The 211,516-nt window shown below is 40.9% G+C and overlaps 3 protein-coding genes across 6 annotated transcripts; 1 reads left to right on the top strand and 2 right to left on the bottom strand.

The window, feature by feature from the left end:
- Positions 1-497: 497 nt before the first annotated feature.
- Positions 498-154,571, bottom strand: wdr25 (WD repeat domain 25). Of its 3 annotated transcripts, none has more exons than XM_003224852.4 (7): positions 154,437-154,571; positions 151,514-152,307; positions 92,392-92,539; positions 43,593-43,723; positions 21,919-22,089; positions 9,423-9,563; positions 498-3,480 (listed from the first exon to the last, which is right to left on the bottom strand). In XM_003224852.4, exons 2-7 carry the CDS (start codon positions 152,216-152,218, stop codon positions 3,259-3,261), a joined length of 1,518 nt encoding a protein of 505 aa, XP_003224900.1. In that variant the 5' UTR covers positions 152,219-152,307; positions 154,437-154,571; the 3' UTR covers positions 498-3,258. The 3 variants fall into 3 exon arrangements, 2 of the variants coding, with proteins under 2 accessions (XP_003224900.1, XP_008115139.1); XM_008116932.3 differs by lacking the exon at positions 154,437-154,571 and adding an exon at positions 154,204-154,331; XR_010002187.1 differs by lacking the exons at positions 498-3,480; positions 154,437-154,571 and adding exons at positions 10,681-10,915; positions 154,204-154,336 and having other exon boundaries at positions 9,429-9,563.
- Positions 154,504-181,542, top strand: wars1 (tryptophanyl-tRNA synthetase 1). 2 transcript variants are annotated; one of them, XM_008116930.3, is made up of 12 exons: positions 154,504-154,643; positions 157,798-157,903; positions 163,082-163,284; positions 163,908-164,115; positions 164,765-164,873; positions 165,229-165,348; positions 168,656-168,838; positions 171,340-171,440; positions 172,441-172,553; positions 173,375-173,548; positions 175,516-175,656; positions 176,960-181,542. In XM_008116930.3, the coding sequence occupies exons 3-12, from the start codon at positions 163,171-163,173 to the stop codon at positions 177,116-177,118; spliced, it is 1,422 nt and encodes a 473-aa protein (XP_008115137.1). In that variant the 5' UTR covers positions 154,504-154,643; positions 157,798-157,903; positions 163,082-163,170; the 3' UTR covers positions 177,119-181,542. The 2 variants fall into 2 exon arrangements, with proteins under 2 accessions (XP_008115137.1, XP_003224899.1); XM_003224851.4 differs by having other exon boundaries at positions 157,798-157,980.
- A 1,325-nt stretch (positions 181,543-182,867) lies between these two features.
- On the bottom strand, positions 182,868-201,949 carry slc25a47 (solute carrier family 25 member 47). Its single transcript, XM_062968478.1, has 6 exons — positions 201,396-201,949; positions 192,805-192,848; positions 191,361-191,432; positions 189,100-189,282; positions 187,767-188,043; positions 182,868-183,313 (listed from the first exon to the last, which is right to left on the bottom strand). The coding sequence occupies exons 1-6, from the start codon at positions 201,421-201,423 to the stop codon at positions 183,033-183,035; spliced, it is 885 nt and encodes a 294-aa protein (XP_062824548.1). The 5' UTR covers positions 201,424-201,949; the 3' UTR covers positions 182,868-183,032.
- Between the last annotated feature and the right edge of the window lie 9,567 nt (positions 201,950-211,516).

Below are 211,516 nucleotides of genomic sequence, written 5' to 3'. Positions count from 1 at the left end.
TACCTCACAACCTCTGAGGATGCCTGCCATAGATGTGGGCGAAACATCAGGAGAGAATGCTTCTGGAACATGGCCACACAGCCCGAAAGACATACAACAACCCTGTGATCCCGGCCATGAAAGCCTTCGACAACACATCTAAGATGCAACTTTCTCCTCCAGGAACCTCTTGGACAACATACCAATAGGAAAAGAAATACAACTTCATAAAACCTGAAAGTAGCTAGAGAAAACAATTTGTTTTCATCTCATACATGTGCAATCAAAAGGAGCATTGCCACAAATGACGATTCCTAGTGATGCCAGGTTTTCCACCTGCATTTAAAAAAAATGGGGGGAGGGGAGCTTGGAGGGCCACAAACACCACCTTGGAGACACATGTTCCCATCTATTTTGGTATTTAGATTCTGTTCTGTTTTTGGAGATACTATATTTAAAAAAACAACTGATTGAAAAAAACAACTACTATTAAGAAAATAAACACATAGACCTGGGAATGAACAGGGGTAAAATAATTTTATTTAGTTTATAATTTAAACGCTACAAAACAGATTTATACAACCTTTACACTGACATCTTTTATACATTTTAACATAAATATGTACAAGTTCAATGTTTTTCCAGTGTAAGAAGTGAATGATACATCTCGTCAAGTTCCTGAGCTTCCACAATAGAATCACAGAGATGGAAGAGACCACAAGGATCACCTGATCGAATCCCCAGCTATATAAATATCATATTCCCATGCAACAAAGGTCTGCACTCATCGTGACAAGAAGCCTTCCTAAATCAAGAATGTTTAAAATGGGAATGGGAATATGTAGTTGGACTAGAACTCCCATAATTCCTCATCATTGGCTGTGCTGGCAAGAATGTGTGAGAACTGCCATCTAGCAACGTCTGAAAGCTAACTGTTTCCCATTTTAGGTATAAAAAAAGAGGGTGAGCCTTCCTAAAAATAAGATAATGCAACGTAACATGAAACAAAATCAAGGTTGCTTGATTAATGGTTCCCAGTATGCATCAGGATATTGGACTGAAGAGACTCTTAAATCACTGAGTGTCACTACCACTACAGCAATCAGCACCAGGGAGGCAGCATTTCTACCTATTCCTTCAAACAGCAGAGGTTTAGCCCTGCAATAATTGCACCAGTACAGCATTTCTCTTCTGTATAATCTATACTGTACTGTGTGTGTGCCAAAAAAAAATTGGAACACATGTGCTTGATCACAGAAAGATAAAATACAGTTGGCCCTGCACATTTGTGGGTTTTATACTTGCAGTTGTATTTGTGAGCTTGTACTTCAGAACCTACCTTTTGAAGTTGGGAATGTATTGTGAATATTCACGAGGCAGCCAGGTCCCCAGGAGGTGCGGGAGCTGCGGAATCACTGCCCGCTCATGTATATAGAGGCTGTCCTGTGAACATTCACGTAGCAGTCCCACCCTCAGGAGGTGAGCAGCAGGAGGGGAAGTTGAGTCATTGCTGTATGCTCTATAACTACACCCTGAATATGTGACTGCCGTGCCATGGTTCATAGGGCAGCTCCATCTTAGGGAGATGGCATGGATGGGCCGCTCAACTCTGGAAGACAGGGCTGTTATGTGAATGTCCACAGAGCAATCACACCTTTGGATGGGGTAGACAGTGATCATTACTCCCACCTCAGGAGGAAATGACTGCTTTGTGGTCATTCACAGGGAAGCTCCATCTTAGGGAGGTGGCACAGATGGTGATATCACCCATCACTCATCTCCTGAGTGAATATCCACAGGGCAGTCACACCTTTGGGAAGAGGGGCAGGATCACTGCCACTATATCCCCACCTCCCAAGGACAGGACTGCCATGTGAATATTCAAAGGGCAGCACTATCTTCAAGAGATGGGTGTAGTGCAGATGGTGATGACTCCCTTCTGCTCACCTCAAACTATATTTCCATTAAAAGTAAGTGACTTGTTTTCAAGTTATGTAAGCTTTTATTATAACTCATTAAATGTAAAAAAAATATTCCATATACCTCCATATTCTACAGGTTTCACACTGCCACAATGGTTTCAAAATCATTCCTGATCATGTTATGCTGTATCAAAAAATCCTTCAAGGTTGCATCAGTCATAGTGCTAACCATCTTAATGTGACTTAGCCAAATACCCAAACAAAATGGAAACTCTTAAAAGGATTCCATCACAGAGTGGTAAAACTGGAAAACCAGTTTTAAAGCAAGATGTTCTAATGCAGTCATTCCCAAATTCTTGTCTTCCAGGTGTTTGGGACTCTCTTAGAATCCCTTATCATTGGCCAAGGCAGCGGAGACTTCTAGGAGTTGAAATCCCAAACATCTAAAAAGCCAAAGTTTGGGAAACACTGGTCTAAAGAGCTAATGTAGCAAAGTGATACAACAAATTGTGTCTTTAGTCTCTATTTTGACCAAAGATTTGTCAAGGTTTAAATCTGAAGTGGGTCAAATTTGTAGGCTTCCAAATAATCCTAAATAATCCCTTTCAAACACTTCTAATGGCAGGTGTTGTGCATTCCATAGGAACTAAGTCATAGCAGGTGTCTCTAGTGAGACATGGAACTACAAGTCAGCCAGGCATCCTTTTTTTAAACTAACACATCTTTCCTTAATTATCTGAAACAGGAACTGTGAGGCAGTTAGACACAGAAAAATACTTGATGGAAGAATGGCCTCTAAACCCCATGATTGTGTTCTATGAACTCCCTTGGTAGTTTACGTCCAGCCCCCAATTGTTTATCATTAATATTATTTGCTTATTTGGGTGCATTATTTCATGCAAACAGCACCAAAGTGCATGAGAACTTTGTACATATAAAGCTCCCTCCTACAAACTGAGTAATACCAGTGATCGAAATGGTTGTAGTATGGTCCGCAGAGGGGGAAGAGATGAAGACTGGCACCTTTCCCCTACACCACTGCCCACCCTGACTTAGGAGCAGTCTGTTAGCAAGGCAGAGTTGTGCTGACCATCAAGGAGACTTAGTGACAAATTGACACAATTCAATGATGTGGGAGCAAAGAAGCAAGGTAAATGAGGCAACTGTATGATATAGCCACAGAATAAATTACTCTTGAACCATACATATGGTAAAGGGGAATTTCAAAACACATATCACTCCCAAGGATTTCCAAGGGGAAAATAGAAGAAAATATAAAAAATAAAAAGCAAAATTAGTTATGAAACTGAAAACCCATTTCTTATGTAAACAACCCACTTGAAAATAAGCACGATTATTACTGCCAGATCTTGACTGCTCCATCCCAGCCACATGTAGCAAGGAGTGATGGAAGGACTGGATGAAATGTTGCACTCACACAGGCTTGACTGTGCCCAGACAAGGTGCCAAGGATTCGAGAGGTGCGATAATTGTAGAAAAACACTTTGCCATCTGAACTTCCGGACACAAGAAGCATTCCATCTGGAGAAAACTCACAGCCTACTGCAAATCCTTCAACCTGAAAGAGTCATGAATTAAGAAGGTTTAAAATAAATTGGGATCTTAATTACCAAAACACAATATGATCTATAACCTCCTGAAATGTTATAGTGTAATAAAGGTGTCAGTTTTTAACATAATGGCCTAATTATTTCCCCCAGGTGTTTATCAAGACAGCCCTATTAAGGACTTTACATTGTTAGCTGCAGTCAGTGTGTACGTGACAAGGTTATTAGCAACTAATAAAGATTTTAGTTATTTTCGGATCTATCCCCTCTTCGGTTTAATTCTAAATTAAATCAAATACAGAGAACAGCGTTGAAGTCTATTAATTTTTAACTCTGTTATAAATTAGCACCATAAGCAGGCTTGTTAAAGTGTATGCATCTGTCCTGCTCACTTCAAAGGATCAGTCTGAACGCAGATTAGAGATAACTGCTCTCAAATCCAATCTTTATTGAAGAACACATGACTTTGGAAAAGTCAGGAATGACTCAATGTTTACATACAACTATTTTTATAACTTTTGATGCTACGTAACACCACACGTAAATATCATCATCAAGCCCCACCTCCAATATCACATTACTACCATTTTCACACACTAAACCAATTATGTTTGTTTATACTTTCGGCCCCAAGTTCCCAGGCGTATTCTATCTTCTTCTGCCAGGTGCTTCTGGGATTGTTTATGTTATGACTCCCAGTTACAGAGCTGAATTACCAAAGCCCTGTAACTGGGTTCCATGACATGGTGCCCTCCTTTTCTTCGTCCTCCTCTTCAGTTCTTCCTTCATCACAAACCTGAAACAAAACAATAATTCTATGTGTCCATTTTGTCCAAAGTACCCATATATTTTTTCAGTAAGCTACGATGGAATACAGGGTGTATTTTCCCCAAACTTCTTGGCAATGCCAACTGGAAAGTCACTTCGTTGATAACACCCTGTATTCTAAATGGTCCAATATATTTAGGGCCCAATTTTTTCGAAGGTAGCCCCAGTTTGATGTTTTGGGTACTTAACCACACTAAATCTCCTTTCTCCAATTTATCACCTTCCACTCTCTTTTTATCTGCGAACGCTTTATACTTTTTATGTGCTTCCTTCAATGATGCAGTCACTTGACTCCAGCATTCCACCATTTGTGTTTTCCATTTCCCCGCCTCTGTTCCCTCATCCTCTGTCCATCTTGGCATCCGGGGTAGAGGCTGTATTTCATACCCGTAAACTACTTCAAAGGGGGTTTTATTTGTTGCTGAATGTATAGTCGAATTAAAAGCTAGTTCTGCAAAAGCCAACCACCGAGACCAGTCATTTTGTCTCATGTTAGAGTACATTCGAAGGAACTGCCCAAGTGTCTGCTGAGTACGTTCTACCGCCCCATTTGTCATGGGGTGAAAAGCAGAACTTAAACTCCTTTCTGCTCCTAGTATTTCCAGGAATTTTTCCCAAAATTTTGCTGTGAATTGTACTCCTCTGTCACTGATTACTCTACTGGGACATCCATGCAGTTTGTAAATGTGGTTTATGTACAATTCAGCTAGTTTCTCGGCTGATGGTAGTTTCGTCAGTGCTATAAAGTGGGCCTGTTTAGAAAACAGGTCCAATACTGTCCAAATATAACGATGTCCTTTGCTAACCGGTAGTTCCCCCACAAAGTCCATAGCTACACATTCCCAAGGTCTGGTAGGTTCTGCTACTGTTTGTAATAATCCCATTGGCTTCCCTCCTCTCGATTTATTTCTGGCACAATCATCACATTGAACAACATGATTTTTTATGTCCTTCCTCATCCCTGGCCACCAGCAATGTTTTGCTATTGCTTTGGTTGTTTTTGTAATCCCTGTATGACCAGCGCTCTGGTTATTGTGAAAACGATGCAAAATCTTGATCCTTAATGTTGCTGGGATATACAGTTTCTTGTTCACAAACCAAAATCCCCCCTTCTGCTCCCCCTGTTCTGCATTGGACGCGATCCATTGGTCTCCTTCATAAGACTGTTTCAGCTCGTTTCCCCAATTATCTTTTCCGTCGAGTTCAACCATAGCAGTGTTCTCCTTTTGGGTTTGTGCTCTTGTCCTGACAGCTAAGCCCCATTGTTTATCAGAGAATATTGTTCCCTCTTTTGCTGTGGGTATTCCTTCGTGTTGAGGCATGCGTGAAAGAGCATCTGCCAAGACATTCTGCTTCCCTTGAAAAAACTTTAATTGGAAATCGAACCTGCTGAAGTATTGTGCCCATCTAATCTGTTTGGGGGACAATTTCCGAGGGGACTTTAAATACTGGAGGTTCTTATGGTCAGACCAAATTTCAAATGGGATTCCGCTTCCTTCGAGAAAGTGTCGCCAGCATTCTAAGGCTTTTAATATGGCTAGTGCCTCTTTTTCCCATATCGGCCAACACTTTTCAGTTTCGCTGAACTTCCGGGACAAATATCCACAGGGCTTTAAGTTCCCATTTTGATCCTTTTGCAATAGTACTGCCCCATACGCGCAGTCTGAGGCATCGCAATGGATTATGAAAGGGCTCCTGATATCGGGGTGTTTTAGAATGGGTCCTTCTGTGAAGCATTCTTTTAGGGTTTCAAATGCCTTTTGGCATTCTGGCGTCCAACTTAGTTTGGCGCCAGGAGCTTTTACTTTTGCTGTCTCTCCTTTCCCTTTTGTTTTTAAAAGTTCAGTAAGGGGTGCGGTTATTTGCGCGAAGCCTTTTATGAAGGATCTATAAAAATTTGCAAACCCCAGAAACGATTGCAATTGCCTCCTTGTTTGAGGCACTCCCCATTCTTTTACATCTGATACTTTAGCTGGATCCATAGCTAACCCTTCTGGAGATATACGATACCCCAGAAAGTCAATTTGAGTTTTATTAAATTCACATTTGGACAGTTTTGCGTATAGCTTTGCTTCCCTTAGTCTCTGCAAAACTTCCCGGACCAATTTCACGTGCTTTTCCTTATCTTCAGTCACAATCAAGATATCATCAAGAAATATGAATACCCCTCTGTACAACAATGGGTGTAGTATTTCATTTATAAGCTGCATAAAGCAACCCCCTCCATTTTTTAAACCGAAAGGCAAAATTTCATATTCAAAATGGCCGAATGCACAGGAAAATGCAGTTTTCCAAGTATCCTCCGGTTTTATTCTCAATTTATGGTACGCTTCAATTAAATCAAGTTTAGTAAATATGCTCCCTTTCTTCAATACGGTAATTAAATCCTTTACTAAGGGCATAGGGTATTTATTGTCCTTAGTAATTGCGTTTAAATTTCGATAATCAATGCACAATCGTAGGGAGTTGTCTTTCTTTCTCCTAAATAACACTGGGGCTCCGAGAGGAGAGTTGGATGGCTTAATGAAGCCTCGCGCCAGGTTTTTATCAATATATTTCCTCAATTCCTCCTTCTCCTGCACGGACATGGGATACACTTTTGGTTTTGGTAAGTCTGCTCCTGGGGTTATTTCAATTTCTACTTCTATATTCCTTTTGGGAGGCAATTTACTGGCCTCTTTCTGATTGAAAACATCCACAAAGTCTCTGTATTCAGGTGGCAATAGCTGTGGGTTTATCTCACCTGCTTCATCTTCCTCGTCCTCCTCTTCTGCAATTTTGCTTATCTCCCATTGCGTCTGCTGTTCTTTAAATGCTAGGCTCTTTCCTCTCCAATCTACTTCAGGATTTGCCTGTTCGAGCCATGGTATCCCTAATATTACGTGGTATGTGGCAATAGGGGCTATCACAAAGGATATTCTTCCTTCCCATTTGCCTATTTTACATGGGACCTCCCGTATTTCCTTTGTAGATACTTCCCCAGCAGCGACTGATCCATCTAGCTGCGAAAATGCAATTGGGGAGTCAAGCGCCATCTGCTGGCATTTCAGCGCTCCTGCTAATTCCGGAGTTATAATATTTCTAGAACAACCACAATCCACAAATGCCTTGCAGGTGGCCTGATTCTCTAGTCCCGAGAGGCAGATTGGCACTACTATCATGCGTTTGTCCCGACTCACCAATTTTTCTGAAGATTCTGGGGCCTGCACCTCCTCTTCCGCGCGCCTCCCGGTTGCTGGCTTGGGCTTTGGGGGTTTTGGCGGCTCCCCCTTCCGTGCCCAGCATTCTGCTGCTCGATGGCCCGTCTTCCCACATACAAAGCATCCCGGTTTAGGTTTGTTGTCGTCTCCTCTGGAGGGAATCCCCGGCCTCCCTCCGGGTCTTTCCTGCTTCCTCGTTTCTCCTCGACCTCTCGCCACCGGTCTTTGCTGGCCGCCGCTGCTTCTGAAGCGCTTTATTTGGGTCAGGGTTGATTCGACGCGCCCCGCTAGTTGAATCCATCCCTGGAGCGTTTCGGGGTCATCTCTGTGCGCTGCCCAGCTGAAAATCTCGGGGCGTAGTCCCTCTTTGAATAACTCCACTTTGGTCACTTCAGACCACTCTGGTACCCTTTCCGCGAGGTGGAGGAATTCCTCTGCGTACTCGGGCACTGTTCTGTCCCTCTGCTTTATTCCTTTCAGCTGGTCTCGAGCCCTCAATTGTTCTAGCCGGTCTCTGAACCGGTTTTCCAGTGCGGCGAGGAAGCGGGGTACTGACCTCAGACATGGGTCGTGTCTGGCATGGAGTTGTACGTACCAGCTGGCTGCTCCTCGCTTTAGTGTGTTGCCGATGGCTCGAACCCTGCTTGCTTCGGAGGGGAATGTGTGTGCATTGTCTTCCATGTATCCTCTGATGCTAATTAGAAAAAAGTTCAGTTCATCTGATTCCCCTCCGTATTCCAGTTTGAGATCTTCCCTTCTCGGCATCCATTCTGCGGCCCGTTGATGCTGTCTGGGAGGCATGGGGAAGGGTTGCATCAGGTTTCCTCGGGTGGCTCCTTGGAACACGCCGCGCCCCACTCCGGTGGTCATTCTGCGCGGCTCCCGAAAGTCTGCCGCCGCTGTCGGCCCTTCCGCCCATCCGCATACCGGCCTCGCTGTAGCTCCCTCATCACGCCTTTCCTCGTCGTACGGCACATCCTCCTCCTCTTCCTGGATCCCCTGCTCCTCTCCGCCTCCGTCTGCAAATCCACTGGACCCGATCCCTGGCCCCAATGGCCTTTCCACCCCGACGCCCATCCGGGGGGTTGGGAGCTCTGTTGGAGATGGCGGCCTCAGAGTTCCCAGAGCTCGCTGGCGCTCCACTTCGCGCGCCATTCTGTCTCGGAACTGCAGTTCCTGCCAGTATTCCTCGTCCCCCTCGTCCCTTGTCGCCACGGGACTCTGCGTTGACGCTCGCTGGCCCCTCTGGCTCCAATCTCCTTCTTTACTTGGCTCTCTCTCTGCGCCATATTGGATGGGTTCCCTTTGGAGATTCTCTTCCAATAGTGGCACCAACCTCCCCACGGTTTCCGACAGCCTGGATAAATTTGTTTCCAGGATGGATAACCGCAGGGCCACGGTCTCCGGCATGCTTCCTCCAGATCCCCAGCTGGTTTCTGCCGCCGCCGGAACGCCTCTTCCCCCTCTGGGAATCCTCTGAGTCACACCGTCCGGCTTGGGGTAGAAACCAGCTGGGACTTAATTGTCCTGCTCACTTCAAAGGATCAGTCTGAACGCAGATTAGAGATAACTGCTCTCAAATCCAATCTTTATTGAAGAACACATGACTTTGGAAAAGTCAGGAATGACTCAATGTTTACATACAACTATTTTTATAACTTTTGATGCTACGTAACACCACACGTAAATATCATCATCAAGCCCCACCTCCAATATCACATTGCTACCATTTTCACACACTAAACCAATTATGTTTGTTTATACTTTCGGCCCCAAGTTCCCAGGCGTATTCTATCTTCTTCTGCCAGGTGCTTCTGGGATTGTTTATGTTATGACTCCCAGTTACAGAGCTGAATTACCAAAGCCCTGTAACTGGGTTCCATGACATGCATCCATTGAGTGTTTGCAGAGAGATGGAAGAATACCTTGTGCCCTTCATATCTCTTCTTTTTGTTGATTCTGTATGGTCGAAGGCTAGAAAACAAGGCCATGTAATTCCCATTGGTCTGAGCAACAAAGATAGGTTCCTTAGGATGAGGTGCAAGACTGGGGCAGGTATAACGCTCCTGAAACATTTGGAAACAATTGTAATCAATAATAATAATAATAACAACAACAACAACAACAACAGTGGCAGCAGTCTGAAGACAAAGGCTTCTATGAGGTCTATGGCACAAACCCCAGTTCCCATTCTCTACTCTTGCTTTCTCCAGTGTTTTCCAGATGTTTTTGAAATACAACTCTCATCGTTGTGTGGCATGATCAATGAAGTCAGGAGCTCAGTGCAGTCAGGATCTCACATCTTGACACCCAGAGCTTTAATAAGTTGTTTTTGGGCTACAAGCCCAAAATCCCATTGCTCTGGCCTCTGAGGGAGAGAAGGACAGCCAGGTATGACTTCACCATGCCTTGGCCTGAGAAACTGATTAAAGCATAATGGTGGTTAACTAGAGCCTGGTCCTCCATATCCCTTCTGAGAAACAGCCAGATATTTTTCTATCACAACTTGCCACCAGAGGTTAATACAAGTCCCTCTCTCCAGATCACAGCTGACCTTTGAGGGAAAGAAGAGCAGTCAGCATTCTTCCCCACTGTCATCACCATTCCTTCATTTAAATTGCAAGCCTGAGGTCAGGGAAAGGTCAAATTAAAATTTGTAATCCAGTCTGGGAAATGTTTTGGCTGAAAAGCAGGGTATAAAGACTAGAAATAACTACGGTAGCATATACACCTGGTATTGCCCAGGTGTCACAGGGACCGCTGTACCACTGCTTTCATCACTTCTTTCTCTTTCCCTCTTCTTCCCTTCTTTCTCTTTTCCCCTTTCCTTTCTATTCCTTCATTTTTCTTTCTTCCCCATCCCTCTTCCCTCTTCCTTCTCCATTCCTTTCTTTCCCTTCTTTTTCTTTCTTTCTTTTTTCTGTCTGTTTTTCTTTCTATCCTTCGTTCCTCCCTTCTCTAGCTCTGGGAAAGCCTACCTCATAATGTCTCCTTTCCTCTCATACACATGTAACCTTTCTTTCCCAGTGACATCACAGAAAGCCACTTCACCTAACAGCCAATCCAGTGAAATCACTGAGGGCCACTTCACCCAGCAAAAGCCTTTTGTAGTACAAATGGATGGACAGATGAACATACTTTGACATATAAATACATACATATATATATATTCCCCATAGTAACCTATGGCTGTGAGAGCTGGACCATGAGGAAGGCTGAGCGAAGGAAGATAGACGCTTTTGAACTTTGGTGCTGGAGGAAAATCCTGAGAGTGCCTTGGATTGCAAGAAGATCCAACCAGTCCATCCTCCAGGAAATAATGCCCGGCTGCTCACTGGAGAGAAGGATACTAGAGGCAAAGCTGAAGTATTTTGGCCACATCATGAGAAGACAGGAAAGCTTGGAGAACATCATGATGCTGGGGAAAATGGAAGGAAAAGGGAAGAGAGGCCGATCAAGGGCGAGATGGATGGACGGTATCCTTGAAGTGACTGGCTCGACCTTGAAGGAGCTGGGGGCAGCAACGGCTGACAGGGAGCTCTGGCGTGGACTGGTCCATGAGGTAACGAAGAGTCGAAAACAACTGAACGAGTAAAAAAGAAGATATATGTGTGTGTGTGTGTGTGTGTGTGTGGTTTGCCCTGAAAGTAACTTTTTACAAGATCTGTCAATAGTAAGGATTGTTCATGTAAATCAGTGGTTCCCAACTTTTTTTTTCACCAGGGACCACTTTGATCCAGCGACCACTCTACAACATTAATACCAACAGGGTTACGAATCACTTTTTGGTCAACTTTAGATTAGGTTTGGTTATTTGGGGTGCTGATTCAGAAAACTGCAATGGATAGACCACATCAGCTCTAGTTTCTGATACAGAATGCATGCCATCCAGTAGTTGCCATCTGTTCACCCACAGAAAAGCATATTCAATAATCTATAGGTGATGTGGTCTATCCAATGCAATTTTCTGAATCAGCATTCCAAATAACCCCAGGAACACGCCTAAAAACAAAGACACCAAGGCGCCCCCACTTCCAGGCACCACATGCAACGGCTCCGCTCAGGTGGAGGGAGGAGGAGGAGAAGAAGAAGCAGTAGTCAGGAGGCTTGTTGTTGTGCCTTTTGTGGGGAGTCAGCCTCTCCCCTGCCGACATCCCCGTTGTCTCGGCAGTCACTCTCATTGCAACGGTATAGTAACGGTGAGGCTGCGGACCATATTTTAGTTCTTGGGGACCACTGGTGGTCCATGGACCACAGGTTGAGAACCACTGATGTAAATGAACCAGGCACTGCAATTGCTTCTCCCAACATTGCTGCTGTACATTCGCCGGACTCCTACTTTGGAAAGAAACCACCAAATATGGGCTGCCTCTGTTTCCTGTGTTTGCCTCTGTAATCACAGATGACAAAGAGCCAGGTTTTCCCACCTGCTTCCATGACACTTTAATAATGTATGAATTGGGCCTAAGAAAGGAACTGGGAGGAAACAAGCAGTTTTATATAAAACTCTTTTGCAGCAATTTTAAATTAGGGATGATTCAGAGCTAGGGACAGACAAGATAAATACTTGATTGCCAGAGATTACATTTTCTGCAGTTCTCATCTATATCAGATCATTTGTTCTAGTTTAAGAAGAAGGAAAGGCTTGAATACAAAAGTCAACTGTTTTAGGCCGATATACAGGCATAATGGAAGACTAACAATGAGAGTTGTTTTGGCTCAGTAAGTGGTGTTTATCCCTGCTGAGAGTGAAAATCGACTTTTTGGTGTGTTGCGAGTGCATCTAAAAGATTAGAAATGGAAATTTATGAAACTAAAGTCAATTCTTTGTAATTGTTTGCACACACTCACACAAAATCACCCTCAATTTCACGCTTGCTCTGGAGAGAGCAGTAAACTGTCCCATTCAATAACACTCCCTCTTTTTTTCTACTAAGGAAATCAGCGTGTTTAAGCTGCTGAATACATCAAAATTGAACGTGCTGCAGTTTCTTATTCACTGAAGCGCTTTGCTTTTGAAGTGCAAATGACTAACCTTCTCTCACAATTTATGCACAGGATTGTGCATCTGCAAATCTGGACAAAGGCAATCATAGAAGTTGGCGATGGGAGAGTTTTATTAAATCATACACTCCATCTCTCTGCCAGGGCAGAATAGTTCTTTTCATGGATAAATGGCTACAAACTGACCTTATTCTTTACATTTTCAAAAGAGAATGAACTCTATACTGAGTTTGGGCAAGAGTTCAGAAATGCAACCATATACATGAACACATGCATATATATAGATATATCATTATGCACATAGCATAGAAGAGCATCTCCAAAAGCAGCTACCTTCAAGCTTCAAGAAAGTGTTAGGTCTTTAAGAGGTAGGGAATGACCTGTTCTCTGAAAACACCAGACTGAAATCTAAGAGTAGGTTCACATTTTATCTCATAACAGGACATGGGAATGAGTGCTATTAAACTAGTGCTGGCTGGGCTGCTGACCTGAAGGTTGAGTTGCTGACCTGAAGGTTGCCGGTTCGAATCTACACAACAGGGTGAGCTCCTGTCTGACAGCTTTAGTTGAGGGGACATGAGAGAAGCCTCCCAGAAGGATGGTAACACATTTGGGTGTGTCCTGGGTAATGTCTCTGTAGACAGCCAATTCTCTCACACCAGAATCGACTTGCAGTATGCTCTCAAGTCGTTTCTGACACGAAAAGGTGTGTGTGTGTGTGTGTGTGTGTATATATATATATATATATATATATATATATATATATATATGAAAGTCAAAGTATTATGTATATATGTATGTATGTATGTACATATGTATGATGGTGGGCTGACTGGTTTATTGGTTTGTACCACAATGGCTCCTACATGACTTGATGAATCTAGACCAAATTTGGCATACATACCCTTCAAGTCCCAACTTAAAATACTTGCATGGTCTCAACTACAAAATCAGCCCCATTTGAAGGCAGGGCCCAAAAACCAAAAGATATATGCAGCGCTTAGCAGTAACCACAATAGGGCAGTAGATAGAAAGGCTACCTCAGGCTGAAAGGTAATAAATGAAAGAATACTAGACAATCACCAGGGTTATTCTCTAGGTTGGAGCCACTCAGAGGGCCAGAGCATTGTGACGGAAACCCTCAGAGGCCTTTTCAGAGGATCTGTCACGACCCAGGCTACAGAGCACCAATAACCATACGCAGAGGCCAGATTCTATCTAATATCTTTATTAAGGAAATATATAAAGTTAATAAAAGCAAATGTAAAAGTTAGTCCAGAAGCAGACCTTTCAGGAAAGGTCAAAATTAGTCCAAGGAAACAATGTCCAATATGAAATATTAAGGTCCAAAGTTGTAATCCAATAACCGAAACACTCACTTTGCCAGGCAAAGTGAGGGGAGATGACAAGGTCCTTTAGTCCATGAACTTGAGCAAGGCTAGGAAATAACTTGATACTTGAAACAAGGCTTGAATCGTGGAACAAGGTAACGAGGAACAAGAACAAGGTCCGTGGAATAACTTGGTAAAATCCGTGAAACAAGGCAAGGTTTAGTCCTGGGAAACAAGGCAAGGTCCGTAGGTAAACAAAGGCTGGGAAACAGGAGCGAAGGCTGGAAACAAGGACAAGGCTTGAGCAGGAACGAGGCTTGAAACGGAGCGCGCTGTTCAGACACAACTCGCTCCGGAGGCTGACGAATTGACTCCGCAAAGTTACTCCGCGGGTAAAACACCTATATAGAGTCTAACTTTCCCGCCGAGAGCAGTTCTCTGGGAACCAGAAACGAAAGCTAATCTCTGAGACCAGATGTTTGACTCATCTCATGGAAAGCAGGCTTAATTGGCTAAATTCTTAGCAATTATTCTAGCACTCCTGCGCGAGGCCGCTTCCAAACCTCTCTGTTGTTTACAAAACTCATGGCGAGAAAACACAGGAGAAGTAGCCTCAGTGTTTGTTTGACATACTTCTGGAACATAACCCTCTTGCAGGTGCAAGGTTCCCAGATCTGGCTGGGAAGAATCTGTCTGGGAAGAATCCAGTTCTGACTGGGAAGGTAAAAAACCCAAGTTTTCTTCTTCATCAGGCATCACAATGTCATGAGCAGGACTACAAGGCCCATGGGTCATCACACTATCCCCCTCCTCAAGCCCCCTCCCAAACTGGGACTCTCTCCCCGAGGCGCGAGGTCGTGGCTTGGCGGGATAGGTCTGATGAAAGCGACGGGTTAGATCAGGAGCATGGACTGTGGAGGCGTCTTCCCAAGAGCGTTCCTCAGGGCCAAAACCCACCCAGTCAATGAGATATTGCAGGCGGCGGCGGTGAAAGCGAGAATCCAAAATGTCCTGAACCTCGAACTCGTCCTCCCCATCCACCAAAATAGGGACGGGGGCCGGCCGGTCTACATCTGGCCGCACACCATCCGCCGGAAGGAGCAGGGAGCGGTGAAACACTGGGTGAATGCGCATTGAACGCGGAAGTTGGAGTTTGAAAGTCACGGGGTTTAATTGCGCCACCACTGGATAGGGACCAATGAAACGGGCATCTAACTTCCGGCAAGGGCGATGGGAGGGCAAAAAGCGAGTGGACAGAAAAACCCGATCTCCTACCTTGATTTCGGGGCCCGGCTGGCGATGTTTGTCCGCGTGACGTTTATAGTCTTCCTTGGCTTGTTCCAGTTGCTGGAGCAAAAGTTGTTGTACCGCTGTGAGTTCCTGCAGCCATTCTTCTGCTGCGGGAACTTCTGAAGTTTCAATGACAGGGGGAAAGAAACGTGGATGGAAGCCGTAGTTTGCAAAGAACGGCGTTTCTTTTGTAGAAGCCTGGACTCCATTGTTGTAGGCAAACTCCGACAGTGGTAACAGAGAAGCCCAATTGTCCTGTTGGTAGTTTATATAACAGCGAAGGTACTGTTCCAAAGTGGCATTGGTGCGCTCCGTTTGCCCATCCGTTTGGGGATGATGAGCTGAAGATAAACGAGAGTCTATGCCCAATAGTTTTTGTAGTGCCTTCCAGAAACGAGAGGTGAATTGGGATCCACGGTCTGTGACCAAACTCTTGGGCAATCCATGTAGTCTGAAAACATGTTGGAGGAATAAATCTGCAGTCTCTTGGGCCGTGGGAAGGCCTTCACAGGGAATGAAATGGGCTAACTTGGTGAAAAGGTCCACCACCACTAGGATCGTGGTGAATCCACAGGAAGGTGGTAAGTCAGTGATAAAATCCGCAGAAATTATTTCCCATGGGCGAGATGGGGTAGGAAGGGGGTGTAGAAGCCCTGAGGGCTTCTCCCTTCTTATCTTGGAGCGCTGGCATACTGGGCAGGTGTTGACATATTTTTCCACATCTTTGCGGATCTTAGGCCACCAGAAATCTCTTAGGATCAAATGCATGGTTTTAAATAGTCCGAAATGCCCTGCTGGTTTGCAGTCATGACACAGACGAAGTGCTTTTTCCCTGCCCGGTCCGGGTGGGATATAAACATGATTTCTATAGCAAAGCAGTCCATCTTTAAGCGAAAAGGGAAAATGCAGACCTTGACGAAGTTGGTCCTGCGCCCAGGCATCTGCTTGCTGACTAGCCCTGATTTCTTGAGCACAGATGGGTCCTGGAGTAGAGGGAGTTGAATCAATGGGAGTGGATTTGGTGTTCCCCACTGTGAGCGTGGCAAAGTTCTCGGGTTGTAGTAGTTGGGATTCAAAGGTCTCCTTGCGTCCTGCAGCGTATTCCGGTTTACGTGACAGGGCGTCTGCTTGCTTGGTTTGGGCTGGGGTCACATAATGAATCTGGAAGTTGAAACGTTCAAAGAATAAAGCCCAACGTTGCTGCCTCTGATTTAGCTTGCGGGCAGTTCTTAGATGCTCTAGATTCCGATGATCAGTGTGGACTTCAATGGGAAATTTGGCCCCTTCTAGCCAATGTCTCCAAGTTTCAAAAGCTGCCTTTATGGCTAATAGTTCTTTTTCCCAAATGGTATAGTTCCTCTCTGGTGCGGTAAGTTGACGAGAATAATAGGCACAAGGATGAAGGTGATCTCCCACCGGTTGTAGGAGCACAGCCCCAATTGCCACATCAGAGGCGTCCGCTTGCACCACAAAAAGGGTTTCAGGATCTGGATGCTGAAGGATTGGCTGGGATGTGAATAATTTCTTTAGTTGCTGGAACCCTTTCTCTGCTTGATCAGTCCAGCGGAAGGGCTGTTTCCCACGGATGCAGCTGGTGATTGGGTCAGACCAGCGGGCAAAATCTGGAATGAACTTGCGGTAATAGTTCGCGAACCCCAAGAATCGCTGCACCTCTTTCTTGTTGGTTGGCGCCCGCCATTCCAATACTGCTGAAACTTTTGCCGGGTCCATGGAGAGCCCTAGAGGCGAGATGCGGTACCCCAGGAAATCTACCTCTTGTAGATCAAAAGCGCATTTTTCCAGCTTGGCATAAAGTCCATGATCCCGCAATCGTTGTAACACCATTTTAACGTGGTTCTCATGTTCTGATTGTGATCTAGAAAACACCAAAAAATCGTCCAGGTAGATGATCAAGAACCGATCTAGATAGTCCTGAAAAATGTCATTGACAAAATGCTGGAACGTTGCGGGAGCTCCGCATAATCCATAATTCATAACTCGGGACTCGAATAATCCGAATTTAGTCTGGAAGGCGGTCTTCCACTCGTCCCCTTCTCTGATGCGAACTAGATTATAAGCCCCCCGTAGGTCCAGCTTGGTGTAGACCTTGGCTCCTCGAAGTCGGTCTAATAGATCCGAGATTAAGGGCAGGGGATAGCTGTTCCGCTTAGTGATATTGTTCAATGCTCTGTAGTCCACCACCAAGCGTAATTCCCCTGACTTCTTCTTCACAAACATCACTGGGGAGGCGGCTGGGGATTGAGAGGGTCTGATGAATCCTTTGCGAAGGTTTGTCTCTATGAATTCCCTGAGAGCTTCTTGCTCTGGTTCAGTCAGGGAGTAGAGATGCCCTCGCGGGATCGGGGCCCCCTCCACCAAGTCAATGGCACAGTCATAAGGCCTATGTGGGGGTAATTTTTCGGCTTCTTTTTCATTGAATACATCCCAATACTCGGAGTACTTCTTTGGCAAGGTGATAATGGGCTCGGTGTCTGTGGCATGGCAGACCTTGGCTACGAGGCAATGGTTTTGGCAGTACTTTGAAGCAAACTGCAGTTCTCTGTTGGACCAGGAGATGCTTGGGTCGTGAAGTGTCAGCCATGGAATCCCCAAAATCACAGGGAAATGGGGAACTTCAGTAACAAAGAAGGAAATCTCTTCCATATGTTCCCTTATCCACATCCTGGTGGGTTCCGACCACTGGCTTACGGGGCCCGTCTTGAGAGGACGGCCATCGATGGCTTGCACCACACGGGCATTCTTGAAGTCATGATATTGTAATCCCAGAGAGTCGGCATACTCTCTATCAATGAAATTGTTGGTAGCTCCTGAGTCTATCATGGCGTGGATCATGACGGGTCCCTTTTTTGCTGACCATAAGGTGACCACTAGAAGGAACAGGACCCCGGTTGGCGGCTCTTGAATGGGTTTCTTGACCGGGTTGGCGAGCCTCTCTACGCCCGGTCGTTGGCTTCCCCCGCCGGCGGTGTGCCAGCCGCCTCAGACGCCTTCGTCTCCGTGGAGGACGCCGCCGCAAGACAGGCGGCGGGCTTCCCTTTGGCTGGGCACTCTCTGGCGAAGTGGCCCCCATTCCCGCAATACCAACAGAGATTTAGGCGTTGGCGGCGGGCCTTCTCGGCGGCATCTAATCTGGGACGCACATTGCCCAACTGCATCGGCACCTCCTCGCTCCCTCTGGGGTATGGGGATGGTGGTGGGGGTCTCCACACTGGACGCGGCTGAACGCTGGCGGGAGCGGGGGGTTTTGCCCCAGCTCTACCGCTCTGGCCTCGTACCCACTGTTTCCTGTTGGCAATCATGACTTCAGCCCGTAAACATTGATCGATGAGTGCTTCAAGCGTTTGGGGAGGATCCACCTTGGAGATTTCCTCCAGCATTTCAATGTTGAGACCCTCCCGAAATTGTCCTCTGAGGGCAACATCGTTCCAGCCGGTGTTGTGGGCCAGCACTCGGAACTCGGCTATGTACTGAGACATGGGTCTGTCTCCTTGGAAGAGGCGGCGGAGTTTGTGCCCGGCTGCCTCCAAATTGTCCTCGATTCCCCAGGTCGCCTTAAGGTGGTCCAAGAAATGTTGCGCTGACCTTAGATGTGGGGAGGCTTGGTCGAACAGAGCCGTCGCCCAGTTAGCCGCTGGCCCGTCTAGGAGACTGTAAATCCACGCCACCTTGATGTCTTCCTGGGGGAACTCGGCATCACGGGCCTCTAGATAAGCTTGGCATTGGCGACGGAAAACATGAACCTTAGAAGCTTCTCCAGTAAACTTGGTTGGCAACGCCATGGCCGGAAGACGGATTCCGCGTTCCTTCAAACCCTTTATTTCCCCATCCTGTGCATTGAGCTTATCACGGATTCGGTCCACCTCATCCTTGTCGATGGTGTAGGTAAGCGGCTGCCCACCCGGCACGGTTCCGGTAGACATTCTGGCCTTGGTTAATTGGTGCTTATGGGAGGCGGAGTCAAACTGTCACGACCCAGGCTACAGAGCACCAATAACCATACGCAGAGGCCAGATTCTATCTAATATCTTTATTAAGGAAATATATAAAGTTAATAAAAGCAAATGTAAAAGTTAGTCCAGAAGCAGACCTTTCAGGAAAGGTCAAAATTAGTCCAAGGAAACAATGTCCAATATGAAATATTAAGGTCCAAAGTTGTAATCCAATAACCGAAACACTCACTTTGCCAGGCAAAGTGAGGGGAGATGACAAGGTCCTTTAGTCCATGAACTTGAGCAAGGCTAGGAAATAACTTGATACTTGAAACAAGGCTTGAATCGTGGAACAAGGTAACGAGGAACAAGAACAAGGTCCGTGGAATAACTTGGTAAAATCCGTGAAACAAGGCAAGGTTTAGTCCTGGGAAACAAGGCAAGGTCCGTAGGTAAACAAAGGCTGGGAAACAGGAGCGAAGGCTGGAAACAAGGACAAGGCTTGAGCAGGAACGAGGCTTGAAACGGAGCGCGCTGTTCAGACACAACTCGCTCCGGAGGCTGACGAATTGACTCCGCAAAGTTACTCCGCGGGTAAAACACCTATATAGAGTCTAACTTTCCCGCCGAGAGCAGTTCTCTGGGAACCAGAAACGAAAGCTAATCTCTGAGACCAGATGTTTGACTCCTTAAAGATTCTCATGGAAAGCAGGCTTAATTGGCTAAATTCTTAGCAATTATTCTAGCACTCCTGCGCGAGGCCGCTTCCAAACCTCTCTGTTGTTTACAAAACTCATGGCGAGAAAACACAGGAGAAGTAGCCTCAGTGTTTGTTTGACATACTTCTGGAACATAACCCTCTTGCAGGTGCAAGGTTCCCAGATCTGGCTGGGAAGAATCTGTCTGGGAAGAATCCAGTTCTGACTGGGAAGGTAAAAAACCCAAGTTTTCTTCTTCATCAGGCATCACAATGTCATGAGCAGGACTACAAGGCCCATGGGTCATCACAGGATCGGGCAAATATGGAAGCGAGGTGGAGAAAGTAACGTGGGGGAAGTCTCCCTGACACCCAGGCAATGCCGTGTATATAAGTTAGTGTCATATATGGGTCAGAATGTACAGACAGAATGTACAGGTTCTACCTGTGTTACCTCTCTTCATCATTTTGAGGCAGACAAATAAGTCCTAAGTCACCTATTAATGTTAATGTGCACACAATGGCCAAACCAAGTACAAGAGACAGAAGCTTGCTCTTGTACCTCACTTACAAATTATGACTCTGCCTTAAGGCATTTAGCAAGTAGAGAGTATCATCCTAGATGGAATACAGGAACTTGCTTTATGTCAGGTCAAATTATTTTGTCTGTCTAGCTCTGTACTGTTTACCTGAGTAGACAATAACTTTTGGGGAGCGGAGACCTGCTCCCTGATGCCGTTGACTGGAGATGGCAGGGACTGTCACATGCAAAGCATACCACCTATCACTGAGCTGCCATCCATTCCAGAATCTGGAAGGGTAACTTTTTGAACTCCCTCCCACAGTCAGCATAGTAAACAATGCCAAGCTCTGGTCTATCCTACATGTCCACATTCCATAGTGAAGATGGAAACGTATGTCCTTCCAAATCTGACACAGACATAAATTCCAATGAGAATTCAAACATGTGCTAGAGAACAAAGACTGCTAGAAAAGAAAGCTGGTCTAGCAATCAGAACACAAGTGGAACTGTGCAAAAAAGGGCAGTGTATACAGGGCCGTAGCCAGAAAAAAATTTCGGGAGGGGTTTTGAAAATTTCCGGGGGGGGGGGGTTGAACCCCTAGCACATACCCCTCCCCGCTACAAACCTGTCAATATCTGCTTGAGATAGTGCCTGGAGGGACTCTTAATGTTTTGCATCTCATAGACTTAGCATGGGGATTTGGTTAACCAGTTAAAATTCATGAGTAAACGAGATTTTTTTTATAACTTGAAAATTTTCGGGGGGGGGGGGGGTTGAACCCCTAAACCCCCCCCCCCTCGCTACAGGCCTGAGTGTATAGTATTTTCAAAAAGAAAGTCAACTTTTATTAAGTTTTTAAAAGTGCTAAAACAATACTTGACAGTATATGCAGCATACTCCAGCACTGCCACTCTTGTTTCCTCCTGCATGCCTATTTCTTACAGTCTTTGTCTGATTAAGACATATAGCTCTTTTGAAAGTTTGCAGATTTTGCATTTGCTCTTACTGCCTTGATAATTATCCAGACTAGTTCTCAGGATAGAAACTTGCTGGTGACACATGCCCGTGGAAGCCACCTTAAATCGTCAGAAGTCAATTTTAGACCAAGACATAGTGGCAGCAAAGATACAGCAACAAATGTTGGTGTTAGCAGAGTAATTTTATCTCCTGACAAGGGTGGGTTTTATTGCCATCCTCCACACTTTCATGGAGGCACCATTTGTCATTTTTCATCTGCCACTGTGCTGCCTTCTTTATCAACTCCACTTGTGGTGGTGCATTTACAGCAGCGATGTTGATCAAAATTGGAGTTTGAGACATCTACCTTCAAGTCTAGGTTCAGTGACGAAGTAACAATGGCCTGGCAGAGAGAGACTGAAAATCATACCCTCTTCATGCACTCAATCAATCAAGATGCAAGGCTGTGCTGCTGTTCCCACAAATACCACACTGGGTTGAATAGCAGTAGAGCCCAATGGAAGGATTAGCAAAACCACATCATCCTCTAGCCAGTCAGCTGCAATGACACAAATTAGATTTTGCCCCTTTCCAAGAGAAAAAAAGCTGTTATAAATGAATATTTTGAATGTGTCACTAAAAAAGAAATATAACATAAAATATCTCACATGAAAGATTTGATTGGAGACCTTCGCAGCTGTGTGGAAGTCCCATGCAATGATGGTACGGTCCGCTGAATCTTGGCTTACTGCATCAGTGCTGGTAAGAAATTCTCCTCCTCCTGGGAGGAACATGATATCCAAGGTCTGCTGTACTGCAGCTTTGTAGACTTTTATTATCTGCAATTCAAAAATACCATAAGGCAACCATTGTTTCAGTGCTCCCTCATATATACTGATTTTTCAACCAGAACCAGTAAAGTAGAACAGCAGTTGTTCACAGAGACAGATGAAAGGAGGGAGGGAGATAATTCAAAACAGGGAAGAAAGGAGAATATGTCCAGCCCTATCTTCTGCCATGCCAGCTCTCAGTGCTATCTAGTTCAGCTAGGTCTGGAGGGATTTACAGTTCACCAGCACAATTAATAATCCACAATTAAGAGAGAGGACTAGAAGTCTAGGGTCTAATGCACCTCAAGAAGTGCATGATTGCCACTGTATGTGTGCTTACTTAGAGAAAGTCTGGATTTAATGCTGAACTCCTGGATTCTGTCTGTTTAGGATTAATGCATAAAAAAGATTCATCTTTAACAAGTGCTCTTCTTTAGCCTACTGAAATGCACGCTTATGCTTTTCATTAGAAATGAAAATTATCTTGGAAGTAACATATTAATAATAATAAAACTTTATTTGTATTCCGCCCTATCTCCCCGAGGGGACTCGGGGCGGATTAGGGTTTCGGTCAGCCCTCTACATTTGGGGATTTGATTATTCATAGATTTAATTAAAATGTTCTCTCCATGAATCTCTAGGTTCTCCAGTGCAACTTTATGGTCAATCATTGGAAGTCATGCTGGAGGAACTAGATGCCTGGAGGAAACATGTCTCATCTAGATCCGCTAGTGTGATTCTATGATCAATGTCCAGGAAAGGCTAACCCTAGAGTTTTGCTGGACGACCTAGAGATTGCTGATTGTACTTTAAACCTCCAGCATGAAGAAATAAACTCTTCAAAGAAATTGTTCCTCTGACTTCTACTGTGCTAATATATTACAAACAAGAAAACAACCACAAACTTTGAAAGCCTCCTTATCTTACTCATTTGCCAGAGTAAAGAGAATACTTTGGGAGAGGACACTGTAACTCCTCTTCTGAACAAAAAGACCTGGAATTGGATCCTCCCACTACTTTTCCCCTCCACTACCCACTTGGTTAAATAGCTATAAAACAAAATACAATTAAAATGAAGAAGTCCTGGAAATACTGCGTAGTGCACAAACCAATTAAGACTCTTGGAGTTTTTTTCCTCCAAAATGTGTGTGGTAATAGCAAATTGATCTGCATTATTTCTGCAAGGAAATAATGGTACTTGGATCACTCAATTCAAAAGTGAAGCAGCATTATCACGGGAGTAAATGTAAACCACAGGCTGGCAGAGCAACTGTCAAAATAAATAATACTTTACATATCAAAGAGACCTTCATGGCTCCCAGTCCCTTCCTTTAGGATGAAAATATTGGTTAGGCAAGTGGTTGGGTGGGGGGAGAAGAGTCCATATCAGCAATCTGCAGCAAAAAATTTTGAATGATTTAAAGTTGAACAAAGAATACGTGGGTTTTTATTGGAAGTGGTTGCTTGGCAACGGGAATCTTTGGGAAGGAGTGGATGTTGACAGTTGGAAAGATCAGAAGGGAGAAAAGCACAAAAGTGCAGAGGATGCAAGACAAGCAACCAGAGGGACGGAAGCTAATTAGCGGCAGACGGGGGACATAAAAGCAAAGGGAGAAAAAGCAAGGAGCTAGTAAACGGGAGTCCCGGAGGAAGCGTGCATAGATATTTTGGTCACGCATTAAGAAGGTCCCTAAAATAAAATGAAATATATGATTAGGGTCCTCAGAAACTCAATGTTTGTTTGAAAGCGCTGTGAAATGTATCTACACATGGATATAAATATAGCATGTATTTTATGCTTATACCGAGAGGGATGCTACATGGATCTTTTTCCCCCCTTCCTTCCATATTTATATCCAAACAAGTTAACTCTCAGTTAACTATGGAAATTGCTGGAGGCTGGATAAATATAATTTCTGGTTGCTTGAGAGTTACTATAAAAATAGATCTTACTTTACCCCATACTATACCATATCATAAACTCTGTATTGACCTGATATTACCATTGAAATACATTAATTAAAAGCAAATTAAAACAAATAAAGACAAACTAAACTAAATATAACACTGTTTTACTGTAATTAAAAAATAACTTAAAAAAATATTATTTATTTGATTTTTTTGCCAGTTGCTTGAGTCCCAGTTAACTCAGAGTCTATTCTATTGTATTACACATTTTAGAAACAAAACTGAAAACAAAGAAATAAAAAATAGCAAGGTGATTTTTGTTTGCTTGTGTGAAATTTCCTTGCACTCAGAGATTACCATACTTCTTCTTCATTACTACTACTACTACTACTACTACTATTGTTATTCCCTTATATCCAAGGGAAGGCTAATCAAGTCAGATGATTTATCCTTTTTGTTCAGTATTGTCTATACTGAATGGCCCCATCCATCCAGGGTTTTGGACAAAAAAAGTCTTTTTAGGTCTTGGAGAAGATAATAGCCAAGATTCATGGAAGCACCAGATGGATACCAAAGCCTGTCAGAATAGTATTGCCTCAGTTGCTGTGGCAATACAGCCAAAGCGGAGGACAGCAAAATGTGCAGAGGATCATTCTTCATCATAGGAGGCTTAGCTAGACTGGTGGATTAAGGAAGCAGGATTTCTCATGGAGCCTCTATTAGATGTTCATAAACCAGCCAGGCACCAGCCAAGAAAATTCATCCCCAGCTCTCTGGTAGCGGAGAAATAGGCAGACTATGTATGAGGTGAGAACATGGCAAAGGAGAGGAAATAGAAAGAGTGGGAGAAGAGGGGAAGGAAGGAAGACAACAGTGAAAAGACGCTCTCACCAATGTAACTCAGCAATGGAATACAACCCCAATGAGGTTTGCCTAGCATCTTCAAGATCGAAATTTTGTTTTCTTCAATAGATAAAAATGTTTTTGTTCCCATAGTCATCTTCGCATGGCTTCCCACCCTTTGCGCTGAGGATTTCAATGTGTTCATGCATTGATGCATTTGTATTCTGATATAATAGGCTGTATGCATCCATCCATTTCATTAAGGATTAAGGGTAAGGGCATACTCTCCAATTATTCTGATTTGGCAGAGAGACTCCCAATCAATCCTCTGTTGTCCCATTTTCTCCAGCTGTTTTTAAAAGTCCAGTTTTCTTTTTTCTCCTCTTGCTTTCCTTCTTTGTCCTCAGCTTACTTGATGGCTCCAAACTGAGTTTAACATGCAAAAAAGTGGGTTGCTCTCACATCTCAGGGAGGAGATGTGAAGACAAAATCATTCCCTTTCCAGTAGATTCAAGCAAAAGCAAACTGCTGCAGCCCCTCCTTTGTTTCTGCATCTTGTCTCTTTAACTATTTTTGGAATCTTGATAGCCCTCTAATATAGCTTGGTGATATGTGTCCTGGTTTCCATAATTTTTAAAATAATGCCCATCTAAGAATTGTATGGTGCTTTGTAAACCTGATATAGTTCAGGACCTCAACGTGTCTTAATCGGGCAGACAATTCAGAATGGCAAAGAGGTCATAGAGAAAGGAGGAGGAGAACATTGAGTTGACATCTGAGGTCTAAACTAAGATGAAAGCAGCAATGATGGTTGTGGTTCTCCTTTTTCACCACATTCCATGCTACTCGCTAGTATTAGGCCTCGTGAACATAAAATGAATTCAAAACTCCTATATGAGAAAAAAGGATCTATTAAAAGGTTGGAAAGTGTTCGTTTAGCACAAAAATGTGTTATTAAATTTGTGCTCTGGTAGGTTTCTGAGAGCAAAAAAAATATTTAAACCCCGCAGTTTCAAAATCCTGACATACTCTAGCAGGCTAATCTTTCCACTTGATTTTTTGGAACAGGTTTATTTTACAAAAACGTATTCAAAGGCCTATAGTCTGCTTGCTGAAGCTCAGCATCCCTAGATACTTATAAATGGCTTTGAGAAAAAGGCACAATAGTATCTGATGTTAACAAAATCCAGTATTATGCCATATATTTTCTTCATGCTAAACCGAAGAGACTTTGAGGCTGAAGGCTTACTTCATAAAAGATCATTTTTGGGCATATGTAAACCACTTGAGGCAAATACATCTACTTTTGAATTTGATTACAGCACACATAAAACTAAATTCTAAGTCTTATTTTTGGACCAATTCTCTGCCAATAACACTTTTCTGCTGTAAACTATCCATTTCCACAGTCCAAATTCACTGCACAAGCCAATGTTACCCTGGCCAAAAACACAACTTAAAGTTTTCTTCTGCAATTGCACTTGCCAGAGAAAGGTAAGGAGAGTCACATTTTCCTTCTATTTATCACTTTAATGTAGGTATGTATTTATTTATTTTTTGCAACTATTAATTAGCTACTATTCAGCCAAAGTGTTGGGAGCAATCTACAAAATAAATAAAAGCAAGTCACAGCAGTGCACAATGAAACACCAGCAGAGTTAAGACTGAAAGCTGTAAAAATCCTGTTTTCTTTTTTTTTTAGTTTTACCAACTGGTACTTAAAGGAATGCAAGCACAAGCGTGTAGAAAAAGGAGCTCCCATGTTGTTTAGGGTTGTATAGGTCAAAACTGTTTTTAGAAGTGCAACAGGAGTCAATGTTGACCTATAGTGGTCCCAATTACTACATGTTGCTTATTTTGTGCTATTTGTGGTTTCCTGGAAGTTCGCAAAGGCAGCTCATGAATAAGTATATGAAGTGATCTAAAGCAGGGCTTTTTAAATGTTTCCACTCATAACTGCTTTCTCTCCAAGGAATTTTTATGTGATTTCAGTTATATAGGTATATAATATAGATATAAAAATCAAATATTCACTGAGAATAAATTAGCATTTGCAAGGTTTGCTAAACTGGCTGGGTTTTCTTTTTATTAAGTACAACTGAAGCATCTTCTTTAGAGCCCACTATAAACACTGCACAACAGATTTTGTAACTGTTTAAAACAGTCACTAGGTGACATTCAGAAATCTTTTACTGTTCCTAAATTTTTCAAGATCCCAGCATTGAGCTAAGGGGACTCCATTTGAGGTTGGGACCCACTATTTAAGAAGCAGTGATGCAAAGAATATGCTCCCAAGTGGGAATAACTGTGGCTAGGCTATCTCTGTCCAGCTGCTGAAAGGCACTTCATACAACAGTTGCATTTGGACTTCTATAATAATATAATATAATACAACTTTATTCTTATAACCCGCCTCCATCTCCCCAAAGGGACTCGGGGCAGCTTACATGGGGACCAAGCCCGAAGAACAGTGTACAAGATAGAAAATAAAAATGCACAACAATATAATTGAAAGCAATTAAAACCACAGAGTAAAAGCATCATAAAATACATCAATAAACATCCAAAAAGTGGGATAAAATAAAATTGCAAGGGGAAAGGGCAGGGTTTGGGCAAAACGAAACAAAATATGACCAGGAATGGAAATAAAGTGCTAGAAGCCACTACAGTAAACAATTTGGACTGGGCAGAAATAAATTACGAGCTGACCTATTGTTCAAAGGCATGTTGAAACATCCATGTCTTCAAGTCTTTACGGAATGTGGACAGGGTGGGGGCTAGTCTGATTTCCCTGGGGAGAGAGTACCAGAGCTGGGAGCCACTACCAAGAAGGCCCTCATCCCCACATGTGACGGAGGTGGGAGCAAGAGAGGGGCCTCCCAGGCAGATCTAAGAGCCCGCGCCAGTTCATAGGTTGAGACATGGTCACGAAGATAAGCAGGACCCGAATCATTAAGGACTTTGTAGGTCATAACCTGCACTTTGAATTGGGATTGGAAAATTATTGGCAGCCAGTGATGCTGCTTCAGAAGAGCAACTTCAAAATTTCCACAAGTCCATCTCATTTTCATTTAAAAGGGCAAGAGAACCGGGCATCATCAGCATACTCAAACTGATAGCACTTTTTCCCAAGTCTCTTATGACCTATAGTATGTCATGTATACTGCCAATGTGGCACACAGTACATTAATTATTTCTCAATAATGAGGCTGGTCATTAGATCAAAAATGCTAGTGTTTCAAGGACAATTAACTCAAGTCTTCCACTTCCTTACAGTTCACCTTTCTGAATGGTAGGAAAATTGGCTGTAATCGTTCAGAGTGCTGCTGCAACTGTATTACAGTTTATACACTACTAGGTATACTTTATAAATGTTAGCATTGATTTAATATCAATATCAGTAGTGGCAATCTCACTTTGATAAACTAACATCATTCTTGGTGAAAAGCCAGGGAAGTGTTCAATTTATACAGTATATGAAAGTGTTTCCAGGCTCTGAAAAGCAATCTGAAATCAATGTGTGATAAAAGACAAGGTATACTCTAAAGAAGCAACCACCAAGGCCATATCTGGAAAAATACCATCCCTTCATTTGGGCACCCTACATATCCCTAATTATTTTATTTTAATACCTTCCAAGTTAAGAACAGTAACTCCCTATAGGATCCTTCAACTGGGCATTTCTACTGCCAAAAATTATCAAATATGTTCATGTATAAATCAATTTCATGTATAAACTGAGGCAAGTTTTAGGTCCAAAATGATGGTTTTTCCTGATAAGAACAAAGGTAAAGGTTAGGGGCATGAACCAAGTATCTTCCTCTCCTTTAAAAATGCATAGGGAGGCCATACTTAGGAAGAGCTACAGAGAAGGAGAATATCTGTTCATTTGGGCACAACTGGAATTCGGCAGCAACATGGGGGAGCTATTTTGGATGCTTAAGACAAAGTGAAGCAATAGCAGCCATTTTAATTACAGGGTTAAATTCATAAGGTTTTTTTGCAGAGACTGTGGAGGCCAATTTGAATTCAGTTAGAGAGAAGCAGTAGTGGCCATGTTAAGTAGGGCATTAAGTGATAAGGATATCTGTAGAGACACTGTGGTGGCCAGTTTTAATTCAAATGTTCATAGAAGTCTTTGCAGATAACCTTATGCACTTAATCCCTTACTTAACATGGCTGCTGCTAAAGTGGCTTCACCACACTGCTGCTGAAGTCTGCTTGGTCTGAAAAAGAAGATTGAAGAAGGAGGAAGGCCTGGCTTTCATTCTCTGGTTTGGACAAAGAAGGGGTAATGGGGTGGGAGTTTCTTGCTTCTGCCTCTTCTCACTGCCTTCATGCTGGTCCCTATTCCAAGAGTGACCCATGTATAAGTCAATCCAGGTTTTCTGTGTAGTGTTTTTGTCTTATACAAATGCCTGACTTCTAAACATATATACACAGTAAATAGTGGTTAGATGCAAGGGAAGCTGCTGGCAACATGTACTTGAAGTCTGCATAGGCTGGTGACATACATACAAGGGTTTCAAGCTGTTCTCAACGATCACACAACAAAAGCTGATCTCCCACTGAAGCAACAAATCTATGGCTGGGTTATATCTCACTACAATATGGCTACATGTTGCAGAGAAGAATACTCTGCCATATAAAAGGCTCCTCCATATAAAAGATTTCTCCACACAAAAAACTCATTGCAAAGGAAAAACCTTTAGCTTGTTTTCTGTGTAGTTAAAGATGAGCACATTCATGGCTTATTCTGAGTAAATACCATGCTGCATAAGAAGGAAAAAATAACCAGGAAGGGATAATATACTTGGACATATAAACCAAGTTTTCTACTTTGGTGCTCCCCCAAAAAGCACAGTTTGAAAGCCAACATCAACCTAAGGAAGGAGAGCTGAAGAAGAAATTGAGAAACTACATGTACCACTACAATGCTCATGTTCAGTCAGAATAAGGTATGCATTATGTCTTTTCATAATGTACAAATACAGCCAATGAGGGCTAAATAAGGTTCAGCCCTAAATACTCTGAAGGCACCAGATCGTGGAAAGCTAAGCAGAATCACACCCACCCAGTTACAACTTGAAAGAGAGACACACAAGGAATATCAGGCACTGTAGCCCAGGCTTCTTAAACTTTTTCCATTCACGACCCTTCTCCACCAGATATATTTTTGCAACTCCCAGTATATACATTTAAAAAATAACTATATAAAAAGAAACCATTTCTTGATAACTAATCAGGATTTGCAAAGCTTACTAAATAGGCTGATTTTTCTTTTTATGAAGTACAGCTGAAGCATCTTCTGCAGAGTTGACTGTAAACACTGCACAACAGTGGCATTTGGATGTAACAAAATGCTATGATTTAGCTTTATATGGATATATCTTGGCCTAAGCATGCTTCCTCCAGAATGCCAAAAGGGTTAATGCTAAATAATAAATCAATTAATAATTTGATTTAGAAACTGCCCTATCTCACCTTTGGATGGTTTCCAAACAATAATGGTAAATATTCAGTGCCATAAAAATAATGCGAACATGCCAAATCAAATAGTACATAAAGCAACTTTAACAAAAACATATAATAATAAAAGGAAAAAAGTTATTAAATAAACATGGAAACAATAATAAGTTTAAATAGTTAAAATGCATTTATATTTTAAAAGCCTGTAGAGCCAGAGTGGGTTACCTGCTTCCAAGTAAGGTCGTATCTTAAGATGATCTAGTTCTCCTCCTTTCCATAAGCTAAAGTGCATAGGTGCATTTTTAAAGGTTTTTAAAAGAGGAGGGAAGGGGTTGTTTTTATTTCTTTGGGAAGGGAGTTCCAGAGGCGGGAGAGGGGCGCAATCACAGAGAAGGCCCCCCTCTCTTGTTCCCACCAACCACGCTTGGGATGGAGGTGGGACTGAGAGCAGGGCCTCCTCCAATGATCACACTACCCGAGGTGGTTTATAAAGGAAGATACAGTTTATCAGATAGCCTGGGCCCGAACCATTTAGGGATTTATAGGTAACTAGCTGTGCCCGGCCACGCGTTGCTGTGGCGAAGTATGGTGGTATGGGAAATAAAGTATTGAGGAATTGGTGGTAGTTAAGGTCAAGGGTAAAGGTTTTCCCCAGACATTAAGTCCAGTCGTGTCTTACTCTGGAGGTTGGTGCTCATCTCCATTTCTAAGCCGATGAGCCGGCGTTGTCCGTAGACTCCTCCAAGGTCATGTGGGATGACTACATGGAGTGGCGTTACCTTCCCGCCGGAGCAGTACCTATTGATGCACTCACATTTGCATGTTTTCGAACTTCTGGGTTGGCAGAAGCTGGAGCTAACAGTGGGGGCTCTCTCCGCTCCCCCAATTCAAACCTGTGGCCTTTCAGTCCAGAAGTTCAGCAGCTCAGCGCTTTAACACGCTGCGCCATCAGGGGATATTTCCTAAAGGTTGTGAATATACAATATTTCTGATTGGTTTTTTGTTTGTTTGTTGGAGGCAAGTATGAATGCTGCAATTAGGAAAAATGATCAGGATGTAATGGCCTTGCAGCTTTAAAGCCTGGCTGTTTCCTCCCTGAGTGAATTTTTTGTTGGGAGGTGTTAGCTGGCCCTGATTGTTTCCTGTCTGGAATTCCCTTGTTTTCAGAGTGGTGTTGTTTGCGATATTTTATGTGCTTCTACTGTCTGTGGCCCTGAGAAAACAGGATTTGCCAGACTTTGATGATGGGAATACTTTGTTGGGAGGTGTTAGCTGGTCCTGATTGTTTCCTGTATGGAATTCCCCTGTTTATTTACTGTCCTGGTTTTAGAGATTATATTGTTCTGCATTATTCTATCCCAGTAATTATTTCATATTAAAGAAGAATCTCACTTATCCAACATTCGCTTATACAATGTTCTGGATTATCCAACGCAGTCTGCCTTTTCATAATCAATGTTTTTGTAGTCAGTGTTTTAAATTCATTGTGATATTTTAGTGGTAAATTTGTAAATACAGTACAGTAGAGTCTCACTTATCCAACATAAACGGGCCGGCAGAACGTTGGATAAGCGAATATGTTGGATAATGAGGAATTAAGGATAACCCTATTAAACATCAAATTAAGTTATGATTTTACAAATTAAGCACCAAAACATCATGTTAGACAACAAATTTGTCAGAAAAAGTAGTTCAGTACACAGTAATGCTATATAGTAATTACTGTATTTATGAATTTAGCACCAAAATATCACGATATATTGAAAGCATTGACTACAAAAATGTGTTGGATAATCCAGAACGTTGGATAAGCGAGTGTTGGATAAGTGAGACTCTACTGTAAATACTACATAGCATTACTGCACATGGAACTACTTTTTCTGTCAAATTTGTTGTATAATATGATGTTTTGGTGCTTAATTTGTATAACGATTACCTAATTTGATGTTTAATTGGCTTTTCCTGAATCCCTTCTTATTATCCAACATATTCACTTATCCTGCCAGCCTGTTTACGTTGGATAAGTGAGACTCTACTGTATATTTCTAATCTTATATTATCTGCTCAGAACTGGATTATATGAGGCTCCTTCTTCACAATTGTATAAAATGCACACTGAAGTGGATTATATGGTAGTGCGGAGTCAAGATAATCCAGTGCAAAGCAGATAATATAAGATTATAAATGGGTTATATAGCTGTGTAGAAGGGCCTTGAGTCTACACTGCCATATAATCCAGTGCAAATTAGATAATCTGTGGAAGAAGCCTAAGTGAGGCCTAAATTTGCCTGTCCCCTAACTGAAACCTGGCTGTCCCTTGTTTGCTAGGCAACCAAGTGGGCAGAGATTAGCCCTCTAAACTGGCAGCAATTGGATAAAAAAAATTATTGCTCTCCCTCTAATTAGGACTTTATTTTTCTTTTCTTTTTGTTGTATCAACCTTGAGGCGTGGATGGTGGGTTGTGTTGTCAAATTTTGAGGTTGGGGGGCCTGTACTTTTGTTGTTTTGTGAATTGCCGTGATGCCATCACTCTTTTATATATATAGATAACCAGCACTTTATATTTAGCCTGGAAGCAGATCGGCAGTCAGTGGAGCTGCCATAACATGGGAATTGTCTGCTCCCTGTACGGTGCTCCAGTTAATAACCTGGCTGCCAATCTCTGAACCAATTGAAGCTTCCGAACTGTCTTCAAAGGCAACCCTACATAGAGAGCGTAGCAGTAGTCCAGATGGGATGTGACTAAAGCATGAACTACTATCTCCAGATCTGGCATCTCAAGGTATGGGCGCAGCTGGAGCACAAGTTTTAACTGTGCAAAGGTGCTCCTAGCCACCACCAACACCTGAAGTTCCAGGGTCAGTGATGAATCCAGGATCACCCCCAGATGCAAACCTGTGCTCTTCAGTGGGAGAGCGACCCCATACAACTCAGGCTGTAACCCTATACCCTGTTCTGCCTTACGACTGACCAGGAGTACCACTGTCTTGTCTGAATTTACTTTCAACTTGTTAGCCCTCATCCAGTCCATTACTAAAAACAGGATGGCATCCTTGGCTTTGGGTAGAAAGGAGTAATAGAGTTGGGTGACATCAGAATAAATTAGATATCGCTATCACCCTATAGGTGTCTGCTAATGCTATCACCCATAGGAGTTTGTAGAGAAAATAAGCAATGACAAATATTCTGCCACCTGGAAATAAGCTCCAGTTAGCAATTTATCTTCCTGGATTAAGGGAGGATAAGCCAAAACAGTTCCTTAACATAGAAACAGTCATAAAAACTGAAAAGAGCCCCTGGCAAAATTGTTTGGGAGAGCCAGGATTTCATCACCACCTCCCTTTGTCCTGCACCTGGAGATCTAGAAAGTAGATCACCAATGGACACTGGACCCCAAATCATTTCTTTCTTTATAAAACCTCAATCTATATCTATATATATAAAAGAGTGATGGCATCACGGCAATTCACAAAACAACAAAAGTACAGGCCCCCCAACCTCAAAATTTGACAACACAACCCATCATCCACGCCTCAAGGTTGATACAACAAAAAGAAAAGAAAAATAAAGTCCTAATTAGAGGGAGAGCAATAATTTTTTTTATCCAATTGCTGCCAGTTTAGAGGGCTAATCTCTGCCCACTTGGTTGCCTAGCAAACAAGGGACAGCCAGGTTTCAGTTAGGGGACAGGCAAATTTAGGCCTCACTTAGGCTTCTTCCACAGATTATCTAATTTGCACTGGATTATATGGCAGTGTAGACTCAAGGCCCTTCTACACAGCTATATAACCCATTTATAATCTTATATTATCTGCTTTGCACTGGATTATCTTGACTCCGCACTACCATATAATCCACTTCAGTGTGCATTTTATACAATTGTGAAGAAGGAGCCTCATATAATCCAGTTCTGAGCAGATAATATAAGATTAGAAATATACAGTAGAGTCTCACTTATCCAACGTAAACAGGCTGGCAGGATAAGTGAATATGTTGGATAATAAGAAGGGATTCAGGAAAAGCCAATTAAACATCAAATTAGGTAATCGTTATACAAATTAAGCACCAAAACATCATATTATACAACAAATTTGACAGAAAAAGTAGTTCCATGTGCAGTAATGCTATGTAGTATTTACAGTAGAGTCTCACTTATCCAACACTCGCTTATCCAACGTTCTGGATTATCCAACACATTTTTGTAGTCAATGCTTTCAATATATCGTGATATTTTGGTGCTAAATTCATAAATACAGTAATTACTATATAGCATTACTGTGTACTGAACTACTTTTTCTGACAAATTTGTTGTCTAACATGATGTTTTGGTGCTTAATTTGTAAAATCATAACTTAATTTGATGTTTAATAGGGTTATCCTTAATTCCTCATTATCCAACATATTCGCTTATCCAACGTTCTGCCGGCCCGTTTATGTTGGATAAGTGAGACTCTACTGTACTGTATTTACAAATTTACCACTAAAATATCACAATGAATTTAAAACACTGACTACAAAAACATTGATTATGAAAAGGCAGACTGCGTTGGATAATCCAGAACATTGTATAAGCGAATGTTGGATAAGTGAGATTCTTCTTTAATATGAAATAATTACTGGGATAGAATAATGCAGAACAATATAATCTCTAAAACCAGGACAGTAAATAAACAGGGGAATTCCATACAGGAAACAATCAGGACCAGCTAACACCTCCCAACAAAGTATTCCCATCATCAAAGTCTGGCAAATCCTGTTTTCTCAGGGCCACAGACAGTAGAAGCACATAAAATATCGCAAACAACACCACTCTGAAAACAAGGGAATTCCAGACAGGAAACAATCAGGGCCAGCTAACACCTCCCAACAAAAAATTCACTCAGGGAGGAAACAGCCAGGCTTTAAAGCTGCAAGGCCATTACATCCTGATCATTTTTCCTAATTGCAGCATTCATACTTGCCTCCAACAAACTAACAAAAAACCAATCAGAAATATTGTATATTCACAACCTTTAGGAAATATCCCCTGATGGCGCAGCGTGTTAAAGCGCTGAGCTGCTGAACTTCTGGACTGAAAGGCCACAGGTTTGAATTGGGGGAGCGGAGAGAGCCCCCACTGTTAGCTCCAGCTTCTGCCAACCCAGAAGTTCGAAAACATGCAAATGTGAGTGCATCAATAGGTACTGCTCCGGCGGGAAGGTAACGCCACTCCATGTAGTCATCCCACATGACCTTGGAGGAGTCTACGGACAACGCCGGCTCTTCGGCTTAGAAATGGAGATGAGCACCAACCTCCAGAGTAAGACACGACTGGACTTAATGTCTGGGGAAAACCTTTACCCTTGACCTTAACTACCACCAATTCCTCAATACTTTATTTCCCATACCACCATACTTCGCCACAGCAACGCGTGGCCGGGCACAGCTAGTATATATATATAAATGTAATGTTCATTTTACTATGGAGTAAACAATAAAACCACTAAACCAAATCACACCAAATTTGGCCACAAAATACATAGTCATCCAAAATATGTCTTTCAATAAAAAAACCTAGAAAAATAGTCCAAATTACAGAGAATGAGGAAGAGACTTTCTCCCTCTAACTGCCAGTTAGAAAGGTAGACTCTGCTGCCTTTAGCCCCCCCCCCCCCCCCCGCTGCCTTTAGGCCCTGCCCCCTTTGTATCCTAGCAACTCCCTCAGCCAAAATGACACCCAGGGCACAGGCTGAGTGCACTTAGGCCTGATCCACACTGCCTATAAAATACAGATTTGAACTGGATTATATGGCAGTGTAGATTCAAGGTCTTTCCACAGAGCTATATTACCCATTTATAATCTTATATTATTTGCTTTGAACTGGGTTATCTTGAGCCCACATTGCCATATAATCCAGTTCAGTGTGCATTTTATACAGCTGTGTAGAAGGGGCCTGATATAATCCACTTCTAAGCAGATAATATAAGATTATAAATATAACATGAAATAATTACTGTGGTATAATAATACAAAACAATATAATCTCTAAAACCAGGACAATAAATAAAGAGCAACACTCTGAAAGCAGGGAAATTGGGAATTCCAGAAAGGGAACAATCAGGAACAGCTAACACTTCCCAACAAAGGATTCCCCCAGGCAGGAAGCAGCCAGGCTTTGAAGCTGCAAGGCCATTAAGTGCTAATCAAGGTGCCTAATTGCAGCATTCATACCTGCCACACTGAGACTATTAATTGCTATTCAAACTGGCCAAACAATTATTCCGCATGGTAGAAAGTGGCCAGGCTTGCAAGCAGCAAGGCTATTCAGTGCTATTCAACCTGGCCTAGCAAGGATGCCCTATGTAGAAAGCAGCCAGGCTTTTATGCTGCAAGACTATTCAGTGCAATTCAAGCTGGCCAAACAATGATTCCCCTACAAAGGAAGTAGCCAGGCTTCACAGCAGCTCTTTGATTGAGGGTACTACTCCAGCTACTCCAGAAAACAGCCAGGCTTTGAGGCTGCAAGGCTATTCACTGCTATTCCACCTGGCCAACAAATGATTCCCATAAGCCACAGCAACGCATAGCCGGGCAAAGCTAGTTTCATATATTTTGCTTGCTAACACTTGGAAATAACGGAATCTTGGACCCAGTGGTGAGACTTCTGCCTCAGTAAGTTACCTTCTTTTTGATAAAGTCCAACTAGAATTGGAAGTGGCAAAGTAATTAAGGAATGCACTGGAAGGAAAAATGTTTGTAATCAACAAAAGGGTTAGCAACAACAATATCTGAAAGATTTATTAGCTCTTTTACAATGGATTTAATGAATTTGGATTTATTAATTTTGGAGTACAAAATGGAGACATCACAATAATCTATCTGTTAATAAGAGGCATTGGATTGGACATTGTTTTGAATAACCTGAGAAGTATACAGATGATCATGGAGGAGGAGAGATAAATTAACAACCACAAGATTTGGATATGTTGGAATAGCTAGTCGTGTCATCAGAGGAAGAGAAGGAAAATGAAGATTACATACTGTGGGATTATATAGTTTCAACATCAGATAGAAAGCTTAACAACCAGATGGGATAGGATCAGGTTAATACACCTGAGAACACTGGGTTTGAAAATTACTTCTGAGACCGTTGAAGCTGTGATGAAAGAAATTAGGCATGAGATTTGGGGGTGGGGGGGGGATATGTAGGTAATTTACCAGGGAAGAAGCAGAGATCAAAAGGGGGAAATGGGGTGTAAAAGTACCGTATATTAAAAAATATGTACTGTTAAATATGAGGCACCTTCTTCAGTTTGTATTTCAGCAAATGCATTTTGGGGCAGGGGAAATACATGTTAAGGCTAATGCACAACATGAATTAAGAACGACCCAGAGGGTTTAACTAAATAGTTTTAAAGTAGGATTGGTTGCTCTGTTTGAGTTTTGAGGATTATTATTAAATTCACTGTTAATCTATTGTTAGAATAAAAAAGAAAAAATTCTTTTGACGTAGCAAAGCATATGAATTTTTAATATAGAGGTTACATTATTGCTATATGAGGGCAACAATTGATTTTACTTTAAAAAGCATTAATGTAACAGTATTAGCATAACAGATAAAGATGAAGCGAACTGTTAATTTTAAGGCTTAAACCTCAAACCTCAGGATTATAAGAGTTTAGAAAATTGGAGGATTGCTTTCAGTTTAAATAGAAATAATTATTATGAATTATTACTAATTAATAGATGTTGGAGCTAAACATATTAACTCTGTAGGCTAATAATTAAGTATAGTAAATCGTCTTTTATATGTATACTAACAAAATTGATAGATTATAGAAAATGTATTTTTAATGCTTAATATTTTATCTAATGTTAAAAAGTTGAGGAGGTCTAATTGGGATTTAGCCAAAGCAGCGGTGAAAATTATTGGAAGTCACTTTTCCTTTTTACTTTACTCTTTCTTTCTTTTCATTTTATTTTTCTTTCTTATCTATTTGTGTTTTCTTTTCCAGTTTTATGTATTACTAGCTTGGGTACCTAGCAATGCTCGGGTTATTTGTAAAGGGCCTGGTTTGTTTTGGGGTGTTAGGTCATATCACTTTGGTCATATGTTATGCTATGTCTTAGAAAAGAACTCAGTCTTTGCTTTTGTTTTTTTATGAAAGCTCCCATTAGAAAATACATAAAGATGTGGGTGAACTACAATTCCCAAAAATGTTGGATCAATCCTCCCCAAACCCCGCTAGTATTCACAGTTGGCCATGTTGGATCTGTGTGTCAGGTTTGGTCCAGATCTGTCATCTGCTGGGTTCAGTGTTCTCTGGATAAGGGTGAACTACAACTTCCAGATTCCCAGGTCAATCACCCCCAAGCCCCGCCAGTATGCAAATTTGGCCATGTTGGGTCTGTATGCCAAGTTAGTTCCAGGTCCAATGCTGGTGGAGTTCAGAGTGCTCTTAGATTGCAGGTGGACTATAGATCCCAGTTCCTACAACTCATGGTGAATTCTCCCCAAACCTCTCTCTCTAGTATGTTCATTTGCTGATCAATTCCTCTGTTTGCTGAGTGCCATAGAAAAGGGTAGAAAAGGGTTAAGGAAGAGGCAGTGGGCGGAGTCATGCAAATGGAGAGAGAAAGGAACGCTGAGATGTGCTCACTGTAACCTGCAATGTCCTGGGAGGGAGTGACTTGGTGGCTCCTCAGCACTGGGAACTATGGCCTGTTTGTGGAGGCCGGAGGCTGTCTGTGTGAGCGGACACCCGTGCCACATACACACATACAGATTTTCACTTTTATTATGTGTATAGAAGATAGAAGATGTGTAGATCTATTGCTTTTTGTATGTTTTAGTCTATTATCATATACTGTAAGTCTAATAAAGATATTACAAAAAATACTCCAGCATGGCAACACATCTCAATTTAGTAAATATACTGACAAAATTATGCCCGTATGTCCCCAAGGAAGGCTCCCATCAAAACAAGTTGGGCAGGTGATATGTGTATTAAAATGTCTCATCTATTTCTGTACTTTCTGCAATTCATCTCTTCTGCTGGAATCACTTGTTAGCATTCTAATTAGTTTTTGGTACAGCCAAATCCCTCCGGGAAATTAGTTTCAACCCGGGTTCATGACTTCACTTATTTTCAGAATACCCTAATTAACGGGCCAGTGCTTCATTGGAGAAAGCAGGCTTAGGAGTGAGCCTCAAAACTTCCTCAAGATTTAGAATTAACTCTACGGCCTCATCTACTCTGTTAAATACAGTTACAGTGCATTATGCGAATCTACACTCACCATATAACACAATTTCAAATTGGCAGTGTAAATGGGGCTAAAACAAACGTATTATGACATTAAGAATTGTTTGCAGATAATTTACCTATATGTCACACTTTCACAATCTAAGTGGGTCTTTCCTGATTAAAGTAAGCAAGGTATCTTCAGATTTCCATATTTTAAAAAATTGCTAACAAGATCAGGAAAGGGGATTTTTCAGAAGTGGTGTCTTGTGCATGCACTGACTAGTTTATAAACAGGAGTCGGAAGCCTGGATATTTCAATCTGCTCTTAAGGAAATTGATGCTCATTTCACAGAACTGTGATGAAAAAAGTATAGGTGCTTTTAATGTATTTTAAGTGATACCTCTGAAGAACACAACAAAATGTACCATACACAGGTAAAGATTAAGTCCATTTGTGTCAAACCCTGGGGGTTGGTGTTCATCTCCATTTCTAAGCCGAAGAGCCAGCATTGTCCGTAGTCACCTCCAAGGTTATGTGGCTGGCATGACTGCATGGAGTGCTGTTACCTTCACGCTGGAGCAGTACTTATTGATCTACTCACCATTCGCATGTTTTCAAACTGCTAGGTTGACAGAAGCTGGGGCTAACTGCAGATGCTCACCCTGCTTCCCGGATTCGAACCGCCGACCTTTCAGTCAGCAAGTTCAGCAGCTCAATGGTTTAACCCACTGTGCCACTGGGTACACAATTCTTTCACAAATTCAATAGTTTTTATCAATTCAGTTTGTTACTCAGTTTTTATGCTGGTGTTCCAGTACAATTTCTTTTAGTGCTTTGGAACATATTTTTGTGTTTCATATCAATGAATTAAAGTGTTTGACTTTAACCCTTTCTTATTCTTTACTTCCCAAACAAATCTTACTCAGTCACATATTACAAAATGAAAAAGTCAAAGCAAGCTTTGAAAAATGTGTATCTGGTGGCGCCAATCTGAGATTATTTTGAGTTAGAATGGAAAAATCCAATAAACTCATATATTGTGTTGTCGAAGGCTTTCATGGCCAGGATCACAGGGTTGTTGTGTGTCTTTCGGGCTGTGTGGCCATGTTCCAGAAGCATTCTCTCCTGACGTTTCGCCCACATCTATGGCAGGCATCCTCAGAGGTTGTGAGGTATGGAGAAAACTAAGCAAAGAGGTAAATATATATCTGTGGAAAGTCTAGGGTGAGAGAGGTCAGTGTGAATGTGTGTAGTTAATCACTTTAATTAGCATTGGAAAGCTTATCTGCTGTCTTCTTCCTGCCTCTGGGGCATCCTTTGTTTAGAGTCGTTAACTGCCCTAGGTTGATTCATGTCTGGAAATCCTCTGTTTTCAGAGTATTGCTTTTTATTTACTGTTCTGATTCTTGAGTTTTTTAATACTGGTAGCCAGATTTTGTTCATTTTCATGGTTTCTTCCTTTCTGTTGAAGTTGTCCACATGCTTGTGGATTTCAATGGCTTCTCTGTGTAGTCTGACATGATAGTTGTTAGAATGGTCCAGCATTTTTGTGTTCTCAAATAGTATTCTGTGTCCAGGCTGGTTCATCAAATGCTCTGCTATGGCTGATTTCTCTGGTTGAATTAGTCTGCAGTGCCTTTCATGTTCTTTGACTCTTGTTTGGGCGCTGCATTTGGTGGTCCCTATGTGGACTTGTCCACAGCTGCATGGTATCCGGTAGACTCCTGCAGAGGAGAGAGGATCCCTCTTGTCCTTCGCTGACCGTAGCATTTGTTGGATTTTCTTCATGGGTCTGTAGATGGTTTGTAGGTTGTGCTTCTTCATCAGCTTCCCTATGCGGTCAGTAGTTCCCTTGATGTATGGTAAGAACACCTTTCCTCTGGGTGGATCTTTGTCTTGACTCTCATGGCTTGTTCTTGGCCTTGCAGCTCTTCTGATGTCTGTGGTGGAGTATCCATTGGCCTGTAGAGCCCAGTTTAGGTGGTTGAGTTCACCTTGGAGGAGGTGAGGTTCGCAGTGTTGATGTGTCCTTGCTTCACACATATTGACATATAGACATAAACTTTTTAATGTTATTTGTAAACTGCCTTGAAGACATTGCACCTGAACAATCAGGATAAAACTACTTTCAGTAAGTAATCTGCCCCATTTAGAAAGAATGAGGCTGATGAAAAGTTATTTAAAAGCTAAAGTGGCACATAAATGGTAACAGCAGTAGCCTTCTTCTTCCATGGTTTTCATCCTTTCAAAGATCTCTTGAGCAGAATCAACAAAAGCAATACTGTTTTTCTTGTCAACCGTTATGGTCTTTTAATTTAAGGCTTACGGCATCAAATCATCTCTTCTAATCTTATTTACTCTATATACTCAGATGCATTTAAAGTTTGGATTATATGTCATCAATAGTCTCTCCATTTCCAGGTGAAGAACAAGGGCTGATATTCCATGCCTTTTCGTTCTCTAACAGCAAATCCTCTTATTAAAGTTGTGTCCAATTTTACTCATTCTCTTGTCTTCATTCACATAAAAGAGCAAATATCAATGTATTCAGAATGTGTGCACTAAGGTACTATCATAGCTTACCTGTGCTAGAATGCTAGAATTTCAGTCTTTAAAACACCTCACAACACTTAATTCATTTACGTCATTTGTTAGGGTGCAACAACTTAATAATATTAGGCTGCCTTCCTGTGAACAGGAACATTGCCTTTCACCATAGTGAGAAATTATTATCAATTAATTAGCTAACCTTTTTTAAAAAAAGCTGCTGCAGTTTCTTTGTATTTGCTACATACTTTAAATAAACCTACAAATTAGGCTCTTGTTTTTCAGAAAGTTGCTTCTCAGATATGGATATTTATTTTATTTTACACAATTCTATATTAATGTGGCACAGCGGGTTAAACCGCTGAGCTGTTGAACTTGCTGACTGAAAGGTTGGCGGTTCAAATCTGGAGAGGTGTCTACGGACAATGCCGGCTCTTCAGCCTAGAAAAGGAGATGAGCACCAACGCCCAGAGTTGGACACGACTAGACTTAACGTCAGGGGAAACCTTTACCTTTACCTATATTAATATTTGACTGCAGATCTAACTTCATGGCATATTACACTGTTTGACAGTGGAAGCAATGGGGGCTAATAATACTCTGTAACAAAATTTGAAAAAAAATCTGTTCCTGGTTTGAAAGTGTTATTTCCTGTTTAATTGTGCTATACCAACTTTGAAAGTAGTTGTTATACTCCAGAAACTTTGTTCTTGTGACTGCCACAAACTGATGAATTGGTTAAGACTCGATGAGATATTCATTGAAAAACCATAGCAAAATGTGCTGCAGGATGTCCCGCAAGAACGAAGTTTTTGCAGTTTATAAACTTTTCCCATGTTTTTATGATAGAACCAATTAGGAAATGACATTTATAATCCAAGAACAAAAATGTGTTACATAGTGAAATAGTTTGATACTATGTATGTTTCTTAGGAAATAATCTCATTATGTTCAACAAGGTCTATTCCTAGGTACGGATAGTAGTATTTTAATAGAGAACCATATGAGGCTAGATTTGCATCCAAACCTTAATACAGAATTGTGTAAAATCAAATCAAATCAAAATTCTTTATCAGTGAAGAGGGAAAAAGGCAAAACAGCTTTAAGCACCTCAGAAATACGATGATTATTGTGCCAGATGATTCCCTACTTAAAAAGTCAATCTTGACTGGTGTAAATTAATTCTTTAACAGTTTACGACAACTCCCAGATTTGTTCAGTACTAGAATGACACTTCAAAATTAAATGCATAATAAAATGTTTGATTGTGCTCATATTTTCTCCCTCATTTCCCATTTGTTTTAAACAGAATGCATAAAGAATTGTAGCTGACTGTTTACTTTTAGAAAACAGGCCAAGAATGATTGACAAAATCATGTTGCCATGCTGCTTCAACAGAAAATGTCAATTATTCTCTCCAAAACAACATCATTACCTGCCTGCCTACCTGGCTTCACCCTTCCTAGGGTGCTTAACAAGCAAGTACAAGTAATTTTGCTTCTGCTTTAAATTTACCTTAGAAGACCTCATATCCCAGGCTTTAATTTCTGGACTGAATCCTCCACAAATAAAAACATTTTGATCGAGAGGGTGAATCTTCAGAGTGCTGATCCGAAATCCATTCCTACTGCTAAAAAGTTGTGTTCCTAATAACAGAGAAGAATGAAAATTACTGGTATAGAGATTATTTAGAGTTATAAAATAGTGTTATGACATTGTAAGCTTGACATAAAATGTAAAGTAGCAAAATAAAACTGGTGTGACAAAGATCATTTAAGGTCTTATGTAAAAACAAAATACGGTAAGCGTAATTCAAAGGAGGCATGTCTTTTGGAATATCAATAGTAATAGTGGTAATATATAGATTCAAATGTATTAATAACAACAATAACAACAACAGCCAGAATTCTCTGTCAGCTATGTATTTATATACTTGAATAGTTACATAGCCACCATAGTTACATAACTACCCTGTTTCCCCTAAAATAAGACATCCCCAGAAAATAAGACCTAGTAGAGGTTTTGCTAAATTGCTAAATATAAGGCCTCACCCGAAAGTAACACCTAGCAAAGTTTTTGTTTGGAAGCATGCCTGCCGAACAGAACACCAGAGCATGTAGGATTGGTAAATGTACGTACCATAGAGTGTTGTACATGGAAATATTGGTAGTAACAAGAAAATCTTGATAGGATTCACAGTTTGTCTGGTTATGCTGGTTTGTGATGACAACTACGGTACAGTATATATAAAATGTTCATTTTTTGTTCAATAATAAATGTGAATTCTTCTTCATGGAAAAATAAGACATCCCCTGAAAATAAGACCTAGTGCATCTTTGGGGGCAAAAATTAATATAAGACACTGTCTTATTTTTGGGGAAACACGGTACGTGGTATCTCCTGGCTCGAACCCCATCTCGCTTACCAGGCAGCAGCCATCGCTATCAATAGGGGTCCCATGCTGATTGGGATGCAGCTGACTGACATTCTCACCGCCTCTTATGAACAATCTGCATTGTAACAGGCAGAGGCAGTTCCCAGTTGTAATTCTCTTCACACTTCAGATTGACAACAAGAAAAGAGAGAGATAGGAATATTAGTCAGCTGCTTCCCAGTTGAAGGAGAACAGACTCTGTTGCTAGCTGTGGCTGATGCCTAGTAAGTGGAGACTGGGGACATTCACTGTTCCTTCATATTCCCAAAAACAACCAATCTGAACTAGTTTTTGTAAATATGAATCAGGCACAAATTTATAACTTGGGTTACACATTCATAATAGCCTTAGTAAATTTTGTCCAATATGTTTAATATATGTACCTACACACACACACAACGCAGAGATGTATTTTATTATCAGAAAAGAACTACCCTATATACTCATGTATCAGTCTAAAATTTTTAGCTAAAAAATTGATCCCAAAAAACTGAGTCAACATACTGATGAGTCAATGTGAGAACTGCACCTTAACTCCTATCAAAAAAGGAACCTTCTCCTTCTTGTACAGTGGTGAAAAGCAACAGCTTAGTTTGTTCCTGGGGAATCTTAAAAAAGCACCAACCCGCAGGGTTACATAGCTCCCTGTGGTGGAACTAGTGCTCTTCCCTTTCCACAGAATAAACCACAATTCATCCAAGGGTCATATCAAAATCCATAATTTTAGCCGGAAAATCTGTCTTCGACTTATACATGAGGTATGAGTATATACAGTAGTAGGAGCACGAGTCTAAAAAGGTGTTGAAAATGGTAATGGAAACATTCTGAGGGACCTTAAGATTCAAACTTAACCAACACATAAAACATAATATGCCAGACATCACTGTGACTGGGGGGGGGGGGGGGGGAGAGAGAAAGAAAGCTTGAGTTATAAAATATGACAATCTCAGAGGACAGCAGAATTGAATACAAATAACAAGATTAAGAAATATCAAGTTATACAAATTCGGATTCAGCACCTTTGAAGAAAGAAAACAACTGTGGTTCCATTAATGGCAGGTGTTCTTGAATAATTCACAACAGACTGACAAAACATAAGAATGGATGTCAGAGCCACAAGTGCAGAATTACAAAAATTAACACTACTTGATATATGTCACATGATCTAATGATACCTCACTGATACTTAGGTTCTTGGGTAGAATCCAAAACTTCAAATGTTTACCCCCGGCAGACTGGGAACCCAATGATAATATTTATGTATATAAAAGTATTTGTATTCCTGATGCATTACAGAATGCAAGGGATAAGGACAGGTTGCTTACCTGTAACCATGTTTCTTCGAGTGTACTCTGAATTCACACTAATGGAGAGGCTGCGCCTGCGCAGGTCCCAACGGAAACTCTTCCCAAGCTGAAGTTTAAATTTTGGCGGTAGCCACGCCCCTCCGTCCCCGGAGGGCATATAAGGCAGCCCTCGGCGTCTCCTCCCCAGTTCCTACGCCGCAAAGGCAACGAGAAAGGAAGAGGGTTTGCCAGAGGGGAAGGAAGGGCGGGCTTGTGTGAATTCACAGAGTACACTCGAAGAAACATGGTTACAGGTAAGCAACCTGTCCTTTTTCTTCGTGTACTCTGTGAATGCACACTAATGGAGACTAGCAAGCTTAGGTCTCGGAGGCGGGCTAAGCAAACCCTGACAACGAGAAAACTGTCCAAACATATGTTTATTAAACATGAAAACATCAAAGAAACCCTGGTCCAAGGACCCATTAAGGTATTGCATCAAACACACGCCAAACACCGAAAGCAGTTCGGTCAGGCATGATATAACCCTTTAAGAGCACATGTGAAAAAAACAGGAGAACATCATTCCCCTGAGGGGAAAGGCAGTAGCAATAAGGCACAGATCATCAGGAGAGTAGTGCAAACATGTACCAAACAGGAAAAAACAAGAAGAGGGTCGCATGAGAAAAAAGCACCCACATAGAAGTCATAAATGCAGAAGGTTAGGACAAGCATGAGGATAAAACCGCCCTAGCAAAGGCGGCATCCTTCAAAGTTTTTTGGTCTAACCTGTAGTGAGACACAAATGTAAGGGGGTTAGACCAGATCGCTGCCTTGCAGATGGAGTCCAGGGAAATGCCCCTTAGGAAGGCAGTCGACGTGGAGAGACCTCTCGTCGAACGCGGGCGAACCGACGGGGGAGGAGGTCTTTTGGCTAGTTCATAGGCCAGTTCAATGGCCTGAGCAATCCAGTGTGAGAGTCTTTGAGAAGAAATAGGATTGCCCAGTTTATCTGGGGCATGGGCCACAAAAAGTTTTGGGGTCTTTCGAATGTCCTTAGTACGGTCCCGGTAGAACAGAAGTGCTCTACGCACATCAAGGAGGTGCAGTCTCCGCTCAAGGGGAGACGAGGGGTCTGGGAAGAAAGCGGGAAGGACAATGTCCTGGTTAAGGTGAAAAGCAGAGACCACCTTGGGAAGGAAGGTGATGTCCGGACGGAGAACGGCGCGGTTGTGATGAAAGCGGAGGTAGGGTTCATCGACCCGAAGGGCCGCCAGCTCCGAGGGTCTGCGCGCTGAGGTTATGGCCACCAAGAAGGCAACTTTCCAAGAAAGGAGACGTAGGTCGGTCGAAGCCAGCGGTTCAAAGGGAGAGGCAGTAAGCTGGGAAAGTACAAGCTCGAGGTTCCACCCTGGAGTAGGAGGTTGAGTCGGTGGGCAGATGTTGTTGTATCCTTTCAAGAAGGTCTTGACAAGGTGGTCGGAGAATAGAGATGGTCTACCATGTTGTTGAAAACACCAGGATAGAGCGGCCAGGTAAGACTTCATAGAGGCAAGAGAAAGTTTTTGGTCTGCCAGAGACATAAGGAAGTCCAGCACAATCGGTACCGAGGTTGGGAAAATAGTAATTCCTCGGGAGCGAAGAAAGGAGCGAAAGCGAGAGACTTTATAAGTGTAGGCCCTGGTTGTAGCCGGTTTGTGAGCTGCGCGGAGGACCTCCTGTAGGTTTTGCGGGAGGGAGGTCAGGCGAGAATCCTCCAAGCAGTGAGATGTAGAGAGGGGAGATCCGGGTGGAGGATCTGGCCGTTCTCCCTGGATAAGAGGTGTGGTAGAAGAGGTAGAGTGAAGAAGGTCGCCTTGGAGAGATGAAGAAGAGCCGGGAACCAAGATTGACGAGGCCAGGCTGGAGCTATCAGGATCGCCGCCGTAGGTACCGACCGGAGTTTCTGCAGGACCTTCGGTATCAGAGGAAAGGGCGGAAAGAGATAGATCGGTTCCGCCGACCAGTCCAGAAGAAAGGCGTCTCCCAGGCAGCCTGGAGAGGAGGACGGGGGGAGTCTTGCCCCGTATCGGGGCAGCTGAGCGTTCTCGGGAGAAGCGAAAAGGTCTAGAGTGGGGAAGCCCCATTTGAGAAAAAGAGAAAGAAGAGTCTCGGGGTCGAGCATCCACTCGTGGGAGGAAGTCGTCATCCTGCTGAGGGCGTCTGCCAAGTTGTTCTGGATCCCGGGAAGGTGAATCGCCGAGATTTGGATGTTGCGGGCTATGCACCAATGCCACAGCTGGGAGGAGAGGAGCATCAGCTTCCTTGAACCCGTGCCACCCTGTTTGTTGATGTAAAAGACTGCTACCGTGTTGTCTGACTGAATGAGTACAGATGTCTGGGAGATCAGGCGTGAGAAGGCTCTCAGAGCCTTGAAGATAGCAAGGAGTTCGAGAAAGTTTATGTGATTTGCCTTCTCGGAGGGAGACCAAAGGCCCCGAACAGTGAGACCCTTCATGTGGGCTCCCCAGCCGAAGTTGGATGAGTCCGTGGTTATGGTAGTGGAGGGAGGGATCGGGTGGAACGGCAGACCCCTGCAAACGTTGGAGAGGGACTTCCACCAGAGAAGCGACCGACGAGCGTGAGGCGGGACTGAGAGAAACCTCGAGTTGGGGTGGCGGAATGGCTTGAAAGCGTCTATGAACCACCTTTGAAGAGGCCGGAGATGAAGCCTGGCGAACGGGGTCGTGAAGACTGTGGAGGCCATGTGGCCGAGCAGAACCTGGATGGATCGAGCCCGAACCCTCCGGTGGGTCTCGCAGAAAATGATTTGTTGGCGAAGAGCTAGAAACCTGTCGAACGGAAGGGAGACAGTTTGAGCAATTGAGTCGAACAGGGCACCGATGAAGCAGATCTTGTTCGACGGGGTGAGGTGAGATTTGTCGTGGTTTAATTGAAGACCGAGAGATTCTAGAAGACAGAGGGTGTAGTCGACGTGACGTCGGAGAAGGGCAGGGTCGGATTCGACCAGAAGCCAGTCGTCTAGATATGGAAAGACTGTGATCCCTTGGAGCCGGAGGTGGGCAGCCACGACAGCGACGACTTTGGTAAAGACCCTTGGGGCCGTAGCGAGGCCAAAGGGTAAAACGGTGAACTGGTAGGTCTGGTCGAGAACTTTGAAAGAGAGGAAGCGTCTGTGGTTTTCTCGAATCGCCACGTGGAAATAGGCGTCTCGAAGGTCTATAGACACGAAGTAGTCTCCGCGTTGAAGCATCGGGAGGATGGAGGCGATGGAGACCATCCTGAACTTGGTTGGACGTATAAAGACATTGAGCATGCGTAAGTCCAGAATTGGGCGGAGGCCCCCACCCCTCTTCGGGACCGTAAAGTATCTGGAGAAGAAGCCTTGAGGGTCCTGTACCGATGGAGAAGGCCGAATAGCCCCCTTGGCGAGAAGGGCGTCGACCTCTGCGAGAATTTCTTGAGAGGGGTTGGAGAGAAGGACTTGACCCGTGGGCGGGAGTTCTTCGAATTCCAAGGCATAGCCTTCTTGGACAATTTTGAGAACCCAGGCATCTGAAGTAATAGATTTCCACCGGTGAAAGAAGGGAGCCAGGCGGTCTAGAAAGAGACCATGAGGCTGATTTGGTGAAGGGGAGGGGTGTGGAGGCATGAGAGCTGCATCGGTACCGAAGAAAGAGTCTTTGGAAAGAGAGATGGCGTCAGGAACGCCGGAGAGGTTGAGCAGCAGTGGGGGTGGCTCGGCCGCGTTGTCTTTGTGGCTGAGCGGCCCGACGGGGTTGCTGGCGACTTTGGTTGTTTGATACCGAGGGACGCCGGAAGGATTGATGGCGGTAAGAAGGAGGCGGGAAGCGTCGAAAGCGTTGAGGAAACCACTTGGTGCGGTGAACCTGGGGTTGATCGCCGCATTTAGTGGCCAGAACTTTAAAGTCGTGGTTGGTTTTTAGTTTGTCGTCGGTGCCAGAGTTAAAGAGGCCCATGGCGTCGAAGGGGAGGTCTTCGATGACCTGCCTTGAGGAGGAAGACAGACCGGAAGATCTCAGCCAGGCGTGGCGACGAATAGCAATGGCGTGGGCAATCATCTTGCCGGCCGTGTCGCCCGTATGCTTAGCCATCTGGATTTGATGATGCGCTAACGAATTGGCCTCTTGTTGGAGGGTGGACATGACGGACCGGTCTTCATCCGACAATTTAGAGAAGAAGGGCTGAGCTTTCTCCCAAAGGATCTGCTGGTATGCCCCCATACAAGCCCCATAGTTCGCCATTCTACAGAGTAGGAGAGCTCCGGAATAGAGCTTTCGACCGACCGCATCGAACCTCTTGCCCTCTCTGTCTGCAGGGGTAGTGGATTCACGGCCGGAAGACTGAGAAGCTTTAACGACCATGGAGTTCGGGTCGGGATGGTGTTTAAGCCATTCTAAAGTGTCGTCATCTGTACGATACCAAGACTCGATTCTCTTCGAGGTAGGAGGGATCGAGGAAGGAGTCTTCCACGAAGATTGGATGACATCTAGGAGATAAGGCAAAAATGGCAACAGCGTGGCTGGAGGGGCCTGGGCTTGGACCCGTTTGAAGACTGGGTCAGTAACTGCCTTGGAAGTCTGTTTGATTTCTAGACCCAGGGTGTCGGCCATTCTAATCATTTGTTCGGAGAAAGCCCGAATGTTGTCGGTAGGCGAAGGAGGGTCCACCTCATAGGCGTCATGAGGAGGAGAGAGATCAAGGCCTAAGGATACCACCGAGGCCGAGAGAGCGGAATCAGGGCGATCTATATCGATCTCATCGTCCCCAGCCCCTTGAGGGGACTGGGGGGGAGATGACAACACAGTCTCTGGTGGCGGCAAAGCCTCAGGAGCAGAAGCCATCTGTGGGCGAGTATCTTTGGAGGCCGAAGCCTGGGCCGCTCGAGCCAGGCGAGTGGTCTGTCTACCCCTTTCCGGTGTCGAGGTCGGGGGAAAAAGCTGCTGGCGAGACGGACGATGAGAGACAGCAGGTCGAGGAGAAGGCACCCTGACCACTGTCTGAGTGGAGTGGTGGGGTGAGTCCTGCAACTCGCCATCAGAAAGTTGTTGAGGAGAAGTTTGGCGAGGTCGCTGAGCAGGAGCGATCGGAGAGGACCTTCTAGAAGAAGTCGCCGAAGAAAGGACGTCCATCTTGGAGGAAGCAGAAGAGGAAGAACGTTGGGTAGCCCTCTTCTTAGCGAGTGGTTGTTTTGATGGAACCCTCAGGGATTTTCCCGGCGTGGGAGGGACCATCGCTGAGTCGGATTGGGACCGACGAGCTTCCTCGTGAGCCCTTTTAAGGGCGATCTTCATCGCAGAGGTCGACGGAGGAGCCCCAAGATGGGATCGGGCCGAAGATACGGAAGCCACCGAGCTCGATGTCGAGGAAGGGCCGACCCGACCAGAACGTGTCGACACCGTAGCCGTGGTGAGTGTGCACGGTGGTTTAGCGGCCTTAGACGATCTGGAGGCTCTGGACGCCTTAGACGAGATCGAAGGGGCTTTAGCTGTTGAAGCCGACATCGAACCCGGATTAAGCGGCGGCTTCGTGCCCGAAGTCGACGGAGCGGGTTCAGGGGCAAGCGATTTTTCGTAGAGCGCCGCTCTAAGCCTCGCGGCTCTATTCTTTCTAGCCTGGGCCGTTAGGGCCAGGCAGAAACGGCAGGTACCGACGACATGTGCCTCTCCGAGGCAGTAGAGGCACTTGGCGTGGCCGTCGGAATCAGGAATTTTAGCGGCACACTGAGTGCAGCGCTTGAAGCGAGTCGTAGACATGAGAATCCGAAGTGAACCTTGCGGCGGAAAAAAAGGAACTGGGGAGGAGACGCCGAGGGCTGCCTTATATGCCCTCCGGGGACGGAGGGGCGTGGCTACCGCCAAAATTTAAACTTCAGCTTGGGAAGAGTTTCCGTTGGGACCTGCGCAGGCGCAGCCTCTCCATTAGTGTGCATTCACAGAGTACACGAAGAAAAAAGAAGAAACAGCTAAGGAGGCAACAGGGGAAAATATGCAGTTTAGTTACACTTGGTTAGGCTTCGCTATAGTCTGAGTTAGGATAGAAAAACTGCTAAAAGGCTTCCTTTAAAAATGTGGAATTTAAGGAGGGATTTAAAGGAAGTGGGATGGCATTGCACAAGTGTTCTGTGCATTATTTCCAAGGATGACAGGCAATAAAACAGAAAGGATAAGGTCTTTTTTAGGGCTGGTGGAAATGGAGGAACAATTGGGTATTAAGGAAAGGGAAAGGAAAAGTAGGGACTTTGAAGGCAAGGAGAAAATGCTTCTGTGTTAAATCTAGGATCCCACAGGATGCCAAGGCAGGGATTTAAAGAGGGAAGTCTTGTGATAAAAACCACAAGACGGATAGATGCTTTTAGCACCAAATATGTGGGAACTGAAGTGAGATCGAAGAAGAGCAAAAAGGGGAACGTTGCACTAATATAGGCCAGGGAATATTCCAATGTGCATTTTAGTAAACTGAGTGACTCATAGGATCATACCTTCATTGCCCTTTTCCCCTCTAGTCTGTATATCCACCCCTTTCCAATTTATAATTTAGATGCCAAAGCTATGTATCATTAAGTTAATCCTGAGCATACACGCATGTTTCTAAATAAAACTACAATTCTGGTTTTGACATTAACTGTGACTGATGCATTAATTTTGGTGCAGAAAACAGTGTTGTTAAAGAAAGAAAAGGGAGTTCATATGCAAGAGGACTGGAGGGAGATGGAAAGACTTAAACCATGCAGTGCTGTAAAGAAAAAAAATGATATTCTCACCTATGTTTTAGGATGCTAAAGGTTACAGAGGTAAAATCTATATGAATTTACACAGCTTGTAGTTATGGGCTCCTGAGATTTAGAGGTGAATTTCTCCAGTCTGATATTTGAAAGGTCTACAGCCATTGCAGTTTGGAAAGTAATACTGAAAATGTGGCATAGAATAATAGAATAATAGAGTTGGAAGGGACCACATGGCCCATGAACTTCTTAAAAATATCTGCCTTTAGCAGTTATATACATTTGAAAGCAAATACTTTCATTGTTGAAACAAATGTGAGAAGACCAGTTAAAATGACAGAAAACAAGTCAGAGGTAAGTGTATTAATCATGAAACCCATTCATTGACTGATTTTTAGTCTATCCAGAGTGAAAGTATTCATAGCCTGTTCTAGACTGATTCCTGGAGGATTAAATTCCCAGATAGAGGTTCAAGCTAGTTCCATCTTACCTTTGGACGCCAATGTGACATCCAAAACACATTTTGCATTTCACCTGAATCTTCTTCTAGATCAGTGGTTTCCAACCTTTGGTCCTCCAGCTGTTTTGGAGGCCAACTCCCAGAAATCTCAACCATTTATTAGCTTTTAGGAATTGTAGGAGCTGAAGTCCAAAACTTCCCGAGGCTCATGTTGGGAACCGATGTTCAAGACTGAGGTTAGTCTAAAGAAGTGCACATTCTTGTGGTATAAGTCCTTGGGTTTTTCTGGTTTGGGAGAGATATTTGGAGATATTTCTTGGATTCATGCTATAGATTTTCCAAATTGCTCCCCCCCCCCCCCCGCCAACTTGACATGTTTTGTGAAGTGACCCTATGTTTTGAAAGATTTTCTCTTCTCTGAATTTGTTTTTAAGAATTAAAAGTTATTGTGCAAAAGTGCTATTTCACTGATGCATTATAGTACTACAACTCTAAAAAAGGAGGAAAAGAGAAAGAAACATGCTATCCTAATATGTCTCAGAATTAAAAAGAAACCCTCCTGAGGGACAAAATAAAAGCCTGCAGCTGGAGATGGGAACTACTGAAAAATAATAAAGAAAAATAGAAAATTTTTGTTTCCATATCTATTTTTAAAATAAAACTGTGCAGCAACAAATATCACTAGCTCTCAATACATTTGCTACATCTGGTGGAACCCCAAAACCATTCTCATGATATCCTGTTTGGTTAATGGCAACAAAATGAAACAGTCTTTGCAGACTAGTAGCCACATTTGGTTCAAAACACAGCAGCTAAAACTCTGATTGGAACAAGGCAATTTTTCTTTCAGTCATAATCCAATCTCACTGGCCATTTTCACACACAATGTGAAGTGCCCATTTTAAAGTACAAGGCACTAAAGACAAAGGGAACATAGCCAGATGATTTCCTATGAAAAATAATAAAGACCTCCCATACGGGAAACACTGGACAGTGCAGATGTGGCTATTCCCTTCTCCCATTTGTGCTATGGGGACAAGAGTTTATTAAGAAAAGTTTATTTGGTTTACTATGCAAGAAAGGAATTTATTTAGGAGGTATTCAATTATGTGCATGTAACCTGAAAGAGAACAATCCAGGAAAAGGTTTACCACTTAATTCTGCTTATTGGAGACATGACATGGTGTTGTTGCCTGATGTAAGGACAGGTTGCTCACCTGTAACCATGTTTCTTCGAGTGTACTCTGTGAATTCACACTAATGGAGAAGCTGCGCCTGCGCAGGTTCCGACGGAAACTCTTCCAAGCTGAAGTTCAAATTTTGGCGGTAACCACGCCCCCCTTCCCAAGGGGCATATAAGGCAGCCCCAGGCGCCCGCTCTCCAGTTCCTACGCCGCCAAGGCAACGAGAAAGGGAGAGGTTTGCCAGAGGGGAAGGAAGGGCGGGTTTGTGTGAATTCACAGAGTACACTCGAAGAAACATGGTTACAGGTGAGCAACCTGTCCTTTTTCTTCGTGTACTCTGTGAATGCACACTAATGGAGACTAACACGCTAAGGTCCCGGATGGTGGGACAAGGCAAACTCGACAATCAGTGAATGTCCAAACACATGTTTATTAGGACATAGAAAAAATAACCGTCCCAAGGGACCAGTGCAATAAATTGTCCGAAAGGACCAGTGCAATGCAACATGAGCATCATAGAAGAAGAACATAACATGGAAGGAATTTTTCAATAAACATGATAGAGAAAAATACACAATTGCGTAGTGCATATAAACGCTCTCCCAGGGGGAGAGGGACAAACACATCTTGGTCTTTGGCATATCCGCCAGGGCCAACGAGGCGGTACAAAGCAACAGAGCAACTGCTCAATACAATCATGGGAAAAAAAAAAACATATCCCTAGAGGCAGGTATGGGGAAAAAACCCCGTCCAACTTGAAGGAGAGGTATAGAGAGTCACCTGTGGGTGAATATGAAGAGAAAAAACGTCTGAGAGTCAGGAGAGGCAAGATGAGAGTACTGATCTTGCAAAGGCCGAGTCTTTAAGGGCCTTACTGTCCAGCCTGTAGTGAGAGACAAACGTGAGAGGGTTTGACCAGATAGCCGCTTTACATATGGAGTCAAGCGGAATACCCCTAAGGAAGGCGGTCGACGCCGAGAGGCCCCTAGTCGACCTCGGGCGGATGGAAGGAGGGGGAGGTCGCTTGGCTAGTTCATAGGCCAACTCAATGGCCTGAGCGATCCAGTGGGACAGTCTTTGGGAAGAGATGGGATTACCCAACTTGTCCTGGGCATAGGCGACAAAGAGTCTTTGTGACTTACGAATGTCCTTAGTACGGTCCCTGTAGAAAAGAAGTGCTCTCCGAACGTCGAGAAGGTGCAGTTTTTGCTCGAGAGGAGAGGAGGGGTTAGAGAAGAAAGCTGGTAAGACAATGTCCTGGTTGAGGTGGAAGGCTGACACCACCTTAGGAAGAAAGGTAATGTCCGGGCGAAGAACAGCGCGGTCATGGTGGAAACGAAGATAAGGCTCGTCGACTCTGAGGGCAGCGAGCTCGGATGGCCGTCGTGCCGACGTGATCGCCACCAGAAAGGCCAACTTCCAGGAGAGCAGGCGTAGATCGGTCGAGGCAAGCGGTTCGAAGGGAGCAGAAGACAGTTGAGAAAGTACAAGTTCGAGGCTCCAGCCCGGCGTAGGTGGTAGCGACGGCGGGCAGATGTTATTGTAGCCCCGGAGAAAGGTTTTGATCAGGTGGTGAGAAAAAAGAGATGGCTGGCCGTGGCGCTGAAAAGACCAGGAAAGAGCTGCGAGATAAGCTTTTATAGAGGCAAGAGAAAGTTTCTTCTCGACGAGAGTCATGAGGAAGTCGAGGACCAGCGATACCGAGGTCGGGAAGGTGTCGACGTTACGGGATCGAAGGAAGGCATGAAAGCGAGAGAGTTTGTAGGAATAAGCCTTGGTAGTAGACGGCTTATGGGCTGCCCGCAGGACGTCTTGCAGATTCTGCGGAAGAGAGGCTAGGTAAGAATCCTCCATGCAGTGAGATGAAGGGAAGAAAGGTCCGGGTGAAGAATTTTGCCGTCCTCCCGTGAGAGAAGGTGCGGCGAGAGAGGCAGAGGGTGAAACGATCCTCTGGAGAGGCGAAGAAGGGCTGGATACCACGGTTGGCGGGGCCAGGCCGGAGCTATGAGAATCGCCGTGACCGAGATCGAGAGAAGTTTTTCGAGAACTTTCGGTATGAGGGGAATCGGTGGAAAAAGATAAAGCATCTCCGCCGACCAGTCCAGAAGAAAGGCATCCCCTAGGCAGCCGGGGAAAGAGTTCGGGGGGAGCCTCGCTCCGTAGCGGGGTAGCTGAGCGTTGTGGGGAGACGCGAAGAGATCCAGAGTAGGGCGCCCCCAGAGGCGGAACAGACCGTCGAGGACCTCGGGATTGAGCTTCCATTCGTGAGAGGAAGAAGTCATCCTGCTGAGGGCATCCGCTAAGCCGTTTTGGGCGCCCGGTAGGTGGATTGCAGAGATCTGTACGCCGTGGGCTATGCACCAAATCCAGAGACGAGAGGAGAGGAGCATCAGTTTCCTCGAACCCGTACCACCCTGTTTGTTGATGTAGAATACTGCTACTAGATTGTCCGATTGAATGAGGATGGACTTGTGGCGGATGAGGGGGGGGAATGCTTTTAGGGCTTTGAGAATGGCGAGAAGTTCGAGGAAGTTTATGTGGTTGGCCCTCTCTGACGGGGACCAAAGATTTTGAACCGTTAGACCGTTCATGTGGGCTCCCCAAGCGTAGGTGGAGGAGTCTGTGGTTATGGTTAGCGATGGCGGGGCTGGATGGAAAGGAAGGCCCTTGCACACGTTTTGGTGAGACATCCACCATGAGAGAGACTGGCGGACGGACGACGGTACCGACAGGTATCTGGAGTTGTGGTGGTGGAACGGTTTGAAAGTGTCTATAAACCACCTTTGCAGGGTCCGAAGGCGCAGCCTGGCAAACGGGGTCGTGAGAACCGTGGAGGCCATGTGGCCTAGAAGGACCTGAATGACACGGGCTCTGACCCTCCGGGCAGATCGACAAAGGGCGATATGGTGGCGGAGAGCCAGGAATCTGTCGAACGGAAGTGACACAGTCTCTGCGACGGAGTCGAAGAGGGCCCCGATGAACCGGATTCGGGTTGACGGGGAGAGATTTGACTTCTCGGAATTGAGTTGGAGGCCGAGAGATTTTAGAAGACGCAGCGTGAAAGAGACGTGATTTTGGAGAAGAACCGGGTCGGGCCCGACGAGAAGCCAGTCGTCCAGATAAGGAAAGACCGTGATGCCATGTAGCCTGAGGTGGGCCGCTACGGCGGCGACAACCTTGGTGAAGACCCTCGGGGCCGTGACGAGACCGAAGGGCAAAACGGTAAACTGGTAGGTTTGGTCGAGAACTTTGAAGCATAGGAACCGTCTGTGCGCCTCTCGTATTGCCACGTGGAAGTAGGCGTCTCGTAAGTCTATGGAGGCAAAGTAGTCTCCCCGCTGCAGCATCGGGAGGATAGAGGCAATAGAGACCATCCTGAATTTGGAGGGGCGGATGAATATATTGAGTGCCCTTAAGTCCAGAATCGGGCGTAGCCCGCCTCCTCTTTTCGGGACTGTAAAGTATCTGGAGAAGAAACTTAAAGGGTCCAGTTCGGGAGGGGAGGGACGGATAGCGCCTTTGGCCAGTAGCGCTTCGACTTCGGCCAGTATCTCTGGGGAAGGGTTTGAGTGGAGAACGTGACCTGTAGGAGGGAGGTCCATGAACTCTAAGGCGTAGCCGTCTTGGACAATGCGGAGAACCCATGCATCTGAAGTAATAGAGTCCCATTGATTGTAGAAAGGGGCTAGTCGGTCTGCAAAGATACCGAAGGGACGAGGCAGCGTGGGCTCTACAACGGTAGCGGGCGAGGAGCTTTGGCAGGGGTTGGCGTCAGGTACGCCGATTAGGCTGCGGAGGAGCAGGGGTGGATCGACCGCGTTGCTTTTGCGGATGAGGTCCCCGGCGAGGTTGGTGATGGGCTTGATTGTTCGAGCCCGAAGGCCGCCTGAAAGAATGGTGTCTGAAAGATTGCGGCGGGAAACGGCGGGAACGGTGCGGGAACCAGCGAGTGCGCTGAGGTTGAGGTTGGTCGCCACATTTAGACGCAAGAATTTTAAAGTCATGATTAGACTTGAGTTTGTCATCGGTACCGGCGTGAAACAGTCCGAGCGCGTCAAAGGGAAGGTCCTCAATGACCTGTCTGGAAGATGAGGAGAGACCCGAAGACCTCAGCCAGGCGTGGCGGCGAATGGAAATCGCGTGGGCAATCATTTTACCCGCAGTATCACCTGTATGCTTCGCCATTTGTATTTGGTGGTGAGCGAGCGAGTCTGCCTCCTGTTGGAGGGTAGTGAGGACGGAGCGGTCTTCGTCCGACATCTTAGCGAAGAAGGGCTGCGCCTTCTCCCAGATAATTTGTTGGTAGGCACCCATGCAGGCTCCATAATTCGCCATGCGGCAAAGCAAAAGGGCTCCGGAATAAAGTTTTCGACCCACGGCGTCGAAGCGCTTCCCCTCTCTGTCGGCCGGAGTATTCGACTGACGACCTGAGGATTGAGAGGCCTTAACGACCAGGGAGTTAGGGTCGGGATGGTGTTTGAGCCACTCCAGGGTATCATCGTCGGTACGGTACCAAGTCTCGATCCTCTTCGAGGTCGGAGGAATGGAGGAAGGGTTTTTCCAGGAGGCCTGGATAACGTCCAACAGATAAGGCAGAAAGGGGAGAAGCGTGGCCGGCGGAGCTTGGGCCTGCACCCTTTTGAAGACTGGGTCAGACACTGCTTTGGAGGTTTGCTTGATCTCCAAACCCAGGGCGTCGGCCATCCTGACCATTTGCTCAGCGAAAGCGCGAACATTGTCAGTAGGAGAAGGCGGGTCCGCCTCATACGCGTCGTGGGGAGGAGAGAGGTCGAGACCGAGAGAGACCACCGAGGCCGAGAGGACAGAGTCTGGGCGGTCGACATCAGCATCTTCCTCCTCAGCCCCTTGGGGGGACTGAGGGGGAGAAGACAGCACAGTCTCGGGAGGAGGCAAGGCCTCGCGGGAAGAGAGGGCCGGAGGCCGAAGGTCCTTAGAGGCTGAGGCCTGGGCTGCCCGAGCCAGGCGAGCCGTTTGTCTGCCACGCTCCGGTGTCGAGGTGGGAGGGAAGAGCTGTTGGCGCGACGAGCGAGGCGGCGCAAGGGGCTCCGGCACCGGCACCCTGACCACCGTTTGGGTAGAGTGGTGGGGTGAGTCCTGCAGCTCCCCATCAGACAGGGGGTGCAATGGAGACTGAGAAACATCTCTAGGCCTCTGGGCTGGTACAATAGGAGAAGACCTTCTCGAGGAAGTTGTCGAGGAAGATGGCGGGTCTTTCTTTGAGGAGGCCGAGGAGGAGGAGCGCTGAGTTAGCCGTTTCTTCGCCGGCGGTTGCTTGGATGCAACCCTCAAGGACTTGCCAGGTGTGGGAGGAACCACAGCTGAGTCGGATTGCGCTCGACGAGACTCCTCGTGAGCCCTTTTAAAGGCTATTTTGATAGCAGAGGAGGACGGAGGGGAACCGATACGAGAGCGGATCGAGGTCACCGAAGCCAGAGAGCTCGACGTCGAGGAAGGTCCCACCTTTCCGGAGCGGGTCGACACGGTCGCCGTCGTCACAGTACACGGTGGTTTGACCGGTTTAGCGGCCCTGGAGGTCTTGGACGCTCTGGACGAGACCGAGGAAGCCTTGGCTGCCGGAGGCTTAGTTGGTGGTGCCGACATAGCTCTCAAAGCTGAGGACGCCGACGTACCCGACGTCGACGGAGTCGGTTCTGGCGCGAGAGATTTTTCGTAGAGCGCCGCTCTAAGCCTAGCGGCTCTGTTCTTTCTGGCCTGAGCCGTGAGAGCTAGGCAAAAACGGCAAGTACTGACCACATGAGCCTCGCCAAGACAGAAGAGGCACTTGGCGTGGCCGTCCGAGTCAGGAATTTTAGCAGCACACTGCGTGCAACGCTTGAAACGAGTAGTAGACATGCGAAGAGTCCGAAGTGAACCTTGCGGCGGAAAAAAAGGAACTGGAGAGCGGGCGCCTGGGGCTGCCTTATATGCCCCTTGGGAAGGGGGGCGTGGTTACCGCCAAAATTTGAACTTCAGCTTGGAAGAGTTTCCGTCGGAACCTGCGCAGGCGCAGCTTCTCCATTAGTGTGAATTCACAGAGTACACGAAGAAAAAAGAATAAGACTAACATAGACTGATAAGACATATAAACACAAACAACATAAATAAATCAACTGACTACTGTCACCAAAAGATAAGCACACATACAATCAGCAGTAAAAACCATCCCTACTACTGAGTATTTTATCTAACAGAGTTCAGTAACTAGTACAAAATTTTGCAGGCCATTAGCTTTTGTGACCATATAGTATTTTCAAGGCTGGGTTACTGTTTTATGGGTATATTGGTTTTACAAAGGTTTATAATCTCATAAACTGCTCTGAGAATCCTATTTGAATTGAAGATGAGTATAACAAATTCTTAAAAACAAAATAATACAAGAATTGACAGATCCATTCTAGGATTAAATGAACTATTAGAACAGTCTCAATTGTTGCTCTGCTCCTAAAGGAAAATATGGTCAATATATTAAAACAGCTTGGTCCACTTCTAAAGAAAATTCAGAGGAGGATACAGTAGAGGAAGCACCATGCTCATCCTAATGAGAATTTGCGAAAGAAGTGGGGAGAGAGCACATGAAAGATGTTTTACCCGTAGATACAGATACATGTAGAAAGGGTGAAAAGAAAGATATTGGACTTTGTTGTAGGGAGAGAAAAGAGAGGGAGGAAAATGGCCACTGTGAATTTGAAAGCCTCCTACAATAATGTGAACATTTGTGAACTTGATAAAGCAGAGAAAAGTACAAGTATTCATTATCTTTAACAGTCCTGTCCTGTCCATTGGAAGCTGAAACACACCTGTGTTAAAGATTTAGTGTGAGATATGAGATGGATAGGAAATTATGTCAGAAAATGATAGGAGTAAATGCCTGGCCCCGGTGGCAGAGTGTGTAAAAGCACTGAGCTGGTGACCGAAAGATCCCAGGTTCAAATCCCGGGAGCGGCGTGAGCGGCTGCTGTTAGCTCCAGCTCCTGCCAACCTAGCAGTTCGAAAACATGCCAATGTGAGTAGATCAATAGGTCTACTCTGGTGGGAAGGTAACGGCGCTCCATGCAGTCATGCCGGCCACATGACCTTGGAGGTGTCTACGGACAACGCCGGCTCTTCGGCTTAGAAATGGAGATGAGCACCAACCCCCAGAGTCAGACATGACTGGACTTAACATCAGGGGAAACCTTTACCTTTAAATGACTGAGTTATATACATAAAGTAATGGAAAATAGAACCAAATGTATGGAAACATTTTGAGAATTTTCTTCCCAGTGTTAGTTGTGCTCAGGTGAACCCAGTGGATATGCTAAATAAGAGTTTGCATCCACTATGGAATTTACTTCCTCTCTTCCTGCAGTTGTTCTGAGTTGAATACAAGACCTTTGGCAGAGCTGAACTCTAGTTGAGCATCAACAATGCCCTTGTTCAACTTGGAGCAAATGCAGGAGGAACGGTTGTAAAAGCCAGTGTGGATTTGTCACTCCCATGATAACAGATCCTGTAGAATACACTCCCTTACCTAGGGAAACGTGGTACTAGTGTTCTTTATGTACAGTCTTATACTGTACTAAAGAAGCTCTTCCGAATAAATTAAATCTCTTTTACTTTAATTTGAATCAATTGGTTCATGTTTTAGCCTCTAGAGCTGCAGAAAACACATCTGCCTGACCTTCTATATGACATCTCATCAGACATTAAAGGATAGTCATAATGTCTCCTCTCAGTTTTCTTTTCTCCAAGCTAAAAATAACTTCCAAGGTAAGGCTTGATTTCTGGATCTCTGATCATCTTGGTTGCCCTTCTCTGGATAGGTTCAGCTTCATTAGTATCCTACCTAAGATGTAGTGTCTAGAACTGGACACAGCATTCTATGTGAGGTCTGACCATAGCAGAAGAGACTACTACTTCCCTTTATTTGGACACTATCCACCTCATCAGATGGGGTGATTTTAGCGCCTTAAGATGGTTCCATCCCATCTGGAGGACGGATGGGCTCACTGCCCATCAGACAATGCAAGGGCGCTTCCTGTGGAAGCCCCTCCTCCAACTAGAGGGAAAGCATCGCCAGAGCCTTCCAATGTTGTGCTGGCAACACTTTCCCCATGTGATGGGGAAACTGTCGCCGAGTCGGAACTGCAAACAGGGCAACCAATTTGCCTCGCTGCTCCCTGCTTCCTCCCAGAAGCCCAGCAAAGCGGGACACTTTACCAGTGCTTTATTATGAGACCATATGTTCTGCTGATACAATTGAATCAGCATTTTGGGCCACTGTGTCAAAATGTTGTCTCATGCTTAAATTGTGGTCTACTATGTAAGACCCCTAGATTTTTTTTTTCTCTTGCTTTCAAGTCAGGAGACATGAAAAGGGTGTAGGGGTCTTAGGAGGAGAAAAGGAAGTACTCTCCCTATCACTATCCACAGTACAAGAAGATCACCCTTTGGTATTTCATCTTACAAAAAGCTATTAGATAAGAACAGGGGTGAGCTGTTAGTGGCCCTCTAAATGCAGCTGGCCAGTAACTTCCATCACCTCTAGCCACTGTGGGCACTGGTGAGGAACTAAGGTAGTTGGGACCCAACAATAGCTGGAAGGCCACCTATTGCCCATTTCTGATTTAGAAGAACATGGGGTTGCAGTGGGATATTAATCATTTAACATCTCATTATAGAGCTTAGAACAACAGATACAGTAACTACAATTCCCAGAGTATACAAACTTGCTTAGCCACTAGCCATGTTGAATAAGGGATTCTGTAAACTGTGGTACAAAAAAGTAATGTTTCCAAACTCAGTGTTTTTCTCATAAGAAATTAAAAAGAGTTAGAGGAATTTTTAAACCAGAGAGTTTTTTAGTAGCTGCAGAGATAAACAGAAACAGGGCAGGACATTACAATAACAAGTAAACAAGTAAAATGCACCAAAATAAAGACAACCAAAATGCAGAAAAATAAATGAGAACCAAAGGTGTCAAAGACAACACGCTTGCTGTCGAGAACAAATTTAGAAAGTGATCTTATACTTGACACAGCAGTGGGGAGAAAGTGCTATTAAACTGATAATCAGCTCTTAAGCGCCCTAAGAATTTCCACTCATCTTTCAACCAAAGTCTACTGAAATGAAATGACACAAGTGTAAAATAGTCTATTGTTTAGTCTGCCACCTGCCGTGTTAATGCAGTTCAGGTAAACATGGCATATTATGAGATTGTTGGGTGAATTATGCAAATAACATAATGTACACCATTGGAGATATGGGGTGTCTTCCCAACAGTCAGACACTCAATAATTAAAATGAAACCACTGTCTTTCTTTGCTCCAACTGTTAGGGCTTTTAGAAAATGGTAAGTCATGCACCCCATTGATTAGCTAATCTCCATAGATTAAAATATATTTTGTTGCTGACACAGGATACAGCGCAGGAAGGACACTGAATGTTTCTCTCAAAGCAAATAAAGATTTGCATACCGTCTCAAGTAAGGCAGTTTTGGTTCCCATGGATACACTCTTTTCTAAATTTAATTGTATGTGGTAATCTTCACACAATCCTGTGGCTTAATACCAATCGTCTTTGTAAACAACCCTTCCAGAGCAGTAAATTAATGCCACAGGAAATTCAGCTACTAGGATTCGAATTTTATCTTCGGTTCATTGCCGTTATCTTATCAAATTAATGATGTTAATAAACAGTTCACTTCAAGGTGTGATGCCAAATGTGTTTTCACAATTTTAATTTGCTTTATATATTTTGATGAATAATACATATTATGAGTTTGTTTGGTGCAGATGAAAATCTTGTTTTCCCCAAATCTACAGGGGTGGGGATGCAATGGGAAGTAGTTCCTAATTTATAGTAACTCCTTGAGCCAATGTTTCCTATGTATTCTCCAACCACATTTCTTAATATGTCTAAACAATACTCGGGAAATAAAGAAGAATTCACAAAGGCTGCATCTTCTTCTTTTGTAGTATTAGCCTAAAATTATCATCACACTCAGGTTTTCTGTGAAAACAGATTAGTGTATATAACCTTACCCTGAAATAGATGAATGTCTATCATTTAATCATCCCATTTAGGAGTATCTGAAAGTTAAAGGGCAAGTCAACATATTTTAAACATTTGGAATATACTGTGTTTCTGTGTTTTTTATCCCAGTTTTGAAGGGTGTTTCATTTGCTTCTCTGCCAAAACATATGGTTGTCAGGAACTATTAGTACTTTTGTGTATTATGATTTTTCCACCTTAAAGCTGACAGGAAACAATTCTGTTTTTTCCTTCTATCTATCTGCCAATCTCTTCCAGTTCTAGCTGCTCTTAAATCCTCAAGCAAATTTACTACTAAGCTCTGGACATCACCAGATTCACCATGTCCTGGGAGAACATAATTTGCACAGCCATGAAGCCAGTTGTCACAAACAGGTACTTCTAATATAAGGGGATTAAGCAAATTTGAGAAGGATAAGGCTCTCAGTAGCTTCTTGTTTTGATGACTATGCACTCTTTAATTAATAGCAGCATGTCTCTGAATACTAACTTCTGAGGAACAATACTGTAAGATAGGTCTATTGTGGGCATCTTAGAGGCATCTGGTTATTATGGTCTGACCAACTTCTTATTTTCTTAGGAACTTATATTAAAAAGTATAAATTGATTCACAAAAACAGAACACAGGAAATCATATAGCAAACGTTTTCTCTGAAGCTAGAGTTGGTGCAGAATATGGTAATGATGTAGAATACAGATTTAATAGAAATCTGCTCTCCTCAAGGAAGTGGAAAACCAGCTGGCATAGATCACTGCTTCTTAAACTGTGGGACCTGGCCCCAAATGGGGGCCCCTTAACTCAGTGTTAGGGTCCCTAGATTTTGGCTATTTAAGACACTAACACAAATCTGTTAGCAAGAATATGCAATGTTTACATTGGATTCTGCAGAAGATGCATCCGCTGTATTTTGTAAAAAGGAAAATCAGCCTATTTAGCAAGCCTTGTAGATGTTGATTTGTTATCAATAAATGTTTGGTTTTTATACCTGTTTTATATACCAATAGTCAATTAACAGCCACATCAACATACAGAAACACAACTGGGAATAATATTCACCAAAGTCATTATGCCAAATCCAAGGATAATCCAGAGAGAGTAGTCTTGCTACATTTTCATCCTCCTCTGGTGCCTCTGGCTCTGGGGCTAAGTTTATATCCAGATGTGGGTGTGGAATTCCCTCCTGCTCATGACTCTGAAAAGTCTCCAGAGACAACTCATCCCCTGATCCTCGCTAGAAGTTTGAGGCATAGGCTGACCCAGTACAGAAGACCATGAAAACAGAATTACAATGAAAAGTTATACTCCAAAGAGAAGTAGAGAGCGGTTCTAATAGATAGGATGAGACAGATAAGGAGAGCTATTACAAACTGTAGTGAAAGGAAGGTTGCAGATGGCAGGGGAGTTGTTTAAACATCTGCTCTGAAAAGGAATATATTTACTGATGTCCAGCACCTAAATTTTCCACACATGTCAATATGGAGCACTATCAAACAAAAGCTTAATTTTCTTGCAATGAATCTGAATATATGGAAAATGTTACCCAATAGTGTGACTGAGAAGGCTCAGGATCATCAGTAATAAACCAAAGATTAAAAAAAGAAAACTTCATCTACAGCAGTGGTTCCCAAACTTATTTGGCCTACCGCCCCCTTTCCAGAAAAAAATATTACTCAGCGCACCCTGGGAATTAATTTTTTAAAATTTTTAATAGCAATTAAACAGAAATATATATGTCTGAATGTTTCTACCTTTTTCGTAAAATATAGTAAAGAAAGGTATAAATTAGAAACATTGAAGTTTGAAATTATTAACCTATTTTTTGAACTCAAAATAGAAAGGTAATACAGTTATTCACCACCCCCAAATGCACCTGTGGCCATCACCGCCCCCCTGGATCACTGCAGCGCCCACCAGGGGGCGGTAGCGCCCACTTTGGGAATCACTGATCTATAGTAATGACATAATGATATGGTTTCCATTATGAGCAAAACAAAGATGTGCCCCAGCCAATCTCTGTCATTCAAATAGCTTAGATGCACCCCAGGAAGATTTTAAAATACCAGTAAGTGAGTATGTTTGCTTCCTGCAAAATGCACATCTTCCCAGTAAGACGACAACGTCATCAGCTTTTGTTTTAAGAGAACTGTGCAACATTGCACCATGCTCATGCCAGAATCCTGTTTTTGTTATAACAAAGAAATAGTTTGAAGGCATATGATACAAGTTCAGTTCCAGACGCTAAGAAATGTATGATCTAAAGCAAGGTCTGGATGGAGAGGCTCTCAGCACCATAAGTGCACTGCTCTGAGCTCAGGGAAGAGCAAGATATAAAATATCTAGCAACAATATCCATGTTAACATACTCAGCTTTGCTCTATAGCATTTAATAATTTATCAAGACATGCCAGAACAACAACAACAAAACCACCCAGAGTTCTAAACATCTCTTTCGCCACATCTTGCAACAATCCATCCACCAATATCCCCACGTTCATAAACTCCAGAGTCCTCACCTGAATAGTTCCATTTTTTCATAAAATCATAGAATCATAGTTAGAAGAGACTGCATGGGTCATCTAGTCCAACCCTCTGCCATGCAGGAAAAGCACATTCATAGTTCCCCTGACAGATGGCTTTCCAGTCTTTGTTTAAAAGCCCCCAAAGAAGTAGTCTCCACTATACTATGTGACAGATAGTTCCACAGTTGAACAGGTCTTACAGCAGGAGGTTCTTCCTACTGCTGCCCTCCTCTGGACACATTCCAGCTTGTCAATACCCAGAATTGGACACCGTTTTTCACATGATGTCTGACCAAAGTGGAATTATAAGGCACCATGACCTCCCTCAACTAGACAATATACTCCTTCTGATGCAGAACAAAATCCCATTGGCTTTTTTAGCTGCTGCATTACATTATTTGCTCATTTTCAACTGACTGTCCACAAAGACTCCAAGATCTTTTTCATATGTACTGTTGTCAAGCCAGGCATCACTCATTCTGTATCATTTAATTGTCAGCGGGGATGATGGGTAGCAGAGTGAAATCCAAAAATTCACCATCCCGGTTCACCTCCTTCTCTCCAGACTGTTTCCCCGTGTGGAAAACAGCACTGGACAAACTCACTCCAGTAGATGAGGGTTTAGTTGGTAGTCCAACGGCAAACAACTTTATTTACATGATCTATTTACAGATAGAGCAAATCAGTCCTTTCTCCTCCATGAGTGCTTGCCGAAAGCACCCATGCACACACACAGCACATTGCTCATCGCTGTTCTCCGCTCTACACAGGAAACTAACTCCCACTACATTCCACAGGAACCAGATAGTAAGTCCCGGTCAAAACACACTTGACCCCATTGGTCCTGTGATACATCAATCATAGCAGACTCTCATTAATTCCATAATTGCTGAATCCAGATTGATTTTAACATTTCACAACACACAATACCCTGACAATTCCCCTCCGAAATGTTCAAATCAATTCTCTACATATACTTTAACACTCTACACATTTGATCAATCTTTCTAGAACTTCCACAAGATAAAACATGTATACATACAGTCATTTTCAATCACATGTAAATTGTTTTGATCACAATACATCAACTCTCTTCTTGCATCTTTATTAACACAATCGATGCCAGAACCATAACCTAATACACTGATGCTTCACTTCATTAATCAATAGTATTCCCAACCTCTGAAAACTTAATTCATTGTGCCACATAGATTCATTTGATGCTGCCAGACTATATTGCAACCACTGCTGGCTTAACCATGGATTTCAATTTCTCTTAAAATCCAATTTCTTAAAACCAATTCATTACATAATCAAACTTCACCCAAAAAACTCTAGAGTTCTTTCTCTCACTCTCTATCTCTTTTACATCTTTATTTTTCATCACAATTATTCACAAAACTGATTTAACTCTCTCTGAACATATGTACATATTTCAACTTCCGTTCAGACTAATAAACAGGCACAATGTTTTTGCATCTCTGGCGCTTTGGCAACACCTGTGCCAATTGACAAGTTGGAGACCACTGATCAACTGATTCAATCTCGGTCTCAAGAAGAGATATATCTTCACTTTTTTCTGTCACCTGCTCTTCACTCTCAAGCTTAGGTGATTTTTTACCTTTACCCCCTCTCTTCTGACTTTTCTGGGGAGTCTGTACTTCCCCATGTTTCACTGGAGTAACCATCTCCTCCTTAATGGTTCGTTGCATATCCTTTTCAACAACAGAACCCCCTCCACCTGAAGCTTTCTGTACCTCCGCTTCTTTTGTGGAATTGTTATTAAACAACATCTCTTTGTTCAAATGCAACCTGTCCCAGCCTTCATCCTTCTCAAAGAACGCCTTCTTTGAGAAAATAAGCCTCCCAAGACCACTGTGAAATTTAAGCTTGTCTTGGTAGTAGCCTAAAAACTGCATCTTTCTCCACTTAGGCTCCCCCTTTTTCCTTTGGTTGGCTGGAACTAATACATTAGCATTTTGACCATATACTTTTAGATATCCTATATTTGGAAATTTTTTGTACATTCTCCGAAATGGGATGTCATCCAATTCCTCATCCCATAACCTGTTTAAAATGTAATTACTTGTGTGTGAACACTCTGGCCAATTCTTAGTTGAGCTTTTGGAATCTCTAATTAAACACTCATTCATGTGAAGAATTTGCTTCATCCTATTTTGAGCCACACCTTCTTCATTTGACTTATTTGATTTTACATTTTTAAAACCTATATTCCTTTCACTCAACAGTTCCTTCATCTCTTCATTACACACATTAATTCCTTTGTCAAAAACTATTTGACCTACATGCTGTTCATAGACCCTTTGAACCATGTCTATCCAATTAGACACCTTTACAACAGCTTCCTTCAAATCCTTAAGGAAGTAAATATATCCAAATCTCGTGTGTCTATCTACTAACAGCAAAGTAAATTGAGAACCTCCCTGGCTTTTTACATCAGATTCTGTTACATATAGATGGACCATTTCAAACATTTCCTGGGTCTTAATTCCAGATCTTTTTGGATGCTCTTTTGATTCAATTCCCATCTCTGAACAAACTGCACAGTCTAATATATTTTCACATTTCTCACACTCAAAATCTGTGCATATTTCTAAAGTCTTTCTGAGCACCTCTACACGTGCATGACCCATCGCTCTGTGAAGATGATGGATACACCTGTCATGCATAATTTTCTGCTTCACACAATAGACTTGTGCCCCATCTGGAAAGTTATTTTTGTCAAACATCATATACATTTTGTTCCTTTTTACACCTTTTGCGACTACTCGTCCATCTCTCTGTATATAGCAATAGATTCCGCTAAAAATTACTCTATATCCGTTCTCAGTTAAGGTAGCCACACTTAACAAATTAGAACTCAATTCTGGGATGTAAAGTACATTTTCCCAATCCACATTCAAGCAAGGAATGAACACAGTGCCACATTTGTTGAACTTCCTCTCAGTTCCATCAGCCAAAGTCACTGCTGTTCCAGACACATCCCTTCTGTTTTTCAAAAGTTTAAGATTTGTAACAACATGGTGTGTACAACCTGAGTCCAAATACCACTTGTTCTTTTCGGTGATCCTTCCATTCACCGCAGCCATAAACACTTGGGGCTTAGTTATTGTAGACAAATTCTTAGCCCCTCTGTTCCCACGAGAACTTCTTGCCTTGTTGTTTGGGCAACTCCTGGCAAAATGCCCCGGCCTGTTGCAGACAAAACTGCCGTGTTTTGACCTGATGTACTGCAACCTCCTCACGATTCCCAGGAACACCATCAGGATCAAAGCCGGCCACTTGCGCCCCCTCCTGGTCGCACTGCGCCATCGTCTGCTGCTGGGCTTGTTCAAATGCCCTCCAGTCCACTTCTTCTTGGATTCTCCCACACACTGAATCCAAAGTTAAATCCTGGACTCTCACATTCTGGAAAGAATGTACCAGAAAGTCTCAGTCCTCAGACAAGCTGCACAGCACCAGATAACACTTCTGTGCTTCAGAATATTGTAGGCCTCTTTCCTCAGCTCCAATCAATAATTGCTTTACATTGTCCAAATGTTTTCTGACATCTTGGCCCTGAACAAGTTTTGCTGAAAACAGCCTCTTAGCCCAAATCATTTGAGACATGCAAGTCTCTCTCTCATGGACATTTCTTAAAGCTTGCCAAATCTCTTCAGGAGTGTCCTTATTTCTCACATGGACAAGTTGGTTTGGTTGGAGGCACAGTATCAAATATGCTTTGGCTTTCCTTCTGTGCTCAGCATTTTGATCTGTTCCATTGAGGGTATTTTCCAAATCCTCAGATGCCAGCAAAGACCGCATCATTACTGCCCACAAAGCATAATTATCATCAGACAGCTTTTCCATGCTGTAAATGAAGCTTTTCCCAGCCATCTCAGCCATCAAGATTCAACACCCCAAGCTCCCGGTGAATCAGCTGCCTCCGTGACCCTCGGTCCCCGAGATTAAGCCGTACTGCCACTTACTCAAGTGCAGACTCAGGCGGTCACAATCTTCTCCTGCAGCTTCACTGGAGCTCTCTTTCGGGTCCTCTCCGTCTCTGGAATCCCTCTCACGGCCGCACAGTTGCTGAAAGCTCACCAGCCATCAGCATCTCCATCCACTGCGCAGCGGAAGCGTGCTGGGCCCATAACCCAATGTCAGCGGGGATGATGGGTAGCAGAGTGAAATCCAAAAATTCACCATCCCGGTTCACCTCCTTCTCTCCAGACTGTTTCCCCGTGTGGAAAACAGCACTGGACAAACTCACTCCAGTAGATGAGGGTTCAGTTGGTAGTCCAACGGCAAACAACTTTATTTACATGATCTATTTACAGATAGAGCAAATCAGTCCTTTCTCCTCCATGAGTGCTTGCCGAAAGCACCCATGCACACACACAGCACATTGCTCATCGCTGTTCTCCGCTCTACACAGGAAACTAACTCCCACTACATTCCCCAGGAACCAGACAGTAAGTCCCGGTCAAAACACACTTGACCCCATTGGTCCTGTGATACATCAATCATAGCAGACTCTCATTAACTCCATAATTGCTGAATCCAGATTGATTTTAACATTTCACAACACACAATACCCTGACATTAATTTCATTTTCCTCAACTAAATATCTTACATTTGTCATTGTTGAAATTCATTTTGTAAGTTTTGACTCAACTCTTCAATCTGTTAAGGTTGTTTTGAATTCTGATCCTGTCTTCTGGAATATTAGCTACCCCTCACAATTTGGAATCATCTGCAGGCTTGATAAGCATGTCTTCTAGGCCTTCATCTAAGTCAGTAATAAAAATGTTGAACAGTACTGGGCCCACAACAAACCCTACAGCAGTCCACTTCTTCCAGGATGAAAAGGAACCATTAATGGACACTCTTTGGGTTCAGTCACTTAACCGATTAGATCCACCTAATAGTAGCATTGCCTAGGTCACATTTGGCTAGTTTGTTTGCAAGAAGGTCATGGGGGACCTTGTTGAAGGTCTTACTGAAATCAAGATACGCTACATTCACAGCATTTCCTGAAAATCACTTCTGCTAGTTCCTTCAATACTCTTGGATGTAATTCATCTGGTCCTGGAGACTTGAAGAGTGGCCAGGTATTCCTGCACTACTTCTTTACCTATTTTGGGTTGCATTTTCCCTATTACTTCGTCCATTCAATACTGCTTATGTTGAAAACTGATCAGTTTTTGTGAGAAGACTGAGGCAAAAAAGGTGTTGAGTAGTTCTGCCTTTTCTCTATCCCTTACTGTAAACCGCCCTGAGTCCCTTCGGGTGAGAAGGGTGGGATATAAATGTTAGAAATAAATAAATAAATAGTCAGCACGCCACCATTTTCTCCATGCAGAGGCCTTACTGTTTCCTTGTTCTTCTTTTTCTACTGGCATAACCGAAGAACCACTTTTTATTGTTTTTAATCTCTCTCACAAGCCTGAGCTCATTTGTGCACTTTAGCCTCATGAACCTTTTCCCTACATATGTTGGTTATTCATTTGAATTCCTCTTTGGTTCAGTCTTCCTTAAAATTCATGATAGAAAGTGATGTGACATTACTTCCAATCACCATTTAGAAAATTACTCTGGATGAAAGCCGTGACATTTGATCTTGTGAGGAGAGCACTGTGGAGAATCTGGGAGGAAATTTGTCTGTGGCCCCCATGCAGTTGCCCAACTTTGATCTAGCACAACTTGTTGTAGGCCTCCAAGTTGTTTGTAACTTATAGTAACTCTAAGGCTCATTGAGTTTTCGCAGCAAGATTTGTTCATAGCAGGTCTGCCATTGCCTTCGTGGGGCTCAGAAACTGTGATTTGCCCAATATCACCCAATGGATTTGCCTGGCAAGCGGGGATATAAAACATTATCTTCCAGTGTCCTAGTCAATTACTCAAACCACTACATCCCACTGGATCTCTAGCAGTTGCACAACATTTTTTTTGGAAAAGGTGGTTTTTTTAAAAAAAAAAATGATAGAACATACTAAGGATGTGGAGACACCTTAAGCAAAATGCCCTCCCATTTATTCATGTTGCTCACTCATTTTTCCTTTCCCTTAGTCTGTATAAGACACTTGGAAAGTCTGACTTCAAGACAAAAAGCTGTAAAAATGTGGACTGCAAAACCCTCAAAATTACTTGTCAGCAGTAAGTACCTAGATAACAGATCATGATATCTGGTTACTATAATTAAATGCTTTGTATTTATATTCAAATTGTCTTAATTATTTATATACACATACACTTTCATATGCAATTTTTATACAACTCTCAATCCTCTCTTGACCTCTTTTCATGGGAATTTCATCAAACCTAAGATGACTTCATGTAATGCCTCTGTCCTTGCCTTGATAAGCATAATATTAAATCAGAAATATTTCATTTATTCTTTACTTTCAGAGTAAAATCAGATCTTGGCTCGCCAAGAAATATTTGCATTATTAAAACTGTTTTAACTTTGAAAGTGAATCTAGTGTTCTGACTGATGATTTATAGCTTTTTCCACAAGAGGGCCATTTACACAACAACTGTCACATTTTCTTATAATTTGCACAGTAAAAACCACTTTGCTTCCCCAAAGTTTTCATAAGTTGTAGTTTCAGAAACAACGGGGCACTGATCCTTTCTTCATATGGACTATGTAATGTTTCCCATGACATTCAGTGACATTAAAAAAACCAAGAAAGCTAAACCAGCTAGCAAATTGTTTTTTTCTATATATATATTTTTTCCACCATTTATTGTGACAGTGTAAATCTTGGACCCATGTACTTGTCTCTTCTCCATCTTTTTTTAACATAACCATGAGGAAAATAAAGCTGAAAGAAAGAAAATCAACTCGTTTGAAATGTGGTGCTGGAGAAAAGTTCCACAGATACCATGGATTGCTAAAAAGACAAATAAATAGAGTATATCAAGCTATATTCTCCCTAGAAACCAAGATGACTAAACCAAAGCTATTGTAATTTGGCCTTATCCTGAGAAGACTGAATAGAAAAGACAATCATACTAGGTAAGGTAGAAAATAAAGAGGAAGTTTCCATTCCAGATGGATAAATGCAATCGGGGGGTGGGGGGGTGGGTGGCCCTAAGTCTCCTATGACTTCCAAATCACTCTGTTAATGACAGAGTGACTTGGAAGTCTCTTATTCATAAGGTTATCATAAGTCAAAGTTGATTTGATAGTAGTTAACAACAATTTAAGCAGGAGATCAGAATCTTCTGTTTTGGTCTTTGATTAACCATAGTGTTCACTCTCATTCTAATGTTAAGACAAATGGTTAGGACAAATATGGTTCAATTGAAACAACAGAACTTCGAACTACGGTATGATGTATACATCTGGTGTCAGGACCCTGGCTGCAGAGCACCAATAACCTTACACAGAGGCCAGTCTCTATCTAATATCTTTATTAAAGAAATATATAAAATCAATAAAAACAAGTGAAGAATATAGTTCAGAAGCAGACCTTTCAGATGAGGTCAAATATAGTCCAGAAATGTATTGTCCAATATAAGATATTAGAGTTCAAAGTTTTAATCCACTTGACCGAAACACACACTTTGCCAAGCAATAGTGTGGGGAAATAACAGAGTCTTTAAAGTCCAATGAAGCTTGACAACAAGGCTGGAAATAAACTTGATTCTTGACTAGATCCGTGACTGGAGGCAAGACGAACATGAAGCATGAACAGAGTCCGTGGTAAAACCGTGAGACAAGGCAAGGCTTGAAGCTTGATCCGGGAAGCAAGGAACTGGGATTACGAAGTCCACACACGATCTCTCTCCTCAAGCTGATCAATTGACTCCGCAAAGAATCCCTCGCGCCAAACACCTATATTGGGTCTCGTTTTCCCGCCAACAGAACTCTTTCCCTAGAGAACAAGAAGCGAAACCCAACTCTGTCCAGATGCATGACTCCTTAGAATTTCCCAAGGGAAGCAGACCTAATCAGCCATTTGTTTGGCAGCGATTCTCAGGCTTCTCCGATTAGCCTCCCTGACTCCCCTATCTTTAGAATAATTTTCCCTCCTGGAAAACGGGGGGGGGGGGGGGAGTTCTGCCCAAGGCCTGTTTGGATGAATTCTTGAGGGCAAACATCAATATCCTGCAGGTGAAGAGACTCCGGCTCTTGCTGAACCGGCAAAAACCCCATGTTTTCCTCTTCGTCTGCCACAATAGTACTAGGAACAGGACTACAAGGCCCATGAGTCATCACACTATCCCCGCCCTCAAGGCCCCCCTCAAACAGGGCCCCTCTCCTCGAGTCGCGGGGCCGCGGCTTGGTAGGGTAGGCCTGATGGAAGCGGCGGACTAAGTCGGGGGCATGGACTGTGGAAGCGTCTTCCCAGGAGCGTTCTTCGGGGCCAAAACCCACCCAGTCAATGAGATACTGAAGGCGGCGGTGATGGAAGCGAGAATCCAAAATGTCCTGAACCTCGAACTCCTCCTCTCCGTCCACTAGAACAGGGGCGGGGGGCGGCCGACTCACGTCGGGGCGTACACCATCCGCCAGAAGGAGCAGGGAACGGTGGAACACCGGATGAATGTGCATGGAGCGCGGAAGTTGGAGTTTGAAAGTCACGGGGTTAAGTTGCGCCACCACTGGGTAGGGACCAATGAAACGGGAATCTAACTTCCGGCAGGGACGGTGGGAGGGCAAAAAGCGAGTGGACAACAGAACCCGATCTCCTACCTTGATCTCGGGGCCCGGCTGGCGATGGCCGTCAGCGTGGCGTTTGTAGTCCTCCTTGGCTTGATCCAGTTGTTGGTGTAAAAGTTCTTGTACTGCTGTGAGTTCTTGCAGCCAGTCCTCCGCTGCAGGGACTTCTGAGGTTTCAATGACAGAAGGAAAGAAACGTGGATGGAAACCGTAGTTTGCAAAGAACGGGGTTTCTTTAGTTGAAGCCTGGACACCAGTATGCAAACTCTGACAGAGGTAATAGGGAAGCCCAGTTGTCCTGTTGGTAGTTTACATAACAGCGAAGGTATTGTTCCAGTTTGCCCATCCGTTTGGAGATGGTGAGCTGAAGATAAATGAGAGTCTATGCCCATTAGTTTTTGTAGTGCTTTCCAGAAACGAGAGGTGAATTGAGATCCACGGTCAGTGACTAAACACTTGGGCAATCCATGTAGTCGGAAAATATGTTGAAGGAATAAATCTGCAGTCTCTTTGGCCGTGGGGAGACCATCGCAGGGGATGAAATGGGCCAACTTGGTAAAAAGGTCCACCACTACTAGAATCGTGGTGAATCCAAGGGAGGGTGGTAAGTCAGTGATAAAATCTGCGGAAATTATCTCCCATGGGCGAGAAGGAGTGGGAAGGGGATGCAGTAGCCCTGACGGCTTCTCCCTTCGTGTCTTGGAACGCTGACATATAGGACAGGTATTGACATATTTCTCCACATCCTTGCGGATCTTGGGCCACCAGAAATCTCGTAGGATCAAGTGCATGGTTTTAAATAGCCCAAAATGTCCTGCTGGCTTGCTGTCATGACACAGATGAAGTGCTTTTTCTCTGCCGGGACCTGGAGAAATGTAAACATGATTCCTGTAGCATAGTAGCCCATCCTTAAGTGAGAATGGGAAACGTAGTCCTTGGCGAATCTGTTCTTGAGCCCAGGCATCTGTCTGTTGACTGGCTCTAATTTCTTGAGTGCAAAGGGATTCTGGGTTAGAGGGAGTTGGTTCAATTGGAGTGGATTTGGTGTTTCCCACTGTGAGCGTGGCAAAGTTTTCGGGTTGCAGCAATCGAGATTCTGAGGTCTCTCTGCGTCCTGCAGCATACTCTGGTTTCCGTGATAGAGCATCTGCTTGCTTGGTCTGAGCCGGGGTCACATAATGGATCTGGAAGTCGAAACGTTCAAAGAACAAAGCCCAGCGCTGCTGCCTTTGATTTAACTTTCGTGCGGTCCTTAGGTGCTCTAAATTTCGATGATCAGTATGAACTTCAATGGGGAATTTGGCCCCTTCTAACCAATGTCTCCAATTTTCAAAAGCTGCCTTTATGGCCAAAAGTTCTTTCTCCCAAATGGTGTAATTTCTCTCTGGGGCTGTTAGTTGACGGGAGTAATAGGCACAAGGATGAAGATGTTCTCCCACTGGTTGCATGAGTACAGCCCCAATTGCCACATCAGAGGCATCAGCCTGCACAACAAAAGGGGTTTTAGGATCAGGGTGCTGTAGAATTGGCTGGGTCGTGAATAACTGCTTTAGCTGGTGGAACCCTTTCTCTGCTTGCTCCGTCCAGCGGAAAGGCTGTTTCCCTCGGATGCAGCTGGTGATTGGGTCAGACCAGCGAGCGAAGTCTGGGATGAATTTGCGGTAGTAGTTTGCAAACCCCAAGAAGCGCTGTACTTCCTTCTTGTTGGTCGGCGCCCGCCATTCCAATACTGCTGAAACCTTTGCCGGGTCCATGGAGAGCCCTAGTGGCGAGACGCGGTATCCCAGGAAGTCTACCTCTTGCAGATCAAAGGTGCATTTCTCTAACTTGGCATATAGTCCATGATCCCGCAATCGTTGTAGCACCATTCTGACCATTCTGACGTGTTGCTCGTGTTCCGATTGTGATCTAGAATACACCAAAAAATTGTCCAAATATATAATCAAGAACCGATCTAGATAATCCTGGAAGATATCGTTGACAAAATGCTGGAATGTTGCGAGAGTTCCGGATAATCCGTAATTCATGACTAGGGACTCAAATAATCCGAATTTGGTCTGGAAGGCGGTTTTCCATTCGTCCCCTTCTCTTATGCGAACTAGATTGTAAGCCCCGCGGAGATCCAGCTTGGTGTAAACCTTGGCCCCTCGGAGCAGGTCTAATAGGTCCGAGATCAGAGGCAGGGGGTAGCGATTCCGCTTCGTGATATTGTTCAATGCTCTATAGTCCACAACCAAGCGTAGGTCCCCTGACTTCTTTTTCACAAACATCACTGGGGAAGCTGCTGGGGATTGAGAGGGTCTGATGAACCCCTTGCAGAGGTTTGACTCTATGAACTCCCTGAGAGCTTCTTGCTCTGGTTCAGTCAGGGAGTAGAGGTGTCCTCGCGGAATTGGGGCCCCCTCCACCAGGCCAATGGCACAGTCGTAGGGTCTATGTGGGGGTAGTTTCTCGGCTTCCTTTTCATTGAAAACATCCCAAAAGTCCGAATATTTCTTGGGCAAGGTGATGATGGGCTCTGCGTCTGTGGCATGGCAGACCTTGGCTACTAGACAATGGTTTTGGCAATATCTTGAGGCGAACTGCAGTTCTCTGTTGGACCAGGAGATGTTTGGGTCATGGAGTGTCAGCCATGGAATACCCAAAATCACAGGGAAGTGGGGAACCTCGGTAACGAAGAAAGAAATTTCTTCCATGTGTTCCCTTATCCACATTCTGGTGGGTTCAGTCCATTGGCTTACTGGACCTGTCTTTAGGGGTCGGCCATCTATGGCCTGCACCACCCGGGCATTCTTGAAATCATGATATTGTAATCCCAGAGAGTCGGCATACTCTCTATCGATGAAATTGTTTGTTGCCCCTGAGTCTATCATGGCATGGATCATGACGGGTCCTTTTTTCACTGACCACAGCGTGACCACCAGGAGAAATAGGACCCCGGTTTGCGGCTCTTGAGTGGGGTTTTTGACCGGGTTGGCGAGCCTCTTTACGCCCGGTCACTGGCTTCCCCCGCCGGCTTTGCTCCAGCCGCCTCGGCCGCCTCCGGCTCCGCAGAGGACGCCGCCGCCAGTTGGGGCGCACATTGCCCAACTGCATCGGCTCCTCCTCGCTTCCCATGGGGTTTGGGGCTGGCGGTGGGGATCTCCATACTGGACGTGGCTGAACACTGGCAGAAGCGGGGGGTTTCACTCCGGCTCTTCCACTCTGGCCTCGGAGCCACTGTTTTTTGTTGGCAAGCAGGGCTTCGGCCCGTAAACACTGGTTGATGCGTCTCTCAAGAGTCCCTGGGGGATCTACCTTAGAGATTTCTTCCTGCATCTCGATGTTGAGGCCCTCGCGAAACTGTCCTCTAAGGGCTATATTGTTCCAGCCGGTGCTCTGAGCCAGCACCCGGAACTCGGCTATGTACCGGGACAAAGGCCTGTCCCCTTGGAAGAGACGCCGGAGTTTATGGCCGGCCGCCTCCTCGTCGTCCTCGATCCCCCAGGTCTTTCTAAGGTGGTTCAAGAAATTTTGCGCGGTGCTTAGATGCGTGGAACCCGCATCATATAGCGCCGTCGCCCAAGTGGCCGCAGGCCCATCTAGGAGGCTGTAGATCCACGCCACTTTGACATCTTCTTGGGGAAACTCGGCTTGGCGGGCTTCTAAGTACGCCTGGCACTGGCGACGGAAAACATGAACCTTGGAGGCTTCTCCAGAAAACTTGGTTGGTAGCGCTAGGGCAGGGAGACGGGCTCCGCGTTCCTTCAAGCCCCGTATTTCTCCCTCCTGCGTTCGGAGTGTGTCCCGGATTCGATTGAATTCATCTTGGGAAATGGTGTAACTGGGTGGTTGAGCCTCCGCTCCGGTTCCTGTAGACATTCTGGCCTTAGGTTGTTTGGTGCTTAAGGTGGCGGAGTCAAACTGTCAGGACCCTGGCTGCAGAGCACCAATAACCTTACACAGAGGCCAGTCTCTATCTAATATCTTTATTAAAGAAATATATAAAATCAATAAAAACAAGTGAAGAATATAGTTCAGAAGCAGACCTTTCAGATGAGGTCAAATATAGTCCAGAAATGTATTGTCCAATATAAGATATTAGAGTTCAAAGTTTTAATCCACTTGACCGAAACACACACTTTGCCAAGCAATAGTGTGGGGAAATAACAGAGTCTTTAAAGTCCAATGAAGCTTGACAACAAGGCTGGAAATAAACTTGATTCTTGACTAGATCCGTGACTGGAGGCAAGACGAACATGAAGCATGAACAGAGTCCGTGGTAAAACCGTGAGACAAGGCAAGGCTTGAAGCTTGATCCGGGAAGCAAGGAACTGGGATTACGAAGTCCACACACGATCTCTCTCCTCAAGCTGATCAATTGACTCCGCAAAGAATCCCTCGCGCCAAACACCTATATTGGGTCTCGTTTTCCCGCCAACAGAACTCTTTCCCTAGAGAACGAGAAGCGAAACCCAACTCTGTCCAGATGCATGACTCCTTAGAATTTCCCAAGGGAAGCAGACCTAATCAGCCATTTGTTTGGCAGCGATTCTCAGGCTTCTCCGATTAGCCTCCCTGACTCCCCTATCTTTAGAATAATTTTCCCTCCTGGAAAACGGGGGGGGGGGGGGAGTTCTGCCCAAGGCCTGTTTGGCTGAATTCTTGAGGGCAAACATCAACATCCTGCAGGTGAAGAGACTCCGGCTCTTGCTGAACCGGCGAAAACCCCATGTTTTCCTCTTCGTCTGCCACAATAGTACTAGGAACAGGACTACAAGGCCCATGAGTCATCACAGAATGGGACACAGAACAGGACCTTCAATACAACAGATTTTGGATAACTAGTTCTATGTTTTTTTATTTGATCATATAAATGAAAATTTACAATTTTTAAGTTATGAATTTTAAGTTATGGGCTGGTTATTTTAATTTGTATTGATTGTACAGTATATGTTCTTTGATGTTCTAACTGGATTATGTGTTATTTGATTTTAACTTATTGCATATGTTGTATTTTAATATATTGTTCCCCACTGCAATCCAAAGGCAGTTAAGAAATAATATTATTGTTGTTGTTTTTGTCATTTTCTTAGAAGTAGATGATGAAGCAAGCTCTAATGATATTTCCCTCTCAAAACTAGATTCAATATATGTGCATGGGCATGTGTTTACATTATATTTAATTTATGTACTCTACTGTAACCAATGTTTGGTAATTTCCAGTGCACTAAACTGAGCGCTTTAAATCATGCCAGAATATTATTACAGTTGTGCTAATAAGACCAAACTGGCCTTTGTGGCATAGAAAGAACAAGATTCCTTCTCTCCCAGTTATCTGCAGGTGCAGCTGCATTGTTTTATGTGTGACAATGTGCTGGCAGCTTAATTAAAATGTTCACTGTTATGCAAATTCTCCAACATAGAAATTTATAATTTTCAACAATACCAGCATGCCAGATTTTTCTGAGCTTTAGTAACTAGCAGCAGTTACAGCATGATAAAAATGATTGAAAAATTATAGTATGCCAGGACAGCAGGATTTAAGCTTTGCACAAAGTATTATTCAAGTATGCTAACATTTTCTGTTTGACTCTGACTGGGATCTGTTGCTTTTAATTATTTTGCAAAGTTCTCTTAGAAAACAATCGCAAGTGGCATAGAAAGAAAGAAAATTCTCTTCAAAATTGGGAGGTGCCGGGATCAATTTGGAGGAAGAAATTGGATCTCATACTTCCTTTCTAGCTCCTCTGGACCATTATAGGAGTTTCCATGAAGTTGGGAGATTACACTTGAAAATTAATGAAATAATGTCAAACATTTGAAATTGGTAAAATAATTCAATATCATAAACAGTTTAATTAGTTGAGTTATTGTTAATTAATTCATTGATCAAAATGTTTGTGTGTGGCCAGACCATGGGATTTTCAGAACATGGCATAATGTTATCACTGCTGATAACATTGTGGGAAGCATATTTTGTTGTAGGTTACTTTACATGGGTCTTTTAAACCTTTTAAAGCTATGGAATTTTCCTCCCACAAAACCCATAGAGGTTGAACATCCCTTGTGTGAAATGTTTAGGACCACAAAGTGGTTTGGAATTCAGTTTTGTTTTCAGATTTTTGAATACCTGTATTTGCATACACATATGTAATGAGACATCATCAAGATGAGACCCAAGTCTTAACATGCAATTCATTGATGTTCCATATACATCTCATGCACACAGACTGAAAATAATTTTATACACAATATTTTTTCATGATTTTGTGCAGGAAACAAAGTATGTGTGCACAGAACTATCAAAAAGCAAAGATGTAACTGTCTCAGTCACCCACTTGGCCATTTTTGGAGTATTTTGGAATTCTAGAGAAATGACTCTCGATTTGTAATATACCTAATTGTTGCCTTAGAACAGTGAGAATCTGACAGATCCAGGAAATGTCAAGTTGGCAAAGGCTTTCCCAAAGTATTGGTTCACAATTGACATCATATTCAATTCAGTTTGCCAATCATCTGCATCTTTCTTTTTTTTCCCACCACCACTAATATGTCACTTTTCAAATACCTTGTGTGTTAAAGGTTAATGAGGAGTGAATTACTTCATTTAAAGGAAACTGACCCACCACAGGAATAATTGGATAGCTATAAATATCTCTCATTGAATCATGAAGGTGGAATTCTTAATAAAAAATGGTCTGGGAGCCTTTGAGCATATGGAGATTTTTTTTCCCTGCAACTGAATCTTTTGTACTTCCTCATTCCCTATCAAAAAGGATAGTCTTCAAAGATCAGCAGCAGAACACATGTTCAGCATGCAGGAACCTGGGATCCCTGATTCTAATCATGGCATCTCTAGGCAAAAATCCTCCCCGCACAAAGCCATTCCATCACTCACAGAGAATCAGAGAAGCATCTGGCTATGACACTGTTGCTAGATGTCCTGAGACCAGGACAACATTAGTGGATCTCAGCACTAATGTAATATTTCTGTTTCTAGTCAAACACTTCTCCAGTCCTGCCAACTCCCCACTGGGCATGGAATAGCCATGCAGGGAATGGGCTTTAGAGCTTATATATTAGGTCCAGGGGAATTACATGGTTTAGCATAGCATAGGTATGCATGGAAAGCAGCTACACTACATTTAGCTTTATAGGATTGTAATATCAGTTGCTGGGGAAGGCAAAAAGGAGGGTGTCACCGTACGTATGTCTTGCTTCCAGGGTTTCCATAAACAAATGTTTTGCCATGGCATGAGCTGCTGTTGGAGTAGACAGGCCTTTGGTCTAATCCTGCATGCCTCCTTTTGTGTTACCATAAGGAAAATTGTTCTGCACGAAACAGTACTTAAGATATTGCCCTAAAACAGTGGATCAGGGGGGCAAACAGCAGAGTTCACCCTAAAAACGGAAAGCCATAATTGGTCCCTGGGCCTTAAGCCTCACTCATCGGATGCAGAAGAAGGAACAATTTTCCTCAATCTTGCCTAAAAGAGAAATTAAGAGAGAACCCCAAAGATGTTGCTGAAAAATATCTCAGTGAATTTGAAAAATGATGAAATATGTTCTGCGATAATTAAGAAGAATGGAAAGAGGTGAACAAATGATTCAGTAAAATAATGCAATTCTAATCTCTACAGCTGGCTTTATGTTTTTCAAGTGAGAATGCACCCAATTTGGATTCCAGTAACAAGCTGCTTTCTGCTGAAAGGCTCACTGATGTATCTGCAAGAAAAGCTGGGGTTAGTGATAAACAAGAAAGGGATGTGGAAGATGGTGTCAGAACAAACTTGTATTCTTTCGTTCAAACTTGTTTGTCTTTTACATACACGTATACAAAGAAAACATGGAGAGGAGGAGATCACCAAATTATAGAAAACAGCAACATTTTGTAAAATGTCAAAAGCTAAAAAATAATCATGCTTAAATAAATATGTTTTAAATATGGTATGAAATGTTGCTTTTTAAGGAAAAATACAGTTACATCTTTTATTAAAAGGCCCTACTCTGACAGCAACCAAATCTCTCCTCCTTAGAAAATACTGCCTGGAAAGATTTTCACCCAGTAACCCAAAGAGGGTTTACATGTAAGGTGGTATTTTCATGGGTCAGTTAGGACAGCCAACAATTGTTGATCCTTCATCCTCCTTTTCTCTCTCTTTTTAAATTAAAACTTGTAACAAAAAAGAGAGTTTGCTTATCATTTAACTGTGATTCTTCAAGTGGCCATCTGAACACACAAAAAAGGATTGTTCCTATGCCTGTATCAAGGTGAGCTATGTAAATGTTTAGAAGGAGACCCACCTTGTTCAACATGTATGTCAGTACCACTCTCTCCAATTTCCCTAAGTTCTGAGTTTTCAAATAAACAAAGGTGCAAATACAGTCTCACTTATCCAACACTCACTTATTTATTTATTTATTTATTTATTTATTTATTTACAGCATTTATATTCCACCCTTCTCACCCCAAAGGGGACTCAGGGCGGATCACATTACACATATTGGCAAACATTCAATGCCTTTTACCATGGCTCCGAGCGGGCCTCGAACTCATGACCTCCTGGTCAGAGTGATTCATTGCAGTGATTCATCACAGCTGCTCTCCAGCCTGCGCCACAGCCCGAGCCAACGTATCCAACGTTCTGGTTTATCCAACGCATTTTTGCAGTCAATATTTTCAATATATCGTGATATTTTGGTGCTAAATTCGTAAATACAATAATTACAACATAACATTCCTGCGTATTGAACTACTTTTTCTGTCAAATTTGTTGTATAACATGATGTTTTGGTGCTTAATTTGTAAAATCATAACCTAATTTGATGTTTAATAGGCTTCTCCTTAATCTCTCTTTATTATCCAAGATATTCGCTTATCCAACGTTCTGCCAGCCCGTTTATGTTGGATAAGTGAGACTCTACTGTATAAGCAAGCCCTTGAGAGTTGTAGGAGTTCATGAATGACCATATGAGGAACCAGAGTTACAGGTAAATAGCACATTTCTCTCCTACATGGCATCTGTGACTTCTACAAATTGGAGATTACAAACTTCCCTGTGAGAGCATCAGGAAGAAATTTGATGAACAGGGATGTGACTACTGTGGTTAAAAAAATTAATAATAAGGCTTTAGAAGTCTATATGCCAATACACAGAGTTTTGGGGGAAAGTGTGAAGTCCTAGTGAAATAAAATATAAGTTTACAGGTATGAAAGAAACTTGGAAGGATATGCCAAAATCCTTCCTTAGGCAAGGCAACAAGGGGGAGAGTGGAGAGGGAGGGGCAGCACCACTGCCAAACTTTCTGTCTCCCTTCTTCCCTTCTTCTTTCCTTCCTTCCTGCCTGACAAGGTACCTTAAATCTGTCTTTATCTTCGCTGGTCCCAGGCATTTGTCGTGTGCAGAAGACGGAGGATACATAAGATCTTACAATGTCCTGGGTTTTATGAATAGGAGGACACAGGACTGCCCCCCTCGCCAGAGATGAGGAGGATGGGAGGGTTGCTGCTACCAGTTGGCCAGCAGCATCTGCCTTGGCTATGACCAGCTTGCCACCATTTTCTTTGCCTCTTCTGATTCCAGTTCATGTATCTCCACCATCTCAGGCTCTCTTGGCTATAAGAGTATATAGACACTCCTTCCTTTGTCACAAAAAGTCACCTCAGCAGACAAAAGCACATGGCTCCATGAAACCAGGTTACCATGCTTCTTTCAACTGAACAAGGAGATGGATACTCCTTTTTTTGGTCAAGATAAGTGCTTGGCTCAACGCAACTGGGCTGTCTACGTCTCGCTCAGCTGAGCAAGGAGATAGAGACTCCTTGCTTGGCTGAGAAAGGTAAAGGAAGCCCAGCTACATGAAGCCATTCACCTCTCTCAGCCAAGTAAGGAGAATGAGATGCTGAAAAACAATCTGGAAAAAATTGAAAATTAATTTAAAATTGAAGCAATAAAGGCAAATAGTGTGCTGAACATGTGGAAATAAAACACATGTGCTATATTCAAGAGAAAATTGAAGGGAATGGAAAACTGCAGAAATGGGGTCCCTCACTCTCACGTTTTCTCATTCCATATGAACATTGTAGCCCTGATCTGATGACAGTGTAGGGTGGTTTTCTAAGGTACAGTAGAGTCTCACTAATCCAAGCTAAACGGGCCGGCAGAAGCTTGGATAAGCGAATATCTTGGATAATAAGGAGAGATTAAGAAAAAGCCTATTAAACATCAAATTAGGTTATGATTTTACAAATTAAGCACCAAAACTTCATGTTATACAACAAATTTGACAGAAAAAGCAGTTCAATACGGAGTAATGCTACGTAGTAATTACTGTATTTACGAATTTAGCACCAAAATATCACGATATATTGAAAACATTGACTACAAAAACGGCTTGGATTATCCAGAGGCTTGGATAAGCGAGGCTTGGATTAGTGAGACTCTACTGTACTTGTGCTTGTGTACAATGAACAGCTTCCATTTGGGAAGTGCTTTGCTTATAAAGTACTTGTGATTGCAAAGTCCTTCTACATTAGGCTACTATTGACCTTCTGCATGTGAAAACATTTTGTTCCCAACTCTTTTTTTTACCACATGCTGTTGTTAATGTTTATCATTTTATCAGTTAAGCACTGAATTCGAGTTCCAAATAAAGTATACACAGCCTATAAATAAATGTGTTCTCAGATTCTCTCTTTTAGATTTTTATGTCCAACCCACTTCCCTGGGGACCAAATCTGGCTGGCAAACCTGACTATGTTGAGCCAAACACTTCTCTCAGCTAAGAAATGAGTCTCTGCCTGCTGGTTCAGTCAAAAGATATGTAGGCAGCTTGTCTACATGGATCCATGTGACTCTCTCTACCAAGTAAGGCATCTCTGTCTTCTTGTTTGGTCAATGGAGCCAAGGGCAACCCAGCTGCATTGCACCAAGTGCCTGCGAGGTGAGGAAGGGAACAGAAATCACCCCTACTCCACTCCCCATGGCTTTGGGGAAGACACAGCAGCAACTTCCACACCTGCCAGCCCTGTCCCATACCAAGAGATACTCAAGTTTTACACACTTTTGTGGAGATTCTCTGCCCTAATTTCCACAAATGTGGAGGACTGACTGTAGTTGCATTATATTCTGTGTTAGCTAGACTACATCTGAAGTATTGCATTCCGTTCTGGGCGCCTCACTTAAAAAAATAAAGACAAGTTGGGAGTAGGTTCAGAGAAGGGACTTGCCCTTTCTGGGATTCCCACCAAATATGAAGAGGCATAGAAACTACAGGAATTGCATTGTGTGGTAATTGCACTGTTTTAAGAGGTAATAATATACCAAATCTTTACAAATGTTCAGCATATGCAGTCTTATTCAGGTTAAAAACTGCTTGCTAAAAGAGAGTGAGAAGTATGATGTCCTGTTACAGGTAAAATGCCAATACCACCTTATGCAGAAAAGTCATATCAGATTCTACTCTGTGTGTACTTCGTCTTTATAAAAAAGCAAGAACTGAGAATTTGTCCATACACTTCACTAACTTATTTGGCTAATATTATGTCTGCAAAGAAGATAACGTTATGTGTAAACAGTTAGAAGTTCACTGTCACAATGGGTTCAAATGACTGTCTGACAAACTGTCAGAACAACAAATGAACTCTAAAATGGTAATGGAGGGAAAACATACATTCTTCAGACATTTTTAAACTTTCTTAATCTGGAAGTGAACAAACCAAATGGGGCATCACTACAAGAAGAATAGGCAGATAACTCCATTACATAAACCAACATGAGGATTGAAATGAAGACATAAAAAACACTGGTGATGGCTGATTTTAAAATATTATTATAGAGGAAGAAATTTATTCCCGAAGCTGAAAGAGGGCATGCCACTTGCAACTGTAAGACTTAGAAGTATTAAGTTTCCAAGCAGTAGCACATGTGGTCAACATTTCCTGCAGGATCACTGATTCAGAAGGATTATCCAGGTTGAAAATCTTTATTTTTTCTCCCTGCTGACTTGAGTTAGTACCTCTGAACAATCCAGAAGTCAATTTGTGCTGACATGAAGTGAGAAAACTATGGCTACTATGGTGTTACCATGGTGTCACCAAAATATACTGAAGTCTCGTCCTTCTAAATTGTTGAAAATACCATTGTGAAGAGAGGTATAGGGGGACATGGATACAAAAAGAGGCTATTCCAAATGGCTAACATCCCAATTGATCAAGTCCCATAATCTCCTCTGCAACAATAACAGGCACAGTGTGTATTATGAAGTGGCACAAATAAATCTATATTTAATACACTCAAGCTGGAAAAATGTCATTTGTGGGGTGCTGAACCAGAATGATTGAATGTTTGTGCAGTTACATTTCCTCCCCTTCATTACAAGGTATATATCTGATGGGACACTAGTTCCAGAAGCACAGCATTAAAGAAAGAGTGGTGCTGACCAAGTGCCATATTGCTAGTTTATATACTGCATTATACTATTATTGCCCATAGCGATCTGGACAAATTGGTCACTGACCACATGTTCAAATGTCTGCAGCACTACAACACAGCCAGTAAATCAAGAACAGTAATGTTGAACTCTCAGCTTTCAGGACAAAAATATAACTCCTTCAGATGGTAGCTGAAAGACAAAATTATACAAATAGAACTGTAGGTGTCTGTTCCCTTCCCCACAAATAATCTGTTTTAAGAGGTGGCATGAACCATCAGTTGAAATATTTAAATCTTCAGGGTTGTTGTATGTCTTTCGGGCTGTGTGGCCATGTTCCAGAAGCATTCTCTCCTGACGTTTCGCCCACATCTATGGCAGGCATCCTCTGAGGATGCCTGCCATAGATGTGGGCGAAACGTCAGGAGAGAATGCTTCTGGAACATGGCCACACAGCCCGAAAGACATACAACAACCCTGTTATCCCGGCCATGAAAGCCTTCGACAACACATTTAAATCTTCCTTTAGAATAGGGATGGAGATTGTGTAAACAGCCAAAACGTAAAACTACCCATATCCATCACATTGACTATGCTATCTAGGATGATTGGGAGTTGAAGTACAACCACATCTGAATGGTTTCAGAATATCTGCCTGAATGTTGATTCTAAAGATTTTTATCTCACAGCTTTTCCTTTTGTATGCTGAGTACACTAAGTAACTTGTAAATACAATAATACATGCATACTTCGGTGAAAAATGCCTCTGACAAGTTCTTTTTTTCTTTTTAAAAATTCATTTTAAATTAAATAATTAACAACATACAGTGTGAAAAGAATACACAATAATGCATTTTTTACTAGTTTCTTTCTACCAGGCTTTTACATGGACACTTTTTTTCTCCTAGTTTTCTGTCCAGCTAGATGTTTTTGTCAACACTGGTAGGATGACAAAGGAGGATTGGAGAAACACAGACTTTCAGTGTTGATTTGTAGGAATGTGTCTTCAGTAAACAATACAATAAAGCTTCAGCTGGGAAAGAGTGGTATTTCAGTTTAGCTGAATCTACTGTTGACACATGTACTCTAACCTTACAACAGGCAAAGTAAGCAGCAGCAGCCTCCAGAACCTCTTGCTGAACATGTGTGAACAGCAAAACAGATAAAAAGGGAGTGCAAATAAGCCCGCCTCACCAGCCACCCCTAATATGTTTTTTAAAACATAGATCTATAAGTTTGACTACCAAAACAGAAATCATAAGGAAAATGGAGGCTGGTAAAAGAAAATTTTAATAATCCTTGGCTGCATTTTGGAAGAAGCAGTCTTCAGAAGAAGCTTGGCCTATGCTGATTAGTTCACTTCACACATTCATATCATTAGCTGTGAATAAAAAGCCTGCTGAAACATGCTGAACTGCCTTTTTTGTGAGGTGGTGTAGGAACTTAGTCAAGTTCCATGTAATTTATGCCTCAGTGCCAAAGTTTCCTTCAAAGGAATTATGTCCAGGAACATCTACTTTATTACGAAAGATTTAACTGTATACAAATGCCAGCTTACAAATGCAATAAAATAAACTACAAAGTAAATATCAATAAAACCTTCAAATTACCATAATGAAACAGAAAATGCTGTTTAAAAAACCCCAAGATAACAAAAACAAATCCAGTAAGACCCAGAACAGGCAACTATATATTAATTTCTAATAACCCAATTAAAAATCAGGCGACAGATGATAAATACGTCGTACTATTCCCTGAATACACCATTTAAGGTAATGCAAAGGAACAAGAAAACCAAATAATCTAAAATAGGGTTCTGAATGAGAGTTTTGTAGACTCCATGGACTGTCAATTAACAGCAACAAAATCCAAGAATATACTAAAATAACAACAACAACAACAACAACAACAACCTTATTCTTATACCTCGCCATCATCTCCCAAACAGGACTCGGGTGGCTTACATATGGGACAAAGTACCCATAGACACAAATACAAACAATCCATCAAGCAAAAACATCATTAAAAAATAACAAAACTGTTAAAAACACAAATACTCAGCGAAACCAGTTACCGTAGTACAATGGGTGTGATCGGGAAATACAAGGGCTAGGCATGGGATAGTGCAAGCAGCATAGATAGGACCGTGTATTGGATAAAATGAAGAAAGTAGCATATTTTGTGGAACCTAGGAACTGAACATTTGTGACTAGGGACTAGAAGTTGTCAAAAGCAAGCTGAAACAACCAAGTTTTCAAGTACCTATGAAAGGTGGACAATGTTGGGGCTTGTCTGATTTCCCGTGGAAGGGAGTTCCAAAGCCAGGAGGCCACCACCGAGAAGGCCCTTTCTCTCATCCTGACAAACTGCACTTGTGATGGTGGCAGGAGTGAGAGGAGGGCCTCTCCTCCTCTCACGCCAGTTCATAGGGGGAGATGCGGTCTTGAAGATAAGCAGGACCTGAATTGTTTAAGGCTTTATAGGTCATAATCTGCAATTTCAATTGGGAGCGGAAAGTTATTGGCAGCCAGTGAGCTGATTTAATAGGGATGTTGTGCGCTTCCTATAATTAGCTCCAGTTAGTAACCTGGCTGCTGATCTTTGAACCAGTTGCAATTTCCAGGCCGTCTTCAAAGGCAGTCCCACGTAGAGTTCATTACAGTAATCCAACCTGGATGTAACTAAGGCATAAACAACCATGGCCAAGTCAGGCTTCTCAGGGTATGCTTGCAGCTGGCATACAAGTTTTAACTGTGAGAAAGCCCTCCAAGCCACCACGGACACCTGAGCATCAAGCATCAGCGTTGAATCCAGAAGGACCCCCAGACCACGGACCTATGTCCTCAGGGGGAGTGTAACCCTGTCAAGCACAGACTGCCACGCTATATCCTGATTGGCCTTGTGACTGACCAGGAGGACCTCTGTCTTGTCTGGATTTAGCTTATTGGATTTTGAAGATGGAACCTGAGTCTAAACATAACATTTGTTTATATTTTGTATACACCTTATGCACATAGCTCGAAGGCGGTTTTATATGCAGTACTTTAAATATGGTGAGCATTTAAAGTACAAATGCTCCACAAATTAAACGAAGGTTATGTACATTGTACATTGAATACTTTGGTTAGTTTGAAAGGTGTCACAAGAATCCTTTCTTTCCCCCTTTTATATACTGAAACAGATTAGCATGGTTAATCCTTTGAAAAATCCGGTTAATGAAGAAATCATTTAAAGACCAAAGCACTAATATGACAGTTAGGCTCGTATTAGAGACATTCGTTCAAAATATTAAGAAGTAATAAAGAGACAGACATTCAGAAAGATTAGAAGCAACATTCTAGAAAATTCAACTGATCAGTTAAATGCTTACACATCAGTCCTTAACAATCTTGATCAGAAAGAAGATGTCTTTCAATAGAATTTAGAACCAAAACATCCAAGATATTAAATGTGTCATTGCAGTTCATCATTTTATCTAAAATACAAATTGGATCAGTTGGGACCTGATAACTAACAGGATCAAAGAAGACACAAGGAGGAAAATTAACAATTTCTTTCCCTTCTGTTTCCTAAGAAAATCCTTCTGCATCTAATAAGTCTTTAGAAGAAGACCCCTATTTGTGTCAATGGAGGTTTCCTAACAATACAAATTTACCAGCTTAAGACCAAAGAAAAGTAAGGTAAAGGTTTTCCCCTGACGTTAAGTCCAGTCATGACCGACTCTGGGGGTTGCCCATAGACACCTCCAAGGTTATGTGGCCAGCATGACTGCATGGAGCGCTGTTACCTTCCCGCCGGAGCAGTACCTATTGATCTACTCACATTTGCATGTTTTTGAACTGCTAGGTTGGCAGGAGCTGGAGCTAACAGCAGGCGCTCATTCCGCTCATTCTGCTCCTAGGATTTGAACATGGGACCTTTTGGTCCGCAAGTTCAGCAGCTCAGCGCTTTAACACACTGTGCCACCAGGGGCCCCAAGAGCAAAGAAGGTAAGGGTAAAACTTCCTCTCCATGCTGACTTTGTCCCATTTGGTATCAGCCGCATCCAAATATGACACAATTACATTTAAAAATATGTTTGAGATAGATTTAGCATCACATCTACTTTGACCATTACTTTCAAATGGGAAAAAGGTTACTTTTGACAGCCAGTTATTTTAACTTGATAGCCTTCCTCAGTGTCCATGGAACCTAGCAATTTTTCAGCTTGGCTGGAATTACATGAAAGTCCCATTATATGAATCAATATCTCTTAAACAAGCCACAGTTTGCAAATGGGACTCACACAACAATGCTCTCCCATTTCAGAAACTCCCATAAAAGGCTAACAACTTAACAATATATCTTAAGATCCAAATCAATTTTCAGAATTAGCGTTCTAGCACAGATTAAATAACATCCATAACCTTTTCCCCTATATCTTACAGTTCTGGACATCTATATCTTCTACATTGTTGATGCTACTGTAAAAATGCTGCAGAGGAAAAAAAAAGGTGTGAATAAAAGAGAGGGAGAGAAACAGATGACAATACCAAAATTTATTTACCTGTTTCAATGTCTATAGCATGAAGCATATTGTCAAAGCCTCCAGTGATAAAACGGCTTCCACATGGAGACCACTGAACAGCTCGGACGGCACCAGTGTGGTGATGGTATGTTTTTAAACAACAACCTTGATCCACAGCATCCCAAACCTGAAAGAAACATATAATGAACTTTAAAAACACAAGTAGCCAACCAAACCCATTTAAAGCTAGCAGAGAAGAAACATGCCATCCAGTCACCCAAATATCTTCACTGAATATTATCCGGAAGCAACACACAAAAATGTCTGAAATGAAATGGAAGGACTTCTTTAATTCTCTGCTGACAGGGAGAACCAGATGTTGGAAAAGTTAATTCCTTGATACCATGACTCTCAGAATCCTGCAGCTAATATGTCTACATTGTAGAATTAATGAAGTTTGGCACCACCTTAACTGCCAGGACACAACGTTAGGTACCAGCACTATTTCCTAGAGAAAGAGTCCTGGGAAATTACAGCTTCCATGATTCTGTAGCATTGAGTCATAAAAGTTAAAGTGATATCAAACTGCATTAATTCTAGAGGATAGAGTAGATGCACCCTTAGAGGTCCAACTGATATAGACATTGATCTTATTTTGGTGCCACTGAAACTTAGCTAACTCTTCAGACACTTGGAGCTCAATGATCAAAGCCTGGTTTTAGTTTACTGGATCATGGATCTAATTCTATTGCATAATGACCATGAATTGTTTTGAATAGCTTAGATTATTCTGAAATTGTTTTTAAATATTTTATTGATTGCATCTCACTAGAGATACAGGGTAGAATAATTAAGAAGAACAGAGGATACATGGTGCATGTCTTCAAGCTGTTTCTGACTTATGGCAACCCTAAGGTGAGCATATCATGGGTTTTTCTTGACAGAATTTGTTTGGAGGGAGTTGCCTTTGCCTTTCTCCGAGGCTGCAGAATGATCTTCTCAAGGTCTAGGACTGAGTAGGGATTAAGACTCTGATCTCCTGAGTTGCAATCAAATGCTCTAATCAGTACCCTACAATGTCTCTCAAGGAAAGAGTTCATTTATACAACCACATCTATTTCAAAGTTTTCAATCATCATTTAAAAGAAACAGAATAGCACTTCAATGTTTGCATATATCATGATGGAAATTTTAATGTGAATATATGTATCAGTGACTTCCATCAGCAAAATAGCAAATTCCAGAAGGTTTGATGATGATAATTGCCCTAAACAACACATGTACATATACAATCACTGTATGCCTCCACAACTGGATCAAGGGGCTGTGAAATTCATTCAGAAGCTGTAACAGATATTACAAGAAATAAATCAATATGTGGCAGCACAATTTCCTAAAAATACTGCATTTGATCATGAAGAATTTCTTTTGGTACATTTATCACTCCCAGCTTATTCATAATGCACCTTATCACATATAAAGCTATTCTTTATAGTTCATCTTCATGAAAACAATGCAATGTTAGTATTAGATTTCAAGGTCCATATTAATTCACATTGGAGTGGTATTCCTTCAGTGAGAATGTTTATAGAAATTAAATTCCATACATCTATATCCAGATGAATCCAAGCTTCACTCTATAACGGTAAGTATTAATAGTCAGAGAAAAGCAATTCATGCATATACCATACTATGAGGAGGAGAAAGTTGAATGTCTTTTGCTCCAGAAATACAAATCTATTCATGTTAGTTCAATCACATCTATAGTTTACCTGATAGAAGATTATTTGCATGATTCTGACTTTCAACATTCATAGCTTATTTGGAGACCATGGTGCACAAATGATGATAAACTCCCAAAATGTGCCACAATGGGAGATGTATATGTAAGGACCACTTCATTAAGCCAGGTAAATTAGACCAAAGCTTCTAAAACTTTTTCACTCACAACCTCTTTCTGCCTGATAAAATTTTATGTAACTCTGGGTACATAACTATATAAAGTAGATATAAAAATTAAAGATTTCCTGATAATAAATCAGCATGTTCAAGGCTTGCTAAACAGGCTGATTTTTCCTCTTTGTTAGGTACAGCTGAGGCATTTTCTGCAGAGCCCACTGTTAACATTGATGTTGTTACTAACAGATGTAAATGTCTAAAATAGTCACTAGGTGGTATTCAGAAACATTTTAGAGTTGCCAAATATTTGTGACCTCAACATTGAACTAGGGGGTCGGGTCTCATGGTTTAAGAAGCAGTGCATTAGACAACAAGCTGATTTCCAGAATAATATGGTGTGGTTGAAATCTAGATACCGTATATACTCAAGTATATACTCAAGCCGACCCGAATATAAGCCGAGGCACCTAATTTTACCACAAAAAAACTGGGAAAACATTGACTCAAGTATAAGCCGAGAGTGGTAAATTGCAGAAATATAAAAATAGATACCAATAAAATTACATTAATTGAGGCATCAGTAGGTTAAATGTTTTTGGTAATGAAATTTGCGCCTAGAAGTAAACAACAAAACTAAATGCCCCAGAACCACGAAACTTGGCAAAAGAACCCAGTGGCCTTGCCCCTAGGTTCCAACAACAAAAATAAAAGTAAAATGAAGTCCTAATTAGAGAGAGAGGAATAATTGTTTTTATACAATTGCTGCCAGTTAGAAGGCTAAGCTCCACCCACTTGGTCTCCCAGCAATCCACTTAGCCCAGGTCTCTTCAATCAGGCTTCTTCCCCACTGCCTATAAAATACAGATTATCTGATTTGAACTGGATTATATGGCAGTGTAGACTCAAGGCCCTTCCCACACAGCTATATAACCCATTTATAATCTTATATTATCTGCTTTGAACTGGATTATCTTGAGTCCACACTGCCATATAATCCACTTCAGTGTGTATTTTATACAGCTGTGTAGAAGGGGCCTCATATAATCCAGTTCTAAGCAGATAATATAAGATTATAAATATACAGTAGAGTCTCACTTATCCAAAATAAACACCCTGGCAGAACGTTGGATAAGTGAATATGTTGGATAATAAGAAGGGATTCAGGAAAAGCCTATTAAACATCAAATTAGGTAATGATTTTACAAATTAAGCACCAAAACATCATGTTATACAACAAATTTGACAGAAACGTAGTTCAATGCGCAGTAATGCTATGTAGTAATTACTGTATTTACAAATTTAGCACCAAAATATCGCAATGAATTTAAAACATTGACTACAAAAACACTGACTACTAAAAGGCACACTGTGTTGGATAATCCAGAACATTGGATAAGCGAATGTTGGATAAGTGAGATTCTACTGTAATAAGAAATAATTACTGTGGTAAAATAATACAGAACAATATAATCTCTAAAACCAGGACAGTAAATACAGAGCAACACTCTGAAAGCAGGGAAATCGGGAATTCCAGAAAGGAAACAATCAGGGCCAGCTAACACCTCCCAAGAAACCATTCTTCCAGAAAGGAAGCTGAGAAGGGTGAAAAGCAGTGTGTATTACCAAAGTCATCATCATCATCATTATTATTATTATTATTATTATTATTATTATTATTATTACTGTGTTGCTGTGAACTGTGAAAATGAACACAATCTGGATCCAAGTATTCAAAAACACTAAAATCAGAATATATAAAAATTACTGGGATATAATAAAACAGAACAATACAATCTCTAAAATCAGAACACTGAATAAAGAACAACACTGAAAACAGGGGAATTCCAGACAGGAAACAGTCAGACCCAGCTAACACCTCCCAACAACGTATTCCCATCACCAAAGTCTGGCAAATCCACAACATTTTTTTTAATGTGTGCGCTCAAGCACTGCATATGGGTACTTCTTCATCTACACACACAGTAGAAGCCCATAAAATATCGCCAAGAACAACACTCTGAAAACAAGGGAATTCCGGACAGGAAACAATCGGGGCCAGCTAACGCCTCCCAACAAAAAATTCCCTCAGGGAGGAAGCAACCAGGCTTTAAAGCTGCAAGGCCATTACATGCTAATCATTTTGGCTAATTGCAACATTCATACTTGCCTCTAACAGACAAAAAAAACCAACTATCAGAAATATTGTATACTCACAAGCTTTAGGAAATAATATCCCCCTGATGGCGCAGCATGTTAAAGCGCTAAGCTACTGAAATTGTGGACAGAAAGGTCGCAGGTTCAAATTGGGGGAGCAGGGTCAGCCCCCACTGTTACCCCAGCTTCTGCCAACTCAGAAGTTCTAAAACATGCAAATGTGAATAGATCAATAGGTACTCCTCTGGCAGGAAGGTAACGGCGCTCCATGCAGTCATGCCACATGACCTTGGAGGAGTCTGCGGACAACGCAAGCTCTTCAGCTTAGAAATCGAGATGAGCACCAACCCCCAGAGTCAGACACGACTGGACTTAATAACAGGGGAAAACCTTTACCCTTTACCTTAACTACCACCAAATCCTCAATTCTTTATTTCCCATACCACCATACTTCGCCACAGCAACGCGTAGCCGGGCACAGCTAGTATTTACATAAAGCTCAAATTTAAAATAAGACTGTCCAATTCTGATTAAATCATTATTCTCATCTTCTTCAATGTAAAAGTGCTTATGTATCCTTTTAACAATAATAGAGTAAAATAATATATGTAATAATAATAATAAGATCAGAGTGAAATAATAAATGTATTAATAATAAAAAATAGAGTAAAATAAATGTAATAGTAGCAATAATAATAGAGAAAAATAATAAATGTTCCATATATTCTCGAGTATAAGCTGACCCAATACAAGCCAACCAGGACCCTCACCCGAGTATAATCCGAGGGGGGCTTTTTCAGTCTTAAAAAAGGGCTGAAAAACTAGGCTTATACTCGAGTATATACAGTAACTGGCTTTGTAGTCAATGATGGGTACTAGCTTAAGGAAGATTATTTTTGTTCATACAAGATTACCAAAACAAATGTTTTAAGAAACGGGGAGAGGAGTAGATAATATAGATTTTTAAATATAAATAAATAGTTTGAAATACAATTTAACAAATAGATTTTGGGTTTCAGGGCAATCAAGCTTTCTCATTAATCAGTTATCAGGCTTTATATTCACTGTTTTTAATCATATCCTGATAAAAATGTATCTTCAATATTTATCAGCAAAGTAATATCCAGCTAATCTCCCAATGAGTCTCTTTATGATACATTATGTTGTTTTACCTTTTATATTAGCAAGCAATGCTAATATCCCAAGGCAATACCGTATTACTATCTTCTATTTGGCTTTATCAGTTATTTAGCTTTCCAGCTGCACATTACAAATAGTTTTTTTCCTTTTTTAGCAGAGTGAAACAGCCAATAAATTAGTGTTCCATATATTGGTGTAGATAAACATCATATGATGCAGACAGTTGCATGTTATCAGTTATTTTGGAAATCTCAGTGCTAGAGGCAGGTAAACAACCAATAATGGCATTGTTGGCATTAATAGCAACTAGGAATATTAATAATTATTGCAAATTTCTTGGCCTCAACAAAAAAATATTTCTTAACACATCAGGCTACACAACTGAAAAAAGGCCAACTACCATGAGTTTTATTTTTGCACTTGAAATCACACACATCTTGGCTATACAATTTTTTTGTACAGACAATACATTTTGCACAAAATAAATTGTAATGAGGCACATTATTTTCAGTATGAAAATGATTTTTTTGCAAGGAAGCATGAAAGTGTGAAAAATTATCAGAAAAGGGGGCCAATCTCTTGCATGGGAGATCTTTCTGGCACATCTCTTCAAAACAGAAGGAGCAGTGGTCATGCTGGAAAGAAGTATGAATTGCTCCTCGGTTGCACACAGTCACATTGAATCAATTCAACTACAACTTCAACTCCCACCAATGTAATTTAATGTTACCTTGAGACACAAAATTCATTCATTGACATGGCAAAAGATGGGCCTTTGTTTAACACAGTCTTTTTTTGTTTAACACGGCCTTTTTTCTCTGCCTGCAAACAGATGCTCTGTTGGGCATTAATTTACTGTAAAGTCTTTGAGAATATATTTAAAGCAAGCACTGCTGTCAGTATAGTTTACTTTGCCCTATTTTCTGAGAAGTGCTAAAATGCTCTTGGAAATCACTCTTCAGAAAGACTTGATGGTCCTGTCAAATTTTACTAGACTAATAAAGAGTAAATCATATCCAGGTGGACTTTGGAAAGGAGGAAGTTGAAAGGAGGATTGAATAAAGTTGGAATGACAGGTCATAAATTGTGTAGATGTATCTGGTTTTTTTCTCTCAAAGGTGCTTAGACAATATTCATAATTATGAAAAAAGTGATTTCCACAACAATTACACATAGTGAGGCACTTTGTGGTGCACACACTCTTTTTTGTTTATTGAGAGGAATGAAGTTAACTGTCCTGTTTAGAAATGCTTTTAAGAAAGAGTGGCATGAACTTGAAGGAACTGGGGGTGGTGACGGCCGACAGGGAGCTCTGGCGTGGACTGGTCCATGAGGTCACAAAGAGTTGGAAACGACTATGTGAATGAAGAAGAAGAAGCTAGCTGAGCCTTGAAAGCAACTTTAAGGAGTAATTCATCATGCAACTTATTCCAAAAAGGAAATGGTTATGAGAAAATATATGGCTTGTTACATAACTGTAGGATATAGATAGCATATTACATGTTATCTATGAAGCATATGAGATTTCCTCAGCACATATTAATTTCCTTACTTTTCAAATAAGGTAGCTATAATGGTTTTTCTATGCCCTGGAAACTGGAACCAGCCTGAAAAATCAGTAGGAAAATCTTAATTCCTCATTGTATTCTCCAATTCCTACTTCCTGCTCACTTTGCTGGTTTTCTCCTCACACCAATCCAGATTAGCTTCCTCTTTTTTAAAAGACAGAACACACGAGTATAGCTACCTGCTCTCCAAACCAGACATGCAAGTATGATGCTATTTCCTAGACCCGCCAGCTAGAGCTGAATTGGTGGGATTTCATAGTCACTAGTAGTATCTCTTTAAAATTTCATATACTTTATTTCACTCATATTTTGAAGCATGTTATTAACTGAAGCAACAGAGAAGATAAGTAGCCAGATAATTGAAACTTACTTTAACACTGGCATATCCTGCTGCACCAGATGGTGGGGTGAAGTAATTTAAAAAGAACAGGATGGGCTGCGTGGTATTCACATTCTTCCCTGCAATACCTTTGTACTACTCTGGTGTAGTGGTTTGAGGTTTCGAGTAGAAGACTGGGAGATCAGTGGAATCCCACTGACCATGGAAACACACTGTGAACCTTGGGCAAGTGACACACTCTTAGCCTCAGAGGAAGGCAATGCCCCCCCCCTTTGAACAAATTGTCCCTAGAAAGCCCTGTAATAGGTAGATGACTTGAAGACACAAAACAGTAACCACAAATTATCTACCCTGCAGCATCTACCACCTAATATGGCTCTTTAATTCTGCTTAACAGTTAAGAAAAGCTCTGAACCAGGTCCTTGGCATAATGCTGCAGAAGACAAGACCTATCTTCTTGACCAACACCAAAATAATCTGGAAAGGCTGCAGCTCTTACACTTTCTTGTGTAACATCTTACAATGTCAATTGGTCAAATCCATTTATAACCCCAGCTAGAATAGGCTCATTGAATCAACAGAATTTACATAATGATATCATCTCTAAAGAGCAATTGCAAACTCTCCAATAAAGAAATTACAATAATAAAGCTATCTAGATATATATATATATATATATATATATATAGTTAACAAACGAATAGGTTGCTCAGGGGCCAAATCTACACAAGATTTACCGAGTGATTGGGCTAGATGTCCAAAGTGGGGGCAATGGAGGAGTCAGATAAGAAACATAATTACAGTCAGCACTCCACACTTGCAGGTTTCACTTCTGCAGATTTGATTATTTGCAGATTTGATTTAAGATGTTTTCTCTAGAATCTCAAAGTTCCCCAGCTTGCCTCTACTGTCAACTTCTGCCAAAAGATGATTATAGTCATGATGGAGCACTTACAGATTCCTAGAGAAATAGTCTTCACGTTAAAAGATAGCATTTTTAAAATTGTGTTTTTTCTACTTTTACAGGGATCCGGAGCCCCCAGTGCCAACAAATGTGGAGGGCTATCTGTATTGGCACACATTACACTTTTGTGCATAGTGATAATAATACTCCGTGAAGACAACATATATGACATTACGCAGAACTGCAGTGTAAAACTAAATGAAGAATGCAGGGGCAAACAGGTGGGATTTTGTGTGTTAGTTCATTGAGACAGACTGGAGGCTACTTCTTCCCCACCTTTCCTAGTGTTTTCTTCACCAGAAAACTCACATGCTTGCCTTTTGCAAGTGCTGCTTCACAAATCAGCCCACAAAAGTAAAGAGCAAAGAAATGGGTTGTTAAAACACTTTAAAGTGGCTTTTCATGCAAAATCACTGACTATTATTCACATATAGTTCCTACTCCTTGGAAATTGTAGGATTCAAATATAGACTCTTCTTTCTTTCTTAGTTGGTGGTTTTCTGATAGGCAATTGGCTGACCACTGTGTGGACTACATGCTGGATGAGGGAGGGAGGAGGAAAAACATACAGAAACAAAGATTTGAAGCAAATTATGATAACAGATTGTTGGGAAGAACAAGCTCATTCATTCTATATACAGTATCATCTACAACAGTGTGGTCCAATGCACGGGCCGCAGACCGCATGCAGCCCAAGAATTCAATTTTGTTGGCCCTTGCCCTCCTTACTGGAAAAAATCATTTACCCTTTTTACTGCTTTAAGTTTTTAAGAAACGGCCATATAACTGCCATATTGAAGCCCTCACATTCCTATACTAAAGTTTGATTGGCCCTCAGGTAACTAAAGGTTGGACCACACTGATCTACAACATCTACAGTATCATCTACAACTACAAATATATCCCAATGTTTGCTCATGACTAGGTTTTCTGATGCTGGTGATTTTTTCTTGCTGTGTTGTTTGATTGTTTCTAGGTTTATTGTGGTTTTATCAATATGGTGAGATTTCTTGCACAGTAGTTAGAGAAGCAAGTGTTTTACTGATAATATGAACCACAGAATTAAAAAAAAATTTTTTTGCAGTACAGGGTATTCCTGGAATTCTTCCCCATTTCAGTGGCAGTGAAAATTTGGTATATGGCATTCTCAAATAAGAGGTACGATTCACCAAAAAGCAGTCATTCCAGCACGAGAGGGTTAAAAGTATAGTTTGCTGGTTTTCTTTTTGTGTGCTTAACAGACAACATCTCCTCAGAATGTCATATTGAGATAGCAGATGTTTTATGTTGATTTCACAAAGTCAGATTTCACTCTCTAGTACCAGAGGCAAATTGCAAAAACAGTCCTCCTTCTGTTTTTGCAATTCCTCCTGTGGCAGATTGGGAGAAGAGCATGATACAGAGAGTACGAAATTCAATTTCTCCAAAAGACCTTTGATTTTACAGGGCCTGAACAAGTTTCTACTATTCTGGAAGAGTGGTGTTACCAGGTTATGATGCCACTCTCCCTGAGACATATCCTACTATATTTGGGAGATTTAAAAGATTAAAGTATCACAACCTGCACTACAGCTATCCATATGGCAGCAAAGTAGGTGGTTTACTCAACCTCCTGCTTCCATTATGACAAAAAAAAGCTAGCAAAGGCTCACATATATAATTTCCTCCCCCGCCAGATTCCACAAGACTCCTTTCTTTCATGTTACTTTCTCAGTTGGTCAAAAGGTTGCATAGAATGTTCTGTTAAGAGCTGCCTATACATTTGACATTTTCAGGGCCCTGCAGGTTGATCCTTAACTCTAAGATGGACCAGTCAGATTGGTTCTTTGAGAAAGAAATTACATCTAACTATGCTAACAAAGTCAAGTTGCATAGAAAATCTTTTTAAATGTAATCCATCTAGGCATGCAATACTAACACATACAGCGTTTGATATGTTTCCTTGTCTAGTGGATATGGCAGAAATATTTCTGGCAGTGCATCCCTGTGGCTCTTGTTCTTTGCTCATACACTCTGACGGGCTTCTCAGCATCAGGCCTCCGTTTGTGGCAGTACTTCAGGCCAGAATTGTCACAGCTGGGTTTTCCAGCCAAGAAGTATGGGGTCACTCATGTCATATTGATGGACGCCACCTCAACAGTTGAGGTGGCCAGCATAAAAAACATTGGCAGGTGACACTCTAGAACTTGCCAAGGTACAGTCATTTGGAGTCAGGAGTCACTGCTTGAATATGCTGCACTGTTTAGTTTTAGGCGCCTGTTTCAATCTAGTTTGAATCTGTGGCCACATTTGGATGGGAAGTATATTTGAAAGACAATACCTTCGTCTAGAAGACCAAATCTGCATCATATGGCTAACCGGGAGAAGGTTCTTGCTTCTGCCAACACTATGGAAATAAGCTTAACATGAACTCCAGATCTCATTACTTGATTAGGGAGGAATAATCCAGGCAAGTACAAACACCTGAGCTGAATGTCAAGGCAGAAACAGACCCCAATATGATCCACACTCACTTTGAATAAGTGACTATCACGTGGTCTGATATGGTGAAATGGTTGATGCAAAAATCAAAACCTGGAGAAGGTGAGCATTGTGAGGTGTAAAATGACCAGCACAACCAGGCAATTTGTGGTTTCATTGAGGAATGAGAGAATGACCTGGCAAAGTAGACATCTTTTTGGGTTAGAAACTTCATATTGACCAGATGGTGTACTGCTGCTGGGCTTAGAGGACAGGAAACATGATTATATGTAAATTATTCTCATCCAACACATCTCCAAGTATTTTGGCCAACAACTCAAGAAATCCCAGCCAATTTACCAGCTGTTAGGATTTCTGGGAGTTGAAGGCCAAAACATCTGGGGACCCATAGATTCAGAAACCACTGTTATATGTGGTCTTACTTTCTATGGTCAATAGGTTTGGCAAGAGTGAGGATTGGCCTTCAACTAGTATTAACATGAGCTCAGACCCAGTTTAGGACATTGGAGACATAGGAAAATAGGCCATGCCCAACTCAAGAGAAATGGCTCCACATGACTACCAGGGAATACAGGAAACATGCAGTGCCTTGACCTATGTGGATTCCCATAGCTGTCATTCTGGAATTGCTCAGAAGGAAATTTGGGCTTCACGGGCTACATCTGCCAGCCAGCAATGATAAATCTGGACCCATGGTCAAGTCAAATATCTTCAGCTGTAACAATAAAACTATGATTTTGCCAACATATCCAGTCTGCACATTTTATGGGATTTTCCGCTGAATTTGCAAACTTTCATCCATCATGAACTTAGTTGCCAGTAGGCCCCACCTGCGCCTCATTGCCTCAGCGAACATCTTGCCCTTCGTCGGCCTTTCTTCCTTTTTCTTTCTATTTTCCCCAGCATCATGATCTTTTCCGAGTTTTCCTGTCTTCTCATGATGTGACCAAAATACTTCATTTTTTGCCTCTAATATCCTTCCCCCCAGCATTCCTGCCTCCCTCCCTCTCTTTTTTAATGTACTGTACTGTATTCCTTCTTGTTCACTGAGGCAATGAGGCACAGGCGGGGCCTACTGGCAACTAAGGAGGACAGGCCGGGACAGGCCGTGCGTCTCAGCCTGGGCCTTTTTGTGCCTGCGAGGGAGGGCAGGCCATAAGAGAAAACCCGCAAAACAGCGAATCCGCAAAAAGTGAACTGAAAAGTAGTGGGGGAACACTGTACATTCTAGTCATGACTGTTATCCTGTTATCCAATGAAGTTTCAATAATTTCTTTTAACCTTCCTGTGTTAAGGTTCTGTGTGGTAGAGGGGTATCACATAAAGAACATGATAGATGGGATAAAGCATATGCATGTATATCAAACTGTTGATTTCACAAAAATGCAAAAAAAAATGAGTAAACATTTTCAATTACACACAGTGTCAAATTTTCCCAAATATTTTCTAATACCATGTATTTTCCAAAACAAAAAAATGTTTAAAATGGCATAGTGATCCCATACATAACTACATGCTCACTTTCATCCACACAGTGAGGAACATTAAGTAGGTCAAATGAGTTAAAAGCAAAGCAAATAAAGAATATTGTAGTGTGATAATGCAATTGCTCAAAGACTTAGAATTAATAAGACATTTCAGTGATCAAAAATGTATGTGAATAAAGGAACTGCAGCAAAGCAGTCTGAAAGAGTGCCTGAATGCACTCATGCTTTAGATGGGACTCTATGTCTTTTGTAACTAGAACTGTGAAGCAAATCATCTAAGCAAGAGAAATTGGGTAAAGCAGTCTTCATCAAAACCCTCCTAATCTTCCATAAAGCTCAGCTTCTAATATGTCATATTGTTCTAGATCAATAAGCTACTGGTCACCTTGCTAATTATATCCAAAAAGGAGCCAAAAATTCTACAGTAACTCAAATATTGAATGGAGTTAATCAACATCATATATTTATTTATATAGCATTATCACTGTTCATGACATTGTATAAGTAGAACAAAATAGTTTCCTGCTCTCAGACTTACAATCTAATTAAAATGTGACACAAAAAGAAAAGGGGATGGCAATAAGAGAGGGAATACATAATCTGATTTGCTGTGCAATTTATACAAAATTTGAAATCTTGAACTGGTATTTTGCAATTGATATGCACAAAGATGATTTCTTACGAAATTGATGTAGGGGACCAAAAAGGTATAAAGTGTGGAATCAATATGTAAAGATCAGCATTCTCAAAAATTGATCTGTTTTTATTTTGACATTGGCTTTGAAGTCCTCTTTCTTATTACAGTACCCTAGATTCAAATGTCACAGAGCAATGCTAAATTCTGGAATTAGGATACCAAGGCAAGAAGTGAGACTCTGATTCCTGTAGTACTTCCAAAGCTCTGTCCATCTGTTTCAGTCAAGACAGCTTGTTACACGATTTTATCTCAAATTATTATCAAATATACCATATTAATTAACTGAAAGACCAGTGTTAAGGAAACAGGAAACATTGGACTTTATAAAAGATGGTAATAAATAAAGTCACTGTTTCCTATCCAAATTTGAGTTAAATCAGCCTATGTGCCCTTGTTCTAAAACTGTACATTCTGAACCCAACAACTTTATCTGAGTCAGACTTAATAACAGGTAGAGTAGGATTGCTGCCTCAAACAGGATACAGGGGAACATGAAGGTGAAGCAACTCCCAAAATTCAGAGATAGGGTTGTTTTTTTACATTAAAACTATCTTCAATTAATTTTATTTTATTTATTTTTTGCATCCTAGAACAACTGAATATTTCAGGCACTTTTCCACAGGACAACTAGTGATTCCTAGCCATGTAGTCACAATACAAGCAACAGCATACATTCAAATATTTATAACTATTCTCTCTAGGAGCAGGTACAGCTAGCCAAAATATCTCCCTGGCAAATATGAAAGCTGAATGAAGTACAAGAGCCAATATAGAGTGATTTTTGCATTGGACCACCTAATCAAATATTTAGTTCATTTTAGGTGTTCCGAAGAGCTTTCTGAATACTTTAAAGACACCAGATCTCATTTGATCTTGAAAACTAAGCATCAACCATGGTTAGTACTTAGATAAAAGACTGCCAACAAATACCAGGTGCTACGTATAGGCTTTAATTCAATGGAAGAGAATGGCAAAAACCAGCTCTGAGTATTCCTCGCCTAAGAAAACCCCATGAAAATCATGGGGTCGCCATATATTGACAGGTGATTTGCAAGCCCATACAACTAAATGGGTGTGTCTAAGTTCACTCATTTTGGTGTCCTTTTAAATATTTACATATTTTAATACACTTACTCCTAAGTAATTGCTCACAGAATGACATCTTCAAATTATCTGCTGCCAACCAAGAAGGTTGTCATTGACATTAGATTAAAAATGGATCTACATCTCCAAGCAGAAATAAGAGTTTTCCAGAATACCCAGTGGACATTCAGGCAGCAAACTAGCAAAGACTACATAAAAAAAACTTCTACTACAGGACATACTGTGCTTCTGATTTCATGAGGCAACTGGAACATTCACAATGAAACTTTAATTAGTATAACTATTACACTTAAACTAAGATTCTTGTGGTTCGCCATCTGTTCTGGCAAATTAACACATCTAATAATTCAGTAGTCTAAACACTAATATGGAACTCAAAGAGGAAAAATAAGTTCTCCGCAAACTAAAATTGAAAGCACAAATCAACTTCAAACATAGAAAGCTGGCAGTCTTTCCACTGCTAAAAATCATTACTGCATCACAATACACAACACAGAGACATATACACACAATGCCTGTTCCTCTCCAGAGAGGCACAGAAATTGAGTTGGGGAGGAATTTTCAGACAGCTATGCAATGGGCAAGATTACAAAGAAATGACTGGAATCTTATATAGATTAAGTTTTACTGAGTAAATATAGCATTTCTAACTGTATTCTGGCTTCTCTCTCTTACTGGTTAACAAGGCACAATGAATTGTTTTCAGAAGAAATACCAATGTAGCTCAAAATAAAATTAATTGCTACTGCAACTGTATCCTTAGAATAATTTTGGATATTGTTGTTTTTAAAAGCATTGTTGCCAAAGTGTTTTGGTTTATAGCTCCCAGCACACCAGTTCTGGTTTACAGCTACAAGCACATCAAAAAGATCTTTATTTAAGCGAATGGTTTTGTCCAGGGAAGATGAAAGTGGACCAAGGAGTTTCACCATTCACTAAACTCTCAGAGATTTCCTACCAAAAGTTTCACATCAACATTTCTGCTCTCATAAAACTTGGGAGGAATGTGATTTTCCATTTGAATTTTATTTTATTCTCCCAATCTGTTTTAGGTCATAAGATATATTTTCGTACACTGCTTTATCTGGTCATGTCTTGCTGCTAAAAACCACTTCTAACCCAAAAATTGGCTGCAGAGACTATAACATTGAAATAATATAGCGCCCTTCCTGCAGCTTGTGAATAGGGTTGAAAAAAATGCTATATGGGGAAGTAGAACAGAAATGTTTGCTCTGTACCAAGATGCAGGGCAAAAATGACCCCAGACCATCATAGTTGCCAAACTCTGTCTGAGTGTGTGCAAATAATATTCTACTTGTTTTTCTTCTACTTTATATTTGCCTACAAAAAGCCACTTTCAGTCTTACCCTTGTCATGCAAGTGATATTGGTTCTGATATGAGTGAGTATTCAAAAGTGGAGGTGGAACATATGATCAAGTGATGAGAGAGGTAAATCATTTTGGCAGAAGGCTGGCTGGATGTTAATGGCTCAAAATGAGGCAATGGAAGGGCAGATGAGGGGGGGGAAAGATGGTAGTGACTGAGACATAGCTCAGAGAAGAAAGTCTTGACTGAGGCAATGTTCAAAAGCATTTTAGTATCATTGGCAGGAAAAGAACATTAAGAAAAATTAACTCAAAATAGCAATAAACTGAGCATCCAAATTAAATAGTGAAGGAGTAAAAAATTTACAAATAATTATAATGACAGTTTGTACTAATGAGCCCATGTGATATAATAGTTCATAAGCTGAACTTAGAGAGGAAATCCAGATTCACTGTCCACTACTAAAACTTACAGAATGACAATGATGCCTTCTGCCATCTTCAAGGAGAGTGAGACATCAAAGCACATGGTCTCCACTGTTTAACAATGAAGCTCAACCACAAATTCCATTCCACGTATGTTTATTGGTCCCAAACTATGAAAGAGTTTGCAAATTATCTGTGGAATGTCCAGGGTGGAAGAAAGAACCATTATCTGTTTGAAGCAAGTGCAAATGTTACAATTAGCAAGCTTGATTAGCATTGAGTAGCCTTGCAGCTGAGGGTATTTGCATAGAGTTAGTCTGGCAGCATCCTTTGTTTGGGAGGTGCTAACTGGCACTTAATTGTTTGTTGTCTGGAATTCCCTTGTTTCTGAGTGGTGTTCTTTATTTGCTGTCTTGATTCTGGTATTTTTTAATACTGGTAACTAGATTTTGTTCATTTTCATGGTTTCCTCCTCTCTGTTGAACAAAATCTGGTTACCAGTATTAAAAGCATGTATTTGCAACTGATAACATAATGTAATTTAGCATAAGCGAATAACAGCCTTTTGCCAACTAACCATAAGTACCTTACCTTAAAATCTGGGGATTGTTTCATCCATTCATTCATTTCATAAATAATTCCATTGAAATCACTAGAATCTTTCTGCCACCCTTCCCTCTCTACCTACCATCCCATACATTTACTGAAGGGAAGGAAAGGTTATTCTTGCCAGAAGTCTGAAACAGAAAACTTGCAGAATTTTTCTACCTGCCTTCTCTCCTTATGGAATTTCCACTCATCTTCATACAATCAGATTAAGGGCTAGTTGTGGACAGAGGACCACAGGTTAACTACTTCTGTGCTAGTATGTCAGACATGCAAAACTTTTACATGAGAAGAAGTAGCAGGAAGAATAGATTGATTTCTATAATTTCTTAACAAAAAGGAGGTCACTAAAAGCTTTGTTTTTCTTGCAGCATATTTTTGAGCATGTAATTTGTCTTACTCAATTACCATAACATAAAACAATTAAAATACAAAAACAAAATGTATATACAGTCATATTCCTTTGTTGCTTGCTCTATCATCTTCATAACTCCACCACCTGAAGATAACAGTTGCTTCCTAATAAAACAGAAATAAAGTGTGATTTTGATAAGTTTGTTGAAGTGTGATGCATTCAGAACTAAACAAAATTCAACTTTGGTTTCGGTAACAATGACCAAGCATTTCAGAATGTATTCTCAGAATTTATATAAGCTAGCAGCGCAATATCAGTCAGTATGCCCCAACATTGCCTTAAGAACCAGTGTTCTTGCCAGATTAAAAAAGCTTGCTCCAGCAAGTTCATTTAAACTTAAATAAAAAACTGAGCCATATCTGACTTATTTTTCTTTTTTCTCATACAATGAGCAAAACTGACAATTCAGTGAAGAAGTAAAGCATATCCCCTCTCTTAACTATAATAGCAATAGCGGAATGCAAGACAACAGGCATAAGCATCCACTGGAAAGGAAAAGAAAATGAAAAACCAAGGTCACTAAAGCAAGACTCAAGACTTTGTGTGCAATGAAGTTCTGAACTGAATTTTAAATGCTCTATTTCATTATGCTACAAATGGCTACAAACTATTCCATTCCAAATAATTCAAGCCTAAGGGAATGGCTGCTAATACATAAAATGAACAAGATGGTTTAATAAATAATCCCTCCACTACCCTTATTCAGTTTATGTTATTTTTAATTTGATTTAAAAATAAAGCTAATAACAGAGATTTTCCCCATCACACAAATTTAAAGGCTGAGACAGAAACTGCCTAGTTATATTCTTGTCTCTAATAGTTTAGGATTTTTTACAGCAATTTAATATTTTAACAATATTTAAGATCTCACACATATATTTATTGTAAGTCATATAGATGTTAAACTGTTTGTTGTTTATTCGTTCAGTAACTAGAAATACAAAGTCTGTCACTGTCTCCACATTTTCTCCCTCTACTTGCCAGTTATCAATCAGTCTGGTTGCCATAATCTTAGTTTTCTTGATGTTTAACTGCAACCCAACTTTTGCACTTTCTTCTTTCACCTTGGTTGTAAGGCTCCCCAGCATCTCCTTGCTTTCAGCCATCGAAGAGGTATCATCTGCATATCTAAGGTTGTTAATGTTTCTTCCAGCAATTTTAACTCCATCCTTGGATTCATCAAGCCCCACACGTCGCATGATATGTTCTGCATACAGGTGGAATAGGTAGGGTGAGAATATAAATCCCTGCCGTACTCCTTTCCCAATCTTGAACCAGTCTGTTGTTCCGTGGTCAGTTCTTACTGTTGCAACTTGGTCGTTGTACAGATTCCTCAGAAGACGGACAAGATGACTTGGCATCCCCATAACACCATAACATTTATTATGATCCACAGATCAAAGGCTTTAGAATAGCCAATAAAACAGAATAGATGTTAAACTGTAAGCACCATAAATGTAGAGAAAGAGAGAAGTCATTATATTTTCTCCCCAACTGTGCCTTTTCCTCAATGGTATCAGATCCAATTCCCATGTTTTTAGACCACCTTGAAACACAACCTTTGTTATACTGGCAGAACCAATCAGAAACATGTTGTATGTCAGAAAATATTCTTTAAGCTATCCTATAATGCTTCCTTTCTTCTGCATTTTAAATAAAAATATTTTATCTTGAAGAAGGTTTTAGGCAATCAGACCACAAATATTTCTTTTTTTAAAAAAAAGATAAAAGATCGATTCCATCTGGTCCCCATTATGACAGAACGTTGTACTCATCAGTCAAAATCTCAACAGTTCACAACATACAATCTGCTGGAACTGGTAGCAACATTTATAAACATTCTCATTACATTGTGTTAAAGGGCCTGTTCTGGATAATACAAAGGCTAATGGAGAAATTGGGTCTGTTAGCACCAAGTCTTTGTTAACACTTCCAGACTAAACTGGTTGTCATTCTGATCGATCATAAGAATAAAATAATCCGTTTTTGTTGTAGAATTATTAGGCCCTGAACAAAATCTCCAATCAAAGCAGAATTCTTGGGTTCTTCCAGTTCTGGGACACACCATTCACTACAATCTGGGAATGTGACATCCATTTCTAATTGGTTTAATGTAACATATCCCAAAATTGTTTTTTAAAAAACCCTTTCTTTTTGAGAGGTATGCAGCATGCAGGCTGCTAGGAATGTTATGGATGGGATTTTGGCAGGATGTTTAGCTATTAAATATATTTTTATTTTATTAAATGTATTTATTTTTGTATTTTATCTGAATTATCATTTTTGTATTTAATTATCACAAATATTTAATTATTTTGTAAATTATTGTATTCATATGTATAATAATAACAACAACAACAACAACAACAACAACAACTTTATTTTTGTACCCCGCCTCCATCTCCCCGAAGGGACTCAGGGTGGCTAAGATGGGGCCAAGCCCAAACAATTACAATAAAACAAAATAAAATACATACAAGTCATGCATTTGCCTTGTTTTTAAATTCTGTTGTGTTGCGCCATGTTATTGGAAGCAACCTTTAGTCCTTCTGGGGAAAAGGGTGAGATAAAAATAAAGAAGATAATAATAATAATAATGCAGACTGTGCAAGGAAACCGACGAAACCATTGATCATATCCTCAGCTGCTGTAAGAAAATCGCACAGACAGACTACAAACAGAGGCACAACTATGTGGCCCAAATGATTCATTGGAACTTATGCCTCAAGTACCACCTCCCAGCAGCAAAGAACTGGTGGGATCACAAACCTGCAAAAGTATTGGAAAATGAACATGCAAAGATACTGTGGGACTTCCGAATCCAGACTGACAAAGTTCTGGAACACAACACACCAGACATCACAGTTGTGAAAAAGAACAAGGTTTGGATCATTGATGTTGCCATCCCAGGTGTCGCATAGATGAAAAACAACAGGAAAAACTCAGCCGCTATCAGGACCTCAAGATTGAACTTCAAAGACTCTGGCAGAAACCAGTACAGGTGGTCCCGGTGGTGATGGGCACACTGGGTGCTGTGCCAAAAGATCTCAGCCGGCATTTGGAAACAATAGACATTGACAAAATCACCATCTGCCAACTGCAAAAGGCCACCCTACTGGGATCTGCACACATAATCAGAAAATACATCACACAGTCCTAGACACTTGGGAAGTGTTCGACTTGTGGTTTTGCGAAACGAAATCCAGCATATCTATCTTGTTTGCTGTGCCATACAACGTCGTTGTGTTGATAATAATGAAATGTAATGCTTGGGAAGTGTCCGACATGTGATCCAATACAACAGCTAGCATAATGATCTTGTTTGCTGTGTACTAATCTTGTTGTATATCAAATAATAATGTAAAGTTAATCCAGTGTTTTCATTTTTTTTAAAAAATAGTATTTAAATGTTATTATTTTTGCCTTTTTTGGTTGATGTTATGCTATAATTTGGAAATATGCTTTTATTTTTTAATGGCATTTGAATTAAAATCCATCAACTTTAAAGCAAAGCCCTAGAGGGCTATGAATATTACCAATCATTGCACTACCACACCAGAAGTACATGTTGCTTGTAAATCTTCACTGCAATGTCAGAGTTTAATTTGCAAGAAAGACAAGGAAAGTGATGGGAGAAGGGATTAGCTGCTTCTCAATCAGATGCTATATTCCCACATTTCCCTCCCCAAACTAAGAACTTGGCCCTATGCATCTGTCTCAAAACTGCTATTTTGCTATACATATTTCTACAGGTTCAGCATTCTTTATCTAAAATTACATCAAAGTCCGCAATTGGCCAAATGGGTGGCTGAGATAGTAAAATCTTTGTTTTCGAATGGTTCAACATATACAAACTTTGTTCCATTCATACAACTTTTAGAAATATTGAGTAAAATTGCCTTCATGGTATGTGTACAGAGTGTATATAAAACATAAATGCCTTTCTTATTTAGACTTGGGTCACAGCCCCAAGATATTTCATTATGAATAAATATGCAAATGCGGGTATTCCAAAATATAAACAAAAAATCAAAACACTTCTCGTCCCAAGCATTTCAGAAATGGGGTACTCGGCCTATATTGATTAGCTATACTTAATGCACTTTTAACGCAAATCCTTCAGCAAAGCCTGTTTTACTGAAAAGGTACAGCTTTATTGTAGGTACCTAGGCTTCACTTCCAAGTACTTAGAAAACTATCTCAGCGGTTTCTTTTGGAGATGTTCGTTACGATATAGAAAACTGGACTCAAAAATAGCTGTTTTACATATTCAAAGGTCACTGTATTTTTCCACTTAAGATGAGGCAGCTCTCTACATATTAAACATAGCTGATTATAAAATCACTTTCACCCTAGTGCAAGTCTGGAGGAATTAGGTTTGAAGGGACTCTGAGTTCTAGCCTGTCACTTTCCAGGGCTAATTTTTTTTTTTTGTTTTTTTTTTTAACATTCTCTATTTTATTTGTGCTTGGAAATATAGGTGGACTTTGACATTTCTTTTTAATAGGACTACATAAAAGCTTTCACGGGGGAAAAGCAAAAGATGGGCCATAATTGGAGCTGAAACAGTACCTGACACCACAATGACAAATTTCCTTTCAGAATTTTAGGGAAAGTTCTTTTAACATGAACATTCCTGGAAAATCTTTTGGGGCTTTGAACACCGAAACCCTGAATACAGCTAGCCTCCTTAGAAAGGCAGAGACAATTACTAAGAAAATGCTCTTTTCTCAATGCTCCTCCTTACCCTCTTATCCATTTTTTATATCTATTAATTGGGTCTGAAAGTAGGCTGCCAAACACTGGATTTTTACTTCATTTTAATTTGCATGCAGTTCTTAATGGTTTCTCCTTCTTTCTTTCATTTCTCCCCTCCCTCTCTTAAAATCCTCTGTTGACTTCTATATTCAACATTGAGCCCTGTTTCCCAAGGTGACTGTTTTCAACAGCCAGCATACTGGCTGCTTTTAGCACAACTCAAAAGCATTGCCAATTTTATTTGCTTTAGGGGCCCATGATTAAAAATCACTTAAGTCTGTTGGCTAAGAGAAGAAAATATGATTAAGAAAGGGGGTCAATTGTCAAAATTTATTTTAAAAAAATGATCCATGATGTGGTGAAAAGAAGATTCCCCATTCCTGTGCAGTAAAACTACAGAATGACCCCCATATTCGTAAGGAATATATTCCCGGACTTTGTATTGATATTGCAAAATGACAGCCAATAGAGAACTCTATGAAAATGAAGAACATTAAGCCAAAAAATACCATAGAGTGTCAGGACACATTAGTATGTAGGCTACAGTATGTCGGTGAGTCGCACGAATGTGACAAGAAACCTCTGAGTCTATGTGAAATAAGCAGTAAATCGAATGTTTTTAAAAATATAAATGAAAGATGTGCATGAGATATGTTGTGTCCCCATACATTTCATTATTACAATTTATGTATGTGTCTGTATCTGTTATAAGGGGTTGGTTTAACCTCCTATTTGCTAGTAACACTATATTACCATGTCACGAAATGATACATATCTCAAAGGCATGTCACCAACATGAAATGGTTGGCAAGTTCTGACATAGAGAAACCACAAATACCAGCCCCGTGTATGTTGAAATCATACTGTAGAATTTAGGGTCACAAAATGCAACTGATTGCTTCAGTGACAGGCTCATGTATGAGCAACTCCTTTTAGCTCTCCAAAGGGCAATGTTAAGCCCAAGATGACAGAATCCCCTGCTTTTTGTCACCTGTCGAACAATAACGGTGTTGGTAGTTTGCCAGTAATCTCCCACATGGCAATTGCCATCTTGGTTGTTAGTTAACTGGAACAAATATGCTTTCTAGTCTTAGCTATAGGCTTTCTACTCTAAAAAATCTGTAATTGAGAGGTATGATTGCATGGTCTGTCTTGGCTGGATGTTTTGTAGCCTCTTTGATCAAAGTCACAACTATTTAACCCCAACAAGTGTGAAAAAGGGTTAAAACATTTTCTTATCTCAGCAACACAGAAGGCAAAAACATCAAAAGCATAAGTACAGGTTTTACTAATGACTGTTAATTAACTAGCAATATAGCAGCATTTCCAAATGTGACATTTTAAAGCACCTTAATGTGATCATGAACAGTCTCTGGCATAATTCAGCTCGTCTGCTACAAGACCTTGATTCCTGCACATCTGAAAACACTACTTAAGCTATCATTAAAACTGTAATCAAGTATTTTTCTTTAGAAAAATTAGACATACTGACTTACCTGAATATATAGCAATGTGATGTCAAATTGTAAATTAAGCACTAGCTAAACAACTGCCTTCAGTATTAAATATGTGAGCAAGCCCAGGACTTACAACAGGGTCCCCAGTTGTTTTTGGTCCACAACTCCTAGAAATTCCAGCCAGTTTACCAACTGTTAGGATTTCTGGGAGTTGAAGGCCAAAAAGATCTGGGGACCCCAGGTTGAAAACCACTGACTTACAGGGTATCAAATCTCACCAATTCCACACTTGGGTTCTGAAAATAGTTGTTCACATATATGCAGATAAGGAATCCTGACATGCTTTCATGGTGCTTGAGACAGAGATAGCATTTGATGTGATTTTTACTTGAATATCTAGAGAAGGCTCTCATATTGTACTGTCTTGTGCTGTTTCATATGCTCTTATTTGTTGTGTATTGCCCCAGGAGCGCTTGTGGACTAAGATGTAATATATAAATATTTTAAATAACTAAATACATATTTGCACTTCACTCTGACCCACCATGACTTGCAGCAAGGGATTGTGAGAATTGCAGAACAAAATATCTGGACGGACAAAGGTCCATGATTTAATGTAGAGAACTGGCAATTGTTTTTCCCCATTTTGCTAGGTATTGGCACTATATTTCTCTTCTTTGGCTATAGCTGCTTTTTTCCTTCATAGAAACTTATCAGAGATCAGCAGACGATGGCTCAAAGACTGCTATCAGTCCAGGGATGATAACTTTGAATTGAGCTGACCCAGAGACCACTAGGTCATGACTATGGATGACTTTTAAAAGGCATAGTTAAATGTTATAACTCTGAAATAACACTAACAGAAAAATAGGAGAATATGAATTCGTTCTGACATAACTAGCAAACACAATAATATGTTCAGAGACTAGGATGGCATTATATTATAACGGCATACTTAAAAATTCAAATTTACTTAGATAGCTCAGCAAACTTTCTAAAAGAGAATTCATCAAAGATCTGTAAGTGGTCATTAGCTAGATTTATACAACTGAATAACTTATTAAAATAATATTATTCCTCCCATCCATGTATGCATCTCAGGTGTACTGCTAAATGTACTGAAGTTCCATATTTCACTCTTGGATCAGTTTCCAAGACATGAAAAACGTCAACATGCTGTGCCAATCATCCATTTATTTGATTCCATTAGCATGCACCACTGAATATACTGTGCTATAATACTACATAATTCATTAAAGTAATTCTTTTCTTTTCTTTTTTCTTTTTTTTTTGTCTAAAAGATCACCGCAGCAGGCTCCAAACATAACAGTTCAATTCTATTCACCACAATAAAAACAAACGGAATAGAAGATGTAATAACAAATATCAACAGCAAAGAGATCAGGAACAAAACACAATCATCTTGTCAACTTCTATGGAATAATCAGTTTTCACTGCTATTTAAAAGGTGACAAATTGCAGGATCAGGTAGAATGGCATCCTTTAACTAAGTGCCACAACGGAAAGGCCTCTCTATCATGAAGATTTCCAGCACTTCTAGTAGAGACAGAAAAAGCCTCTAGTACTGATCTGCATTTTTGGATTATTCAAACAGGCACAAGCAGTTCTTAAAATGGCATGTATCCTGAACCATTTAGTAGAGAGTAGTATTATTTATTCATTAGTATGAATACTAGTTTTACATTAACACATTACTCATGTACACTTCAAGAAAGCAAACTAACACACTATTATTCCCACTGTTGAAGATTAGATACAAAAATCACAAAGATTGGCCCAAAATGTCCCAACCCCTTGAAAACAACGAACAAAAACAATCTAGATTTTACTTATGTGAGGGAACTAGAGTTAATATCATTGTCATTAAAACGTTTAGATGTTGCCCTTCCTACTCAACAGGAAACAATATTACTTTCAATATTTCACAATCAAACTCTGATGTTTTAAGGCTTTAAAAGTCAAATGCTAACTTGGGGTGCATTTACACTGTAGAATTAATGCAGCTTCACACCACTTGAACGACCATGTCTCAATATGATGCCTCGTACTACGGAATTCTGGGAGTTATAGCTTAGTGAGGCCCAGCACTCTTTGGCAGAGAAGACTTGTAAAACTACATCTCCCATGATTCCATGGGATATGGTGTCAAAATGCATTAATTCTACCGTGTAGATCAGGAATTACTTCTTGGGAGGAGAGCAATGACCAAACTTGATAAAGTGAAGAGTAAAGACATCACACTGGCAACGAAGGTCCACATAGTTAAAGGAATTGTATTCCTCATAGTAACTGATGGATGTGAGAGCTAGACCATGACAAAGGCTGAGCGAAGGAAGACAGACACTTTTGAACTGTGGTGTTGGAGAAAAATTCTGAGAGTGCTTTGGACCGCAAGAAGATCCAACCAGTACATATTCCAGGAAATAATGCCCGGCTGCTTACTGGAGGGAATGATATTAGAGGCAAAGCTGAAGTATTTTGGCCACAAAATGATGCTGGGGAAATGAATGATGCTGGGGGAAATGGAAGGAAAAAAGGAAGAGGGGTCGACCAAGGGTAAGGTGGATGGATGTTATCCTTGAAGTGACTGGCTTGACCTTGAAGGAGCTGGGGGTGGCGACAGCCGACAGGGAGCTCTGGCTTGGGCTGGTCCATGAGATCACAAAGAATCTGAAGCGACTGAATGACTAAACAACAAACATCAGACATGGGCAAACTTCAGCCTACAGGTGTTTTGGAATTCAACTCCCACAATTCCTAGCAGCTGGCTGTTAGGAAATGTGGGGATTGAAGTCCAAAACACCTGGAAGCTGAAGTTTGCCCATGCCTGGTGTAGATGCACTCTTGGTATAAGAAACAAGATATATATTACATGGAGCAAAATCTAAGTAATACACTGGCAGCTGTATTCTAAGCAGCTAATGCTCATGAACAGGATCTAAAGCAGGGCTTCTTAAACTTTTTCCCCTGACCCCTTTCCACCCGATACATTTTTACACGACCTTGGGAATATAGGTGTAAAATAAAACATTTACTGATAAATCAGCATTTGCAAGGCTTGCTAAACAGGCTGATTTTCCTTTTCGTGGAGTACAACTGGAGCATTTTCTATAGAGTCCATGTAAACACTGAATGTTGTTGCTAAACAAAGTCATGTAAATCAGCCTCATTCAGAAACGCTTCACTGTTGCTCGATTTTTCAAAACCCCAACATGGATCTAAGGGGATCCCAATTAGGTTTGGGACCACAGTTTTAAAAGTAGTGCTCTAAAGGAAGCTCCACATGATATACTGTGCAGTAGTCTAAACTACATGACATTAAAGCATGAAATGAAAGTAATCAAATCTGAACTAAAGTAATTCTGGCCACAGTCACCATTGGATCTAGCAGAAGCAAGGAACAAGCTATGAATCCATATCTATGGGAGCAAACCAGAGGGTTCAGAAACTGGTGCATCTGACCTCTCTTAGCAACTCAGCCCGTTTGGATACTGGCTGGGATTTTGGGAAGGCAAGTAGAAGATTCTTCCCTATTTTTGATTAAAACTGAATACAATAATGCTCAGCCCACAATTGACATGGGCGAGACTCCTATTTAGAAAGCTGAAAATGCAATTCTACACAATGTCACTAGTACCTACGTATTTACTTCCAGTAATAAAAATACAATTAGTGTTGTGAATATATAATTTATCTTCCAGTGAAAAAAGACCCAAACAGGACTTGGGGTCTGACCATTTATTATTCAGTGAACATACAAACAGAGAAAATTATAAGCAAATTTTGGCAAGTGAGTTTCCACATGGGAATGCTGCACAAAAATTACAGCAAGCTGTTCCTGCCTGTCATGCATTTAGTCATCACCAGTCCTAGCAAGGTAACACAGAGAGCAGTATATTTACACAATACATTTATAAGTCTACCAAGTGACAATTAACCTTATAATTTTCAATCAAAACTACTTGCTGAGGGGAAGGAATTATGACCAAAAGAGAAAAAATAACCTGGTCTGGGCAGTGACACCAGATGCCATTCTTGCACATTATGATTATGGCACAATAATGTTCGAGGGAACATTTGATGCAGAAGCCAACTTTAGCCTCCAAATTATCATTAAAACCTAAACCACTGCTTCTGACTGCTATTTAGCCTAAGAAAACCCTAAATGGTTTGGGTCCTGCATATCTTCGCAACTGCATTTTCCCCTATGAACCGGCATGGACCCTAAGATCTACCTTCTCTCGCTCCCACCACCATCACAGGCACGATTGGTGGGAAGGAAAGAGAGGGCCTTCTCAGTAGTGGCCCCCGTCTCTGAAACTCCCTCCCCAGGGAAATTAGGCTAGCACTCGCTTTCTCTGCCTTTCACAGAGACTTTAAAACATGGATGTTCCAATGTGCATTTGATAATGGTTAGACACCTGTCTATGAATGCCCAGCCGAAATTGACCGACTGAACTCAGCAGTTTACCTCTAGCCCTAGCCCTATAATCCGCTATTTGCATAAACCCATGCCCAGCACCCTCTAATTTCTGATCTGCCCACCATATTCCTGGTTCTGGTTATTGAGGTTTGCTTTGATTCATTTTAATGATGTTTTTATACTCTATTGTTTTTTATTGTTTAATTGGACTGTTATTGTTTATTGTATTTTTAAATGTGTTTTTATTTGGTTGACTGTTGTTACTGGGCTTGGTCCCGCCTGTAAGCTGCCCTGAGTCCCTTCGGAGATATAGTGGCAAGATATACAAATATAGTTGTTGTTGTTGTTGTTGTTATTGTTATTATTATTATTGGCCAAATTACCAAAGAAACAGATTCCTTACATTTAACTTTTATACACACCATTGTAGCTACTGCTTCAGAAACCTAAATGAGACCAGGGAGTTGTAGTATGACTAAAAATGGATAGAACCAGATAAAATCCGTATCCCCCTGATCTTTTCCACCATATTTACTATCTTCCTCCCTATATGAACTGCGGTTACAGGCCAGGCTTATTTTGGTTGCCAGACTGATTCCTGGGAATATATCTAAAAAATACAGAGTATAACCAATAAAATACAATATTAGGGCATAAGAGATAATTCAGGAAGCTATGGGTATTAGAATATGTATGTTACCAGGAACAAAGAGACAGGCTAATGCTAGACAGGATACCTATTCAAAAGTGAACAAAGAGAGGCTGCCTGCATTTCTCTCAGCAATGAGATATGAGCAAATTTGACAGCTACAAACCCTTCAAGCAGGGGCAATGGCTGATGCAATCAGGTGAGAGGCAGCCAAAAGACAGCTTTCCACAGCTTGTTTATATTATCTCCAACAAGACCCAGAGTGATGTCACATTTAAGATCTCTGTTTTGATTTGATAACATAAACAAGGCACTGCCAGAACCTTTGTTTCGATAGGACAGCTGATAGGTGGGCAGGCAGTAGAGAGAAAATAAAAGAAGCCAAAAGGAGTTAAGAACAAGGTGCTTTGCAATGGACAAAATGGAAGCTATCATACAGCCTCCAAGCTGCTGCTCCAAGCTGCTAATTTGGCATTCTATCCAAACATGCTAACATTATTAAAAGAAACAACTAAAATAGTTTAAGGATGTTTATAGCTATGCAACAAGGCTTTATAGATCAAGTATATCAACTTTGTAAATCCATAATGTAAAGAATAAAGGATGTCTTACATGTTATACAACGTATTGCAACATAAGCAATGTGCCCAGCCATTTCTATGCTCCTTGCAGAGAAGAATGTATATGTTTGGATATCTATGACTGTATATAACAGCCTAAAAGATTACTGAAACGCCTATTCATTTTCCCATATTAATATCCTATAATTCCAGTACTTAAGAAAGCTTAAGTGGGATACTGAAGTGGGATACTCTGCTTGTCTGGCTTTGCCCACCATCACAAATTGGAGTCCTAGAAGGCCAGAAATTCACAATAAAACTCTGGACAGAATTCAGGTTAGCTGACAAATAGTAAGGACCCTCAATCCCTCTGTCTAAAAGAGACAAGGGTGGAGAAACCAAATCCCTTTCATTGGACTCATATATTCAGGGAAATGAGAGCAACACAGGAGATCCAGCAGGTAATTCTGTGATGCTGTGAATACAATAGAAACTTTCTAGCTTTCTTCTACTACTACTCCTGCTATCATAACAAGACTTTCACTCTGTGCAGTACAATGACCAGAGGATACACAGTTTTAATTAGGAGAGTCCCTCTACTAAACATGGGGGACTTTTTTTAAAGAAACACTAAAATTGTTGGGTTGGTGTACTTTTTGTCCCCTCCTGCCCTTGACAGATTGTGACTACTTTCAAAGATTTCTCCAAAGTTTGGGGAACTTGCTCAGTGGGATGGGGTGGAGTGGACTGTAATGCATGGATCTGAGAAGAGAGAGAAAGAGACATGAAAACCTGGCAGAGACAATGTACATAAATATTAATTTTGTTGGACACAGAGTCAGGAAGCTGAAGTACGACATGCACTGCATTTATTTATTTATTTGTTTGTTTGTTTGTTTGTTTGCAGTATTTCTATTTCACCCTTCTCACCCCAAAGGAGACTCAGGGCAGATCACAGAACACATATATGGCAAACATTCACTGCTAATTATAACAGTGACAAGACAGACAACAGATATATATATATATATATATATAGAGAGAGAGAGAGAGAGAGAGAGAGAGAGAGAGAGAGAGAGAGAGAGAGAGAGAGAGAGAGAGAGAGGCTTTCCCATCTTTCAGCATCTATGGATATTTACCACCCTATATGCACCTATGCTACTAAAGGAGATGTGCTTTCTCAAACCAAAGAGAGAGAAGATTCTGTTGAAGAATTCTCATTTGGTCAGATCTGAAGTGGAAGGGTGGTCTTATTCTAACCAGTTTGTAGTTTGGGTGAAATGAACCCCTGTTGATGGAGAGGATAATATTTTAAACAGACTATTTAAACCATTATTTTGATGTTGATATTTTTGCTAACCGCTGTTTAAAATATATTTTGCGGTGCAGGTAAAAGAGAAAGAATTGATTTTTTTTAAAGCATTCCAGCACCATTAGCCTTTCAGTCAAAGAATGAACACACTCTCAGGGAGATGTCCAATAGAGATTTCCAGTTCGTGAAGACCTAAACTTTACTTTTCTATAATATACGGTATTACCAACAACAAATACATTAGGTGGATTTTTATTTCCATTCCAGGATTTACATTATCTCAAAGACATCAAACACTGCCACAAGTTCCACAGCATGAACCAAAAATTACCTTCAGAATGATCAAATACTCAGGTATTTCAGCATAAGAAAGATCAAGTTAAGAGATATCACTGCTTAACGGAAATGAGATTGGCAATGTTTGCATTTATGAAAGCCAAAGAATAGAGTTCACCTTTTGGCTCAAAAAGCTACTTGTTTTGCAGTTGTCTCTGATGTTACTTATTCAGACACTGCATAAGATAAAAGCAGGTACTGAATTACTTTTCAATTAGGTTTACAGTGTTCCCTCACTACTTCGTGGTTCACATTTCGCAGATTTGCTGTTTTACGGTTTTTCAATAAACTCTAAAAGACTATTATAAATAATAAAAATTACATTTTACAGCCTAAGGAAGGAAGGAGAAGCCGAAGGGAAGGAAAAGGAGCCCAAGCGGCAAAGGGAGAGAAGGAGGAGATTTATCAACACACGTGTTGTGACTCAGCCTTTGTGTGACTCTGATGAGGATTCTGGGATGCAGTTTCAAGATGATGGGATTCAGGTTCAGGATGAGTTTCAAGATGACACTGATGGGAATTATGAGGTTCAGGTGCAGAGTGTTCCTGCTGTGTGAGATGAGGAACAGGGAGGTTTTCCCACGGGAAGAAATGATGTTGTTACTGATTATGGTTTTCAGGTGCAAGAAGCAGAAAGGGAGCGTAGCTCCCAGCCTCAGCCTGACACTAACGAGCCTTGTGGCCTTGAAAGCGATGAGGCTGCTTCTCTAGATCGGGCTAGTCGTTTGGAATTTTGGGGGTTGCGCAGAAGTCTCAGAATAGCAAATAAGAGGGAGGTCAAAGGGCAAAGAAATGCCTTCATGTTATGCTATTAAAACAGTCTGCTGAGAGGGAAATCTTCATCAAAGCTATTTCCTCGCTTGAATCAAGAACCACGTTTGCTTTCCTGTATTATCTTGTAGACTGGATGTATCCTCGTTTCTGGGACTGTGGCTTCGTTTTAAGGACCTTGCTTCATGCCTAATGTTTCCATGGATTTCTTCTTACAACCTTGTTTTTGTAACTATCTTTTGGAACTGAACTTTTATCTTTTATGAACTATCCTTTCCTTACTTCCTAATAAACTACAAAAGACTAGAATCTGTGTGCAGCCTGGTGTCTTTAGCAAGGTGAAGCTAACCTGAGGTGCGACAACACGATTGGTTGATAAAGACTTAAAATAGTGTATAACTACTAAAATAATGTATAACTACTAAAATAATGTATAAATATTAAAAGAAATATAGTGTCCCTACTTCGCGGATTTTCATTTATTGTGGGTGGTCCTAGAACCTAACCAGCGATAAGTGAGGGAACACTTTTTTCAACTCAGAACAAAAGCAGTCAGGAAAAAGAGTCCACAAATAGACAACACAAAGGGGGGAGAGTATCTGAAGAGGAGTAATTTAACAGCGTAATCATGTCTACATATATATAAACATAATTGTGTAATATTACTTCATTACTTAAGTCATGAGAGTCAGCATAATGTAGTGGTTGGACTAAGAACACTGGACTAAGACTCTGGAGCACAGGATTTGTATCTCATTCATGGAAATCCATTGGATGATCTCTTTCATTCTTGGAGAAAGACAAAAGTCCATCTGAACAAATCCTGCACCCCAAAAACATATTAGGGTTGGCTTAGAATCAATATAAATTGGAAATAACTTGAAGGCACTCAGTAACAACAACTGATGTAATTAGCAATGCGATCCGATATGTATCTACTCAGGTATTCAACAAAACATGAGTCCAAAGGGATTTATCTTCCTTGTAAAGCCATTGTTGAAGCTAATGAAATCATGAATTTCTGTCTGTACATGTCTTAAGGCAATACTACAGTTTATGTCACCCACAAAAGACCAAATAGGAACACAACTTTATGAAACCATAGCAATCATTGCAGCCTTAATATGTACAGTAGCTCACTGCGCACACATCTTGTATAATATGAAGAATCTCTGACACCAAAAACAAATATTTTCCCCAGCCTGCACACACATAGAATAAAGCACACAGCATCTTCCAGTCTCAATTTCAAAAAATGAAGAAGAAAATTTATATAATTACCCTGGAAATAAGTAAAGTTGACTATGCTGACTGCAACAGAATGTTCAAATAAACCATAACTGGGAGGAGAAGGCCTTATGTCAAAGCCTCTTAGGTGGATGGGAAAGCTTGGAAGGTCCGATCTAATTCACAAGCCATAAACTCACCATTCCTGATTTAAAAACAAGGATGGTTTGTTTAATCACTGTGTAAGGGATGAATTTTTATTGGATCAAACATTCTGTTCTACATCACTGCAGGGGTCCTTGTGAAATGAGAGACAATATATAAATACCTTGAACAAACAAGCCAAGAAAGCATTCCAAGGGCTTCAGACAACATCTTTCATCACTAAATGGGACCATAACTCTTAAAATACTAAAGAGAAAACAAAAACATAAGGTCTTACATGGAAAGTACACAAGAGCTTCCATGTTAACTGCATTAGTTCAAAACTCATTGTGCTGTTTTCATAGCTGTAGTGAACAGAACCTCTGCCACTAGACAGGTGGGTTTTAGAGTCCTTGTTACTATTATGGCCAAATATTAACAGCTGTCCAGAGACATGAAAAAGTACATTTGTATTAGTTTGGGGCTGAGAAAAGTCATGCTTGCTTACTTGGAATTTTTTGTTTGTTTGTTTATGTACTTTTTAGCCATTAGGAGTCCATCTTCTATTGGCCTCATTCTGGAAAAGGCAAGCCCCAGTCCAGGAGCCTTATATAGTAACTGATGGGGACTGAATTTGATTGCTAGGTGAGGACAGTCTGGGAAGGATTAATTTTGGGGCCAAATTGTACCATTAGTAGTGGAGGGATTGTGGATACCATCAGCAAAACAACTGGAATGCTTTTCTGCTGTATACCATTTGCTGCATCATTTTAAAGTAGTAGTGTGTGTCAGTGTCTGGCACCAAAAGAACTCTTGGGGAGATCTGGAATTGCACCTAGTTCTATCACAAAACAATAGCACCCTTCCCAACCACCCCCCACATGTGGAAGATTAATTCATGGCTGGTGGAGAGCATGGGAGATTGGCGAAGAATTTGGATACATTCTTATAGCCAGTATGAAGACTGAGGACATCTTCAACAAAGATCCATCAGGGTCCTTTAAAGGTCTCAAAAGATGAGGTACTCAACATATTTCTAACTATGAGAACATAGCCAGACACTTCTTTAATTGCCTCTGCTTTCCATGCGCATCAGAATGGTTGTTGGTGGAGCTATCAGAGCGACATTGAGTCTGAAGAGGGAATTATTGATGTAGAAGGAGAAAAAGAATACCAACCTTCACAACAACTACAACACAAGAATGAAGTAGAATTATATCTGCATATCTTACTAACACAATGCCATTTTGCCCAAGGAAGTAACCTTCCAAGAAACTGTATATCAAAAAAAATGGAAGTAGTACAATATGAAGAACACTGGTCATCATCTCTCAATCTGTTCCACTCCCCATATGGTAGCCTAAGATCCACATAATGCTTCACACATCACAATCATTGTACCAATTGGGGAAGAGTGGCACATACTCTCAACTGGTAAAGATAGGTGTGTGCTCTGGAACCAGGAATGTTTCATAAACAGTCTTATGTTAAGTGCCAGGGAAGGTGCTGTCTTTCCAATAAAGATCAGGTAGTGTTAGTATATAATCATCTTTGGAAAGAAACATTTTAAGGTAAGATTAATACCTACTATTGAATACCACGATACTGTAACCTAGAAATATGTTCCACTTCGGGATACTGAAAATGTAGAACCATACTTTGCAATGACTACTTTCTGTTTCCTTGGAAACAGCAGACTCAAAAACAAAATGTTTAAAACATCTGATAAGATATATGTCCATGAATTGTTTCTGCATAACTCCCATTGATTTCAGAATCTCCATGACAAATGCACTGAAATCGTCATTTTCTATAAGACGTCTTTCTATTCTTTATCTATAGCTTTTATGTTATAAAAGTAACTATCAAACATATTCACCAAAGCACCATTTTAAATAGAGAGAAAACTATGAAAATCTGAAGAAATAAGATATGCATCAAATGGTCAATTTGATGCATAGAGATTCACTTTTTCAACCAGAGGGAAATCGTGCAAAAACTTTAGGAAAGTAGGACAGAAGCTGGAACAGGAGCTCCAGACAAACAACAACTAAAAAGCCTACCTCATTCTAAACTAAGCTTTCTAAATCAGAACTAAGACTCATGTGAAATGAGTTATTTCTTAAATAAAATGTTTCGAAAAAGAATAATATAACCACAGAGTTGGAAGAGACCACATGGGCCATCCAGTCCAACCCCCTACTATGCAGGAAAAGCACAATCAAGATATCCCTGACAGATAGCCATCCAGACTCTGTTTAAAAGCATCCAAGGAAGGAGCTTCCACCACACACCGAGGCAGAACGTTCCTCTGCTGAATAGCTCTTACAGTCAGGAAATTCTTCGTAATGTTCAGGTGGTATCTCCTTTCCTGTATGGCTCTGAGTCCTAGTCTCCAGGGTAGCAAAAACAAAAAAACATGCCTGCTCCCTCCTCCTTATGACAGCCTTTCAAATATGTATACATGGCGATCATGATTCCTCTCAACCTTCTCTTCTGCAGGCTAAACATGGCCAGCTCTTTAAGCCACTCCTTATAGGGCGTGTTTTCCAAACTTTTGATCATTTTAGTCACCCTCCTATAAACATGTTCTAGCTTGTCAATTTCTTTCTTGAATTGTGGTGCCCAGAATTGGATACATTATTCCAGAATAGAGGTGCACCATTGATTCCCTTGATCTATATCTCCTTTACTTTTACCTATATTTCCTTTGTATAATGAGCCTAAAGTGACATACTAGCTCTTCTGTTCTTCACATCATCCTCACAAGTTCCTAAGTAAGGTCAGACTGGATGACAATATATCATCCAAAGCTAAGTTTCATGACTGGACGGAGTATTATAAACTAAATACTAATTTGGATATACATCTTGTAAAACGTCAGCTGTTAACACCTGAATATCAAGATAATAGGAATGTATAGAAGTAGGTGTATCTCTCTAAAATGCAACATCATGAGACAAAGAGTTAGGCCTTTACAAGATCTCCATTGGTCAGACTTCCCATTGTCTAGGCATATAACATACATTTCATTGATTGTATATTATATGCCTGTTCTGTGACAGAATTTGGGCTACTGCAATGCACAGCTGATAAAAATTCTTAAAAACAAGAGGGAGAGAGACAGAAGCAGAAGTCCCCCTCCACCTCCTTATAGTAAACAAAACAGGATACATTAAATAAACAGTGCTGTGATAAATGGCTTAGAGGGGGGGGAGAGAGAGAGAATGCTCTACATCGCAATGACTATCTGTGAATGTTTGCTAAAAGGAATATTGGCAAATCTGATGAAAGTGTGAATAAGGTGTAGGATGAGAAGTGCTTTATATCAAATATAATATCAATGAAATGTATGTTATATGCCCTAGACAATGAGAAGTCTATGATCCTCCCCAAAGGGAATTGTGTGTGTGTTTGTCTATATCAACAAAATAACTTAAAAGATATTTAACCGTCCTGCTCCTGCTCTCAAATTAATAATCCCGAGATTTCAATCCTTAAAGAATATATAAGTGGAATGCTGATGCTAAAACTGCCAAGGGCTATATTGTTGTTCATGAATTGGAAGCCAGGCAACCAGACAGTGATAAGATACAAATGAGCTAATAAACAAAGAATCTTCAGTGCTTTAGTTTTAAGACACAAGGGTGGGGAATTACACCTATTACACGGGACTAGAACCTGGTTCCACCAAAACTAATGCTTCATAATCTACTATTATTAACTCCAACTCCTGTCCTGTCTCCCAACAACACTCCACCTTCAGCCACTGCACTTTATCATAGTCCCTGTCCCATAGGGGTTTTTTTTAGTGTTATTACTGACACAGCTCTCCACCTTGTTTATGACCGACCATCTGACACCATCAATTAGCCCTGCCCAGTGTTCTATACACAACTCTAACCCCCTGAATGTCCAGTAATTATTACTACCCAGGTTCTAAGCTGCTGCTCCTGACATTGGTTATGTAGTTTTATGTTATTTTATGTTGATAAGATGTTCTAAATTGTTGATTGCGTTTTTAACCCAAGTTTGATCAGGCTTGTTCCCATGTGAGCCGCCCCGAGTCCCTTCAGGGAGATGGAGGCGGGATACAAAAATAAAGTTACTATTATTATTACTATTATTATTATTATTATTATTATTATTATTATTATTATTATTATTATTATCAGGTTTACTATACTTATATATCACTCTGCAAAAGCATAAAATGTCTAACAACATAAAAGACATGCAGAAAATGGAGAAGAAAGCAGAGAGGCAATCTAGGCATTAAGATCACTGCAGGACGCAGTCCACAGATGGAGAAAGAAAAATGATAGTTTATTCTATATAAGCCAGTGGAAAGGGGCTTTAAATTATAGAATAATAGAAGTTTATAACATATTTTAAAATATACTAGATAAATGCTAAAAGAGTATTTTGGGGGGAAAATCATAAACTCTATTACTAATTATATATCACACAATGAGCCTTTTCCTTCTTTTCCAGAAGTAATACATGAGTGCTGCGCAGTGTATGCCAAATGGGCCACACATGCCACCCCTTTTGGTCCCTGCCACTGCTGTTGATTTTTCCCCTGCAGTGGCAACAGAAACAAAAGTATTTTTAATCCAAAATAAAGTATTTTGTTAATAATGGGAATTGTACTCCACAAACAGGTGTTTCTACTTGTAAAAAGTGAGCATGGTACTCACAGATGCTGTAAATTACATTGATATAGGATCAGGAAATTCATAACACAACCATCTTTGTGGCGAAGGGAAGATTGGAGCAGGGATGCTATTTTCAGCAAAAGGTCTGTGCTGCACATGTCACTCTGGCCTCACTGGGATTCAGACTGAAGTGATTACTCTAGCCAACTACAAACTAGGCAGAGGTTGATTCACAGAAAATGGCTGTGAGTGCAGCATTTCTACTAGAAATTCACAAGCGGTTAATGACAGAAGGTGAAATTGGACATCCCATCAAAATGTCTGGGATAAAGATGGAAGCCCTGGGATTCCAACCAAGAAAGATATCCCAATTATGAAATGCACTCCCCCAGACATGTGGCCTGGCTCCTACTTCATCATCCTTTCGACAACAGGCTTCTTCTTTTCCCAGATCTGTAAATCATTTTACTATGGCAGGTTGGCTTGTTTTAAACTGTCTCTTAAGATCTCCATGCCTCCTAGATTGTACAGATTTATGATGGTTTCAACTATTAATATATTTTACATTTAAAAAGTGTGGAATTTTTTCTGTGTCTTTTTAATGGATTTTTAATTGAGAGGTTGTATGAAAATATCGATAGGAAATGTAGGGAATCAATACATTTTAAAAATCGTAGCAATTAAAGAGCTGAAGAACTAGAATACAATGTACTAGTTTCAAAGAAGAGGCATAATCTAAAAAAATTTAGGAGATAATGTACAAATGTATTTCTTGGGTGAACTGTCTCCTACAAATGTATATTTTCCCCATTAGCAATTATTCTCCTTTTCAGTTAAAAGTGTGACTATGCCTTCAGATTTCTGCATACTCAGTAACTGAAAATAACAAGAAAAACTATCATTCTGTCAAAATTAGACCAGAAAATGCAGTATATTACCAGAATCTAAAAAAGATACTTCTAATTAGAAATAAATTCTTACTAGTAAATAACCCTGGATTCTCTAGGGCAGAATTTTCCAAACTATGTATCACAACATAATGACAGTGTGTCTGCTGCAGTATGGTGGTGTGTTGAGCAAACATAATGAGAAATGACCCGTATCTTTTATAAGGAGTTGGTTTAACTTCTGGTTTGCTAGTAAAACCAAATCACTGTGTCACAAAATGATGCATGACTAAAAACTAAAAAGTGCATTCCTAACATGAAACATTTGGAAAGCTCTGCTCTAGGGGCTGATACTTTTTGTGTGGGGGCAAAAGATTACAGAAGGTGGTCTCCCTTGTCTTGCTAAGATGTGCACACATGCATACATGTTTCCAGTGCTTCAGAACAGCAGTATATGACTGAGTAAAGTCCTTGCAAAATGCATCACTATGTTTTAGGAGGTCCAGAATTAGATGGGTTCTTTGAGGCAAAAATGACAATCCATTCAGATTAGAAATCTCTTAAGAGAGATGCTAATGTGATCCTTTGACTTCTCAGCAAGGAACAACTGATGCAACCACAGGGAGACAGGGTACATGTGTGTAGTGATTTTTAATATCACTTTAAAAGCCAGAGGATCAGGAAAATATAGTGAAGAGGACTACTGAGACCCTGAAAATTCTGAGCCAATTTATAGCTCTGTCTGGAGTAACAAAGAGTCAAAGGGTGATCCTTTTCATTAAACTTACATTTGAAACGATTTCTCCTCTGAGATGTTTTGTCCTTCAGATCATCATAAGCCTGTTAAAGTTTTTTTAAAACTTTTCTGCACAATCTTATTCAACACAATAAAACAGGTCTGCTTCATATGCAAAAGACAGTGTTATCTTCTACCTTTAACATGTAACTTTTTCAGTTCTAGCTCTTCAAGGTGCTGAACAGCCTCACCTACTGGTGAAAATGGTGGTCAAACATATATTGTAACACTGAAGCTATTTATGTATTATTAATCCCCTCCTAGCACTTTTTAGTGTGCAAAGTGCTTTATAGTAAGTAGCTCATTCATAAATCATGGCTCGCTAGATTTCAGTCAGACACATATGTTCCCCTTAGACCAAGCTACTCAGTTGGAGAAAAGAAAAACCCTCCAAAGCAGCATGTTCTCTGAGCATGCGTGAAACTAGGGTTTTAATGAAAAAAGAAATACAGTAGAGTCTCGCTTATCTGGCAGAATGTTGGATAAACGAATATGTTGGATAATAAGGAGGGATTAAGGAAAAGTCTATTAAACATCAAATTAGGTTATGATTTTACAAATTAAGCACCAAAACATCATGTTATACAACAAATTTGACAGAAAATGTAGTTCAATACATGGTAATGCTACATAGTAATTACTGTATTTACGAATTTAGTACCAAAATATCATGATGTATTGAAAACATTGTCTACAAAAATGCGTTGGATAATCCAGAACGTTGGATAAGCGAGTGTTGGATAAGTGAGACTCTACTGTATTGGGAATAAAGTAATGTGAAGCAGGCAATATGTTATAAGTCAAAACATGATTGATTAATACTAAATTTATTTATTTATTTATTTCAAATATTTCTATCCCGCCCTTCTTACCCGGAGGGACTCAGGGCGGCGTACAATTGGCAACAATTCGATGCCGATACATCATTAAAAACAACAACATATAAAAATACAACCAATTAAATACAGTATAAAATATAAAACATAAAACGTGTTTAAAATCCGTTCGTCCAATATCCTCCAACTTTATCCATATAACAATCTGGGTTATCATTTATTCATTAAAAGCCTGGGCACAAAGCCATGTTTTTAAGGCTTTTCTAAAACTCAAAAGGGTTGGGGCTTGCCGTATATCTCTGGGGAGGGTGTTCCATAGCCGGGGAGCCACCACCGAGAAGGCCCTGTCCCTCGTTCCCACCAGCCGCGCCTGTGAGGCAGGCGGGACTGAGAGCAGGGCCTCTCCAGATGACCTCAGGGATCTTCCTGGCTCATAGGAGGAGATATGTTCGGACAAGTAGATTGGGCCAGAACCGTTTAGGGCTTTATAGGTCAAAACCAGCACTTTGAATTGGGCTCGGTAGCATATCGGCAGCCAGTGGAGCTGGCTTAACAAGGGGGTGGTACGCTCCCTGTAAGCCGCCCCAGTTATTAGTCTAAAATTGTTATGATTGAGCCTCATGGCTCTGTTACTGACAGACGTGGGCGTAAGACTCCTCGAGAGTCAGATACTCTCGAGGAGCGAGAAAGAAAAAGACTGCGAGACATTTTTGCAGCACCATCTGACGAAGAGTCTTTTGAGGGGTTTACGGAGAGAATGGAGGAGGGGCTGGTTAGCTCGGAGGAGGATGAGATGGATTGGACTCGGGTGAGGGAGGAATTGGGTGCCACTGGCCATGATGGGATAGAAGATGAATGGGGACCTTCAGGATTAGACCCATGGTATAGCTGGAGGGATGGGACGGGATCCACAGCTGGAGATGCTGTGGGGCGTAGTCAGAGGTGTTCCAGCTCTGATGAGGAAAGTGATGAGGAAACGCCCGGGTTAAGGAGGACAGCTGACAGTGATGAGGATTTGTAACTGGCATAAAATGGGGCTTGGGAGCAATTGCAAATTGCGTTGGGCAAGGTAATCTGGACGAACGCTTGGGATCTGTGTGGGACGCTTTCCTGAAGACTGGTGTGTTTTCGTGTGCTGATACGTAAGTTGTTTTGGAATTCAGGGTCAGACGGCGGGAGGAATTGTGTGGGCATTTGTTTGTGCAAACCTGTGCTTACTCTTATTAGCTTGACCTTCCGTCGTCTTCTTGACGGACGCCATCTCCTGCTTTGAAAACTCGGACTGAACTGACCACGGCTTGTCTTCCCCCTTCTTGGACTTGGAAACTACAAACGTCTGCTTCTGGCTTTGATCTACGGAAAGGAACTGGGTCTACTCTACTGCTACAATCCTTGGCTGATCTGTTCGTGTTGGAAATCCTGTCTGCTGTGTGTGTGGGAGCGACGCAAGTTACTCTAAGCACAGTGTTGGCAGCAGAGAGGAATCTGCTGCCAATTAGTTGCATTCTTTTGTATCTTTTGTTCCTCGGCTTTTGTTTTGTTTATCCCCAGGCTGAAGCAAGCAGTTTGTTTTTACCCGGATTAAACTCCGGTTTAATCCGGTTTATCTTTTGAACGTTTTTCCTTGTCCCTTTTTGCTCCTAAAGGCTAATACTGCCTGGCCCTTGTATTTTACGGGCATTTTTGAGTTCTGTAATCCAATAAACTCTGTTATCTTGAACCTTGTGGCGTTCTGTCCTTGACAAAAATATCTGCTCTCACAATTAAGCTAAATTTAGATTTTCAAAGTGATAGCAGGATATTACAGAAAAACCTTTTTCTTAAAAGTTTATCATTGTTTTATTTCATGGGAGCCAGGGGGGATGTTTTACTCCATACACCCAGTCCTTTCTTATTAATATTACATACTACTCAACAATCCATGTTATTTTTTTAAAGAATTAAATGCAAAAAAAGAAAAAAAAAGAAAAGCTTTTTTAATAATCTTAAAGGTTCACCAAAGAGACTAAGTACTATCTATTAGGCATAGCTCGCTCTATCCTGCAATGGAAGCTATAGTGAGATAGATCAACTACCTAAAGCTCTCTGAATGAAATTTAAGATTTATGACTGAACAACAATTTGAACCTAGGTTTCCTTGTTCATAGTCTGACACTGCTGTTAACTGACATTAAGTTAACTTTGACTTATGGTGATCCTATGCCTAAATACTATAAATACAATAGAACCCATTTGATCTTCAAAACAGTCTCCTAGTTAGAACTTAGATGGGAAGCCACTAATGAAAACCAGATGCTGTGAACTATATATCACAGGAAGGAACTGCAATATATGCCTGACTATTTCTTGCCTAAGAAAACCCTGCGAAATGCATGAGATCACTACAAATCAACAGGCAATTGAAGGCATACATACACACAAATGAGACATCCACCATCATCAACAGCCCTGCTCATGTCTTGCATGTCTTATTCAAATACTACTGTTATTTTCTGCTAGTACTATGGTGCCATCTGCATATATTAAATTATGTTACCTCCTCCACCTTAGCTTGTTCAACACAAGTATCACAATGTTTATATATTCCATTTCTTGCTTTACTAGCTCCCTTTGATTGTGCCTCTCACATTCTAGGTTCCTATAATATGTATTGTGCAGCTTTAGACTGTCTTTTCACCTTTGGGCATATCAACAGCTGAACAGCTTTAAGTTCATGACTCATATTTATCCTCTGCTGTACCCCAATAGCTTGTTGAGTGTCTTCCAACCTGGAAGTGTCATCTTCCGGCAGTAACTCTTGTTTTGTTTTAGACTCTCTCATTATTGGATTTTCATAGTAAAAGACATACAAAGAGGGGTCACAACGTCTCCTTCTACACAATCCTAACAAATGTTAGCTGTGATGCCATTGCCGTTGTCTCTGAGAGATCTCAATGTCACTGCTGCTGAGTAGCTGTTTGCCACATTTAGTCTGACTCCTCAACAAAAGCCTATCAGACATGGAACAGCCTACCAACAATATGGCTAGTATCAGCATAGCCTCTTGCCTCATAGGAGCACAAAATCTCACCAACAGAGATATGTATAACTGCTTTAAAGAGACAGGTGATGCCCATGGCTTCCTAGGTAACAGATATGAACTACAGTGATGGAAACTGAAATAAAAAATAAAGAGCGGAGATAAACAAAGAGGGTCTCAGATCTAGAACGCCTGAAAGAAAAGGTAATTCCGAGTTTGTTTCCAGATAAAGTTCAAAGCACAGGTTCAGAACACTCTAGGCCCAGGCTAGAAACTGAAATCACCATCTGAGACCTTTTCACACCTGTTCTCACCTGTGGAAGTAAAACTGATAGCAAATTTTTTTGTGGTTGTGCCCTCATTATGAAACACCCTCCACAGGGAGGTTTACCAGGAAGCTTTATCATTATCTTGTCCATTCAGGCTTTTGTCTTGTAATTTATTTATTTTTCATGTATCTATTGGTGTTGGGCTGTTGTTTTTATTTTGTTTTGTTTCTTTTTGCAACTGCTTTTAATATTGTTACTGGTTTGGGCATTGTTTAAATTGCTCCTTTGGGAGTGGAAATAAAGCATGAAATACTGTTTTCACTAAGGTTAGGGAATCTTTTTAATAGTATATGTTGTAAGTTATTAATTTGTTGTATATGATTTAGGAAATTGGATTATTTGCTTTAGTTGCTTATGATGTTTAGTTGAATGTGTATGTTCTGTAATTTCTGCTTTTTAACAACTGTACGCCACTTTGAATCCCACCCATGGGAGAAAAGCGGGATAAAAAATGAAATAATAATAATAATAATAACAATAATAATAATATTTTCTAATATTTTATAAGCTTCCGTTTATTTTGTAATGGTGAAAATCAGTACATAAATCATTCTAATACATGAGTTAGTCTTCCTTTAATTAATTGAATCAACTGTCACAAAGCAGCCACTTTTTGGACACGTGAAGTCTATATAACTATTTTTAAACTGCCCTTTAATTGCATAATTTGGATGGTACATAATTGTTTAATGTTACACAAACAAGCAGAAATTGGCATTAGTCTGCCATCTTCCCTCACCCATGATCCATCTTCAGCACAGTTGCAAGGAAGAAATAAGATGTATCCTTATTTGTAAAGTTTGTTATGCCTAAACCTAAGGGAACATTAGTTTTAACAACAGCTTAAAAACAAAACAGGACAATGAACAGACCTGATTGAATTTAAAAACTCTGCCTAACATTTTCTGCTATTATTTAAATTACAAAGTAAGCTATCTGCAATAACTGTTCTAACACAGAAGTTCTTATCCCACCCTTATGGCATTTATATTTAATCTAACCGTGCCCTCTACTGGCTTGAAAGTTGCAACTGCAGGAGCTGACTGTGCAAAGAGCTTTTTTTTTTTAACTGTAATTGTTATTTTTCCAAGACATGAAATAGTTTGCAAAGGTTGTCTAGCATGCAGGGAGGCTCATACTCTACAAACTAATATTTTTGAAGCTCTAGCATACCTCAAACAATGTTTCCATCTGAGCTCATTAATTTAACAACAATGGTATAAGTTATATTTTAACTAGAAAATGTACTTGAAGATGACTTAAAGAAAACTTGAAAGAAGTATATGTGAAAAGGATCTTGGAGTGTCAGTAGATGGCAAGTTAAACATGAAGCAACAGTGTGATTCAGGGGCCGAAAAAGGCCGTGTATATAATTCTAGTCCGCATCAATTGGATCACAGTGTTCAAATCAAGGGTAGCAGAGGTGCCACTGTATTCTGTTTTGGTCAGACTTCACCTGGTATACTGTGTCCAGTTCTGGGCGCCACAGTTTAAGACGAATATTTAACAAATCCAGAGAATAACTACTAAGATATGACCAAAGCTCTGGATAACAAGCCTTATGAGGAACAACTTGGAGAGTCAGGTACTGTGGGTTTAGTTTGGAGAAGAAAATGCCTGAGAGATGAAATAATCTTCTTCTTCTTTATTCGGTCAGTCGTTTCCGACTCTTCATGACCTCATGGACCAGTCTGCTCCAGAGCTCCCTGTCGTCCGTCGCCGCCCCCAGTTCCTTCAAGTTCATGCCAGTAACTGCAAGGATACCGTCCATCCATCTTGCCCTTGGTCAGCCTCTCTTCCTTTTTCCTTCCATTTTCCCCAGCATCATGATCTTTTCCAAACTGATGAAATAATATCCCTCTATAAATATGTGAAGGGATATCATGGAGAAGATGGAGCACATCTGTTGTCTGCTGCTACAGAGACTAAGGCCCTTTCTACACTACCATATAATCCAGATTATCAAAGCAAATAATCCAGAGCCCTTCCAGACAGGCCCTATATACTTGGATCTGATTCTAGTTTTTCTGTATTAAACTGGATTATGTGAGTCCCCACTGCCAGATAATCTGGGATTAACACAAAACCTGGAATCAGTTCCTGGGATAAAGGGTCTGTCTGGAAGGGCACCAACATTAGCTGCTTTGAACTGGATTATATGAGTCTACACTGCCATATAATCTGGTTCAATGCAGATAATCTGGATCTTATATGGCAGTGTAGAAGGGGTCTAAGACGAAAGCCAATCAATTCAAATTACAAGAAAAGAGATCTCATATAAACATTAGGAAGAACTTCTTTATTGTAAGAACTGTTGCATAGTGTGGCATAGACTGCCTCAAGTGATGGATTCTCCTTCTTTGGAGATCTTTAAATAGTGGTAATCACTCAGAGGATTAGCCTAGATCACTGCTTCTTAAACTGTGGGTCCCAACCCCAAATGGGGTCCCCTTAGCTCAATTTTGAAATCACAAAAAATTGGTAACAGTAAAGGTTTTTGAACATTGCCTAGTGGCTGTTCTAGACATTACACAAATCTGTTGTGCAGGGTTTACAGCGGACTCTGCTGAACATGCTTCAGCTGGACCTCATAAAAAGGAAATTTAGCCTGTTGAGCAAGTTGTGCAAATGCTGACATATTTTCAGAAAATGTATGATTTTTATACCTGTTTTATATACACCTACCCTGTTTCCCCGAAAATAAGACATCCCCGAAAAATAAGACCTAGTAGAAGTTTTGCTGAATTGCTAAATATAAGGCCTCCCCTGAAAGTAAGACCTAGCAAAGGTTTTGTTCGGAAGCATCTCCAGTGTCATGGAACCAAGTCCCAGGGCTGAATTTCCAAGCCCTGGACTTGGAGTCATAACATAAATAATCCTGGAAGCACCTGGCAGAAGAAGATAGAATGAGCCTGGGAACTCGGGGTTGAAAGTATAAACAATTATAATTGGTATAGTGTGTGGGAATAGTAGAAATGTGATACAAGGGGTGGGGTTTGATGATGATATTTGCGTGTGGTGTTACGTTGCATCAGAGGTGATAAAAATGATTGTATGTAAACATTAGGTCATTCTCGACTTTTCCCAAAGTCATGTATTCTTCAATAAAGATTGGATTTGAGAGCAGCTATCTTTGATCTGCGTTCAGACTGGTCCTTTGAAGTGAGCCTGACATTTAAGTCGAGAATCCCGTTCTCACCCTCCTGCGGATTCGCAGTGAAGTGATAATGAATGAATGAAGGAGATCAAAGCCCAAATGGAGCAGGGAGGCCTTTGCCAGGGGCCCGGCCGTTGGGGGAAGAGACGCTGCAAGCCATAGCTTCCTCTACGGGGTACCCCAGGCCGAACGGCGTGACCCAGAGGATTCCCAGAGGAGGAAGAGGCGTTTCTGCGGCTGCAGAAACCAGTTGGGGATCTGGAGGAAGCATGCCGGAGACCGTGGCCCTGCGGTTATCCATCCTGGAAACTAATTTATCCAGGCTGTCGGAAACCATGGGGAGGTTGGTGCCACTATTGGAAGAGAATCTCCAAAAGGAGCCCACCCGATATGGCGCCGAGAGAGAGCCAAGTAAAGAAGGAGATTGGAGCCAGAGGGGCCAGCGCGCCTCAACGCAGAGCCCCGTGGAGGCGAGGGGCGAGGGGGATGAGGAATACTGGCAGGAACTGGAGTTCCGAGACAGAATGGCACGCGAAGTGGAGCGCCAGCAAGCTCTGGGAACTCTGAGGCCGCCAACTCCAACAGAACTTCCAACCCCCCGAATGGGCGTCGGGGTGGAAAGACCACTGGGGCCAGGGATCGGGTCCAGTGGATTAGCGGACGAAGGCAGAGAGGAGCCGGAGATCCAGGAAGAGGAGGAGGATGTGCCGTACGACGAGGGAAGGCGAGATGCGGCAGCTACAGCGAGGCCCGCATTCGGATGGGTGGAAGGGCCAACAGCAGCGGCAGAATTTCGGGAGCCGCGCAGAACGACCGCCGGAGTGGGGCGCGGCGTGTTCAAAGGAGCCGTCCAAGGAAACCCGATGCAACCCTTCCCCATGCCTCCCAGACAGCATCAACGGGCCACAGAATGGATGCAAAGGAGGGAAGATCTCAAACTGGAATACGGAGGGGAATCATCTGAACTGAACTTTTTCCTCATTAGCATCAGAGGATATATGGAAGACAATGCACACACATTCCCCTCCGAAGCAAGCATGGTTCGGGCCATCGGCAACACACTAAAGAGAGGAGCGGCCAGCTGGTATGTGCAATTACATGCCAGACGCGACCCATGCCTGAGGTCAGTGCCCCGCTTCCTCGCCGCACTGGAAAACCGGTTCAGAGACCGGCTAGAGCAATTGAGGGCTCGAGACCAGCTCAAAGGAATAAAGCAGAGGGACAAAACGGTGCCCGAGTACGCAGAGGAATTCCTCCATCTCGCGGAAAGGGTACCAGAGTGGTCCGAAGTGACCAAAGTGGAGATATTTAAAGAGGGACTACGCCCCGAGGTTTTTAGTTGGGCAGCGCACAGAGACGACCCAGAAACACTCCAGGGCTGGATACAACTAGCGGGGCGCGTCGAATCCACCCTGGCCCAAGTAAAGCGTTTCAGGGGCGGCGGCGGCCAGCAAAGACCGGTGGCGAGAGGGCGAGGAGAAACGAGGAAGCAGGAAAGGCCCGGAGGGAGGCCGGGGATCCCCTTCAAAGGAGATGACAACAAACCCAAGCCGGGATGCTTTGTATGTGGGAAGACGGGCCATCGAGCAGCAGAATGTTGGGCCCGGAAGGGGGAGCCGCCAAAACCCTCAAAGCCCAAGTCAGCAACCGGGAGGCGAGCGGAGGAGGAGGTGCGAGCCTCAGAATCTTCGGAAAGGCTGGTGAGTCGAGACAAACGCATGCTAGTAGTGCCAATCTGCCTATCGGGGCTAGAGAATCGGGCCACCTGCAGGGCATTCGTGGATTGCGGTTGTTCTAGGAACATTATAACTCCGGAACTAGCAGGAGCGCTGAAATGCCAGCAGACGTTGCTTACTCCCCGATTGCATTTTCGCAGCTAGATGGATCAGTTGCTGCTGGGGAAGTATCTACAAAGGAAATACGGGGGGTCCCATGTAAAATAGGCAAATGGGAAGGAAGAATATCCTTTGTGATAGCCCCTATTGCCACATACCACGTAATACTAGGGATCCCATGGCTCGAACAGGCAAATCCCGAAGTAGATTGGAGAGGAAAGAGCCTAGCATTTAAAGAACAACAGACGCAATGGGAGATAAGCAAAATAGCAGGAGAGGAGGACGAGGAAGATGAAGCAGGTGAAATAGACCCACAGCTATTGCCACCTGAATACAGAGACTTTGTGGATGTTTTCAATCAGAAAGAGGCAAGTAAATTACCTCCCAAGAGGAATATAGAAGTAGAAATTGAAATAACCCCAGGAGCAAACTTACCAAAACCAAAAGTGTATCCCATGTCTGTTCAGGAGAAGGAGGAATTGAGGAAATATATTGATAAGAACCTGGCGCGAGGCTTCATTAAGCCATCCAATTCTCCTCTCGGAGCCCCAGTGTTATTTAGGAGAAAGACAACTCCCTAAGATTGTGCATTGACTATCGAAATTTAAATGCAATTACTAAGGACAATAAATACCCTATGCCCTTAGTAAAGGATTTAATTACCGTATTGAAGAAAGGGAGCATATTTACTAAACTTGATTTAATTGAAGCATATCATAAATTAAGAATCAAACCTGAGGATACTTGGAAAACTGCATTTTCCTGCGCATTCGGCCATTTTGAATATAAAATTTTGCCATTTGGGTTAAAAAATGGCGGCAGTTGCTTTATGCAGCTTATAAATGAAATACTGCACCCATTGTTGTACCGAGGGGTATTCATATTCCTTGATGATATATTGATCGTGAGCGAAGATAAAGAAAAGCATGTGGAATTGGTCCGGGAAGTTTTGCAGAGACTAAGGGAAGCAAAGCTGTATGCAAAACTGTCCAAATGTGAATTTAATAAAACTCAAATTGACTTTCTGGGGTATCGGATATCTCCAGAAGGGTTAGCTATGGACCCGTCTAAAGTATCAGACGTAAAAGAATGGGGAGTACCCCAAACAAGAAGGCAATTGCAATCATTTCTGGGGTTTGCAAATTTTTATAGATCGTTCATAAAAGGCTTTGCGCAAATAACCGCACCCCTTACTGAACTTTTAAAAACAAAAGGGAAAGGGGAGACCGCAAAAGTGAAAGCTCCTGGCGCCAAACTGAGTTGGACGCCAGAATGCCAAAAGGCATTCGAAACCCTAAAAGGATGCTTCACAGAAGAACCCGTCCTAAAACACCCCGATATCCGGAGCCCTTTCATAATCCATTGCGATGCTTCGGACTGTGCATACGGGGCAGTACTATTGCAAAAGGATCAAAATGGGAACTTAAAACCTTGTGGATATTTGTCCCGGAAGTTCAGTGAAACTGAAAAATGTTGGCCCATATGGGAAAAAGAGGCATTAGCCATATTAAAAGCCTTAGAATGCTGGCGACACTTCCTCGAAGGGAGCGGAATCCCATTTGAAATTTGGTCTGACCATAAGAACCTCCAGTATTTAAAATCTCCTCGAAAATTGTCCCCCAAACAAATTAGATGGGCACAATACTTCAGCAGGTTCGATTTCCAATTAAAGTTTTTCCAAGGGAAACAGAATGTCTTGGCTGATGCTCTCTCACGCATGCCTCAACACGAAGGCATAACCACAGCAAAAGAGGGAACAATATTCTCTGATAAACAATGGGGCTTAGCTGTCAGGACAAGAGCGCAAACCCAAAGAGAGAACACTGCTATTATTGAATTCGACGGGGAAAGTAGTTGGGGAAAAGAACTGAAACAGTCATACGAAGGAGATCAGTGGATCGCATCCAACGCAGAAAAGGGGGAGCAGAAGGGGGGATTTTGGTTTGTGAACAAGAAACTGTATATCCCAGCAATATTAAGGATTAAGATTTTGCATCGTTTTCACAATAACCAGAGCGCTGGTCATACAGGAATTACAAAAACAACAAAGGCAATAGCAAAACATTGTTGGTGGCCAGGAATGAGGAAGGACATAAAGAATCATGTTGTTCAATGTGATGATTGTGCCAGAAATAAATCGAGAGGAGGGAAGCCAATGGGATTATTACAAACAGTAGCAGAACCTACCAGGCCTTGGGAATGTGTAGCTATGGACTTTGTGGGGGAACTGCCGGTTAGCAAAGGGCATCGTTATATTTGGACAGTATTAGACCTGTTTTCTAAACAGGCCCACTTTATAGCACTGACAAAATTACCATCGGCAGAAAAACTAGCTGAATTATACATAAACCATATTTACAAACTTCATGGATGTCCCAGTAGAGTGGTCAGTGACAGAGGGGTTCAATTCACAGCAAAATTTTGGGAAAAATTCTTGGAAATGCTAGGAGCAGAAAGGAGTCTAAGTTCTGCTTTTCACCCCATGACAAACGGGGCAGTAGAACGTACTCAACAGACACTTGGGCAGTTCCTTCGAATGTACTCTAACATGAGACAAACTGACTGGTCTAAGTGGCTGGCTTTCGCAGAACTAGCTTTTAATTCGACTATACATTCAGCAACAAATAAAACTCCCTTTGAAGTAGTTTACGGGTATGAAATACAGCCTCTGCCCCAGTTGCCAAAATGGACAGAGAATGAAGAAACAGGGGCAGGGAAATGGAAAACTCAAATGCTAGAATGCTGGAGTCAAGTGACTGCATCCTTAAAGGAAGCACACAAAAAGTATAAAACATTCGCAGACAGAAAAAGGGTGGAAGGCGATAAATTGGAGAAAGGAGATTTAGTGTGGTTAAGTACCCAAAACATCAAATTGGGGCTACCTTCGAGAAAATTGGGCCCCAAATATATTGGACCATTCAGAATACAGGGGGTTATCAACGAAGTGACTTTCCAGTTGGCATTGCCAAAAAGTTTAGGGAAAATACACCCAGTATTCCATCGCAGCTTACTGAAAAAGTATATGGGTACTTTGGACAAAATGGACACATAGAGTTATTGTTTGATTTATTTCAGGATTGTGATGAAAGAAGAGCCGAAGAGGAGGACGAAGAAAAAGAGGGCGCCATGTCAGTGCCTGCCAAATAAAACACCAGAGCATGCAGGATTGGTAAATATCCATACCAGTTGTACATGAAAATAATGGTAGTAACAGGAAATTTTTGATAGCATTCAGTTTGTCTGGTTATGTTGGTTTGTGATGACAACTACTGTACAGTATATAATAAATGTTCATTTTTTGTTCAACAATAAATGTGAATTCTTCTTCATGGAAAAATAAAACATCCCCTGAAAATAAGACCTAGCACATCTTTAGGAGCAAAAATTAATATAAGACACTGTCTTATTTTCGGGGAACTTACTTACTTACTTACTTAGGCGATCCCTCGTCGTTCGAGGACGATAGTCTTCCAACCTTGGTATCTTGGGCGTGTGTTCTTAGGTGACTGAAGAGACCGATTCTTGACCCGCATATATTCCCGCAGTGAGGACATCGGTTTCCAGGTGGAAGGCGGTCCCGGTTGGGGTTAGCTTGACGCTCCTTCCTCTTGGCACGTTTCTCCCTTAAGCCCTCCGTTCGTGCCTCTTCGAACTCCGCAGCACTGCTGGTCACAGCTGACCTCCAATTAGAGCGCTCAAGGGCCAGGGCTTCCCAGTTCTCAGTGTCTATGCCACAGTTTTTAAGGTTAGCTTTGAGCCCATCTTTAAATCTCTTTTCCTGCCCAACAACATTCCATTTCCCATTCTTGAGTTCGGAGTAGAGGAGCTGCTTTGGGAGACGGTGATCGGGCATTCGGACAATGTGGCCAGTCCAGCAGAGTTGATGGCGTAGGAGCATCGCTTCAATGCTGGTGGTCTTTGCTTCCTCAAGCATGCTGACATTTGTCCGCCTGTCTTCCCAAGAGATTTGCAGGATTTTCCTGAGGCAACGCTGATGGAAACGCTCCAGGAGTTTGGTGTGACGTCTGTACACAGTCCACGTTTCGCAGGCGTAGAGCAGGGTTGGGAGGACAATGGCTTTATAAACAAGCACCTTGGTCTCTCTACGGATGTCCCGGTCATCAAACACTCTCTGCTTCATACGGAAAAATGCTGCACTCGCAGAGCTCAGGCGGTGTTGTATTTCAGTGTCGATGTTGACTTTTGTGGAGAGGTGGCTACCAAGGTAGCGGAAATGGTCAACGTTTTCTAATGTTACACCGTTAAGCTGTATTCCTGGCTTTGCAGAGGGATTAGCTGGTGCCTGTTGGAAGAGCACTTTGGTTTTCTCGATGTTCAGTGAGAGGCCGAGCTTCTCGTATGCTTCTGCGAAGGTGTTTAGAGTGGCTTGTAGGTCTTCTTCTGAATGCGCACAGACTACGTTGTCATCAGCATATTGGAGTTCTATAACAGATTTTGTGGTGACCTTGGTTTTGGCTCTCAGTCTGCTGAGGTTAAATAGCTTGCCATCTGTCCGATAGATGATTTCCACTCCGGTGGGAAGCTTCCCATCAACAAGGTGAAGTATCATAGCGATGAAGATGGAAAATAATGTGGGGGCAATAACACATCCCTGCTTGACGCCTGATTCCACCTTAAATGGGTCACTTTGGGAGCCGTTGCTGTCCAAGACTGTTGCCATCATGTCATCATGGAGGAGCCGCAGGATGTTCACAAATTTGTCAGGGCACCCGATTTTTTGGAGGATGGTCCAGAGAGCGCTGCGATTCACTGTGTCGAATGCCTTTGCAAGGTCAATGAATGCCATGTACAGAGGTTGGTTTTGTTCCCTGCATTTTTCTTGGAGCTGTCGAGCAGTGAAGATCATGTCCACTGTTCCTCTGGAGGGACGGAAGCCATTCTGGGATTCTGGGAGGGTGTCTTCTGAGACAGGGAGAAGGCGGTTTGCAAGGATTCTTGCAAGGATTTTCCCGGCCGAGGTTAGAAGGGAGATACCACGATAGTTCCCGCAGTCTGTTCTGTCCCCTTTCTTGAAAAGGGTGATGATGGTGGCATCCTTGAAGTCAGCTGGGATTTTCTCGGTCATCCACACCTTTTTAATGAGCTGGTGGAGTTGTTGTATCAGCTCAGGTCCACCCTCTTTGAAGATTTCAGCAGGAATCCCATCAGGTCCGCTGGCTTTGTTGTTTTTTTGTTGGCTGATGGCATTGCTGACTTCTTCCAAACTAGGCAGTGCTGCAAGCTCATCCCTGGTTTGTTGTTGCGGGATTTGTGAGAGGGTCTCTTCGGCCACATTGGAGCTGCGATTCAGCAGGTTCTGGTAGTGCTCTTTCCAACGTAGTGCAATTGATGTTTTGTCCTTCAGAATTTTGGTTCCATCTGATGAGCGTAGGGGCTGTATGCCATGGTTTCTTGGTCCGTAAATGATCTTTGTGGCTTTGAAAAATCCCTGAGCGTCATGGGTATCTGCAAGGTGTTGGATTTCTTCAGCCTTCTTTGTCCACCAGATGTTCTTGAGTTCTCTGGTCCTTCTTTGGACCTCAGCTTTTGCACTGGCATAGATCTTTTTCTTGGCAGCACAGTTGGTGTCTCTCTGCCATGTTTGGAAGGCTTTCCTTTTGTTATCAATCAGCTGTTGGATCTCTTTGTCGTTATCATCAAACCAGTCTTGATGTTTCTTAGTTAGGTATCCAATGCTTTCTTCACAGGCTGTGATGATGGAGGTCTTCAGTTTGTTCCAATGTTCCTCAACATTTTCGGGGTGTTCTGTGGGTAGATGATCTTTGAGTGTTGTTTGGAGAAGGGCTCGTTTGGAGGGCTCCTGAAGGGCTTGGGTGTTCATTTTGCGCCTTGTTTTTCTTCCTTGGAGTCTGCGTTTGGGGACGATCTTGATAGCCATCGTGGATCGGATTAGCCTGTGGTCTGTCCAGCAGTCATCAGTACCTGTCATGGCTCTTGTGAGAAGCACATCGCGGCGGTCTCTGGCACGTGTGATAACATAGTCCAGGAGGTGCCAATGCTTTGACCGAGGGTGCTTCCATGATGTCTTGAGCTTGTTTTTCTGGCGGAAGAGCGTATTGGTGATGACAAGGTTGTGCTCTCCGCATTTGGTGAGAAGCAAGATGCCATTCGAGTTGCTGTTTCCAACCCCGTCTTTTCCTATGATCCCTGGCCACAGGTCAGAGTCCCTTCCGACTCTTGCATTAAAGTCCCCCAGGAGGATGATTTTGTCCTCCTTAGGTATCTCCGATAGGATGGTGTCCAGCTGACAGTAAAAATTTTCCTTGATGTCTTCGTCAGCATCTAGAGTTGGTGCATAGGCGCATATGATGGTTGCCTGTTGGTTTTTGGCAAGGTTAATTCGGAGGGTTGAAAGTCGTTCGTTGATGCCAGTGGGTGCTTCAGTCAGGTGCTTCACCAGGTCGTTTCTGATCGCAAAGCCAACTCCGTGTATTCTTCGCTCTTCTTCAGGCAGTCCCTTCCAGAAGAAGGTGTAGCCTCCCTTTTCTTCCTTCAGCTGCCCCTCTCCTGCTCTCCGGGTCTCCTGAAGGGCTGCTATGTCGATCTTAAAGCGTCCCAGCTCCCTTGCAATGAGAGCAGTCCTGCGTTCGGGGCGTTCGCTGTCAGTGTTATCTAATAATGTCCGTACGTTCAATGTTCCAAAGTTCATTTTTCTTTTTTGGCCGCAGAGTGGTGACCCCTCTGGACGCGGCAGTCCAGTCAGGGTAGGAGAGGCAGACTATGTTTAGGGCACCTTTTCTAGCCCCTTCCCCGTGTGGGGTGAGCAGAGCGGATCCTAAAAAGGGCTGCTCAGTCATGGATACAGCTGCCGGACTACTCAACTGCCTCGGTCCTTGAGGTAGAACGACTGAGTCCATATCCACCGCCCATGTGCCAGTCTGTGACTAGGGGCTTCCAGATTTCACAGTCCTGCCCCCGTCGCCACTCGCTGACGTAGGTTTGTTTTTATTTTTGTTGGAAGACGCCTGTGCGTGATTTTTTTTAATGTGTGGAGGTCGGTGCACGGCCGGTCAACACACAGTCTTCACAGAGTGAGGTTCCAGCAGTGGTGTGGTTAACACAACGACAGTGGCTTCTCGGTTTGTTGCAGCCTTCTTCCGCCTTCACAGCCGTTGTAACATGTACCATGTTATCCTCCGCCTGCTCCGCCGTTGAGGTCTTTGGGTCTTCGGATTGTGCTTGGTCTGGAACCTCCCCTGCGGCCACTCCTGGGAGTGCATCACTCCAGTGGTTGTGCCCACAGGTTCATCGGAACATGCAAGCCCCCTCACCACGGCAAGGTGACAATCCATCGAGGGGGAAACACGGTATATATATACCGTGTTTCGGGGAAACACGGTATATAACTGGGCTAACGTAAATATTTCTCAGTTTGAAATGGGTCAAAAGTGGAAAATTTTAAGAAGCCCTAGCCTATTTGACCCTTGTAGTCCCTTCTACCTCTAAGATTCAATTATTCAATTATACAATTGAATGAAAAACTGAATGCACAACTAAATGTATAGTACGTGTTTTGATCCACAAAGGCACTGCATGGACATTGCACATGTACGTACAACTCTATTTCCACAACCTTGAACTGAATGCAGCCTTTCTACAATTAACAAAAATGCCCAACCACTTATACAGAGAAACATATAGACACCAATGCATAGTAGTATATTTAGCAATATACTGTCAAAGGCTTTCAAGGATGGAATCACTGGGTTGCTGTGAGTTTTTCGAGCTGTATGGCCATGTTCCAGAAGTTTTCTCTCCTGACATTTCACCCACATCTGTGGCAGGCATCCTCAGAGGTTGTGAGGTACCTTACAACCTCTGAGGATGCCTGCCATATTTAGCAATAGTTTCCAAAAGAAATTCCTGTCAGAATGGTCAGTGGTGAAAGTTTCCATATGTTCTAGTCAGCAACCTCTAGACATCCACAGGATGGGAACAATTAGTGCAATGTATTTCCTGAAACAGAGGAATTTTTATTTTTATTCTGTCAGAAGCCACATGTCAGTAATAGGCAAGGCCGCAGCCAGAATTAGCTAGGTCCACTTTCTTTTCTTACTTTAATAGAAATTGAGAGCTCCATTTGGCTCACTTGATTTGATCACTCGTACAAAAGGGTTGTGAAATTAACCAAAGGGTCACAGTTTGCCCATCTTTGAACTAAAAAGCTTTTTTCAGCTTCTCACTCACTCTGAAGTTTAAAACAAATGTTTAAAGCAGACTTACTAGATACCAAAAAAAAAAGCCAAGCAATATGGAATAATTAATCAGTATGTGCTAGGTGAGGACCTGGGGCATAAAACAGAGGACAAGGGAACTTTTTATGCATTGCTACTTTATAGCCAAAGTATTATGCTAGATCTATTGATAATAATACATCACCTTGTTTTTCTATAATGATGTTGAGAACTTGATTTTTGTGGCTTCTATTCTCACTATTCTCCCTCCTTAGTTAATTAACTTATTGCAAAGTGGCATGTGAAAGCAAAACTTATGCTAGTTAAAGAAAAAAAAGATACATATTCTTGTATGTCTTTTATACTTCAAATCCTTTTTACAAAAATGAAAAATGAGACATTATGGACAGCAAAGCAGATAAGTCACCTGCTGATGTGAAGAGCTAGGATTAACAGCAGGACACCTCAGAAGCCTTCCAATAAAATCTTACAGTGCATATCAAACGTCATTACAACTAACCCAAGAATCATCTAAGTGCTTTAATTACAAGGATAACTTATGAACAGTCATTTGAAATCTGTACAAAGAAAGCAGTTCAGGAAAATTACAGCTCATAATAGGTCACAGGAAATCAAAACCAAATCAAAAGGTCTGTGTCGCTCTGGGTGGTTGGGTTTTGCCTTATCTCTTTTAGCAATTTCTTCATCTCTGGCATTCAATGTTCCATTGTTTTAACATATACATATAATAAACCTTGGTTTTATGTTATGTGCAGAGTGCAGAACTATAGCATTTGAGAGAAGTCAGAGATAGTAAATAACTCATTGGGTTCCAATGAAGACTATGATGTTTAGCTTTACAATTATGCAGAATGTGAAATAAGGGAGGTCAGCTGGATGGTAAAGGTTCACAGTAGCAGCTACTGAATCCAGAGCATTTCCAGTTACAGATCTCAAATAATGAGCACAGAAAGATTTCCTCATTTTTATCCATCTGTGTTAAATATCTGTAGAAAATATTTTTGCTAAAACTGTGACAGTAAAGTAGATTAATCCCAGATGCCAGAATGGTTTCCAGAACATCTCCCAAGGGGCATCTGGGGCAGGACCTTTCCCCTGAAGCTCTGTGACATCCAGCATCATCCATTCCCCTTTCTCTACAAAGGATGTGGTTGAGCAATTGCTTGGCCCAGCAGTATCAGAATGTATCAGAAGGTTTGTTACTGACTCATGCTTCCTATCTCAGGAAGGCTTACATGAAGCATACTAGATCAAGCCCCAGTAAAGGAACATTCTAGCCAGTATCACAACTGGGGAATCATCTTTGCTCCTCCTATGCCTTCCCCACCAGGAAAAACAAAGACAGAGCATATTCGATGGAGACACTTTCTGAAGGAGAATTTCGCAAACAAGGAAACTGCATTCCAGCTGCAAAATTTCGCTATTATCTTCCTTCTCCTTATTATGAGGCCCCTTCCACACAGCTGAATAAAATCTACATTGAACTGGATTATATGGCTGTGTGGAAGGGCCCTTAGAGGAGGAAAGCCTCACAGGAGATTAGAGAGGAAGACATGGTAGCCAAATCTGGACTGAAGCCCAAAGGTTCTCCATCCCTATCTTAAAGCTATGGGGAGTTTTTTGTGAATAAAAGTAGTTTGATTCTGTGAATCAAAGCATTACTGGTCCACATGGAACATATTTGATTCTGTATAATGATGATATCTGGTCATAGCACTTATACAACACTTGCAAATCATGCCACTATGGCCACATAGTAAGACTCTGATTTGATCCCACCATCTCCTGACAGTAGTCAACAGTGCTGGACTAATATTTCAGTAAAGCTTCTGATTCGTTGTACTAGATCTGCTTCAGTTGCCTGAGAAATAATGGAAGACTTAGCTATTGCAATGTATGCCTCTTTTTGAACGAGGCTGCCTGATAAGAGAATTAAAGTCATGAAATTTCTGTGACACAGAAAGACAGGAATAGCAAAATCCTAAAATAATCTTTCAGTTGAACTGTAGTGTCTACATATGTAAGGCATTTCAAAGATGCCAGGGTTGTGTTCCCAGTCTTTTCCTGTAGAAGAAAACATTATTGGGAGAGCTGAGGTCATATTATGCTCTTCATTTTTTCTTCCCTGTATTTTTTCATATCAATAAATAATACCACAAGATGCAATTCTAACAAGTAGCTCCTTAAGTAGTTTAAACTCTATTTAAACCGTTCCAGTCTGTGTCCTCTTTCTAAACATAGAAAAAGCCCCAAACTTTTCATGCATGAAGTAGAAAATCCAATTGGTTCCCCTCTCCACACAGTAGTAATACCATAATAAACTATATAATTGATCATTTGCTGTCCTTTAAAAAGTAGACCAAGATATGTTGCCTAAAGTGGAGCAGCTTATCTTGCCTAATCAGAGAGCTGGCTCTGTTTGGGGAAAAAACACTATGGAATCATTGAGAACACTAGCAACTAGACTCACTGCAGTGGGCTGAGGGGAAAAATTCAACCAGAAACTCAGGAATCCAGCAAAAGAGTAGAGAAAACACCACAGTGTCATCTAGCTCTACATAAATCAGAAAATGAAATCACAGCTGGATACTGAATACAGTTCTGGGCTCAAGGAGGATGTTGTAAAAAAGGATAAAAAGGACAGCAAAAACACTAATAAAGGGAATTACTAATTTCCTTATTCATTAAGTCAAGCTCTTTAGCTTAACCATTGAAAACGGCAGTGTTTTAAAGCAAAACTCTTCTTGTATGAGCATGCAGCAGGGTTGCCCAAGACATTATGCCATCTGAGGAAAGCAAAAGGATTGTGGCCAGTCTCAGGCTGATTCTACACTGCCCTATATTCACCATTTAAAGGAGTTCAGTTTCACATACAGTACACTGCCCTGAATAATAATAATAATAATAATAATAATAATAATAATAATAATAATAATAATAATAACAACTTTATTTGTATTCCACCCTATCTCCCCGAAGGGACTCAGATGAATGTCTCCATCTTTCTGCCACAAAAGAGCTAGTGACATAGAAAAGGACGCACAGAGGTACATCAAAGACTTTCATAATTCAATGACATCTCATTCGTTTTTCTCCATATAAAAACATTCAGTTGTTTTTTATGAAACAGAATGCAATAAAAATATGTTCTGTAAAGCATTACCTTGACAGTTTTATCCATAGACACAGAAAGCAACATATGGCTCCACTTCTGCAGAGGGCACCATTGGACTGCATTAACTGGACCACTGTGTTCAGACATCTGAAACACCAGATTCTTTGGAATTTCACTAACTCCATATTTGGATCCTAAATATGACATCAAATACTGGGAAACTTGAATGGACATTCTATCTCCTGCTGTCTCCATTTTGGTTGCACAACTTGCGCCCTCTCTACAGTCTTCATCTTCATGAGGAACTGAATTATTGCTTTGTCTCATTCTTTTAGGGATATATGGTCTCAGCCCCTGTATAGGAACATCACTGTCATCATGGGTCCTCTTTGGTGAAAAGCTCTCATTCCCAAAAAGCACATTAGGTTCCAGTAAAGAGGTTCCTGGTTGTTTATGATTCTTAGTTATTTTCAAATCAACAGGATAAAATTTCCTGGGATAATCTGTTATCCGCAGCTTTTTATTGCTCTGTAGATTCTGTAGAAGAATATCTTCATGACAGATGTTCCTTCTGGAGCTGTCAGTTCCTTCCATACAAAGGGCTTTATTCTCGCAAACTGTATATAGTTCACTACAGTACTGAACAGCACTCTCTGCAGAATCTGTCAGATTTGTTTCACTAATGGCAGCATCTTCAGACTTCTCAGCCTCTGATTCAGAATCTGAATCATCATAATCAACAAGTGAGTTCATCAAGTCAGCTATAAGACAAATTTCCAACTCCTGTATTTAGATTCCCAGCAAACTGGAATCTAATTCATTTCATATGCAGTAAACGGCATCTACAATGAAAGTAATCAACAAATTAGGAAAAGTGTTTTAATTGGTTCGACTCCTTGTATTTATTACGTTTATTTACTTTAACCCACAGTTTCAGTTTTTTATAAGTTATATTGAGTTTAGTTTATTTCATGTGTTGTCTTGATTACTGTTTGTCTGCTTTTTGAGCATTGAATGTTTGCCATTTTTGTTATCTTTTGGAAACCGCCCTGAGTCCCTTCAGGGAGAGAGGGCAAGTTATAAATAAAGTCTTAAATTATTATTGACTTTTAATTAAATAAATATTATTTCTGACTTTACTTGTATTTACAAACAGTTATACAACTCAACCTCAGAATTCAGTAGCGAAATGTTAAGCCTTTTAACAAGTAACCATCAGACCTTTTTTCACCAATATTGTGCTTACAATACAAGGCTGCAAATACTAACTTAACCTACTAGTGTGTTTTAACAATGTTATTAATGGATCTGTATGTATTGTTTTGTTTTTATATTGCATTTTTGGGCATTAAATTTTGCCAATTTTTGTAAGCCGCCCTGAGTCCGCTCGGGTGAGAAGGGCGGGGTATAAATGTTGTAAATAAAATTATAATAAATAAAATACTAACCTTGCCAAGAAAACCCTTTTATTTTCATAAAGTACTTAGCCTTCTCTGCCAAACAGTGTTGGTGCTGACCAAACTAAAGAAATTGGTATTCCTTAAGTGAAATATAACTTTGGGCCTGAAGACAGTGGGTGAATCTACACTGTAGTGCTTAACCCCAAAACAAAAACTGCAGATTGTCACTGGGCCAGGAGTGAATAGTAGAAACACTGACTTGTGAAATTCTGATATACAGCTGGTCCTCCTTATCCATGAGTTTGGGGGAGGGGTTAATCCAAAAAGGGCATTATATTATTGCACCATTGCATATAATAGGACTTGAGAATCCATAGATTTCAGTATCCACAGGGGATCCTGAGAACAAATTGCAGCAGCTACCAAGAACCTGCTGTATAGCCTAACTCAGGAACACGCCTGCATTTATGTGTATGAAGAATGTCTATATGTTCCCATTCAGTTTTCCAAACTGCAAATATCTGGCCATGTGTGACCATAAAATAATAAAGTCAGTCAGATGAAAGTGTGTAAACTGAATATAAAGGAAGCAGAAAAGTGAATTCAAGACTGTATTGGGAAACATATCATTGCTTTAATGGCAGCCAGATACAAATGAGACCAGGTCTCCCTTTAAGCATATGGTCAACTCCATTCTGCAACAGACAACTACTAAAATATGTTTTGCCATGAAACTATGACAACTTGAAACTGTGGGTGTATCTACACTGCACAATTAATGCAGTTGGCATCACTTTATCTGTCATGGCTCAATGCTATGTAATTGTGGGATTTTTGCAAGGTCTTTAGCTTTCTCTGCCCAAGAGTGCATTTACACCAGGCATGGGCAAACTTGGGCCCTCCAGGTGTTTTGGACTTCAACTCCCACAATTCCTAACAGCCTCAGGCCCTTTCCTTTCCCCCCTCAGCCGCTTAAGCGGCTGAGGGGGGAAAGGAAGGGGCCTGAGTCTGTTAGGAATTGTGGGAGTTGAAGTCCAAAACACCTGGAGGGCCCAAGCTTGCCCATGCCTGATCTACACTGTAGAATTAACGCAGTTTGACACCACTATGACACCATGGCTCAATGCTATGGAATCATGGAAGCTGTAGTTGCACTAAGCATTTAGCTTTTTCTGTCAAAGACTGCTGGGAGTTCATCCAACTACAGCTCCCAGGATTCTTCAGCACTGGGCCATGCCATGAAAGTGGTGTCAAACTGCACTAATTCTACAGTGTAGAGGCACCTTGGAAACTCCGTCTCGGGCAGAGCTCACACAGGGCCTCAGAAGCGCCTCTTACCTGTGGAGACGACTGAATATGAACCTTAACATAACAGAAGCAGAAAACGAAGGGCCGCTGCATGTATGATCTATGAGGTGGGGGACTCATTTCACGGTAGCACTGACGCAAGTCGTCTCTGGCATAGCTTTGCGGCATGAGAAAAATGGGTCCATCACTCATAGGGGTCCCCCCGGAAACTCAACCGCCGTTTTATAGTTCCCTTTCACGCACCACCTTCCCCTATGACTTACTATTGCAAAGTGAGTTCCTTCGTGCCGCAGATGTGAGCTGCCATCTGACTGTTCTCTCCTTTTCGTCGCCGTTGTCGGTTCCGGGTCAGGAATTTGTTTCCCGGTCGGAGGGAGAGGGGTGACGCACCGGCTCTGCCTCGCTTGCTGCTGATGCAATGGGATCGCTCTTTGCCTGAGAGGAGCGCTTGTCTGATCTGCTGGCAGCAGGTGAGGCTTTGGGGCGAAATGGAGGGAGTTGGGGTTGATGAGGAGGTTCCTCAAAGCTCAAGAGTAGAGTGAGATTGAGGGAAGCCATAGTCGCATTCTGTTTTGCTCTGGCCAGGCCTCACCTTGAATAAGACTGTGTCCTGTTCTACAATCCAAGAGGGATATATATTGACAAGCTGGAAGGTGCTCACAGATTTAGAAGCCAAGCCCTAGGAGGAACTTGGGCCCCTTCCACACAGTTGAATAAAATACCATATTTTCTGCTTTGGCAGTGTGGACTCAGATAACCCAGTTCAAAGCAGATATCGTGGGATTTTCTGCCTTGATATTCTGGGTTATGTGGCTGTGTGGAAGTTTGTCTTGGGGAAGAGAAGATTGAGAAGGGACATGAGAGCCATGTTTAAATTCCTGAAAAGATGTCACATTGAGGAGAGGGAAAGCTGGTTTTCTGCTGTTCTGGAGACTGGGGGCTCTTCCAGACAGCCCTATATCCCAGAATATCAAGACAAAAAATCCAACAACTATCATGTCAGACTACACAGAGAAGCCATTGAAATCCACAAGCATGTGGACAACTTCAACAGAAAGGAAAAAACCATGAAAATGAACAAAATCTGGCTACCAGTATTAAGAAACTCTAAAATCAAAACAGTGGATGGGAACCAACACTCTGAGGGCAGAGCACAGCTAATGACTAACAAAGGATGCCCCCAGGCAAGAGACAAAAACCTTTCCAATGCTAATTAGGGTGATTAACTGAAATGTTAATGCTGGCTTCCCAGTGACAAAGGACTCTTACCACACCCTGGACTCTACACAGATATATATTCTTTCCTTTCCTTACTTAGTTTATCCATACCTCACAACCTCTGAGGATGCTTGCTATAGATGTGGGCGAAACGTCAGGAGAGAATACTTCTGGAACATGGCCACACAGCCCGAAAGGCATACAACAACCCTGTAATCCCACATTATCTGCTTTGAACTGGGTTGTCTGGGTCCACACTCAGATAATTTGGGATTTTCTGCCTTGATATTCTGCATCTTTTAAAAAGCAGTTAACAACTTGGTTTTTTCACTGCACATTTGAATAACTCAGTCCCCATGTCCTAAATTAAATCAATATATTTCTCACGCACTGTTCCCGCTTTATAATTAACCGGACGTCCATCCCCTGCAAACGATTAAAAATTTTTCCATCTTGTCGTTTGTCCCACAGCACTTTGTAACTATATTACTGCACTTTAGTTCAAATGTCCCCTCCATGTGGGCTCACATAACCCAGTTCAAAGCAGATATTGTGGGATTTTCTGCCTTGATATTCTGGGTTATATGGCTGCATGGAAGGGCCCTAGGCCACAATGGAACAATTGATTGAGATTCCACCTAAACATGAGAGAACTTCCTGACTTTAAGAGCTGTTCAGCAGTGGAATAGACTGCCTTGGGGTCTTTCCAGACCGGCCCTATAGCCCAGGAACTGATCCCAGGTTTTTTGCTTTAAACTAGGTTATATGAGTTCGCACTGCCAGATAATCTGGGATGAACAGAAAACCTGGGATCGGATCCTGGGATATAGGGCCTGTCTGGAAGTGCGCCAAGATTATGGTGGAGTCTCCTACTCCCAAAGTTTTTAAGCAGAGGCTGGATGGCTATGTGTTGGGGGTGCTTTGATTGTTTTCCTGGATGGCTGGACTGGGTGGTCCTTGTGGTCCCTTCCAACTCTATGAGTCTATACCAGACATGGGCAAACTTCAGCCCTCTGGGTGTTTTGGATTTCAACTCCCACAATTCCTAACAGGCTGTTAGGAATTGTGAGAGTTGAAGTCCAAAACACTCAGAGGGCCGAAGTTTGCCCATGCCTGGTATAGTACCAGGAAATATCACAAGTACCTCCTCTCATCTCTAAGAGTAGAAAACAGAACAGCATCAGCCTAAACATAGCTATTTGCTGCCCCTTTATGAAACATATTGCCTGAGCAGGCACCTTACTCCGTGAAAAGCTAGAGTCCCAGATATGAAATTCTTCCTGTTTCCAGCACTGCAACCAACTGGCTAGCCACCACTATTTTTTCCCTGACATGAAAACTATCACAGATTCTATCACTATCACACTATCTCTATCACATTAAAAATCCAATGGAATTTTGGACTGCATAAATAGAAGTATAGTGTCTAGATCCAGGGAAGACATGCTACCCCTCTATTCTGCCTTGGTCAGATCACACCTGGAATAATGTGTCCAATTCTGGGTACCTCAGTTGAAGGGAGATGTTGACAAGCTGGAAGGTGTCCAGAGGAGGGCAACTAAAATGATCAAGGGTCTGGAGAACAAGCCCTATGTAGAAGAGAAGACTGAGAGGAGACATGATAGCCATGTATAAATACGTGAGGGGAAGTCATAGGAAGGAGGGAGCAAGCTGTTTTCTGCTGCCCTGGAGACTAGGACGCGGAACAATGGCTTCAAATTCCAGGAAAGGAGATTCTACCTGAACATGAGGAAGAGTTTCCTAACTGTGAGAGTTGTTCAGCAGTGGAACTCTCTGCCCCGGAGTATGGTGGAGGCTCCTTCTTTGGAGGCTTTTAAACAGAGGCTTTTAGCCACCTGTTGGGGGTGCTCTGTGATTTTCCTGCTTCTTGGCAGGGGGTTCAACTGGATGACCCATGGGGTCTCTCCAACGCTATGATTCTATAATTGCTGGCAGTTGATGAGAAACACAATGACTCTATTAAAGTCTCTGGGTTCTACAATAGAGATGAAATTTTCCCTAGAGACATTGTGATTTATAATACATAGAATCATAGAGCTGGAAAGGACCCCATGGACCATTGAGTCCAACCCCTCACTCAGTGCAGGATCTCCTGCTAGAGTATTCCCAGCAGGTAGTTGTTCATCTTCTTTCCCCCATCACAATTAAGCTCATGGTAGATAGTAACATAGTCTGAATTCCAGGCTGTTTCTCCAGAAAAAGAGAGGTAGAAAGAGCTATAAGTAGAAAATGTGAAAAAGAGCCTAAGTAGATCGAAATATTTGTCCATATCCTCATGCACTACCACTTGTGGCAGATTATGATTGCCTTCCAAGTGTAGGTTCTTGGTAGTGGGTACGGAAGTAACGGTAGAGGCCTATTCTTGATCTGTATGTTTTTTTGCAGTGAGTACATCGATTTCCAGATGGAAGGCGGTCCCGACGAGTTGGCTTGACGTGCTTCTTGATACGTTTCTGCCTTTTGTGCCTCTTCAAATTCAACAGCACTGTTGGTAACAGCTGACCTCCAGTTATAACGCTTCAGGGCCAGAGCTTCCCAGTTCTCTGTGTCTATGCCACAGTTTTTAAGGTTAACTTTTAAATCTCTTTTGCTGTCCACCAACGTTACATTTTCAGTTCTTGAGCTGAGAGTATAGTAACTGCTTTGGGGCACTGTGATCCGGCATTCAGACAATGTGGCCAGTACATCAGAGTTGATGGTAGAGGATAATCACTTCAGTATTGGTGGTCTTTATCAATATAGTCTATTTCTACTGAGATATGCTCTCTAAGATATCAAGCAGGTGTCTTACCTATCTAATAAATTATTATTTTATAACCAAGTGCTTTAAGGAAGTGAATCTGAGAGCTTTGTGTGCTAAGCATGTACTCTGTTGCTTGCATACAGCTATCCTTGATGGTTGGCTCCAAACTCTGAAGACAATTCTTTCATATACTGAAATGATATTTCATTTCAGATGAAACAGTGCTTGGCTAAGTGGCTCAATGGTGTGACTTACTAGAAAACAACTTTCTTTAATCATTATCTCATGACAGATATTTCCTCTGAGCCTGTTTTACAAAATTGAATGACTCGGCCAAGTTTTTCAAGGTCACTCAGAACCAATGGTTGAGATGGGGTGAGCGATGTCCTTGCTCCAGTTAAAATTTCCATATTATATACTTAGATATTTAATATGTCAATCAGACTTTACATGTTTGCCAAAATTAAATAACCATACAATGTTCATTATTCAAAGAGGAGAACAGCCATTAAAGACTGGCTTATTAGCTGCAAACTCCTAGGTTCAAAATTTATCTTTTCTACAGAACTGCTTGGATCAACTACTGTCTCTCAGAATTAGTTGCTGAATCATAGAAGGGGCGCTTTGTCCTATCAGACCCAACACTACTCAATGTATGGTAAGCTCACTAGAGCAGGCATGGGCAAACTTTGACCCTCTGGGTGTTTCGGACTTCAACTCCCACAATTCCTAACAGCCTACAGCATCGGCAGCAGGGAGCTGTTCAGTCTCTTTTTGTAAACATCCAGAGAAAGAGACCTTGTCGCTTCTCTCAATTATTCCATTGCCAAACCACTCTTACTGTCAAGAATTTCCTTTTGTTCGATCAAAATCTACCCTCCTGTAAATTTAAGCCATTAGACCTGGTCTTATCCTCTAAGACAGCAGAGAACAAGCACTAATCCTCTTCATTGTGACAGCCTTTGAGGCTTTTTAAGGGGGGAATCATGTCAGTCCTTATCTTCACTTCACCAGTCTGAACATGTCTAGCTCTTTTAACATCTCATAGGTTTGTTCTCCACATTGCCCTTCTCTGCACTCACTCCAGTAGTCTATTTTCTTGTTAAAATGAGGCACCCAGAACAGAGTGCAGCACTCCAGATGAAGTTTAACCGGCACAGAATATAGTGGGATTGTTAATTCCCATGATTTTGAATAGCCTCACTATATTCTTCCTTGGAAACTTGGCTGATCATACTGAGGTAATGTGTGAGTTCTCTGAACATTCCAAACACAATGTTAATGTTAAACATTGTTTTAGTTCCTGCTTCCCTCTTCCAAGCACTTCTCACTATCCTCCAGACAGCATCAGCTATGTATATAAAATGCCTGGAAAATCAGTCTGCTTGATATTTTCCTCTTTTTCCTTGATTGATGATAATAGGTACCCTCTGAACATCAGTCAGTAGATCTCTACAGCAACACCATGACTGACTGTCCATCTTTGTAGTTTTGTTATTCCTGTGGCTTTCAGATATCCCTCTCTCAGTAAACACTTTTAACTCCAGTTTATTTGGTAGGTGGAAAATTAAATGGCATTGAGGGCAAATTTTGTCACTGGGTCCCTCTAAAGCTGCACAAAGTGCCAACAAACAGAAGTGGCCAGTATGGAAAAATGGGTCCTGCTTTGTTTTTTAAAAGGAAAATTGCTACTTATGGGAAGCTTCCAGCAAAGGTGGTTCATGCATACCCATTTTGTTGGTTAGGAAAAGTGCCCCAAAAGTAGCCTTTGAACCACATCTCTAGTTCATTAGTGAAGGTTTCTTATCTTTGTCATGGAATAGATGGCTTTGTACATGTCTGATACAAACACTGAAGTTCAGATAGTCTGGCCAAGCCTCTTAGGCTATCGACATAAACTAACAGCAAATTCTAGCAGATTTCAGCTTTTCCAATGTTGTTAATGGATAACATGAGAAAGCTGTCTCAGGATATCTTTTATATTGATTTTCATGCAGCAAAACCTTGCATAATAAGATTTCCAGGAGACTCGTGGCTCCTCAATATGTCAGTGGTCTTCTATATCAGCTTAAAATAATCGGGGCTATTCTTTTGTGCTTCAGATTTGACTGTTCATTGGACAATTTAATATCAGTATGTGTTGGTTGTAATTGTGTTATAGAGGAGATTAAAACATCAGTGAAGAATGGAATGGTTCCTTTTGCTAGAAGGAAAATGCTAATTTGCTGCCCTGTTTTAAATAGGAACTAGGGAAAGTGAGCATCTGTGAAATTCAAAGGCTTCTTTCATTGATAAGCTTTCAGACTTCTAGGTTATCTAAACTGTGTTTGTTTAAATTAATCTATGAGCTGTTCTGCAATGAACTAAATTAGTTATGGGAGGATGCAGACTTTTGGTCCTTGTAAATTTCCAAGAATAGTTGAAAATGTCCCAGAGATGGTTTGGATTTTCATTTCTCTGACACTCTGTCATGCTTTAGAACAAAATCTGGGTCATTAAATGCAGATTAGGGTTTAGTTCATTTTAGGCTGTGATCAATTTTAATTGAGTTGTCATTGAAACAATGAGTTGTCTTTAATTATTATTGGGATACTTACATATTGAAAGACAATGAATGGGTCCAAAAGCTTATATCATTTTATCAAGTTGTAAAAAAACCAATTTTACAAGCATAGCAAAAATTAAAAATTGCAAGTACAGTATATCCTGTCTCTTCCTGAGTGGAAAACTAGACACTGTATAAGTAAGTTTACAATTTCTCATTTTTGTTGAAGAGGTAAAATGTTATTAAAATGATTGGCAGGAAGGTTTTTAAAATGACTGAAATTAGTCCCTGTGGGAATAGATTTCCAGTGGGAAAATACTGGTGTTGAAGTCATTACATACATTTTTTTGCTTAAACTTAATTGACTGCAGCAAAGCATTCAGCACTATAATGGGGTCACAGAGATAACTGGTACAGAGTTCTCAAAGCTCTCAATAGAACATTGTGACTGTTTGAATGTTGAACAGAAATAAGTAATGAATAGTTCATAAAGTTTATTAGGGAGGAATGCAGTTACAATATTTTAGCTGTGTAGCAATGTCAGAACTGGAGCAGAGAACTATTAAGGAAGCATGTCAGCTCAGACAAATACTGCTTCTGTCCTATGATATAACAACCCAGAGATAGGCAGAGCTATGCAAAAGTGTTCAGTAGAGTTTCAGGGAAAGTAGTTTACGAAGAAGGTTTAAGTATAGTTGGCTGTATCATTATAAAATAAATAAAATAATTAGGAAACAATAAGATAAGGATCGCTGTAGCAGGTTTCAAAGACATGTATAGAAAGCAGCAGAAACAAGCCTTCTCACTGTTTTTTCTGATAAAGCAGTGGGATATTTCCTGTAATGTTTAATCAGAGCTAGAAAAGCAATTACTCTCAAGAAATTATGGGACTCTATTACCCATTATCCTTGACCATTAGCTATACTGGCTATGGTTAGTGGGAGCTGGACCCGAACAATGTCCAGAAACAATGTCCTTCTTTCCTTTAGGCCAGGGTGAGTGGAATGCAGCCTGTGAGCCATATTTGCTCTCTGAACCCCACTTATGTGGCTAATGAAACTCCCTTCCAGTCACATAATCAGCTTGATTTTCACCAATAAATTATACTGAAAGCTGCCAAATTGATGGAAAGACACCCCACACCCACCACACAACCTCCAGTACCTCCACAAGCTCCCCAGTACTTCTGCTTTTCTCACAGTCCCACTGAAAAAGGTAACAATAAGTGCCATTTTTAGAGGAACAGTGAAGAAAAACAGGCATTTTGACATTATGGAGTGATAGAGGACAACAGAAATTCTAGGGGAATTTAGCCCTTACCTTTTCTCACTCTTTATGTAAGTGCAATAGAAAACGATGTCTAGATGGAATGTGCTGTTCATAGACATAATATTTAAACAGTATAAAGCAAATAAGTTTGTAAAATAATGGAATCAAAAAGAGATTAATACATTTTTAAACTGAGTCTAGATGACCATCTGCCTGGAGTGCTTTGGAGTGCCATCATGTGTGGCAAAATGGGGTGGTTTGGATGGCCCTTGTGGGCCCTTCCACTCTATGTTTCTATTATTCTGTGAAGCCTGGTCTCCAGAATCATAGTCTAACACTCAAACTACTACATCAATCTGACTATGATAGTGGGTCTTAAATCTAAATAAATATAGATCAGACTTTTGGAGTACCAAGTCTAAAGTAGCACTGGGTTGAAAAGGTGTGAGGAAGAAGGCTAGAGAACCTCTGTCTAAGATAGGAAACAGGTTTGTAAAATATCTTAACCAGGCCTTTTCTGTAAGTGTCTTGCCTAATTGCTTCAGGTCATTAGCTCTGTTATGTAATGTCCTTCTGGTCTTACCACACAGGTTTGCTAGATATTAACCTTTTTCAGATTCTTGGTTTTAGTTGTTGCTGGATTGATCTATCTGTCAATTCCATAATAGTCCCATTGTTGTTGTCTTGCCATTTTATACCACACTTTATTGTCCAACTGTGAAATTTCCTTTTCCCATTTCGTATCACTCTGCATTTCGCCTGGGATCTACGAATTAGTCTCCTGTTTTTAACACTGTATCCTGCTTGTTGATTTTAATGATTGTTTTTATTGATGTTGATGTTTTTTACTGGGATAATTGTTTTATTGTTTTGTTACTGTTTTGTTTGTTTTATCGGGCCTGGCCCCATGTAAGCCGCCCCGAGTCCCTTCGGGGAGATGGGGCGGGGTATAAAAATAAAGTTATTATTATTATTATTATTATTATTATTATTATTATTTTGTAATTTTCAGGTTATTTTCTAAACATAATAATGTTTACTTGTGTAATGTTTGAATGATGTATATGTATAAAAATAAAAGGTTAAAGCCTTTGTGTTCTTCTGTCTTTTAGAGTCCTTCAGGTCGTTATCAGTTTCTTAATAAAAGGAAACTAACAGAAACATTTGTTGTCAATACAAAAGAGTCTCAACACTCCAGAAAATGGCAGACATTCCGATTGGCGATTTTTGCTCTCTTAATCCTCTGGAACTTTTTCAACAAGTAACTGCACAAGGAGAAAAAGTCAGGTCATTAAAGGCTGAGAAAGCAGCAAAGGTAAAATTTAGAAAGTAGTAAAGTAATATTAATACTTTGAATATTCTGGTTTGAATTGCTGTTTAGTGTTCTGAGGTTTCAGTATTTTTTTCTGTGGCCTTTAATTATTCAGTCTTGATGGAAAGAGCATTTGATATCTTAATTCACAAATATAAAACACGGGCATTTTCAGTTTTGGTACTACTCTCCCATCAAATGTATAATGTAGACATTTCTTGATTCACTATAGATCAAGGCAGTCCTTTCCACTAATGGAAGGTGTTTTTGTGTTCATGGAAGAAACTGGGATCCTGCATAGAATCTCAGCCTTAGGCAGAAAAGGTGGAATATCTGAAAACCTTGAACTTTTTCAGTTAAATCCCAGTGAGCTCTTATGGGATAAGTAAATATTTGTATTCATTATGCAGGTGGAAAAGTTGAGTGGAGATCTTAAATGACATGATCAAGGTTACACAAGCAGGCTGATTGGCTTTAAGAATTATCTACTTCATTTCTCCTCAGGCATGTTGAATAGTTCATCTTCTGTAAAATGTCTGCAATCAGTTGGAAAGCCGAAGCTTTGCAAGCTTTACTAACCTGAAGACTGTTGTATTCTCTCCCGTTCCCCCCATATTTTACATCAGGGTGAAATTGATGCAGCAGTTCAGTTATTATTATCTTTAAAACTGAGCTATAAAACAGCAACAGGTGAAGATTATAAAGCAGGGTCCCCTCCTATGGATTTTGCACCCATCAGTAATGGTCCAGGTGATGCTGAAGTTGACGATTTTGTTGACCCTTGGACAGTGCAAACATCGAACGCAAAAGGAGTAGATTATGATAAACTTATTGGTACGTACTGCTCAATCTCAAGGATTATATCTGAATACAACATTTTCAAGTAGCAGAACTTATGGCTGTCCAGATAGTATTGGAATAATATCCAGTCACAAGCCTGTGTTATGTTTCTGGTCTCCTTTTAGATCCATAACATTTGATAGAACAGTGAGTTTTAGTGAGGAGAGAGGATGATATAATAGAAAACTTAAGTTGAAAATGTTTGCTTCTGTGATCATTAATATGCTAATTGTGGAACAGCACCCCACTAAAAATGGGATTTTCTTCTAAATAATAAAGATCACTCTATAAGTCTTGATAATTTTTACTGAAATGTGAAGGTGAAATAGCTTAGTATCAGGTAAAGAGCTTGGAACTGAATTAATATAGATTTAATTATTGTACATTTGTCAGCATATCAGAGTTTACAGGATATAATTTTTGGGGAGATGATCCCTGCACACAGTTGGATCCAGATATTGTCATACTCATAGGAGACCAGTTGATATCAGCCCTGTTAATCATAACCAGTTTGTCCTAATAATTTCACTGGACCTTGTTCAAATGTGATTGAGCCAGAATTCAGCCCATGATGTATTGTTAGTTATATGGTACACTTTATCTAGAAGTGTGTATAGTCTATCATAATTTTTTGTTCTTTTAGTTCGATTTGGAAGCAGTAAAATTGATAAAGATCTCATCAATCGGATAGAGAGAATTACAGGGCAAAAACCACATCACTTCCTACGCAGAGGCATTTTCTTTTCTCATAGGTTGGTATGTTTTAGTAATTTTTAAAAATCTGAATGAACAAAAGCTGTTCTAACTTTTCTCACACTCTATTATTCTATTTTGTATTATTCTGCACACATATCTGTAGAAGAAAGTAACAGCCATTTTTTGTGGATAAAATAATTTGTTATGCAGTGTGTTCTGTTTCAAAGGCAAAATGTCTCCTATTTAGCAAAACTTTATGAAGGCATGCTATGCCATTTCAGTAATGTTTTCATTAAAGTGTATGTCAAAAAGATCTGAACTGTATCTTTCTAATTTATTTTCTTCCCTTTTTATTTATTCTGGCACTCATTTTGAAAAGCTTGCCATGGTTGTTGTTTTTTTTTCCTCTAGAGATATGAACCAAATTCTTGACACATATGAAAATAAGAAGCCATTTTACCTTTACACGGGCAGAGGTCCTTCATCTGAGGCAATGCATGTTGGTCACCTTATCCCATTTATTTTTACAAAGTAAGTAATGTAAGGATAGTTGGCTTCATGTTATTTCTTTTCAAAATCATTAATTTAGTATATTATACGTTCTGACTTTGGCTTTGATTCTGAGATCAGAAGAAATTTGACTGAAGAAGGCTTTCTTTTTCCCATCCTGCTGCTTGGAAAAAAATCTCTGGAGGTATGAGTGACCCCACCCCTACCCCTGCCCCTAACTAAAGTGAAAAGGAGAACATTGGTTGAAAGAGGAAGCTATGCAAAATCAGACAAAAGAACCTTCCAAGAACAGAAATGGGATGTGGTCAGAGTGGATGATGCAGAAATGCATTTAAGGGAATGTTGCTGTCTGAGTGGAGTTTATTTATCATGTCAGAAATGAATTGTGAATACTGTACAATTGTAATGTATAGAAAAAAGTTGACATTATACTAAATTTCCTTTGACCAGAAGTTGGCCACTTCAAGTGCCTCTGGTTAACTGGCATTTTTCTCTCTTCCCCAATTAAGTCTGCTTATAGTAGTTTTGTTGATAGAGACATCAGGGCTTCTGCCTTAAAAGTGATTCCCTATCAATCTTTTAAATACAGTAGAGTCTCACTTATCCAACATAAACGGGCCGGCAGAATGTTGGATAAGCAAATATGTTGGATAATAAGGAGGGATTAAGGAAAAGCCTATTAAACATCAAATTAGATTATGATTTTACAAATTAAGCACAAAAACATCATGCTATACAACAAATTTGACAGAAAAAGTAGTTCAATACGAAATAATGCTATGTAGTAATTACTGTATTTATGAATTTAGCACCAAAAATCATGATTTTTTTGAAAACATCGACTACAAAAATGTGTTGGATAATCCAGAACATTGGATAAGTGAGTGTTGGATAAGTGAGACTACCGTATATGCATAAGGATGGACAGGGAACATAAAATAGTAAGGTGTTGAAAGCAAAAAATAGCATAAATCCAACTCTTATTCTCAAGTAGACTCTTTGAATCCATAGGAGCTTCGACAGTCAACACTTGTGTAAAACACTTGTGTAAAATCTATTATTTGAACCAACAGTGAGATTCAACTCGTTATTTCCAGATGCCTACTTAACCAGCATATTAGAAAGCAAAGAGTTGCCTTAGAAATGTTTGTGCATCTTGCTTGTAGATTAAAAAGAGAAAACAGTTTGAAGTTATTTTTTTAGCAGAAACTGGACCCCTCTGTACTACTTTGTCCCTTCTAGATTGTATCCATATTTCAAGAGCTCAAGATATGATGGAACATGCAAAACAGATGATATAGCTGTGCCAGTCTTTGATCTGATTAAATGGACACCCCATTGCTAAGATTTCACACAAATAAAAACATTGGCTGGGATCAAAGGCCTCCTTAAAATCATGCAAGAGGTTGTTTATACCAGTCCTATGGATTTCCTTGGAGTTTGTACCAATAGTTCTTATATAGCAAAGCACTTTTGATGCATAACATGACAACAGATATTTGGTATCATGCATATCCATTCAATTTTTCTCCCCCATAGCCCTAATGTCTCTAAGAATAAATATGAAACAAAAAACAAATGAGTAAGACAAGTGGAACTAACATGTTGAGTAAATACTTAATTAAATACTTGAAACAAAACAATATTCTGCGGGGGGAAATGAAAGACACCCATCTAGTTTTGTCTGATAGAAATTAAACACAAAATAAAGTTAGATGTTATCAGTGCCGAAGGCACTATGTATCAGTAAGTTGAGATAAACGTTTTATAATGCTTCAGTATGAAAGTACAGTCAGCCATCCACATTTGTAGATTTAACTTTTATGGATTTTATTATTTGCAGATTTGACCAATACGTTATTTCTAAGAATCTCTAGGTTTTCCAGAGCAATTCTGGTCAGCTTCCGTTGAACCACAGAGTCATGCTGAAAGACTGAGAGATTCCAATAGAAAAATATTCTCTAGGTATTTGTAGATTCTTCATCGTGATTCTGTGATCAACTTCCAGTGGAAGCTGACCATTAAAGTTGCACTGGAGAACCTACAATTGCCTGGAGAGATGTTCTATCAGGAAAACACTTGTGTTGTGTTTTTTACATTTTTACTTGGTCATATACCTCAAACCTCTGTAAAAGTATTACAATTCAACCACAGAACCGTTCACACTGAGGCATTTCATTTGATGGTGCTGATTTTCCTTGTGTTTTTAAAAAAGAAAGAGCAGTGTGTTGACCTAAAGCCACCATCATCATCATCATCATCATTTAATTACTTATTAATCGCCCTCCATCCACGATGCTCTAGGCGATTTACAAGATAAAATTGTAAAGGATAAAAATGCATACATACAAATATTGATAAAAATTAAAATAGATTAAAATAGATTAAAAGCTCTAGTAAAGAGCACCATCATGTTGGTGCTTGACCACCATTGTGACACTATGTTCTTCCTCTCCCATTTGCTCTGTACCTCCTGAAAACCAGGGTTTCCCAGCCCTTCACAGCTTATCATGGGGCAAAAGAGGTTGCCGCAAGGAGGAAGGGTTGCCACATCTTCAGTTTCCACTGGCAGAAGATCCATCCATAGACTGCACCCTTTAGATTCTGTTCATTGTTTTCCAAGACAAGAGGCAGAACTACCACTAAAATCAAACAACTACAGGCAGTCCCCAAGTTATGAACAATATAAGTTCTGTAGGTTTGTTCTTAAGTTGAATTTGCATGTAAGTTGGAATAGATACATTTTAAGTGGAACTCCAGCCAAATCTATCTATCTTTGGATAGCATATGGAAGGGTTAATGCTGTCCGTGCCTTTGTTCAGAAGATTTCACCTCACTTTCTGCCCCTGTGATAATTGGATTTTGAAAATTTTGGTTTCTTGTGTAAACAGGGATTAGTGATAAGGTTTCAGTGGAGACACCTTTTACCCATGATAACTCTTCCAGGAGTAAATTTCCCTTCCTAGTGGTAGATTTATCTCACTTCCTGTTACCTCACCCCCATTCTAAACTATAGTCGTTTGTACGTCAGGGATTGCCGTATTTGTAAATCAAGGATTGCCTGTACATGACTTCCTTTTAAAATATGTCCTGTGTCATATCATGTTACCCTTTCCTGCCTGTTGATACTCTGTCCTGCACAGAAGTAAAAGAATCTATAAGTGTCTCTGCAATGGGGAAAATGTTTCTCCAAAGGCTCCCAGTACAATCATGAAATAAAGTTTTAACCAGAATCATAGGATTTCCAGTGGATAGCCATGTTGGCTAATGGTTTAAGCAGAATACACTGTAAAATGCTTAACTTGAACTGTTTCTTTTATTTACCCAGGTGGTTACAAGACGTGTTTAATGTTCCCTTAGTTATCCAGTTGACGGACGATGAAAAGTATCTCTGGAAAGATCTTACAATTGAGAAAGCATACCAGTACGCTATAGAAAACATCAAGGATGTTATAGCCTGTGGATTTGATATCAACAAAACCTTCATCTTTTCAGATCTCCATTATTTGGGGTAAGGTTCTAAGATTTCTTTGAAACTACATGATCAAAAGTCTTCTATTTTCTGTGATCTGGAGCCCTCCATGAATGTAAACACAGTTTGAGGGGCTTTTCTTACCAAATTGTTTCAGAACAGGCAATGAGTAGTAAGGCAGTTGTATCTGTAAAATTAGCTTTATTGTGGTAAGAAGTGTAGGAGGTGGGGGGGGGGGAGAGAAATTTATTAGAGAACAATTATTTTGCTATTGATAGTTCCAGCTTGTCTCTGTTGAGTCTTAAGAGAACCACAGGCATTTTGATCCTGATTAGTTATTATTTTAAATTCCAGCAGAGGGTGCAAGGATACAGCAACCCCTTGAGGTTATTTCAGATTCAGAAGAAATAGCAATTTATCAAAAGGCAAACTGATTGTGAACTGATAAACCAAACTAATTGTCTGGCTAGCCACTGGAAAAGTCGCCTTTGGTTTTCTAGGGCTTTTGAACATCAAGCGATTGCAGCCTCAGAGATATAAAATAGAACTCTTTTCATGTGTGGCTCCACTTCCTAACAGTATCCCTTTTTTCTAATTACATTTCTCTAATCTGAGAATAAGCCATGGCGAGTGACATATGGTCACCTCCGTCATTGTTTTATCTTAATTGTAATCAGGGAGATGGCATGGTGTAGATTCGAGCATTAGACTATAACTTTGGGGACCATAGTTCAAAACCCTGCTCAGCCATGAATCCCAAGCACTGATCTTTGGCAAATTACATTCTCTCAACAAACTTCTGAACAAATCTTACCAAGAAAACCCTGTAATAGGAACTCATTTGTTCCGCCATAAGTCTAAATGACTTGAAAGCACATAACAACATCAACAATCTAGAGAGAGGATGGACATTGTAAATCCGTATTAACAGAGGCCAGCTCTAAAAAAAATCATGGAAGAGGGAAAGAGCCATAAAGGGACTTGGAAATGTTATTTGAAGTAACTGTGATTGAATCTACACTACACAAGTATTGCAGTTTGATATTACTTTAACAGCAGTAGCTATGTCTTATGGAAAACTGGCATTTATAATATTTTAGCTCAAAGTGATGAAGTGCAATGGAGCTTGATGGAGAGAATTCTAGTTATGGGTTATTAGACTAAAGATCCCAGGATTCCATGGATTAAGCCATGCAGTTAAAATAGGAGTGAACTGTCATAATTATATGGTGGTTTAATGGATGGCATCCTACTCAATGAATTGTTGATGGATTACTCAACACATAGGGGCCCCTGGGGGCAAAGTGTGCTAAAGCGCTGAGCTGCTGAACTTGCGGACCAAAAGGTGCCAGGTTCAAATCCCGGGAGTGGAATGTGTGCCCGCTGTTAGCCCCAGCTCCTGCCAACCTAGCAGTTCGAAAACATGCAAATGTGAGTAGATCAATAGGTACCGCTCCGGCGGGAAGGTAACAGCTTTCCATGCAGTCATGCCGGCCACATGACCTTGGAGGTGTCTATGGACAACGCCGGCTCTTCGGCTTAGAAATGGAGATGAGCACCAACCCCCAGAGTCAGTCACGACTGGACTTATCATCAGGGAAAAACCTTTACCTTTTTTTAAAGTAAATCTTTGATTTAATGGGTCTACTCTAGTCAGTATTGACAACCAAATACAGGCCTATGATTCACAAAATCCCCAACTTTTCCATTCTCTATCCATAGCTTAATGATATAAAGTACATACATCACATGCAAATTTGTTCAATTGCATATTCAGTTTTCAGCCATATTTGCCTCACATGGTACAGAGCTGCTACCAGTATCAAAAGTCAAAGACAACATGGACAATGGTTGATGATAATGGGAAGTGCTGTCTAAACACCCTGTTGAATGATATTGATGCAGGAAATCCTGAGCTACAGGGTCCCAATTTGTAGAAAGCAGTTTAATGTGTTTCTGTGAAAGGCGCAGATAAGAAAGGCGCAGTTATATAAATCAGCTTCCCTTGCACATTTATTCCGACTTTTAATTGGTAATAGATTAATTATGAATTACAAATGTTAATGTCTATTCTTTTTTAAAGATAGTTTGCTTTGCAACTGACATGTAATATATTTTGTTCTCTGCTTGTTTGTAACTAGCATCTGAGCTGTTGTAAGCAAGTTTCCATAATCTTATCACTGTGATCTTTATGGCTATTGTTATATCAAGGTGACACAAGAAGAAGTGTGGTTTTACTTCTCTGTGTTGTTAAATTAAAGTCTAGGAACACATTGGGCATTTCATGTACTTGGTCTTGCCTTTGTAATGAAGTTATGCATTTACAAATAATGTTTAGAGAACTTATGAAAAAACATAATAAAATGTCTTTGAGTTTCCTTTAAGCCTTTTATTCCGCATACAGGATGTCAAAAGTCCTTGCTGCTCAGGAGTTGAGTTGCAGTATTTATTTGTCAGAAATCTCTAGCAGCACATTTTTCTCCTGCTCCAAACTTCAGTTCTGACTCCTCGTTTCTCTGGCCACTTGCTTTTGTTCCCAGGTTGAGCCCAGGATTCTACAAGAACATTGTTAAAGTCCAGAAGCATGTTACGTTCAACCAGGTGAAAGGAATCTTTGGTTTTACAGACAGTGACTGCATAGGTGAGTTCCCGAGGCTTCTCAAGTGACTCATGAATAAAAATGAGTGGAAAGAAGAATCCAGTAAGCATACTGGGTCAAATTGTATCAGAGAACTAGCACAGTGTTGTTGGACTAAAGTTACATCTACACTGTAGATTTAATTCAGTTTGACATTATTTTAACCACGATGGCTCAATGCTATAGAATCCTGGAAGTTGTAGATTGATGAGGTACCAGCATTAATTGACAGAGAAGGCTAAAGACCATGTAATACTTCAACTCTCCGGATTCCATAGCATTGAGCCATAGCGATTAAAGCGGTATCAGACTACATTGGTTCTACAGTATAGATGCACCCTTAGTCAATCTATATAAAAAGAAAAGGAACACACCAGGATCTAAGTTCTTGACTCCATTGAAGCCTATGGTGACCTTTAGGCAGTCACACTTTTGTGGCCAGATCTACCCCACATTATTGTTTTGAACATAAAGTGTGGGGGAGAACATGCATTCCCTGAAGTTATTGGATGTAAATAAAACTAGTATGTAAAAATGAAGCTTTCTGCGTGACTTTTGACTGCTCATGTACTTTTGACTTATTTCATAGCCTTCTTAGAAGAAATGTGAGATAAAATATTAATAAATGAATAAATAAATGTGATTAAATTTTAGCTTTCTAAATTCAGCAGTATCAGAAATAAACTGCTGCTAGTTTTCAAAGGTTGATACTGCAATCCTAGGTATAGTTTTTGTAAATTTATGCACTGCCTATCACATACTCTGAGGAGCCCTTGGATTACATCTAACACACCGCAGGTGTGACATTTAATTTATTAATTAATTTTATCATGCTTTTCTTCTGTTATGGGACCCAATTCAATTCAACTTCAATCTGTTACTAGACATCTGAGAACAGTATTAGACCAGTAGTATTAAGCTAGGTTGGGTAATTTTTAAAGGAATAAAAGGGAAGGGAAAAATATAAAAATCCCCTCTAAGTGACTCTTTTGTGCCCTTTTAGGTAAAATCAGTTTTCCTGCTATTCAAGCAGCTCCATCCTTTAGCTCATCGTTTCCACATATCTTCAACAACAGAGATGACATTCAGTGTCTGATCCCGTGTGCAATTGATCAGGTACAGAGCATTTTTTCTAAAAAAAATATTTTATGTTTCTCCAGTTAAAACAAGAGTATTATAAATACCAAAGCTAGGTATATTCTGTATATCTCTATTTATACTCAGAATATATAGGTTTCATTTTGTAGATAAGAAACCAAGTTCATGGAAGTGAGGTTTCCTATCCTGATTCCATCCTATAATTGGCTGTGGTTCCCCAAAAAACTTTTTTGGAGGTACTCCTCCTAAAATATGCAGAATGAATGGGTATAGGGGACTGGTTGTGGGGAGGAAAGGGGGACGGGGGACAGGGGATTCCTTCTTTGAACTTCCTTAAACTTTTAACTTACGTTTTATGTCTAATTGTATTGTGATTTTTGTTTTCTGTTTGCTCTGCCCTCCCATATTATTCAAGATGTTGAACTACAGCACCCAGAGAGTTTTCTGAGAGCAGAAATTACTGGAAAGAAAAGATTGGAAAGAAATTATTTCCTTAACTACTATTCTATCATTTTAGGATCATAGTCCGAATTCTAATAATGTGGAATTTAACATCTTGAAAATAAGAACAGTAATTGACAGTTAAGCCAAGCCATCCATTTTCGTGACATAGAATTTGGCTTCTCCCTCCAGAGTACACGATGTCTTCGCTTCCTGTTACTCATTCACTTTGCAGTGATCTTTAAGAAAGTGTTTCAAAGGTTAGATCATTGATATTAGCAACCATACACTTCTGTGAAACCTTGCAGACAGAGGCGCTGAACTAAGTGATCCAAAGTTGTTTGTGTTCACTTTCCCACAAGCCCATTCCTGATTGTTGTTGTTGTTGTTGTTTTTAGGATCCATATTTCAGAATGACAAGGGATGTGGCCCCTCGGATTGGCTATCCCAAGCCGGCATTGCTCCATTCCGTCTTCTTTCCAGCCCTGCAGGGAGCACAGACAAAAATGAGTGCTAGCGACCCCAATTCCTCTATTTTTCTTACTGATACACCCAAGCAAATTAAAACCAAGGTAATGACAACACTCTTAATGCAAACATTCTTTTTAATTTCACCTTGGTTTTGTGACACATTTCTTAATTTTATTGGCCTTTTGTTGGAACAGTCCCCTGTCATATTAGGTTCCTTGTACAATTTGTATCAAAACATCATTCTAAAAGAGAAGAGAAAAGCTGGAAATCCATGTTCAAAACTAATTTATGTATATGTTGGTAGTTTTATAGGTAGAGATGTATGTTTGTTAAGCAATCATCGTCTAAGCATGTCTATGTTTATGCATTCTTTTTGTTTTTTATTGTCAAAATATTAGGGGGGAAATATCATTCTAAGACATACTAAGAAATATCTAAAACAGCAGTCTAAATGGAAGTGGTCCACATGCATTCAGCTCTAACCAAGTGATTATTACCTGCTAAACTTACAATAATTTCTAATGTACTAAACATCCTGTTTGATCACCTGGCACAGATCAGGAGCTAACTTAAATGTTAGGCTGGTGTTATCACTCTTTGCTAAAAGTATATATGGTATGTTTCCATGGTTTGGGATGTTGATATCTTGTGATGTAAATCAAGCCAAACCAACCTGCCTCTCCCTGATCACGTGTTGTGTACTGACAGTTGCTAGGCAAGCTCTTACAGCCTGAGATCCCAATCAGCTTCATTGTGAATGCTTCCATTGACCCTCCTCTTGGACCATGTTTTGAGCATTGTGTTTGAGCGTGAAGCCTGCGTGCCTTGAAGGGGATTGGGCATGATTGTTTCCAGGATTCTGTAATGTGTGTGTGTGTGCATTGTGGTATCTGGGCGAAGAACTAGCTGCAAAACAAAACCAAGGTTTAACAGGACAAAACATGATGCTCAAGCATGTAGTGAAAAATCTCACACTGAAACACTGGAAGATGTGCCCTGCACTGAGTCAGAACATTGATTCAGCCAGCTCAATATTTTCAGCTTCGATGGCATATATGTAAGGTTTCTGGCAGGATTCTTTCTGAGCCCTCCCTGGAAGACCCCTGGTATTTTCTGATGGTCTCCCACCCAAATATACCCAAGCCCAACTTAGCTTAGGTTCTGAATTCAAATGAGAGCAAGTCATAGGAAGCCTACAAAATTAATCCATGTTATTTTGCATACTGCTGACTACATCTTAAGTATTTGACCCTGCATTAGTCCCCCTCCAAGTATAACATTGTGATTAATAAAACAATTCATTTTGGGGAAAATATTTTCATATTTTATTACTAGGGACTGATATGGAGGTTAATTCCATATTTATTCCAGGGTAGATAAACCACTAGTCTTTAGAGAACTCCATTGGTTTCCCATCGGACCCTGGAGGGTAGTACATCTCTCCTCCCATTGTCTGGACCGTCTTGATATATTTTAATTGTATTTGGGGGGGGGGGGGGGTCCATCCTTTTAGACCTATGCTGCTTTTTTCAAACAGTAAATGATTGGACTTCTAGTTCACTTCCTGGAAACACATGAAAAGTACACATAATTTATTTCTTTTCATTCCGCTTAATTGGATTATACCTCTGTCCTTCAACAACTGTTTTGCAGAACTGCAATAAAACTAACAGTATATCACAATATGAAAGAGCATTATAAAAGCAGGAAAAAAATCTAACATAAAGCATTTGAAAGCTATTACAATTTTCTTTTTTAATTATTCTGCATAATTGTGACATATTATATGCTAGATTATGCGAGTGACACTACAATTGATATGTAGGCAACCTCCATATGAAGTTACACTTGAACTATGGATTCATTGCTCCATTGATTTTAAGAGTTACTCAATGGCAGTTGCATCTGACTACTTTTACAAGTTACATTTTACTTCATCTATGCATTTTAGTAACTTGTTTGTAAAGTATCATAAACCACCCACAAACAAAAGATAAACTGCCTCAAATTGTCGACACCTGAGGTATAATTGTTTATGACATGATGACATTTCTTTGTCTTCTTTCAGATCAATAAGCATGCCTTCTCTGGTGGCAAAGATACTATTGAAGAGCACAGGAAATATGGAGGCAATTGTGAAGTAGATGTGTCTTACATGTATCTCTCCTTCTTCCTTGAAGATGATGAGAAATTGGAACAAATTAAACAGGTAATTATTTTTGCCTTCTGCCAATGCTGCTTAACCATTCTGATAAAATATTCAGTCAATCATTACTTGCAGTTTTCACTCTGTGATTGTATTTTTCTCTTCTTGTTCATTGATGTCTTCCCCTTTTGAGTCCAAATCCATTGAAATGTATGTGTGTGTAAACTGCATGAAATAATGAGAACGGAAGTATCAGAGCAATTGGAGGAAAAGATATGGGACCCATCAATTCACATCTAAAAATTCTAAAACTTTACATAAAGAATATACATATACCTGTGTGTATAGCATATATACATAGTTCATATTTATAGGTTTATCTTTTGTGGGTTTGATTAATACATTCTTTTTTAATAAATAATGTTTATTCAAGAAATAAATCATAATAAAACAAACAAGCAAATGTTGGGGATATGTACCATTGAAAATTACACAACTTCTGCCAGAGCTTAACTATAAGTTTGCGCTGGAGGGTCTAGATATGACTAGGTATGTGTATTTTCAAGTAAAAAAAAATAGTGGGCTTTTTGGTTGTTGCTGTTTTGTGTTTTTTTCCACTTTTATGGAGATCATTCGCCCATAATCCCCACAAAGATGGAGGACCTGCTATACAAAGATTAAAAACAATAATTTGTATAGAAAACTATTTGCATTTGCCACATATACCCTATAACAAGTTAAAGCACACTGATAAATAACCTAATATTGAATTAGATAGTAGCAGAGACAGGAACTAAAAGCTGCCTCTAAAGAATTATGGAGAATCGATCACAATCAAAGTACCCCCAACAGCTGGCCATCCAGCCTTTGTTTAAAAGCTTCCAAAGAAGGAGCCTCCACCACACTCCAAGACTGTGACTATTTGTAGTCCAAACATTCTTGCACTTTATTAACAGTTTAAGTAGTGCATGGAAACTTTCTAGTATGCAATAAAAGACAAGTGTGCACATTCCCCAGCAAAACTAGGGACTCACTAAGGCAATTCACCCATAAGTGTCACTCATGGGAAGAGGCCATCATTTTCTCTTTATCAAATCTGAACACAGTATGATAGTGTAAAGTAAAAAAGTATCTAATCTTTGGTAGCTAACTGTTCCTCGGTATGAGAAACACTGCATGAGTCACCAAATCAAATCTCTTATGTCTAAAATATCGCATTCTATTGCAGTTAAGTTCATACTAAGGACAGCTGTTTCTCAATAACAAAGGCAGAGTATTTTACGTGTAGATGTACATGGTCAAGAGACTCTCCTGAGTGCTTCCTTCTCAAAGTTAGTAGATAGTGACCACTATGTTCTCTTGTCAGGCTTATACAAGTGGAGCACTACTAACAGGAGAACTCAAAAAGATGCTGATTGAAACGCTTCAGCCATTGATTGCAGCTCACCAACAAAGGCGAAAGCAGATCACAGATGAAATGGTGAAGGAATTCATGACTCCACGGAAGCTGGCGTTTGATTTTTAATCCTACAGGTGCATGTTAATTTATCAATAGATTCAGAATCCAGTGGGTCGATGCTATCATGCCCTACTGTATATGTCACCTGTCTGTGATGACGTCTCGGCTGAAGTCAATGTTTCTTCAAAAAAATTACTCCATATGTGTCAGCAACTGTTTGGGAAAGCATTGTTTATTAATCTGAAAGAACCAGCCACAATTGCAGACTTGATTGAACTATCATAAGTTCCCAGGATAATTAGGTCACCTAGAAAAATCATTCAAGAGCAGACTACTCATCAACAGAAGCTTCATAGAATGTGTGATTAGAAAAAATGATAATGTTACATCAATAAAGATTTATGTGCAATGCCAGGTGTTACAGCCTTGAGATCTCTGTTAGCATGCTTTTATACCCACTAAGGGGTCCTGCTTTAAAGATAAGCTTATATCTTTGGTCCAGTTTGCTCTTGTTCCTCTTTTTTTTTTTTTAGATTAAAAAGTTCTTAACTGTATGGTATCACGGTCTCCCAAGTCGTGATATATTTGCATGTTTCACAAAAGTATTCATAAATACATTTGTTTTACTGTTAAAAGCATAAAACAGTTATCAGATAAATATTTTTCTGAGCAATACTTTTCTAAGATGTATGCTGGATATGTTGAGTAGGATAGTAGATTCTGGGGTTTTACAAAGTACTATTTTACCCTGAGCAGCATGAGAAGTTGAGATGTTGTCAGTACAACCTTCTCACTCTCAAATCTGTAGGGGATGTGTTCCCTGGGCTTTGCATTGAACTAAAGAACTACCCCAGAATATCATGGAGTTGCATTGGAGGATTTAGAAAATGCCTAGAGATGACGTATTTTGTTGAATAAATAAAATGGCAGATACCATAAATTTGCCTATTATTTTGTATTAAGCAATAAGAATTAGAGTTGACCTGAATACACAGTTCAGCAGAGCACATCTTCCCCAGTTTTATTTAAACAGAATGGGATTTATGAGATGTATGCACAACATGATGAAGTAGGTCAGTATTCTAAATGGCAGGTCTTCCATATTGCCTTTGGAATGTAATAGCAAGCATCTAGCCCCAAGGTGCCATATTCTAATAGTAATAATATATTTTATTTATATCCCACTTTATCTCCCTGAGGGGACTAAGTGCGGATTACAGAATACATATATGGCAGACATCCAGTGCCATTAATATAATAATATTTGAACAGGCCAGAAATGGTAATTTATGCATTTAAATGGTACGTTTAACGTAATTGTAAATACGTTCTGATCAGCAATTTGAAAATGACTTTGAAAATCTATATTAATTTATGTATTTGCTGCTCAGAGTTTCTATGCTCATAAACTAGAGAAACAACAATTGTGACCTACATGTGATGGAAGAGAATAGAATTGCTCTCTATTCAAGCAATTAAAGAAAATGCAGCTGAATTGTACCTTTCAGTTTCATCTCTGTCTTTACTATTTCCAGTTGTACCAAATCCATGTACATAATTGAAGACAGCAAGTAACCTACTAAAAGAGCCTCAAACTCAATCATAGAATTCATTACATATGAAAGGTTGCATAAAAATTGAATTTCAGCTGATACTCAGTTTTAACTCTGACAACTCTTTCCTGCTTTTCATTCAAAAATAAGTTTGTTGCTCACACTGAATGCAACAGAGTAGTTTGGTGCTCTACGTTGTCAAATTCATTGAAGTACATTGAGTTGGACTTGTTATAGATATAAATACTGTGTATGCATCTAGTGATGAGGATTGTGTTTTTGACCAGTTTCTCTCCATCTTTCCTCACTGTTGACTGTACTGTCTAGGAGATGAAGTCTAACCACAGGGAAGTACAACAAGTTGCCAGTGCCTATTTTGGTCCTTTTCCTTAAGATTTACACAGAGCCCAGTGTATCTACGTATTAAAGGAATAATCTGTATACCACCAAACACCAGTGGGACGATCACATGGGTTGTACATATACATTGGCCTTTGTATATAGGCCCTATGGGCGACAGGTACATTGGCAGGATAAGCAGGTGCAATCCAGTTTTAACACATTGGAACCCATATGTTTTTGGAAGCTAAGCAAGATTTGGCCTAGTTAGTACTGAGACCAGGGGATAAAAGAGGTCTTCGGACTGCTCTAGGAGGACATCCTGAAACTTAGGTGTAGATACCATCGGCCAAAGTGGACAATACTAAAATAGATATGTCAGTAGTTTGACTCAGTAGGATAACATGGCTTCTTAAATCGCTTAACATCCATTGGATGTCAAATTTGAGCATCTGGGGAAAGTGTTGTATAGCCCAGTAGTATTCCACAGAACTTTAATACTGGTTAAAGTCCTGCATTCCTTTGTTTGGCCTCAGAGATTTAGACTCCATGGGACAGACCTGACTGGTTTGTTGCTTAACATCCATATAGTTATGGGGTGATTTCTGTTCCCCTCCCCAAGTCGAGAAGGATCTGTGTTTATTTTCATAAAACCCCTATGCAGGAGTCAGAGAATGTACACTTCACAGACCAAACTAAGCCTGCAGGAGCTCCTACACAGTTTTGGTTTGTTCTTTTCTTTGATTGGTATAACAGAAAAGAGGTCACTGAAAACCTGAGAAGCTATTGCATAATACTGTGCTGTATTTTACTGTCTAGAAAGCTATCACTTACTGATGAATTGTGCTTTGCAACCTAAGAATCTGTTGTGTAATACTGAACTTAGCTTTGTTATTATGTTCAAAGTGATAATTAATTCATCTGTCCCATCCACTATTCAGGCTTTCCACAGATTAGAATTCAGGTCCTATACCTTTCACTCTTTCTCTCTCTACTGATTCATAAGAATTGCCGTTTATGTACGAGGGTTATCCGGAAAGTACATTACGTTTTGGAATTAAAAATGAACAAAATATAGGAGAAAACATTTACCATATGCAGTTGAAAGCCACACCCAAATACCACATCTCACGTAGTTGCCATTCAAATCTAGGCACTTATCATAGCGATAAATGAGCTTGGAAACTCCTTCCCCACTAAATTCTGCCGCCTCCGTCATCAACTCTTCTCCCTTCCCCCTCCCCGCAGCTGCGCAGCATCGCCAAAACGCTGCGTTGCTAGCCACGCCCCCATTGTTGGAAACAAGTGGTTGACGACGGAGGCGGCAGAATTTAGTGGGGAAGGAGTTTCCAAGCTCATTTATCGCTATGATAAGTGCCTAGATTTGAATGGCAACTACATGAGATGTGGTATTTGGGTGTGGCTTTCAACTGCATATGGTAAATGTTTTCTCCTATACTTTGTTCATTTTTAATTCCAAAATGTAATGTACTTTCTGGATAGCCCTCGTACTTGGTTACATGCCTCAAGTTTGTAAGCTTCAATTTTCACTAAGTTGGGATGATCGAATGTGCCGGCCATGTAACAATGCTTCACAAAAGACATGGCCTTACTGTTAAGCATCCTAATACACTTAAATAGTGGCTGTTAGATGTCCAAACCAAATTGAACTTATCTAATTCAGCACACTAATACTCATGAACTTATCACATGCAGATTTGAAGGACAGATAATATTGCACCTATCCTACATGACATGCAATTACAGCGCACTCTGCCACTGTGCTACTTCCATGCTTTTAGCAAACAAGTATAAACATGATGTTTGACAAAGATTTCTGTGGCTAGAATTTTGCAATTACAATCTTGTAACCTGCCACGAGTTGATGAAATGAATCATGATGTCAAATGAAACTGGTTCAGGAGCTTTTCTTTTCGTCTTTGTACCACAGTACAACTGTTGAGATTAAAAAAAATTGTTTTCAAAAGAGCCAAGTGAGAAGGGTGACAGAGAAGCCAACCCTACTCAGACATCTTGTAGGGCAACTTAGTCATACCGATGTAAAAGGAATTCTTTGTGGATGATGCATAAGGGCTGTACAAACTAAAATCACATACAATAAAAACTGAGAGAGCTTGCAGAACTGATTGCCTTTGCCATTGTTGCCTATTATGTAAGGTTATACATTTTTGTATATGTATTCATTTTATTGAAGAACCTTCCTAAAATAGCTATGTAAGTGCTGATGAATAGAAGCAGCTGGCAATTGTTTTGAAGATGCTTATAGTCATTCTGAGCTATGTTTGTGAAGCAGTCGCTACAGCTATTGATCTGCTACTTCAAGTGCACTTATTCCATTAGTTCAACGTTGTCTGGCTAAATAGCTTGGTTCTCCATGAGATACTGGTTGAACATCCTTATCCAGGATTCTAAAATCCAAAATATTTCAAAGCTCAAAATTGTCCATGTGGGTACCTGATGTAATGACACTTTTTTTCTGATGGTTCAGGCACAAAATAATTAAGAATATTGTATAAAATTACCTAGAACCTACATGTATAAAGTGTACATGAAACATAAATAAATTTCATGTTTTGATGTGGGCCTGATAGCATATTATGTATGTGTATGCAAATGCAGGTATTCCAAAATCCAAAACACTTCTGATCCCAAGTGTTTTGGATAAGGAATACTCAACCTGTACTCGCTTCACACAACAAGCTCACCACTGTTTTGGAAATAACACAAATAAAGGAGCAACCATATCCCTTAGTTTAGGAAGATCAACAAATGCTGAGGAGGAAAAAAATACAATCTAGAAAACCCAGCGAAGTCTTTAAGACGTATCTAAATGGGAACTGAGTTAACTGTTCAATTTGAAACAATGTAAACTGAAAGGTATTCTTGTTTTCATATAATAGTTTTCCACAGCAAGCTGCAGTATTCTAGAAAGCTGAGCATTTGACATGGAGTGTTGCAATTTAAATGTGTTTTCTTTTTTCTTCAAAGTGTCCTTGAGATCTGAGTACTTATCAGGAGAATATTTCTTGTTGTTTTAGTGATGATGAGTAGGTCAAATTCAAAGCGACGATTCAAACACAAATCTTCATTCCAGTATAAGTCTCAGCATCAATAATTTCTGCTTCTCTGTGAACGTTTATAGTATACCACTTTTAGAAGTCTAGCTGCGAGAGCCAACTTGGTTTGATCATTGGATTACGACTCTAGAGACCAGGCTTTGAATCCCCATTTGACCATCGAAACCTGTTGGGTGACCTTGAGTAATTCACAGTCTTTCAGTCTTGAGAGGGCGAAGGCAAACCCCTCTGAACTAATATTGCCAAGAAAAACTCATGATACATTCACGTTAAGGTCGCCATAAATTGGAAATGACTTGAAGGCACACAGGAGCAAGCTACTCAAATCCACTAGTGTGGGTATTTTGTTAGGCAATTCAATGCAACTCCTATCAAAAGATATTAACTCCCAACAAATAAGAAATTAGCATTACAAAACATGATCGGTTGTCATTATGTTAGTTAATTACAACTATGTAGGCTGGAGGCCAAATGCCAGGAACCATAAATATGTTCTATATGTGTGTGTATGTGTGTGTGTTTGAATGTCAACCTGTAAGCAACTGGTTGGCCTTGAGTCCTGAGCTGGAAACCTCAGAGTCTGGAACAATTCTGAACTAGCAACTCTACATGCACTATGTAAGCCACAAAGTTCTCCCTGGTTGACTACTTCCTGCCCAAATGTATCCATAGCTTGAGAAAGTCACTTTCTGGGGTGAGATTAAACCTCCTAACAGCATCTGCAGCAACACTAGTGGTCTGGAAGCTACCATTTTCATTTCCTGCCATACACCAGGGACATTGCAACCTGCAATTAACCTGTCTGCATCAAACAGAGGCAGATAATTGTGGGGAAGGATTTGATAGACATCTTGTTTATTCTCAGGCACACAAACAATTTCTCATGACATGGACATGTTTTTTGAAAAGAAATTACTTGAGCATCTTGATCAATCTCATTCCAAGAGGAAATAACAACCACTTTTGATATTTATAGAGTGTTAACTCCATTTATTTCAGTAAACGTTCTCCAAGCCGAAGGACAGCTTCGTAAGTAAAGAAAATCACCATGTTTGCAGGGAAGGCACGGAGCGAGTTCAGTCCAAGGCCTTTGAAAAGCACTCTCAGGCCTTCTTTCCTTACACTATCCCGGGCACAGTGCATTAGTCCTGAATATTTACGTTGCCCCTCACCATCTGCTTGCATCCTGGATTTAAGGACGTCCATGGGGGTTGCTGCGCCCCAGGCCAGCACTCCAGCAGAGCCTCCAGAAAGAAGTACGGCCCACATACCTGTGTGCATAATTCACAATCCTATTAATGAAAGTGAATGTGAACAAGATCACAGAGACAGAGAGACATGGAAATAAGGTTGTATAGAACGAAGAGACAGACAGACAGACAGATAGATAGAAATGGTCAGTCTTGTTAATGTGGGATTTGTGTATTGATAGCGTTTAAATGCAATTTGTGCCATGCTTGTATTGCAACTGATTGCATCATCCAGAATGTACCATAGTGTGGAAAGAGTTAATTGCCAAGAAGCTATGATGACCTTGATGTTTGGCTGGAACTAGGGAGTATCCAGATACAAGTGTTTGTGCATAACTATTGCGTCAGTTCAGTTGAGTTCTGTCTGTCTAGAGTTTGAGTCAAGTTCTGTTGGAGAACAGAACAGTCCTGTGTTCGTCTGTTGTCTGCAAGTCTGTTTGTGTTGATTACTGCTGCATACAGTAAAACTTTGTAAATAGTTTTACCAACGTCTCTGAGTGTCTCTTCGTTCTGCGCTCCACTGCTTCCATCCAACTACTGCTGCGCTGCAAATACTCTGACAAATCTCTGCAGCTCGCCGACCATACCATTATCCAAAATAACAACAGATTTGATGTTATTGCACCTATTAAAATATATGCCTATTGTATAATTATAGGGCTTCAAGGACCCTTGCAAGACATTGTACTCATTTCCTTGCAAACAATGAAAGTCGACTGAATGCCTCTGTATTAGATAAGACTATACATGTTGAGTAACATCCATGGGTACAGATAAGGAAATACCCTTGAGATACAGAATAGGAAAAGACTTCTACAGGATAGATCAAAAGCCTGTCTTTTCCAACACTATTCACACAGTGGCCATCCAGATGCCTATGGGAAATCAGCACAAGAGTACAAATGCACCCTTCTGTTCACAATTCCCAGATATATTTCAGTGAATAATGTAGATGTACAGTATTGGGATCTGTTGCAATTTGGTGTTGGGGGGGGCCCATAGAAAGCAAAATCAATAGATGCTAAAGTCCAATTATATACAACGGAGTAGTAAAATGTTGTCTCTTATATTAAATGGCAAAAGGAAGGTTTCCTTTTGGGAAGTTTTTAAAATGTTTTCAAGTTGTGGGTGGTTCAATCTATGGATACAGAATCCATGGATATGGAGGGTCAGCTGTATTCCTGGGCATTACTTCTTTAACAGAAAATTAGACACCAGAGGCAAAAATAACTCTGAAAGCGAAGGAATAGGTTCACAAAACAAAAAACAGTTCAACATGTCCACCAGCTTCCTTTTTCTTAGTTTCCATTTTTGAGACCAAACTTACACATCTGTGCTTCTTGTGCAAACACTGTTATGTGTAGTTTGCATAATGGTGTGATTTAATCATGGAACTAGACTGAACAAAGTCACAAAAATCAAGCTGAAGAAAGAGATTGGGTTTTTTTGGGGGGGTGGGGGTGGAATCTTGCAGTAACCAGACAGAAGACAAGAGGAGAAAGGGGAAGTATGATTCACAAAGTTAGGGAAAGGAGAACCTCTTAGACCTAAGATGTTTCACAGCAAAAATATCAGGAATCTCAGACATGGCCTAGATTGGGGTAAGAATGGCATGGCTCTTCAGATGTTGGTATGAAATTTCAGTTCAATACTATTTGGAAGACTACATGATTCCCACATTCGAGCAATTGGATTTAGGTTAAAGTCAGTATGACTATTGCTAATGGTGTGGAAAGGTAAAGCTCTCATCAGGAGTCTTCTGCTTCAAGTGATAGAGGCAGAATGCTTCTGTAATACAGCCATACCTTGGTTAACAAAGTGGCAGTGAAGCTTCTTTCTACAAAGTGTTTTTACACTCCCAGTCCTCCTTTAATCTTCATCGGTCTAGTTGGCAGTGTTTTTGGCAGCATGCATCATATCACTACTGTGCACTGATCCACCTACTTTGTGGGCTCCTTCCCTTTCCTCTCTACGCATGGGTTACCAAGCCTTTAATGCTAGTCCAATGCTAACAATAACATCCTTTTTATTTCACCATTTGGAAACCCTCCAAGCTCTGCGGAAATTCACCTGGCTTTGGTAGCAAATTATCCAGTTTATCTGATTTTACTAGCCTGAAGAGTTACATGATTATACTAGTTACATGATTATACTAATGTGTGACAAAGCCTTGTAAAATGCAGTTCCTTTTAGTAATACATTAAAAGGTGCAATTAGGAAGCAAGAATGAGTGGATTTTGTAGGAATCCAACAAAGCAAACTTGTCAAGGAAGATAGAGACGGAGACCAAGCAGAGAGGAAGAACTATCAGGTTCCATCAGAGGACATGGCCTCTTCAGTCAGCTAGTTTCACAAGAGCTCAAACAGAATTTTGTAATAGGCTCTCTGAATATATTACTCAACATTTATAATCTGTGCCAGTTATCATTACATAATTTCATCCCATGCTTTCCAACTGAAGAATAGCTTTCTGCAATTGCTCTTGTCTATCAGGTTTGCTGGCTGGGAATTCTTGGAAGTATAATGTTGAAAAATATTTTTCCAATTTCTGTGCTATCTCCTATGATTCCATGGTCCCTACCAGGTCAGACTGCTTTTTTCACAATTAAGGCATAGGCAACTGGAGAGTCTAAATAAATGTGCCCAGGGAGACCAGAAGAGTCCCCTTCCTGATGTTCTTTTGGTAGCAGGCATTTAAAGAAGAAAGGTTTTAAGGTCAAGCCAGGCTGTTGTGTAGAGTTTAGTGTATATTAATAGGTTTTTAATGTTTTTTAAAAGCAGGTTATATTAGCAAGTTAATAACAACAATAAGTCATAATCTCAGTTGTGGGCCACTCAGAATCTCAATTTAACAAACTAGGAAGGGAGCCCCTTTACACTGGCATGACTTACTTGTCAGGAAAAACGGAGTGTAATTGCAACTAATAAATAAATAAGTGGGCTAATGCTTACAGCCCATGCCTGACGACCTATGATATCTACTTTCAACAGCCAGAGTTTTATAAACTGGTCCAACCCTCTGGATGAAGACCCTTTTATGCTATTCTCTACTCTACTCCTTCTCTTGCTGAGTTAATAAAGTGCAGATTTCCATTACTTTGGCATTCTGACTTTAGTTTGCAGCAGTTGAAGCAATTTGAGCAGAAAGAATGAAAGCAGGAGCAGAAACTGGGGCATTTCAAAAGCAGCTGAAAAGCGGGATAACAGAGGATTACTCAGGAATGCCCCTGTCAAATTAGGATAGCTGGAAGGTATGCTGTCAGCACAATTACAATGTAATTTTCACTCTTCTTTACTTTGATTCTGCACACAAAAGGAATTTGACATAGGTTTTTGATGTTGGCCTAAATCCTAGTCCCAACTAATGGAGACCTATGGAATCCGTAAGTGAACTGAAGTCAATAATTTAGATTCAAATGATTTCTTTTGGGTGGTTTTGGGGTTTGGCTATAGTTCTGCAGTTCTGAAAATAAAGCTGTCTTTAAAAATAATTGGTTCCGGAGAAACATTGTTATGCTAAAGAACTATCTCTTTATCTGCCCTTCAAACACAACTCTTGTAAAAACAAGTATTTCCTTTAGGCAGTTTGATTCTAAGGAAAGGCAGCATTTCTGGTTTTTCAAGGCTGGTTTTACACTTTTCAGATCCAGAGAAAGGGAAACCAGGAAAAGATGGGAGAAATGTTTTTACTCTGTCGCTGAAAAATACACATTGGCCAAAGTTCTACTGCTTCTCCTCACTAAAGTAAACTGGATCCATTGGATTTACCTATGTGTCGACAATTCAGGGGATTACCCACTGGTTTCCATTCAGATCCTCCTAACATAATTATGGATATACCTTACTTGGATGTACAATTAGAAGAACTTTTGCATTTTAGCATAAAATCACTTTAAAAGTTTGTAGGCTACAAATGGATATAGTAAATAACAAACTTCATTAATAACGCCTTGAAAAAATTACAGAAGATAATTAATATTTAAAATTCAGCTACAGTATGTAGTTTTATGAAATATAGTTTCCTTCTAGTTACACAACGGAAAACTGGAAACCATTTCTTCATTGGATCAGAATTATCACAACCAAACATGAGGTTGTTGTTAATTATCAAACTGGCTTCAATTTATACTAACTTTTCCACAAGAGACCTCAAAACACTCTGTCATCATATCCTTCAAACTGTTCCATTTATATAACCATACATGCATGTGTGTGTGTGTATCCAAGAATATGGTGGCTCAGATATAGAAAGGAAGACATGTCAGTATGTCATGAAAGAGACACCCTGTTGTATTCTTTGGCCATGTCATTTTGGAAACACATTCCCAACTGTAACATGTATGGTAGTTTTCACTGGATGCTAGACTTTTCAGAATCACTATTCTTCTAATAAATTGTGTTGTGAAAACTTTTTTAAAAAGACACACCAAAGGCCAGATTTAAATGCTTGTGGAAGAACTATTTTTATACATACCTGGTTTGTCTTGGCCAACCGGAGTAAGCCAGTCACACAGGACAGAATAAGAAAGGAAATACATTGCAGAAGAATGGCAGTCTCTATATAGTAGAGCCAAAGACCCTCTGTATAGACCCCGAAGACCTTCTTCCTTCACAATTGTCCTCAAGCAATGCATAGCGCCTTGGTACTTAGGCTTCGTAGCAAGGAGATGGGGTGATGCAGTTGAGGGAAATGGGTCTTTTTGGATTTGTAATCTTACTTTGGCAATTTCAGCAGGCGCTATCAGCAGAACCTGCAGGAGAGAATGGAGAATGGGTAGTTTTGATATTCCAAAGTACCTGGACATTCTCTACAAGAAGCTCAGGTTCCTGAGTTTGTGATCCTTCAATTCATCCATCCCACTTGATTTGCCAGGCATTTACAGCACTGATATTTCCACCTTAACACACCTTGTCTTTATTTGACCCAGGTCCCATCTTCACTGCCATATAATGCAGTTTCAGAATGCAGTTTAATTGCACTGAATTGCATTATATGGCAGTGTAGACTCATATAATCCAGTTCAACTCAGTTAATCTGCATTCTGAAACTGCATTATATGGCACTGTAGATGGGACCTCAGCTCAACAGCTTTCCAAACTGCTAGTCTTGCTCTTATTCCATGGAAAACATCCCAAGAATGTAAACCAAAGCTTATTTCCATAAAAACATTTCTAGAACTTCAAAAAAAACTCCATTAAGAAGGGTATGAGAAAATTAGTTTTAAAAAAAAGACATTGAATCTATGCCTGAAGTTCTATTCTACCATCACAACTTTACACAACTTCTCTCTTTTGAAAGACATTTGACAAGTCCTGTCAACTTTTTTTCTTTGCCACAGTTTTACAAATTTCTATTTTTATTGTCTTTCCCTTCATTGTGTATTCACTGATGTTTGTGTTTATAGTGCACTCTCAACTGTATGGCACTTTGCAGAGTAAAGAAAGTAAAACTCAGCTCCTGTTAGCCAGCAATCTTATAATCTGCCTGAGCAGAGGAAGAAATAGGGAGTTGTATCATCTGCAAATCCTAAAATAAATTTACAGATGTTTTTGGACTGCCATTTCCATAAATCCCAGACAGCGGGGCCAACAATGAATGCATCTGAGACCTGTAGTCCAAAACACCTGAAGGGCAACAGGTTGTCTTTGCAACATTTGTGACTGTATACCTGAGACAGTCAGATAAGAAATGTAAAATAAATAATATTAATTATAAACTGTAATTTTGTGACAACAGGATATTAAAAATAAATATTTCATCTTTTAAGTTTTTTTTAATCCATTCTTTATTTTTACTTTTAACCTACCCGAACAGCGCCAGTAGCAGCTCCAGCAAAAGATATATCCAGCTTTGATGGCTTGCTATTTGCAGAACCATATCGCAATCTGCAGATATTATACAGGAAGTTTTTGTAGATGCCAAATGAAAGAGATGAAATTAATGATGCCATTACAACTGTCATTGACACACCACGGTAGAAACCTAGCACCTGATATGTACAGAAAAATTTAAAAAAAATGCCTTTAAAAATAGAATGAGAAGTATTAGCCATTTATACTACTTTAATGATACAAACCTTTCCAATATAGAGCAGAAGTGGGTAACCTGTGTCCCACCAAATGCTTTTGGACTGTGAATCCATAATCTCTCATCACTTACAATGCTAACTAGACCTGGTGGGAAATACAATAAAAAATATCTGGAGGGACAGAAGTTGCCCACTTCTTTGGTATTTTGGCCTGTATTTCCCATCAGGTCAAGCTAACATTGTAAGTGGTGAAGGATGATGGGATTCACAATTCTACTGGAGACATGTATATTCCTCATCCATGATACAGAGAAGCAGAAATTAGTACTTTTCTTCAAGTTTCCATAATGAATATATTAACAATAATAATATTAGAGAGATAAAAATCATAACTTGCCCGTCGGTTTTATTTGCCGAATAATAAAAAGGCAAATATAAAAACTCTGGTCTTTCCTAGTAAGCAACCTTTAGAGGTGTTGGACAATACCTTGTATAATTCCCAGACAGATAGATCCTGGTTGTACTGTCTGGAATGTGTGATTTGTAGTCCAATAAATATATAGAAGGGAAGAAGACTGGTTATATCAGCTACTATAATATTGAATTCACAGAACATGAAAACACAGGGAAATAAACAGCAATGTTGAAAGGTATCAAATACAGTTTGAGCATCCTTATCTGGTATTCTGATATCTGAAATGCTCTGAAATCCAAAATCATCCACATGGGTGGCTGAAATAGTAACACTTTTGCTTTATGGTGGTACGATATACAAAAACTTTGCTTCATGCACAAAATTATTCAAAATATTGTATAAAATTTCCTCCAGGCTAGGTGTTTAAGGTGTGTAAGAAACATAAATGAATGTTGTGTTTAGACTTGGGTCCCATCTCCAGAATATCTCATTCAATATGTAAATCCAAAATACTTCTGGTCCCAAGCATTTCTGATAAGAGATTCAACCTGTACTAGTGAAACAATATGTGTACCTTTTGTATTATACTGATGACTCTTTAAAAATCACAATTTCCAATGGTGTTACGTGACATGATGGTAAAGCTATCATCTAGGTTATGGATTGAATTATGAGGAAAATTCCCGACATTTCCATATCCACATAAAAACATCCATAAGTACAAGAGCTGACAAAATTCTCCTCTCCATCAGAACAGAACATTATAGGCAAATAGCTTTCTATAGGTTTGCATATATTGCAATATGTGGTCAAAATATATGACAGTTGGGCCATCTTGAGATTAACATGGGTTGTTGAATTGCATGCTAATGGTAGGACCTCTGCAGTGAATACAGCAGCCCTTGGCAGATGTGGGGTTGGTTTTTGCAGATTTATTATTAACAAAATTTATTAAAATGTTCTCTCACTGAATCTCTAGATCCTCCAGCAGAAACTGAATATAGAGTAATGCTGGAGGACTTAGGGATTCCTGGAAAGGTGTTCTCTCAGGGGGTTTTTTTTAAGCATTTCGTTTATTTGTGTTTTTCTTTTTACTTTCATATGGGTCCTGTGCTCCTAAGACCAATGAATGTATGGAGAATTGTCTTGAGGAACAAACAGCAGGGCACAAAGCAAAACAAAAACAAATAAGTTGAATTGACTCCAGCCCATTTTGTATTTATATTCATATTAACAGCTTTCAAATTGCACCAGGAATTATCAATCCTGGGTAGAAAAAAAATGTGGGGAAGGAAGCATATTAACCCTGCCCTCTTTGTCTTTATTTCCATCATCCTCCATACATAATACTAAACATAAACATAAATGTAAACAACAATAACAATAATACATAGAGTCTGGAGACTTTCTAAAGGGCAGATTGCCAGAGGTTTTTCACACAGTTGGAAATGCTGAATATCCAACATTCATTGCTCTCCACGTGAGCAGAGTGAAGGCATTATGCTGGAGATAGACATACCTAGTCTTACATATCAGTTCTCCTGATGATACTCAAATCACACATGACTTGTAAAGAATTGTCTTGTATATTGGGTAGGTCACAGGATTTTGTCATATTACTTACGCTTTCAGTTCTGTATGTGTCCAAGATGCAGTGCAATACTCCACGGTAGCCTGCCTGAGTCTGAATCCTCACCTGTTGAGACAATCAATCCATTATGCATCCTGACCAGAAAAAGAGCTACCAATATGTTAGGATTTTTCTTACATATTGTTTAATAGGATTATTTAATCAAGACACTAAACTTGTAACAGCAGTCTTGGCAGAAAGTCTAAATAATTCCATTACCAAATACATCTCAGTGGATCAATCTGGGATTATGCCCAAAAAGAGAGACTTCAGAAGAGCTCTCAATATGATTATGATTCAGAATCCATGGATACAGAGGAAAAACTATATTTTTTATATAGTGGTCAATGCTCTTTAGTTTTTATCCAGTTTGGGTCCCTAGATGTTATTGAATGACAACTCCCATCACTTTTGATTGTCCACCATTTGATTATTTGCCATGTGGTTTGCAAACTATAGCATTTGTGGCTCTGAGGTTGGAAAACAGTTAAAAGAATATTTTCCACAGACCTGGTAACTAAATTCAAACCACACTGTCCTGACTAAACAGAAAAAACTGAAGCCTTCCAGATGTATCACAACTCCCATCAGCTCTAGTCATGATGTCTATGATAAGGAATACAGGAGTTGTAGTCCAGCATCTGGAGAGCAACATAAAATGACATGGCTGGTCAATTACAGTAGAGTCTCACTTATCCAACACTCGGTTATCCAATGTTCTGGATTATCCAACGCATTTTTGTAGTCAATGTTTTCAATACATTGTGACATTTGGTGCTAAATTCATAAATACAGTATTTACTACATAGCATTACTGCATATTGAACTACTTTTTCTGTCAAATTTGTTGTATAACATGATGTTTTGGTGCTTAACTTGTAAAATCATAACCTAATTTGATGTTTAATAAACTTTTCCTTGATCCCTCCTTATTATCCAACATATTCGCTTATCCAACGTTCTGCCGGCCCGTTTATGTTGGATAAGTGAGACTCTACTGTACTTGTACTATATAATAAAAATAATAATGATTTCTGATTCTAATTACTTTTTATCTCTTACAAAATGTAGCACTATTTTATCAATTCAGTTTTTGTTTTGACTTTTTTTTAAAAAAAATCACAATTTGTTCTTTGCCCTTTTATTTATTTCTGTTACTATGCGTAAATAAAATAAAATAAAATATTTAAAATATTTTTATTGCAATGTTATACATCTAATACATAGAAATCAACTTGCTTTATATAAATCCATATACCATTACTTTTTACCCCCTTTTTTCCTCCTCCCTCCAACTTTACAAAGCATTTTTAAGTGCAGCCAGTCCAGGAGTTTGTCCAAAATAAAATAAAATAAAATCTTACTTTCCAGTATTTGCATTGCCTTGCTGTGTCTAAACATAGGCCTGTTCTCAAGTAAACAAATAAAATGTCAATACCTTTATGGTGTCCAGTGGATAACCAACTGCAGCACTAACTCCGCCTAAAAGAGATAATTTTTGGACATGTTAAATTGGTACATTTTGGAGATCTCAGGGAAAAGAGAAGCTTTAAGTTGGCAGATCAAAGCTTGTCAAAAAGTTCTATCCATGAGCCATTCTTCCTATTTCCCAACCTATTGCTCAGAAACATGTGTTTTGGTATAAGCACAGCTTGTTATCCGTAGAGTTAAGAATACAGTACTTTCCCCACTACAAAGTCTGCAGAATGCATCCAAAATACTACCCAAATCTGAGGATCCTAAAAACATAATGCAGTTTGAGTAAAGGGTGTGTGTTTATGTTCATTTAACACAAAAACTGGTGTAGCCAGATTCTGAAGAATGAGTGCATTAAGCTTATTGTTAACTCCGCTTGTAGCTATACAACTGAAACTAGGATGTCCATGCAAACATCACGAAAAGGATTATCTGAGAAAACAATGGTTTGTTATTCCCAATTAGGGTAAACCCACTGAGTGGATAGGATTTACCTATGTATTGACTCACCACTCAACAACTGATTCAGGTTCTAGCTATGGTCTGAAAACCACATCTCTTCATGTGTGTTAACCTGAGTTTTAAGAACTTTGTCAAAAGATTTTCTCTCAGCACCACCATTGCATACTTCACAGGAGAAAACATGGACATATTTGTCCAAGCAACATCAGTGTATGTTCCAGATGGCAAAAGATATTAATGAGGAAAATCAAACAAACTAGGAGATGTTGCAGGAGTTTGCTCTTGCATGAGTCTACAGGGAAAGGTATGATTCTCTCCCCCCTCTCCTCCCTTCCCAGTAAGTGGAGACGGGAAAACAGGACCAGTAGTGACAGCGTGACTGCTAAACTATGGTGGTTACACATTCATAACTGCCCAATAGGTTTCAGGCCACAAACTGTAATGCAAATAGACATAAAACTTACCAAAGTGAAATGAGCTTTGGTTCATACCCTATTTTATTTTCCAGCCCCATCTACACTACCATATAATCCAGTTTCTGAATCCAGATTATCTGCTTTGAACTGGATTATATGGTAGTATAGACTCATACAATCACCAGGATCCACACTATGGCATCACAAGAGGGTGTGTTGCCCTTAGATTCTCAGGTTTCGTCCCTGAAATCGCAAGGCCTGGGGTCGTCCTGACCAAGACTCCTCCTTGGGTTTCACCCTAGTCTACTAGCACATCCCTCTTGTCTCTTAGTGGTGTCCTGTTAATATGGGGGCATTGAGTTTACTACTAGAAAGAGTGATGGGAGCACCTAGTCCCCATGTGCCTCAGTTGACGAGAAGCCAAATCAACAACAACAAAAAGAGATGCAAGATGCATCAAGCCCATCTCATCATCAGAGTTCTTCTGGACATGAGCTGACCTTTCCTAATGCATTGACAGTGACAGCAAAGATGCAGCTTTTGACATTCTCTGGGGATTTCCACATGCCAGATATAGCAACCCACAGATGTTTATTGAGCCTAAAATAGTCTCATGGCTTGGAAGCTGAAAGCTGCTGCTGCAACTGGAGAAGGGAAAACACACCACCACACTGTAGGCCTTCTTCAATTCCAATGAATTGACTATCTCTTCTGTTAACAAGGAAATATCTGTGAATCATGAGCTTAAGCTTGTTTAGCTCAAAATTAAACTACAGTATTTATTGAACCTGCTAGCTATCTGGAGATGGGTGGAGGAAATGACAGGACAATGCTAACAAGTTGTGATGGACCTTGAATTTCGACTTAAAGAGGTAAGAGAGGACAACACACGTATCCACAACATGATCTGTCTCAAGAATTTAGCCTTTCTGTCCTATTTTATCCTCTCTCTTTATTTTTTTTCTAAAAATAAGGCTTGTGGCGATGGCAGTTTAGAAGTGTAAGCCTCTCCATTATCCTATGTTGCAAATTTACAAATTGACTCAGTGCCAAAAAAAATGTTAAAACCAGAGAGGTTAATTTGGAGTGAAAAGGATACTAGTGATCAAGGGGATGGTCTGGCTTCTTGAAGAGTCTTTTAATGAGCAGAGTAGATATTTTATAGTCCTTTGTTGAGGATTACAATCCATTGTTGTTTATTATTCTTTATTGGAGGCCCAGATTCCAGCAATGACTAGAAATGCATTTGCACAATTCCTTGGTTACATCCTAGTTAATAGTAATAATAATATACTATAATAATAATAATAATAATAATAATAATAATAATAATAATAATAATAATAATATACTTTATTTATATTCCGCTCTATCTCCCTGAAGGGACTCAGAGTAGATTACAGGTGTATATATATATGGCAAACATTCAATGCCATTATGCAATTGACAAATACAGACAGTACATAAACAGAGGCAAAGCTTCCCTCTTTTCATCTCTGGCAACCAGCTGTGCTCCATTTGGCCATGGGGATGTGCTGTTGTTTCATTTTCCATGCAGAGGAGCCTGTTGTCCATGGACACCTTCCTGGTCGGATTTTGCTGGCATGTTTTCAGGGTACCTTTTACCTCCTCGCCAAAGTGTTACCTTATGTTATATACTTACATTATTGTTTTCAAATTTCTAGGTGAGCAGAAGCTGGGCTAATAGTGGGAGCTCAGCCCGACCTGGGCTTGAACTGCCAATCTTCCAGTCGGCAGGATCTTCTATAACAGTGTTTCTCAACTTGTGGGTCCCCAGGTGTTTTGACCTACAACTCCCAGAAATCCCAGCCAGTTTACCAGCTGTTAGGATTTCTGGGAGTTGAAGGCCAAAACATCTAGGGATCCACAGGTTGAGAACGACTGTTCTATAACTTGGCGGTTTAACCTGCTGTGCTAGATCAGTCCTAGTTGGATTATTCTAACATGCTGTACGCTGAACCAATGTAGTATAGCAGTTTGAATGCTAGACTACAAACTGGAAAACAGGGTTTGAACCGTGACTCGGCCATAAAATCCCACTGAGGCCCCTTCTACACTGCCATATAAAATCTAGATTATCTGCTTGGAACTCGATTATATGAGTGTAGACTGCTCCCAAACTTTGGAACTCTCTCTGGGGAGGCTAGGATGGTTCTATAGATTACTTGCTTTCATTTTTTTTTAAAAAATTACTAAAGTTTTTAATCTGTTTTGGAATTAATATTCTGTAAACTTCCTTGAGTCCCAATATTGGGAAAAGGGAGAATAACAGCAGCAGAAGCAGCAGCATCTCAAGTTGACATTATGGAAAGTGTCCCACTAACCTTACATCTTTTAAAAAATTCTATCAATTTTCATTTCACCATAACAGTTCTTTGTAAAGCAAATAGGCCTTTGTTGTCTATTTAACATCGAGCTATTCCTATCTCCAAATACTTCAGATTCAAGATGTAGCTTTTATTGGGAAAACACTATTACTGGGAAAATCTATTTCTTCTCCAGCTACTATGTTGATTGCATGTTAACTTTGAAGGAAAAGGGGATCCAGGTGTTGTGGAGGCAGATAAGGTCATTGTCCTTATTAATCCAAAACTCCGGGGATTTTGATCCTGCCCGTTCTGATTTAGCTACGTATATCACTTCCAACAAAACTTACCTTGCACTGACTGACCTTATTAACATCGGGCTCAAAGTAAAACTTTAGCAGCCTGGATCTTCCATATTTATTGATACACTTTACTTAACTGATATAAGATTTATCTGCCACAATTCGTGATAATTTTCTTTTCTTTTTTTGGTTCAGTCCTATACATTTTGACACAAAAGTTAGCCCAGTTGAGTTGAAAGGACAGGATATTCACAGAATGGCAATGTAAGTGCCATCACTTTGAAATGGTTGGTTTTAATTATTAGGCAACCAAGGAAACCCCTCTTAGGGTTGAAGAACAAAGTAAAGAAATAACAATAAGGATATTTTCATCAAAATGTCTGGAGAATATTGCCTTCCTGAATGTTTTAAATTAACATCTATCTTTGCTGGCATTCACTATGACATTTTCTCTAGGGAAAAAGATACCAGATCAAGTTCCAAGGTTGCAAAGCCACAGCTGATTCATAAAGAACTCCTTTGTTATCATAGTTGCCAATTCACAATGGTCATGGCAACCTATTAGACTGGTAACTTATTTGTACATTGGAAAAGCATCCAGGCTCCAAATGCTTCAGCTCGGAAATGTTACAGTGAGATACTTGGATCCACCCATGTGGATCACAGTTGTGGAAATAAGATCTAACGCAGGACTTTCCAAACTCTGTGTTGCAAAATGTTAGTATGTCAGCTGCAATCTTTAGGTGTGTCATGTGAATATAATGAGAAACCTCTGAGTGTGTGTGAAATAATCAATAAATTATAGATTTTAAAATATATAAATGAAAGGTTTTCATGGGATGCATTGTATCCCCATTCATTTCATTATTACAATTTATGTATTTTTCTGTATCTCCTATAAGGGGTTGGTTTATCGTCTGGTTTGCTAGGTAAACTGAATTACTGTGTTGTGAAATTATGAATATCTACAAAGCTATCAGCAACATTAAATGTTTGGAAAGCTCTGCTCAAATATGTTGCCAGTTATTTGTAGGAAGCATTCCAGCAAACAAACAAACACAACGTTTTGGTTTCCCCATAGAACTGGTTCAAATCACTATTCAACTATGAGTTCCATAATACAGGTTTGCTGCAAAGTTTAAAGTGCGGAAGAGGATCATATAGGCCACAATGAGCTCCTTGGATTAAAAAAAAGGATATAAATGTAGCAAACAGAGGAGTTCTATGGAATCCACATGCATGGACCACCTTGTGAAGTTGCTAACATCTGAACTAGAATTGTTCTCGGCACACCTGTCATGTTTTCTTTACTTTCAGCGTCACCATAAGCTTATTTGTCCACCTTCTCCAGGCTCAGTTTTGGCTTGTTCTCCCTCCCCTCCCCCATATGTGTATTGTACATGTTAAATATCTGAGAGATGCTTGCCAAGACATGACAGAGAAATGCCCCAGCTAGAATCCTGTGCAGTAGTAACAATCCAATGATAGAGACAGATCTGCAACCTAGTTTGGTACAGCTCCACATAGTATTCTCTTTGCATCGGAGGAACTTGCATCACCTTTGAGATGCATTCCTACTGTTTATGCCAGCATCCACTAATAAACCCAATGGGTTGGATGTGTTTGATTACAAATGCCATTCTTCCCAGACAGCATTGCCATTCAATTTCTGCATGGCGATGGGGGTTACCCTGCTGGAGGGTGCCAAGTTGTGAAGGCTTTAAAGTACGAATGCAATGTCAGCAAATGCTCTAATCCCCACAGGGTCTTGAAGGCTACATACATTTCCCTTGGATCAGCTTCACTTTATGACATAAGGCACTAATTTTAGCCTTCTTCCTCACTATCGGTGCAGAATTTGGAAACGTTACCCTTTGGGATTACAACCGTGCAATCCCCCCAAGTGTGCTGGCTGGGATATTCTGGAAGTTCATTCCCCAAATAATTTTTTAAAAAGACTTTCCCTGAGCTCTATCTATGTGCAGGGAATTTTAACATTCCTGGAGTCCTGTATTCTGAATGTACAGTAGAGTCTCACTTATCCAACATAAACGGGCCGGCAGAACGTTGGATAAGCGAATATGTTGGATAATAAGGAGGGATTAAGGAAAAGCCTATTAAACATCAAATTAGGTTATGATTTTATAAATTAAGCACCAAAACATCATGTTGTACAACAAATTTGATAGAAAAAGTAGTTCAATACTCAGTAATGCTATGTAGTAATTACTGCATTTACGAATTTAGCACCAAAATATCACGATGTATTGAAAACATTGACTACAAAAATGTGTTGGATAATCCAGAATGTTGGATAAGTGAGTGTTGGATAAGTGAGACTCTACTGTAATAGTCGGAGGAGAATAGCACCTTTTCACCATGTCTATCATTTTATCACCAAGTCAATCAAGTCTAAACTTGCAATCTCTCAATGGAGAGTCAGAGAAACCTGGAACACTTAGCAAGAGCAACTGCCAGAAGACTGAGAAAATCTGGCACAGGTGAGTTTGCAGCATTCTCCGCTATCAGCACCTGCCACATTCATCTAACCTTCTCTAGTAATGATGACAGCACATACATTTCTCTAGTAAGTTTCTTGTAATTGTAGCTGCAGAATATCTTTGTCTTGTGCAATCTTACAAGTAACTAGATAAGGGTCTGGCCTCTTGCCAAATTATTTATACCAGAGCCAGACTTCACTGGAATAAGCCAGAATGAATCTCAGCAGTGTGCATTTGTTGAATGTACATTTGTATTGCATACACTTAGAAACCTAGCGCATGACGAACCTGCAACCTAGCTCTGAGATATCCCAAACATAAATTCAACTACAGCATCTAATATAAACCCGCATGCACATATTTTATTTAGTCTTTCCAGGTGCTTAATGTAGAGATGTATCCACTAAATACCTCTGCTCGATCTGAGCTTTCATTTTTTCCCCTTCAAAGCATGTAACAAGTGCATACACCTGCACTGATTAGATTATTTCTGTCTTTTGTAAAGAAAAACAATACAATGGAGGACATGCTCCAAGTGGAACTCTATGGTGTCCTTTGCCTTTGTGTCATATGTAGGTCCTCCACTGGGCAAAAGAGAAGAATGCCAAAGCATAATGAGCAATGCAGCTTGCATCACTGTTTGTGATCAATTGTATCCTTAGGATAATTCCAAAATGAACTTTGTCCAGCAATCAGGAATCCTGTTTGTTTTCCACAGCCACAGCATTGCATGATGATTTATTATGAAATGGTCCATCTGTTCCACAGCAATCAAGACTGATCCATCAGAGGTTTACACAGCACTTGTGATGGATTGTATACATCCTAGGAGTGTAAGATATAGGATGGAGTTTTACAACGTATACTATATTCTACAGCAATGCACCTGGGGCCATAGTCTTGTTGTAATATTCCCATTGTTGTTGTATGCTTTGAAGCTATTTCTGACCTATGATAACCCTATAGCAGAGGTGTCAAGCTTGTGGCCCTCCAAATGTTTGGACCTCCAACTCGCAGAAGCCCTAGCCAGCTTGTCAAATGGCCAGGAATTCTGAAAGCTGAAGTCCAAAAACAACTTGAACATCAACGTTTGACACCACTGCCCTATGACAAACCTATCACAGGGTTTTCCTGTCAAGATTTGTTTACAGAGGGTTTGCCATTGCATTTCTCTCTCTCTTTTTTTGAGATGAGACTTTGCCGCTACCTCAAAATGTCAACAACTGAGGAATACAATTATTTGTAAATAAAACCGTTAACAAATTAGAGAATTATCATTTCTATACACACTTGGTGTTTCTGCATCAATAGAATGCTAATGTCTTCATAAGAAGAATAAGTGAAAGGAAGAAAGCTCCAAGCTCGGAGAGATAATACACTATTGAACAGCTTAATATTTCAAGTGTTGCGTTAAACTTGATACAAAAATACATTGCTAACCTACTCCATAAGATTGTGGCTTCATTATTTCTGTTGAAATATATACTTCAATCTCTGACAGCAAAAGCTTAGATACATGCCTTTGGGTAGTTTGCAGCAGTCCTTTAGCATATGAATATATTCACAATTCTGCTTGTATGAACCAAATACATTTATATTTTTAAATTTCATAAATATTTCAAGTGGTATAATTTTAAATGCTAACTGAGCTGAGAATGGTGTCAGTGAAGCATTAACTAACTTTAGGCTTGAACAGAATATAAGCACAGTGTAAACTTCAGCTTTCATCAAAACTTCTGATTATTTTCTACCAAAAGAAAAAATGGGGGAGGATTTTCTTTCTGCAGCGTCAACATTTCCAGAAATTTTTTATCTGAACACTGGAGTGTTCTGAATGAAACAAAACATGCCAAAAGGATAGATTTCCTTGAGCTTTTAGTTCACTCTCCTTCTGATTTTGCTTCAATTACACCCTGATGTAATTGTTTGATTTTGTATCTTGTGGGTTTAATCCTCAGCCACCTTCAGCTTTCTGTCAGTGGCCTTTAGCACAATTTATATTTCACAATTTAATATATTCCCTATTTTGGAGAGTTCCAGGATTCCTATCCAAACTCCTATTAAATATATAAATGTAAAGATACTGTGCAGACAGGAAACTCAGAATCTCTTACAACTCTATGAAACAGCTACTACAACCATACCTAATAACTATCTGCCTTTGCTTAACTCCTTTCATTATGTCTTTGAGTGCATCCTCACTGTAGAATTAATGCAGTTTTATTCCACTTTAATTGCCACAGCTCAGTGCTCTGGAATCCTGGGAGTTTTCACAATGTCTTTAGTCTTATCTGCCAAAGAGTGCTTGTGTATCACCACAATACGACTTTCATGATTCCAGAGCATTGAGCTGTGGCAATTAAAGGGGTGCCAAACTGCAATAAATGTACAGCGTGGAAGATGCATCCCCTGTCCCAAATTATATCTCACTTAAGGAATACCCATTTCTGGCACTGGGATGTGCCTGACAGGAATTAGCACAAAAATAAAAGTTGCCTCTCTTCATCAAGAAGCTGCTGGGTCACACATTTATTTATTTATTTACCTCCAATGGCTCCTGCAATGAAATCCATCGGCAGGGAGCCAGCTGTTTTTGCCAGTCCTGAGATCAGAATGCTTGAGCCACGCAGCCAGAGCCAGGGGAAGGGAACACAGCCTGACTTTCCAGGAATAAGAAGCCCTTCTTCTCTGAAGAGATTGAGCAAACAAAGTCTCCAAAGATTGAAGAACTTGCTTTCTGCAGGTACTTCTCTCCTTGGCGATTGTGTTTCCAGTTGGCAATATCGGGAAGGAACTTTGAATCCAATAATACTGTCAATGCGTAACTTCTGAAGGCAGTGCTGTATCGTTGCGGAGAAATTAAAAGCTGGCCCTGCCTTTTGCCTTTTGTCCTACAAGCACCGAAGGCAAAAGAATGTGAACCTGTCAAGGTTCAGATCTATGTTTCCAAATTGCTGTGTTGGGTTGTTTCATTTGCCCAAATCCTTTGGCTCAACAGGAAACAATGGAACAGGTGCTTGGGGTCAAGTAGGTAAAGGTAAAGGTTTTCCCTGACGTTAAGTCCAGTCATGTTCGACTCTGGGGGTTGGTGCTCATCTCCATTTCTAAGCCGAAGAGCCAGCATTGTCCATAGACACCTCCAGGTCATGTGGCCAGCATGACTGCATGGAGTGTCATTACCTTCCCGCTGGAGCAGTACCTATTGATCTACTCACATTTGCATGTTTTCGAACTGCTAGGTTGGCAGAAGCTGGAGCTAATAGCAGGCACTCACTCCACTCCTCGGATTTGAACCTGCAACCTTTCAGTCTGCAAGTTCAGCAGCTCAAGTATCCACAGATAATCAGATGCTAGAAGAAGGGACGTTGGGTTGCTGTGAGTTTTTCGGGTTGTATGGCCATGTTCCAGAAGCGTTCTCTCCTGACGTTTAGCCCACATCTATGGCAGGCATCCTCAGAGGTTGTGAGGTCTGGGACATTGTTGATACCTGCCCTCAAGTCATTTCTAATTTATGGTGACCCTGAGGCAAAACTGTCATGGGTTTCAGAGGTTTGTCACTGTCTCTCTCCACTATGCTGGCTCTCTTTCCTTACAATGTCCTGGGTGCTGCTGCTGCTGCTGTTGTTGTTGTTGCTATGTGGTATCAAGTTAGAATTATATGCTCAATAACAACCCTATCACAGGGGTTTCCTGGTAAAATCTGTTCAGAGGAGGTTTGTGATTGCCTTTTTGTTAGGCTGAAAGAGTGTGTCTTGCTCAAAAGCCAACCAGTGGGATTTCATGTCTGAGCAGGGATTCAAACTCTGGTCTCCCAGAGTCCTAGTACAGCACTGACTACCATTACCTCCACAAATCATGCCCATTGTACATCCTGCTGACTATGGGTTTCATAGTCTAGCATAACTGAAATGTGTAAGAATGGGGCAAGAGTCCCTAAGAAAATAGTAGGAGCATGACACGCGGATAGAGCTCTTCTATGTAAAGTTCCTCATGCTTGGATCATGTTGCAAGCCATTATGTAAGCTTGGTTAGACGAAATGGGAGAAACTACAATGATAGAGTTATCCAGTAGCTTTCCCTAACTGCACATAATGCAGAACTATGTGACTTATTAATAAGGTTGATCCGTTTTGTATCTGTGTGATTCCACCAAGACTGCCAAATATGATTAGACTTTGCTTGTGACATGCAGTCCTTCTTGGGTTCTTGTCAAAAGATGCAGAGTCTGGCCAAATAGCCAGCTGAGTGGCTTTTTGAAGCCATATGTCTCGGATGTACCTCTAGCCTCATGTACTTTGTTTCCTCCTGCTCTCCTGCCAAGTGTAATTCACGCAAGCATTGAGCATGTGAACGTAAATGTCATGTGGATCCACAGGTAATTGTCTGATGCTGAGGTGAAGGAGTTTCAAATACACTCTGTCATGATCAGACCAAGGGTTAAGAGAGGGTTTGACTCCAAATCTGGGTGAGGTCATGGCTTGAGCTGGAAACTGGGGGAAATGTAAGCTGGATCTTGAATGGCTCCCAAGAAAAATGGGCAAACTCAGTCATTATGCAAATTAAATTATTTTAACCAAGATAACTTGCTACCTTTATGTGTGATGGAGGATGTTGGCTTATTGCACATATGCATATTCATCTTGGAAAAACATGGAAAGCAAGCCAGCTTGTGTTCTAGTTCAGGATCTCAAACTCATTTTCCTCAAGGGCCATATCAGCCTTATGGTTGCCTTCAAAGGGCTGTTGAATCCATGGACAGACAATCTGTAGATACAGATGGCTAAATATAATGTTTTACATAGTGGTCGGTGCTCTTTAGCTTTTACCCTATTTGAGTCCCCAGGTGTTAATGAACAACTTCCTTCACCTTTGATTATTCACCATGCAAGCTGAGGGTGATGGGAATTACAACCCAACAGCAAAGCAGAAAGAAAATAATAACATGCTTCACCTTGTTGAAAAAGCATAGATTCCCTAAATGTTGCCACTAAAATGAAAATCATATGAAAAGGTGAGACTGTTGAAAAAGTCATCCCTGGATGCATTTTGGAAGATTTCAAGTGGATCCTATAATATTCAAAATCGTTTAGTTGTGTAAGGCTTATCTTATCTGGTTTGTTCATTTCATATGGGCATGCTATTAGTTTTGAATAAAAAGAGTGTTGAAACATGTTAAGCAGCTCTTCTTTTCTGTGGTATTAGAACCTATCCCGTTGTTGTTGTTGTTGTTGTTGTTGTTGTTGTTGTTGTTGTTGTTGTTGTTGTTGTTGTCTATTCATTCAGTCGCTTCCAACTCTTCATGACCTCATGGACCAGCCCACGGCAGAGCTTCCTGTCAGCCGTCACCGCCCCCAGTTCCCTCAAGGTCAAGCCAGTCACTTTAAAGATATCATCCATCCATCTCGCCTTTGGTCGGCCTCTCTTCCTTTTTCCTTCCATTTTCCGCAGCATCACGACCTTCTCCAAGCTTTCCTGTCTTCTCATAATGTGACCAAAATACTTCAACTTTGCCTCTAATATCCTTCCCTCCAGTGAGCAGCCAGGCATTATTTCCTGGGGTTTGGACTGGTTGGATCTTCTTGTGGTCCAAGGCACTCAGGATTTTCCTTCAGCACCAAAGTTCAAAAGCATCTATCTTCCTTCGCTCAGCCTTCCTTATGGTCCAGCTCTCGCATCCATAGGTTACTACGGGGAATACCATTGCTTTAACTATGCAGACTTTTGTTGCCAGTGTGATGTCTCTACTCTTCACTATTTTATCGAGGTTGGTCATTGCTCTCCTCCCAAGAAGTAAACATCTTCTGATTTCCTGTCTGCAGTCTGTGTCTGCAGTAATCTTTGCACCTAGAAATATAAAGTCTGTCACTGCCTCTACGTTTTCTCCCTCTATTTGCCAGTTATCCATCAGTCTGGTTGCCATAATCTTGGTTTTCTTGATGTTTAACTGTAACCTAACTTTTGCACTTTCTTCTTTCACCTTGGTGATAAGGCTCCTCGGCTCCTCCTCGCTTTCAGCCATCAGAGTGGTATCATCTGCATATCTAAAGTTGTTAATGTTTCTTCCAGCAATTTTAACTCCAGCCTTTGATTCGTCAAGCCCCGCACGTCCCATGATGTGTTCTTGTGATGCCTCATGGGCCTTGTAGTCCTGTTCCTAGTACTATTGTGGCAGATGAAGATGAAAACATGGGGTTTTCGCCGGTTCAACAAGAGCTGGAGTCTCTTCACCTGCCGGATGTTGATGTTTGCCCTCAAGAATTCAGTAAAACAGGCCTTGGGCAGAACTCCCCTCCGTTTCCCAGGAAGGAATCTTATTCTAGAGACAGGGGAGTTAGAGAGGCCCAACGGAGGAGTTCACGGATTGCTGCCAAACAACAGACTGATTAGGTCTGCTTCCCTTGGGAAATTCTAAGGAGTCTTGCATCTGGACAGAGTTGGGTTTCGCTTCTTGTTCTCTAGGGAAAGAGACTTGTTGGCGGGAAAACGAGACCCAATATAGGTGTTTGGTGCGGGAGATTCTTTGCGGAGTCAATTGATCACCTTCAGGAGAGAGATCGTGTGTGGACTTCGTAACCCCAGTTCCTTGCTTCCCGGATCGAGTTTCAAGCCTTGCCTTGCCTTGCTGTTTAACCATGGACCCTGCTCCATGCTTCACGTTTTGCCTTGTCTCCAGTCACGGACCTAGCCAAGAACCAAGTTTATTTCCAGCCTTGTTGTCAAGCTTCATTGGACTTTAAGACTCTGACATTTCCCCACACTATTGCTTGGCAAGAGTGTGTGTTTCGGTCAAGTGGATTAAAACTTTGAACTCTAATATCATTTAATTGGACAATACATTTTTGGACTATATTTGACCTCTTTTGAAAGGTCTGTTTCTGAACTATATTCTTCACTTGTTTTTATTGATTTTATATATTTCTTTAATAAAGATATTAGATAGAGACTGGCCTCTGTGTAAGGTTATTGGTGCCCAGCAGCCAGGGTTCTGACAGTTCTGCATACAAGTTGAATAGGTAGGGTGTAAGTATACAGCCCTGCCATACTCCTTTCCCAATCTTGCTACTTGGTCGTTATATTACTATAACAAGAATATCGAAATTTTGTTACTATTTTGTTATAGTATTTGCGCATAATTACTATAATTGGGGAAAGTTCAGGGGCTCCTTTCTCTGTCATTTTTAAAGCCATAGGAGTGAAACTTACAACAATGGTAGAACACATTTACCACTGTTAGCTGACCAAATTTCAGAACGTTTCACTTATCCACAAAGTTTTGGGGAATTTTCAGAGTTTTTATAAACAACATTTTAAATACAAAACTACAAGAGCTATCTACTTGAATTTTATATACAATGCATCAATCCCCAGAAGTTCCAGTAAGATTCACACGTCTACAGATTTTTGCAGATTTTAAAAAGTTTAGATAAAAACAAACAAATAAATAAACAAAGATCAGCAACTATAGAGAAATGACATATTCCCTAGATATACAAACATGTGCAAGCTCATGCATACCAAGCAAGATGCCTAGTACACATATTACTGTCCACTGTTGAATCAGTGATTGAACCAGCATTGATCCCCATTTGTTGCTTACATAGAAAGGGGGTTAATATATGCAGAAGGGTAGGGAAATGCCTACAACACAACACCACAATAATGTGAGCACACACACTCACCCAGTGGCAATGGCTCCATTAATGTCAATTACCAAGCGTTCCTACAGGAAGCTGTGTTGATAATGAATTCTTCAATAACTGGGTATGGAAAAGTGCTTGAGTCCTTGGCCAAATCTGTGCAATAAACAGCACCCTCACCAAGAAGTATCTCTTGCCTCATGGATGTAGTTATCTAGGAACTCCTGAACAGACATGCATATGATTCATGCTGCGCTTTGTATGTCCAAAACTGAAGAAAATTCCACCTAACCTCACCCACTTTGCTTTGCCCTCCCTGCCAGGTCCTACCCACTTCTGGAATGTGGCCCCTGCAACCTGACTATTCTTAAGTTGGAATTCAGCCCCAAGCCCCAAACTGAAGATTTCACACATGATGTTCAGGTTTGTTCTTCAGTTCATTCTGTCAGTTTCATGGCTTGCTGTGACCTCACCTCTGACTCCCAAAGGAAAATGCTCAAGGCATTGTCATGCTTCAGCCTGCTTGTTCTAATTCTAATCTGGAAACTGTTGTGTTTATACATACTGTATGCCTTCCTAGAGTGATCCTGTGTCCTGCTTTGGGAGATTATCAATGAGGCTTGGGCCACACATTCACAGCTGCTTAATACTGAGGTTTAATGCCACTTTTTATGGAATACCGTTTCAAAAGCAGTGGCTTTTCATTTTCCCTCTGTTGTTTGGCATATCTTTGAATTCACGGGGAAAACCCTGAAAGCACCTGAAAGTGCTTCCTTCCAATGTTGACACTGGTGTGATAAGTCACTAGTGCTGCTGAAGTGAGATTGGAAGAATCAATGGGGTGATTTTCCAATCTACTTCCCAGTTCCCAAGCTGTTGCCATTCAACTAGCAGCAAGCCAGATGGAGAGGCAAATTCCCATCCTCTGGAAAACAAGCCTACTTTTGAGTAATCATGTACGTATTCCCCCTCTCTCTGAGAATCTCGGCTGCTTGTTTTGGAACAGCTCCAACATTTCACATTTGGCCCAGCTTATTGTAACCAAAGCACCTTGACAGGGAAGCAAGTTCAAAGAAAACCTTTAATGCTATGTCACTGTTTTGTTTGCGAATTGCAGCATTAAACTATTTGGCAGGATTTTAATTTGGCATCCAATGAGTGGGCGGTGGAGGGGGTGGAATCGCCTGTCTAGTACGCTTGCAACAGGATATATTCCCATCAAAGTACACATAGAGATGATGGTGAGAAATGTTCATCAACAAATGCACTAGGAAACGGTGTCTCTTAAGCCACTAACTACCACTCTGAATTTGGTTTCACTTGACAATGATACCAGCAAAGTTTTATTGTACAGCTTTACTCAAACAAGAGTTTTGTACTTCTGCTCTGTATTGAATAACAAAATTGCATATATTACCCAAGATAGGAACTCTTGCATTGCAACAATCCCTCCAAAAGACAGAGCCAAGAATTCTATAGGGTTGGCCAAAAGTTCCAAAAGTGTCTGATGTCTTAATATGGTTGTTTTTTTTAGGGGGGGGGGGGTTAATGAAAACATATTACAAGTAATATAATTTGATGTCCTATAAAGTAAAGGTATCTGCATCTGTGGTTTGGTGCTCATCTCCATTTCTAAACTGAAGAGCCGGCGCTGTCTGTAGGCACCTCCAAGATCATGTTGCTGGCATGACTGCATGACGCCATTACCTGCCTACCAGAGTGGTACCTATTGATATACTCACATTTGCATGTCTTCTGCTAGGTTGGCAGAAGCTCCTAACTAACAGCAGGAGCTCACCCAGCTCCCCGGATTCAAATCGCCAACCTTTTGGTCAGCAAGTTCAGCAGCTCAGTGGTTTAACCCACTGCGCCACAGGCAGCTCTTTGATGTCCTATATATATTGTATATGATGCTATAGTATCATGAATTAAAAATAACAAAAAGGAGTTATTAAATATTGAAACCCCTTTGTGTCTTCTGCATTAATGTTGCTAACAAGTATCTTTTAAAAGAATACTTTAAAACACATTTAACCCCCCAACTTCCATTAAAATATTGTAATAATCCAAACACAATAATTATTAAGCACCAATGTAGCCTTAAAGGGCAGCTTAAGTACAGTAGAGTCTTGCTTATCCAACATAAATGGGCCAGCAGAACATTGGATAAGCAAAAATGTTGGATAGTAAGGAGGGATTAAGGAAAAGCCTATGAAATGTCAAACTATGCTATGATTTTACAAATTAAGCATCAAAACATCATGTTTTACAACAAATCGACAGAAAAAGCAGTTCAATACATGGTAATGTTATGTAGTAATTACTATAATTACGAATTTAGCATCAAAACATCACAATGTATTGAAAACATTGACTACAAAAACATTGACTACTAAAAAGCAGTGTGCTGGATAATACAGAACGTTGTATGAGTGAAGGTTGGATAAGCGAGACTCTACTGTACATCAATCTTGACACCTTTCCTAAAACTAATGGGAGTGAGAACTGATAGCAGATGGCTCAGATGGGAAGGCATTTCCTAATCCCAAGAGAAAACTCTTTCATTTCTAGCTTGGTAGGTGAACCATTGCTGGTATTTTCATTTGCTGCATCGCAGCTACAACTCAATTTGGGATAATGTCATTCCTTCTACAGTGCACCACTTGCAGTGCCTTTTAAAGAAACATGGTGTGGCTTCTAAATGATAGTGAATAAATATCACACAGTTCAGTTGGTGGGTCATTCTGGTGCCATGGGCTCTGTTGGGAGTGTTTGGGAGAAGAATCCATTTTGTTATTATTAGGAGATTCATGTTGGATCAAATTAAAGACCTATCTAATTTACAGTGGCCCATCACTTGTCTTCTTATTTTCCTCTTCTTTTTTTGTGCGGATCATAAAACTGCACAATATTGCTGATGTAGTCCTATCATGGACTTGTACAAGACCAATGTAACATTGGTGGTTTTATTTTCAGGTCTTTTTGTAATTGTCTTCAACACAGAATTTACCTTATTTGCACCTATACACTGGATCAACATTCCCACAACATTCCCCTTCCACACAGCTAAATAAAATCCCATATTATCTGCTTTGAAATGAAATATATGGCAGTGTAGACTCAGATAAGCCGGTTCAAAGCAGATACTGTGGGATTTTCTGCCTTGTTATTCTGGGTTATATGGCTGTGTGGACGGACCCTCAGGGAACCACAACACAGAATCCCTTTCTTGGGAAGTTAATGTCAGATAAGATCCCCATCAGTTTATATGTAAAATTGGGTTTTGGGGTGCATGGGTGTGTTCTCCTTGATAAAGGATGATAAAAATCCAAAAGAGATTGACAATCTCATAATGAATGATTGTATTCAGAATTGAGAGAGACTATACTAGTTGGCCTCAAGCTTATATTTTGCAACTCCAGGAGGAAGTTGTGGGAAGAGAGGAGGAATGGTCAAGCTTGGCACCTGTTTTTTAAGCACAAGTTGAAACGCAAGGCAATATTTCATCATGTCTAACTTAAACATCTGGTATCAAATATATGGGAGCTATTTAGGTCACAAAGTTAATGTATAATAAGGACAAATCCTCTGCCAATAAGCAGATACATAGCAGAAAACGTAGGGTTTAGAACCTATTTTTTAAGGTTTGCGGTACAGTGAGTCTCCCTAGCTAGGAAGCCAAAACTGGCAGACATGATTAGAGATTGTGGAAAGAGTTTTTGGAATGTTATTACTTGGATGGGAGACTGCCAGAAAATTCCAAGCACTGTAGGCTGTGTTTTAGAGGAAGGAACTGACAAAACCACCTCTGAGTCTTTCTTGCCTTTAAACAATCCCTTGAAATGTATGCAGTCATCAGCAGTTGACACAGCTCTTGAAGGCATGCAACCACAGAAAAATATTTCTAGTTTTTTTCCTTCTTAATGTTTCTTTTTAAATATTTTTAGTACTGAACAGGACAGAAGATATTGAAGATTAAATGTCTCAACAAAGGAATGTCATGCATGCCTCTTGCCAAGAGTCATGAAACATTCCAGGAGTTCAAAGTAAGAAAAACAATATAAATGTAGCTGAGATGCAATCATTTCTCTGTTCCAGGCATGGGCAAACTTGGGCCCTCCAGGTATTTTGGACTTCAACTCCCACAATTCCTAACAGCCTACTAGCTGTTAGGAATTGTGGGAGTTGAAGTCCAAAATATCTGGAGAGCCCAAGTTGGCCCATGCCTGTGCTAGAGATTGTTTTATCATGTCAGAAGTGAATTGAGCCAAGTTGCTTCTGGTGTGAGAGGATTGACCGTCTACAGAGACGTTGCCCAGAGGACACCTGGATGTGTTACCATCCTGCTGGGAGGCTTTAATCGTTTCCCCGCACAGGAAGCTAGGGCTAGTGGATGGGAACTCACCCCTTCTTGTGGATTCAAACCTTCAACCTTCAGGTCAACAGTTCAGCTGGAGCCACATTGGCGCAATGGATTATTGCCTTGTGCCAGCTGAACTGCTGAACTGAAGATCTGAAGGTTGGCGGTTTGAATCCACTAGATGGGGTGAGCTCCTATCTGTCAGCCCCAGCTTCCCATGCAGGGACATGAGAGAAGCCTCCCACAGGATAGCAACACATCCAGGCATCCCCTGGGCAATCTCTGTAAGATGGCTGATTCTCTCACACCAGAGGAGACTTGCGGTATATTCTCAATTTGCTTCTGACACAATCAATTCAGCCAGCATGAGCAAACTAAGGCCTGGGGGCTGGATGTGGCCCCCGGCCATTTAGCTCAGGCTCCCTTCATTTACCCTTTCCTCTTGGCATAAGGACACAGTGGTCTGCAGCAGCTGAGAGTCATCTAGAGCGCTCTTAGCCACTGCATGTCTCACCCTCCTCCCGACATAAGGACAGTGTGAGCAGCCCCATCCTTATTTTGGGAGGGCAGCTCAAGGAAGACATGTGGCGGCTGAGAGCCGTCTGGAGCACTCTCAGCCACTGCTTGTTTTGCCTTCCTCCTGGCATAATATCAAGAGGACAGCCTGAA

The sequence above is a fragment of the Anolis carolinensis genome, chromosome 1 (assembly GCF_035594765.1).
Source record: "Anolis carolinensis isolate JA03-04 chromosome 1, rAnoCar3.1.pri, whole genome shotgun sequence".
Classification (NCBI taxonomy): Eukaryota; Metazoa; Chordata; class Lepidosauria; order Squamata; family Dactyloidae; genus Anolis; species Anolis carolinensis.
The sequence above is the reverse complement of the archived record's forward strand: the minus strand, read 5'-3'. Positions and strand labels throughout refer to the sequence as shown.

Bases quoted from the DNA above. Each gene is read 5' to 3' on its own strand.
- wdr25 (XM_003224852.4), bottom strand. From the start codon at position 152,218: ATGAACTCACTTGTTGATTATGATGATTCAGATTCTGAATCAGAGGCT. The intron at 9,564-21,918 runs GTGAGATATTTT...CAAATGTTTCAG, and splicing joins TCTCCAATCAAATCTTTCAT to GAGCGTTATACCTGCCCCAG. The intron at 3,481-9,422 runs GTATTCTTCCAT...TGACTCTTTCAG, and splicing joins AGAGATATGAAGGGCACAAG to GTTGAAGGATTTGCAGTAGG.
- wars1 (XM_008116930.3), top strand. From the start codon at position 163,171: ATGGCAGACATTCCGATTGGCGATTTTTGCTCTCTTAATCCTCTGGAA. The intron at 163,285-163,907 runs GTAAAATTTAGA...ATTTTACATCAG, and splicing joins AGGCTGAGAAAGCAGCAAAG to GGTGAAATTGATGCAGCAGT. The intron at 173,549-175,515 runs GTAATGACAACA...GTCTTCTTTCAG, and splicing joins CCAAGCAAATTAAAACCAAG to ATCAATAAGCATGCCTTCTC.
- slc25a47 (XM_062968478.1), bottom strand. From the start codon at position 201,423: ATGGATTTCATTGCAGGAGCCATTGGAG. The intron at 189,283-191,360 runs GTAAGTAATATG...TGTACATATCAG, and splicing joins ACACATACAGAACTGAAAGC to GTGCTAGGTTTCTACCGTGG. The intron at 183,314-187,766 runs GTATGTATAAAA...TTATGCACACAG, and splicing joins GGTTGGCCAAGACAAACCAG to GTATGTGGGCCGTACTTCTT.